This window comes from Pieris rapae, chromosome 1, assembly GCF_905147795.1.
Source record: "Pieris rapae chromosome 1, ilPieRapa1.1, whole genome shotgun sequence".
Lineage (NCBI taxonomy): Eukaryota > Metazoa > Arthropoda > Insecta > Lepidoptera > Pieridae > Pieris > Pieris rapae.
In genome coordinates this window covers 12,396,781-12,642,499 of record NC_059509.1, presented here as the reverse complement: position 1 = coordinate 12,642,499, position 245,719 = coordinate 12,396,781, and the positions used below count along the sequence as shown (strand labels likewise).

At 33.6% G+C, this 245,719-nt stretch overlaps 29 protein-coding genes, 1 long non-coding RNA gene and 1 pseudogene across 39 annotated transcripts; 14 read left to right on the top strand and 17 right to left on the bottom strand.

Annotated features, from left to right (window-relative positions):
- Positions 1–12,873: 12,873 nt before the first annotated feature.
- LOC110997471 lies at positions 12,874–17,743 on the top strand. 2 transcript variants are annotated; one of them, XM_022265638.2, is made up of 5 exons: positions 12,874–13,022; positions 15,279–15,386; positions 15,691–15,768; positions 16,145–16,233; positions 17,314–17,743. In XM_022265638.2, exons 1-5 carry the CDS (start codon positions 12,953–12,955, stop codon positions 17,545–17,547), a joined length of 579 nt encoding a protein of 192 aa, XP_022121330.1. In that variant the 5' UTR covers positions 12,874–12,952; the 3' UTR covers positions 17,548–17,743. The 2 variants fall into 2 exon arrangements, with proteins under 2 accessions (XP_022121330.1, XP_022121332.1); XM_022265640.2 differs by lacking the exon at positions 15,279–15,386 and having other exon boundaries at positions 12,895–13,022.
- A 3,334-nt stretch (positions 17,744–21,077) lies between these two features.
- LOC110997492 (NPC intracellular cholesterol transporter 2) lies at positions 21,078–24,271 on the top strand. Its single transcript, XM_022265669.2, has 3 exons — positions 21,078–21,225; positions 23,399–23,509; positions 23,863–24,271. Exons 1-3 carry the CDS (start codon positions 21,153–21,155, stop codon positions 24,147–24,149), a joined length of 471 nt encoding a protein of 156 aa, XP_022121361.1. The 5' UTR covers positions 21,078–21,152; the 3' UTR covers positions 24,150–24,271.
- A 493-nt stretch (positions 24,272–24,764) lies between these two features.
- Positions 24,765–28,368, bottom strand: LOC110997461 (NPC intracellular cholesterol transporter 2). The gene is made up of 3 exons (XM_022265624.2): positions 28,236–28,368; positions 27,000–27,110; positions 24,765–25,294 (listed from the first exon to the last, which is right to left on the bottom strand). Exons 1-3 carry the CDS (start codon positions 28,312–28,314, stop codon positions 24,987–24,989), a joined length of 498 nt encoding a protein of 165 aa, XP_022121316.2. The 5' UTR covers positions 28,315–28,368; the 3' UTR covers positions 24,765–24,986.
- A 290-nt stretch (positions 28,369–28,658) lies between these two features.
- LOC110997499 (glucoside xylosyltransferase 1) lies at positions 28,659–32,072 on the bottom strand. The gene is made up of 6 exons (XM_022265683.2): positions 31,737–32,072; positions 31,349–31,658; positions 31,072–31,264; positions 30,768–30,883; positions 30,182–30,364; positions 28,659–29,897 (listed from the first exon to the last, which is right to left on the bottom strand). The coding sequence occupies exons 1-6, from the start codon at positions 31,868–31,870 to the stop codon at positions 29,721–29,723; spliced, it is 1,113 nt and encodes a 370-aa protein (XP_022121375.2). The 5' UTR covers positions 31,871–32,072; the 3' UTR covers positions 28,659–29,720.
- A 3,213-nt stretch (positions 32,073–35,285) lies between these two features.
- Positions 35,286–42,338, top strand: LOC110997467 (probable DNA-directed RNA polymerase III subunit RPC6). 2 transcript variants are annotated; one of them, XM_045634556.1, is made up of 5 exons: positions 35,286–35,392; positions 40,989–41,285; positions 41,356–41,560; positions 41,631–41,882; positions 41,965–42,338. In XM_045634556.1, exons 2-5 carry the CDS (start codon positions 41,089–41,091, stop codon positions 42,202–42,204), a joined length of 894 nt encoding a protein of 297 aa, XP_045490512.1. In that variant the 5' UTR covers positions 35,286–35,392; positions 40,989–41,088; the 3' UTR covers positions 42,205–42,338. The 2 variants fall into 2 exon arrangements, with proteins under 2 accessions (XP_045490512.1, XP_022121326.1); XM_022265634.2 differs by lacking the exon at positions 35,286–35,392 and having other exon boundaries at positions 40,977–41,285.
- On the bottom strand, positions 37,159–38,353 carry LOC123690691. The gene is made up of 2 exons (XR_006751292.1): positions 38,127–38,353; positions 37,159–37,725 (listed from the first exon to the last, which is right to left on the bottom strand). It is a non-coding gene; the product is annotated as an uncharacterized LOC123690691 (long non-coding RNA).
- Positions 42,222–43,814, bottom strand: LOC110997468 (putative OPA3-like protein CG13603). Its single transcript, XM_022265635.2, has 4 exons — positions 43,506–43,814; positions 43,267–43,435; positions 43,056–43,198; positions 42,222–42,984 (listed from the first exon to the last, which is right to left on the bottom strand). Exons 1-4 carry the CDS (start codon positions 43,645–43,647, stop codon positions 42,638–42,640), a joined length of 801 nt encoding a protein of 266 aa, XP_022121327.1. The 5' UTR covers positions 43,648–43,814; the 3' UTR covers positions 42,222–42,637.
- Positions 43,815–45,256: 1,442 nt separating this feature from the next.
- LOC123689671 lies at positions 45,257–46,730 on the bottom strand (annotated as a pseudogene).
- An 898-nt stretch (positions 46,731–47,628) lies between these two features.
- On the top strand, positions 47,629–50,099 carry LOC110997494 (CDAN1-interacting nuclease 1). The gene is made up of 5 exons (XM_022265673.2): positions 47,629–47,948; positions 48,027–48,179; positions 48,251–48,395; positions 49,525–49,574; positions 49,643–50,099. Exons 1-5 carry the CDS (start codon positions 47,824–47,826, stop codon positions 50,019–50,021), a joined length of 852 nt encoding a protein of 283 aa, XP_022121365.2. The 5' UTR covers positions 47,629–47,823; the 3' UTR covers positions 50,022–50,099.
- Positions 50,100–54,068: 3,969 nt separating this feature from the next.
- Positions 54,069–56,106, bottom strand: LOC110997458 (mediator of RNA polymerase II transcription subunit 6). Its single transcript, XM_022265620.2, has 5 exons — positions 55,779–56,106; positions 55,539–55,713; positions 55,359–55,464; positions 54,711–54,871; positions 54,069–54,464 (listed from the first exon to the last, which is right to left on the bottom strand). Exons 1-5 carry the CDS (start codon positions 55,979–55,981, stop codon positions 54,255–54,257), a joined length of 855 nt encoding a protein of 284 aa, XP_022121312.1. The 5' UTR covers positions 55,982–56,106; the 3' UTR covers positions 54,069–54,254.
- A 242-nt stretch (positions 56,107–56,348) lies between these two features.
- On the top strand, positions 56,349–58,306 carry LOC110997456 (cysteine protease ATG4D). The gene has a single exon (XM_022265618.2). It carries the CDS (start codon positions 56,610–56,612, stop codon positions 58,020–58,022), a length of 1,413 nt encoding a protein of 470 aa, XP_022121310.2. The 5' UTR covers positions 56,349–56,609; the 3' UTR covers positions 58,023–58,306.
- On the bottom strand, positions 58,303–60,803 carry LOC110997457 (protein farnesyltransferase subunit beta). Of its 2 annotated transcripts, none has more exons than XM_045628488.1 (4): positions 60,507–60,803; positions 59,955–60,423; positions 59,418–59,526; positions 58,303–58,750 (listed from the first exon to the last, which is right to left on the bottom strand). In XM_045628488.1, the coding sequence occupies exons 1-4, from the start codon at positions 60,591–60,593 to the stop codon at positions 58,543–58,545; spliced, it is 873 nt and encodes a 290-aa protein (XP_045484444.1). In that variant the 5' UTR covers positions 60,594–60,803; the 3' UTR covers positions 58,303–58,542. The 2 variants fall into 2 exon arrangements, with proteins under 2 accessions (XP_045484444.1, XP_022121311.1); XM_022265619.2 differs by having other exon boundaries at positions 59,610–60,423; positions 60,507–60,793.
- Positions 60,804–61,597: 794 nt separating this feature from the next.
- Positions 61,598–65,957, top strand: LOC110997455 (U3 small nucleolar RNA-associated protein 25 homolog). Its single transcript, XM_022265617.2, has 8 exons — positions 61,598–62,221; positions 62,440–63,048; positions 63,126–63,368; positions 63,558–63,832; positions 63,914–64,069; positions 64,723–64,918; positions 64,990–65,166; positions 65,778–65,957. The coding sequence occupies exons 1-8, from the start codon at positions 61,808–61,810 to the stop codon at positions 65,943–65,945; spliced, it is 2,238 nt and encodes a 745-aa protein (XP_022121309.2). The 5' UTR covers positions 61,598–61,807; the 3' UTR covers positions 65,946–65,957.
- A 14,410-nt stretch (positions 65,958–80,367) lies between these two features.
- LOC110997489 (4-coumarate--CoA ligase 1) lies at positions 80,368–84,906 on the top strand. The gene is made up of 9 exons (XM_022265666.2): positions 80,368–80,606; positions 80,698–80,905; positions 81,067–81,382; positions 81,558–81,741; positions 81,883–82,028; positions 82,396–82,522; positions 83,183–83,410; positions 83,861–84,031; positions 84,640–84,906. The coding sequence occupies exons 1-9, from the start codon at positions 80,484–80,486 to the stop codon at positions 84,766–84,768; spliced, it is 1,632 nt and encodes a 543-aa protein (XP_022121358.2). The 5' UTR covers positions 80,368–80,483; the 3' UTR covers positions 84,769–84,906.
- Positions 84,752–86,725, bottom strand: LOC110997490 (3'(2'),5'-bisphosphate nucleotidase 1). 2 transcript variants are annotated; one of them, XM_045631737.1, is made up of 6 exons: positions 86,451–86,725; positions 86,267–86,380; positions 86,039–86,183; positions 85,832–85,936; positions 85,290–85,573; positions 84,752–85,142 (listed from the first exon to the last, which is right to left on the bottom strand). In XM_045631737.1, the coding sequence occupies exons 1-6, from the start codon at positions 86,568–86,570 to the stop codon at positions 84,882–84,884; spliced, it is 1,029 nt and encodes a 342-aa protein (XP_045487693.1). In that variant the 5' UTR covers positions 86,571–86,725; the 3' UTR covers positions 84,752–84,881. The 2 variants fall into 2 exon arrangements, with proteins under 2 accessions (XP_045487693.1, XP_045487713.1); XM_045631757.1 differs by lacking the exon at positions 85,832–85,936 and having other exon boundaries at positions 86,451–86,720.
- A 1,411-nt stretch (positions 86,726–88,136) lies between these two features.
- LOC110997452 (protein suppressor of hairy wing) lies at positions 88,137–96,292 on the bottom strand. The gene is made up of 10 exons (XM_022265610.2): positions 95,906–96,292; positions 93,475–93,762; positions 93,133–93,283; positions 92,908–93,017; positions 92,320–92,507; positions 92,009–92,130; positions 90,388–90,596; positions 89,256–89,432; positions 89,011–89,133; positions 88,137–88,937 (listed from the first exon to the last, which is right to left on the bottom strand). The coding sequence occupies exons 1-10, from the start codon at positions 96,125–96,127 to the stop codon at positions 88,737–88,739; spliced, it is 1,791 nt and encodes a 596-aa protein (XP_022121302.1). The 5' UTR covers positions 96,128–96,292; the 3' UTR covers positions 88,137–88,736.
- Positions 96,293–96,673: 381 nt separating this feature from the next.
- On the top strand, positions 96,674–99,000 carry LOC110997480 (TRAF3-interacting protein 1). Its single transcript, XM_022265657.2, has 6 exons — positions 96,674–96,887; positions 97,064–97,181; positions 97,254–98,179; positions 98,262–98,411; positions 98,497–98,708; positions 98,847–99,000. The coding sequence occupies exons 1-6, from the start codon at positions 96,753–96,755 to the stop codon at positions 98,998–99,000; spliced, it is 1,695 nt and encodes a 564-aa protein (XP_022121349.2). The 5' UTR covers positions 96,674–96,752.
- Positions 99,001–102,265: 3,265 nt separating this feature from the next.
- LOC110997460 (DNA-directed RNA polymerases I and III subunit RPAC1) lies at positions 102,266–105,560 on the bottom strand. Its single transcript, XM_022265623.2, has 6 exons — positions 105,220–105,560; positions 104,671–104,971; positions 104,479–104,598; positions 104,214–104,396; positions 102,594–102,821; positions 102,266–102,397 (listed from the first exon to the last, which is right to left on the bottom strand). Exons 1-6 carry the CDS (start codon positions 105,271–105,273, stop codon positions 102,288–102,290), a joined length of 996 nt encoding a protein of 331 aa, XP_022121315.2. The 5' UTR covers positions 105,274–105,560; the 3' UTR covers positions 102,266–102,287.
- A 3,613-nt stretch (positions 105,561–109,173) lies between these two features.
- On the top strand, positions 109,174–116,081 carry LOC110997485 (integumentary mucin C.1). Its single transcript, XM_022265664.2, has 7 exons — positions 109,174–109,303; positions 112,475–112,649; positions 113,553–113,836; positions 114,017–114,190; positions 114,607–114,795; positions 115,571–115,749; positions 115,962–116,081. Exons 1-7 carry the CDS (start codon positions 109,252–109,254, stop codon positions 115,971–115,973), a joined length of 1,065 nt encoding a protein of 354 aa, XP_022121356.2. The 5' UTR covers positions 109,174–109,251; the 3' UTR covers positions 115,974–116,081.
- LOC110997487 (NADH dehydrogenase [ubiquinone] 1 alpha subcomplex subunit 8-like) lies at positions 110,255–111,597 on the bottom strand. Its single transcript, XM_045629774.1, has one exon. The coding sequence runs from the start codon at positions 111,493–111,495 to the stop codon at positions 110,953–110,955; it is 543 nt and encodes a 180-aa protein (XP_045485730.1). The 5' UTR covers positions 111,496–111,597; the 3' UTR covers positions 110,255–110,952.
- A 145-nt stretch (positions 116,082–116,226) lies between the features above and the next one.
- On the bottom strand, positions 116,227–117,159 carry LOC110997488 (40S ribosomal protein S29). The gene is made up of 3 exons (XM_022265665.1): positions 116,999–117,159; positions 116,821–116,920; positions 116,227–116,273 (listed from the first exon to the last, which is right to left on the bottom strand). Exons 1-3 carry the CDS (start codon positions 117,058–117,060, stop codon positions 116,265–116,267), a joined length of 171 nt encoding a protein of 56 aa, XP_022121357.1. The 5' UTR covers positions 117,061–117,159; the 3' UTR covers positions 116,227–116,264.
- A 6,727-nt stretch (positions 117,160–123,886) lies between these two features.
- LOC110997442 lies at positions 123,887–128,389 on the top strand. The gene is made up of 6 exons (XM_022265596.2): positions 123,887–124,101; positions 124,171–124,379; positions 124,458–124,746; positions 125,080–125,273; positions 126,515–126,732; positions 126,956–128,389. The coding sequence occupies exons 1-6, from the start codon at positions 123,980–123,982 to the stop codon at positions 128,006–128,008; spliced, it is 2,085 nt and encodes a 694-aa protein (XP_022121288.2). The 5' UTR covers positions 123,887–123,979; the 3' UTR covers positions 128,009–128,389.
- LOC110997443 (transmembrane emp24 domain-containing protein 5) lies at positions 125,566–126,324 on the bottom strand. The gene has a single exon (XM_022265597.2). The coding sequence runs from the start codon at positions 126,289–126,291 to the stop codon at positions 125,581–125,583; it is 711 nt and encodes a 236-aa protein (XP_022121289.1). The 5' UTR covers positions 126,292–126,324; the 3' UTR covers positions 125,566–125,580.
- A 128-nt stretch (positions 128,390–128,517) lies between the features above and the next one.
- LOC110997448 (presenilin homolog) lies at positions 128,518–133,480 on the bottom strand. 2 transcript variants are annotated; one of them, XM_022265603.2, is made up of 9 exons: positions 133,139–133,480; positions 131,636–131,847; positions 131,301–131,510; positions 130,720–130,940; positions 130,550–130,648; positions 129,927–130,031; positions 129,310–129,480; positions 129,111–129,223; positions 128,518–129,031 (listed from the first exon to the last, which is right to left on the bottom strand). In XM_022265603.2, the coding sequence occupies exons 1-9, from the start codon at positions 133,283–133,285 to the stop codon at positions 128,876–128,878; spliced, it is 1,434 nt and encodes a 477-aa protein (XP_022121295.1). In that variant the 5' UTR covers positions 133,286–133,480; the 3' UTR covers positions 128,518–128,875. The 2 variants fall into 2 exon arrangements, with proteins under 2 accessions (XP_022121295.1, XP_022121296.1); XM_022265604.2 differs by having other exon boundaries at positions 129,951–130,031.
- Positions 133,481–134,352: 872 nt separating this feature from the next.
- On the top strand, positions 134,353–135,546 carry LOC110997447 (transcription initiation factor IIA subunit 2). The gene is made up of 4 exons (XM_022265602.2): positions 134,353–134,588; positions 134,665–134,792; positions 135,018–135,124; positions 135,449–135,546. Exons 1-4 carry the CDS (start codon positions 134,517–134,519, stop codon positions 135,466–135,468), a joined length of 327 nt encoding a protein of 108 aa, XP_022121294.1. The 5' UTR covers positions 134,353–134,516; the 3' UTR covers positions 135,469–135,546.
- Positions 135,547–137,298: 1,752 nt separating this feature from the next.
- Positions 137,299–154,701, bottom strand: LOC110997469 (proteasome activator complex subunit 4B). 3 transcript variants are annotated; one of them, XM_045630468.1, is made up of 24 exons: positions 154,252–154,701; positions 153,048–153,188; positions 152,827–152,943; positions 152,357–152,482; positions 151,336–151,380; positions 150,848–151,055; positions 150,494–150,647; positions 149,323–149,500; positions 147,757–149,181; positions 147,314–147,488; positions 146,608–146,889; positions 145,998–146,260; positions 145,443–145,685; positions 144,307–144,551; positions 143,490–143,617; positions 142,365–142,553; positions 141,580–141,775; positions 140,663–140,859; positions 140,135–140,253; positions 139,542–139,675; positions 139,301–139,440; positions 138,713–138,884; positions 138,261–138,631; positions 137,299–138,184 (listed from the first exon to the last, which is right to left on the bottom strand). In XM_045630468.1, the coding sequence occupies exons 1-24, from the start codon at positions 154,479–154,481 to the stop codon at positions 137,810–137,812; spliced, it is 5,853 nt and encodes a 1,950-aa protein (XP_045486424.1). In that variant the 5' UTR covers positions 154,482–154,701; the 3' UTR covers positions 137,299–137,809. The 3 variants fall into 3 exon arrangements, with proteins under 3 accessions (XP_045486424.1, XP_045486429.1, XP_045486437.1); XM_045630473.1 differs by lacking the exon at positions 152,357–152,482 and having other exon boundaries at positions 154,252–154,700; XM_045630481.1 differs by lacking the exon at positions 154,252–154,701 and having other exon boundaries at positions 153,044–153,181.
- Positions 154,702–155,258: 557 nt separating this feature from the next.
- On the bottom strand, positions 155,259–165,726 carry LOC110997451 (helicase SKI2W). Its single transcript, XM_022265609.2, has 21 exons — positions 165,605–165,726; positions 165,357–165,530; positions 164,851–165,109; positions 164,564–164,731; positions 164,107–164,408; positions 163,824–163,936; positions 163,254–163,485; positions 162,979–163,162; positions 162,575–162,712; positions 162,241–162,355; positions 161,827–161,953; positions 160,866–160,970; positions 160,512–160,668; positions 159,601–159,745; positions 158,840–159,162; positions 158,538–158,666; positions 157,971–158,103; positions 156,953–157,127; positions 155,983–156,426; positions 155,745–155,897; positions 155,259–155,587 (listed from the first exon to the last, which is right to left on the bottom strand). The coding sequence occupies exons 1-21, from the start codon at positions 165,647–165,649 to the stop codon at positions 155,441–155,443; spliced, it is 3,768 nt and encodes a 1,255-aa protein (XP_022121301.2). The 5' UTR covers positions 165,650–165,726; the 3' UTR covers positions 155,259–155,440.
- Positions 165,727–166,587: 861 nt separating this feature from the next.
- Positions 166,588–178,512, top strand: LOC110997463 (senecionine N-oxygenase). The gene is made up of 8 exons (XM_022265628.2): positions 166,588–166,751; positions 171,428–171,639; positions 172,976–173,114; positions 174,030–174,201; positions 174,947–175,219; positions 176,581–176,741; positions 177,243–177,386; positions 177,884–178,512. The coding sequence occupies exons 1-8, from the start codon at positions 166,677–166,679 to the stop codon at positions 178,097–178,099; spliced, it is 1,392 nt and encodes a 463-aa protein (XP_022121320.2). The 5' UTR covers positions 166,588–166,676; the 3' UTR covers positions 178,100–178,512.
- A 276-nt stretch (positions 178,513–178,788) lies between these two features.
- On the bottom strand, positions 178,789–184,758 carry LOC110997462 (senecionine N-oxygenase). Of its 3 annotated transcripts, none has more exons than XM_022265625.2 (8): positions 184,610–184,758; positions 183,596–183,798; positions 183,299–183,437; positions 182,591–182,762; positions 181,532–181,807; positions 181,066–181,229; positions 180,241–180,384; positions 178,789–179,044 (listed from the first exon to the last, which is right to left on the bottom strand). In XM_022265625.2, the coding sequence occupies exons 1-8, from the start codon at positions 184,673–184,675 to the stop codon at positions 178,856–178,858; spliced, it is 1,353 nt and encodes a 450-aa protein (XP_022121317.2). In that variant the 5' UTR covers positions 184,676–184,758; the 3' UTR covers positions 178,789–178,855. The 3 variants fall into 3 exon arrangements, with proteins under 3 accessions (XP_022121317.2, XP_022121319.2, XP_022121318.2); XM_022265627.2 differs by lacking the exon at positions 184,610–184,758 and adding an exon at positions 184,293–184,310; XM_022265626.2 differs by lacking the exon at positions 184,610–184,758 and adding an exon at positions 184,165–184,303.
- A 37,627-nt stretch (positions 184,759–222,385) lies between these two features.
- Positions 222,386–231,771, top strand: LOC110997479 (zinc finger protein 200-like). Its single transcript, XM_022265656.2, has 5 exons — positions 222,386–222,552; positions 226,101–226,818; positions 228,973–229,167; positions 230,605–230,853; positions 231,175–231,771. The coding sequence occupies exons 2-5, from the start codon at positions 226,174–226,176 to the stop codon at positions 231,349–231,351; spliced, it is 1,266 nt and encodes a 421-aa protein (XP_022121348.2). The 5' UTR covers positions 222,386–222,552; positions 226,101–226,173; the 3' UTR covers positions 231,352–231,771.
- A 2,332-nt stretch (positions 231,772–234,103) lies between these two features.
- On the top strand, positions 234,104–245,500 carry LOC110997464 (nose resistant to fluoxetine protein 6-like). Its single transcript, XM_022265629.2, has 13 exons — positions 234,104–234,405; positions 236,232–236,455; positions 237,232–237,443; positions 238,153–238,220; positions 238,291–238,472; positions 238,946–239,097; positions 239,276–239,444; positions 240,705–240,898; positions 241,744–241,885; positions 243,456–243,639; positions 244,168–244,310; positions 244,554–244,663; positions 244,922–245,500. The coding sequence occupies exons 1-13, from the start codon at positions 234,111–234,113 to the stop codon at positions 245,019–245,021; spliced, it is 2,175 nt and encodes a 724-aa protein (XP_022121321.2). The 5' UTR covers positions 234,104–234,110; the 3' UTR covers positions 245,022–245,500.
- The last annotated feature ends 219 nt before the right edge of the window (positions 245,501–245,719 follow it).

Here is a 245,719-nt window from a genome sequence, read left to right as displayed (position 1 = left end):
GCTTAATGGGTATAGAAGGTTGAATAGCACGATAATGGCGACCTTTTGAACGATCTTGATTCCAGGATTCAGTCCAGGAATTCCGGAGATAAATCCCAGAAAGAGCCATCAAGTCATGCGCATAGTTTCCAAAAATATCCACATCTCCACTATCCACTGCCTCATTGGCAATACGGTCGGCTTTTTCGTTTCCAGATATTCCGCAGTGACCAGGAATCCATGCAAACGATACGGAATAGTTTTCTTTCAAACATTTCAATAGTAAGTTTCTAATTTCGGAAATGACAGGGAATTGATAATGTGATCCAAATGGGAACCGGGCTAGGGCATTTAAAGAACTAAGTGAATCTGTAAAAATTACAGTTTTTTGAAGTTTCAGTAGAAGGATGTATTCTATAGCTTTGAATAGGCCAATACATTCGCCAGTGAACACGGAGGATTCAGGAGGGAGTTTAGTTTTTTGGACAATATTGTAGTTAGAATGTATTACACCAACACCTACACATCCATCACTGGAATGTTTAGATGCATCTGTAAATATTCGATGCCATTGTGGCCACTTAGTGTCAACAATATAATTAAATGATAACTTTTGGTTTTTCTCAATTTTAACAAGACCTATGCTAGTATGTATAACGGGAGAGATTATAAGGGAATTGTAACTATATTTAAACAAAGGATTGGAAGTCGCTTGGTGAGTAGGAGCCTTAAGAGAAGTAAATCTTGTGAAACTTTTAACCAAACATGGTGTGCGTTTGTTTTTCCAAAATTGAGAAGTGTGGATTATAGATGTCAAGGATGTTAGTTTAGATGGAAGGATATGGTTACTAAATTGCATACAGCGGAATAGGAATTTATCAGATAGAAATTGTCGGCGTAAGTTTAATGGTGGCTCTACACATTCGGTTCTCATACAGTTGATTGGGGTTGACTTCATAGCTCCTAAGACTATTCTCATTGCTTTTGCTTGAATACTATCCAATTTTTTGAAAGCAGAAACATTTCCTGGTTCCAACAGGAAAGTACCGTAATCCATTACACTTCTGATTATGGCGTTGTAAATCAGTTTTAAGGAGTGAGAATGCGCTCCCCACCAAATGCCCGATAAACATCTAAGAATATTTAAATTTCGTTCACATCTCGCTGTTACATACTCACAGTGGGATACACCGGTGAGCTTAGAATCTAGAACTACCCCCAAGAATTTGATATTATTAGTCGAGGGAATCAAAACATTATCAAACTTTACCTGGACCGGGGGAGGCTTACGCATTCTGGAAAACAACACAACCCTGCTCTTGGATACAGATATGTCTAGACCATTCGAAGTCAGCCATGAGTTTAAAAATGAAAGGGAAGATGTTAGAGTTTGACAATTATTTTCAATTGATTTGCCCGATTTGTATATAAGAAGATCGTCTGCATATTGTAGTACGTTTGTTGATGCTTGCAATGATGTTTCTAAATCATACGTATAGATGTTATAGAGCAAAGGACTGAGTACAGAACCCTGTGGTAATCCTTTCCATACGGTCCGAGATAGTTTGACATCTTCAATAAATAAATTTATGTATCTTTCACTGAGCATATCTATAACAAAGTTTGTTAGAATTGGTGGTACGTTTAAGCATAGCAGTTTTTCCCTGAGAACCGATATAAGAACATTGTCATAAGCTGAGCTTATATCTAAGAAAGTAGCTACTACTGACTCATTGTTTGAAAATGCTAATCTTAAGTCTGTAGTGAATATTGCTAAGCTATCCATTGTGCTTCTACTTTTTCTAAAACCGAATTGGGTCGTTGCTAATAGATTTTTATTCTCTAAAAACCATTCTAAACGGATTTTTACTAGGTGTTCTGCTATTTTCATTAAAACAGAAGAAAGGACAATGGGTCTGTAAGAAGAAGGATCATCGGTTGGCTTATTCTCTTTTAAAATAGGTATAATTGATTGAGTGATCCAAGACTTGGGAATGCACCCAGAAATCATAATAGAATTTATAATATTTAAGTACAGCATCAGCATTCGGTCCGAAAGATTTTTCAAAAAAGAATATGGAATCCCATCTTCTCCTGGAGTAGAGTCTTTTACCTTATTAAGCACACCTTTAAGTTCGATCAAAGAAAACGGAGCGTTTATTCCACTTAGGTCATCAAAAATGTAAGCAGGAATAGTTAATGGAGGAAATCTCTGTTCCGGTACAGAAGGGGCAGCAAGATGATCCATAAACTGATCAGCTAGAGTTATCGGTAATTTAGAAGAAGGGGAATTATTATATGCAGATCTAAATCTACGAATATTACGCCAGACCTCTGACGGGCTGACATCTGGACTAATGGAGGCACAAAATGATTGCCAACCATCGTATTTCTTTTTCTTAAACAATTTTTTAGTTCTCCGGGCAGATTCTAAATATAACTCGAAATTTTCTTCTGACATATCCTCGCAGTATTTTTTTTCGGCCTGTTTTCTTTCTTTTATTGCAGCTGTGCATTCATGATCCCACCAGGGAGGTGAAGGAATTTGCGATCGGATCTTAGTTTTAGTGCAAAAAGATTCATCGGCAGCTTCAATCAAAACCTGAGAAAGAATTTCTGCGGAGATCTGGCTACCTTCTTGAGAATAAGTATTAGCTTTCTGCTCTACTATTTGGTTGAATAATTTCCAATCTGCGTTGTTTAATCTGTATTTAAAACGAGGAGAGCGATTGGTTTTGATAGGTTTGTATGAAGGAAAAGTAATTACAAGTGGAAAGTGGTCACTACCATACGAAGATGCTAGAGGGTGCCAGTCCAAAGTTGAAGCTAAATCAGGTGAACATAAAGATAGATCAGGCGCACTTGCACCTTCGCTTGGACCAGTAACACGAGTTGGCAGCCCAGTGTTTAAAATACATATACCATGAGAATCTATAATATCTAATAATTGATCTCCATAATAGTTGGAAGAAGTGCTTCCCCAAGATTGATGTTGGCAATTAAAATCACCTAGGACTAAGAAAGGCCTTGGGAGGATGGAGAACAGTTGATTAAGATGAGAAAAAATATTTACATTAGGACGAGAAAAATAAATAGATACTATACAAATTTTATTTACAATAGCAGCAATGACTGACAAGTCATCACCGAATGAGGGAAGTGGAAATAAGGAATAGGGGAGATTATTTTTAATGACTATGGCAACACCGCCATAGCCGTCAGGTCTGTCCTGTCGGAGAATAACATAACCTGGGAAAAAACGCGGGAAGCTTCGAATTTGGCGGACGCGATTTTTGTTTGAATTTTCTGTAAAATAATATTTTTTAAAAATTTAGTGATCAGAATAGTTAAATATTGTATATATTTATAATTTGTATTATTATTTATATTTTTCTTCTTCTTTCTTCGAGTTTTGGTAAGCTTTTCTGAGTTTTATGAACGAGCCTCCGGACCCGGGGGGCACGGCGCCCCCCGCGGTTGCATTTATCACCATTTCCAATGAATCCGGTATGGATTCAGACTGTTCTTTGGCCTCTAAAAGGAAGCTGAAGCGCAGTCACAGGCAAAATTTACATAAAATGTGCAAACATTGCAATAAAAAGAAACGCAAAAGTACTACAGAACACTCTAAACCCTCAGACAGTCATTCTTGTCAATGCACAGATGAATTTGCTGAGACCACTGTGACACCACCAACCAACAATTTGCCTCCACCTAGTCCTTCCACAAATAAGACAACAATGCCTCTTTCCACCGGTATATCTTCTAAACCCACCACACAAATTGGTAGGGCTAGTTACGATGCCAATGACCACGGCCCGTTTGTGGTACATGTGCAGAAAGTACAGTCTGCTGATGATGATAGCACAGTTTTACACCCAGTTGTATTCGGGAGATTTTTAAAAAAATTTCTGTTTAAAAATATTGTAGATGGTAGTTTAAAACGTATTGGCAGAAATAAAATGACATTAACTTTTAGTAAATATACAGACGCAAACAGCTTTATAAATGCAAACTGCTTACCAACTAACAACATGAAAGCTTTTATCCCTACTTTCAATATTACAAGGATGGGTTTGGTTAGGGGAGTACCAACGGAATGGTCTCCTGAAGATATTATGGAAAACACTAACATACCCATTGGGTGTGGGGAAATTATAAAAATCAGGCGACTTAATTATAAAATCATGGTCAATAACTCACCTACGTGGAAACCTTCACAAACAGTTGTTTTTACATTTGATGGACAAGTTTTGCCTAAACGGATATTTATGTGTTATAATTCTATGCCGGTTAAATTGTATGTGTATCCCACAATTCAGTGCTTTAATTGTTGCCGCTTTGGGCACACCAAGGTCCAATGCAGGTCAAAGCCCAGGTGTTACAAGTGTGGTCAAGGCCACACTGGAGATACTTGTAATGTAGAGGAAGACCATGGTTCTTGCTGCTTATGCTCTGGGCTGCACTTTGCTTCAAGCAAAAAATGCCCAGAATATGTGAGACAAACAGATATAAAAGTAACAATGGCAGAGAATAGCTTATCTTATATTGAAGCGTCAAAATTACATCCCCCAATTTCGAAATCATTTGCTGATGTTGTATCCTCTCTCCCAAGTAAATCTCTTCCTGGTGGAAATACAGTATTGCCTGGTTCACCACCTCCACGTACAATATCTTATAAAAAAACAGTCTTCACTAAACCCAGAACACCTCCTCAACACAGTAAAGGTTTCGATCATGTAGCACATGAGTCTCTTGTAAGAGACTACAATATGCCAGAGCCTTCTAATGGATGTGCATTACCATCATCGCCTAATGCAAATTCACAACAGACAATAATAGAGTTAATTACTACATTAATTAAATTACTTTCTCAACCTAATTTATCTATACCGTCCCACGCTGCTAATTTAATTAATTCCTACACTGATAATAATAATGGCCAACATGGACAGGTTAGTTCAATGGAACTGCCGCAGTATTATAAACAAAAAGCATGAAATTATACACATTATAAATAATTTTAATCCTTTTATTTTTTCTTTATCTGAAACCTGGCTAAAGCCAGATCAGGTATTCAAAATCCCTGGTTATTCTTGCTTAAGAGAAGACAGGGCTGATGGGTATGGTGGTGTATGCCTGCTCATCAGAAACTCAAGCATCTTTTCTTCCTTCCCTCTTCCTTCACATAGTAACAGCTTTTCTATCATTACAGCTATTGTTGATGGTATCTGTTTTGTCTCTATATATGTCCCTCACCCCTCCTTGCAAATATTCAATGAAATTAAAAACTTAATTTCAGTTCTCCCTCAGCCTTTCATGATTCTGGGTGATTTCAACTCTCATCATACATCGTGGGGTAGTTCAGTATCTAATAGGTACGGATATGAATTATTGGATATCTTAGACATGTATAACCTGTGCATTTTAAATACGGGTTCTCCTACTCGCCTTACAAAGCCTGGTGAAGTAATTAGTGCCATTGACCTGTCCATCTGTACTCCCAATTTAGCATCTTCTCTCTCTTGGTCTACTTTGTGTTCATCTTACAATAGTGATCATTATCCCATAATCATTTCATTTCCCTGTAAAAAAAATAGTAATATGTTTATTACAAAGTCTCGCCTTAAACACAAAATCATAGACTCGAAATGGAGTCAATACAGTTTATTAGTAGAAGAGAAACTGAATAATTGCTCAGAAGATAATGTCACAAATAGTAATTATTTACAAGATGTTTTGTTAGAATCGGCTGATAGTGTTTTTCCTAGGAAAAAGCCGAGTAGTAATAAGTTGTCATCTCCACCATGGTGGGATGAAGAATGTACCACAGCTATTAAAAAACGCAAGGCAGCTGAGCTTAATTATCGCAATGATATGTCTATGGAAAAATACGAGGTCTTAATGAATGTAATGAAAGAGGTTAAAAAACTATTTAAAAAAAAGAAATCTGAGGGTTGGAGGAAATATTGTAGCTCTTTATCACCTGGAATAAATTCTTCTGTCATTTGGCGAAATATCAAAAGATTTAGGTCAGCTATCAATCCTTCTAACCCGTCGTTGCTTCCTATAGAATTAGCTGATCAATTCCTTGATCGCTTGGCTCCTCCTTCTGCTCCAGATCTCATCCACTCTTCTACACAAAATAACTCTGATGTTGTCCCTTCCTCATTAAATCTACCTTTTACGCTATTAGAATTAAAAGGTGTATTAAATTACGTTAAAGACAGTGCTCCTGGGGAAGATGGGATCCCATATTCCTTTTTGTCTCACCTTGGCGAAAATGGATTAAATTACTTTTTAAATTTAATAAATAAAGTTCTTTTGACAAATGACATACCGTCATCTTGGCGAAGTCAAATAGTGCTGCCATTTTTAAAACCGTCTAAGATTCGATCTGATATTAAATCATACCGTCCTATAGTCTTGTCATCGGTGATAACAAAAGTTGTTGAACATTTAATTAAAAATCGGCTTGAATGGTATATAGAAAATAATAAATATCTGTCACCAACTCAGTTTGGATTTCGAAAAGGTAAAAGTGTGTGTGACAATTTAGGCATATTAGTCACGGACATTCGTAATGCTTTCTCAAATAAAAAGTCAGTAGTCGCAGCTTTCTTGGATATTAATTCGGCTTATGATAATGTTTTGTTACATATTCTAAAAAGTAAATTAGATAAATTAAAGGTTCCTTATTTTTTAAATAATTTCATTGTAAATCTTCTATCAGAGAGGAAAATTATTTTAGATGTTGGCGGCCCTTACATGCCTAGTAGGCTGGTATGGAAGGGTTTGCCACAAGGGTCTGTGCTGAGTCCTTTATTGTACAATATTTATACACATGACCTAGAAAACTCTATCGGAGATTCAGTTAGTATATTACAATATGCCGATGACTTGGTTATTTATGCCTCTGATAAGTCTGTAAGTAATGCTGAACAACGTGTCTCGTCCTCTTTATCTTTCCTAAAATCTTGGATGGATGCAAATGGCCTAGATCTGTCTCCCTCAAAAAGTACCGTCGTACTTTTCACTAAATCCAGAAATCCTCCCTCACCAACTATAAGATATGATTGCGATAATATATTACCCGTCAATAATCAAGTAAAGTTCTTAGGAGCTATACTTGATTCTAAACTAACAGGTCAACCACACTGCGAATTTGTGGTTGGTAAATGTGAGCGACACTTGAATATGCTGAGATGTCTCAGTGGAGTTTGGTGGGGTGCTCACCCGGCCACATTGAGGTTGGTGTATAATGCTGTCATTAGAAGCGTTCTTGATTTTGGGACCTTTTTCTTAGATCCAGGTAATGTAGCAGGCTTTAGAAAACTAGATCTCATACAGTCTAGGGCTTTGAGGATTGTTTCTGGTGCTATGAAATCGAGCCCGGTTAATGCTCTGCAAATAGAATGTTGTGACCCTCCATTAAACTTAAGGCGTCAATATCTGTCAGATAGATTCATTTTTAGAACTGCCCAGTTCCATAATCATCCCCTCATTTCCAAACTGGAATCTCTTTCTCAAAAATTACCCTCTTCACATAAACCTTTACCTTGTCTATTAAAAAGCTTTCTGAAATTTAAACAATTACAAGCCCCAACTCATTCCTTTTATATCCTTCCCCTATTTAGCTCTTCTTATGATTCTCTACTTCTTTCTCCTGAGATATGCTTTTCTATTGGCATTGAAAAATCTGATTTTAATGCTAATACAAACTTTAATTCCAATGTCAATATGAAATGGCCTAACTGGCATCAAATGTATACAGATGCTTCTAAACACTCCAACGGGTGTGTTGGTGTTGGAGTGTACCACAAACAGTACAACATAGTTCAGAAAATTAAATTACCTCCAGAATCATCGGTCTTTACCGGTGAATGTTTTGGACTACTAAAAGCTCTTGAATATGTGCTGTGTTTCAAACTCAAAAAAACCGTTGTATTTACCGATTCCTTAAGTGCATTACAGAGCTTAGCAAAATTTTCACTTAAACTAAACCCATTCTTTCATGTTATATTTGAATGTAGGAGAAAGCTGTTGCAATGCCAATTACACAACTATTTAGTATCATTTTGTTGGATACCTAGTCACTGTGGTATCTCTGGAAATGTGAAAGCTGACAGTTTGGCTAACAGTGCTACTGTGACCGGTGACGTATACCCGTACAAGAATTTTGGCCATGATCTTGCTGCTTTGCCCGGCATATATCTCCACAAATCGTGGAATATGTGTTGGGAAAAGAACGGCCGGATTAAGGGTCGTTTCTTGTATGCTATACAGTCTTCCGTTCCCAGGAAGCCGTGGTTTGCCAAATTGTCGCTTGGTAAAACTGCCACTTCTACTATAACCCGTATGCGTCTGGGACATAACAGCCTTCCAGTTCATTTGCACAAACTCGGTATCGTAACTAGTACCGCCTGTGAGTGTGGCGAGAGCTATTCTGACTTGAATCATGTTTTCTTTTCTTGTCCTAAGTATGACCATTCTTCCTTATATACTTCTTTAGTTTCTCTGTCCGTTCCCCTTCCTACCAATATTTATTTACTTCTTCGAGATTTAAATCCCCTTGTATATAGTATTATAAGTATGTTTATTGTAAATAATAACATTAAACTATAATTTTGATTTTTTTCCATTATTAATTATTCTGATTATTTGTAAATTTATGCGCTTTCAATTATTTATGTTATGTCGCGATTGGTTTCCTTAGTTTTTTCATTATGCATAAACTGTAAATAATTAAAACAACGAATTATAAAAATCCCATACTTGACGCTGGCTAATGCACAAACAGTGTTAGAGCCAAAGGAAAAAAAAAAAAAAAAAAAAAAAAAAACATAACCTGGAATTCGAAATGTCAATTTCGGGCGAAGCCATGTTTCCGACAGAGTTGAGACAAAAGGTTCAAATTTATTATGCAAATAGATTAAATCGTTTTTATTGCAGATTGCGCTTCTGCAATTCCACTGGATTATTTGTTCGCGTTCTGGACGCATAAGTGGATTTTAATTGAGTTAAGGAAGCAAGTGTTGGGCGGCGTTGTTCGGTTACATTGTTGTCAGAGTTAGAAATGGATTTTATTTCAGTCAAAAGTTGGATAACATCAGAGATTGAGAACATTGTTTCATTATTGTTGACGTTACTGTTTATTAAAGCGACCCCGTTAGGAGAAGCTGGAGCATCATAGTCCTTTATTAAACTGAAGTGTTCTGTTTTGTTATACCCCAGTCGTTTTAGTTTGGGGGTTGTTGGTTTAACAAATATGTTTTTCTTATAAGATCTACTATACGACGGAATCGAGGAAGAGGAAGGCGATACAGATGGCACAGAAGAATTAGGAGAATTATGCATGTTTGAAAACTTTACTATTTCAGCAAAAGATTTTGAGACAGGATCATACACTTTGTTTGCTTCTGCGTAAGATACACATTTCTGAGCCATATATAATTTAATTTTAGTCTGTCGTTCATATTCTGGACATTTCCTATTTGTAGCAAAGTGTAGACCTGAACACAGACAGCAAGATGCTGCATCATCTTGTATGTTGCATGTGTCCCCAGTATGGCCTTGGCCACACTTGTAACATCGGGGTCTAGAGTTACAATTGGACTTAGTATGACCAAATCGGCAACAAGAATAACACTGAATAGTGGGGTATGAATAAAGTTCCACCGGTAGGGCATTGTAGCATACAAACACATGTTTTGGTAGAGCTTGGCCATCAAAAGTTATAACAACAGTCTGTGATGGCTTCCACTCAGGTGGGGAGCTGTTACGCACTTTATAATTTAGGCGTCTAATTTTTATTATTCCTCCGCTGCCTACAGGTAAAGAGATATTGTCTAATATATCTTCAGGAGACCATTCTGCGGGAACACCCCGCACAAGCCCCATTCGAGTCACATTAAATGAAGGAATAAAAGCTTTAAAATTATTAATTGTCAGGCAAGGATTATTAACAAATTCATTTGCAAATTTGTGGTCTGAAAATGATAGGGAAATTCGGTTTCTGCCTATCCTTTTAATGCTACCATTAATAATGTTTTTAAATGAATTTTTCTTTAGGAAATACCCAAATTGGACTGGGTGCAAGGAGGCGATGCCAGTATCTGAAGAAACTTTTTGCACATGAACTACAAATGGCCCTATGTCATAGGCCTCATAAAACGATCGGCCTGTAGGGTTTTTTGGAGACTGAGAACTATCTGATGGTGGGTGTTGTTGGGTATTAACAGTTACACTTGTATTATGTGCTGGGTAACCTTTTTGCTGAAAACTATCTATATCGTTAGCGTTCTTAATCTCAGTACATAATGAGGGAAATTCAATATCCGGTATTTGGCACGAACAATCAGTCTCTTTTTGCTTGTTACGACGCGTCGGGTCAAATCTTTTTTTCCTCTTATTACAATGTTTGCAAATTTTACCTAATCTCATTCTTTTACGGTCACTCCGTTGATCCACATCTGTGTCTACACTGGACTCGTCCAGTTTAGAAAATCTATTTTCTACTATAATATTACACGCAACCTCAGGGGGCGAGCCCCCGATATCCGGGGGCTCGTTCATTTTTTCGCCTGATTCCAGGCCTTGAGGAAAAAGTATAAAAACTTACCAAATGCTGAAGAATATATACACAAATTAAAGAAATAAACAATTAAGTTAAACTACTACATACAATATATACAAATTGATCTTTTATATCAATTAAATTAAATTTATAAATTTTACTAAAAAACAAAACTCCCGCCACGACCAACGTTTCCCGCCTTTTCACTATGAATTTCCTAACAAAGCTTTGTTTATATTTTTAATAAATGATATACTTGTTGACACTTGACTAGTCGATAGTAGTAGTCAAGTGGGCCACTAGCCAGTGGCCCAGTGATGCCTATTGCCTACTCTAAACTCTTACAGAATGTCCTCCCAGGTCCTCCCAAATAAAAAAAAGTCGATCAGTGCTAGCAGCTCATCTCTATTCTGCTGTGGACACTGGTGAGCACAGAACACTATTACTATTTACTAGTTCCTACTAGTGAGTAGGTATAGTTCACCCTTCACAGTTAGCTAACTTTAACTTCACAATATTTGCTCTATGGTGATCATTTTTCACTCAAATGTTTAATTGTTCCTACAGATAAACTACAGGTAAACTTACAACACAATGTAAGTATAAGAAGAGATTTTTTCACAGGCGTCCGTTTGGTAAAAGACATTTTAGACTTTAAGTAAGTCTCAAAGACCTACAGTGGTTACAATATTCTGAACATATAGAGTATTGATAATAAACCCCTACCTAGTGTAACTTTAATGCTGGCAGCTTCTCCTCGTTGTATTGCGATACTAATTCGGTAAGGAAGGAAAGCACCAGCTAGGGTCACCTGTATTATCTACCAGAAGCCAACTTAATAAGCGCCTGAATCTACTACAAAGGAGACTTATTTTCCTTCTGCTCTAGCAAGCGTTTGTTTGCTTGTCCGAGGGAGGAGAGACGTTACCCATTTGTCCACACAAGTCTCAGCCCTTACCTACAGCCTCCCCCATCTCCCAAGGCATCAGAGACATCCTATCTGCCCGCTTGCCATCGTCTCTAGCGATGCCTCCTTTCTCCTCTAATGTTCTATTTTGGAGCAGTTGGCTCCAAAAAGTGCGGCGTATGAGGGCGTTGACCGCGGTGTGGCGAGAAACCTACAGGTTTCTCGCCACACCTCTCTCTGTACTCTTGGCATTGATGTCGAAGGGATACTTTTGCGAAGTGATTCAGGGTTCAAAACGGTGCCAGTGCTTGGCGAAAGGATACGGATTAAGCCAATGATCGGCTTCCCTAAACTGTACTGCCATGACATGTGACTAATAAATTTGCAATTCAGATTTACAAAGAGGATCATCCCAGCTCCTTTGAAAGTTGACGCTAGAAGCCAAACTTAAGCCTGGGTCGGCTGCTAACCACATATTTCTAGCATCCATTAAATCGGCAGCCCCGTAGTTTGTAGAATAATACATGGTGTGGCGGTTGTAATTTTTGACAAAGTGTAATTTTCCATTACCTCCACTCTTTTTGATGCTATTCCTAATGAAGGAATTTTTATAAATCTGTTTTTGCGTAGTATACCTGCATCCGCTTATTTAAACTATAATGGGGGAAAAAAAGCTATGATGCCAAATTAACAAAAAACATGTTTTTATTAAGATTCTGAGTCACTGTATTTCCATCATTGAATAAATAATAAACCCCTACTAAAATGCTTCAACAGCTTTTATTTTAATTACAAATGTGCTATAATTTACTTTAATATAATTGTAGGATTTGTAATGGAAGATATGAAGAAATAATAATTTTATAATATCGTTCATTAAATCAATTTTACAAAACGTGTTTAAAGTAGCCACTAAGTTATACATACAATACGTATATATACTGCGCACAAAGGTGGTTGGAACGGATTTGCATCCTCTTCATGATTAACAATGAAGTAAGTACGCAAGTTACATTGAGCTTCATAAACACTTCATAATCGGGATGACGTCCATCAGGAAATCTTTCCTAACACAGAGCTATAGTTCCATTGGTGTTGCAGTAGATTTAAGGCATTTGAGCATAGTTAGAACTTGTCTATAGCCGAGGCATTGCATCTGGAGTCTTACCAAAAAGAGTGGCAGCTGGTGATTATCTCAAGTTATATTAAACATAAATAAATAAACATAAAAAGATTTTTCTGAACCGTCACGTCTTCTACCCGCAGAAATCTTATTCATTCATTAAGCCACATTATATGATATCATCACTGTATATCATTTCAGTAGGTACCTACTTACAATAAATCAGCTACTTATAATTAAAATGATTATTAATGGATTAATGACTATAGTGCACTGCCAGAATTGCCTTATCTTCTGCGATAGGTAATCGGCAGTGTCCAGTATATTAGAGAACACAGTGAAGAATAGTTTTCATGTTTTCGTACGAATGTATGTAATTTGTTTCCTGTTGTATTTCTGTTCCCTGACCCGCGCCTCTGTAATCTTTGAGGATTGCGGTAAGTTCTCATATCGTACAAGCTTTGTTTCATTAATTTATATTTTTTAGATACTCCTAACAAATTTTACTACTATTCTCTCAATACAACTTTGGCTATTTAAAAGTTTACTAAACATCAAGCCTACGAAGCATGACTTCACGTTTTTATTGTCTGATAATATTAATTAGTTATTAAACAGACTTTCTTTTTAAAAAAAAGTGTCTTTAAAGTTTAAATATTGCTAAGGATTAATTAAATTGTCAATTATCCCGGGAAATTATACAACTAGATTTATCGCCGATCAGAGTATCAAGGTCGTCATCTACGCAACATGTTCCGACTTTAAACTCATGAATGCTGGAGTCCCACAGGTTCTGTCTCATTCCCGACAATATTTATTCTGCATATCATCCTTTGCTGCAACGTAGTAACATTCATTGCTACACGGACGACAGGACTTCAGATACTCCCGGACAGTTGTTGATGAGTACCGGAACAAACTTGTGCCAGAAGTCGATACTCTGCTGTGTGGTAGAAGTTTGGGACTGGGGTAGACTAAATCTATTCCATTTTGAAGACACTTTCTTTAAAGCCTCAACTAGCATGGGAATACTGGGCGTTGACATATAGAATGACGTTCAGTTTCGCGGTCATTTGGAAGGGAAGGCTAAATTAGCCTCTAAGAAGCTTTGTTTGCTCAGCAGTGTAAGCTTCACTCCGGGCCACCGCGTGCAGCTCGATATATGTGTGTGTTTTACGCCGAACTAATTGGACTTAGGGTCCTTCACGCAAGCATTTTGGCAATTTATTCAAATGCACATTCCACGGGCGGTATCCCTTAACATCAGATGAGCCTCCTGCCCGATTGCCTCCAATTGCATTAAACAATGAGACAGACGAATAAGAACTTGGAATCTTGAAATCGGAATGGGTGCGTCAAAAAAGCACAAAGAATAGGCGATGTTTCCTTTTCTTTGCCGAGAAAGAAAATTTCCAGGAAACGTTAATGAAACGGGTATCCGTAATATCCGTCTAGTCACAAAAAAGTTCTCAGTGAAATAAAAAGTTTAATTACCTACGGTTATGGTATGGCTCCCTGTAAAAGAAAAGTTGCACAAACGTTTTAAAAATGACGACCCAACAAAAGCCATACAGGCCGATCTCATTGTTACCTGTTATTACAAAATTATTAGAGACCCTCGTTCTCAAACGCCTCAACCCTATTATCGACAAGAAGTAGCTCATATCGATTCACCAATTTAGTTTTAGAGAAAATTTTACAATAGAACAAGTTCATAGAATCGCAAAAATACGGAAGTCAGCTGTGGGCAGCTAAATCAAATAGTCAATGCTCCCTGATACATTTGCAATGACGAACTCCATCGGGACTTTAGTCTAAAGCACATCCACACCACGACCACAATAATTAAAAAGACTACTGGAGACCACGTCTACCCACAAACGAATGTCGAGGATATTCTGATTCTTCAATGCGGAATGCATGATTTAGATGTATCTAGCAAGTAGCAACATGCCAATTCTTGAGTACCTAATACCAAGTTAAAATTAATGGATAAGATATGACACTAATCAATCACAATAAAGAAAGTAGCTTACTTATTGTAATCCTCTGATAAATAATTATTATTTTGTCATAATAATGTATAATTGCACTGAAAACATAAATATCAATATACGTACGTATCTACATTGCATAGTAAATATATTAATAATCATTGTTACGTAATTCCAAATTCACCGCCGCTCACAGCTGCTCCACTGAATATTAAATAGAATATAAGGGATTTACTAAAAAAAAGGTAGAAAACCTTATTTCATTGTATTTCCCAGCATTAAACTCTATTAAAGAAACTAAAAATATATTTCAGGTAAACATATGTTCATACTGTTTGTTTGATACAATTATGCCCATTAATTCTACCAAGAATGACAGAACGCCATATATGTGAGAGTAAAACAGAAATCTGAAGTACTTAAACACATATAAGTTATGAGCTTGATACCTACTTATAAAGTTTTATTTTGACAATCCTAGATTAAATCATAGTAGTTCCATCAACAACTAATACAAAATTGAAATGATAAACATCAATGAATGAGATAAATAACAAGAAATATATAACTTTATCTAATAGGTATTAATATATTATAACTTGGTGTAGTTAGACGTTTGGAATCTGAAATGTTTCAACACGCAACTCTTTTACGTCTTCTTCTATATATATATTCTAACTTCCTATTATCTCATTAAAGGGTCTGAATATGACTTGGTAACGGTAAACATTGATGGATGTGGTCACAGTCCACCATGCTACGTCACACTCGGGGATAAAATACCAGTTAATGTGCGATTCTACGCAGGTAGGTACAACAATAAAAAATTTAGAAGAACGCTTACAAATATTAAAGTGCGGATACAAACTCAAGTATTGATTTTCCTTGAAATTTTTCAAGATAGTGACAATCCTTAAAAATTTAATTCTTATCATAATGATTTTAAGTAATGAAGACAGAAATAATAAATGACGAATATTCCGAGTCATAGAGCATTTTTTGCATTAATGCTTTTAAAGATAACATTATTCACAATTAATTGAAGCTTAATAAAAACCATTTGCTTTTATTCGGTGATTGTGTTATGAATCCATTGTTTTGCATGTTTCAGACTTTGCATCTTTGCAGCTTGATCAAGATGTCATCATTAAACTTAACTTCGTCAATGCCAGAACGCCTGTGACGCCGGGTGAGGTTATTCTTTCCAACACATCTAATTCTATAAAATGGTATTCAAATTCCAAACAACATCGACATATCCTTAAATTAAGCTACCACAGTAATTTAGTTTACAGTATTTATCTAGCTCCTAGTGTGTCAACCTCAGCTTATCTTATTTGTTAGTAAATACGTTATCAAAAATATGAAATATATTATGTAGTATGTATGTATGTTATACTATACCAGAATACGAAAGGTGCTTGGAAATAATATTTGATCAGTGTTATTTCCATATTAAAAATTCTATTAGTTTGTGTAACATTCGAATTGCTAATTCACCCAGCTTAGGGTTGCGAAATATGTAATGTCGAAAACAACTTGTTTGATAATAACTTGTTTTTTAGAGCCATGTGACATCCTCTTATGCCCCGTGCAGACCGACGCTCTTACATCCTTTACTAGTGTTATGTCGGTACCAACTAATATGGCACTGGTAAGTTCATATATGTTATTTACATTTCTGAAACTTATATGAAGCGGTCTTTCAAGAAAAGAGCGTATTAATTTTTAAAAGACCGGCAGCGTAATTGCAGTGTTTATGGGCAATATGACCTAACATACAGTGAGGTTCTGCCCGTTTGCCCTCTATTTTGTGTCAATAAACCTGGTAAAATGCGTGTTGGGTCTATACTTGGAAGGTACAAATGAGCACATATCTGAAACTTTCAAAGGATGTTTTTTATGTAAGCGTAAATTTATTTACTTAAAAGAAGAGTAATATAAGTATTACCACATATATATTTGACTATCGCAGTAACAAAAAGTCACGTTATAGGACCAACACGTCATATTAAAATGTAAACAAAGGACGATAAACTATTAAGATGAAGTCCGGAAATCTAAGAATTATTGTAAGGAATATTAAGTGGTCATTATCTGCTTTTGTCAGATGTTTCGGTACAAGGAAAATTATTTTCAAGTGCCTTTTTTGTCATGATTTAAGACGCCAACGCATTTGTAAGATTACTTATGTTTTTGTGCACTTTTATAAAAGCTATTTTTATGTTTAGTCATTTTTATTAAAGATACTTGGGTTTAAAAATTTCATGAGCTTTTGTTGACATTATTTTTACAAGAAGAGAGCAGTGTTGGCCTAGTGGCTTCAGCGTGCGACTCTCATACCTGAGGTCGTAGGTTCGATCCCCGGCTGTGCACCAATAGTTTCTTTCTATGTGCGCATTTAATATTTGCTCGAACGGTGAAGGAAAACATCGTGAGGAAACCGACTAGTCTTAGACCCGAAAGCCGACGACGTGTGTCAGGCACTGAAGGCTGATCACCTACTTGCCTATTAGATTAAAAAATGATCATGAAACAGATTCAGAAATCTGAGGACAAGACCTAAAGAGGTTGTAGCGCCACTGATTTTTGTTATATTTTTACAAGACAATAAAATCTTACAAGTTCGTTTAAATAAAAAAAATAAACATTTAAAATAGGAACTCCTTAAATAAAAACTTAGTATTATTACAAGAAATGAATCTCCGTTTTAACGAAATTATTTCTCTTACAGAACCAACGCGGATACCTTCAATGGCGAGTTTACAATGAGCAAAATCGGGTGGTATTATGTTACTCCGTGCTTGTTCAGACACAGACATATATTCAGAAAATGTTGAGACAGGCTTCTCTCCTTACCAAGGCTCTTACCGAAGACAAGATTAAAAAAGTTGTCCAGCATCCATTGGGGCATCCCCTCAATCCTGTTGGAAACCTACCAAACGTTACTTTTGAATTTTACGAATAACCACGTTTATTCATATATATTATATACTATATTTATATTAAAAGATAAATAGAGCAATACATTTTATCAAAAATCACATAAAGTATACTAATCGTAAATCAATATTGTAACTATTGCTATATGTTTTCTATTATGAAATGTAATCAGATAAAACCCTAAATAAATACTTGTAATAAATATACACAATAAAATATGATGCATTGTTTTATTTTACCTTTAAGCGTTGGACAATACAATTTATTAAGTAGATAAGTTATTTATGACGATTGGTCATGGTATAAGCGATGTTCTTAAGTGTTTACCTACTTTATTAGATGTAGGTACAAAGTATTGACTCAACTGATATGTTGAGTTGCATGCTGGAAGAATAAAATATCATGAAAAGGGTTAAACATTTTAGTAGGCAGATATAGACTATTTACATAATCATCTAAATGATATGTAAATAGTCTATATCTATTGAAGTAGGTTGTCAACACGGTGATCCCCTTGGGCCTGCAATTTTTAGTTTGGCAATAAATAAAATAATCAAAAATTTAAATTCTAATTTCAACGTTTGGTATTTGGACGACGGCACACTAGGAGGTGATGTGGACACTGTTTTTTCGGACCTATTTTTAATAAAATCTAAATTTGAAGCCATTGGTTTGGAGCTAAATCTCAGCAAATGCGAACTGTTCATAAATAACTGCGACTTAAATTTAAATACAGTAAAACAAAAATTTCAGATTTTGGCTCCAAATATTAAAATAGTTAATAGTAATTCCCTTTACCTTTTAGGTTCTCCAATTTTTGATGAATCTATTTTTGAAAATATTAATAATTCTATTAATAAATTTAACAATTCTGCTGATCGTCTCCTTGAAATTAGTCCGCATTATGCACTTTGCATCTTAAAAAACTGTCTTTTTGTCCCAAAATTTACATATGTGCTCCGTTGCTGCTCCTTTTGGAATCACCCAGATCTTTTGACACAAGTAGACGACGTAATCAAAATTAGCTTAGAATCGCTTCCCAATATACAGCTTAACGAGCAATCGTGGACCCAAGCATCATTACCAATCCGTTATGGTGGTTTGGGGATTCGCAAAATTTCCAGTGTCGCTTTACCAGCCTTCCTATCTTCTGTCCATAGTTCAGCAAATCTCATAAGTCAAATTTTAAGGGCATCCCCTTCAAACTTTGAGATTGCTGGCTTGGAAGAAGCTAGAAACGCTTTCTTAATTGCATGCCCAGGTCAAAATTTTCCATTTTCTCTAAATTCACAGAGGAGCTGGGACGACATAGACAGTAAAATGACTTATGACAATCTTTTGAGCCGTAGTACAGGTTCAGCACGTGCTAGGCTTTTGGCCGTGGGTACGCATGAGGCCGGCTATTGGCTTCACGCTTACCCTTCGTCAAATACAGGAACTTTTCTTGAACCTGACACGCTCCGAATCGCAGCCTGTCTGCGGCTTGGGGTACCGGTCTGCGCTCATCATACATGTCCCTGTGGCAGTGATGTCGACAAACTAGGACATCACAGACTATCATGTCAAAAAAGTGCTGGCCGCTTCTCGAGACATGCTGCACTCAACGATATCATACATGGGTCCCTTGCCACCGTCAACGTGCCAAATCTACTTGAGCCGACTGGTATTGCTAGAGACGATGGCAAGAGACCGGACGGTATGAGTTTGATTCCATGGAAGATGGGTCGGGTTTTGGTATGGGATGCCACCTGTTCAGACACACTGGCCCCTTCCAATCTTTATGGAACTAACAAGAGAGCTGGTGCGGCTTGTGATGCGGCTGAAAAAGCTAAAGTCTGCAAATACAGGGGTCTAGGCTCTGAATATGATTTTGTCCCATTCGGTGTCGAGACCCTTGGTCCGTGGGGTCCTAGCGCATTAAAGCTTTTTAGGGAATTATCAAAAAGGTTAGTCGACATCACAGGAGGTCGAAGAGCTGGCAGCTACCTCGCTCAAAGAATTAGTCTAGCTATTCAAAGGGGGAACGCTGCTAGTATCTTCGAACCTTACCTAAAGGGACTCCTTTTAATAATATTTTTTAATAATTAAATTTTAAGGTTAGTTATTAGATATATTTTTATGTATTAGGTGATGTAGTTGGAATAAATGTATGAATCATCTAAATACTTCTAAAAACGCCACATACATAAAAATAAGTTATACACTTAATAAAACAGTAGTACATATGTAATTCTATTTATAAATTACAAGGAAGCTGAACTGTCACGGTTGGCAGGTTCGTTTCACGGTAACATTTTTATTCTAACCGTTTTTATTCGAGGAACTTTAGATTGTAGGTAGGAAGGATATATAGGCTTAAACAACATTTTTAAATATAAACTGAACTTTTAACTTCGTCAAAGACAATGAGTATGGTGATATAATGTGTCTTTTAGAGATAAATCTTGAAAACGTACACTTGAAATATAATCATCCTACGGGGTTTTCAGATTAAAAGAACAGTGGTTTGTTAAGATTTATTTAAAGATCTTAAAAATCAATCAAGTTTTTTACTCTTACAAGTTACCCGGTACCTGCAGGCTGCAGTGGCTTAAAAACTATGTCAGACCGGAGGCAATCCCTCTTGATCTTTTAAAAAAACAGGTTTCTTTGAATAGTTTATTTTTTGTTTGCCCAAATTTTAGAAATATTTGATCTAATGTGCTTATAATTCAATGCTCACTTTAAATAAAATCAACAAAAAAAAGACTGCAATTATTATGTCGTTATGTTAAATAAATTGTTAAGTAATATAAACCTAAATAAAAATACCCACTATAAGCTTAGTATTAACTTAATGTTGAGTAATAATATTATATCTATTTTTTACTGGATGCTACGACCAAGGAGACAGGAAGTAGAGATTCAATATGAATTGCGAGGCGAACTATATACCTACAAACTGCTGTGTTAAGTGTTTAAAATATTATTATTCCTATCGTCCCCTGTTCGTTGTTATATCGGATGAGTCGAGTATTCATTTATTTATAAGTAATCTACAAATACAAACTATACCTAAAAATATAAAGCCAAAACAGACTACACTGTTACATAAATATACGAAAGAAAAAGCATGTGTCACTTAAACAAACTAAACTTAATATTTAAAAGAAAAAATAAATTGTTCCTACCAACTGCTAAATAAAGTCTATGTCTTCCCACTTCCTAAAATATTTCCTCCACACAAGCCCTCTATTCTTGAGCTAACGTCGGGATAAAACATTTGATTCATTTTAAAATCAAAAACTGTTTCGCAGGCTAAAGGTAGTATGAGCTGTCACAGTGTTTTTTATTCCTTAAAAAAAGGTGTGGTTTCCAAACAGTGGCGTCACTAGACGTGGGCGAGATATGGTCTAAATTGGGCGAATTAGACTGATTTACGCTCATAGCTTTTTCTGCGAAGCGAAATAATTTATAAGAAAAAAATCAGTAGGTAGATATATCACTATCACGCTCTAAATAGATGTTATTCAAGCACTAGTAATTACTACTAGGAGCAAAACATTCGACCATAAAATTGTCAAGTGATTTTCAAGTTATGTTGCTGTCTTGCTCTTGTTTACCGCCATTTACCACTTGCCAGACATAAACATGTTTTCAAAGAGTGTAGTTGTGTGCTGCTTGCTGGCGATCTCCGCTGCCACCGATGTTTTACAATGTCCTGGTATGTATCAGTTTTCAATTAACTCGACCTGCTTTCTTCTCATATTACTTTCTTCGTACAAGACGTAAGGATGTATTAGCTTTACTTGTAAGTTTATAGAAAGTATTTCTGTTTATTTTACACGTTTGTAACACTTTTCATTTATTCCGATGTATAAGTATTATAAACTCAGACTTCTTGCGACAAACTTGTTTCTAATTGAACGTTAACAAAGAGTTGCTCAAAGTCTATTAAAATAAATATTCATGCAACTGATTGAAATATTGGCATTATAGGTTTGTTTTAATAAAATAACAAGGACAAGTATCGCGTAATATTTATGAAGACATATTATTTTTTATTTTGCCTTAATTTCCTGTCAAGGTTTGGTTAATATTAAAAGTTCACTACCACTGCTTTGTATGACTAACTGAAACATGCATATTGAAATTTACCTTTATTTTATACAGGTCCTACGAAGTACTCATACGATGATTTCACTCGTTTATTTGTTATGTACAAACAATATTCTAAAATCATTTCTAAAGGTCGAATACTAAGAATTGGCTAAGTTTTTGCGAGTTTATTTCTGATTGTTTTCTTTTTGTGTCAGCAAAAACTTACAATGGCATTAAATATCATGACAAACAAGATTTAATACGAGGGAAGATTACATTTATCTTCTGTGCTTCTATATCTTATTCGTTTTAGAATTCCACCAGTGGTCAATGTTTTCTTAGAAGGCTTGTTTTATTGCAAAAGTATTTTTATTTAAGAACCATCTCTATGAGACAGCAGCAAAAAGGGCCACTAGCGAAAATGTTAATGGAGCTTATGAAAATTAAGCGTGTGACAAATACAACACGTTATGATTGATTTAGCATTTTTTCTGTATAATAAAGTTTATAGCTCAATAGCTATACCCTGCCACGTGATATATAATAATTTATTCGTGCGCTGTCTATATCTAGATCTCTAATTATATTCAGGTCACTTCTGCGATGATCTTGCACCATGGCAGTTACCGGTAGTTACCTCGTCGCAATATAAATATGCATATTGAAAGATCAATGTGGTCATTCTACCTCATATAGTCATCTTTTAATTAAAAGGTTACGAACCTGCTTTAATAACAAATTAAATAATTCCTCAAAAACCTATCAAACCTTGTTATCTTATCAATTTTATTACATTATATTATATCTGGTCTTCAAGTCGGAAGTCGGCGTCTCATTTAGCTGTTACACAAGTTTGCTATGAAAAGTAAAAGTGGACCTACTTTTAGTATTTTTGTTAATCCATTGTATCCAATTATGCGAGACCAAAACATGTATTGAATCTGCGATATTTATTAAATCACAATAAACAGAACAGCATAGCAGGCTTTTGTCAAGGACTTGCATTTTTTATAAGTTTAGATAAAGATCACGCTAGATGCTTGTGTATAATTATGATGTTAATCTGTATAGAAATCATTTACTTTGAAACGTGTTACAATTGACTGATTACGTAATTTGTTAACCTTTGCATCGCAGCACGCTTCCGATAAAAATACTGACAGCGACAAAAAATGCAAATTATAATCTACCTATTCATATGCCAGTTATTATCCTTGCTACGCAAATCAATTATTATACATAATTATTATATACAAATACGTAAAATTAGCTTAATGAACATAGCGTCATTTTTGTATAAAATACATCCGAAAGTTTTATAATAAAAAACTTTATAAAACAAAATATGGTCGTGAAAAAACGTAAAGAAATCGTAATTCCCACACTAATGAGCCCCTGTGTTGTGTGACTATGACTCCCCGCGTTTAACGTTAAACTGAATATACCTGCCGATTAGATACCTAAGTTGTCGTAGTTACACCCAGAGACCTAAGTTAATTTAAGACACACTTAAGCGAAGCATTGATTTTGATTTTTTAAAATATTTGATTATTTATGGTATTATTAATGGTAATAAATAGTGGACATTATGATTATCCCTATTGTAATTGATAGATATCTGTCTTTACTATTTTACTATTTTCTTTTCCATTATCTTTATAACACATTTGAATAAACTACACAACGTTTAATCACTAGTTTAGTAAGAGTAAGAGTAAAAAAATTAATATTGGAATAAATTATATTACTTGAACATAAAAATTCTGATAAATTATATAATTTTAAATTACTTTTAGGTGAAAATACGGAAAATCTGAAGGAGAACGTGCAACTATCGCCATGCAAGAAACCTCCTTGCAAATTGAAAAAGGGAACCGATCAGCACATTACTATTAATTTCACTCCCAGTTAGTATGCATTTTTATCATAGACAACTTGTAAGGTTTGTGTTATTAATTGATATGCACATTGCACATGTATGTAAATTGAACATCTTACAATCCTTGAGGGATAGATAGATTTGTAAAAATGAATGACTTGGATTTTTAAATGTAATTATATGTTTGGAAGGCTTAAACGCCCCATTTTTATAGCAACCGGACAAATTAATTCCTCAATTTACGCAGTAACTTATTGAAGAATCTAAATAAGGTTTTCTTCACTAAGTAGGTATATCACTTGTATTGTCTATATTCACTTTAACATTCGTTCATGTTCTAAATTAAGATTCTGTTTTCTAAATAGGATTATTAAATTTCAGACGAGGACATCGCTGAGTTGAAAAACCTTGTGGTAGCTGACGTGTTCGGTGTGAAATTACCATTCGTAGGCGTAGATGGGAACAGTGTTTGCGACAAGATTTTAACGGCGGACGGACAGAAGGCGCCATGTCCACTCAAAGCCGGAGTAAAGTACACGTATAAAGACTCATTTCCCGTTCTCGAGTTATATCCCAATATAGAGGTCAAAGTTCACTGGGCCCTAATCAGCGGTAAGAGCGAAATTATTTGTTTCGAAACGCCTGTTAAAATAGTCTCTAAGAAGTGAGCTAATTGTTATGCAATGGTTTTTTAAGTTCTCGGTATGTATACGCAGTTCTACAATACGATTATATAAGTTTTGTACTCGTTTTTAGTTTATTATGAATAAAGAAATTAACTTTATTTTAATTGTGTTGTATTGAAGATTATTCGCACTTCCTATTCTATTTCTCCACGTAGTTCACTGATCACCCAAAGCGCACTACCTAACAATGCTTTCCTTAAACTTCGTCAAACAATAAGCATAAATATATAAAAGTATTAGAAAATTGAATGGTAATGGATTCTGACAAATGTCCCGACCTACCAACAATCTGTGCTGAAATAAACGAAATACCTAATCGTATTGTCTTTTATTAACATAACTTTTACACATTTAAAGAAAACACTTTTTACGGATTATAGTTCCTATGTATAAGTTTTATATTTATAAGTTTAAATACAATAATACATAACTATAATCCGTAAAAAAGTGTTTTCTATAAACGGAATAAGCTACTAGTAAATTATGCAACTCATTCGACACAGAAATCTATAAAAAATCTTTATATATCAGGATCATTTATGCTTTTTTGTATGAGGTCATTTAAGAATATATTCGCAATGCTTATTGGGTAGTATAATGAATAAATAGTTTAATTGACGTCATTGGAATTATAAACAATCTTTGTAATTGTGTTAAATTTTTTATTATTTGATTCACATGATTTACAACATTGTTACATATTATGTTATAACAATGTCTCAGTTAACTAGAGACAATGTTATAACATTATACTGTTCTGATATAGTTAGTTAGTTTCCGAGAGATAATATGGTGAACAAACAAAACAATAAGTCGCAATCAATTAAGTTTAGCCTTTTTTTTACCTGGCGCTATGACTGCGGGAACTTCAAAACAAATAACATCATGATTACCCTCTCGAAGAGCCCAATGGACGCGAAGGTTGACCTGCGGATAGTAGGATTCGATCGGGAAAGTATTGGTGTAGACGTACTCTTGGTCCGGTTGAAGAGGGCAGGGTGCAGGGGAACCGTCCTCAGCCTTTTTCACGTTGGGACAGGCATCAGAGCCGGTGACCCCGAGGAACGGCAAGGGCAACCCTGCGATGTCCGCATAAACATCGTTTGTAAGCGATTTCACGACAGTTTCTGAAAAATATTACGATCATATCAATACAATCTTAAACATAACACAGTAATGTCCAATATAGTTAGGTTCTTTGTGGACAAGCCATAAGCTGAGTTTATAATCTGCCAGCCATGTATAAGTCAGCTATGAAACACGCCTCCATTCTTACGGTTTAGTTTATGAGCTTTTCATGGCCAGGTATTACTTAGGTAAACAATAAAGTTACATAGATACTTGAAAAAAAAAACATATTATTTATGAGTTTTTTTATAGAAACCAGGCGTTATCGAAGTAAAATACAGTAAGATATAGACATATATACATAGATATAACATTTATTTCTACCAAAATACATACAAACAGAAACATACACTGCAACAATAATCAAAGAAAAATAAAATATAATATATTATAATATAATAATAAATATATTTTTCTTTTAAACAAGGTGCGTTTAAAGTGTGTAATGCGTGTGTGCTGTGGTTGTAATTGGTCCTGGCTCAGCATTATGCTGAAAAGCAGAGTGTCAACCGTTGTGCCTTAGCAGTTATACAAGACCCGTCCATCAAAAGAGCACAATGCTTTCACAAAGTATGGACATTAAAGAAAAGTCGTATATTGTATAAAAAACCTTGAGACCAAAGATACAATTGCTAACTAAATTTGTAACATAATCTTCGAACCTCAAATTACTATCGAATTCAAAACACAGATTTCTTGCCAACGGGACCTGAGCTATTAGGGCAAACATTAACTAGAATTGGAAGAGTCTTAGGCTTGCAAAATTTCTGATTTCCGACCATAAGAAACTTTGTTGGATTTAAGAGGAGGGCGTTTCTATGGGACCAAACAGAAATTCGTTCCTAATCCTCATTAATTTTTCGGGTGCAGTCATTGAAACAAGCTCAATAGGAGATGTGTTACTCATCGTCATCAGCGTACAAAATATGATAGTGACAATGTTGTATACGTGAAGTTATGTTGCTCTGTTATATAGGATAAATAGGATAAGAGGGGTCTCAAAATAGATCCCTGAGAAACTCTTCTGTGGACAAGATCCAGAGATGATGAAACACGAATCCCATCACTTCTATTAACACAGTCTATTAACTAGACTGTGGTATTATGGTTATTTCCAGCATCGATATAAGAGTAAAAACCAAAAATGTTCAAACCCATAGAAACGCAGCATAGAAATAATAAGAGGAAGATAGATTTAAGTGCAATACAGAAGTCAAGAAGAGCGAGAATGAACTCCAAAAACTGAGTCTTAACTTGTCTCATCACCATTTACACCTTGCCCCGAAATTCTGGCAGGAGGGGCGAATCCAAGTCTTTTGTTTTCTTAAATATTTTTTAATTTATTGAAATCATCTTAATGCACAATGATAAGTGGCCCTGCAGGCTGTGAAGACCAATTTTTGAAAAGGGTCTTCATTTTTCACAGACTTCTGCATGCATGTACAGCACAGTTCAAACCTCTAAGTATCAATTCTAGTATGGCTAAATAGCAAGCACACACTAATTTCACGCTAACAACAAAATTACTTTTAAAAAAGCTTTATGTTATTAAAACATCTAATTTTTTTACGATATAAGGTAGGAACCACGTGGAGTACATACAAATGTGGTCATTACTAAGTATAAAAGATTAGGCGCCTGATAGTTGAAGTACGTTGTGCAGAACCCTTACAATTCTACTTAAATCTTGATCAAATTACTTACTTGGTTTAAATTTAAATGTTACTGTGGTAACGGTGCCCTTTGTAAGTTTGCATCGAGATTTACCACACGGTGTGATTTGAATTCTTTCTTGCAAATTATCGAACTCTTGACCTGTAATATTGTTAAAATATAAAATTAAAAACCATCAGCCGCTCACTTTGTCCTTTTCAGATGCATATGTCGCAGTCAACTAGCTTAATTAGCCTTTCAATTAATAGCCTAGCCGTTTAACTAACGGCCTAAAAGTTGTTCAGCTAGTTAATCAAACAGCTAGGCAAGTACTAACTAGACTTGGATCGATAACGTTTTATTACTTGCCTAGCCTGTTGACTGTTGTTTTAAATTTAATTCCACTCTCTGCCACTCTCAAACTCGAAACAAATCTCTTTAAAATTGTCAATATGGCGTCGGTAAACCACAACTTGGATGATGTTTTCCAAAGTTTCATGAAAAGGAACAAGTACAATGGAAGAGTGTAGTGATAATAATAATGTGAATTTGACTCAAGCATTTTAATTTTGAAATATTTTTTTTTAACCAAATAAGGACTCTATCGTTCGAATCGCCTAAGCATTAGCCAGCCAATTTATTAAATATTGTAACAAACGCTACGGCTGATTATCTTTCAGGCCGTTAGTTAAACGGCTAGGCTATTAATTGAACGGCTAATTAAGCTAGTTGGCTGCGACACATACATTTATCTTTGCTACTAAGTATAGTACAAGAACCCAGCCAACAGTGGAGTAGAGGGTAAAAGGCTGCTAATTCTACAAATCTAAACACTTAACTAAAAGTTAACTATAGTAGAACTTCAATCATTCAGACACGGAGGCCACATCACCACAACTAACGAAGTATCATTACAAATGTTTAGTATCAATAAAAATAACATTACAATTCGTACGATTTACGCTTAAAATATGATTATAGATACTTTGTACGTCTAGAGAAAAGGCGACAAAAATAGGTCGTCATTTTAAATCAATGTGATCACATCCAACTAAAGCATTAATATTAAATTTCTTGAATCAATATTTTTGTTAAATGTGAACGAATGAAAATAAGAAAAAATACTTTTAGCTGAGAACCAATGTTTATTCCTTAATTTATATTTAATTCAAAGTGATAATAACAAATATTCATTAATTGTTCTTGTAATTTCGATGCCGTAATGGCACATAGCTCGTTATTTTCAAACTGGAACCGATATTTTTTTAATTTTAATTGAAATCTTACCTTCACACTGTTCAGCCGGTGTTTCACTAGATATACATGCTGCCAATAATAGGACACAGAAAATAATAAGAGGTTTCATTTTAACAAGACGCAACCGATTCTGAATGCAGGTGCACAACGATTGAGCAATCTATAGGAACCCGCAGCATTAAAATTAGTTAGAAGACCTCGAATTTTACCTTTTTTAATATTTATTTTAATTACGGACGTCAACTGTTAAAAAATAAGATATATATCTTATATCTATATATATAGATATAAGATAACCAATTTGCTTAACAACGCAACGCACCCATGAAGTGAAAATAAATTAATATATAGATTTAGGAGAATTAGTTTTTAATTAGGAAATTTCATTAAAAAAATCTTTTAAATGAAACATACATTTGATCAAATAGTTTATTGGTAAAATAAAATACAATGAGTAAAACACAATAATTTCATTTTTTATGAGGCAGATTAAAATACTTCTGGTTATAATTAAACATACATTGACAACTAAAACTAGAGTAGGAATAATAAAGGCAAACTATATAACATATAATATAGCTGTAATAAATTAAAAACTTACACTAACAAATTACTAGGCCGAGGACGTTTTTACATTTGTAAAAAGATATTGATAGATAAGTGGGAAACTAATAAACATAAAAAAACTTAAATATCTTAATATAACAATGGTTTATGGTTTTAACAGATTTATATTATTTTTAATAATACTTCCAGAGCCAAGATATTAAAATTCATCATTAAAATAATAATTGTTAACGATGATATCCCAGAATACAAATGACTATTGCGCACAAAGGAATTTACTTTGCTTTGTTATAATTACCTACGTCAAATAATCGATAAATAGCAATAAAATATAGTTTCGCGTGTGCACGATACTTATAAATATTGATATTAAAATTAACTGTTTAATTTTACAATTAATTCTTGAAACATAAACAGTCAAAGCCAGATTACTAATACTTATAATGACTTCTGACTTTTGATAGTTGTACGGATGTGGCTACTAAAAAAAACCACTGCCAAGAGAAATATGTTTTTAAAAGAAAATAAAGTTTTTATAGTTTTTTTTCATCTATGAAATACTTGCAAAGTGTTATGATACCTTATAATAAAATCTCAGTTTGTTTGGCTTAGAAACACTGGTGTAAATAAACTGGTATTATTATAACAATAAATTACGTCAAAATTATTCAAATAAAAAAAGAAGAATCTAATCTTGGAATACCGAGAAGGGATAACCGATAACACATCTTACATTTAATCTTATTCAATCGTAAATTACTTATGAAATAACATTCATATGCGCAAGGGACACACAAATAATACAAAATTTTCGAGATTCAGACATTCAGTAAGGTTATATTGTATTTTATTAAAACATAGTTTTTGGTGGTATGGGGTAATATAGATTAAATATCTTGTTTACTACATCACAATCATATATGTATTAATCAGAAACATAATGAATACTTATCTGTTGGGTTTTACGTACATATTATTTAATATATGTCTGGGTAATTTTAACAAACCGTTTTTTTGGTTTCCACAATTCGACTCTGGCGCCGCGTCTAGATATTTTTCCATATTCCTCAATACCTCGCTGGGATCACCCCCAACCTCATATTCATCTATGGCTCTATATATGGCCTGCAAGATATATGTAATCAATACAAAAATGTAAAAAAAATATATTACAGTTAGGTAAAGTCAATAGAGCTAGTAGTTGCAATCGTCAATTCAGTGGCCAATCATCCACAATCATCATTATCCACTTGCTCTGTCCCCAATTATTGAATGGTGTCGGTGCTATTGTGTGTTTTATGCCTTCATGTATCCATCCCTTTCACACTTCATGTCCATTTAGCATTGCCAACTAAACATTTTTGTGTATAAAACATCACTAAAAATTTATTGTTTTATTGTGTTCATACCTCAAAGGCAGGCTGCTTATGATTATGGAATGCTCTCCGACTGCCATGTAATATGAAAACTCCCCTATTTGTGGCATCGGCACAGGCATCACCATACATACACTGATCGGTCCGGTAGTTATATCTACATGACAAAAGATAAACCGCCTTTTCGTGATAGTGAAAAATTATATTAATGATATCCTGAAAAAAAAACCATAATATTATATATAAACTTTTTTATTGATTAAATATAAAGTTAGTACTTTGGCATTGTCCAGAGATCATTAAGTATATATTGACTTTAATTTAAATACTCCTAAATTAATTTTTATATACATAAACATATTGCTTTGCAATTTTAAACAAAAGATAATAATAAATTATCATTAATTATTCATAACCTTCTTTTCATATCAGATTTTAATGAAACAAAGGATATTTGTTACTGTTGATCTTGACCTTAAATGCAATGAAATCTGTGAGGTTGTGGATAAGCATGAACGGACAGACAAAAAAACATTTGCTCACAATATGGATAATTTTATTAGTCAGCCAATACAGCATAGAACTTTAAAATTAAACATGTTCAAGGAGAGCAATGTACCTGATCACCCCAAGGAATGTAAAGCTTATATTTCAACATAATTGGTGTCACATAATCAACCCATGCAAATTCTCGCATCCTTGTCAAATTCATTAACATTACTCCAGAGTTAAGACCTTAAAAAAAACATCATGTATGCTATCTATTGCACAAATATTTGCATAACTGCTAAATTAAATAAATAATGACAAAACAATTTTTACACCTAATTTTAATCACGAAAGCTATTGACTATTATTAAAATGGAAATTTTACACATTTTTACAAAACTTTGTTATATATATATTTACATTATGTATATTACCATATTTTCCATAGAAAGGGTGTTTTGCAAACCGAGGATACCATGAGACATTAGGATTATCATCTTCAAGTGACATAGCAGATATCTGAGATGCATCAAACAGTGAAAACAAATCCCACACCTGTTCAGCGGGACCAAGAAATATAGTATCTGTGTCCACATACAGCATAGCATCTACATGTGGGATGAGTTTCTAAAACAAAATTAAAACAATTGAAGTTGTTATAGGCAAGCATTTAAAAAGAAAATTTAAAGTACATATAGATAAGAAACTGACAGGTATGAACAATCTCTGAGCTGCACATTTGCTAAATAAATTCATCCATTCCTCTTTGTGTTCCTCTGGAAACACTATCCTCTGAATCTCAAATTTTAAGTTATCACCAAGTATTTTCTTCCATTTATTTAAAGTTATGCTAAAGTTATTTCTTAACTTGTCATCAGCAAATATTATAAAGTATAAGGGTGAACTTGAGAAAAGTAGACTAGATTTTATTAAATTTAATGATTCATTGAACCTTGAATCGCAAACAACAAATGATATTACCACTCTATCAACATTTTTTGTAACATAATAGACATTATCCCTGGAACAAAAGATACTTGTAGATGATTGGAAACATAACTAAAATCTAAAATAATTTGTGCATCTAGTTTTAAAATACCTATAATTTGAGCGGATAGTTGCATTATTCTTATATGCAGTTAAAGAATATTTAAATATATTTGTTGCATAAAAAATCAAGATTATAGAACACAAACACAAGAACAAAAATAGTTTTGTATAATGTTTTCTCATATTGTAAAGTTAATATTAAGTTAACTACGAAGTTATGACAACTCCATAACAAGGATTATATTGTAAAGGATTGTTGTGTTCATTATAATGTATATTGCTTTTTACGATTTAATATTTAATAGTTCTTCATCTAAAACACATAACTAGTCATAATCAGAGCACATTAAAATTCAAAAATTTTGATCAGAATTCAGAAGTATAGGTTGTCATGTGTAAGTTGGCGTGTGGCAGAAAAAGGTACTAATTTTGACAGTTGTGTTGACAGTTCTAACAGCTTGGTAGCCTCACGTGTGTCGGTGCTAATAATTTGTGTTTTAAAGTGTAAAAATCATTACGAAACATGCCAAAAGTAGTGCGGAGTGCAGCTAGAGAAATTATTCTAGCTGTAAAACGTTTTTGTGAAGAGGAGAAACGTAACAATGGGCCGATTATTCCATTTCAACAAGTGAATGCTCGAACAGCGGCTTTGACAGGTAAAGTATTGCCAGTTAAAAGTGATATTTATATCCCCAAATTTAGGGAAAAATAATAATTGCTTTTGAAAGTAAATGTGATTGATGGATAACTTAAAATATTTTTTGTTTTATTTAAGGTGTTTCTGAAAGAACCGTGAACCGTATAGTTTCAGAGGGAAAAATCATGGAAAGTAATTTTACAGCGAGAACTGAAGTCCCTAATCAAGCAGCTCAAGGACCTTCCACATCCACAGCTTGTGATGACAATTCCAGTCCAAGGCAGAAACACTGTAATCACGTTATAAATGTTGAAAATAATTATCGTATGACAGACAACCGCCTTGAAACAGTAATGGAACCATTTTTAATTGATTTGAATAGCAGCGACTCAGATTCTTCTGACACAGATGACTCTGAAGAATTCATGGAAGGAATAATGCCTCTAACAGACCATAATTACTATAAAAAATAATTTTTTGTTATTAAGTTTTTTATTTACCTTTAATGTAATATCTAAGAATATCCATCAATCCAAACTAAACAAAAAAAGTGGCAACACAGAGGGTTGTAGGAGGCGCCGCCACTGGAACGCCAACTTATACTTGACAGTCTATATCTAATTTATAAAGTGACCTATAGTATAAACATAACCACAGTATATATTCATCACTCATGAATATACGTCATGTTTGGACATTACGTCATATTTAAGTTTTGCAAGTAGTGACTTGAGCTTACGGTGTCCCTCAGGGAAGCGTACTTGGTCCAACGTTGTTTCTAACATTCATTAACGAGTTATGAAACCTCTAGTTGCCAAATGGTATTATAATATCTTTTGCAGATGACACTGCCCTTGTCTTCTCTGGCAATATTTGGAATGAGGTCTATAATTCTGCTCAGTCTGGTTTTAGCCTTGTTAATGAATGGTTGAGAGGCAACGGCCTTACGCTTAATGTTGATAAAAATTAAGCGTATGGCCGTAAAAACGTATGCCTTTTCTATTAAAAACATTCCGTCACACATTCATGATAATTTCTCTATCACAGCCCATACTCGCTGTTCAATTCAACTCTGCCATTGTAAAAACATTTCCCTTGCCTATAGTATTAAGTATTTAGCTGTAGTTATCGATAGTAACTTGAGTTTTAATTCTCACGTGGATCTTCTCTCAGAAGAATTCGTAAACTCATTCACATCTTTAAAACTTTAAGACTTATAGCAAACTATAGAGTTATAGAAGTAATATATCTGGCTTTATGTCATTAAATTTTAAGCTATTGTAACTTTACTTTCATCTACTATCGGTACTTTCAAAACAAATCTGCCTACTAAAACTTGAAACAGCCCAACGAGCAGTTTTAAAAGTATGTCACTCGTTATCGTTTCTTTTTCCCACTAAAGAGCTTTATGCCTAGCCGATGTGGTAACAATTCGTCAATTACTTATCACTTATTACAGTTTTAATACTAGTTACGACCCCGAAATACACATACAGTTTGCTGTCGTATAACAAAATGGACAACATCTTTCTCGCAAAGATTCCTAGGCTTCCTAATACATGAAAAAATTAACCTTTACCCACTAACCAAACATGAATATAAAAAAACGGTTACTACTTGCTCAAGACGTTGAGTTATGATGAAACAGAAGATTTAATAACTGTTACTCTGTAACACCCACTCTCCCATACATACACACACATACAAACACACACCAAATTTATTTTTACGACTCAGTTTAATGTTTTCTTTTAGCACTTACTTATTTCCTTCAATTGTATCTTATGACAATGATCTGATTGTACGTGTTCCGGTCCAGTGGTGGATAGGCTGGCTATATGTCACTCAGGTCTGCTGTTACAGAGGCCAGTCTCTCACATACACTTCCAATATATCATCTTAGTTTGATCATCAGAGTAGGGGTCATATCCGTTGAAAGTGATCTTGTCTCGCTCATGGTCACGGACGTGACGATTCGCGACGTGACTTCTCCATGAAGTGTATTCAGGTATTCAATATATATATAATAATATACAATAGGTATAATATTCATATGGAAATGCTTGCTAAAATCCTCATTTACAGTTGTAACTAGTTGACCATAACCAAAAATCCATTTTACCCGCCTGTCCACGTTTGTGCAAGTGGTTTAATAGTCCTGTTAACTGTTTCCTTTGGACTTACAATAATATTGTGATGAAAAATGACTCGGTGGACATTTTCAGCAACATCATGGAGACCTTTTACCGAGTTACTTTTTTCTTAAATTTCATGTTTTTCGAAAGGAACTTCTTTAGGCACATGAGGGTAATTTTTTTACGAATGAAACGTCACGAATATTTACAGCGAATATTTAAAGAAAAGGGAGGCCGATTGAGTGACAATATTAAAAGGAGGTTTCAGGTTGAAAAAAAATACACGCTATTGGTCGATGTATTCGTTTTGTTCTTACATATTAGATCTTTAGACGGCAAATCTTTATATTTTTCTGAGCACGTAAACAGTGTAAACAGTGTGAATATAGAGTTACAAATAGTTACATGGAGTGATCATATATTGGTACATGATCAAGTGCTGGGACATTTACCTGACGATTAATTTACAAAGAAGTTTCACTTTTGACATGTGTACTTTGTGCGCACGCCCTTTTTTTAAATAATTTAAGTGTTGTTTTAAACTCTTCTTAAATGGAGTAGGTCTTGGTTGGTTTTTTAGGTAGTACATTTATTTAGGAGGTAATTTTGTTTAAAAAAATATTGGTTTCAATTATATAAATATATATATTAGCCTCGAACCAGTTGGTTAGCAAACTAAACCCGATTTAAACTCCAGGCGTCCCTATTACTGTAATTATAAAATAAATATAATACTCCAATATTAGCTTAAAAGCTTATAAAGTTATGAATCGATTTTTTAAGGCCCGCACGGTTTGGCGTAAAGAGAAACTTAATAGTAAGATGACAAATGATAAATTTAATTTAATCTTAAATGACACATTGATTATCTACGCATTCTGCAACATTAAATCTGTGAGCCTGAAAAAATATTTCAAAACAAACCCTGTTTAGGAAAAAAACGCGGGAAGCTTCGAATTTGGCGGGCGCGATTTTTGTTTGAATTTTCTGTAAAATAATATTTTTTAAAAATTTAGTGATCAGAATAGTTAAATATTGTATATATTTATAATTTGTATTATTATTTATATTTTTCTTCTTCTTTCTTCGAGTTTTGGTAAGCTTTTCTGAGTTTTATGAACGAGCCTCCGGACCCGGGGGGCACGGCGCCCCCCGCGGTTGCATTTATCACCATTTCCAATGAATCCGGTATGGATTCAGACTGTTCTTTGGCCTCTAAAAGGAAGCTGAAGCGCAGTCACAGGCAAAATTTACATAAAATGTGCAAACATTGCAATAAAAAGAAACGCAAAAGTACTACAGAACACTCTAAACCCTCAGACAGTCATTCTTGTCAATGCACAGATGAATTTGCTGAGACCACTGTGACACCACCAACCAACAATTTGCCTCCACCTAGTCCTTCCACAAATAAGACAACAATGCCTCTTTCCACCGGTATATCTTCTAAACCCACCACACAAATTGGTAGGGCTAGTTACGATGCCAATGACCACGGCCCGTTTGTGGTACATGTGCAGAAAGTACAGTCTGCTGATGATGATAGCACAGTTTTACACCCAGTTGTATTCGGGAGATTTTTAAAAAAATTTCTGTTTAAAAATATTGTAGATGGTAGTTTAAAACGTATTGGCAGAAATAAAATGACATTAACTTTTAGTAAATATACAGACGCAAACAGCTTTATAAATGCAAACTGCTTACCAACTAACAACATGAAAGCTTTTATCCCTACTTTCAATATTACAAGGATGGGTTTGGTTAGGGGAGTACCAACGGAATGGTCTCCTGAAGATATTATGGAAAACACTAACATACCCATTGGGTGTGGGGAAATTATAAAAATCAGGCGACTTAATTATAAAATCATGGTCAATAACTCACCTACGTGGAAACCTTCACAAACAGTTGTTTTTACATTTGATGGACAAGTTTTGCCTAAACGGATATTTATGTGTTATAATTCTATGCCGGTTAAATTGTATGTGTATCCCACAATTCAGTGCTTTAATTGTTGCCGCTTTGGGCACACCAAGGTCCAATGCAGGTCAAAGCCCAGGTGTTACAAGTGTGGTCAAGGCCACACTGGAGATACTTGTAATGTAGAGGAAGACCATGGTTCTTGCTGCTTATGCTCTGGGCTGCACTTTGCTTCAAGCAAAAAATGCCCAGAATATGTGAGACAAACAGATATAAAAGTAACAATGGCAGAGAATAGCTTATCTTATATTGAAGCGTCAAAATTACATCCCCCAATTTCGAAATCATTTGCTGATGTTGTATCCTCTCTCCCAAGTAAATCTCTTCCTGGTGGAAATACAGTATTGCCTGGTTCACCACCTCCACGTACAATATCTTATAAAAAAACAGTCTTCACTAAACCCAGAACACCTCCTCAACACAGTAAAGATTTCGATCATGTAGCACATGAGTCTCTTGTAAGAGACTACAATATGCCAGAGCCTTCTAATGGATGTGCATTACCATCATCGCCTAATGCAAATTCACAACAGACAATAATAGAGTTAATTACTTCATTAATTAAATTACTTTCTCAACCTAATTTATCTATACCGTCCCACGCTGCTAATTTAATTAATTCCTACACTGATAATAATAATGGCCAACATGGACAGGTTAGTTCAATGGAACTGCCGCAGTATTATAAACAAAAAGCATGAAATTATACACATTATAAATAATTTTAATCCTTTTATTTTTTCTTTATCTGAAACCTGGCTAAAGCCAGATCAGGTATTCAAAATCCCTGGTTATTCTTGCTTAAGAGAAGACAGGGCTGATGGGTATGGTGGTGTATGCCTGCTCATCAGAAACTCAAGCATCTTTTCTTCCTTCCCTCTTCCTTCACATAGTAACAGCTTTTCTATCATTTCAGCTATTGTTGATGGTATCTGTTTTGTCTCTATATATGTCCCTCACCCCTCCTTGCAAATATTCAATGAAATTAAAAACTTAATTTCAGTTCTCCCTCAGCCTTTCATGATTCTGGGTGATTTCAACTCTCATCATACATCGTGGGGTAGTTCAGTATCTAATAGGTACGGGTATGAATTATTGGATATCTTAGACATGTATAACCTGTGCATTTTAAATACGGGTTCTCCTACTCGCCTTACAAAGCCTGGTGAAGTAATTAGTGCCATTGACCTGTCCATCTGTACTCCCAATTTAGCATCTTCTCTCTCTTGGTCTACTTTGTGTTCATCTTACAATAGTGATCATTATCCCATAATCATTTCATTTCCCTGTAAAAAAAATAGTAATATGTTTATTAAAAAGTCTCGCCTTAAACACAAAATCATAGACTCGAAATGGAGTCAATACAGTTTATTAGTAGAAGAGAAACTGAATAAATGCTCAGAAGATAATGTCACAAATAGTAATTATTTACAAGATGTTTTGTTAGAATCGGCTGATAGTGTTTTTCCTAGGAAAAAGCCGAGTAGTAATAAGTTGTCATCTCCACCATGGTGGGATGAAGAATGTACCACAGCTATTAAAAAACGCAAGGCAGCTGAGCTTAATTATCGCAATGATATGTCTATGGAAAAATACGAGGTCTTAATGAATGTAATGAAAGAGGTTAAAAAACTATTTAAAAAAAAGAAATCTGAGGGTTGGAGGAAATATTGTAGCTCTTTATCACCTGGAATAAATTCTTCTGTCATTTGGCGAAATATCAAAAGATTTAGGTCAGCTATCAATCCTTCTAACCCGTCGTTGCTTCCTATAGAATTAGCTGATCAATTCCTTGATCGCTTGGCTCCTCCTTCTGCTCCAGATCTCATCCACTCTTCTACACAAAATAACTCTGATGTTGTCCCTTCCTCATTAAATCTACCTTTTACGCTATTAGAATTAAAAGGTGTATTAAATTACGTTAAAGACAGTGCTCCTGGGGAAGATGGAATCCCATATTCCTTTTTGTCTCACCTTGGCGAAAATGGATTAAATTACTTTTTAAATTTAATAAATAAAGTTCTTTTGACAAATGACATACCGTCATCTTGGCGAAGTCAAATAGTGCTGCCATTTTTAAAACCGTCTAAGATTCGATCTGATATTAAATCATACCGTCCTATAGTCTTGTCATCGGTGATAACAAAAGTTGTTGAACATTTAATTAAAAATCGGCTTGAATGGTATATAGAAAATAATAAATATCTGTCACCAACTCAGTTTGGATTTCGAAAAGGTAAAAGTGTGTGTGACAATTTAGGCATATTAGTCACGGACATTCGTAATGCTTTCTCAAATAAAAAGTCAGTAGTCGCAGCTTTCTTGGATATTAATTCGGCTTATGATAATGTTTTGTTACATATTCTAAAAAGTAAATTAGATAAATTAAAGGTTCCTTATTTTTTAAATAATTTCATTGTAAATCTTCTATCAGAGAGGAAAATTATTTTAGATGTTGGCGGCCCTAACATGCCTAGTAGGCTGGTATGGAAGGGCTTGCCACAAGGGTCTGTGCTGAGTCCTTTATTGTACAATATTTATACACATGACCTAGAAAACTCTATCGGAGATTCAGTTAGTATATTACAATATGCCGATGACTTGGTTATTTATGCCTCTGATAAGTCTGTAAGTAATGCTGAACAACGTATCTCGTCCTCTTTATCTTTCCTAAAATCTTGGATGGATGCAAATGGCCTAGATCTGCCTCCCTCAAAAAGTACCGTCGTACTTTTCACTAAATCCAGAAATCCTCCCTCACCAACTATAAGATATGATTGCGATAATATATTACCCGTCAATAATCAAGTAAAGTTCTTAGGAGTTATACTTGATTCTAAACTAACAGGTCAACCACACTGCGAATTTGTGGTTGGTAAATGTGAGCGACACTTGAATATGCTGAGATGTCTCAGTGGAGTTTGGTGGGGTGCTCACCCGGCAACATTGAGGTTGGTATATAATGCTGTCATTAGAAGCGTTCTTGATTTTGGGACCTTTTTCTTAGATCCAGGTAATGTAGCAGGCTTTAGAAAACTAGATCTCATACAGTCTAGGGCTTTGAGGATTGTTTCTGGTGCTATGAAATCGAGCCCAGTTAATGCTCTGCAAATAGAATGTTGTGACCCTCCATTAAACTTAAGGCGTCAATATCTGTCAGATAGATTCATTTTTAGAACTGTCCAGTTCCATAACCATCCCCTCATTTCCAAACTGGAATCTCTTTCTCAAAAATTACCCTCTTCACATAAACCTTTACCTTGTCTATTAAAAAGCTTTCTGAAATTTAAACAATTACAAGCCCCAACTCATTCCTTTTATATACTTCCCCTATTTAGCTCTTCTTATGATTCTCTACTTCTTTCTCCTGAGATATGCTTTTCTATTGGCATTGAAAAATCTGATTTTAATGCCAATGCAAACTTTAATTCCAATGTCAATATGAAATGGCCTAACTGGCATCAAATGTATACAGATGCTTCTAAACACTCCAATGGGTGTGTTGGTGTTGGAGTGTACCACAAACAGTACAACATAGTTCAGAAAATTAAATTACCTCCAGAATCATCGGTCTTTACCGGTGAATGTTTTGGACTACTAAAAGCTCTTGAATATGTGCTGTGTTTCAAACTCAAAAAAACCGTTGTATTTACCGATTCCTTAAGTGCATTACAGAGCTTAGCAAAATTTTCACTTAAACTAAACCCATTCTTTCATGTTATATTTGAATGTAGGAGAAAGCTGTTGCAATGCCAATTACACAACTATTTAGTATCATTTTGTTGGATACCTAGTCACTGTGGTATCTCTGGAAATGTGAAAGCTGACAGTTTGGCTAACAGTGCTACTGTGACCGGTGACGTATACCCGTACAAGAATTTTGGCCATGATCTTGCTGCTTTGCCCGGCATATATCTCCACAGTTCGTGGAATATGTGTTGGGAAAAGAACGGCCGGATTAAGGGTCGTTTCTTGTATGCTATACAGTCTTCCGTTCCCAGGAAGCCGTGGTTTGCCAAATTGTCGCTTGGTAAAACTGCCATTTCTACTATAATCCGTATGCGTCTGGGACATAACAGCCTTCCAGTTCATTTGCACAAACTCGGTATCGTAACTAGTACCGCCTGTGAGTGTGGCGAGAGCTATTCTGACTTGAATCATGTTTTCTTTTCTTGTCCTAAGTATGACCATTCTTCCTTATATGCTTCTTTAGTTTCTCTGTCCGTTCCCCTTCCTACCAATATTTATTTACTTCTTCGAGATTTAAATCCCCTTGTATATAGTATTATAAGTATGTTTATTGTAAATAATAACATTAAACTATAATTTTGATTTTTTTCCATTATTAATTATTCTGATTATTTGTAAATTTATGCGCTTTCAATTATTTATGTTATGTCGCGATTGGTTTCCTTAGTTTTTTCATTATGCATAAACTGTAAATAATTAAAACAACGAATTATAAAAATCCCATACTTGACGCTGGCTAATGCACAAACAGTGTTAGAGCCAAAGGAAAAAAAAAAAAAAAAAAAAAAACCCTGTTTAGTGTTTTCTGTGAAGTTTTAAATTCTAATGGGTTATTTGTGAACAATACAGCTACGCATTGTAAAATAAAATTGGTTTTGTACGTTTACATACTTCAAGAGATGACTGAAAACAAAACATATGACGTATCTGAACAGATACTTAATGCTGTTAGAAAAAATTCTAAAGGAATATCAGCTACAGAAATGGCAGCTGAAGTTCCAGAATTACCTTCAGCAGAACTTGTTGGGGCAATAAATAAATTGTTACAACAGGGTTATTTAGATATCTATAAGCAGGATGGTGTACTCATTTATAAGTAGGTGCATTTTTGCAATTGCTGTAGCAAGATATATAGTATTTTATTAGTAAACTTAATTGTGATTTAGGATAAAAAACCAGTCTTCAAAGCAAGTAGTAAAGGGAGCAGATAATGAAGAAAAGGTGGTATATAATTTGATAGAAGAAGCAGCTAATAAAGGAATTTGGATTAGAGAAATAAGAAATCAATCCAACCTTACCAATCCACAGCTTACAAAAATCTTAAAGAATTTAGAAAGCAAAAAACTAATAAAAGCTGTTAAATGTGTTAATGTAAGTATGAAATTGTAATATGGTGAATTTACTTTTACATGAAAATGTACTTAATCATAGGGTGTTTTAGGCTTCAAAAAAGAAAGTGTATATGCTTTACAACTTGGAACCAGACAGATCAATTTCAGGAGGTGCTTGGTATCAAGACCAAGACTTTGAATCTGAATTTGTTGATGTCCTTAATAGGCAATGTTTAAGATTCCTTCATCAGAGAGCTGATAAAATAAAAAATAATCCTAGAGGACCTATTGTGGGTCGGACTCAATCGTATGCAACAGCTATTGAAGTACAGAAATATATCACAGATTTAGGAATAAGTAAAGTAAGTAATTTTTTTTTACATAAAAAATATCAGATATATATAAAGAAAATCTAGTGTGTTATTATTATAACACCTTTTTCAGGTAAAACTTGAAGTTGAAGATGTTGTTACAATCTTAAATACTTTGATTTATGATGGAAAAGCTGAAAGCACTGTGTATCCTGATGGCAGTAGAGTGTATAGAGCTATTGAATCACTAATACCACCACCAGGTCTAGTGCAAGTACCATGTGGCATCTGCCCTTTAATTCACAAATGTTCTTCCATAGGACTTATTACCCCACAAGACTGTAAATATATGACCGAATGGCTTGAGCAATAAAATACAAAATCAAAAAAAATCTGACATAAACAGAAAATGGTTTTAATCTTTATTTTCTTTTTAGATTCACTAAATCCTTACAATTATAGAATATTCACCTTTGTGTTGTAAAAATCTAATTTGTTTGTTGTATATACTGTAATTTAACAATTTCAAATCTATTAATGTAAATACATGAAGTAAAGCTTAAAATCTAGTGTGTTTCTAAAAGTATACTGCTTTTTAAATAAATTAAAAGAAGCTTAATACCAAGACTAATTAAGGTATGAATAAGCTTTTAAGTTTTTTACATTCTTTCAGTTGTCAATGAAGACTTATTTTATAAATAATGCAATGCATTCACATAATCTAAGACGTTTTCTCATACATTTACTATAAATACATTCTTCCTTATTTAATATCGAAGAGTTATCCTATAGGTGAACATGCACTTTTAAAATAAACTCCTAAAATTATTTTCTAAATTGTAAAGAGCTTCAGAGAGCACAGCTTGCTCTCTACTATATTTTTTTTTATTATCCATTGATTGGACTTCTTGCTCACTTGTATTCAAGTGAACAAAAAGAGAATTCAAGACATCCATTTGTATATAGTTTAAAGACTGTAAGATAATTCCATTGTTTGGGTATGGAGTGCTAGAGTAATTGTTTTGATGATCAATTGAGTGCCTTTGAACATTAGATGGTGGAATTGTGACAATTTCTTTTGGTTTAGGTGTCTCAGATTTTGGTGGTGTCTTTCCAGAAGGGTTGTTACTACTTGGGTTTCTTGGTTTGTTATCTAGAAACATAATAAACTTAAAATGTAATGTATAAAACAATAGAAGAATAAATTTAATCCCTATAGCTTACCAAGGTCATGAATTAGTCTCTCCATCTCTCTAAGTTGTGTTTGTTGTTGTTGAACAGTAAAATAAAGATCAGTTATTGTACCAGTAATATGTTTCATTTCCGCTTCTCTTTTAGCTTCTTTTGATGCCTCTTTTTTGCTTTGTCTGTAAAGTAAAATGTAATAATTTATCTTAAGTTTTTATTTGTTATGTATATGAATAAAAAACCTTACCGATTATATTCAACTATTAATAGGCCGGCACCAATAACAAAGATGACTGTCTCTCCTAGAAGGTTGGCACCAAGCTCAATAGCCATATCTTGACTGAGTACAGGTATATTAACTGGTTTACCAAGATTCAGGATCCACATTTTAGCCTTCACTTCACACCAATTGTAAACTAAAAATTTACAATAATGTTGTGACCTGACTGTACAAGTAATAATACAAAATATTCTACAGCTACTTACATTGAGCTGGAGGCATGCATACATAAGTTCTAAAAAAAGGGCTGTTTTTTGCTCTTTCTTTACATATATTTGCGATAGGCTTGCTAATTTGCTTTATTAATAGCACAGATAATTTTGCTATAGGAAAAGCTCCAACAACCATGGTTGTATTTTATGAAGGTCCAGATAATATTCCTTTCTTTTTCCCGTATAATGAATACGGTTGCTTTTATATTACAAAATTGTATTTTTTTATATCCTCAATACATTTCTTAAAAAAACAAAAATTATCTAACTTTTTCAATTTTCCTGGATAGTATACTAATAAAAAATTGTATATGTGTCCACAGATCAAGTAAAGTAAATCCAGAAGCTAGAAGTAATAGTGTTCTGTGAGTAAATCATAATTTATCTACAAATGCACAGCACAGATAAAAGATACTAGAAACAATTCTCATTGTCTATATTATGGCTCTTGAGATCACGGGAAAACATGGCAGATAAACGCCGTTTTTTCTACACAGCCTTAACATTAATTGGCCGTTGACCACCGAAAAGCGTGAGCGTTAATGTGTTTCTTTTGGCGTTCATGGCTTTTGGCGTTAATGTGTTTCTTTTGGCTGTCATGGCGGCGCTTATTGTTTCCCGACTTCCGCCTTTAGGGCCTAGGCTACCAACTATCGACACTAGCTGTCATTTTCATACGAATTTATATACTTTCTACATACACTACTGTTAAGCCGTTTTGACTAGACTCTATGACCATTGTTCGCTGCCGTTTACGGACTATGGTAAAGACTAAAGTATTTTGGGACTTTCTTAAAAACCTACGAACTTCAGTCACAGAATCTCATTGATATACAAAAACCCAAGATGCACAATCAACGTCTAAGAAATGTCCTCAAAAAATAAGCGCAACATTCTAAATTGTGCGCTCATTTCAAATAGTCTCGCGTCGCTCGCGTCTGGGAGCAGACGTTAAAAATGTCAAAGTGTTATCTAAGAAATAAAAGAAGGCTAAAAAAGGATGGGATATCGTAAAAAACTTTATTGATTCGTTTTTATTGTTTTTATGACTGATTATAACAAGCAATATGTGATTTTTATTTATTTATTTTAAAAACATCATTCAACGCACAAACTCTATACGGCCAACTTCAATGGCTGCTTGTTCAGTGTTAGAACAATGCATTACAGTCTTCTTTTTATTTTAGTCGCATTATAAAAATGACCCTGTTCTAATAAGTAGAGTCGATTATTTTTATTTGTTTTTTTTAAATAAATTTATGTACTATTGAACTTTTTTGTGTATAGTTTTTGACATATATATTAACGCTCATAATGTGGTCAGGAGGTAGCCAATTTAACATTTTTTTAATGTTCGTAAATATTTTGATATTGCTTACAGATTAAAATACCGGATGATGGCGGTGATACTGAAGTGTGTCCTACGTGTTCAATGTTTAATTTAGAAATGAGAAGAAATTCAAATCTCCCACCACTTTTCTAAGCACGGGGTCAGTTTAGGATACACCTCGAAAAGTTCGTATAAAAAGCGAACTTCACAAATGCCGCAAAAGGTTAATTTAGCAAGGAAAACTTTATTAAAAACTTAAGGAAAAAGAATTCGAGACTTGTTAAAAAGACTATTTCACTAAATAATGCGTTAAATGTTTTAACGAAATGGTTTAAATGGTTTTGAACCAAATATTTGAATAAACAATTTTAACAGTTATTATTTGTTTTTTTGATATACCCATAGGCTACCCAAAAACATATTTATGCACAAATAAAAGTATATTTATGTGTTTAAAACACAATTTAACAAACTCTTAAAATACTAAATAGTAATGTATAATGAAAAAAAAGTCATGTTCGACTCCACTCAATACCTTGTCCTACCGACCACGGTCGGTCGTAAAATTTTATTGGTTTAAGTACACTGCGTTGTAATAACAACTTTAAACAATTCACGTAAGGTTGATTTTGCAATAATATATGCTCGTAACTTTTGCCACTTTCGAAACTAAATCCTCAATGTTTGGTAAAGGATACGCGTCGAGTTCTATGTAACGATTAATTGTCTGAGAGTAATCAATCACAAGGCGTCTTTTATGAGTTTCGCTTTTTGTTATTAGTACTTGGGCCCTCCACGGTGATTTACTTTCTTCAATCACGCCCTCTGCTATAAGTTTTCTGATCTCCTCTTTAATGAATTCATTATCCTCTTTGCTATGCCTTGAGACTTAATAGCAATTGGTTTGCAGTTAGGCGATACATTTGCAAAAAGCGGTAAAGCTGGTACTGATGCTTTAGCTACGTTACAAACTTGTAGTGGACGTTTTGGCCCACCGAAAGAAAACTCTAGCGATGAATGTTCTTCGAGGACATCATGACCGATAATTATGTCAGCACAAAGATTTTTCACGATAAGAAAATTTACATCATATTTATGATTTCCGATATTCAGGGTTTGTAAAGTTTGCCCTTCTACTTGAGAGGTAAAATTTAGAGAGGCCATAGATATAGTCTGACTGCAGGGTTTTCTTTTTAAATCGCATAGTCTCGCAAAACTGTCATTAATAAAACTGATGGAGCTGCCTGTGTCGAGAAGTGCTTCTGCTCTTATTCCTCGAATATAAGCGGGTACAGTAGCTTTACGTAATGAAAAAGGTGACGCTGCTGTGATACAAGCGGATACATTTGCACTACCTACTACCACAGAGTTTGTAGGTTTGGAAGAGGTCTGCAAACGGTGGCAAAGTGACCTTTCTTGTTGCAGAGCTGGCAAGTGCTTTCAAATGCGGGGCAGTTCTTACGTGGATGTATTTGTCCGCCACAAAAGAAACATTTTCGTCGTCGAGAGTTATTTACAGATGAGCAGATCTCGTCGTGCACAATTTGTGGGTTCGGAAAGACTAAAGTTGGCTCTTTTGGGGCAACAGCATTTCACGACACAGTATTGAAGCTTTGAGAGTTGATCTCTGCAGTTTCTAGAGAGAGAGCTTGATTGTACATTTGATCCAGAGTTAGAGTTAGGTTTTCTAATAGCCTTTGTCTGATTTTGTGCGATGATATACTAGATATGAAAGCATCACGCACGCTATCATTTTTGTTCGTTTCCGCATCAACAGCCGCAAAGCCACAATCTTTAGAAAGAAGTTTTAAAGCTTGTAAGTATGTGTCAATATTTTCTTCAGGTCTTTGCTTTCTTGTTGCTAATATATGTCTAGAAAAATCAGATTTTTAGGTTTTACGTACAGTTTTTGGAGTATTGTTATTGCATCTTCGTAGTTTGTGGCTTCGCTTATATACCTATGTGTAGATATTTGGCGATATATGATTTATCAAAAGCTGAAATTTGATGATGTCCCATTTTTCTGGCGGAGGAACCGACTGTGCATCTGTTTCTGGAGCGGTCGGTTTCTGCACGGAAATGAAGTTTTCGAAAGTGTTACGCCAGTGAGTGTATCCAAGCCCTCGTGCTAGACCTGTCTGACGGATCAATATCAAATCTTTCAGGGCGAAGATATTTATCCATGTTGTTTGTTTTTTTTATTCAGCTTATTAAATTGAAATAAGACAAAACCTTTAATGAATATAAGGTTTTAATAAGCTAAAATTAACAGTAAAAATTGCTTTGGCTACATTAGATACATTGACAAAGTCACTAGCAAAACATATTGACAATGTCATCATTTTATGGTTGATAGTTTCAAGCAAGAAGTTTACATCAATAACGTAACTAGCTACTACAGGAGGCGAGCCCCCGTTACCTGCTCAATGCTTATGGGCTCGTCCATTTTTTCGCCTGACTCCAGGCCTTAAGGAAAAAGCATACAAACTTACCAGATACTGAATATATACACTAATGAATTAACAAAACTAAAATACTTATATTAAACTACTACATAGAAATATATACAAACTGATCTTTTATTTAGTAAGTAAAATTAAATTTAAAATTTCACTAAAAAACACTCCCGCCACGACCAACGTTTTCCGCGCTTATTTTTCTATAACGCCTTAAAACAAAAAGAGACATAATTTTATTATTACCCAACCAACTAGGATTTTTTTTAGCTTTGATTTGAGTCACGTGACAATGCGTGTGCTAAAGTAAAGTGATCATACGTGAAGTTTGACTGCTTGGTAGTATAGTCTGTTTTTGTGAAATGTTCACACTTTTCATTTTGATATTTGTGTGTTTGTGTTATACGTACTTAAAATATCTGTGTTTGTAAATAATACGATCTCTAAAGTGGTTTCCCATGGCATTTTAAATTATGTGTCGGCTTTAACATTTGTCATCCAGCCACTAGTAAAATCAATTCATAACATGTTATCACAATTTGAATGCAAACCCATGCCATACAAATTGTATTTGGCGATTGTTGAAGATTTTAACAAACTTACATCTTTTAGTCGAAAGGCAGAAAATATGATTAGGAAAAAATATAAAGAGTATGTTCTTATGACAATCACATGTCAATCTATCTACAATCAACCAAGTAAAATTAATTATTACCCATTTTATTCCAGCATACCATCTGCAACCATTGGAAGTATAATTTCAATGTTGGTACAGAGATCTATGAAATTAAATTATAGAAAATCACCTGTAATTTCCAGTAGATATTATGATTTATATGAAAATTTAATCAAGAAAGAAGAGAAAAGTGAAGTTATCATACAGTATGCACATGTTTTTGGACCTGACATTAAATAGTGTTGGAACACTTTAATTTACTTTTAAATGGTTACAGATTGGCTGATAGCCAAGGTATTAGCCCTGCTCTATTCGTCAGATCGCTGCTACAAAATGTATACCCAGACTCCACAATGGTAAAAAAATGTTTAAAGGATTCAACAATTATTGAAAATAAAGATTTAGCTTATCAAGTGTTTTTGGTAAGTAATTGATAATGTTAATATGTATAGTAACAGTATAAATGTATTATATAGTAAACTAACAAATCTAGTTTGTGATCAAATTGGATAGAAAAAATGGTAGATATCTCCAAGGGTTTATTTTAAAATATAATTAACACATATAACACTGTCACTAATTTGTTATTATTATAATTAAATTTTATAATATAAGTTATAAGCTTTTTAAGGAAACTTCTGGGCTTATGGTAGTAGTTAGGCCAGGATGGCAACTAAGTAATATGAGTCCATGCTACTACCACTACTACTATTTATTAAAGTTTATCTCTCAGAAAGACTCAGCACTGAGTTAACTGACCACAATGCAATTGTGAACTATATTCAAGCTTTCTGGACAGGAGTGCTACTAAGTAGTTTTTGTTTTATACTTATAGCACAATTCTAGAACAGAATGATAGAATTATTATCTCTCTTGCAAAGCACTCTGTCCTTGTCTTTCTTCTCTTGTGTATTATTATATCCTTGACCCAAACCTAGAAAGTCCACTAAAGAATGTTTCTTTATGAAAGGGTAAACCATACCATATACCATGTCCTAAATACTGTACCAAGAAACAAAATTTTTCAGAAACCTAAAACTAGAGTAACTTACTTAATATTATTTTTCCTGGTAAGGCTTCGCTTGACACTCCAAGTTGTACGAAAATCTAGAAACATTTCATTCAACTTATTTTTAATTTTTCAATCCTTCAGTATGATATGCCAGTGTTTTGAATCCACAGTTGCACCTGTGCGGTATAGTGTTGCATAGCGTATGGCTTAAATGTTTATTTTGTTCAACTCACTCAAGTGAACAATAACAAATTTGATTGTTGCTGAAATATTCCCGCACAGCTGTGTACTTTTGTGCACATGGTACAAGTTGTGGATTCATGATGATGTCTACACACTCCTTGCTCGCGAACTTAATCTTCTCTACCAAATCTCTACCAAAACGAAAAAACATTAACAATGAAATGTAAATGTATAAGAATATATTATAATACCTAAAATATCAAATTATTCATTTCTAAATTTATTTCATGGGAGTGACGCATCTTTTTTTTGATAGCTTTTATTTTTGACTAAAACAAACATTTTTTTCATTTTAGGGTATCATGCACGATAATCAATATGGCCCATATGCTGATATAATAAAACAGTAAGTATTTAAAACTTAAAATAAAACTGTCTCCAAATAAAATTTAACTATAAATTATTACATTTCAGGTCTATTGGACTGGAGTATGAACTACGATTAGAACATGAGTTAAAAACCATGAATATAACGTTTTCTGATGAAAGCATACTTAGGCTAAGAGGTTATGACAAAACCCCCGACTTTAAATTAGATGTACCCATTGCTGTGGATGGATTTGTTGTTAATTGGATTGAAAGCAAAGCGCTATTCGGTGATGAAGAGAATCATTTAGGATATCTAAAAGAACAACTTATTTGTTACTGGAATAGATTTGGTCCAGGTCTTGTAATATACTGGTTTGGATATTTAGACATTCTTGAAAATACTCCTGAAGTAAACAGCATGTTTATTCTGAGAACTAAATTTCCCAGCAAGGATACTATAACTCAATATAAAATTGATACGTAATTAATTTTTTTTAATAATAATTTTGGTGATTCCTAATAATTAGTAAATAAGTAAATTATTATACTATGTAAAGCTGGATTTACCATGTTTCATTCACTTATTCGTCGCCTTTTGTTTCGAGGAGGTTAGGGGAGTGTTTTTAATGTTTTAGTATAGAGACCATAATCAAATGAAACAAAAAAGTTCAGCATCTAAAAAAAAACAAAAATTCGTTTATTCACTTTAGATGCGTCTTAGGGCATGCTTATGATCTCAAAAACGTGTACAAAATTCGAGAAAGAGCCACGCCATCTGTTGCAAAACTACTAGGAGGCCTTGTTCTGAGAAGAACGGGCAAGAAACTCCCTTCCCTCCCTCTACATTATGATTATTCAAAGGAAAGTGTCATAAGCCACAACGTCATTAAAGTTACATAAGTAAAAAATTAAATAAAAATCTGTTCTGTGATTTACCTCATTCACCATTACATACATATATACATATTCACAACACTTCCAAGATAACAAAATAAATTATATAATTAGAACTATTGCCAAGCGTTTTTATCTTCTAAGGAGTCATTAACTGTGTAGTAACCTTTACACATTCATGTTTTTTTTAATATGTGTTTTGAATCTGTTGATACGTAGTTCCAACATTTCACTAGGAATCATGTTATAGCAGCGTATACTTAGTCCCATAAATGAAGTATTTATTTAAAAAATAATTCAACGGCCCAAGCGAGTCAGGTACTATGGGTGAAAAACTGGTGGGATTTAAGTTTATTCCATTAGTCGAAAAAAAACAAGAGGGCTGTGCACGTTTGACCATGGCGTTCCAATGTTCGATTTTTGGATTTTGAAATTTGATGGCAAAAAAAATCGCCACTTTTCTCGCACGATCGAGTTAAGATTGAATGTGTATGTTTGTATTTTGTTTATAATATACTTCTTTGAATAACCTCAATTTTTCAAATCTGGAAAAATGCATGTGTTGTCTAGTTTTTGCTTGAACCTGTCTCTGTTTTTCATTATTCTTTTGGTGACCATATGTCTTTCATGCACGCTCGAAAATTCAGTTTCTAGCTAACTAAGAGCATAATTTTAAACGAAATGCGTTTACATCCAAAAATTTCCGTCGCCTCTCACATTTGAAAAAATCCGAGATTTCTAGTTTTGTTTGGAATCGGGCCAAGGGTGGATCCAGCTTTGGCGCCAGGGGGAGTCATATAGTCGTGGTCAAGTCAAGAACTTTTTCGTTTGCCATCATACAAAGTTATTATACTAAATTAATTAAATATTGAAGATATGTAGTATAAAATAATATGTATAAAATCTGAATGGTGACAAAATCTATATATATATATATAATGAAAATGGTCTTCGTTTGAGGCTCAATCACGCCTAAACCACTCATCGTATCGTAACGGTAACATAAAACTACCACCATTCGATGCGAAATTTTTCCTAGATGGTTTATGGCTATTTATTTTTCGAATTCTAACATTCCTTTATTTTTTTATTGCTGTTTCACTTTTATGAACATATTTTATCCCGCTAATAAAGCGTTTTCTCTTGATTCTTTTGTTTTCATGGATTTCAACGGAGTTTACTAAACGGATAATGTTCTTCTACATTCAGCTAAGAATCTACTTACAAACTTCCACGCATCCACCCACCAACTCCCACGCACCTCTGCACACCCACTCTCATTTTTTGATAAAAATAAAATGCCGTATCTATGATCAAGTATCACTTGAGAACGGCTGGACCGATTAGGTTAAATTTTTTTTATTGTCTTCAGAATTGTCAGGAGAATGTTTATATGTAAGATAATTTTAAAAAAGTCTGTATGTCTGTATGTAAGTATGATAATCGAAGTATTCCAATGTCTATAGTTACTCATCACGAAATCTCGGGAACTATAGGACTTAGAAATGTGAAACTTGGTAGGTTAGAAACGGATTTTAAGAAATTCATCCCCCAAAGGGGATTGCGGGGGCGTTAACAATGAACAATTCCCGTTTTTAAACTATAGCTCCTATAAATTTCAAAAAAATCTTCTGTAAGAGATGTAGAAATAGTCTATGAACGAATTTTACGGTAGCTCACCCCACATGGGGTTGCGGGGATCGTTTAACAATGAAAATTTTTATTTTTTAAGCCGTAGCTCCTACAGACTCCAAATTTAGCTAGAGTCGTCTATATGTGATGCAGAAATGATTTAAGAGCGGATTTTACAACAACCCACCGCCGAAAAAGATTGGGGTAGTGGGTGTTAAAATGTGAAATTTCCATTTCCAAACTGTAACCTCTATAGACTTTAAATTTGGTAGTAATCTTTTATTTCCAATAGGGATTGCGGGGGTGGGTGTGAGAATGTTAAATTTATGTTTCCAAACTGTAACTTCTACAGACTCCAAATGATTATTTTTTTACTGTTTAAATAGAAAAGGTTAAAGTCAATTGTTTTTTTATTTTATTTAATTAATTTCATTTGTTTTTATATAACCTAATTAATTTTATGATAAAACGTCAGTTCATAAGCGGTTGAGAAGTGAAATAAAAATGTCAGATAGAGAAAGTATTGAAAGTTTATGTTTGTGTGCTGACTATGTGTTTGGTTCTAAAAACTGGTTTCATGAGATAAATCTTATATATAAAATTCTCGTGTCGCGGTGTTTGTGGTGAAACTCCTCCGAAACGGCTTTCCCGATTCTCATGAAATTTTGTGTGCATATTGGGTAGGTCTGAAAATCGGACAACATCTATTTTTCATCCCCCTAAATGTTAAGGGTAATCCACCCCGAAAATAATTTTTTCAATTTTAGATGTTTTATTTTTTTAAGATACAGCATTAGTAAATACATATAAACCTGAATTTTCAACCCTTTACAATCAACCCCCTATTTTAATTTGATTTCTTTGATTCTTTATTTTTGATATTTGAATAACTAGCAAGAATTGTAATTTAAAATATATTCTCTACATTAATGAATATTAATTTATTACCCTACATAAATCATTCTTTTGATCACTTATAGTAGATAATTATTTTTATTGACCTAAAAAAATGTTTCTTACAAATAATATACATGGCAAAACAACGTTTGCCGGGTCAGCTAGTATTGAAATAAAATCATTATGTTCAATTAGTGGTCCTCGTAAGTCCTGGAACGAGCTCAGGGGGGAGGTCATACCCCAAGTTCAGCAGTTCTTTCGCCTACCCTGTTCTTCAAGTAGGCCTAATATAAAAATGATGTTATAAAAAGTAACGCAGCAGATAACTCAATGATTATAATATAGGTACAGGGTTCATATACTCACATATTTATAAATATTGCTAAAAAACTATAGATTTTACAATATTTTGATTACATGATTAATTGACCTTGTGCTGCAATTGTTGTAAAAAAATTTTTACTCGGTCGCATGGAGGTGAAGACGGAAGTGAAATAATATACTATATCGTGCATCTCTATCGCCTGTTCTGCGCTTTCCTTTGCACGCTCGGCTCAGGCAGAACGCTGACATTCAACGATTTAAAAGACGTTATCACTTCAAAAAGAATAACACAGATTACATAATAATATGTTTTGTTATAAGAATGAAGTATCAACTGTCTTACTTCTACTTGATCTGTGGAGTGTGGACTGTTTCCACTGTAACAACTTTAGTTTGTACGTACTACGTATGTCAGCGTTAATTCATTATTATTTGATTGATGAATCAACGTTGTTTTTAATTTCAAGATTGTAGTGATACGGTTATGTCGGATGAAAGTATAACAATATCAGCTAAAACTTGGGCGAGAAATGTAGATTCTATTCATAAGGTTAATAAATCGTGAATGTTCAATAAATCTTAAACTATATTATAGTGGATTTATATTAAATTGTTTTACAGGTCAGATATTCTGATGGCATAGTTGACGGAGAAAAAAGTGCTTTTCAAACAAGTTTTGACATGGGGTATGAAGAAGGATTTTCGTTTGGATTTCTTATAAGTTGTCAAAATATGTATGTATGATGATCCATAACCTTAGTATTACTGAAAAAAACTAATTTGACTTAATCAATAATTTATTTTTAGGTCCAGAGATACATTACAAGATAATTGTATTATATGTTCTGACAATGCTATATTAAAGGATAATGTGACAAATTTATATAATCTCCAAAAAGACACAAACAAAAAATTTGTGTAAGAAAAATTAATTTGCATAAGCTCAGTGTTCCAAAGACTGTTTTTCAAATTATATATTCCTTGGTTTTTTTTCTGGTGGTGGCTTCATGTTCTCCTGTTTGATCTCCTGTTTTATTTCCATATGCATGTTTCCATTAGTCATTTCAGGATGTATTGAATCTATTGGCTCTTGTTTTATTGTAATATTATTTATATTATTATTATCACCTTTATCTCCTTTATCATTATTGGTTTCTGCTTTTACTGACACACCATTTGTCTAAAAATAAAGAGCAAGTATCAAAACATATTCTTTGAATTATAATAATATTACAAAAATGGTAGATTACTGGACAAACAATTTAAAACATTTTTACATTAAGTTATAAACTAAAAATTATATATAATTGAGAGATTTTTTATTTGAGGCAGAGATTTTTTTTTTATATAATCATTAAACTGATACATACATATGTCACAACATTTATAAATAATATATCATATTTTTATCATATTAGATACTCACTTGGTTGGTAGTGGTAGTTATAGTTGGTAAAGGAAACTGCCTCACTAACTCTGCTAATAACATATCAACTCGTTGTCTTTGAAATAAAGTTGATGGTTCTTCCTTAGGTGTATTAGAAACTTCTTTTGGTGCAGACTGTCCAGAATTAAAAGGACTGATTCCTATAAATATAATTAAATGTGCATATTATTATTATTAAATGCCAATAATCTTAAGATTTTTTGCATGATAATAACTAATAGAGGTTAATCATAGATAATATCTTACAATTTGTAATAAATTGCTTAAGATGTATACAACTTAAAAAAACACTTGCAAGTAATATTTGCAGCTCCTAAAAATGTTTTAACATGTTGTGAGCTCCTGCTATTCTACACCCTTAATTTGAGAACTGAGTATTTAGAAAGAGAGAAGAGATTTAGAAACATTGCTCTTTTAAATTCAAATTTCTTATAATTCGTAATTGAATATTGTTACATATACAAGTTATATTTTAGTTTTTGATATTTAAAAAACAATGTACCAACAGATTTCACAATTCTAAAGATTTTTTTTGGCAATTTATACTTTTTATAAAAATAACTCAAAATTTAGAATAAAACTTAATGTACCTTGGATTTGTATATATATAAAATAAAAATCATTTACCTGGTTTATTAGGTTTAAAATCCCACCAATACCCTTTACTTGGATGATATTTTGAATAAGACATAGTTTCTTCAAAAGAACATTGAAGATGGTGGACAGCTGAGAGCTATAGTTCAAACATAAAAAAAAATATAAACAATGAAGCTAAGGAATAGAAATTGCCTTTATGTGTTAACTTACCAATCTAGAGTTTAAAACACTTGCTAAGTCAGGAGCTTGATACACAATTCCAGCAATAATATAGTAATCAGCTAATGGAATAGTTTGCATAGGACTATGTCTGTGTTGCTTTCTTATAACATACAGAATTGGCTCCTGAACATGTAGTAAAATGTATTCCAAACCAGTCATATTCCTAAAATAAGAATATGAATAAATACATTTTCAATAACATTAAATCTAAAGATTGTTAATACATACTGAAGCTGATCCATACTAAGACGTTGCATTTTTACCACTTCATTATTACATGTTCTATCAAAAAATGGATTTGATCTTTCAGAAAAATAATCCATGATGTTAGATGGATTTAATGACGGTATCCAAGCAGAATCATGCCACGATAATCCGAGCGGATTCTCATTTGCTATAGGAAGGTGACCACCAATCCTTGCTGGCATCATTTTTGTTTACTTTTTTTAAACTTTTTAATTTATCAGCACTTGTCCAATCCAACCGCAATAATTATGTCGTATTCACAGATTATGATTAAGTGGAATTCACGCGCATTAGACATAATTACTTTACAAAAAGGCGTGACCCACATAATTATCACGTGACTAAGCGTGAGCTAATATCTTCTCCATACAAATTCATTTGACGCTAGTGGTTTTTTTTTTAATGGCAATAGTTATAACTTTATGCCAGTTTGACGCTAGTGGTTCAGCCTGTCGAAAAGCGACTGTAGCCAACTACAGAGCACATTCCAAAATATATACTAAAATTTCTATATTCTAACTAGTGTCAGTAGACAGTAACTACTAACTAGTGTCAGTCCGTGCTCCCAATAGTCAGCTCTCCCAGACGCCAGCTGTGATAGAATTATATATGTATATATGTTATCTTTTAATTTATAAATATTCAGTGTATAATGATTCTAATCATTAAAGTATTTTTAGTTGCTAGTTAACTATGTTTTGAATAGAGACATATAAATTGTTGTATAAATTATACCAAATACAATAATATAAAGAAATAAACCAATAACAATATTAGCAAATGTAAACGAGTAAAATGGAACACTGGTAAATTATGAAAATGAATGGATCTGGCAATATAGTATCAGATCATGCTTTGGTGCTATCTTCTAATAATGGTGAGAAAAATTCAGAAACATTAACCGATATTGTGGCAACAACATCCAAAGAAAATGTTCCCGAAAACTCTGAAGATGTCTACGACCTTAAAGGAAAAGTTGAATCGCGATTATTATCGATGTGGAATAATATGAAATTTGGATGGACTGTCAAATTGAAAACTAATTTTTCGAAAGAATCACCAGTATGGCTTTTAGGTAGATGTTACCATCGGAAACTTAGCCCAAGCAGTTCATTAGAATCTTCAACTGAAGTTGGAACAGAAGCCACAGCAAATGACACTGTGGAACAAATTTATGGTGAAGGTATAGAAGGCTTTAAGTCAGACTTTATAAGTCGAATGTGGATGACTTATAGAAGGGAATTTCCTACTATGTCTGGATCATCATTTACTACTGATTGTGGTTGGGGCTGTATGCTGAGAAGTGGGCAGATGATGTTAGCACAGGCATTAGTTTGCCATTTTTTAGGCCGGTCATGGCGATGGACACCTGAGAAACCTATTCAAAATGCTAGAGAATTTCAAGAGGATTGTCTTCATCGTATGATCATTAAATGGTTTGGTGATAAATCATCTGTAAATAGCCCTCTTTCAATACATCAAATGGTCATATTAGGAGAAGCTTTGGGTAAAAAAGCTGGTGACTGGTATGGACCTGCTTCTGTAGCTCATTGTTTAAAAGCTGTAATGGTTGCTGCTTCTAAAGAAAATTATGAATTTGATAAGTTAGATGTGTATGTAGCTCAAGATTCAACTATTTACATACAAGATGTATACTCATTATGTAAACTATCAAATGGATCATGGAAATCTCTTATTCTTTTGGTGCCCGTAAAGTTAGGAACTGAAAAATTTAACCCTATTTATGGGCCATGTTTAACATCTCTTCTTACGTTAGAGTTTTGTATAGGGATAATAGGTGGAAGACCAAAGCATTCCCTTTATTTTGTTGGATATCAAGATGATAGGCTGATTCATTTAGATCCACACTATTGTCAAGAAATGGTTGATGTGTGGCAACCTAACTTTTCACTTCAAAGCTTTCACTGCAGATCTCCACGAAAAATGCCATTAATAAAAATGGATCCTTCATGCTGTATAGGTTTTTATCTTCCAACTCAGAATGATTTTGAAACTTTTATTAATATTATTGGATCATTTTTAATACCACAAGGTGTTTCTACGAATAATGAATATCCAATATTCTGCCTGCACCATGGGACACGAAGTAGTGTTATGAATCAACCTAATGTTCGGTTCTCTATCTATGAGACAGAGAAAAATTGGGTAACACCTATTCAAGACAGTGACACTGACATAGAATCAGAAGAATTTGTTTTAGTGTAAATATGATTTAACAAGACTTTTTTTTAATACAGTTATTATTGCTTAAAATTAGAGATTTGTACATAATTATTTATAAATAAGTTATAACAGCTTGATTCCTTAATATACATGACTGAATTACTGCACTGCCATAATACAATTACAATATGTTACCTATTTGATTTGTTTGAATCCACAAACATTTTTGTGCTGTACCATTTCATAATACATATGTCTTGGACTTTATTTTCAATGTAATCCTTTATGTGCAGAGACAATTTAAAACAATAAAGATGTCAAACATGTTTCTATACTTTATTTCTTTCTAATATTAAGTTCAGTTATATATAGCAGACACGGAAATGGTTTGTCTAAAACATGCAACCTCAAACAACTCAATTTGTAATGATCAAACTTTTCAGTTCTTTCAGGTTCAATACTTAATATATATATTATACAATATGTACAGATTTATGGTACTTGATATTATATAATCATTAGTACTATTTTTATTTAAATAGTTTATTAAGTCTTATAAAAGTTAATTATCATCTTTTACTGGTGGTGGATGCCTAATAAAGTAGTGTACAGCATTATAAACCATGTGGGGAGCAATATTATGAAGAGGATGAACTCTATTCAACTCAGTTTCTGATGCACCAATGACCAATGATTCTCCAGCCCCTGTACCATGCTGAGCCACTGATAGACCACTTAAAGTATAGCATGTATGGTAAATGTCACGAGGCCTAAAAGGAAACAGAATAAATTAAATAAAAAAATATTGTATAAAACATTCTAGAGACCTTGCTCAATTTTTTTCCACTTAATGAACTTCTAACAAGGTGATGCAAGACAAGCCATAGATAACTAAGGCATTTAAATAAACTGTGACCTTATTAGTAAAGTTGTTTTTTGCTGACCATATATATTAATTTCTATGCGCATTTAATCATGTCATGTCTTAGACCCAAACAAAAAAGTTGATGATGTGTGTCAGGCACTGGAGGCTGATCACCTACTTGCCTATTCAATTTAAAAAATGATTATGAAATCTGAGGCCAAGACCTATAGAGGTTGTAGCGCCACTGATTTATTTTATTAATTTCTAAGGTCAATTAGTACACATTATTAATAACATTTTTTTTTTGAAAGGAAGAAATAACTTTATTAGACACAAAATACATTAATGTTTCTATAAAGTAGAGTGCACTGGCCCATAGTTCTTTACATGATGTTATTACTTCATATTTGTCAATATTAAATAAATCATTAATAAGTGTTACAGCATTCTAATAGTAAAAACAAGTTCTTAAATTTTTAAGTCTATTTTAGACTAAATAAGTTCAGAGTTACAAACTACCTTTTTACATATAGTTGACTCAAAATACAATTAATATAGACAGGTATACTAACTTTCCAGGCTTATCTATCAGACCACCTTCTGGAGATTGACAGCAAACTATTATATACTCTTGTAAGGCACCTTGATTAAATAGAACTGTTTCTATTAGTTCTTTGTTATCTGAAAATAGAGACATCAATTGTAATTAAGATTTAATAATAATTGTAAACAATGCTTACCAATAAACTAAAACAAATTATAACCTTTAGCTAAAATAGCACTTATGATTGGGAATATTCCTCCCTGCCAAAATGAATAACAGCCATCAACTAATTTATTAGTTCTGCCTTGAAAACCACCTTCAAGTCTCATCTGACGATTAACACTCCATCTTAACAAAGCATCTATATCACAGAGTTGTGTTCTATCAAGTAGAGCTAGAGATGCTAGACCACAAAAAGCATATCCACCGTGAGCTTCCATTCCTGGGCAGCCAGCAAATCCACCCTCATATGTCTGACAACTAACAACCCATTCAGCAGTTTTATCAAAGAGGGCTTCTGTGTATATGTTTGTAATTTTGGCAATACTTGCTGCACAATAAGCACCTCTTATATCTTGTTCACCACCATTATGAAGAGCAAATGAACCATCAACATCCCGAAGTGTCCATAAAAATTTCTGCAAAGAGCTTCTATCAATTGAATCATATGCCTCATCAGTTCCTATAATGCTTAAAGCATTAACAGCTGCATATGTTGTACCAAGGTGCGAATGCTGCATAGGACCACCTCCATAGCCACCATCTTTGTGCTGACATTGCTTAAGAAAGTTAACTACATTTGACAATGTTTCCGCATCTGGTAATTTTTTTAACAGCCATAGTGAGTGTAGTATCCAATATATAAGCCATGGCCGGCTTGCATCTAAACAAGAGTAGTTGCCTGGTAAATGCCTAAGCCAATCTTTCAAAACATTACAATGAGCTTTTCTACTTAATTTTGGTAAACTAGGGTCAATTGCTGCCTTATGTTCAAAACGTCTGTATATGTTGCAAACAATAGCTTCAACATCAATCTAAAACAGTACAATATAAATATTTATTTAGTATCCCAAAAGTTAATGTAGGCATTTACAGACACATTATTATAAAGTCTTACTTGCTCTAATGATGTATTCGAGGCAAAACCTTCATCATTGTACGTTTCGCTTGCAATGTCTCGAAATAATCTTAGAACACTGGCCATTTTAAATTAAATCTGAGAATTGTTTTTCAACAGAGATTTCGGACCTACAGCCCGTGTATTATTTGTTACACTGTATACAATTACATTGAACTTGAAATTCCAGAGACTAAAATAAATAATAATAAAGCTTTGAATCATAACCTCGGACCCCATTCACAACTCTGGCATACTTTATTACGTCATTCCACCGTCACAGAGTAAAATCGCCGAAAAGTTATCAATAATTATAGATAGCAAGAGTTAGAGTACATACATTACTGGTTACATATAGAGCACGTAAATTTCGTTTTAATAGTGAGTAAAAGGAGACTAATTTAAATTCTAATTTTTATGACCTGCTAACATAGACCTTTAAGTCATAACATAATTGGAAAGTAAATGGTGATTTTTGTATAAAAAATCGTGTTGGATCTTATATTCAATACCTTGAATTTGATTATACTGAGTATGTAGGAGTCTCGGGGGACCTTGATTCGAAAACCTCTGTGAGATTTGGAGTAATTTATGCTGCTTGAGTTGTAATTTAAGCTAATTAATTTTTTTTTCGATGTTTTGTGCAATATTAGAAATTTGTAAACAATCCGCCAGAACAGTGTGTTAGTGTTACAGTGCAGATTATTCGTTAAAAAGCCGTTACTTTTTACATTTCTGTTGTTTCTCGTCAATGTGCGTGCTATTATTTGTTTTTTTTTAAACTTGGTGAATATTGCTTGGTAAACGACCGGCTTATGTCTATGGATGACTTTGAGGACGATGGGCCCAGTTAATGTTAGGTATTATATGTATGTTTTGGTTTATTTTTATTTTTCTACTGTTATAAATGTTTCTAGTACTTGAAATTGGTTGGGGGTGATAAGTTTACCCTCCCCCGACCTCAAAATCGAGGTATTGAATTGTAAACCTTAACCAAAAAATCTTCTAATAAAAACATCAATTTAATATTATGTCATTCATTCACATATATTTAATCTGTGGTTATTGACGAACATGTGATTATTTCTGAAATATAAATATTAATCGTTTATATTTTATTGTGCAAACTTAGTGATTTGTTTGAAATAATGTTAAGCTTAAGAATGTAAATAGTCAACTTATGAATACTACTCTTAAGTTGAACTCTCACTTTGTATACTTTTTTAATTTAGTAAAAAGGAAACATCCTCTTTCCAGATAAAATTTAGTATTTCACATAAAATCTTATACTTATATGTAATATGGGTAACCACAAAAAGTTTTTGAGTAGAAAACGAAAGGGTAACTTTAAATTTGAGTCTAATCGTAAAAGGAAGGATAAGAAAGATGATGAAGTAATAAATAAAAAAGCAAAATTTAATAGATATAAAGATAAGCAAAAAGTTGAAGAAATTTTGGCAAAAAAGAAGCAAATAGAGGACAGGTTTAAACAACAGGACAAGTCCTTTTCAGAGAGTGAACCTGAAGACGATACTTATACACAATTAATGTCTTCCTTTAAAAATAATAATGCAAATAAACTAATAGAAAGTGAAGAAGAATCTCTAAGTGAAGGTGACTTTAATGTTAAAAAGTCTGCTATTCATGATCCATCAAATGATAGTGCTCTGTATAGTGAAAGTGAAGAAAATAATGAAATCAGCAATTATGAATTGGTAAATGACCCAAAATTTGTTTCATACTTTAGTTAAATAGTATTTATATTTTTGTGCTTATCCTATCATCAACTTCAGATTTGATCTGACTTTAATTTGTTAATTCCTAATTTTCTTGGTTTGGGAAACGGGTTTGGACACAATTTGATTATGTTGTTTAGTTAAGAATAAGTATTTAGCACTTATATTTATTTTTGCACTGATGTTTCTTTTTTCAGGAAAATGAAGAGAATGGCTTAGAAAAAGACAGAGATTTAGCAAATGATCCTTTTACAAAACATCTACAATATGAATTATCAGATGAATTATTAGTAGCTATGTCTAACTCCCAACCATTTGAAAAAAAAATCACTAAAGAGTGGCCCTCACTTGGCCATCTGCACATAAGTATACCGCAGCCCATGGAAAGTGTAGCAAAAATATCAAAGCCAAAGATATCTATACTTGAAGAAAAAACATATGCAAGTCTCGGCTCTGTACCACAATCATTTAAAAAAGTTGATTTTAATGAATTATATATTAAATCACAAATTAAAGACAATATAGTATCATCAAATAAAAATAACCTAATTAAGAGAGATTTGGAACTATCAGAAGTTTTTACTCCACTGCAAAAAGAATTGTTTTCTATTATGAATAATTATCAAGATTTATATTATTCAGATAGAACATTCACAAATTGTGATGAGATTCGTTACGCTTATTGTCTTCATGTAGCCAATCACATGTTAAAGACAAGAACTAAAATCTTACACCATAATGCGAAGTTATCAAAAAAGGCTGATATATCAGATGAATACAGAGATCAGGGTTTAGTTCGGCCAAAGGTAATCCTTTTATAAATTAAAAAATATTTATAATTATAGACATTACACAAAGGATATATTTTTCTTTAATATTTTAGGTGATAATACTGGTGCCATTTAAAGATGCAGCTTATAGAGTGGTGAAGGCGTTGATTGATATAGTTGTTCCAAAGGAAGCAGGGCAAGTTGTAAATAAAAACCGATTTGAGGATGACTTTACTGGTGGGGAACTTTTGATGCCTACCAAGAATCCAAAGCCAGAGGATTATGAACTCTTATTTAGTGGCAACACTGATGATACATTTAGACTAGGCTTGACTCTTACTAAAAAAACTCTAAAAGTAAGTATTTAGACATATAAATTTATTTGTCTTAGAACCATGTTATATAGTAATCTTTAAAATGACAGAGATTCATAAAAGAGGGATATCAAAAAAAGGTTCAGTAACAAAGGTGGAATTTTATATTTGTCTTCATGTTGAATGTTAAAACTTTCAAATAACTATTATTATAACTTTATAAATTTTCAGCTGTATACAGATTTTTACGCGTCAGATATTTTGATAGCATCTCCGCTAGGTCTGCGCATGATTGTGGGTGCAGAAGGTGAAGAAGACAGAGACTATGACTTTTTAGCTTCCATTGAATTGTTGATACTCGACCAGGCTGATGTGTTCTTAATGCAGAATTGGGACCATCTACTCCATGTGTTAGACCATTTTCATCTTCAACCAAAGAAGACTCACGGCACCGACTTCTCGAGAGTCCGATCCTGGGCTGTGAATGGCTGGTCCAAATATTATAGGTATTAAGCAAAATTTTCTATTACAATCTTCAAATTGGAGACCGCTAGTTAATTTTAAATGCACCTAAACATTTGTTTCAGGCAGACATTAGTCTTTTCATCAATAGCGTTGCCAGAAATAAGGTCCATTGTCAACAAGAAATGTCAAAATTATCATGGTAAAGTCATAATTAGCAATGAGCCAGAAATAGGCGCCATTCGACAGGTTATAGTTCAAGTGCCACAGCTTTTTCACAGGTAATTTATCGAATACTTCATTTTACTATTACATATCACATAACATCAGGTGAGCCTCCTGCCCGTTTGCCCCCAGTTCTATAAAAAAAACATATGAGTTTTGTAAATTTTCCGTAATATATATCCTAGTTATGAGATAACGGTGTCAGGTTAAGGGCCAGATTATCTATGAATTAGGGGAAAGGTCACATGTTAGTATGGACAGAATATCGCATTGGCAATACTTGTGTGATATTGATATGAACATTTTCATCTCCCAGAAAGTACCTATGTATGAGAGTGAGATCTTTAGGGCCAAATGAGTTTGGAGTATTACTTGAGAATAAAACATCTTAATCCCTCTAGGCTCTAAATGTCAAATATTCGCAATGTCGAATGTCAAACGTTTTCCGCTGTCGGTAAATTTCGTATGTCGAGGGCGAAGATGCGATAGACTTCACTCAGAGAGTTTGGGAAATTAAGGATTTGGAGTCATATTATCAGGCAATATATAATAAACCATATTATATAATGACAGTCCAAACAGAGTAACAGGAAAGTGTCCTTTTACGCTTAGTTAGAGAACATGTATAGGTATAGAAAATATATCGGCAGTTACACTTATTGTAAATTGTCTTTATCACGGATTTGAGTTAATACTGGATCCGTTTTAGGTTCAATGCTACCAGCCCCCTATCGGCCGTTGACGCGAGATTCGAGTACTTCATAAAAGAGATTTTGCCCAAACAAAGAGATCCGCTGATGAGTCACACCCTTATATACGTTCCGAGTTATTTTGATTTCGTGCGGTTAAGGAACTATTTCAAGAAGGAAGATATTAGCTTTGTTCAAGTCTGCGAGTACACTAAGGTATTTGCTATAATCTTTTAAATAGATGGCAATGTCATAAAAATGTCTACAGTTTTATTTCATTGTTGCAGGACGCAAAAATAGCAAGGGCTCGAGATATGTTCTTCCACACAGAGGCTCATTTTCTTCTCTATTCGGAACGTGTACATTTCTTTAGACGACTTCGTATTAAGGGTATTAGGCATATAATATTCTATCAGCCGCCGACCTACCCTCACTTTTATTCGGAAATGTTGAATCTTATGCAGGTTTGTTTGTTTAATTTTAATATTTTTTTTATTTCAATTTATCCCTAATGGGAATTAATTTTAATAAGAGTCAGTTGACAATAAATTTTTTTTTTTCAATTTATCCCTAATGTTAAAGGCAAAGGACTTTAGTCCATACAGCCAAGTCTTATTTTTACAGTCGACAATAAGTTCTGAATTCGAAATTTAAAATATACGAAACCATTATTAATCAATTTGATATATAATCTACGTTTATGAATGACAGGAACATAGTATTGAAGAGAGATAGAGATAGTTTATCACATTGGACTTGAAAGGTGTGAGTGTGACCAAAAGCAATTGATAAATGCAAACGCCATAGTAATAATATAACTCCAAAGGGAGCGTTCAAGTGCTAGTAACTAATTTGGGGGTAGGGCCTCTTGTAAAACATTACGATACTATACAGGTGCGGGAATTAATTTACGCGTTATTGTATTGTATAAATTTACCCGATTAAAACAATAAGAAAGGCATTCTAGCTATTTTCTGTTACTTATACGTAATTGGAACTTTTAGGTGAAAATTGCGTTACGTAATAATTAAACACGCTTAATCGAAGCCTTGTCTAATTAAATTAACACTTACAGGAAAGCAATCAGAACAAATACGGCGGCAGTGAGTGTAATATGACATCCACCACTTTGTACTGCCGATACGATGCCGCGCGAGGTGCGGCGGTTTTAGGCGTCGATCGAATCACGCGCATGTTGAATTCCGACAAACCATTACATATGTATTTGACTGGTGATAAATAAACTCTGTTTGGAGACGATGGTTTTATTTAAACTTACCTTTTCTCTTGTCGCGAACTTTTCTTAGCAACATTTCGATTTTTATTAAGAAACTTGATACTCAGTTTTATCATACATAGATAGGCCAGACAAAGTACATTTTATCTGTACAAACAAGGAGAAATGAAATAATTATTTTGTAGTACACACACTTTATTATTCTAATTGACAAATGATAATTTTCATTACAATGCTTATGATCTAACATGGACTGGGCATAGCACCTTTTTTATGAAAAATATCAACTGCCTGCGAAACATGTTAAATTATGATGTCGATCGTGGACGGATAGAGAAACAATATATATTATTAATAAAATATACATATTCAATATTGCATTCAAATAATATAAGTATGGGCGTGTCAGTTTTGGAATTCATATTTACAAAGAACTGTAAGAGGTCGACAGATATTTATTTCAAGCGTTTTGCGTATTATAAAGCAAACTTACGAAACATAATACTAATGAGATTGTTTTTCAGTTACGTAATGGTGTGTAGGCAGATGCAGTAAGATTATGATCGACAGACATACTGACAACAATAGAAGTTCAACATGTCCGATTTTAATGTACATATTTTCATGATTCGATATTAATTTCTTTTATAATCTTTACATTTGTTAAAAAAGTTGGTTACCCTAAGTAAAAATTGTTTATAAACTACTATCCGTTTGTTTTTATCTGTTCTTAGAATTTAAATGTTTTATATTTTGAGTCAAATATGGAAAGTAATAAATTTGATTTGTTAAATGAATTTAACGACCCAGAATCTAGATATGAGTGGTCATGTGAGAATATAATGACAATGTTTAAATAACCTAAGATTTATACTAAATTAACTTAGTAGGTACATCCTGTTTTTTTTTTTAAAAACACAACGAAGAATACATATGTAAATCAGGCAGTAATGTGTTTATACATTTTTTCCTATAATTATACTTATTTAAACTTTCTATTCACTTTTACGAACAAAAGCTAAAAGTTTCTATGTATAATTCAATTTCACAAACATAAAGCAATACCTATATGGGGTTCCAAAAAAAATTTAAATCTAATTTTTACATCTTGTGGATGCTAATTGATCTACCACCAGTTGTATAATCACAAAGGGCTATTCTAAGAGTATTTCGAGAAAGCCTTAACAGTAAAATATAAACTCGTTGTTTTACTTATCTAGGCCTTGCTTATTGAATATCTGCATGCGCAATATAAATACGTGCATCCTACATAATAACATTGGTCTCCGACTAGATACGTACATAGTTTAGTAGTCTATAGTAATAATTATTTATAGTCTGTACTGGATGCAACTTAACTCAACAACTGTCGAAATTATCTCGACTTCAATAGAGACCGATGGGTCTTCATTTTGGTCAAGTTTACCGTCATGTAACGCTGGTAATATTCTGTAGAGCCTGCGTGTCGTATGATGTTATATTGTCTTGCATTTCCATTGCTGTATTGTTGGTAAACCAATCCTCGTTTGATAACGATTCATTTGTATTGATAAAACTGGTGATGTTATCTATTATTGGTTGAGCGATATACTCGTTCACTGAGGTATTGCTTCGTCCTGAAAAAGAAATCTTTAGGTTAATGAAATAAAAGCATATTAGCATAGTATTCAGTACGGGACGTAAGAAGTCCAAACACCTCTTTTATAAGATACATTCTCTGCAAGGCGTCTTTATATTCAAAATCAAAGAGGTCTTTATACGAGGGCTCGTAGGGTATTTAAACGTATAATTAAATTTTCGGGAACACGTAAAAATTATTTGTAAAAAAATTATCAGATTTTAGGGGTTATTTTGCGTATGGCCAAAGGTTTTTCAAATATAAAAGTGGTAATGGCATTGTATAATGCACTTGATAGGAGCCACTTGGAATGTAACTCTATGGTTTGGGCCCCTCAAGAAAAAATATATTCTTTAATGGTAGAGCGTTTTTAAAAATAAATTTATGAGATACATTTGTATGGAGTGTACCCATTTTATCCAGTAATGTATCCAACTTTGTTTAGCTTGGGTATGGTAGGATATAACAAGCTAGAGGTAAGGAGGATCTTTACTATTTCATTATATTATTTAAGGCCCTTAGTGGTAAAATTTATAATGCAGAAATGTAAAGACTGGGGCTTCGTGTGCTAAAAACCCACACTCGGCGTGGTAAGCGATCTCAATTGCTGGCAGTGCCTCGGGCGCGTACAAACCTACTCAAAGAAGCACCATTTACACGTATCTTCACCCTAAATATTATTGCGTGTGAGACAGATGTATTTAGTTGCACACTGGCTGAATATACAAGAATTGCATTATTTTTGAGTGGTTATAAAATGGTTTAGGTTTTAAGTTTTTACTTGTATGTTTTTATTATTTTTAGCTTAGTTTTCTATTGTATTAGTAGTATGAAGTTACTGTAAAAATAGAAAATAAGGAATTAAATTAATAAATAAATCTTAAAAACAATAGCTTGCGAGATTTGTAAAACGACCTTGCGCCGTAAACCTCACAATAAGTAAACTCAAAATATCTTTATTCATATAGGTGCACAGGTAAACACGTGCACTTATGAACGTCAAAAAATATTAAATCACTACATATAATAAAACAAAGTCGCTTTCTCTGTCCCTATGTCCCTTTGTATGCTTAAATCTTTGAAACTACGCAACGGATTTTGATGCGGTTTTTTTTAATAGATAGAGTGATTCAAGAGGAAGGTTTAAATGTATAATAACATCCATTAAATAGTGGAGAAGTACTGTTATTTTTGAGGTTTCTAATGTGATGTCGTAAATAATTACATTTTTTCCGCTTACATTGCAAACGCAGGCTGAACCCAATGAGTTTTATCAAAATAATGTACTAAGTATTGAACACATTGAAAAGGTCTACAGAAAAGTCCGTGATGGTATATGTGAATATATCTATCTCTTATGGATAACCCACATTTTTATATACAACGTTCACAGATTTTCTGTAGTGTATTTAGTAACAGCATTGCACCCGTGCGCAGCCGGGGCGGGTCGCTAGTTAATTATAAATTTACCCTTACTACCAGTTTAAGTCAAGGTCGTAAAGCGGGCAAGAAGAACTGTCAAGAAACTTTCCGCCATTCTTTTTAATCGCCAAGGTTTTGATACAAATTTTTTGGACTGGAGCATAGGATCATTTAATATGATCCTAATCCTTGGGATTGATTTGCTCATACTTCGAATTTATTTAGTGATAATACTCTAATTTCGCTTGGGACTTTGTTGTAAAAACGAATACGTAAGTAAGGCTTAAAAGCAAACATTTATATACTCAAAAACATACTTATACTAAAGGCTTATTTCAAACAAAAAAAGTCAATAAAAATAACCGTCAAAGAGTTCCGACATTTATTTATGTTGCTGTTACTTCGGAAAATACGAGGTCTTGTAAATATTTAGAAAAGCCGAATTCGCGCTGGCTCTTTAGCAAACACTGATTTACGAGAGAAAAAATAAACTTACAGAAACGTACGTAGTAGGTACATTAATGTCTCAAGCATCTCAGTACTTTAATATAATATAAAATATTATAACTTGATTTTTCTACAAAATTATGGTTTTGTTATTGCTTAGTGCCTAACATTGGTTTAGTCATGGAAAGATAGAGCTAAAGTATTTCTTTATAAATGGTAGTCTGGTACCTACTCGCTTCCCGTTTTAATTTATTAACCGTTGCTATATGTAGAACATCGCTATTCTGAGTAATTCGTTAGTGATTTATATGCTATAAACATGATCAGTGAATGGTTGGCTATCGGTTATTGCAACTGCCGTTAGCTATATTTAGAATTATTACGGATCTGAATCCCATACATACCTACTTGAAGTGCTCAAATGAAATTCAGCTAAAATAAAGTCTTTGTGCAACACGCGCAAGTTAATAAATCGTTGATAGCTTACAGTTTATTTTGCGTCAACATAAGTTTTCTCTCCAAAGTAAATGTTAGACCGCAACTAAATGGTTTTGTTTAATTTCATACAAACTTAAAGCAGCCGGTCGGCCATCATGAAACGATAATATAATTGTAGTATGCTACGAATGAAAATTGCCTTTATAAATGGTAAGGTCATTCAACTTAAGTTGCGTTTGTTAAGGATTTTGTCACACAATTGTAAGTACTACTGAAAGTTTTGAAACACGAGAATTATTATATTCAATTTTTCATAGATAAACGTTTACAAATTAACTTAAAATGAGTTTTATAATTCGTTGTAAATTAAAAGATATCAAGTTCTATTAAGAAAGGTTAATGCTGTGTTTAGGCACTTTGCCTGCTCCCGAAAACTAAATATATATTATCTGTTTTCCATACTATTGAATTGAATGTTATTTTTGTAAATAGGATATTTATTTATTGAAGTTTTAATACTTCACACAAATATACAACATTTACAATTTTCTAAACCTACATAGTAATAATAATGATTAAAAATTGATAAATACAAAATAAAAAAGTTTGGTTCCTGTGTACCTTTTGACAATACTTATTCGTTGAGCGAGGGAAGGAACTACCTTTGGGGTCACCGATATCTACCAGGCACCGACTTAAATTTTAATTAGCGCCTGTGCACTAATCCCAAACCCCACGGCTTGAGAGTCTCTACTCCTAAGAGAACAAAAAACCGATTTTGGTGGAAAAACTGTTATATTTATTATTTTTCGACTAGTCTGCGGCTGCACCAGTTATGCATATTTCTTGTCCGAGGGAGATAAGGCGGGGCTACATGTTCACACAAGTAGCATTAATATCTCCCATTAATATCTATAAAATTATAATAAAATATAGAGTTTTATTAACACAATATATCATGAGTAGCAATATTAAATAAATCCCATCCTAAATGGTACAAGTATAATTTTATATATAAACTCCATTTATCGAAACTCAATAACTAAACTACGGCAATCAAAAGTAAAACTTTATACAACAAATACACCTGAAAGGATGTGGAACAATGAAAGCTTCAGTTCGTATTTATAAAATGCCTTAAATTTAGTGTACACAATTTAAATTTAGCCGTAATGAATCATCTCGTTAGTCTTTAGTCAACTGTTTCTCTTTTAAAATGCTTGGGTTGCGCAACAAGCTTGACCTTATTTAATTTCTTACAAGCAAATGTCCGTGATTTTTCCGCTAGAGCACATCCTTTTTCAGGCTTAAATTTATTACTATCGGCTTCTCTAAGAACGTAAAAGAGAAATAATTACATTTATAAGTAAATAGATTTACTATTATATATTTTTAGAAAACATATATTGAGCATTTTTATCTTTGAGAAGCTTTAACGTGAAGCTGTTATACTTAATAGCCGATCGTGCCGTAAATTTTTCATCGCCTTCGTAGAAACTTCAAATACATATTTAATTTATGTCATAAAAGAATAATGGACTGCGTAACGGGCAGATTACGAGTTATGAGGCGCCACCCTACTTGGACCGTACTTGTTTAGTTAAAGTATTAACGACTATTGATACTAATCGGTAAAAAAGTAAAGGTTGCGAATTTGGGGGGATTTTCATATTAGTATATCAAGCTCCAATTATTTCGTACGGAATCTAAATTGAAAAAAATCGGGTTTACGTTTAGGTAGAGTTTAATTTTTTATAACAATAATGTAGCTCTCGAATAAATCAAAGACTCATTATACCGATTCCTTATTCACACATTAGGTATTATTAAAAAATTAAAACTAATTAACATATTTTCTACCAAAAAGCTTCTACTTTGTACAGGTGTAAGAAGCACACATTCTTTGTGAGAAGAGTGCGCATTCATAGTGCAAAGGTTGAGACAATGATGAATAGGTAGATGAAGAGAATCGGAAAGAAGACAAATATTATTGCTTGTTATTTGGGATCAAGAAGTAGGTATATGTCTTCTCTGTAGTAAAGTAATTAAGTTCCTACTATATCACCAGAAATGTGGTTCTTGGATTGAGTAGATATAAAGCGTGTTGTGGGTGTGACCTACCAGTGTGGGTCATAAAGCATGTGGGCAAAGGTGTAGTGCTGGATGGCTGCGGTACAGTGTTTAACACCTTGCGCTGCGCATAGTGCGCGTCCTTGGGTTCCCAGAAGAACACGTAGTAGAGGGAGAGCATGATGGCAGCCAGAGACACGCAGAATACGTATATGATGACAGTCAGCACGCGAACGCTCTTCTTGTCGCGTTTTCGCTCGTACAACGCTTCCAGCACCACCTCGTGAGCCGAGGCTGCCCCGGCACCGAGCCGCACTGACCCGCCGCACGATCGCACGCTGCCCGACAAGTACGACCTGCCCGACATCGCCCCGGAATGCACTCGCGTCCTCACGGAAGCCGGTAACTAGGCCACACTTATCGATATGCCCCACTTCGGCCGATGCGCCTCGACCTGCCGCCGGGTCACGCGGCCCGTGTCTGAATCTTGACACCTTCTGATGCCGACTGTTGTTCCATTATTGTGCCGCCCGCTTCAGTATTCATTTGTTTATCCTTTAATTTCACGCTCACGTTAGTATGAGATCTATTCCAGTTACTGACGTAGACCCGATCGCGTTACGTTTGTCATGAACCCCTCGTTCGCGAAACTATATTGTTTTTACAGATTACTTTTATGTTTATGTAATATTACGAATCTAAAGATAATTGAGCATATATCTTTCGATTAGACTTTGAAGTGAGGAAGCGCGAGAGAGCGGCGACGCGCAGACGGGCGCCGGACGTTGCGTTGAAGCGTGTAACAATTTGCAAACAATGTTAATTTGGCAGAGGTCAACACGTTATTAGTGCGAAGTGTTGTCACAGCGGGTGACAGCCGCGTGACGTGTGACACTGCGTAGACGGGTGGCCGCGGTTGGGCGGAAGGCAAAGGGCGGGCGGCGCGCGCCTCCACCAAACATCACTTGATCAATAATTCGCTAACAAAATTCGCAATTTACGTATTATGTAAGTAGGCACTTATTGCAAAGTAAATAGTTATAATACACTTGTTTTGAATTCGTTTAGGTTGCTTATAATTTGTTCAATAATCCGTTAATTTATTATTTGTATTATGATAGGAATTAGTTAGAATACAGTAATAACAATTTACTTAATAGACTGAAATCTTAATTTTAGTGTTTATATATGTTATTAACAGCACTCCCGGACTATTTGGTTTAACTATCAACACAGAATGATTTAAGTAACGTAGCAATATCTACGTCAGGAATTTTTCGGTTAATTATTTTTAAGTTAAGTTCATAACCGCTAAACCAGACTGATATGACAAGATACAAGAATTAACTGTCACTCGCTAATAGTTATTATAGTAGGGTACGGTAAGGGTAGTTTCTCTATGTATTACCTAAGTACGTACATATAATACATCTTTCTTGTTTATTATTAAGTATGGTTTTTAGCTTTCCCCATTCGAATGTTTTATACTAAGATTTAAATTCTAATACAAACAAGACAGTATATTTTTTAATATTACGTTTAGTTCTATATATCCACACACACATGTTATATGTTGATTAAAAATACTCCTGAATCCCCTTTTAATTTCAATTCGTGGTAAGCAAACAATTAATTTCAAAGTGGTTAATTGATGTTTAGTTCGACACAATTGGGTTAGGAAGTATCAATTGGATTACAGGAAACCCTTCGAGGTAAACCTTCGTACTCACGACACACCGCAACATCGGATATTACCGAATTATTACTCAGTTTACTAAATCAACTTTCCCACGGATTTACCTGTCTAAAAATATCTATAGAACTCTAATAGAACATAGAAGGTATTGACTTTGATAAGTATTGCCTCCCCAGCAGGGCGTCTGTCTTGTACAATATCTACCACTTCTTTGGCTTATATAAACGAAGCAATAGTATGCAATTTTATTTACTTACTATGAAAGCATACAAATTACGATAAAAAATAAATAATATATATACATGATATATGTTGAATTTCCTCTACGGCTGGGCACCTATCTTGTACGATATCTACCACCACCTATTTAGATAAGTAAATAGGAAAGATTTCTTTCATCTGTTATAGACATGGCCAAGCTGTCGTAGTCGTGAACGGTTGCAATGTGTGGTCACTGGTTGGACTTGAATTCGTGTACAACCTTGCTCTACTCTATGTTTGAAAATTAATCTCACTATAATGTTAGTGCATCCTATTTCGCTATGCCTACTGATAGATAGACAGACATAGTTATTGTTTAGGATCGATATACAGGGAAATTCAATGTTCATAATTAAGTTTTGAAAATAATGGCTATTATTATTAATATTGCCGATGGGAACGAAATGTTAGTTTTGTTGTGTTATTATAATTAATTCCGTGACATGTAGAGCAAAGAGTAAAGATCTCTTTAGCTCTTTTCGTACTTTCTAAGTGTTTGTGTTTCTACATATGTTTGAAAAATTCCAGGATAATTAGGGTTCTTCAATTTATTTTACAGAGATTTTTGGCTGTTACTTTATAAACGAAGCAATAGTAGCAGATATATAATTTTATTAATTTACTATTAAATGAAGGGAATTTTTAATGTGATTCTCTGTTAGGTTTTCATGGATTACCTGCATGATTTGACCTTAAAGTAATGACCATGGCGAGAATAACAGTAGGCACCACAAGTCTTGGTTCAGCTCGGTTTTTCCGCATTTACTAAAAACATTTGCAGAAAGGCATTTCCATTCAAACGAATGCCCACATACTTCTGCAGATAACTGCCTTATCAAAATTGGATCTTTAATAAAAGTGCTTTCGACGGCCGAATAAATATTCGCAATTAAGGTGAATTTTTTGAATTACCACGAAAACTTACCCGTGAAATTGAACGTCAGGTTTTCGCCCGTGAACGTTGGGCGAAAATCCAAATCATAAGCTCGTCTAGCGCTGATCTGTCCCTGGGCCTCGATCAGCTCGGGTGACTTCCACACGCATATATAATACACGGAGAGTAGAATCGCAGCGAAGGAAACGGAGAACAGATATGCAAATACAGTGAGAACCCGAACCACGGTACTCGCACTTTTCTCCCGATAGTCTTTCCCCGGAGCCGCGCCGCTGACTCCGGCGAGACCACCCACAACATGCTCCTCGACGACTCCGTCTACCCCGTTCTGTCGGTTTGACATCTCGCTACCGAATCATTTCCACTTTGGCACTCATAAAGTTACGCGCGACATCCCCATTATAGAGATACAAAATATATCAGGTGGCGGCGTGTGTTGATTCGCGGATGAGCACAGCGAGTGCGGCCGCCGAGTGACCACGTAACATTCAATGCGCGGTGCTCCCGATCTAAACCGATTAACTATACTCCACACGCGTCATGGTTACAACGATATATATTCTTAATTTTATATGTTCCTAAAGATGCCGGCCGTCATTTGCATTTCATTCATATCACGGATATATCGAAATAGAATTTAGTTTAGAAGTAATAATTTTTTTTATTATTTTGCCTGTTTATGTTAACTACTTTCGTGCTTTTACTTAAATATTTTTTACATTCCTCTTTCTACATTAATAGGGAGTAAAAGGCAGGCAATTGATCTCGATCTATTACCCATTAATCAAGTATTATTAGTTAAAATATTTAACTAAATCGTAAATCTGCCGATTCTATTGTTTTTCTAGCCAGTCATTTTTCTGTAAATCTTGACACATTATTTGATCCAATTGTATCCGAGTATAAGGCGTCGTTCGCGTCACAATATTATTAGACTTAAATTGTATTACCGATATAAGGTGTTTATCTTTAAGACTGCAAAAAACCTACAAACTAGAATCCATTCCATAATAACAGAATAAGTTATATAAGGGAACAACACCGTCCAATATACAGAGAAAGAGAAAGAGAAATCCTCCAGATTTAATTAAAGAATCTGAGAATTAATTAAATACGTTATTTAGTTCTGTATTAAATATATTCGTAGTTTTTTGTAAATGAACTAATACTATATGCTTACGTGAGAGACGAAACATAAAACGATTAAACCCACCAACTGTTCTTAAAATGTTTACATTTTTATTTAATAGGAGCTCAATGAAACCGAAAAAACGAAACAATTGTGCTTCAACGTGAAATGGCAATTTATAAAGCGTCTAAAATTAACTAAACGGAAGTCCGACACGATGAAAGTTTTCATTTCAAATTGATAATTAATTGAACACTGACCTAATTTTTTTCTATTTAGGTTTTAAAACACAGATATCACAATTATTTTGTCAATCGCGCGTATCGTGAATTAAAGATCGATTTGAGGTCCAAAAGGCTTTTACGCCCGAACCCAATAACTAATTCACAATCTCAGACCGTGACAGTCGATCGATCTATACCTACCTGCATCCCAATACCCAAACCCTACGAAGACAGTCCATTTTTGGCGACGGATATTTTTGATAATAAATATAAACCAAATAAAGTAAAAAAAAACGTTAAAATGTTCATGTCTATGTTCAAAACATATTAAATAGCTTTTTAATTAATTTAAAAACTGGTGTAAGTTAAAATCATAAGATAAAATATTGGCACAGTCGAACTGTCATTTTCATACAAACGTCGGAAGGTCGGATCGGTGTATGTGGATAGATCCACATACACCGATCCGACCTACCATAGTAGTCGATTGGTTATTGGGACACTTTTATCAATATTTGGATTAAGATGTCTATCTCAGATGGTCAAAAGTGGATTGAGATATATTATTGGGTTTGGATGTAAGACTAAGTAGTTCTCGGCTCAGATAGAGATTGTAATACTTAAAGAGAAACAACTACTTATAATCGGTCGGTCTATAAATCGCATCACATTAACGATAGTATAATAACATAATAGGTTCCACGAAAGCAATTAATTGCGATATTACTCTAGATTAAATGTTTTCCAAATTCAATATGCAAATCAAATGAGCATTGGGAGTTGGGACGTAGGTCATCCATTATAGATAATTGGATCGCATTATCGGAATTGAAATACAAGTATGTGGTACTGCCATGTTTGTATAGTATGGTAATCAATCATGAAACCGGATAGTATGCGTACGCGTATAAATGGATTTAAAATGACAATATAAATCCGTTTAATATGATTTTTTAACTTGCTTGCTTGCTTAAATTGGTTCTTAAATTCTTTCAAGGGATGGCGATTGTCACGGCCAGTTTATTTTGGACTCCGCGTTTCTAAACAATGGCTTTGTAAATTCGAGACGATAGTTTACTTTGCTCATATAAAACTACCAAGCGCTTTCTCCTTATATTAAGTAAAATGGTTTTTTAACAATAATTTCTATAAATGTTTAATAATTGAGACCTAACCTTCAGAGTTGTGACTAAGGGTTAAGTATATACATACATAAAACCTAAAACTATTTACTTACCGCAGTCTCGGTTTTTGTTTAGTTGTTATTTTTAACATTTATAACTAAATTAAATTTTAAAAACTAAACAGATATTCTGGTCTTTATTGCCAACCATTTCTTATTGTTATAAAAATTCTTAGAATTCACGTGTATTAATTTTCTTGATAGTAAGTAAACTAACTACGTCAGACAATGAAATTTCATTTAATTAACTAAATTCGAATAATTGTAATTTTTCAGTATATTATAAAACGGTGATGTACATTATGATAAATTATTAAAATGTGAAAAACGTTTATCAATATCGCATAGACATTTGGATACCGCCAACTGGTTTCCGGGTATATCGATGATATATAATATACTGTACCTGAAATGGCTTAAAGATAGATTTTTTATAAAACAGGGGCGGGCAGAAGATTCATCTGATGTAAAACGACGTCCATGACCACTCTTAGGGTCAGAGGTGTGTTATCGGCCTTTTGAGAATTGGTACACCCTTTCTTGAAGAAAGTCAAATCGGTTTGGAAATACTTTAGTAGGTAGCTGGTTCCTCATTATGGTGGTGCGCCTTAAATACAGTCGGGTAACTACGAACACTCTAGTCTAGGAACACTGTCCATGGTACCTGCAGTAGAAGAAGCAGAGCGACGGCACATTTATTGCCCCCTTGAATATGGTCACACCACGTTTGACATCAACACTCAGTACTCCAATTCTTTTAAGCTTAATTGTCTTCAAAGGGAGGCGACAAAGAGTGTTAGTGAAAAACGCGCTATTTCTTCAGGTTAAATTGAACTGGATGTAGTCGACCCTTGCTAATTGATGTGTAACTTAAACGAAGGTATAAGGTCACCGCCTGAAGTATCTCGGCGATAGCCATAACGAAAATCGCTAAACTTTGAATTTTTCCACCCATCCGTGGTATTCGTTCACTTTAAATAAATGTATTTAACCAAAACTCAACAAAGAAGTAGGTGGATAACCTACTTATTAATAAAGATAAATCGATGACAACAATTACTGATGTAGACTTTGGCGGTACGATCAAACTTTGTAACGCCAATTTATTGTTTTTGATACAGAAAATGAACATTGTTATAGATTAATATATTTATTTTATATAATATATCAGATGACGATTTGGTTATTGGGGTAAATAACCGATGGATTACTTTTTAACCTTTACTAATTTCAATGCACGTTCCTGATTTAGGTCCGTAGTTGTATATTATATGGGGAATTTAATCGCCTTTGTGTAAACGTTTGTGCATCTGCAATCTATCAGTTGGCAGTCGTTAATCCTGTAAGAATATAATGTAGTTCGCGCTTTGTTACTAACTTCTGACTAATTTAAATATACATTGGTGGTATTAATATACTATATTCATAAATATGCATCATTTATATCATTCGAAAATACTGCAATGATGCACATATTTTAATTCTGTTAATATGAATTAAGGTTTAAGCTAGCTTACTGAAAGTGGAAATAGGAAGCTACTATAAATGGTAAGAAGTTTGGATATCGTACATGGCCAATGATCTTAGTTGCCTACTTAGCGCAACTTACCACAGAAACATTTAGAAATTTATTCATTAACTATATTAACAAATTCAAACTGCATTCCATATTGGTTTAAATGAAGTAAATTTTTTTTGGTGTCCCCGTAGCGACATTTGGCTAAACATTTTAGTAGGCGTTTGATAAATAAAAATACTATAACTTTTCCCCTACTTTATATTTCCATGAAACAAAATATTGCCCCAATATAACTTAAATCTTTAAGTTTTTATTTTTTATATTAAAACAAATCATGGTTATTACGGTTTCTGTGCAAGGCAGTGCCTATTCAAGTTGGTAACAACTAGATTTTGTAGGGCTACGTATCTAATGCTACATATCGATTCCGCATTTTATCTCGTGAGCGGTGAAGCCGTTAGGTATTAGCCACGGTTGTAGCGCTTCCTGAAGGTATAATAGTTACGGTGGCTTACCAAACGTGACCTCGAGGTTAAAGAATGTCCTTTTAGATTGACACACTGATCTAGTTTTAAATGCGCGCCGCACTGCAGTTTTCATAACATAATATACCTACTACAATTAACTACCTCATTGGTGGCATGATCGTCTGCAGTTCATGAGCCATTGTTGCAAAGAAATCAAAGGCTAAATTTTGGTTGCTTTGATTGTCGGACATCCATAACATCGTCGTAGTAAGAGTTAAGGAGTAGATTTGTGTGTCTTTGAAGTCTGAACATACCAATCGTGTATACAAATAAACCAGGTTGACCTGTTAGTTTAGAATCAAGTATAACTCCTAAGAACTTTACTTGATTATTAACGGGTAATATATCGCGATCATATGTTATTGTACGTGAGGGAGGAGTTCGGGATTTTGTGTAAATAGTTTTCAAGATACTTAAACCATAATACATATATGTATTAATTTAGATATATACAAAGGTATATAATGCTAAGAAATCGCGGGAAGCGCTTTCCGTACCTGAATATTCAAGTAATATATTATATTATACCTACGTAAATTTTCATTACCTTCAGTCTTCCTAGTTAAAAGAACCTACACAGTAGTACACTGAATAAAAGTTGTTAATCTTCTTATATCCATGAATGTCGATAATAACATCATTATTTATAGGTTGTTCCAACATCAGCTGATGTGTGATTTAGGCTCACCGGCGCGCGGCGTTCGGTTCGCTATTATTAATTATTTACACAGTAGACTTCGTCCCCTGTATAACCAAAAGAACCCAGTCTGACAAACTATCCAAATATTTTATATACATAGTTACTTAATAACATGGTTTTATTCGTTCGAGATGTGTATGAATTATTTAAACACTTATGTTAATGTTCTAAAAGTGTTGTTTTAATTTTATTTTGGTTGCTATTTGGTTATGTATACGTGTTCTTTTTTCGAAATCATTTATTCTTGTTTTGTTAAAATTAATACTTTACATTATTATCTACCTACTTACAGAATTATCAAATATTAATCGCGTCATAAGCTGTACTACCTATCTAGATAAAGAAAAAATAATTATTTATTTCACAAACGTATTTCTGCCTACATTTTACACATTTCGATATTCTAACTAAAAAAATGGTAATAACAGTGCATAAAAACATTGTGTCTGGACCAGAGGAGGAACTTATACCAGCGCACTTATCCTATGGACAGTTTCTATATGATAAATTTAAAAGTGGAGGAAATAAAACAGCTCTAGTGAGTTGTTAAGAAAAACTTTTAATATTACCAAAATTAACATTTTTTATGTGTACCTGTCAGTGTTAAAAGGTGTATTATTATTTTTCAGGTGTGTGGGGAGACAGATAGATCTGTGACCTACAGAGACATTCTGCAGAAAAGTGTTAATTTAGCTGTAGCACTTCAAGGCCTTGGTTTGAAAAAGGGTGATGTTGTTTCACTTAGCTGTGAAAACCGTTTCGAGTTTACAGCAACATCCCTTGCTGTAATTTTCTGTGGTGGAGTACTATCTACTCTTAATGTTACATACTCTCCAGGTATGTTATTTTTAACATGTACTAGTCCACTCTTGACTAATGGATTTTTATCTCAGTTGTAGTCATCATGTCCCTACAAAATAGGTCAAAAATTCTGTTTAACTGGGAAAATAAAATACTGTTCTAAAAATAAGGCCAATCTAGATTTTTTTTAATTTCAGGTGAGATAAGCCATATATTAGAAATAACAAAACCAAAGTTTATATTCACCTCACCGATAACAGCACAAAATATATATGACTGTAGTCAGGACCTGAAATATGTTCAAAAGCTTATTCTGTTTGGGGAATATGATGTTGTACCTGCACTGTTCTATGATGAATTAATTAAAGACCATGTCAATGTTGAGGACTTTACTCTAGTGGATGTTAATGGCACTGACACTGTGGCCATTATGTGTTCTTCAGGTACCACAGGATTGCCAAAAGGTGTGATGTTGACACATGTTAACTTCCTAACACTATCATCTCATATGAGGTAAATATTTAGTTACATAAAGTATTTGGAATCCAACTTCCAAGGCTATTTGTAAATTGTACAAATTTATATTTTTTTAAAGTCATTATAAGGTTGCTTAAAAAGTATGTAATAATAGTTAAGCAAATAAATATGTAAGCAATTAAAACTAATATGTATATGTTATCTGTTACAGATACTATTTAAATATATCTCAAGAAAGAAAGGGTCACATTGTTAAAAGAGGGTTATCATTAATACCATGGTTCCATGCTTATGGCTTCATAACAACACTGGCAGTTCTAGCACTGCATGTTGAAGTGGTATTCTTAATGAGATTTGAAGAGGAACAGTTTTTGGCAACTATAGAAAAGTATAAGGTATTTTCACTGTACTAAGATTTCAAGTACAGACTTTATTGAAAAATTTATTTTCTTATGAAACTGTAAAATATGAAATACAATTCCCATACTCAAAACCTTAAAGGTCTTGATCTGCCTTTTAATGTATTATCCTTTTAGATAAACATGACAACAATAGTGCCACCTTTGGCGGTGTTCCTAGCAAAACATCCTTTAGTGACCAAATATGACCTGACATCACTCAACGAAGTGTGGTGTGGAGCTGCCCCACTTTCTAGAGAAATACAGATGGCTGTCAGTGAGAGGTTCGATATTAATATTTATTTTAATTATGAATAACTTATAAACACATTGATTTACATTCAATATTTAAATTTAAAAATACCAATGGCAATAGTACCAATGGTATATAATATAATGACTAATGGTATGTCTGGTATTCCCTGTCACTTCTTTCAAGTTGGTACAACTCATTAAGGTCATTGCATACCTGTCTTAAATTATTAATCTTACAATAATTCACTAAATTGAGATAACAGGAATTCAAAGAAAATTTTGTTGAAGCTTTTATTTCTACCTTTTTCTATTTGAATGGATATGGAATTCAGCCATAAAAATAGCCAGTATATATAATAGATAGAATATTGTTTTATTTAGTTCTATCAATTATAGAACAGGTATAGACTTCATAAGACAAGGCTATGGGCTCACAGAAGTGACGATGGCTTGTTGTGTGGACGTCATAGGAAAAGCCAAGATTGGGTCATGTGGGACACCCGCGCCGGGAATGAAGATTAAGGTATTATCAAATTACACAAATTTGTACATAAATTTGTAGTTTCTTCAAAACTTATAAATCATATTATATTGAAATCTCGGATTGTCAAGATTTTCATTTAAGGGCGCTAGATGGCGGTCTGTCTAGCCATTGAAGCGTGTTTCATTATGTATAACGATACGGAGGTCTCGGGTTCAGTTCTTACAGCTGTTATTTACCTTGTATTTTCTTTTTTTAAAGGTATCATAGAGTGTCAATAAAGTTAAGCATACAATTAAATAGCATTTGATAAAAAATTTACGAATGTAACTACGCTAATTATGGTTGAAAATTTTAGCAAAGTATTTATTTTATTTATTACCTTATTTAAGTTATTTATTTCCTGTTTTCAAAAACATCTTTTATTTACAATTGTTAATTTTGTAAAGTTAGTAAGGTATAATATATTATATAAAATAAGTAAGTATAAATCTTTAATTTGGCAAAAACTAACTTTTTCACTTTATCGATATAAAATGAAAAAGCGGCAGTAAAAAGAGGCTGTATAATCTCATTTTCTCCCACGTCAAATCTTATGAATTTATGTTTCTGTCTCTTTTTACTGTCGCTTTTTCCGTTGCATCCGGTTAAAAATCACAAAGATTCTAAAGAAGTTTCAGTCCAAAAACTTTTAACTTTCAGGTTATAGATATAGATTCCAACAAACCTTTAGGTCCAAATAAAGAGGGTGAGGTCTGGATCAAATCTCCTCTTCGAATGAAAGGTTACTTGGGTGATCCTGAGGCTGGTGATTCTTTGCTGGATAAGGAGGGTTACATCAGGACTGGGGATATTGGATACTATGATGAAGAAGGCTACATCTATATTGTTGATCGATTGAAGGAACTTATTAAATATAAAGGATTTCAGGTACTGACATAATCGAGACACAGACAATTATAAAAAAATGTAAATTGTTTCCACGCTTACTTTCTGATTTCACAACGTAAAATACTAAAGCGACGTTTAATTTAAGAAATACATCAAAATTAACACGCCAAAAGTCCATGCCGCTCTTAGATCTTTTGAATTTATTTAAATATTCTTTATCTCACATTGATTTGCTCCAGTTCAAACAATTTGTATTAAAAACTTGGCGATTGAAAAGAGTGGCAGAAAGTTTCTTGTCAGTTCTTCTTGCCCGCTCTATGCCCTTGACTTGCCAACTGGTAGTAAATGTAAATTTACAATTAATTTTTTTTTTTGATGTTCATAAGTGTACATGTTTATCTAGATGAATAAAGATATTTTGATTTGATTTGCAATATCTCAAAAATTCTTCATTTTAAAATATTAAGTCACTTGTCACTGATTAACTAGGTGGCTCCAGCTGAGCTAGAAGCCTTATTGCTACGCATGAAGGGTATAGCAGACTGTGGAGTAGTTGGACTCCCGGATGAAGTAGCTGGAGAGTTGCCCATTGCCTTTGTGCTCTTACAACCTGGAGCCAAGCTGACAGAAACTGAGATCACCGAATACGTCGCGTCAAAGGTATATATACATACATACATACATTACCCTAAAAATACATTATCTTCATAACTTGTATATGTTTTTCCATAAATCAACATCAAGTCGAAATTGAATTGTAGATGCAGATCTTTTTTTTGTATTGATTGAGCCAAACAAATACAGATATTGTCATATTTTAACAGTTTTATTTTGCATTATAATATTTTATTACAGATAGATCAGTTCCCAGATTCAATTTTTCTTTTGTTAGATATATAAGACTTGTTTCAGGCTTACTCATCAATACATTTAAGTAAATAATGTTTTGTTTGTATTAGACATTGACTAAGCAACAAGTATCACAAATTATTGTCTTAAAAACAGAAATGATAATGTATCTGGATATAGGTATTGTATTTGTGTTTCAATCTAAATATTGGATCTTGATATTTTATATCACAACCATATCTTTATCGATTGCTCATATTTCGTCACGATTAACTATTTATTTCATGGTTTAACTTGATAAATATCAGGTTATGTAATTTGTAGAAAGTTGAGTCACTGAAAAAGTGTGGAGTCAGGGTGATTATGAATTATTTGCTTTTTGTATTTAGTTATTTATCTTTATTTATCTATTTTTCTAGGTATCGCCGGCGAAACGTTTGCGTGGCGGAGTTATATTTGTCGACGAAATACCCAAAAATCCGTCCGGGAAGATATTGCGACGAGAATTGAGGAAGCAATTAAATTCTCATAAAAAGAGTAAACTATAGTGCCAGAAAATGTCTCTTGCACAATTGTCTAGTTATATATATTCAGAAAAAAGTTTGATTATTGTGTGAATAAATATTTTAATATATCTCTCCAAAAATTAATTCAATAAATATTAAGCAGAAAGCTTATCTTTTAACTCTTGTGGTATTCTTTGAATTGCATAGTTATGTAATTCATCATTGACAGCTGCAAGCACACCAGTTTTGTTTGGTCTTGATTCAGATGCTCCATATTTATAAAAATTACCAAGTATATCAGTCAACTTTCCCCCTGCTGCATTAAGGACCGCTTCGGGTGCACATGTATCCCATTTCTTACATCCGGGGCTAGCAAAAACGTAAATAGATGCTTTTCCTTCTAATAATTGTAACACCTGAAAAACCAGGAAATTTAATATAATGATTTCTATAAAATTGAACAGATATTAATAAACTTAAGTAGATGAATTAAATTAACTTGAGATAAGAAGCCATTTAGAACTAACAAAAATGAGATTGAAGTGAGGAATAAATGCAATTACCTTGTATCCTGCTCCACCAACTCTAAGAACTTGTGCTGCTTTCATAACTTGGAGTGCATTTTCAACAAGAGGATTTGAATGGCTTCTTGTAGTTGTAATGATCAAAGATTCTGGAGGATTTCCAGGAGTAAATCCACCAACACCGACATCCTTTAATCCCCAAATAGTGCGGCCCATTTTATTTTCACTTCCAACAGTCTTAAAATATGGTTGATGAATAACACCTGCTATAGGTTTCTCATTGACAGAAATTCCAATCAGAACAGTCACATGTTCCAGAAAACCTAAAACAAATAACAATATATATATTAATATATTTACTTTCTTGCTATGCATGTTATCATATCATGCAAAGCCATAAATTTATTATTTTACCAATAATTTTTTAGTTTGCGATCATGCACCAAACATTATCATTCCTGAAGTATTTGTTAATTTACATAGATGTGGTGTTATTTAAAAATTTTATACACATTCTACATGAAGAACCCATGAAAACACTACCTAGACTAGAAAATAGTTGTAATGGCTTTTCCATTTACCATATTTTGAGTGTAGTAAACTTAAATACCATTTCATACTAATAATTGGATGTGTTAAGTACATTTTCCACCTTTCCCAAGGATCTCTCTTCAACATTAGAGCACCTAAAATGTTTTGTGTTAAATATATAGTTTATTTAAAGTTAAAATAAAAAAATTATATGCCAAAGCAATTAAGGGACCGTTTTTTAATTTTTAATTAGTTACCTTGTGTGTATTCAGCAGTTCCATCAAGAGGATCAACCCAAACTACAATATCTTCTTCCTTTATTCCTTTCAAGCTAGCTGGACACTCCAAGTTTAATATTTCCTTGTCAGCATCTGTTTCCAGGAATTCATGTGAAGACTGAATCTAAAAAAAACATTTATTTAATGTAATACAATCCTTTAAACTTGATAATATGGTAATGCACTAGATTATATAGATAGAATTACCTCATTTCCGTCTTCTTCGCCAATTATTCTTACTTTAGGGTACTGCTCAGAAAGGGAGGCAATAATACATCTTTGAGCAGAGCGGTCAGCTTCCGTTTGATAATCATCTTTACCCTAAAAGATTAAAACTTATAACGCTCGTCAAAACCTAAAAAATTATAGCAGACACGTCTTAATATTTTACCTTTTCCACAATGCCAAGTTCGCCTTTACTCATTATATCTCTAACAATTTTACCAGCTCTGTTGGCAACAGAAACTGATGAAGCTAACAATCTCACTATAAGTGGAGCGGTTTGCGACATTTTAACAATAAATTATAACTATTCACTTAGAAAAGGTCAGAAAAGGTTACAACTGTATGAAATATACAAACTATAAAAAGTGCTGAAGTCGTGGTCTTCGTGATGTTAACTAAAATTTTTTTGGACTTGTTTGCTATTAAATTGCAGTCTTATCGATCGCTTGCTGTCACCATACTGTAAATGTCACTTTTTTGTCGACAAGTCACTTCTAATTACCATAGAGTACATTATTTATAGAACGGTAGCACTCGGTAGTCGGTAGCTCAGTAACGTGACAATTAGTAGTTATTATAATAATTGTACTGGCATTGCTACAATTTTTTATAATGCCCTCAAATTTTCAATAGATGTATAAAGTTTGTATGGTATAAAACTTGATGAATCACACTTACTATTATAAAGTACTGCATATATATTGTCATCGTAATACCTAATTATTTTATGAGGCTTTTTAAAGTTAACTATTTATTTAGGTAGGCTATATAAAAGAAATGTATAATGAAAGAGCTTACAGTTGCTACAACGTATTTCTACTTTAACAACTCTTGTAGACATTAATAATACACATTGTAGTCTTGAACTAGGCGCTGCTTTAGTCAACAGCTTTTCACTCAATACCTTCATAATTTGAAGTTCGCCAGCACTAATTTTAATCGCACAGAAGTTTAATAGCCATTTTTTTTGTTTTACACAACAATATTTGTTTAAATATTTGTCCTCTATCAGCAGGAGGTATGGTGAAATAGGAGCACGCACTTACACTCTCGTGAGAACAACACGAAAATACGTATTCGAAATAACAAATCTCACCGCATACACTAATTCAAGTACGACAAGTCACAAGTAGCACCCCTTCACGAGTATGACGTATAGACAGCCATCGGCCCCCTCGCCGTATTTTAGGGAGAAAACCCGACCTAGTAAAATATAAATAGTGGTGTATCTATTTACTTAATAGTTAATACCTCCCTTTTATTTATTACTAGCTGACCTGGCAAACGTCGTCTTGCCAAACTACTACCTTTAACTCAGCGCCATCTGTTAGAATTGTATCAAATAATAAACAAATGTTAATGTTATCGTAATTTTAGTAAGGATGCCTATTTTTTTGAAAATGAAATATAGCCTATGTCACTCAGGAATGATGTAGCTTTCCAACAGTGAAAGAATTTTTCAAATCTGCCAAGTAGTTTCGGAGCCTATTCAATTCATACAAACAAACAAACAAAAAATCAAACCTTTCCTCTTTATAATATTAGTATAGATTTCAGAAGGCATTCGTTTTACTTTAAAACAACAATACAAGTAAATAAAGTATCATGTAGTTCGAAAAGTATTTTTTATATTAACCAGAAAAAGAGTACCTCTGGGGTTCTATGTTTAGGGACAGACAAATTTCACTTGGCAGCAATTTTAAGCTAAAACCTTGCTTCTGTAGATAATGATATTTCTGTTGCGGTTTTGAGTATCATACTAACTAAACTTGAAAGACATTATGGTTTGAATGTTGACATTAAATATGATATTAATATGTATACAAACAATAAGGCAATTAAACCAGTGATATCTTATTTAAAAATCCACTTTATTTCAATAATATATTTTTACTTACGTTTATAACAGTAAAACTCTAACTTCTAATAGTGAACCCAACCTCAATAAGGAATTTTATTAAAATGACTCCATATTTAGAGCGAAGTGGGATGCCCTGTGCAACTTAAACATATAACGGTTCTAAAAAAATCTGCGCATAAAACTGATATTTTTAATTAACTTAATATGCATAAAGCATTAATGGAATGATTATCCGTGTCACAGAGCACCGAGATAATAATTTCTAAAAAATTACATAAAACTGTATTAAAATTAAGCTAAGGCACATTTCAACAATACATTCTTAAGTTAAACAATTGATCCATATTTTATACATTTTAACAGTAGTTAATAGTATAAACCCTACAACATAATTCATGATTTTTCTTATTGATAAAATATAGAATAAATCCGCACCCTTCATAATATAATATTGCATTATTTTATTTGACAAAATTCTTTAAAATGTTAAAACGATTGCTTTTAAAAAAATAAATATAACTACACTACTATATTTATGTTTCTTTTTATGTATATTGTCTCAAATGCCAATATATATAAGCAATTTGAATTTCACGCATTGTCGCTGACTTGCTGCAGTATGTGCATAATGACCTGATCGATAGTGTGTGTGCCGAGCATTTTAGCAATATTCTTGTCTTCGACCACGTAGATAAACAAATGCTTCGTGTTTTCCCGCAGGCACTGAACTCGAGACCACTTTTCGCGATCGGCCGGGCGTGCCCCACAGTTTTCTATCACCTTCTCTAATATCTATAACAGTTTCATGAATTCTTACGTTTATTGCCTTAAGAAAAGAAGCAGAAGAAATTAACAAATTACTTACATCTTCAATAGGCTGATCTGGCCAACCGAATGCCTCCAGCAACTCTTGATCAATAAGTTTGGACAACAGCTCTTTGAGATTTCCTATTAATTCCTCTTCACTCAGCAATGTATTTGGTTCGTTCTGTAAAATTTGGGTTATATGGGATCTAAACAGTATTATATAATATATTATTAAAAGAAATTTATAAAATTTTTAACATTTCTATAAATAATTGGCCCACTATGGGGGTAATTTCTTCTCACCTTCGGTATTTCAACCTCAATTTGGTCGTTTATATCCTGCAGCCCTCCGTACAGTACGCCAGTGCCGTAGTCCTCGATGATGCGGTCAGATTCCGCATCTAACATGTTCAAGATCGCATCTAGCTCGGACTTCGACACACGGGGCGTGGTCACACGAGGCGTGGTGACGTAAGACCCCTTGAAAATATTAATGTTATTGTTAATATATAAGTTGTGTATAAATTATCCTGTATACTCTATGGTAAATTTTGCGCGTTTCTATTATTGCTAGCAACAAAACCTTTCTAAAGCAAATTTACTATTGTAACACTTATAAACGAGAAACAAATTTATTATATCCAATGATAAATGGGCAGATTCTGAACTGATAATCTAGAAAACTGATTAACGGGGGGGTTAATAATAATAACAAAATTTTTTGCATAAGGAAAAGAAAAGAGACCCCAAAAATCATGAGTGTCTCTGGCAAAGAGTGCTGATCACAAACTTGTCTGTAACGATACATGATCAAGAAAGGCAAGCAAAGCAAGGGGGCAAGTCAATGGGCAATGCATATTTGATTTAGATATTAATAAAAGCGATAAATCCAGTCCAGACACCTATGTTTTTGCTTGGTTGACCGTTTCGAGTTAGTTGTGTCTACCTGCATTTTTGTTGCTGATTTTGTTTTGTGAATTTTTATATAGGTACCTTCATCTGTGCGCTCTAGTAATAATTATTTAATCTTAGCTAGTAATGTTTTCTCAGTAAGCGAATTTTTGATGTGAAACATCTATAGCCGCACGTAAAACCGATTTCTGGCGTGGCGACGCATCGCCACGCTATATGATATACAGTCTAAATGCAGTAGTAAATTTCACATTAAAAATATTTAATGAAAATAATGTTTATTCAACAAATAGTCATTGTTATCTGGAAAAAAATCATATTTTATTTTTTATCTGGAAAAAAATCGTAATATTTTATTTTATCATTATGACATATTTAGTTTCTATCACAATCTGTTCTTTTCTGCATATTACTTTTCCAAACAATGTCGATGTTTAACATCTGCCAGGCGTCCCGTGACAGCTCTAATTTTATTTTAATTCATATGAGAAATAAAGTTATTCTAACCGTATTAAATACTTACGAGCACACTCCGTACGTGCATCAAGCGCTGCATGAACACGTCCGCGTGGTGCTTCCTCACGTGTCGAAGCAGATGCTCGCCCCGGACGTACGCCCTCGCGTTAACGCAGTACATGCAGCGACGCGGTCGGTCCAAAGCGTGCGTGGGCACGTGACGACGCATGTTGATCTCCTTCTCAAAGGGCTTGCCGCACACCTCGCACTTGAACGCTAAAAACATTCGCTCGGAGTCTTGAACACAGTATGTGCATCTTTTCTAATGATATCTTAATGTTGTAATTAGTATAATGAATTTAAGATTACTAATTTTTATTTTACATATTTATTATTTTAAAACACGTTTATTTTTAAATAATATTTATATTCAATTTACAAGCTACTTTATTTGATGGTTGTACTTGATTCACGATGTAACGAATTTATGATAATATGTTATTATTTTACAATTTTATTATGTATATAATTAATATTTATAATTTACAGTATAGATTATTTGATGGTTGTATTTGTTTAATATGTTTCACTCGATGTAAGTAAGTTGATTGATTCGATACCGACAGTTACGAACAGAATGACGAGTCGTCTTGATACGATCTAAAATAAGTGAGGGTATTCTGACCGATCCGTTTGACCAAGACGGACGTTAAATTGTAAGTTGTGTGGTTGTTTAAGGATAAGAAGTGTTAGAAATATACTTAATTATTGTTGTAACAAAGCAGGTGTTTATTATTATACACCGAGAATCGAATAGTGAGAATTCATCACATTAGTATAGTCGGATAGGTGTGAAATGTTTGCCACCCGTGCATTTACATTTGCCATGTCCTAGATTATATTTAGGATCCAATAATTTCGTTGCACGTAATTGGACTGACATGTAAAGGTTGGTGGGGGGAGATAGTGGTTGGGGGGGGGGGGGGGGTAATTTGATGCAGACTCAGATCCGGAAAAACATCACAAAATCATAAGCCAATCGGCTGGTGGTAAATCCGTCACTCTGGTAGACTATATTCTATGTCAAATTCAAAATTTATTTATTCATGTAGGTAACAATGTACACTTATGAACGTCAAAAAAAGAAATATTAAATGAATTTAATTTTACATTTACTGCCAGTTCTCAAATCAAGGGCGTAGAACGGAAGAGAAGAACTGGCAATAAACTCTCCGCCACTCTTTTTAATCGCCAAGTTTTTTTTTTTACACAATGCTTGTAAGGAGCTGCAACCACTACACCATGTTCCATATGACATATTGAGTAATAAAGAATAAAAAAATAAAAAAAATTAAAAACAAAGATTTGTCCTCTATCAGCAGGAGGCATGGTGAGGAGCACGCACTTACGTACTCGTGAGAACAACACGCAAAGACGAAGTATAAACAACTAATATCACCGCAAACACGAATTCAAGTACGACCAGTCACCACAAGTAGCACCCGTTCACGAATATGACGCATGGCCAGCCATTGGCCATATTTTAGGGAGAGAGACAACCCGACGCATGGACGCCGCCACAAGCAATGACATTTGAGTGAGCATGACGATCCTTGAAATGTTATTGCTGTTGAGTAAAAAACTTATAATAACCAATTAAGACATGAGAAATAAGATGACAGAAGTACCTTGGAGGTGTTCTTTTATATGAATGGATTGATGTTCTTCACTTTCAAAATTTTTTTCACTGCAGTCTTCAAATGGGCACGACAGATCATTTGGATCATGCTGTGCCTCGTGCATTTGAGCCCTTTAAAATATAATTAATGTATGAATTTTGCAAGATTGGAATCTCTCAGCTTAGCATCTTTATATATTTTCATAAATCAATCGTAAGCCTATTATTTTAATATGAGCAATAACTAATTTTACTCACACATAAACTGTTCAATGTAAAATAATGCAAGGATTTGTAAAATTCACAAAGGAAAGAACTTACTCATCCCTGGTCTTGAAGCGTTTTGGGCAAATATTACAAACAAATTCCATATGTTGATTCAGGTGCCTCAAAAGCTGGGCTTTCTGTATAAAGGAGTTGGAACAGATACTGCACTTGTATGGCTTATCCTCGACATGGGTCAATGTATGACGCCGCATCACCTCAATTGTGTATGTACTGTAGCCACACTGCAAATGCCAGTTTATAAGAAAGTATAATAATTAAAAAGATTTTTTGACTATAGATTATATATATATATATATATATATATATAGATAGATTTCTATCTCTTAAGTTTGACCATACTGCTCACGGTGTGCCAATTTAATTTAAAATCGGTTGAGTAGTTTAGGACTCCATTGCGGACAAACATCGTGACAGGAGATTTATATATATTAAGATTGGCTAAAAGTGGTAATCTCCTACTAGGCCTTAGTTTTAAAAAACTTACCATTAATCATCATCCACAGCAGCAATTTAAACGTAAAGGCTAATCAATATCAAGTAGAGTAAAATGGTAAAGTTAATGTAAGGATGTATCAAAAATATTTTTAGCCATGGAAAAATGACTTAAGAAAGACCACTCACCACCTCGCAAGCATATTTCTTATCACCATGAATCTCAAGATGCTTTGTCAACGATCCTCTAGACTTGGTTAACTTCCCACAGTGATCACATTCATATTGTAAAGGCTTAGCTAAAAAATAATGGTACATTTATAGAACAAGTTTATATTGTAGATATACACATTACTACCAATGAACTATTTAAATGTTTAAAAAAATATATATTCTTAAATAAATTTTACTTACGTAAATGTATTCTTTGCGAGTGAAGAATAAGTTTTGAGAAGTTCTTTGTTGAAAAATCACACATTTTGCACTGAAATCTTTTGTTCATGATATGTTGAAGCCGAAGATGTACCAAAAGATTATCTTTTCTTGAAAATTTTGCAGAACATATCTAGAAATTGGAAGTTTAAATATACATTAATATCTTTGATAATATAATTACAATTAATCAGAAGATTTATTTAGGCCAAGGAAAGTACCAAGAAGACAGCCAGGTGCACTCAATGTATTTAATACATCATATTAAATATTTACTATAATACACAGCAAAAAACGCCCTATAAGTTTATATGTTTAACTTACACCACAAGAAAATTCCCGAAGCTTTCGGCCATCACAACCTTTTTGCAACATGTGACGAGTTACATGTGCTCTTCGTACAAAAGTCTGAGTACAGAACTGACATGAATATGTCCCTGAGTTATGTTTCTTATCTAAATGATCTTGTAAAATTTCTTTATTTGGGCAAATAACAGAGCAGTGTTCACAACAAACCCCATCAGGACCTTCATAATGCTCATTTTCAACATGTTTTTTATAGCTCTTCTTAAAAACAAATACTTTAGTGCATTTAGGACAGTGTAATTTAGGCTGAAACAAATATAACAAATTAAAATCAGCTCCTTTTTAGTTTAACTTTGATTTAACTAATATTAATAAGTTACAAATCATATCTATAATAATACATTTTTATTACTAGTTGCAGGGTTAAAATAACATTGTCTTTAACTTTCCAATTATACATATTGACTTTCAAGTAACATAATATCCAAAAGTTAGTATATGTATAAAATCACTTTTTCCAATGCAATATACATAAAAAAGCTACTAATGCCAGACACATTAGTAACTTTACCTTATTTATATTATTCAAGAAAACAATTACAAATATTTTGGTTGAACCTCATCAAATTTTTAATGTGGATGAAACTGCATTTTTGAACCCGAAAGGAAACAAGGTACAAGCATCTGAACGCGAAAAAACGGAGTGCCAGCAAGTTAACTCTGTTATAATGTTTCACAGTTCTTTTAGATGGTAATGCTGCAGCAAGTTCTACCACCCATCGCTGTTTTTAAGTATTTAAGAATACCAAGAAAATTGAGATTGTCTATTCCAGTGAATTGGGATATTAGATGGTCCGACAATGGTTGGATGACGATGAAGACATTTTATGAATACATCTGCAATATATTTGATAAATGGTTAAATGACAATAAATAAATAAATCACTGGCGCTACAACCTCTAGGTCTTGGCCTCAGATTTTTTTATGTTCTGTTTCATGATAATTTTTGTAATCTAATAGGCAACACACGTCATCCACTTTTTGGGTCTAAGAGATGTCGGTTTCCTCACGATGTTTTTCTTTACTGTGCGAGAAAATGTTAAATGCGCACATATACATAAAATCCATTGATGTACAGCATTGGTGCACAGCCGGGGATCGAACGTACGATTTCATTCAATTCATTCTTTTTATGACACACATCACATATGTCATTCCATGTGAGCAAGTTTTGTTAGGAAAATGGGATAATACTAATTGCTCTCTTTCCTAATGCCACTCATCTCTTACAGCCCATGGTGCCCCATAATTTCAGAAGCTTAAAGAGCACCTGGAACAGTTCTGTGCAATCTTGGCGTTAAGAACACATTTATTCCCCCATTTTGAGAAAAGTTCATTTTTGTCCTTTGCTAAACAAAGTACTTAAAATAAAACTAAACATTCACCTAAGATGTTTCAGAACATGTTTCGTAAGTGTGGACTCTCAACCTGGAATTCTGATGAAGTGTGCTGTGCATCAGATGATAAATTCACCAGCAGATGAATTCATGGCATTACCAAAAATGGCGAAAATTAAAGAACAAATATACAAAACTATTGGATTGTTTCAATTTAGTAAAAAGATTGAAGACCTACTAACAAAAACTAAAGAAGTCTTACCAAAAACTGAAAATCTCTCTACCTTAAATGATTCTACATCAGAACAAGTCAGAACAACTCAATAATTACCACCCCTTAATACAGTCCCAAGTTGCAATTCTTTGAAAATGCCATCCACATCACAAGCTACTTTGGAGTTTCCGTTCCAATATTTACCCGTAAATGAAGACCCTAAAACTCCCAGTAAAGAAGTCCAAGAAAGCTTGACTCAAAATCTCGAAGGCACAATAAATACAGGATCACTGATAAAACCACGTATATCAAGTCATTACAGACCACAAGAAACTTGTTCAAAGAATTCAGATGAATAGTCAGTGCTATACTGAATCCCAAATAATTTACGTCCCTGATTTATAAATATAATTATAACGTGACAGAATTATGTACAAATTTGATAGTGCCTCAGAGTTTGTTGGATAGATAATTATTATCTAAGTTTATTAAGTATATCAAACACACTGATGCCCTTAAAACTCCAACGGTATTAATTAAATATTATGTCAACTATTAGTGCATTTGTCTATCTGTGTCTACTTAAGGTGATTATCTTTTTTTGTGATGTTATCTATTGGTAACTAAGACAATATATATGTTGATTATTGGAATTTTATTACTAAAGATAATTTTCTAAGATACACTGTGATTGTTTTGTTTGATAAATATAAACTTATTGCCATATGAACATAGTGTTTTCATTAGTGACTTTACCATAAATGATATAAGACACAGAAAGATGCGTATTAATTTGTTCATTGCACTTATTTTAATTCTTCACGTTATATGTCCTACCTTTTCTTCATGTAATGTATCATTTCCACAGCTATTGACATGCGCAATCAAATATTGCCTCTTCTTAAAGGATTTCTTACAATAGGAGCAAATATATTCCATAACTTCTTTGCTCAGATTTTCTGACACTTCGATGTCTTCCGCAAAAACTGAATTTTGCCTTGGGTTTAATGGCTGAGATAATTTATGACGTGGCCGTCCTCTTTTGCGTTTAGGAGGCATTTTTTTAGAAAAATATAAAAGCACTCCTAAAATAAGTTATAATTCCATTTGAACAAACATACACTTTAGTGTTTGATATTACTTTCATTCAGGCGCTATTTGCTTAATTATGGCCATGCTATACTATCCTTGCTTTAAAATTTTAAATGGAGTAACAGCACAGAGTATAAATTATAATAAAGTTAACAGACTAGAGAGGTATGACATACGACTGTGTCGAAAGATGACGATACCGGCTAATAGCAATTTGGCTCTAAAGTCTAAACGTTAAAAAAGTCACACTTATGAGAGAATGAGACGGATAATTTTTACTAATATTTTTCTTGCAAGGTCGTGAAAACCTTATTGGAAAACTTTTTGGCTGTCATTATTATATGAATATATGTATTCATCTTATCTATACAAAGACTAGGATATTTGAGTAAAACTCTTGAGTTGATGTTTGAGGTGAAGAGTATTTGTTGCATGTTTCCGTTACCATGGTAATCCAGACTGTAAACAAACAATACTTCAGTAGCCGTACTTTTAACTAGTGTAAATAAAAACTTATGTAACATTTTTGCTTTTAATAAAATACTTAAAAAATAATAATAAGTGCTCAATGATAGCTAGAATAACATGAATCATGGAAAAAGAATTAGATTTAAGCGTTATAAAAGCTACTCAATTGTCTCTTGGGAAATACGTAAAACGTCCTCCACTATCTGATAAACTTTTAAAAAAACCACCCTTTCGTTTCTTACACGACATTGTAACTTCAGTAAGTAATACATACAAAATATTACTTTGGTAATAGTTATATCATTTCTTTTTTCACAGGTGTTGGATTTTCACGGAAGCTTCTAGAATTTTAACTTTTATTTAATGTGTAGATTATAAGCCCATAAGTTTTAACAAGAATAGCATTTAAATAGTTGTATGCGAAATTATTCACAGGTATTAAAATCAACAGGATTTTTTGAAGGTTTATTTGAAGACCATGAACTTAAATCTGACAACGTCAAAGACAGAGAAGCAAAAATAACATTTTTGAATAAAGTTATTTATGTAATCAGTAAGTATTTTTTACATAAGTAAGTAAGCATGAAGTCAGTAAATCAAACAAAACATTCATTATGTTTTTAAGGTAAAACTGTTGGTAAAGAATTGAACGTGAAGCCTTCAAAGATAGTTGCTGGACAAGAACCCGAAAAAACAAATGAGCTATTACAATGCTTGGCAGAAGCTTTAGATAAAAAACTTACATCAAAAGATGCTGTTAAAAGTTCTCGAGAAGCCACTGACGACAAAAAAAATGTTTCTAAAGAGAAAGAAATATCTAAATCAAAGGCAAATACAAAAATCGATAAAAATAGTACCACATCTAATAAACGAAATAAATTAAAAGATAATAATATAAAACAAAAACCAGACTCGTCTAAAAATATTTCACAGCAAATATTAACCGACGCTAAAGGCGTTAAGGGAAAAAAACCTAAAGTTTTGAATGACAATATCAAAGAGAATTTCAATGAAATAATTCCAAGCAATGATGATAATTATAACTCTAAAGCAATGCCTTTAGCCGCAACTCCAAAAAATGATAATATAGATACAATCATTGATAAAAATAGCAGCAATGATGGGCAAGAAAACGTTAATAGTCAATGCATAGATTTTCCAGAAACAGATACTTCAATCTATCCTAACACTAAAAAAGAAATTCAATCAGGAGAGTATGGCGTTAATAGTAATAACTATGAGCCCGTTAATCCTGAAAAAAATGAATTCGAGAAAATATCAGACCGTAGTTTTAATGAAAATTCAAGAACGGCAGATTATTCTGATACAAGAACTCAAGGGGACCCAGAAAAATATAAAAACATGGAAACTTCTAATGCCAGTGTAGAAAATTATATCACCAGTAATAGACCTTCTAGTGTCAGACCTTCATCGTCCCGTCCAGGTGCACCTAAAGTGCGAGATAAACAAGACTTTAGGAATCTACCTGATACTGAAAACATTGCGATTGGTAAAGTTAATATTATTTCAGAAAATGCTCTGCTGGAAGAGGTAGATATAAAAGTTATACGTTTATTCTGCTGATTTATTACCGCTTTATTATTTAATAGTTTAAGCTATGATTTAATTTTAGGACGAAGAATCTACATTGGTTATAGAAAATTATAATGATGATATTAAATCTCATGACACGCATGACTATGTCTTAGACCAACACGGTCATTTGGTTCAACAGATTTTAGATTCACAAAAAGAATTTACTCAAGTAAATAAAACTGAAATTGTAAGTTATGGTCATTTGATATTATTTTTGCATTGTTTTAGTTATATCCTTAATACTTAATTCTAGTTATATTTTTACCGCACAGGACTGGACAAGTGGGTCACAGAAAAATAGGGATGATTTTAGTAGAGAGATAGAAGAAATACGGTTTAATGTTCAAGCTCTGTCTCGTGTCGCTAATCCATTGGGGAAAATTCTTGACCATATTCAAGAAGACGTTGAAGTCATGCGCCAAGAATTGTCGCAGTGGTTGCAGATTTATAACGAAACGACAAAAAAGTTGTTAAAGCAGAAAGCGTTAGTATTTTTATACATTCATATTTTGTTGTTATTGCATTATTATTGATTGGATTTGGCTGTTAGTAGTTTCTGTTATTTCAATTTATAACGTATACTTATATAGATTTGGTATTATAATTTCACTATATTTTTCAGTATTAATGAGGAGATAATTGCGCCTCTACGCATAAAGGCAAAACAGTTGGACATGGATATTACAGATAAATATAATAAGATTGACAATATGAAAATAATTGTTTATAAAAATAATACAAAAATTGACAAATTACTAGCGAATAATATTAAATAAAATAGTAAAATTATTAAATAAATATACTAGCATTTTCACACATTACTACACTTTATCTTGAGGTCCACTTTAGACAAACATGATACCAAATCATCAATTAGTTTAGTTTTAAATAATTTACTGTTTTAATAATAATTATAATCTAATGTAAGTTATTTTTTATGATCATTAATTTTTATATTGTTAAAAGACGGCTCGTTTTTTAAAGAGTTTGTTTCGTAGTATGTATTTAAAACATATTAAATATTGTTATTATGTCTAAATAACAAAAAATATGTAGGAATTAGGTGTGCTTCAAATGACACATATTGTCATTTTAAGCGTAGTTAAATACGCAACTCCAGGTACAGACTTTGGGACTCTACGACTTGACTCATGACTGCATAGTGCGTATAGGTATTATATGTCCATTGGCGTATCCTTCATAAGTTATTGATTGCAGTTTGGAATTAACTTAACTGTTATATAAAATTTAAATAGTGGAATAATTCTCTCATGAAGAATGGGATCTCTCAATAAAGATTATTTTTAGTTCTTCTCAGATGAATCGTGAAAACGCCTGTAAAGGGGCAGCTCTTATATATAATTGACCATTTCACTTTTTGGCATCAAATTGTAGTTTTTACAATATGCTATGCACCGTGTCCACTGAAATTGTGGTCTGTGACCTGTAGCGGTGTTGGTGTTTAACGTAGACGGACTATGGTATAGACCAGGCATCAGCGTACAGCGTGTGAGATAGCGAATATCCAACTATTACAAAGGACACTTCGTGTGTGGCTACCTGACGTTGGTAACTTGATTCGGAATTTAGTCGGTTTGCACTGAAAAATATGTTTGGAAGTGTTGTTGTGTGGAAGTGTGAATTCAATGAAAATTGCTTATTATTGACCAAAATACACATCCGCTTTTAAGGCCAACTATTCATCAATTCACCATGACTTACACTTTAAATACACCTCGTATAATGATAAAGTCTTAAAATATGGGTTTGACTTGGTTTTCACAGATTTATCAGTAAACGGTGAAAACTTGTTTACCACCATGGGCTCGGTGGTAAACAAATAAAACCCGATACGCAAATAGAGACAGAAAAACTGATACTCTGTTTCGCTCGCACTTAAGTATTTCACGTCAATGTCTTCTCTCTTTAGTTGTATGGTCTAGTATATTCGGTGTTTAGCTTTTTACTGCGTTTTTTCGAAGTGAAACTTCTTTATCCACGTTGGAAAAAAATTTTACCGTCACATTTTTCGGTTACGCGCCATCTTGATAATCGTTTGATTCGCAGCGATTCAAAGCCATTAATAACAAAAATAAAAAAAAATAACGATAACAATGATAGTAATAATTATATTACACAATTGTGTTACAAAATAGTGTAATAATCTTAGTAGTAATAAGGAAAAATGAAATATTTGTATTCATGTCTATGATAATAATAGCCTTTTGTTAAAATGTATCTAAATTAACTTTATTTAACCAATTTCTGTAAATTTGCATATAGCAGATCATTTTTTGAAAAGTAAGGTCATAAAGATGTGTCACTTCTAACGTGTGTACACTAATATACGCACACTATTTTTTTTAATGAACAGGGGTTAAACGGAGTTACTCTAGTCTGAGCTCCCTTCTTCATCTGTGGCTCTTGTTCTACATTACTGCTTTTCTATCGAGTATCGAGTTTAATTGATATAATTTAAAGACAATGTCCTCACTTTTTTTAGATATGCGATATATTTCTTATTGCATTATAATGATTTAACCCTGATTCAACTTCGTAAGTTGATGTGATATAATAAATATTCAATTAGCATTTTATCAGTATAAATAAAAACACTATGGGTAGCTTAGATAAAGGTGTTTTGACGGGATTTATATGCAGATTGTGTTCAGAAATGCATCGTGTAGTGCTTCATATATATGGAGAAGAAGGCATACGATTATGCATTTCCGAAAAAATTAATCGATATCTGTCAATAAACGTTAGTACAATTATTTTATCTATTTTATTTATTTTAAAATGTTATTTAGTTAGTGACTTAAATTGTTTTAATTTTAGGTATCTCGTTCAGATCCTTTACCTAAAACAATATGCAAGAATTGCTTGGAACGTTTAGAGAACCAACATAGACTTGTTATGCGTATCGAACAAGCAGCAAGTATGCTAAAAGGTCATAGAAAGGCCAGAGTCAGCAGAGGCTGCTATGTCAGTGTCCGTGATGATTTGAATGACCCGTTTCACTCTCCACCTTCAGAGTAGGTCCTAATATCTCTTATATTATCAGGCATCATATTTTATTCTAGACAGGAATGTAGATATTTGATGATAAAGAACTTTAAATTATTTTACAAATTTTTTTATGTCATAATGTAGTTATTGGATTTGTTTCTAAAACTTGACATTGTAAAAAAATACATAGATTATTTTTTCAATTACATGTTATTGAACCCTGTTATCTACTCCTTCTTAAGTTATGTATGTTACTAAGGTTTATATATAAGGAACAAGTTCATAAATTTCTTTTAATGTCTAGGTAATATGAAGTAGGCAATAAAATGGTTTTTAAATGTTTTACAGAATAAGTAAGTAAAACAAATTACAATATCCCATACACCATAAGCAATAATTTGGTAAGAACTTTATAACCCATTACTATGATAACAATACTTATAACAGTACAGAAGACAGTTATTATATAAATATACAATAAATATATGTTGTTGGCCTAGCATGTTAATTTAACACAAAAAGTGAACTAAAAGCAGTCCTCTAAAACATTTAAAAAGGTACTTGTATAGTTAAAGTATAAGTTAATAAAACTGAGTGTGCAAAGTGAAAAGCAGAACTGATAATGAATAAAAATCTAGGATAATGCCATAAAAACAATTCTGTAAATGGTGAATAACAAGAAAAATGCTGGACAGGTAATATCATCTGTCAGTAAAGAAAGCTGGAGGAGGCCAATACCCAAGATGGGTTAAGAACCATATACTTATTTCATAAACTTTTTGTACATTGTAGTTTATATCACTATTTAATTCATTTGTAAATATCTGTTTTTTTTTATAAGGTTGGAAATATTCATTAAAATGTTCATTTGTATGAATAAAAGACTTGTCAATATTAATTTAAAGCCAGAGTTTATTTTAAGTTAAATTAATCACTATAAGCTATTTTGTGCGATATTAAGTATTAGGCATAAATTATTATTTTACAATAATTAGGATATTCACATGCACGAATAGAATAAAATCTTCAAAATATATTTTTAAAAATTTAATAATTAAAAATTGGATAATTCATCCAATAATGTTTTACATTTATCTCTTAGTATTTTAATTGATTCAGTAAAGATAACATGAGGTGCCATTGCTCCAACGGATTCAACATTGACTGAAAAAGAAGATAGTAATAATTAAATATAATAGGGCAATCAATCACGTTAAAGTAACTTTGAAATACTGTAGTATAAAGTATGATAAAGATAACACCATTGTGAATACAAATATTTTACGGCTTTTAATTTTCTAACTAAAAATTGCTCAAAAAAGCCAATATACCACACAAAACTATAAAGTTAAATACTTACATATGAAATGATCCCTAATTCTGCTTAATATTACAGAATCTTTAATAGAGTCATATCTGTACACATTTCTACTACAACTATCATATCGAGCATCCTTTACAAATGCACAACCATTAGAATCAATTCCTATAACTCCAGGTGAAAAACAACTTTGTAGTAGCGTTGCATCACTACCATTCACCTCCTGTGTTAAGGTTATTTCTGGAAGTAATCTGTATGTTGCTGTAGCTAAAACAAGTTTGTTAAACATGAACAACAAGTCTATTAAACTGAATTTTAACATTTTCATCAAGTAATTGTGATTTCTGTTTTTAAACTGGATTGACCATTGAACAGATTCATCCCATTAAATTAGTAGGGATTTAAATCAAATGGTTCAAAAAAATAAAATGGATATAGTACATTTTCCTACCATTCAACAACTAAAAGTTATTACTGAAAACAATGTGGGAAATAACTGGTACATAGAATAAAATCATAGGCCACATCATTTCATATAACAAACAATACAGCAATACTTGATTGATTTACAAATTAAAGGGGCACATTGTGAGCCTAGAATAGACTAGGCAACATAGTTTTTAAAGAATTGTTTTGTATTTCATATTTATTTTATTCATGAGAATAAATATCTAAACACAATAAAATAATATTATATTATCTTTTTTTTTTTTTTTTTTATAGAACAGGGGGCAAACGGGCAGGAGGCTCACCTGATGTTAAGTGATGGACACCCTCAATGCCAGAGGGCTCGCGAGTGCGTTGCCGGCCTTTTAAGAATTGGTACGCTCTTTTCTTGAAGGACCCTAAGTCGAATTGGTTCGGAAATACTTCAGTTGGCAGCTGGTTCCACAGAGTGGTGGTGCGCGGCAAAAACTGCCTGGAAAAACGCGCAGTTGTGGAACGGCGGACGTCGAGGTGATACGGGTGGAATTTCGTATTCTGCCTCGACGTCCGATGATGAAACTCAGCTGCAGGTATTAATCCGAACAACTCCTCTGAACACTCTCCATGGTAAATGCGGTAGAAGATGCAGAGAGACCCCACATCTCTACGCAACGCCAAAGGATCAAGCCGCTTGGAGAGATTTTGGTCGTCAACGATTCGAACCGCTCTTCGTTGAATACGGTCAAGTGGAAGAAGCTGGTACTGGGGAGCACCCGCCCAAAGGTGGGAACAGTACTCCATGTGGGGCCGAATTTGCGCTTTATATAGTTGCAAGCGGTGGCCCGGAGTGAAGTACCGTCTCGCCCTGCTGAGCACACCGAGCTTTTTGGAGGCTAATTTTGCCTTTCCCTCCAAGTGACCGCGAAACTGAACGTCGTTCGATATGTCAACGCCAAGTATTCCAATGCTGGCTGTGGCTTTAAGGAGAGTGTTTTCGAAAAGAGGAGTAGCGACAAAGGGTGTTTTTTTAGCGGAAAACGCGCAAACTTGTGTCTTTTTGGGGTTAAATTGGACTAGGTTTAGTCTGCCCCAGTCAGAGACTCCACGTAGTAGGGTTTCTACTTCAGACACAAGTTTGTTCCGGTACTCATCGATTGTCTCATATCTCATATCTGTCTTATTGGTCCATTCACAGCAGATTGATGATTGTAAAAACATAATGAAAGTACTAACCAACTGGAGAGAATTTAGCATGATCCCTTCCAATACCCTTAATCGCAACAAGATGAAGATCTAACTCATGTCCTGGTCTCATTTTTGATATCAATATATCCCCATGTACAGGCCCAACATCACTGTCTTTGTGAACAGAACCTTGATTTCCTATAGACAGCCATTTCATTTGTGATGAATAAACTAAAACAAAAAATAATAATTTATTGATATATAGTAAGTAATTTCTCCATCAAATGGTATAAAGCTTAAGATAAAATTTTACCACTATGGTTTTCATATAAATCTTCAGGCCTGAATGAGTCTTTTGTTTGTGTCTTATTGAGAGTGCATTTTACTTTCAACGAAAATTCTAATGTATCAAACTCAGTCCCTTCAGTTGCACCTAAAATGAAAGCAAATTAAATAATATTGAACTAAATAAATAAAAACTAATAAAATAAAAACAGCAACTAACCTTCAGGACGATATTCAAATAGTCTTGGGTCAGCTTTAAGAGGTATTAAGCCTAATCTATGGGCTAATATTTCATCTTGAATTATTGATGTATTATTTTTAATCATCACTTTTTCTATAGCCATACTAGGGACTTCGCTTATCATAATTCTACGGAAAGCATTTGCAAATGCTGGTTGTATACCAATTAAATCAAATTCCATTTCTAAATTATCCATTTTAACAATGACAATTCGAAACCTTTCTTTAAACTTACTAAAGTCCCATTTATCATCAGCTAGTCCGTAATCTTCAGCAGCGTTCTGAAATGCAATATGTATTAACAGTGTAGTTTTTTACAAGTAGTTGATTAAGGATATGTATATATATATATATATATATATATATATATACACATATATTATTTGATAAGAAATATGATATATGATGGCTCTGTAGCATTTATCTTCTATCGCTACACAATTTTAGTTTAATTTAAGTTATATGAGATAAGTGTTAATGGTAGCAAATTTTAAAAATCTTCAATATTATTACTGAAAAAAAAACTAACCTTAACACGAAATTCTTCTAGGAAAACCCGAGGCTTTTCATCTAACTTTGGCATTTTGGACGTCAGTAAAATGATTCTATTTAAAGTTAAATTTTAACAGGAGAAACACACAAAAACTTTAATTAATGTCTGAAACAGGTGAAACTCCAAACAACATTCCTAAGTCATGTGGGAAACTTAAAAAATCTAAACATTTAGTTTTTTTTTAATATTCCTTCGCTATCCAGTCGGCAGACAAGCTAAAGTCTTTCGACTATACCAAAGATGTAAAACTTTATAGTATATGGAGCTTGAGCCTCGTTTCATGTCAAACGAATTTGCATGGTCACGAGGTAAATTAGTGTGAGGGCATTTTCATATAAATTTCTTTGGGTGTGTTGGTCTATCGCTGCAATATCGCCCTTGTCCAATGACTGAATAAATGTTCTGTGGTACGGTCTTGTTGCTCAGCACTCGATATGAAATGAAAGGTTCGCTTTGTATTGGCCATTGTAGGATTTTACCAGTATGATTATCAAAATATTTCTCAACATCACACTTAATATCTGATGTCAGCAATTCTGCTGCTCAAAATATATGCATATCCGAAACATAGACAAGTAACCATAAGCTACTTATGTTGTCATTGTCTACTGGTTCATTGAAATCAAAATATGAAGTCGAGGGGAATTTTATAAAAAATTTGATACTTATGATGGTAGCGTATTTTTTGGACAATTAGTATTAATAAAAATAAACATTATAGTAAGAGGGGGCGAAATGAAAAATGGGATAAGACAACAAATCGTCTATAACACCAATTTTTACTTATTTCTTTAGCAAAAGGGGACTATGGGGCGTTCCGTACCGGCCTCTCAACTTTAAGAACAATGTACAAACAAAAAAAAATCGCTAGCATAAAAATTTATTTTTCAAGGATTCCTCCACTAGCACTACCTCGGCTCTATGTAGAATTCTAGGATGCCCGCGAAATAGCCTGACGCCGTCGTGGGGGATTCCCCGTCCCATACTCGCGATCTTTTAATATATAAAATTTATTGCTTTTTACTTTCGATGGGGTGACACCACCAACTTCCATACCGGGTGGCACCCAAGGTAGCTACGCCACTGGTGCTGGTTTTTATTATAACCGCCACGTTGAAAACCATAGTTGAAATTAGCCGCCCAGAGTGCGTTAAGTGCGAAATTTTGGATAATTTCTGCGTCATGTTAAGTGATATAATACGGGGTGAGACCCCGTTACGTGTCCTGTAACTTTAATAACAAGATAGGTACCACTGTTCATAGGAATATTGAACTATAGTTTTTTGTTCTTAGTTACGAAATGACATCAAAATCATTCATTATCATCATCTATTTTTAATATTTTAGGAAATATCTCAACTTTCCATCCATCCAATGAATTGAACAAACAATGCCTCGTAACTTCGTCCGGAAATCGATACGTGAATGGCTTAAAACTGAGATGGCAAAAGTTTGAGAAAGTCTGTTTCAATCCTTCCCCCTTCAGGTAAGATTGATGTATAAAAAAAAAATCTTTCTTGAATAAAGCTATTTTTTCACTTAAGCCAGATGCGAGTTTTCTAGTCATTAAAAGCTATGGACTTAAAACCATGGACGACATCTCACATGAATCTTTAGAAATTTATAAAAAATTCCAATCTTTCAATGTCACGTTTTCATCTTTAGGTATCCTATTTTGTAGTCGTATCTTTATTTTTTTGATTTACTAATTTTCTGTTCTTTGGAACAGATTTAAGTTATTGACATGATAGAAAAGTATAGTTTTTGCTCTTACTCAAAACCATAAATTACAGCGAAATATTTATTGTTTTACAAGAGAAGAAACCGTTCAATCTTTCACCCACTCATCCCATTTTGTTTTGAGCAGTCATGAGTGGCACCCGGTGCGGAAGTTGGTTGTGTCACCCCGTCGAAAGTAAAAATCAGTTTAATATGATCTCCTTGTCATGTCCTTTACATGGATTATTTATTAAAAGATCGTGAGTATGAGACGGGGAATTCCCCGCGACAGCGTCAGGCTCTTTTGCGGGACTTCTATATCAGCTAGTGCCAGTGAAGGAACCCCTGAAAAAGAAATTTTTATGCTGGTGATTTATTTTTTTGTTTATACATTATTTTTAAAGTCGAGAAACCGAGTGATTGTCACCCCAAAAAAGGTGACACCCGATACGTGGATTAGGAGGAGAGGTTACACAATCTGCAGCAATTTCCTCCACACTATATTGTCTGAAAAATAATGCTCGTAACACACTAAAGCTTTACTCTTTTGCTGTCTATTTTCCTAATAAGATTTTTATTAAATACGAAACAATTTAACATATCACAGTGATAATTTCTATTACTGAACTACCGCAACTTATTTGCAAGCACTAAAATTGTTCAATTGATGCTATACTTACATTATAATACCATTAGTTTAACATAATTTTTCAACACTTTAATATTCCTAAACCTTCATAAATCTTATTATTCGACAGATGTAGGTATATATAGCACACTTTAAGCCAAAATGAGCCCCTTAACATTTGCCATACCCATAATTATTATATAGGTATTACATATTATAATACCATTCAGTCAGGCATTCAATTTTTCGAGTCCAATAGTCTACTACACTTATATTTTTTTAAGTGTCACTTAATTTGAAAGTAAGAACCATTAAGTTAGATTGTGTTAATCTAGAGGCGTCACCTCTTATTTTAAAAATTTTGTATATCGTATAACTAAGAATAAACTCATGCTTTAAACGTTTTAAGCCAATTGACCCCCTTGTTTCAAACAATGAGTGTCATTTAACATACATTTGTACATCTCTCCATCAACCGACACCGAACGTGTAAAGTAAAAGTAGCCGCCAACGTCATGGGTTACTCTATTGTCTTCGCGGCTCTTTTGTTTAGATGCACCATTATATTAAGGAAACAATTTTGTTTACCTCGTCGTTTTCTTTTCTTCGTTCATTACTTCCGACATCAAACATATTTACCTATTCCTAAGTTCCATTTAAGATCACCGACGGTATCATGGAAATAATTATATTATTTGTGCTCTGTTCCAAAAGCACTGGACTTAATTCTTAAATTTATAATAACATGTGATAATAGAAGACTTGATAATATCAGACATGACATATATGATATAATGTTAATATTAAATGTTATTCACATTTAAAAGTGATAAAGTCTATATGATTTATAACGCTTTCCTTTTAAAGCGAAGGTCGCTCCTATTAAAATGGCCTTAAAAGTTTTAATAACCAAACAAAAACTGTACCTGCATGTAATATTAAGTTATTAAACAAGACTTCAGCGGACTATCTACTATAAAAAGACTGTTATAAAGTTAGGAATTATCTAGTTGATAAAAGGGCCTGGGACTGGTGCTGGGCAGGCGACTTCTAATTAATTTGATTTATTTGTTTTAAATATTGTAGTATTGTTTGATGATTTGCTTTTTTAAAAGAGTACCTACCGAGAGCTTTTACGCTGGCTTTTTCTCTCGGCCTACACTCTTTGTCTTCTTTGCCGATGAGTAGGGATGCCTACAGGTTGAAATTTAATGACGTGGTCTTATGTTCCATAAACGTATTTTTTGTTAAAAATTAAATTACTTTCCGTTAAATACGTCAACACTTGTATTGAAAGCTTTAGGATATAGTTAGACAGGAATACTGATCCACGCCTTGTATCATAACCTTTTTCCAGCTCATTCTTAATAAGGTTTATTTAAAGCAGTTCCGTTATTTTGCAAATGGTTGGATCGTATTTATTAAAAGTTTAATAAGGAAATCTATTTGTGCATAAGCTTTGGGCACGTAGTCTAAAAACTTAAGTTGGCTCTATAAAGAGGGCGAGTACTTTGTGGCAATAAGTGCAGCGAAAGTGTTTGTCCGCCAAATGATAATCTGTATCAACAGCCCAAGTACTTATGCAACGCTTTCGGCTCCATTCGCCAGTCTTTGCCCGTCAGTGAAGTTAATGGTAATGCCTTCTAGTGCTAGTGTTCAAAATGATTATTAAGGCTGTATCAGTTCTTTTATTGCTCGGATGTATCGAAACGGGTAAGTTTATGTAACAGGAAGCTGAATTAATTTTACTTAAAACTTGATTTACTGAATTAAGTTTTGATAATTTAAACTTAAATACGTAGACTTTATGGGTCGCTTTTTAAATGTAAATTATTGCGAATATCTGCAAGTTCTACCATTACCATAGATGCAAGTTATCATTAAACTAGGTGCTGCAATATTGCCTGTACATTTCGGAATTAATCCGACCGAACTATATTTGTTAACCACAGTTACAAAATTATTTAATTATTAAACTATTTCATTACTGTTTTACTACGATGAACTTGGTTTGAAAATGTCGTTTAAATAAGTATGCATCCATCCCTGTATATACTTCTTAAAATTCCATGGCGAATAAATTATTTTCGCTAATAAACTATATTTTGTCTAAAAGTATCTAACTAGATATTTACCAGGAAAATATATTATTTTTATTATAAAACTCCAAATAAAATCCTGTTTGCTACTATTATTTCATGGGTAGAGGGTAGTTTTGGCCTATTGGCTACAGCGTGAAACTTCAGTCGTAGGCTCAGTCCCCAGCTGTACATCAATGGATTTTCTGTATATGTGCACATTTAACATACGCTCGAACGGTGAAGAAAAACTTCGTGAGGAAACCGGAAACATAGACTCGAACAGTGGAAGGCGTGTGTCAGGTGCATGAGGCTGATCACCTACTTGCCTCTTATACCTATTAACAAGTGATCATGAAAGTGACATGTTGTAGCGCCACTGGTTTTATTTCACGTGGTAAGACTCAGACACTAGTAGGTACCTATGTCAAAATGCAATACGTTTTCACATACATTAGTAATATTCAAGTCTCGACTCTGAATGTTACTTACGAATTACCATTACATTTTCAAGTTATCTTCGGGTTTTTATTACTGTACTGTTTGTTAAGGTACAATAAATAATTTAAACAACTTAAAGACGAGTTAAAGATTTTAATAACACCAACATATTAATACCAAAACCAACGCGTACCACAAAATATTACATTAAAAGCACTGCACATTCTTATTACATCATAATTATTTAAGTTGGAACTACAGCAACTTTCCAATTCATTTATATGTTTTCCTGATACCTACCGGTGTCTTTGGAGTCGAGAGCCAATTACGTATACGCAACAACTTATTACCTTGTATGGAATGGCGACATTTTTTCGTTCCTGAAATATCTGGGTTATCATGTAACATCAAGCTCTTTCAAGTGCAAGGGTTTACGAAATACAAAACGTAAAAGTTCATCGGTAAACATTTGGTAATTTCAACGTTACATTTACATCATACATAAATTAAGATTGCGATTCCGTTTAAGACTATGCATAAATAATATTAAATCTGCATTTTATAGTCTTTCTTGCAACGTCCAAACAGATTGGTTCTGCGGTTGCTGGCAATTTCTTCATTAAAGACGTATTATTCTTGATTATAATCGCATACATTTTATTATTGAATCCACTATTTTTTAATCTTTTTAACAATTTTTTTATCACATTAAATTTTTCGGGGAAAACAGTACAGCTTTACAATTCCATAATTGTGTGTGTACTCAACTAAATGTTATGGACATTTAGTTATTTAATTGAACGGAAAACAAGTATTCAAAGATGTACGAATGAAAATTGAAGTCTACTCTGTCATCCAATAGAAACGGCTAGTAAAGCGAGCCGCTGTGCGAGGTTTACAATCTGGCAAAGATGGAGTAGGGTCAGGTACCTGCGAGTGGCAGGGACAGGATTCACGCGGTGCTGGCGGCAAGCTTTTACTATCGTGCACACGGGCACGGCAAAAGTATCCAAAGTGAGGTCTCTGCATATCCAACTTTTCCTCCATGCACCTGTCAAACACCGCCTGTGTCTTGCGACAATTAGCGAACGAATAGTTTCCGGAGCTTTTATCGATACAATGAGCATATTGATTGAACTCATGTTGACATTTACTTTTGACTTTTTTGAAAAATTGCATCGTGCAAGAGGTCACTTTTTTGCCAAGATCCAAACAAGCCCTGGGGTCGTTGGATTCATACCGGCACAGCATAAATTCGTTGTTGATGCCTTCACAGTCCTTGCCGAGGTAGGGTCCAGCAGACATAAGCGTGGCTGTTGATAAATCAACTTCTTGAACATTTAAAGCTGTAAATTCGGGAAGATCTACTTCTTTTGTTATGACCATACTTTATATTTGTTCGTAATTACTGCAATATGTAGCGAAGACAAATATCGTTTGGATATCTTTGACTTTGATAATATTATATCGATTGTAGACAGCAAAACATAAAAGACCTCTTTGGCTAAAAGTAGCGTACTTATATGTACCTATCTATATGTATAAAAGGTTGATTTATTTAAATATGTATATATGGTTTTACAGGTATAAATATTAGTACTAAAGTAATATCAGCAACTATCTGTTATAACAAAAAGCTGCTGAGAACCAGAGAATTACGTTTAATAGTTAGATATTATTCAGATTCCGTCTGCAAATACCAACGTAGGATTCAGGCACCTCTCAATCGAATTCTTAGCTAATATAACGGGTTAAACAGTACTTATCCGGAACTGGTTATATTCTGGGCCGATCAATTTTAAAGAAAGCATTGTTAAGTGCCTATCTCATACCTAATCCGCTGTTTTGCCGTATTTTTGTTGGCAAAAATTTACAATTATTTGATTACTTTTTTATTTTTTTGGTATATGTATAGAAATTATTATCTATTTTTGAAAAGATAGCTTGTGACATATACTGTAGATATAGATGTGATACGGTAAACTTCAATTAATAAATAGTTCAGATAGAACTCCTTCGACCTTACGCAGTTTTTAACATAAACACCTATTTAATTCATGTATGAGTGATCTATGTATATTGCCGATATATAAATTTTGAACTATGATTTAGTCCCCATATAAAACAATATTATTTGTGTCTATAACGATTTTTGCAATAAGAATTATCGACTTCTTTTTTTTTAAATTTCAATAGCACATAATATATTCCTAATTTACGTCGTGAACGGCGAAACGAAATGAAAACCAATTATATGATGTTTGGAATATACTCGTATATACATCATCTGTATTTACATATAAGATTAATTTCTTATTCTACGCAAACGGCTTCGAGTATGAAAACAATTGATTTTCACTTTCAGGTTATTCTCAGTCGCTGCAGTGTCCAAAGGTGCGAATAAGCAGCGGCTGGTTAGACCTATTTCCACTTCCCTGCAAGAAAAACAGAGAATGCAGTAGCGTTATGGGAAAACAGCACTTATGTTGTAAAGGATTTTGTTCCAAAGGCGAAAACAGACCGGCAGCAGAGTTAACTCGGTAACTTTAAAACAAGTTTAATACATTAAACATAATTGCATAGTATCTTAACGATTCTATTACGGTCAGACAAAAACCACTGTTGTTTTAATGTGTGTATTTCTGAAAAAAAAAAACTAAAAAAAAATATTGTTTCGAATGTGACTATGCCACTGTGATTCACGGTGAGTGTTTATCGCAATAAACTCCCGAAGTCCCGAGTTTGATACTAGAGAAACATGCATTGTTTCGGATTGGAAGACAAGGGCTGATCATCAAAAAGAGTTCCAAAAAACGTCACTATGACTCTTAGGTTTCGAATTTTGACTTTGTAAAAGGAATTATGTGTTCAAAAATTCAAGTCTAGTTCATCTGTAGTTAGATAACATCTAGATTAGAAGTATATTTCGTTCGCCTGCGCTTATTACACTGGTATTTAGCTTGTTTAAAATAATAAAGCAAAAGTGAATGGTCAGGGTATTAAGCATGAACCTGGGTTAAGGCCATTTACTTAGTAGATAATTATTTAATACCTGACTAAATGTAGTTTGAAATCTAGTGTGGCGGGTTTTTATAAGATTTAGGCTATATATTATTGAGACTGAGTATTCATTATATTAATAGTTTACAACTTATTTTGCAAAGTACCTAAATACAAATTACCAACTACATTTGTATGTTAAATGACTAATAACATAAGAGGTCAAGAATTCCAACGTAAGACTACTTAAAAGTAATAATAATTATTTTTTAAAGTTTCAATGCATTTATAAATATATAATATGTAACGACTGTTACAACATTGTTAATACTATTTATGTAATAACGTTTCTTGCTATTGAAATAACTTCATTTTAAATTTATTACGATGTAGATAGTCGCTTGCTTTCGCTTGAATAAAATGTAGTACTCTAAATATTTTAGAAGCATCGAGACAAGCAGTAATGTAGAGCTATTAAGCCCAATCACGAGCACTACCACAAGCACAACAACCATTCCAACTACCACTACCACCACCACAACTACTCCAACCACCACAACCACAAGCACCACTACTACAACAACAACTACAACTCCGAGTACAACCAGTTCTACTACAACCACAACGACGCCGAAGCCCACCACAACTTCTACGGAACCACCGAGGCCATTCTTGCAAATCTTGCCGATACAGACTACGCCAAAACCTAGTGCGCCACTTAAAAAAGGTGATTGCATAACTTTACCTGAAATCAAAAAAAAAATCAGACTGTTACATTACATACATTGCTGTTCGGCATTTATTATTTTAGTACATTATGACGTTCAATAAGCTATAAATGTAATATGTATTGCGGACTGAAGATCCTAAGTATGCATTTAGTAATTCGAAAAGAAATTGTTCACAGGCAAAACGCAAAAATTCATCTGCCCCAAATCAGTGCCCAATGTGTTGTTCCCCATTATCTGCGAGAACAACTCTCAGTGTAGATTAACCGGCGCTGATCAGGTTTGCTGTCAAGGCCAGTGTGTGAAAGGCCTCCCGGCCCCGCGACCCACAATCAAGGAACAATCACACCAACGTAATATTAATAATATCTTAATTTACTGTTTAACATTTATTTCCCGTTGCCGTGTTGTTGTCTTATCGTGTCATTCCTTTCTAAATATATTATCCTTTAAGTATGTAATACATATATAGCGACAGATAACATATATAGTGTATATAATAAAGTTCGCTGTCTTTTATGTTTAAAGAGTACCTTTTTTTATAGAACAGGGGGCAAACGGGCAGAAGGCTCACCTGATGTTAAGTGATACCACCACGCATGGACACTCTCGATGCTAGAGGGCACGCGAGTGCGTTGCCCGCCTTTTAAGAATTTGTACGCTCTTTTCTTGAAGGACCCTAAGTCGAATTGGTTCATACATAAAGAATGTATCAATTAATACATAATATAAGTTAATATATCGTTACTTAATTGTTATATTTTTCCAGCGATCCTAGGTGTAATTCCACGGGAATGTCCGGCGGCACCTCTTGGCGAGTTATTATTTGAAGTGCAATCCTGCAAAACAGACGCCGACTGCTGGCCTCGTGTCTGTTGTCCTGACGGAAGCCGCTCTTATTGCCGTACAGCGAGAGCTCGGCTTGATTTAGTGCCAGTTGCCAACAGAATAGATGCGCGTATGATCTTTAATAACATTATCCATTTATCTAGATGTGTTTAGTAAAATTGTGCTTTGATAGGAACTATGACACATCAGGTTGCAGTTTTATCTAATGTGATTAGAATACTGGTCCAGAGTTCGAAACTGTGATAACAAAAATAATTTTATTGAGATTCCGATTTAGTCGTTTATTAGAAAAGTCTTAGATTGTATTTGAAAAGGTAACAAGAAAGCCATCAATTGGTATGCTCTTTAGGTCTATCTACTATAATTATAACTAAGTTTAGGTGATAATTGGTAACGTAAAAGTTTAAATTAATCCGATTATTGGTCAAGGTTCGTATAGAAAAAATAATAGACAGTAAGGCTAAGTTAACAAATTGTTTTGACGAGCCTCTTTAAGTCAGGGTCATTTTTAACGCCTTATAATAATACTTTTCATTCCCAATAAGAAAACTATTTCGGAGTTTAGCTGCGACGTAAATATTGAGTATATGCTAGGGGCGGTTTAAGAGTTTGCACTTTGCGGAATGACTAATTGAGTGACTCTTTATGGTCGTATTTACTTACAGATAACAGGCTGTAATAGAATCTGTGGATCCTAAGAGTAAACAGTTTCAAGGAAGCATTATTGTAACTATGGCTTGATTGTGTCTGGTTGATGAAAGGTTTCAATCATATTGCGAATACTAATTATAAAAAAAATAACCCATGAACAAGATAGAATCATGACTGCCGCCGACCCCACTAAGTGGCTTTCGTATTTAATCAAATAAATTTATTTTTTTCAGCTATCCGTATGTTAGAGTCATATCTCCAATGTTCTCCTCCACCAAAATTCGACTCCTTCCCACAGAGTTGCAGCTCTAGTGTGGACTGTTTCCCTAACTTGTGTTGTGCAGAAGGTGGCAAGAAACATTGCCGACCACCACAACGTAGCTTCCTTTCGTTAATAGCAGGTGCAGCCCAGGTAAAACATCAATTCAAGATAGGATGATCTTTTTCAATGTATTATTAAGAAACATAATCATATATATAATTTATCAAAATTGTAATCCACACTTGGTGCAAAGTAACTATTTGTACAGAAATTACATTAATAAAAATATAAAAACTGATATTAAAATGTTGTAATGCACAAACCATATTGTAATAGTTAATTTGTAAAAATTTATTTTCCAGAGATTTGGGTGAATCAACAGTCACAGTGGACTTATTAGGATTAAGGTTGTGATGTAAATATTTTTATATAAATTATTATTTTTATACTCCTGAAATAACTTGAATAAATAAACATTAATTGTACTCTCTAGTTTGTTTTTAAGGTGGTCGTAATAAGTTTGCTTATCCTATAATTCTACATGAATATGTTACATTAAATCACAAAATCAATTGGTAGGATAGAACACACCATATAGTAAGTACTCATCATAAATAAAAGATTGAATGGGTTTTTATAAATTTATTTACCTATTCTCCAAACATTTAGTCCAGCTGAAACAATAAAAAAAAATTTATTCAGAATTATGGTACTTACAGAAAAATTTAACCACCAGTTACCTACATTAAATTCATAGCCTAAGGGCCTGTTTCACAATGTATGGATAAAGTGCCAAATAGCTATGCAACACATAAATTATTTGACAGATAAAGGTTCCAAATAAGATACTTGGCATTTCATGACAAATAGCGCTATCTGACAGTCGTGAAACGCAAAAATACTGTTTATCCTACAAATAAGTAACAAATAGCTTATTTGGAACTTATCCGGACATTGTGAAACAGGCCCTAAATGTAATATAAAAGCTAGCACATTGAAGAAATTTATTGGGATGAAACCAGCATGTCCTTAATGGCATAATGTACTAGACAAGAAAACTGGTCACTTGTCTATTAAGGAAGATTAAAGTTTAAATTATTATTAACAAGACATAAAAGTCGAAAAGAAAATAGGTACGTCAAATTCTATTCATTACTATCGGAGGTAAGTAATAACTGTAGTTAAAATCTAAATGTAAGTAGAAATAACAAAATGACTTACCTTCTTGAATCCGATATCATGAGCATATTCTCTGAAACATTGTCTGCAAATGTTTAATCCATATTTACGGATGAGACCATGTTTGTTGGAGCAGGCGCGGCTGAAATGCACAACACGTGTTAAGTATAACCAATTCAGTATTTTGTAAAGGGAATAATTTTAATGATGGCGTACATACCATGAGCGAGAACCCTGGCCGTATTTACGGGGATGGGAATACCAAATATTTGCGTGACCCATTTTAGTTTTCTGCAATTTCTAGCAAGCTAGATCTGAAAACGCGTATAAAATGGCGAGCTTAGCAGCGAAAAGAAAAATTGTCAAAGTGTATAAATATATTTCAATGGCTTTGACAGGTACAGCAATGTGACATCCGAACGTTAAAACTAGACCACAGAGAATAAACAACTTCAATGTACTTTAGAAAAGCTAAAATCATCTTACACTTTGCTAGTACAGTGTTTTGTTGAGATTTCTCATTTCAACGTAGTAATGTTTGTAAATGTGAAGGAGAGGCATTGTTTTACTGTGTAAATGTGGTGGAGCAAGTACATTTTAAGGACCACAGAACACTATTACTGCTAGCGAAGTGACACTGACAGAAGACAGGGTACGATTACGTACCTGACAACAAAGTTGTTTTTTTTTTTTTTTTTTTTTTTTTTTTTTTTTTTTTTTTTTTTTGACTATTCCATAATCCATTCCACGTCGTCGTTGCGGGTTTAAGTGTTAACACGTGTTTCGGATTTAATTATTTAGTTTTTTCTATTTTTATCGTAGTTTAAGCTGACTTATCTAATTGGTGGTGGTTAATTAATAACATCAACTAATAACGTAAGTTATTTTTATTTATTTTTTAATTTTTCCCTTTAACTTGTTATATTTTTAGTAGTCCTTAATGGAGAAACATCCTCCAGACCCTCCGGATCCTCCGGATAGGGTCTCTTCTCCGGTTGAGTTAATGGATTCATCCCCCTCAATGTTTTCCCATCCCGGTGTCAAACGCAGACTCGACACTGACAAAGAAGTTTTAATGGAACCCTCTAAAAAACCATTGATTGAAGGCCGGTCATCTGCTGATGATGTCAACCCTGGGTTTTATACCCATCCATCATTAACTGACTCACCCAAGACTTACCTTGTCAATGACAAGGGTCCTTTTATAGTACATGTTTCTTGCCCTGAAGCTGACCCATCCGCTGGTACATCAATCCGCCCAATTAAGTTTGGTCACTTCTTGGTCAAAAACAAAGTAGCCAACATTGTTCGAGATGGTGTTAAGAAAGTGGGTCGTAACAGAATATCTGTTGAGTTTAAGTCGGGTTTAGATGCCAATAATTTTATATCTAGTCCCATAGTACCTTCCAGCAATTATTCTGTTACTATTCCCAATTATAATGTTTCCCGTATGGGCCTTGTGAGAGGTGTCCCAGCTGATTGGTCGATGCAAGAATTTGTTGAGACTGTTGAAATTCCCGAAGGTTTTGGTATAGTCCTCAAGGCCAGACGCCTAAATCGCAAGACAATCTCCGATGGTCAAATTACATGGACTCCAACACAAACCGTTGTTTTGACGTTTCAAGGACAAAATCTTCCGGAGAGAATATTCTCCTGTCATAATTCCCTCCCCGTAGATACTTACCAACTTCCGACAATCCAGTGTCTTAACTGTTGCAGATTTGGCCATGTTAAGTCACAATGCCGGTCGAAACCTAGATGTTTTCGTTGTACTCTAGCCCATTCTGGCGATGAATGTAATATCCCGGAAACAAAATCATTATGTTTATTTTGTACTGCCCCACACTTTGCAACCAACAAAGCATGCCCCGAGCATAATAGACAAAGAAATATTAAACACTGTATGTCGCAGGAAAATATATCCTATCTGGAAGCATCAGCTCGCTTTAGACCTAGCAGTGGCAAATCTTTTGCAGATTCTGCAAAAGCTACCCCGTCCTCTTCATTCAGTTTATCCCAGCCCATTATTATACCTTCCCAAGTATCCCCCCAGACTACATCATACAGGAAAACTATATTTCTCCCTTCTCGCTCTAGGCCAACATCAGGTAAATCTTATGATAAAGCGGCCCATGAGGCCATTACTTCCAATTTACCCTCATGTTTACCAAATGGTTGTGCCATAAGCCCCTCTTCCCTTATCAACAATGAAGTTTCCCCTAATGAAAATCTTCTTGACTGCTTATGGTCATTGATTTGTAACATGCTATCTAAGTATGATGATATCCCCGTACCGTCCCACGTTGCCCAAAAAATCAACTTGCTCCACTCATTTGTTACCAAAAATGGCGAATCTGGTGATTCAGTGGAATTGTAAGAGTATTCGTAATAAAAAATCCGAATTAGCCTTTCTGATCAACAAATTCTCTCCATCTATTCTAGCCATATCGGAGACTTGGTTATTGCCGGATTCCCGCTTTAGGGTTTCTGGGTATCGTTGTCTCCGAGATGACAGGGATGATGGCTATGCTGGCTGTGCCTTTTTGGTCAGTCGATCTCTCACCTTCCACTCATTATCCCTTCCTCATAGTGATGGTATTAATGCTGTGGCTATGAGGGCTTTTAATATCTCATTTATTTCTGTTTATATTCCCCATCCTCATTTTGACCTCATTTCTGATTTACGTTCTATTATCCTTTCGGTTCCTCCTCCTGTTGTCATGTTGGGTGATTTCAATGCCCACCATGTTGCTTGGGGTTGTCATTCCTCAGATTCTTTTGGGTCCCTTCTACTCGATTTACTTGATGATATAAACATAAGTGTCTTGAATAATGGGTGTCCTACGAGAAGGTGTCTTCCATCTCAGAATCCCGCTAGCGCAGTGGATTTATCACTTTGTTCTCCTGATCTCTTCCCTTTTCTATCCTGGCGGGTTTTTGAGAGCACATGTGGAAGTGACCATTTCCCTATTTTCATTGATCTCCCATCCAATTTAAGGAGTGTTATTCGCCATTCTCCTCTCTTAAAATTTAATCTGAACCAGGCCAATTGGTCAGACTTTTCATCCACTATGGACTCAAAAATAGCTGCGCTCCCCGCAGTTTCTGCTGAAAACTGTCTATCTTCATACAATGATTTTATCAATTCCCTTAACTCATCTGCCTGTTTACATATTCCTCTTAAACCTTCAACACATAGAAAAATTTCCCCTCCTTGGTGGGATTCCGAATGCACAGAGATGATTCAAAAAAGAAAAGCATCAGAAAGGTCATACAGTCTCTGCATGACCTTGGAAAACTTTTTAATTTATCAACAAGCCTCTGCAGCTGCTCGTAGACTTTTTAATAAAAAAAAACGTCTTGGGTGGCATAAGTTTTGTGAGAGCATGTCTCCTGGTACCCCTTCGTCTGTGGTTTGGAGGCAGATCAGAAGATTCCGATGTTCGCTCAATTCCTACGATGTCCCTTTCAATGATCCTTCCAGCTGGATTACCTCCTTTGCCGACAAATTGGCTCCTTCTTCAGTCCCTTTTTATGATTGTCTTCCTTTTAAGTATAATTCTTTTATCCCCTCTTCAAACAGTCTGGATTGTCAATTTTCCTTGGAAGAACTCAACAAATCATTAAATGGTCTTTCTGACTCTTCCCCTGGAGTAGATGGAATCCCCTACTCATTCCTCATAAATTCTTCGTTAGGCACGAAAAGATACTATCTTGATTTAGTCAACATATTTTTCGATCTTGGAATTATTCCTGACTCATGGAATCGACAAATCGTCATTCCACTGCTTAAACCTGGCAAGGACCCATCAGATTTCTCTTCATACAGACCTATTGCTTTGTCTTCCACCCTCTTAAAAATTATGGAATATATGATTAAAAATCGTTTAGAATGGTTTTGTGAAAATAACAATATCCTCGCAAAATCCCAGTTCGGTTTCAGGAAGGGCTTGAGTACGACGGATAGTTTAAGTGTCATAACCACCGATATTCGGATTGCTTTTAAAAAGAAACAGTTCCTTGTGGGTGTTTTCTTGGATATCGCATCTGCGTATGACCACGTGCTGGTTCCAGTGCTCAGGCAAAAAATGCTTCAGCTGAGTATCCCTGAGAAGTTAGTACGTTTTATTTGCAATTCTATTTCGTGTCGTTGTGTTATTATAAGATCCCAAAATACCGAGCTGTCTCCTAGATCTATATGGAGGGGCTTACCTCAAGGTTCTGTGTTGAGTCCACTCCTGTATAATATTTACACCTATGATCTGGAGCTTGTAGTGAATTCCTTCTGTCAGATCCTTCAATACGCGGACGATGTAGCCTTATACCTTTCATCAAATTCAATTGAAGAAGCATCATCACGCATAAATTCGGCTCTGGATTACTTGGGTGATTGGTTAGATGATCATGGTCTTTCCATTTCTGTGTCCAAATGTACGGCAGTCACGTTTACTAGAAAATACAGGGTTCCTCAATGTAACATTTCATTTAAAGGGTCCCCGGTGTCTTGCTCTAAGCATGTAAAATTTTTAGGCCTTATTTTAGACTCAAAATTAAACGGTGTTCCCCATTTCAACCATGTCATTAAAAAAAGTGAGAAGGGTGTTAACGTTCTTCGTTCGTTATCTGGTGTGAGATGGGGAGCACATCCCTACTCGCAAAAGCTTTTATACAATGCTGTAGTACGAAGTCATTTTGATTATGGCACCTTCCTTTTAGATCCTGGCAACAAGCAAGCCCTTGACAAAATTTCCAAAATTCAATCAAAATCTTTACGCATCATCCTTGGTGCTATGAAATCCTCACCCATCAATGCTCTCCAAATAGAATGTGCTGACCCCCCCCTGTATCTGCGTAGACAATTTTTAAGTGACCGATTCTTCATCAAAGTCCTTCAATATTCTTCACACTCCATCTTGTCCAAATTACGTCGCTTATCTTCTCTTACGATGCCATCTAGTACAGGTAATGTTCCATGCCTATTACTCAGTTTTAAGAAACTATCTCGTCTTCCTAATCCCGTTGAAAGTTTCCCTAGTAATCCCTTGTTTTTAAATAGTTACGAATCCCTCATTTTTGATCCTAAAATAATTTTAAACTTTGGAATTGATATAAAATCCCCCCAAGCTTCCATTTCTTTTCTAGAAAAAATTTCTAAAGACTGGCAGGGATGGTTGCCGATGTATACTGATGCCTCCAAGTTTCCCAGTAATGAGTGCATCGGTGCGGCTGTATGGGTCCCTTCATACAAAACAGTTTTGAGCTATAAACTTCCTCCTTTGACCTCCGTATTTTCAGGTGAAGCTTTTGCAATTCTGGAGGCTGTTTTGTACGCTGAGTCCCATAACCTGAATAAAGTTACAATTTTTTCCGATTCTCGCAGCTGCTTACAGGCAATTCTTTCTAATCCATTTAGATCTAAAAAAAAACATATTACAATTTTAAAAATAAGAGAAGCTTTGTTTAGGTGTAGTAAAAAAGATATTCAAATTGTACTTATATGGATACCTAGTCATTGTGGTATAGCGGGTAATGAAACTGCTGACTCTTGTGCAAAAGGTGCTATTTTCTGCGGGTCTTGTCAGCACCCTAACATCTCAGCCCACGACCTAACAGCTCTTGCATACTCCCACCTTCTAAAATCCTGGACTATTGATTGGCAATCTTCTAAAGAAAAAACCGGCAAGCACTATGCCAATATTCAATATTCAATCCCTTCTTCGCCGTGGTTTTTTAAACATAAGTTTTTAAGCAAAAAGGTCACATCTTTAATCTGCCGTCTTCGTATAGGGCACGCTTGTACTCCCGTTCACTTAGCCAAAATTAAAATTAAAGACAGTTCTCTCTGTGAGTGTGGTATGGACGAAGGCTCGACAGATCATATATTTTTTAACTGTTCTCTAATTAATGACTCGTTATATGACCACCTACCTCCAAACTTCCCTCGTCCATGTAACCTTAACTCCCTTCTTTCCCTCCCATCCAGTCCTATCGTCAAAATGTTAGGGAAATTTATTTCTGCTAATAAATTAAACTTATAGGATTCTCCCCTCCATAACTTGTAGTATTATGTTAACCTCTTGTATATATTAGTATATATCTATGATTGAAGTAAAAGGCTTATTACACCACGCGATATTCAGACAGTCTTACTAAGATTCAGCCTAGTGTAATAAGAGTTAGCCAGTTAGCCTGTCTAATTAGACCGACCGAATGGGTTCGGCGGTGCTTACTGGCTTACTTGCTGAATATCGTGTAGTGTAATAAGACTTAGCACGCTAAATCATTCAGTCAGCGCGCGGCAGTCGCAGAGCAAAGACGTTTGTACATGTTTGTTTTCTGTGGCCGCGTGCACCATGGCGTGTTCGCAAGAAAAAAAAGTACTTTGGAATGTTTTTTATTTTTTATAGATAAAGTTAGCCAACGCTCGACACACTGATACATTGGTAAAAACAAACATGAATCTTAAATTTAGAAAGAAGGTTCGGACAATCAATCTTATTATAGAATATCTTAGCTGCAAACGATGTGTCAATAAATTTAAATAAATTTTAAAATTCTCTAATGACAACATACTAAAGTGTGCCAGCCTGGTTCTGTTCTTGATTTGTACCGAGACATGCCATTTTTATTGCCATATTGAATGTATGGAGTATCTATTAAATTACATATAATAATATAAATTACTAATATAACATTTTAATAGTCATTCAAACTCGGCAGCTCCTACTCTAAGGTAGTTTCTTAAGTCACATGGCGACATCCGTCACCGACTACGTACGCTTTGCAAATGAGTAAAAATGAGTTAGCATGCGGTATTCAGTCTAATGTAATAGCGAGCTTGCTAATTAGATTTTAAGACAGTCTTACTAAGTCAGTCTGAATATCGCATAGTGTAATAAGCCTCTAAGCTTTGTGTGTGTTGTCTTTTTTCTGTGAAGTCATTTTTGTTTTGGGTAACTCTGCTTAGATTTAATTCAATCCATCAAATCTATCCTCACCGTGATAATGCTTAGAACGTGACATTGGCGGAATTGTGATTGACACAGAAGTCGCCATTAAAAATAAAATGAATGAATGAAGTTGTTTTTTTTTTGGTTTTTAATTGTTAATACTTTTTTAAGTAATTCAAGATCATTGACCGCACACTGCTCCGAATACGGCATAACTGTTTATCTAAAAATTATTTATAAAATATTCTACAATGGGTTTCATTGTAGGCTCTTTAAAACGAATATTAAAGTTAATCGTTTACTTTGCTTTCGTAGTAACTTTAGTCCTTATAGTGCCTAATTTGCCGCCTTATACAAAGTTTACTAGCATACAGTGAGTATAATATAACCTTCGAACCAAAAATAATAAGAGTAGAATATTTTAATAGTAATTTGCTTTTAGGTCGGTCCCAACAAAAGAAAGGACTGGTGAGCTGACTCCAAACACTGCGTTAAATAATGCCGAAAAGTTATATGAACATAAAATATTGGGTCCTGAGAATTTCCAAATATGGAAAGGCGAACTTTACACATCCCTAGGTACTGGTGAGATTGTCAAGTGCTCACCAGGTGGACACGTTACTTTTGTTATCAAAATTGGTAAACCATGTAGTAAGTACTTTTTCAATATTGATATTCATAATGTAAGTATGCTAGTTATTTTAATAAATAATATAATCTATTTTCTAGCTGGATTATCCCAAGAGCATATTTGTGGTCGTCCCCTTGGTTTTTCGATTGATGAAAAAAATGGATTAATGTATGTAGCAGATGCATACTATGGCATCTGGAAAGTTGATCTGAAGACTGATAAAAAACAAGTATTGGTGTCAGCTGATAAACCCATTGAAGGCAAGAGTCCAAAGCTGTTCAATTCTTTAGTTGTTGATAAAAAAGGTGGAATATACTTTACAGATTCTAGCAGCGAATTCTTTTTAAATGATGGAGTATTTACTAGTCTATCAGATCCGTCAGGAAGGTAATACCCACTTCTGATTATTTATGATGCCTACTTAGTATCACGGCTACAAGGTTCAACTCATAGGGGTTTTATTTTTATGTAAACAGTTTTCATAATAGTATTTCATACACAAAAATTGTGTCACAGTTGTTCTGCAAATACAAACAATGTAGAGTAGCACAGTAGTAGCCAGGGTAGTTCTCTCAATGAAAGTGGTTTGCTTGGATCAAAATGATATTACAATATTTTTTTCTGATTTTCTTAAATATATAGATAGCCTTATTAAAAAATATAACTTTATTGATTTAAACAAAAGAGAGTATACTTAACTAAAATAATTGTGTTCAACAGATTATTTTATTACAATTCTGAATCAAAGAAAACTAAAGTATTGGTGGAAAATATTTGGTTTGCAAATGGAGTAGTATTATCTCCAGATGAGAGCTTTGTAGTTGTAGCTGAAACATTTAACTACCGTCTTTTAAAGCACTACATAAGTGGACCGAACAAGGGAAAGACTGAAGTTTTTGTAGATGGACTACCAGGTAGATTAATGATTTTATGATTTGCATTTTCATAATATATGTTTATACATTATTAATGAGCAACTAAAAATTCCAAGACACATATTATATGCATGTTTATCATTATCAATTATACTTAGTGACAGTATTATTCTTAATATTTGACATTAAAATGTCATTAGACTTATCATTACTCATTAGTGTGATATTAATTATAATGACCAAGAAATGTATGTAATGTACACCTTATACTTTAAAGGAATATGCTCTTGCTATTTGAAAAACTATTTATTTGTTTTACTACCTTAGTTCAAAAATAATTATTTATCTATATTCTACTATGTCCTTTGAATAAATTTTTTATCATATAGACTTGCAAAGTTCCAACAAAAATCATAAAAGTAACCTGACATGCTGACCACACATCAACAATAAATGTGTCTTCTAATGCTAGGTATCCATCTCGGGTTTTAGTGGCACTGTAGATATCTAACATATGGCGCGCTCGTATCACATAGTTAAGTGTACGTGCTATAGAGTCAATAATGACTGACACTGGTATAACATATGTTTCGCCATTTTCATCTACACCAAACCATTCAACAATTTCTTCCTCTTTATCTTCCTTTCCATCTTCCCCTATAGCACTCACGTCACCGTTTTGTTTTTTATCTCTTTCTTCTATCACCACATATATAAAAACAAGTTTTGAATTGATTAAACTATGTGTATTGTCTAAGCAGAAAATATAATCACCTTCGTGTTCCAAATCCATTATTATGGAATTTTGCGACTTCTTATGGTCAGAAATAATTTTATCACCGTTTGGACTGAAGACATCCACTGATATATCTAAATCTCCATGTTGACCATCCAGGACTTGATAAAAAAACTCCATAATTTGTCCAGACTTTCCTTTTTCGAAAATGCATGTTCTAGATCCTGCATCAACTCTCATATTCACATCCGATTCAAATATCTCTTGTGTTTTTATTAAGTTAAAATGGCAAATAATTACTCCAATTAGTAAAAGATACATTTTGTATTATGTAGCTTACAAAATGATTTAAACTATAAATTCCTTAAAAGCCTTATTTTCAATACTTGTCTATTAAAAATGTTTACACAAGTGTTTTTAAAGATTAATAATGGTGAACAAATATTATACCAACCTTAAAGATATTACAAATAGCTATGCATTAAACTGAATTCTAACCATAAAATATAATCTTGAAATAATCAGCATATATGCATTTTTTAAGGAACTCCTGATAATCTACGGGCACTTCCGGATGGATCTGGCGTACAAATTGCAATGTTTGCAGTATCTGATATTGATACACCCATAATAACAAAGAGTCTATCAAGCACTCCACACTTAAGAAAGTTTATATCTCGCATAGCACATCTTATAGAACTGCCTTTTTCATACCTGAATCAAAAATTTCCACATCCTATTTTGGAAGAAATAGTGTACTATGTAAGTATTTGTTATATTTTTTTTACAATTGAAGCAAGACAGCTTTAGAACCACTTGGCTTTTTATCAGAACCAATATCATAGTCAATGTTTTCTCATGTTGTTGTTTATTTTGCCTTATTTATAAAATGGCGAATAATCTTACACTTTGAAAAGAAAATGTGCTTAAAATGAATTAAGACTTTATTATTATTATAATTATTATTGTCTATGTATGTCTACAGATTGGCTCATTTGCAAGCATATCAGGTCTTACTGACATGTCAGGCCTAATTATAACTGACTGGAATGGAAATATTGTTGCATCATTTTACAATACTGATAAGAGTGTGGCCCATATCAGTGATGCCATAGTCTATAATGACAAGTTGGTATTGGGATCCCCACACTCTCAAGATTTTATTGGAGCTGTTGATATACCTCTGTTTTTAAAACAAGCATATAAGGGACGAAGACCTGAGGAACAGATGTCTTCTAAACAAGCTAAGCCTACTGTTAAAGAAACTCCAAAAGCAACAGAGAGGGCAACTTCACAGAAACCGCAAACCCAACAACCTACCCAGAGACCTGACTTAAAACAGACACAACCAGAAACCAAATCAACTACACAAAAACCTGAAACTAAACCAATTACACAAAAATCTGACACCAAACCAACTACACAAAAACCAGAAACCAAACCAACTACGCAAAAAGCTGGAACTAAACCAACTACGCAAAAAGCTGAAACTAAACCAACTACGCAAAAAGCTGAAACTAAACCAACTACACAAAAGCCTGAAACTAAACCAACTAAAAAACCTGAAACTAAACCAACTATACAAAAACCTGAAACTAAACCAACTACACAAAAGCCTGAAACTAAACCAACTACACAAAAACCTGAAACCAGACCAACTACACAAAAACCTGAAACCAAACCAACTACACAAAAACCTGAGACCAAACCAACTACTCAAAAACCTGAAACCAAACCAACTACACAAAAACCTGAAACTAAATCAACAGGCAAGTCTGCAGCTTCACCAGGCAAAGAAAATAAAAGTGAACCTTCAAAAGTAAAAGTATCAGAAATTAAGAAAACAGAAGCCACATCATCTGAAAATGTCAAAGATAAGCCAAAATTAAGTAAGGAAAATAAGAATGAAGCCAAGAAAGTTGCCCCTAATCACATTCCAATTGAAGAAGAAATTATGTCTGACACTGTGAAACCAAGTAAGGACAGATTAAAAGTAATAAAGAAGAGTGGACCAGAAGAAATTCCAAATCCTCTTTAAGAAACTTAGTATAAATTAGTTTGTTATATTTTTTATTAATCTCAAAATTTTAAGTATTCTCATTCCAATTAAGTTAACATTCCAATGTAATTTTTGGTGTAAGGTAACTTTATTTGCTTCAATATAATTAAGATAGCACTGGCAATGTGCAATAATTTGTGATCTTTTTGTCATTTAAAGGGGTGGTTGTCTTCAGCGGTTGTATGGTTAATATTTTGAAATTATGTAGTTTATAATTAGGTGAAAGTACCTCAATCTAACAAAGCATGGTTGTTATATCCACTAAAGATAAATATTTATATATTGTTATAGAGATCATAGTTTACCTATTTTACAAAAGAAATCACCATATTTTTTTAATAAATTATATTTTTTACTGAAGTTTGTTTGATCCTTTAAACACATTTTGACACATTTAACAGTTAAGTTTAGGTCCACTTTATTTTATGATTTAGGTAAAATCAGATTAAGGATAAGAAAGGTGTAAGATGCTATTAAGAATACTAAAATAGTTTAGAAATCTTCTTTATTAACATATTACACAATTATAATATGGTTAAAACATACTGGAATGTCAAGAAATTAGTACAGGTACATTATAAGAAAAATGTGAAAGTAAAATTTTCTGTTCAAACTAAACAATTTTGTTACAATCTGTATTTCAGAACTCTTAACAACTCGTAATAACATTTTTACATTATTAAAGTATATTTTACTAACTAATTTCTACATTTACATTTAATGTTAGCATCCCGTTGCTCGCATAGATTCTAACATAAATAATAATGAAAAATCAGTCCCAATTCTTATACGGCATAGAATTTAGTAGACGCGAATAACCAGCGATGAAACCGTTTCTGGTTATTTCTAGATAAATACTTGTTCAGCGGCGAGAGCGTCGGCGAAAGGCTTCACAACTCCACGCGTTGCGAAGTAAAAGATGAGACCGAAGGCGATCGATATGGGTAAAGCTGGGAGCGCCTTCTTGAATATCGCCAGCAGCAACAGGGTTAGGCAGAGGCCCTGGAAATATATCAGTTGCATTCTATTATTTAATCTCTGTGGGGTTTCGACGGCGTAGACGACTCGTCGACTGACTTACGATGAGAATAGCGACGAAGCAGGCGAGAGTCGTATTCCAGTCGCCGTAGGAGCTGGCCTTGCCCACCAACACGCTGTAAAATATGAAGTCACCCAGACCCAGTTTCACGCCCTCTGCAACAATTATGGTTATAGTACTGTAAGAAAGAGTAACAACGTTCAAGAGGTCTCGCGTTTATAGACCTAAAGGAAGGACTCACTCTCTTCTTCCGCCTCGTACTGCGGCTGCGGGGGCCTCTCGACCCTCGTGGTGTAGCTGACGGGCGTGGTGTCGACTCTGAGTTGTCTCGGGGCGTGTCTCGCCCACTGTTCAAAGCCGCCCTCGTCACTCGCGCTACGACGCGCCACTCCTTCGCGGCGAACGTCGACGTCTAGATTTTTTTATTATTCTTTTAATAAGTATTTAATAGATTAGTCAAATTAATATTAGTCAATATTATTGGCGTTCATTATGGAGTACGTCTCTAAATTTAGAACTATCTATAATATAGTATACATAATAATCTTTATAAAATTAAATTTTTTGAAAAGTCTAAATCAAAAATATTTAATTAATTGATAGAAGTGAAGATATTTGGTAATTTTTGATATCGGCCCCAAAACCCAATCATCAGCCTATCTACAAAATAATTGAAGACCCTTTAGAATGACAACAACACCTAACGAAATGTTCGTTTATTGATAAAAGACTCAAATTCGTAACAAAAAAAATATAGTAGTAACAGTTCTATTAGAGAGTTATATTAATTAAAGGAGTGTTAACATAGAAGCATGTCGTGAATTCTTTTAGCATAAGTGCAAAGTTAGTGCAACAGACCGTGCGTGAGTGGGCGCAGCTCACCTTCCCCCGCCCCGCGCTCCCCTCCCGTCCCTGATCCGCTCCCTTCGACTCCAGCTGCCACCAGGCAGTACATTACCGTGGCTGCAAACAACATAATGCTATTTTCATTTCATACAAATTTACTACAGCAATCGCTTTATGATTGATATGATTCATTGACAAGTATATATATTAATTACAAGTTGCAAGCCGTCTGTACGTGAGTCAGTCTGCATATGTTTACAACCAAATGAACTCTAAACTCCGACTTTATCCTAGTTTTGTATGATTGTAAGAAGGTTGTAGCAAGTTGGCTGAGAACTACATATGAGGAAACTGAGCACATTTTGCGAATTCGCTACTTTGACACAGGCTTAATTGTATACTGGACAGCGTGCACACACTCGCTCACACACACGTACACGTACACACACAAACACGCATGCATAGATTAAGTTTATAGTTATTATTTTTCGAATTTGTATAAGGGAAGTAGCCAGTCAACCCCAACACGGGGTGTATTGGTGTGTCTCTTGACTTCTTACGACAACCCCGTCTTATACTCATTTAAAAAATTTGAGAAACAATAAAAACAATTTTTTAACAAGTAGTAAACTTACATGAATATATGAGGGCAGGAAATATAGGTTCATTTCGTTCCTGCGCCGTTTCTACTAATATTCTAAGTGGTCCTTTAGGCGTTAAGACGGCTACTAGATCTGGAAACAATATGTCTCATAAAATCTCTATAACAAATGACAATTAATTAATAATATATGTAGTCAAATACCCCATATAGAAATAACAGCAAGAACGGCCCAAGTAGTCCACTCCGGTAGATATTTGATGAAGACCAAAGCCATTAAGGCTGCTATAAAAATCAAATATGCCTGCTGCAAACGCAGAGGCCCTTTCCAGTGAATTACTATCATTCCCACGACACCAAAGTTCCACATAACAAATGTTAAGGTGATGTAATCCATAGGTATATGGTATGCTCGGAGCGCTTCTCTAAAATAAATGATATAAATAACATTTTGAATTTTTTTCATATATTCATAGCATATTTTTTGCAAACTAATATAAACAAGGGTATTAAGATGATTATGATAAAAATGAACGATGAGGTTTTTAAAACAGCATAGTGGAAGAACTAAACATTTTATGGTAACCAAACTTAATTTCTGGCACAACATTTAGCTTAATCGTTAGAATGCACATAACTAATTGCTAGTCTATTTATGCTCGCTTAGCTTATCTGTTTTAGCTTAGTTTCAGCATGATTAGCACTAGATCTGCTGCCAATATAATTAGGATAACATTAATCTTATTTATTGTAGAAAATAAAAATGATGGCTACATAATACTTACTCAATATATAGATAAGAAAAGAGGAAGAGCAACATCAGTGATGATATAATAAGCCATCCGTGTATTACTTTATAACACCGCTTTTTGTACAGCACAATAAGCAGAACTGTCATCATTGCTATAACACTTAGAAGAATCATTGAGTTTGCAAGAGCATTCCATACTTTTGTCGAAGCATATGGACTTTCTTCATGAAAAGGTGTGTATGCTCTACAACAAATTAAAATGAAGTCATTTAACCACAATAATTATTATTGTTTTTTTTTATTATTATTTTTTATCATATCTAAGAAGTTCTAAAAAGAATATAATAATTCAAATAAACTAATACTCACAAATATACATCCTTCACTGAATAAAATTGTATTGATGATATAGTAGCAACAACAACAATCATACACAAAGTAACTGGTACAAAAAGTTTTATAACATGTCGTGCACCATATTTAAGTTCCAACTCTTCAGTAGGTAGTTGAGCTGGTGCAGGGACTTGTGAACCTGAGCCACCAGCGGCACTGGACGAACATTCTTCAGGCTGCGCCACTGACTGAAATAAGTTATAAAGTTTGTATTGAAGGAAATTTAAGGTGAGTTTTGTCATTGGTCTGGTATTTGTATCTACATGGAGCCTTCAGAACAAGTCTTTGCCTTAAGCAACATTGATACAGTTATTCTGCTAGTTCTATTAATGTCTGTTCATTTTTCCATTTGTTGTTAGGACAACAAATGACAAGATGCGTAGGTGCATATCTTGCCAGTAGGCCTAGTTAATTTTGTGGTTTCAATTGTCCATCATTTATCATGAACTCTAGACATGGGACTTGCTCTTTTCCATTCATGGCTTATAGTGTGAACAAGCCAATCTCTAATGTAATATTACAAATATTTATATTAGTTTTGTTTACTCTCCCAACTCCCAACAGCTCCTGTTTATTGCATGCTAGCAAGAGATAACATTCTAGTTATTTTCTTGCTAATAGCCTCCATTTTGCTTACCTATGTCAAACAAGGTAGAATATTTAAAGCCATAATTATCTTTGTATGTCTCTTCAGAATTTTTCAATGTGGCATTTATACTTGTTATTAACATTTTATACAGTTGTTTACCCTGATTGGCTCACACTGAGTATTGGATAAAATTTTGTTTTTATAGTTGTTCATCTGAAGTCCATTTTTTGTCTTGCAGTTTTGTAGTTATGTAATAATTTTACTAAAGATATATATGTTGTCTGTGAATCCAACCTGAGTGAGATGTTTGTTTCTTATTTCTTTTTTAAATTATTTTTATTTGTCATTAAGTATTTCTACAATTATTTGGTTTTCCACTCAATAGTGTAATGATTTTAAAATGGCCTGTTAGTTTTGGATACATGTTAATTCTTCACTAGTCTTAAGTGAGCGTAGTCTATATATATGATCTTCGACTCAACTTTGGGTTTGCATTAGCAATAGGCATTCAGTGGGTATTCTGATGGGATCCACACATTTTATTCCATATTGGTTATAGATTTAAAGGATGGCTTGGTACTATAGTTATGTCTTTTTTGATTCTTTGGTCAGGTGATACTTATGTCCATTTAGTGTGATATTTTTACTGATTGGCATCATCTATGCTAGTTTGATACTTTTACAAATATACAAACGCCTGATCAGCCTTTAGACTTCTAGTAGTTACAATATTTGTTCAACATTTCTTAATACATATACTAAGAAATGAAAACTAAACGATTATCGTATGGCTTAATAATAAAAAGGCTTTAAAAATAATTATAAAAATGAAGTTACGAAAAGAGTCATGTAAAGATTAGTCATACAATGCTAGAGTGGGTGTTACTTACTCCATAGTTACGCTGGGCCTCAGCTTTAGTTTTTTTTTTCCTAGCGAGTCTCTCAGCAATCTCGCGGTCGGGGCGAGCCTCTGCTATGTGGCCGTCCATGAGTGCTGTATGCTCGGTCACTTCTCTATCACTTTCTGTATCACTCATCCATAAAACTTAATACGCACTTCATATTATCCAATTCATAGATGCATTTTTATAATTATGTTTTAAATTATACGTAATTATTTATTCATATTTCAGATTAATTATACATTTCGATTGTTGTTATTTCGTTTTCGGTTTTAAGATTTTTTTTACTTATTAGACAAATATCAACCTAAGTGACGAACGCAGAATAATGGTAGAGATTAGAGAATATAGAGGTGCTGTGCACAGTGCACACTGCATGATTACTTTAATTTAATCGATTTCAGCTTTAGTCTGTGGAGCTTTTATTGACGAAGTAAAGACCGGTTATAATGGTACTGCGTTTGCCACCAGTTATATGCAGCATCAATCCAGAACATGAAGCAAACAGTACAGTTAAGTAAATGCCATCAATTAAACTTGCTTCTCTAGAGTGAAAATGGAAAAGTAAGACAAGGAAGAAAAAATTAATCATCAAAACTCCTTCTTCTGCTTTTTTGAAGTTTATGAAAGTAATGTATGACCTGTGGTATATTTACTATATTGAAGACTTGAAGTTGAGTTGCACTACGATGCAATTAAACTTGGAACTTGTCCATCATCTATGCTAGCAATGTACTTTTTAGTCATTGAGTATTTCGGCGATGCCAACATGGGCGTTTTTTCCTCAAAATAGGCAGATTTTCTTAAATACTTTATTTAATTTAAAAAAGCGCTTGAATACTTGATACAATTTATAATAAGATATTAGCCACAAATCCGACCGACAAGCCAAATATAAAGTGCAATCATGGCTTGATTGGAATTGGGATGGGAAGAGTCTGTAGGAGTTGGCTATTTCATATTTAAACATCTACAATTTTGTAGTCTGTGATGCTAACTTAGGAGTTTTCGCCCAAGAAATAAAAGATAAGAAATATAATTATTAAATATTTATTATAAGGCCATTAAGTTATATATGGTAACTTATTGTATTTTTATTTAAAATTTAAAACTACCTCTCAAATCGGCTTTTATTGATATTTAGGGGTAGTTGTAGTTGGTTCTATGGAGAATATTTTGTAGGAGTTGGCATCACTGAATCAGAATCACTGACCACCTGTGTGTCCTGTACCTAGTTAGTACCTATTCATTTGTGAGTTGTGTTATCACTGAATTGACAAAATAATTTCATTTCAATCTAAACAAAGAGTCGCTGTTGTGAATTTTGGATAGTTTTTATTGTTTTATAAAATATAATACTTTAGTTATGTCATATCAACTCTATAGAAATACTACTATTGGCAATACATTGCAGGAAAGCCTTGATGAACTAATTCAAGTACGTACAAAATGATTAATAATAATTATGTTATTTACTTATTGCTAGAGTAACTGTGTTATTTACACTGTTTCAGTATGGACAAATAACACCGACATTGGCCGTTAAAGTATTATTACAATTCGACAAATCTATTAATCAAGCATTATCGAGCAGGGTAAAATCTAGATTAACCTTCAAAGCTGGAAAATTAAATACATATAGGTATGAAAGCTGTATTTTATTTACCGTTCATGTAGTAGTTACTTTTGCTTCAGTTTTCATTACCGTCATTTGATTTGAATTTTTAACTTTAGTCTTGTTTAATGAAACCTCTAGCTGCAAAAGTTTACTGCACAAAAATAATAAATAAAAAATAAAATTGTAAAAAACAATTGCTTATATTTATATTAAACCTAATAATAAATCAATAATTTTAACAAATTACAGGTTTTGTGATAATGTTTGGACTTTTATGTTAAATGATGTTGAATTCAGAGAAGTTCATGAAGTGGCAAAAGTGGATAAAGTTAAAATAGTGGCCTGTGATGGCAAAAGTGAGTATGCAGATATTTTTAGCAGATTCAAAATTTAATTATTCCCAAGTTTTTCTGGTATTAAAACCACATTTTCAAATATGCTGAGAATAGGAAATATTTGTTTGTTCATATTAATTTATTATTTCAGTCTAAAAACATATGTTTTTGAAATGAAATTATCAGATTAAAGATAATTAAAATCTACATTAGGTTTAGTTTTAGATTTTAACTATAAAAGTAATTGAAACTCTTAAGGTAGCACAACCTACAGAGCAATCTAGCACTTTACTGAGACACTTTACATTGTTTATTCTGTAAATAACTTATAATTGTTTGTTACAGATGTGGAGGACCGTAGATAATGTTACTTAGATTTATACTGCCCTTTGTCATTATATGATGGACTTATTACCTAAATAAATTATTTAAGTATCCAAAAATTGAGATTTTTTGTGTAGTACTATAGCAAGCATGGTAAACTTCACATTTGAACCCTTATTAAAAAATGGATTCTTTATTAGCTTTTGATATATGTTTATAAAAATCATGAAAAGTGAATAAGTTGTAGAATAGATTTATTTATTTTCTTTAATAAAGTGAAACATTTTTTTAGTTTAGAATACAGAATAAATTTTTTTTTTACAATACTCAGCCTTTTTCTGAGATTTTTTTAATGGCCTCAATTATGGTTTTGAATTGCCATTATTATTATTATATATGTATGTATATTTTTCAAGCAGTCAATCTCTGCGAGGCTTCCAAGTGGAGTAAATACTTAGTAACTTACCTTTAAATAAAACATTGTATATGCCCAGTATTATCATTTATTAGTGTCATAGCTTTATAAAAGGTGATACAGCTGATACAGGGAGCTATTCAACAATTAAACAATATTGAGAGTGATTGTGTTTGTAACTTTCATCTCACCTTGAAAGTGAGAATCTTATATTTTTTTCCCAATTTGAGATGTGACACACAGTTTTAAGGAACAATAAATAAGTCAAATTACAGTTTTTTGTTAGTCCAGTGTCGCAACCCCACTACCCCTAATCTTATGTTATAAGTAAGCCCTTTAAAAAACCCGCCTTCACCAGGAAAGGCGCGTACTTTATCTCGTAGTTCCCTCACTTTTGGCGATTGACCATCCCGCGATGGCCCAAGCAGAAGTCCGAGTCACGCAGGATTTGCGGTAGTCGCGGGAAATGGATCAGTCCGGCCGAACTGAACTGTAAAGGTACGAATGACGAAACGTAAGAACGAGATTCCAAAAAGGCAAAAAAAAGAAAATAATAATAATAATAAACCCATGTTTTAAACGATTAAACACAGTTGACACTTAAGTTTGAACAAAGTCTTTCATTTATTTTAACATAAGTTACAAATGTTAAAACATTACCTTCTCTTGCCAAAGTTCGTAAAAAAATTGATTGAAATGAGGCCAGGACTTCACGTTACGGTTGCATTATAGGCGATGGGATTATGTTTGCGCATTATAAGTGATAAAAATAAAAAAATAAAATAAAATACGTTTATTTTGGAACATAAGATAATCTAGGTATCACTTATTCCACGTCAATCAATTCGAACCTGTAGGCATCCCTACTCATCGGCAAAGAAGACAGAGGGTGTAGGCCGAGAGAAAAAGCCGGCGTAAAAAACTCTCGGTACTCTTTTACAAAAGCAAATCATCAAACAATATTTAAAACAAATACAATATCAAATTAATTAGAGGTAGCCTGCCCAGCACTAGTCCCAGGTCCTTTTATCAACTAGATAATCAATAACTTTATAGTAAGCCTTTTTACACAGCTTTTCTTTAATACATTTCTTAAATTTATTAAAAGGCAGAGATAAAAGAGCCTCTGGGATTTTATTAAAGAAGAGTATACCTTTTCCCAAAAAAGAATTACTAATACGGGGTAGCATCTTTGATTGTAATAGTTGTACTTTTAACCAACTTGTTTTTTTCCTATTGTATTTTTTAACTAGTTTCATACACGATTCAACAATTCATTTATAAGCCGAAATCCTAATGTATTAGTTTCTCATGTAAGTAAATATTATAATATTCCCAATGAAAATAAACAGTAATTTCTCATCAGAATTCAAGTTGATCCAAATGTTTGTTATGTTGAATGATTAGTTAATATATAATGATTGTACATGACTTTGACTTGAAATAAAACAATATATAATGCAGTTCACGTATAATAAGCCCTCATAGGGCAAATCCTATGCAAAACGTTTACAAACAATGATAATAAATATACTTGGTTTTTACACATAAACTAACATTTTTACAAAAAAAGAAAATATACATAAAAAAATAATGTTATTTATTTAGTATCATAATGTAAAATTGCCATAAAAGTATAAACTAAATGTAATTTACAATGTCTGCTTTAGTTAAAATATAACCAATTTTCAAAGGGGTAATCACAATATTCATCCTCAAGTTCCTTTAGTAATATTAACTAAATGTCCATCTTCAAATGCATAATTAATAACTGGGTATTTCACACGCCATGTCTAAAACCACACCTATTCCATCATATGTGATAATATTAAATTAATCAGCATCTCCATCACCTGGTAAAAAAGACATTTATCACCGACACCGCATCTAAAGGTAATTTTAATATGTACGTTTAAAACGGTCGATAATTCTGAGCAAAGTTAGCAATTCCCCACTTAGCCATCGGCCTAAGCGCAATAGCTTGGAGGAGAAGTCAGATCGGCCAACAGATCCAGTTCATCTTCGGTGAGCCGTTCCCTGTGCTTCGGCCAGTCGTCTTGGTGAGTCCTCTTGAAGTCCGCCAGGGCGGTTCGTATCGTGGCCGGTATGGGGTCGGGGGCGTTGGTGTGCCTCGCCAACTCCGTCAGAACGTCCCCTAACCTTGGCCCGAGACCGTAAGGGCGGGAGGACATATAGGCGCAGAGGCCCAGGACTCCGCAGTGCCTCTCGCCCGTCTCTTTGGATCGGGCGCTCTGGATTAAGGACTGGAGAGTTCCGTCTTCGTCGGGCAAAGCTCGGCAGTGCATTAAGCCCGTCAAAACTTTGGCAGCCGATTGTCGGACCTGGAACGTGTATTGTGAGTTATCAAATACAAACTGTGACAAATGTGGCTGTGTGTATACATAGAAGCAAACCAACCTCGACCCTACTGTCCCTCATGAGCTTCAGAGCGAAGGCCTCGGCTCGCACGGCCCTCTCGGGCCGGTCGCACAGCATCGGAAGACCGTAGAACAGCAGCGGGATGGCGAAGTCCAGACAGGCCAGACGGGCCCACCAGGACCGGCCGTTCGCCAGCTCCTCCAAAACGTCCAAGACGCGGTCGAAGGTCTCCCCTCGGTAGTGAACCTGAGCGAGGGCCGCCAGGAAGCCCCCGGCCGCCCGAGGGAGCTCCTCGTGAGGCCGGGTGGAGCCTCTGGAGGCCAAAGCGCAAGCTAGTGGCACCAGTTTGAAGTGGGCCTCCAAGTTTGTGTTTTCACCGCGAAGCACGACGCCCATGCAGCCGCGCAGCACTTCAAGGAAAATATCACGAAATCAATTAAAACAAGTTTTTTTTTATTTATTTAAAATGTCAGTGATTGTATTATACCCACCCGTGGTCAAAAGGTTGACAGCTCTCTCGTGGGGCGCGTGCGCAGGCGCCACGGCGTCTCCTGCAAAGTGCAAGGAAGCCTGAAGTCGCTCCGTCAACTCTGTCTCGAGAGGACAGTCCTCCTCCATGTCCCTCAGCTGCAGTTCAGTTTCCGAGCCACTTGGTGGAACTGTCTAAAATATTTAAGGAAATTAAATAACAAATTATTATATGTATGTAGGCGCATCCGTTAACATCAGACATCAGGTTGTCAATGTCAGCCTAGCGAAGCGTCATTGTGGATGGTTGTGAGGGCGGCCATCTTGACACATTATTGTTCGAGACGGCGCCCGCACACCGCGCTTGTGACGAATCGCTTTGAATCTGAGTGATAGTTTAATCTAGTGTTATAATTAAGTTGATGACGTGTTGCTTAGATTGTACATTGCTCATTTCACTGTGCATTTCGATTGTTAAGCCCCGTGCTGATTATACAACTGTAATTATAACAAGATCACCTACCTACCGACATACATCACAATTAAATTGCAGTACTTACTTGAACGGCCCCTTTGACAATTGTTAAATCATAATAAAATTATAAAAGCACCTGCGGGTCCGTATGTACGTGTGTATGGTCCCTGTGAGCGTGCACCAAAGGTCTGAACTGCTGCATCATGCCGAAACCTGTCTTCGGAGCCACCTGCGAGCTGCTGCACGGTGTCGATATTGAATCTACTGATTTAATTACTGCAAAGAAAAGAATATTTTAATTTACACTGTTTCAATTAAGAATACAATAAGTTTTTTATAGTTTTCTAAAGTCAGTTAATTATAATATTGATACTGACTAATGTCTCCCTTCTCGTCGTACAAAGCAGCCAATCGAGGCAGTACCGAGTCCAAAAACCGCTCAAGTCTCGGCGCTAAACAAATCTCTCCACCCGGAAACATTACTTCCAAGTTGAATATAATCATCAACAAACTGAAACAATAATACAATATCAACGCGCCGTACAGACATATTAATTAATTTATTAGTTTACCACATCGTACAAACAGACAAACAACATAAAATAAGAAGTATACAAGTATACTTAATAACAGTATACAGTAATATAGGTAGTATTACTGTATACTGTTTAATTCATTCAAATTCGAAAGAGAAGTGCCTGACCTGACCAGACTAACACGCCTATATAGTCTGTCTCACTCTAAACGCATACCGGCAACACGAGCCGCGCTTACGCTACGATGTGCAGTATGCTTCCTGTCCCACTCTAACGCACCTGCCCTACGTCATCGATCAAGCCAGACTACTGCGTTCTGTCCCGCTCTAACGTAACGTATTGGCCGAACCACGTCAAGTTAGGTTTATTTTCGTTACGGAATTTCTTGGTTCGGTCGCATATATGCAATAGCTTAAAAATGTTTGCTATAGTACCTTCCGACATTGGCTCGTACATTTTCATATGGGTGTTCTATGAAGTTTGCAGCTTCCAGTCGTTTCAGAAGTTCAGCGGCCAGCGGAGCAGCGCGCCACGACAGCATTGCCAACACGCCCTGTAAATAAGAACTTATCTTACCGGCGATACATAGTAAACAGCGGGCAGGTGGTTCCAAATCGTGGTGGGGCGCGGCAAAAACTACCTTTTCAGCACACCTGTTATAAAGCCACCTATTCAAATCAAATCAAATCAAAATATCTTTATTCATATAGGCAAACATGTACACTTATGAACATCAAGAAAAACAAATTAAATTAATTGTCAATTTACATTTACAACTAGTTTGCAAGTCAAGGGCGTAGAGCGGGTCAGAAGTTCGCTGTATTAAACCAAATAAATGCACTACAAAGTATCTTTGATTAAATATATCGTCTTTGGTCAAAAAAAAATTAATCCATCTGCAACCTCTTGGCATTTATCAGATTTTAGGAAGGATGGCAATTAAGGAAAATGTCTGACATTACTTGAAAAACATAAAGCCTAGCGCTCGCCACGAAGGAGGTCTCCTGGTCAGGCGCCGCCACGGCCGAAGGCGGCGGTGAGCACAGCTGCAGCAGTCGCTCCAGGACCTCGCCGTTTCTCACGGGGTCCATGTTGTGCACGGCGGTGGCCATGGCCGTGCCCCAGTCCTCTTGGGTCTCCGGGATAACTGCCGTTAGGCCTACGATAAGAGAAATACAAACAAATATAGCATTAACATATTGCAAGTTTCACTCAGACTTTGACACCGAATTTCAGCAAAGAATAATATAATAAATGAATAGAATTCACGTTCCTTTACGAGTAATGTACTGATATTGGTTTGTGTTCAACTAACTTCTAACTAACTAAAAAATGAGAGTCAGAGAGCGAGCGACTCTCTCTCACTCCAACACTGTTTCTTGTCCAAAAAAAGAGTGAAAAATTACCACCATAACTCGGATCTATTCTACATAGTACACGTTTAAAAATGTATTCAATTTTACAACAAAATCCCAAGCGAAATGAGATAATTATTAATGAATAAAGCTTTTTATAAATTTGACGATAATTCGAATAATCTTAATTCTAGGGATTTGCTCCAGATCAAACAATTTGTATGACTCAAAAGTTGGCGATTAAAAAGAGTGGCGGAGAGTTTCTTGCCAGTTTTTCTTGCCCGCTGTACAGCTTGCAAACTGGTGGTAAATCTAAGTTTAGAACCAATTTAACATCTTTTCTTTAGACTTTCATACGTGTGCTTTACATATGAATAGTTATTTTGAGTTTGAGAATATGTTAGAATGTGAATGGGACGCTAAGAGCAGGACGCTTATCTGATGTTAAGTGATACAGAAGGCATCATCATATAAAAGTATTTGTGCACTGCACTATCTTTAAGTTAAGCTGACGAAGCAATTACCATTGGTGACAATCTTCATGGCGTCCCTTTGCAAGGCCATGGCGTCCTCCCGCCTCCAATACCTCGGAGCCCGCAGCGCTGCACAGGCCACTTCAGCCGCGAAGCGCTGTTTGGACTCTTCGGACTTACTCGCGCACTCTATGGCCTCGTCAATGAAGCGCTTCGCTACACGATGCCCGAAATGCGCGAACAGGAACTATACAATGCAAAAACTTCAGATTTTAATTCCGTAGAATTCTGACAGCTATCAAGTTTTGACATTTCTGAGATTTAAACCACTTTTTTGACCGGGCACATTTTTCAATTTCAATACGAGTCTGAACATATATTTAATTTGTTAGTGAATGTATCCATTTTATTAAGTGCGGTGCTTCCCATTAAAAGTGGTTTAACAGCGAGTGTTAATTAGGTCCTTTTTCATCACAAATAGTTAAACAACAAGTAATGATAACGTAAGGTTTTTTATAAAGTTTTACTAAACTTGGAATTAATAGGCAGTGATGCCAGCTAAAGAATAAAATGAAGTAATTAAAGTAAATTCAATATATTGTTCGTGATTTAGAACTTACTATGATTTAGTTACTTGAGTAAGTCAATATTCAGATTTTCTTTAGGTAAAACAAAAAATACCTAGCATTTCATTTTTTATGGTACATTTTTTCCCTTTTCGGTGGAAAACTTTTCGTAGCAACACTTAAGAAATGTCAGAATTCTACCGAATGAAAATTCAGCGTATAATAAAACAAATAATTCGTAATCTTCAAGTAAACATAACGCGAACTCACCCGAAACATGGCGGAACGCATCCCGAGGAATTTGTCTTTGCCCTTTTTCTCTTCAGTCGTTAAGAATTTAACCAATTTCGTTACATTCTCTTCGTCGGTGAAGAACTCGTAAAAGTAGCGTTCGCCTTCTTCCATATCTTCCGGTTTTGTGTCCCAGGCATAGTTCTGTTGGCTAATCGGAGCTGCCACCTATAATATCCAAGAATATCACACGTCAAGAAAGAACCTTTCATTTATTCAATTGTCGAGTTGAGTAGAAATTCAAGATTAAATAAAACTGCATTTAAACGTAAGTATTTGAAAACTCTTAGTCACTGGGAATCAAAACGGCTAAAATAATATTTTTTATTTATTACCTCTTCATTGTAGAAATATATAAACCAATTGTCATAATTAAATGAAAGTAAGGGCAACTGGCAATCTCATAGCTTCTGAACGATGTCTGTATAATTATTTTTTAAGATATTTTGTTATACCTTTTTTTAAAGGTGCGAATTAACTTTGTACTCGGCTAATAAATAAATAAATAAATAAAAAGGGAACGATGTTTTACAGACATCGACCCTTTTTATTCAGATTCAGACCCAGACTCTCAACGACAATTTTCTGTACTGCTATGGCATAGCTTGATTAAATTATCAGAATTAATCCTTTATGGTAACTATGAAAACGAAACTATTACTTTTATCAGTTAAATGACTAAACCATGGCCGTCTTCATCCGAAAAACCAATGTTACATTAGTTTCATTTTAAAAAATTGAAGATTTTAGAACCTCCCCCCTTATGTAACGCAGCGTAACATTTTTCTTGACGTTGACGCCGATGTGTCGACGGAATATGTTTGTTCCGCTCTCAAGTAATAGTACTCTGTATTCCAAATTCATTAAAAAGAGGGCTCTAACTTTTCAAAAATAACCCCCCCCCCCCCCCCCATTTTTACGTTACGTAATACTTGAACGCTGCCCAACAAGAGTAATAAGATTTAGTTCCGAATGTGCTCCACATTATGACACAATTAATTCAGAATCGGGATATAACTATAAGAAAGTACCGTTTAATAGTAATCATAAATACAGTATAAATACAAAATAAAATTAAAATATTACGTTAAAGGTTTTGCAAACCTCAATTTTCTTAGGCCACGAATAAAATCCGTAATAAAGGTTCCTCAACCAGGGCTTGTCCCATTCTTCATCTGTCGTTATTAACTTGTCCTTCGACCAGACCGCCCATTCTAAGTCTTTTCTATATCCTAAACAACATATTAAAATTTTGATTTTATGGTATGCAAATACTAAATCGAAATTTCATCATATAAATAATGTGACTATACTCCGATTTTTAATTCCGTAGAATTCTGACAGTTAGCATTTTTTGACATGTCAAACCAATGGCAAGCCTTTTTTTACCGGGCACATTTTGAAATTTCAATACGAGTGAACATCTGAGTCTATTCATACATTTTATTTGTTAGTTCATTTATCCATTTTATTAAGTGCGGTGCGCCATATTAAAAATGGCTTAACAGCGAGTGATAATTGCGTCTCTTTTCATCACAAACAGTAACGATAACATTTTTTTTTAAGATTTACAAAACTGGAATTAGTAGGCAGTGATGCCAGCTAAAGAATAAAATAAAGTAATTAAAGTAAATTGGATATACTGTAGGTACGCGATATTGAAATATTTGTTATTTTTGCATTAGATCACTTGAGTAAGTCAATAAGATTTACATAAAAATACGTAGAATTTAATTTTGAATTGCCCTCAAATGGGTCAATTTTTTTTAGTAGCAACACTTATGAAATGTCAGTATTCTACCGAATGAAAAATCGGAGTATAAACAATTGTATAATCTAGGAATTGTTCTATCCACAATGAATATCCGAAGAACATAGTTAAATTAACACAAATTTCTCAAGTTAAGACGCAAGATGGTACCTGGTATGTGTGTTTCTGGTTTCTGAACGCCGGCCACCTCGTAAGGGTCAACTTTGATCTTATTCAGTTTCCTCTTCCGCTGTTTGAGAGCGAAGTAGACTAGTCTCTGCGCCAGTTTTCGCACGACGAAATTTTCGTGCAGCAAACACTTGGTGAAAAGGCGAACTGCCCTCGGCGGGTATTGGGTTTGAAGCGATGTGCAGACTATTAGCATTTGCATCGCGAGCTCCAGGCGCCACCATTGGCTACATTCACAATTTTATATCTTAAGAAATGCTATTTAAAAACAGCTTCAATTTGATCTAGTATTTATTTCGACAATCCTATATTGCTATACGTATTTATTTATTTATTTATCAAAAACACACAACAAAAAAAAAACGTACAATCATATAATGAAATGTTTATATCAGGTGAAATATAATCTTTATAAGGTCTGTTGATAAAAATTCACCATTTAAAGTACTTATGTCTCTTTCCATCACAGCGTAAACACAAAATGTCAGAAAGCGTTAGTTAAAATAGTGCAATTCGATATTATTACGTATAAATGTTCATACTGATAACTGGATATATTCGTAATTCATCCGCGTTTGTATTAATGTCTCAAAGATACCAGATATAAATTGTAAATTACCAAGAGTTCTATTACGTATTAATTATATTATACAAATTATTCAAACATTTTTATTTCTTAGAGTCCGTAATATTTTTTTGAGTGAGCAACTTCTACTTGTCCAAAGAAATAAAAAAACAAAACAAAAGGAAGAAAATAGAGCAAGATACGATTTACTAGACTAGAAAAAATCAAATTATCGAGAGTCAACTTTATTGGTATATTTATACTTTATACCTATACTTAGTAAATAATACACGATGAAGATGCAGACATTTTCTAACTCACCAAAGATGGTTTGAGGAGGATATTTTTACTTTTTTTTAACAGTAGTAACAATTACTTTTTTTTTTACAAATATTTCTGTAATCGATTTCAGTTTTCTTTCATTATCGATTGTTTTTTATTAGACTAATGCTTTATGTTTCGTACATCTGTTTTGGCTTTGTATATGGCATAAGTGTTTTCGATTATCATGTAGGATTACTTACAATTAACTACTGTATAAAAAGAAACTCACACACTAGCCTCCGCTATATCAACCAGTTCATTTATAAGTTCCAAATAAATTTTCTCAACGTTATCTGAGGTAGCTCTTTCTACGTCTTCAGCTTTTGCAACAACTTCCACGAATGTTGGGTCGTTTAGTTGATCCTCTGTTAAGAGTCGCTTAGCGGCCTCAACTGACCCATCCGTTATCGTTAATCGTGTATTTAACGTCGGGAATGAACGGAATAATACCTCTATAAATGTACGTTCTAATCTGAAAAATCAAAACACATATATTAACAGCGACATGACGGAGAATAAAATAAAAATGTCATTGGGCTAGAGTAAAGTAACTTGTAAATAAAGGTTTGTCAAAAATCCATGGTACATCACTAGGATTAGTGTGACGCCATCTTGCCCAGGGTTTTCGAAATTATGCATGTTTTGTGATTTTTTTTATTTTATATATATATAAAATAAAAAACACACACAATTTTACAGACACTAATAAATAATCAAAAACGTATTTTAAAACCTTGCGAAATGTCCATCTTATAGGATAATATGAGAAAGATATATACATTACCTATGAATACTAAGTTTCTCACTTAGGGGCGCTTTCAAAATAGCGGGCCACAGAGCTCGTATAACAGCCCATTCCTGTTTGGCCAAAAGAGGTGCCATTTTTGGCCCCAAAAGGATATAAAGCGCCCCCTTGTGACGGGCGTGGCCTTCGTCATCATTACCAATGGAGCCTAGCAATTCCACGAGCTTGGGTATTAAGGCGCGGTAGGAGTAGGGATAGTTTGTCAGCATTTTGTATAGACACACCTGGGCTTGGCGACGAATCTGAAGAGGCATTGTTTAAGTTAAGTTCATATTAAGTGTAAGTGTAAGTTTGGCGTAAACTTAACTATTTTCACGAAGACGGGTTGAAAAGTGTTTTTTCCACAAATCTAAAAAAACATTAATGTGGAGCACTGCACTCAATAAAATGGATACATTTACTAACAAATAAAATGTATGTTCAGACTCGTATTGAAATTGAAAAATGTGCCCGGCCAAAATGGTTTGCCATTTCTGACATGTCAAAAGGTGTCAGTGTCAGAATTCTACGGAATGAAAAATGAGAGTATATTAGTTTTATTTAATTATAAAGAAATTGAAATTAAATTTTCTAATAAAATGCAACTCACCGTAGTATAACTATTGACGGACAGGTCGTATAGAGCGTTGAGTCCTTGGAGAACTGAATGAGTGATGCCGGCGTCGCAGCTCAAGTCGAGCCTTGACTCCTCCTGCAGTCTCACCGCGTCGGCTAACACCATTCGAAGTCTCGCTGCCCCTTTGTCGTTAGATTTACCGCCCACTCCACCTTTGCCGTCGAACGCGCGTTCTAACGCACCATACGAACGCAATTTCGTCTCTAACGCAGAGCCACCGCGGAGGTTCTTCATAAGAAGCACGCGTTCCCATACCTAATTGGATTTTAATTTTATTCATATATTGAATTTCACTCTGATAGCACGGCTCTCATCCTTGAGGTCGTAGGTTCGAACCACCAATGTTCAGTCTACGTGCACATTTAACACATTTGGTCGAAGGGTGAAGAAAACCATTTTGGTTTGCCTAAGCCTCAAAAAGTCGACATTTACATGCCTATTAGATTGACAAAGGATCATGAAACAGATAAAAAAATCTGAGTCACAGACCTAAAAAGGTTGTATTTTTTTAAAAGACTGAGAATATTTCATTTTCGTATTTTTTTTTAAATTAATTACACAAAATCTTTTACATCTCGAAAATACTATTTGAATTTTTATTCAGTCTGTGACCAAAAAGTTCTATAGGTGTGTTCTGAAAGTTTGGCCAATTTCCCTTCTTGTAGTGTGTATTATGTACCTGCAAGAGAATGTCCAAGCCGCGTGGATCCTCCGTCTTTTCAGTCAGCATCTTTGCCTGAACCTTCAGGAGAAGGTGAGTCATTGCCACCCTCATATTCTTTCCGTCTAAGAACACCTGGTGCTTCACTCCATTCGCAAATGGTATATTTGTGGCTGGCACCTCGGACTCCAAACTGATAAAGTATAAGGTATAAGTAAGGTAAGTATCAACAAAACCCTATATCCCCTTTAAATATGCGTGGATAGCCTCATATTAAGAACTACTACACCAATTATAATAAAGCATAAATCGACCATCACAATTAACTATTATCCAGTTCCAACAATTTCATGTACATTCAAATAAAGTTATATTTTTTTTTGCATTAAGAAGATGTAAAATAGTTGTTTTGCTACCGTTTAAATGAACGATCAATTAACAGAACATCACAGGATACTTACACTAAAACCGGCTCTTCATCGGGAGGCGGTAAGAACTTGGAACAAGCAAATGCCGAGCTAATAATGTTCAAACTTCTGAGCCTCCTCTCGCGGCACATGGGGCGTTCGTCACCCAGCCACTGCTGCAGCCTGACCACTTCCGACTTAACATATCTATCTATCAGCATCTGGGCACACGCCGCCTCCTCCGCACTCGGGACGTGCCATTGAAACTTGACATCATTCAGTGAGCAGCCGTTGCCCCACTCCCTGATGGGCAACCATTTCTCCGGGACGGCTCCGTAATCCTTTGTCGAACATTTCCATTCCTTCAGATCGATCGCCGACAGGCAAGACAAAATGTTGGCCAACGTCTCGCAGGCCGGGGTCAACGCGTAAGTGGCGTGTAATTTTAAAGCCCTGTCCAGAACTGGCAATATTTGGTCCATGTATTTGAGCAAAACTGTGCCGTCACACGAGACTACTTCCGAAAAAAGAACGAGCCGGTAGAGGAGTTCGCGAGGTGGATTCTCATCGTGCAGGGCTTCGTCGCTGGCCAGAAGCTCTCGTAAGTCTTGACAGAGGGGCGGAAGGAAGGCGGCTAGCGTCGCTTCGGGATTTATACGCGCAAACACCTTCAAAAGCGTGCCAATCATGCTGCCAGACACGTTCGTTTCGTACGTCGTCTCGGTGGCGAAGGCTTTAAACTTTCTCAGGGCTTCCTTGAAAATTTTGGGCGAACACTGCGTCAAAACTGCACACACCGCGCAGGAAATACCCGTCTCCATGGCCATATCCGTCCTGCTCTTCATACTATCGGAATCTTTCGAATCCAACCTGACGTGTTCCTGAACACTCGACTCAATGAAGGCGAAGAGTTTGTCCAACAGCACCAAAATGAAATCTTCGAATTGAGCTGTCAGTTCACACGTTATTATCTCCTCCTCGGTCAAGTCCGGCCAGTGCTCGTGGGCAGAACTGCAGTCGATGTAGGTGACCATGCAGCTGAACATCAGGATGAAGTGTAGGGTGACGATAGTCTTTTTAATGTCGTTGGGATCGAGGCCCGGCAGGACGGCCATCAATAAAGGCACGACGTGCGTCGGCCCCTCGGGGTAGTCTGCGTCTGCGCCGCGAAGCATAGGCCTAGCGACAGCAGCAACCGCAGACATGGCTGCGGTCACTCTGTGAGGCTCCGTCAGCGACGTCAACGAGGTGGTAAGTTTCTCGATGAGAGGCGGTATAACTATGGCCGGTCTAAGAGTCGCCAGATTCTGTAAAGCTACGGAGATGTCGAGTGACCCGCTGCGACTGTAAACGGCCTGGAAAGTCGGTTCCAGGACGATGGTCACGAAGTCTGTGATATCTTCGTCGCGCAATTTGTACGCCTCGGGAGTTTTGTTACCCCAGGATTTCAGGAACTTCTTTTCGCGCTCGAACCGGACCCTTTAAACAATAGAATTATTAATAGAAACTGCTTTCTAAATCCTAAAAAAATAAAAGAGTCTTAAAAGCTGTCGGTGTTAGGATGAAAAATGTTAAATCAGCCAATAACCAGATAACCAGACCAAAAAGCAGCCATTTTACCTATATAGGAATTCTCCTGCAAGTTTTTTAAGAAGATCTCTCAGTTTAAAAGACCATCGGCCGGCGTTGGCGCTGTGAAGATAACTTTCGACCCCCGCTAAGAACGATTTCAAGTGTTTTAGAACCACTCCATCGGGATTAATCGTCCATACTATCCATTTTGCGACATGCTTCATGTCTAGAAAATGACACAATCTTCAATATTTATTTATTCCAGTTGAGATAAGCCTGAGGTGAAGATTTTTCAAGCAGTTTCGAGTTATGCTAAAATCTTACCTGGCTAAAATAGGTGCGTGTCAAAACGTGTATTTAATACGGTAGGATACCTCGAAGCTGCTTGTATAAAACTCACAATCCAGGTTAATATATAATAGGTTAAGGAAAAATTAAAAAACTTTTTTGCAACAAATAGCTGCATTTTGTGAAACTTTGTACACTGGAAATGAGATGAAAGTTCGTGTATCTTAAAGGGTTAAAACGTGATATATTTCTCAAAAAGCATGCTTTGTTTCGTACAAGTTCTGTACTAACTGTCAATGAAAAATATCAACAACTTTTTCTTCAAAGATGAGTCATACACACAAAGAAAATATATGTAACTAGCTGACCTGGCAAAGATCGTTTTGCCATGTACTTATATCATTTATGGTTATTGTGCCTCACTCGACATAGATAGGTATAGTGTCTCGGACTTTTTTGTAGATATTTTTAAGATCTACAATTATTTAGAACATTTTATGGTTCTATCTTTAATAGTTTAGGCAGAGTACGCAAAATAAGTAACTTTTTTGGTTGATTTATTACACCTTGTGTCCGAAAAACCTTAATATCTTACGGAACACTATATTTGTTCAAAATTAAATATAGCCTATATTACTCGTGGATAATGTAGCTTTCGAATGGTGAAAGAATTTTTAAAATCGGTCTAGTAGTTTATGAGCCTATTCATTACAATCAAACAAACAAACAAAGTTTTCCTCTTTATAATATTAGTGTAGATGATGCATGTTCTATAAAAGTAGTAGACTAATGTGGTGATAAATGGATATAAATGTACAATATAGTATAACTGAGTATGTTAAGAGCGCAATCCATAATTTTGAACAAATTTTAGTCAGTGATAGATACATTCCGCTATATCATAACGTATTAAATCACAAAATAATCTCACCCAAAGACGCGTGTCGACAGTGCTGCATGTCCTTATAGGAGACGGGTAAGTTTAGAGTGTGGAGGAACCTCGTAAAAAAATTGGGCACGTAAGGTGTCCAATCTACTGCTCCAGGATTATTTTTCGCCAAGTTTGCGAATAGGGTGAATATGCACTAAAATATATAACATTTTATCAACTAAAACAGGAACAACGTAGTTTACTGTGATTTGGAGACGATGAGTGGTATTCAGAATGACAAGACGGTTCCGATTTATCTAATAAAGCTCATGTGTTAATTATAATAGGGGCGGTTCAAGTTGCTGTCAAGGGGGGGGGGGAAGGGGGGGTTAGCGGTGCGTAAACACAACTTACGGGATCCCCACTTTGTGTGTTATGGCATGTGTCGTATATTGTCATGAGCTCATTGAACCATAGTTCGTGTCCTTGAGCTGCATTCTCTGGAGGAAGGCCCACAGGTAAGAATGTGTATGACTCATTAGTTTCGGAATCGGATCTCCACGGGATCACACCAGGCAATATTTTCTCTAGTATTTCTTTAGTTGCCGATACTTCAAAATAACTGAAATTATGGAACTGTTACAATATGTGTCATAAATAAAAAAAAACAGAATACGAATCATTTTTGGCCTTGTACCAAACTGTTTTTACTGTGGCACAAATTCGGGGATAAAAAAATCATGAGATTTTTTTTTTATAAAACAGAGGGCAAATGGGCAGGAGTATCACCTGATATTTAGTGACTCCGTCACCCCTGGCTCGCCAATGCGTTGCCGGCCTTTTAATCGTATTTTTTCACATTTCTCCAGACATAGAAAAAAGAAATCTGATTTAACACTTACGGTTTAGCACAGCGCACCACAGACATGTAAGTTGAACCTAGAGATCTGAAAACATGAGTTCAAGGTATTCGACTATTCGTAATCATGACTAAATTAATCCTCATGCAACCGTTACAATGATATGTACATACAGAATGTCAATGTTAAATCAATTGATATAAACTGGATTTGCGTAACAAATAGCAATGGACGTTCCGCTGAAACGAGTCTCATTACTCTTACCCCGATAACAATTTAGAAATAGGATCAAAAACCAGAAATGTTTTATATAATACTTAGATATCTTGCTTTTGTTTTACAGTGACTAGAGACAATGAAAATAATACAGTATATTCTCGTTTCTAACGATAATTTTTATTTACACATAACAATTGACGAACAATGCTACGATCTTTTTAGCATCCCAAGAACATAAACAAGTTAACTGATCAAGAACGTGTAACCCATACTAGATTTCGAGTTATCATTAATAATTTAATTATTCATTTACTGTGTAAAAGTCACGTTCCATTTCGCATTGTCCGCATAATATTTACATTTTAAATTCGCCTGCATACTATTTGTACAATGAACATGGATGAATGTCAACCTAAACCCACTGCCACCTGAAGCTCCAATAGTAGGAGAGCTGATATTGTTTTGAGAAGCCACTTGAGGCACATTGTTAATCAAAGATATGGAAATTTTAATTAGTTTGTTTTGATAATAAAAAATAATTTCACGAGTTCACAAGTTTGGCAACAGAATTTGCGCACGAATTCGCAGACGTTGCTTCATATATTGTCTTTTAAAAAGAGAACACAATTGTAAATCTCTAATTTTTCTGTTCGTAAAAAATTTAAACCGGTCTAAAAAAACCATCAGTGGCCCTTTTATTGTATAGAAAGTACTAAAGAATACAAACAGACAGAAATTGAAGGAAAACGTATCTACCCTTCATTTTGTGTTCAAATATTACGACTATAGTGCCTCAAAAACCCTCTCAAAATGTGTACCAACTCTCGGACCATAAATATATTACGTGGGGCATTCGTCGGCCGGTGGGGCAAGCCCGAACAAACCAAGGATGTCGTCTAAACCGTTTCCCGATATGATCTTTCGTACCATATCGAGCATAGAAGTCTCTTGGTTGCCAGATCGTTTGGGCCTGAACAGAATTGGGGTTATTATAATTATATTTTGTAAATTTCTCCTACCCTTTAATAGGTCGAAAGCCTACTTGATGCTAAGTGACGATCATTGTCTATGGACACTAAGAAGCAGGTTCCATAGATAGTGGTATGTGTAGTAAAAGAGTTCCCAAATCAAGTATTAAGATAAAAATAATGGGTATTGATGAGGTACAGCCTAAATATACAAAAAAATTATATTAAAATATAAATAATATTATAATATAATTTATAATATATGAAAGCCTTAATCAATTTTTTTACTACATTAAGTACATGGAGACAAAATTAGTTTAACCAGTGTAAAAATATCTATACATACGAGATATAATGGAACATTCCAATGTATGTTGAGTTTCTTTGAAATAACTTTTGTCCCAAATCATAAAGTGGACGCCATGGCAACACCAACTCTTCTGGTGAAATCAAGTGTTTTTTTCTACAAAACAAACATTTATAAGATATGGAAATTTTAACTATCCATAATTCTTTCTCACATTTATATTGATTGACACAAGAAAATGTAATTAATTGTTAACTTACTTTGTAAGCATGACAAAAAGTGTAGCAAATTTCTGCACTTTACATGGTTCCAACTCTGGAATCAGTATTAATTCATATGCTAGTTTGATGAATGCTATGTGGTCTTCTTTTCCAAACTTCAGGCCATATATTCTAATGTACCTAAGTAAATTAACAGTAACATCAGTAGTGGTCTACATTAGAGCAAAACATTCAACATAAATAAGTATATAATAGCCATATTTGTTATCAATACAAAGAGATTTAGTAAAGACCTTGCTTTATTTTTAAAAATGATAATACAGACAGTTGGCAAACATCTTTCATAAATTAGGAACAGAAGTAATCATCTGTAGCAATGCAGATCTGTAACTATTATTATGTATGTTATATTTGTCGGTTTAAATTGTTAAAATGTAGATTATCCATCTTGTACTTCATTAAATTGTTTCCCTACATAGCTATTTTAATAATAACTAATATGAGTCTTAAAGGTTTTGTTGCAACATATATTCATTTTTTTATTCAAAGTATCCTTACATACATATAAACACTACTACAAAAATTAAGTTTTTAGGTACATAATTTTAAATAAATAATTTACTTAATACAAAAATAAAAAAATAAAATAACTGAATTTGAATGGGTTAAATACTGGAATAAGGTATCTGTGTAGCAATATAATATAAACATATGTGGTATACTATAAATTAGTTATTTTGTGATTTATCCAAAACATAACATTTTTGGTAGATACAAAATAACGTTTTGTGATTATTGTATTGCATACATGAAAAGATTAGCAGTTTTCATTAAATACACACACTACTATAAACTACTATAGATTATCAGGCATTAATAATTATACAATTCACCTGTTGTTAAATATATGTTATGACATCCAGTTTTAAAAGGAAAATAGTAAAATTATATTATTCTTCCCTTGTAAATTATCAGTCTTATATTTGTTAATACATAGATATACTTGAAAACCAACAGAGCAAGTTCTGGGTTGGGGCCAGCTATTTTAAACATAGGATAGTGTGCCAAAGGTTAACTGTCTTATACTCAGGTATAATTTATCATACAGTACGTTTTTAAGCTGGCTATGCTATGTTTATGAATCCATAAAATTATATCTGTAGATTTATAAAGGTTTTTTTTAGTTTAAACATATATGTAAAATAAAATTAGGTAGATCCAAAATTATATTAAGGATAATTACTTTATTAATCTGGAAGACCATACGACACAAGCTGGTTTCATCTCCCGCAGTATAACAGACTTTGCAAAGTTCGTTTTGACCTGCTCAAAAAACTTGTTAGATTCTTCATCGAGCTCCTCGGAATACGGCAGCAGATGGTTGGTTAAAATCTCCTTTTGAGGGCGAAATCCCAGAGTTTTCACCCTTTCATCCGTCAACATTAACTCCTCAAAGTCGTCGTCTTGCAACATTTTCCCGTATTATTATTTTCTTGTGAAAAACAGGTGTTCTCGACACCTACGGCCACGATACATGTATTTCGCAACTCGCACCGGCACAACTTATTTTAAATATCACTGAACTAATAAATATGATGAACATGAATAAATTGAATTTACACAAGTCATTGAGTAAGCAAGAATTTTTACAAGATTTTACGTTTCATTTTACTTGATTTTTTATTTGACAATTTAAATTTTAATAATTATCAAACACATATTACTAGTGTCACTGTCACGTCTTATTTTGATGTTTGAGTCGGTAAATGGAACATAGTTCATAGATAGTGTTTCGGTTTCTCTTATTTTTATGTGTTTTTAGGTCACAGACTATATACCTATCCTTCCAGTTGGAATTTCGAAGAAAATACTAATTATTGTAATTATACTTGGCAACATGGCTATAAAATTGATAGTTTACCATTCTGTACTTCACGTATCTCCTGTTAATGTGACACATGCTATGATCACTATTTATATTAAAATATAACCATGTGATAATTTATACCTTTTTCTAGTTCTCGTAGCAATTTTTTTATACTATTTACAACACACTAGTTTTATAGTAGCCTATATAAAATCTATTTATACTTGGCTCAGCTAAAACTTTAACATTGGACTGCAAGAGAACCTACGTCTAAGTATCTGCTTTTACTGAAATTATGCGACATCTTTCTAAAACGACACAATAATTTTATTTTTATTAGATTCCTATAGATACTTATATTGAAGTTGAATAAAAAACAAAGATATTATATACATTTTATTATCAAGCAGATGAACAAAATATGATACAATCCAACAAGCTTTTATCGCAAGATATAAAGCTGTAGAGTACAGATTATCTGGCAGTCATTATAGATTATACAAATAGTTTTAAGTCTCATTTGTTGAAAAAACAGGTGAGTATTTTACTTAAAATAATGCAATTTTCACGTCTTAGGAGCTTCTTTTTGTGTTGTATATAAACTGGCAGCGAATACAATATCTCTCTTGATAGCTGTAGAGGCTTCCATCATCTTTGCTTGCAATTTTGGATCACCGATGGCCACCGCCGCGTCTTTTACGTCTACTAAAAGCTGAAATAAAGATAACAGCTAAGAATAACAAAACAACTAGAAAAATTACTTTTATTATTACTGCCATACTTCACTATAACGCCTTCTCCTGTTTAAAAACTCATGCATAACTGTCAAAGAGAATGTTATAAGTAGAGATCTTTGTAGAAGGACATACCTCGTGTAACTGCTGAATGCATCTAACAATAATTCCCTCTTGTACATCCGTGAGATCCATGATTTCAGCGAAGGGTTTCTCCAACGCCCATTCGTATACAACCCTCACAAGACCGAAGTTCAGCCTCTCTTGCTGACCCTCAAATTGGGAAACCTGAAAACAATATTGGGTTACAATTTGATAGTATATTTATATTATTATATTTTTATTTATACAAGATATTTAAATGAGAACTTACCCCATATTTAACCTCAATACTCGACAGATCGTCCTCAATCTGCTGAATCGCTTTAACCGCTTCATCCAGCTTTTCCGTCAGCACCTGTTCGACGTGGGTCTTCGCTTGGAAAACAAAACAACTCAGCAGCGCCGCTATTTCTGCTGGATTTTTATCCGTGAAGACGTTTCGGAAGACCAACTCGGCTATAATCAGCTCGTTGGTACCCATGCAACACGCGACCCTCCCTTTTAAGATGACGCTGTCGTGTTCGTCGATATAATTCAGCTCCCGAAGGACCAAAAGTCGTCTCTGATAATCCGGGTACAGAGCGAGGCTTTCGTAGGATAAAAGTCGTTTGTATTTATCGCGTTTCCGTTCCGCTTGCTTCCTTTCGTATACGATTGCGAATTCGTTCTTGAAGTTTGCGATGGCTGTGCTTTTCTTTTGGGCTTCTATTTGCGCCTAAAATAATGTTTGAAAATCTATATACTCTTTGGCCTCTTTCCGTCAATCTGTACTATCGCTATGATGAAAAGAGACAGATCAATAAATTTAAGGACGTGATTGATGATTGTAAACAATTTAGTTTTTTATAAATAACGTCTCTTGCCTTAAAAATCTAGACGACTCAGATGTTAAGTGATACCGCCGCTTGCAAGTGCGTTGCCAGCTTTTCGAGAATCGGCACGCCTTCAAAAAAAGATTCTAAGAAGTGGGACTGGGCAGCTGGTTCCACATAGTGGTGGTAATCCACAAAAACTGCCTTAAAAAACGAAGAAAACTCAGCTGCTGGTATTAGTCCGTACAACTCTTCTGAACACTCTCCATAGTAATTAGGCGTGGTATAGTAATTTGTATGTAGGGTGACGTTCCTGTTGCCGCGCTCTTATAGTTCGTCAGTACACAAATACAATATATGTAAAGATGCATGTAATTTCTGTAAATAAATAAATCAGATAAGAGAAGAGAGCCGCTCCTCTCTATGTACCTTGAGTTTGTTCATCTTATCAAGCGCATGAAGCAATTCGCCAGTGGAGATATTGAGGGCTTGCGTGAGGCTGATCGTCTCCAGGGAAGTGACTTTAGTACGAGCGGCGTGACTCAGCCGCGACAGCTCTTGCACTGCGCTCGCACAACTTGCACCCACCGGAGCGTCTTTGAACCTTTAAATATTTGAATTATGTTGTGTAATTTAGTTATTTTTCTTCAATAATCACTACATAGTATAAAACAAAGTCGCTTTCTCTGTCCCTATGTCCCTTTGTATGCTTAAATCTTTGAAACTACGCAACGGATTTTGATGCGGTTTTTTTAATAGATAGAGTGATTCAAGAGGAAGGTTTATATGTATAATAACAACAATTAAATAGTGGAGAAGTACTGTTATTTTTGAAGTTTCTAATGTCATATCGTAAATAATTACAATTTTTCCGCTTACATTGCAAACGCAGGCTGAACCGTACGAGATTTTTCAAAATAATGTACTAAGTATTGTACACATTGAAAAGGTCTACAGAAAAGTCCATGATCGTATATGTCTATCTCTTATGGATAACCCACATTTTTATATACAACGTTCACAGATTTTCTGTAGTGCATTTAGTATCAGCATTGCACCCGTGCGAAGCCGGGGCGGGTCGCTAGTAAAATATAAAAAACACTTTTTTAACGGATTGAAGCTATGTATTATTATAATGTGTAAAATTTATGTTAGTAAACAATACTACTAAAATAATAATTTTATTTTATTAAGACCACCCATCTCCCTTCGAATCTAAGCGATCTCTTCCAAGCAACAATTGCCAAAAAAAATCAGAAATGTTACAATAGTGTATATGCTTTTGGGTAATAAAAGATTTTTCAGAGAACTGTCTTTTATTATGTCACCGAGTAGAGAGAGCAATGAAACAGTCATAAAAAGGAAACGAAATTTACCATAGAATATACACGATAAATTATAAACAATATATATTTTTAGAAGAAATACCAAAGTTTATTTCTCTTACCTCGGCATTTGTCGTTTCTCCCAATCCTGAATGATAATGTTGGCATCAATCTTGAGACAGGTCCGTGTGACGGCGATCACGTTCTTCGGAGCGATGCAAAGTATCGTATGCTCTTGTGTACTTTCCTCGGTACCTGAAATTATTAATATTTAAAATACATTTCAAATTGATCACAAGATAAAAAAAGTACGTGCGTACACGCAAAAGTACACATGTCAGAAGTGAAAGTAAAGTAAATTAATTATTACTAAGGTAAAAGCCCCTAATAGATGATCATGTACCGGTATATGATCACTCCATGTATTTGTATATCTATATTCACACTGTATACGTGCTAATGATAATATAAATGAATAAAAAATTTGCGTTTACAGCACAAGACATTATACGACAGAATTTCCATCTAAAGTTCTAATATGATATAACGAATACATCAACCAATAGCGTGTATTTTTTTCGATCTCCTTTTCTCTCTCTCACTCAATCAATCGCTCTTCCCCTTTACTTAGACAAAAACGCTGCGCATCTTCGTGACGTTTCGTAAATATTTTAGATAATAAAACTTACCGATATGGTCGTACAGAGAGGAGAAACTCAACATGCGGTACCAGGCCTCGTCGCGGTCGAAATTGTATCGATTCGAGTCTTCCTCAATTGTGTTTAGCACTAACACTTTGTATGGCGTCTGGCGGGGACCTGGATTTTCAAAATTATAACAATATTAATTTATTTGCAAAAAAGTGATACATTCAGCCATAAAAAATTCATTCCCGCAAACCCAACTCGACCCGCCATTGTCGAAATTCCTTTATCCAGAAAGAGGGCTTTCGTGTATAGCGGCTGCAATTATTTAAATGACAATATCTCACCATTCCCATTCAAGTAGATCCCGAGCTGATTGATGTAGGGTCCAGCCGATAGCAGCAAAACTCTTCCCGGCACCAACTCCTTACTAACTTTCGGCTGCGTTAACAGCAAGGGCATAATTTCCCCCAAAACCTCGACGTAGGAAGTACAGAGGTCGTAGAAGGTGGCCAATGGGGCCAAATGTGGCGCCAGAGGCGTGCTGCATTTCTCAGAATACTCTAATTCCGCTTTCTGAAGGAGTTTCTTGTTGGTGTCGGCTTGCAGGATCTGGTGCAGCTCTCGAAACGAACGCTGCATCATACCCTCAACAGACACTGTTGCCACTCTAAAATTATTTAAGACATTTCATTGGTTTTATATGAATCGAAAAATGTCTTTAGTCAGTTATGCCATTTCTGGACAGTTAGGGTAAGCTGCAGAGTTGAGGCCTAGACCTAAGAATGACTTCTGTATGTCAAAACCCACTGGAACAAGAATCACTCAAGAAAAATTTTTCAAATTCAAAAGTTAGTATGAAGTCAGATTTTTTGTGGAGATCGAACAAATCTTTTAACCGTGACAAATTTATGAACTTAAGAAACATGACTATAATAATTATTAATCTACTTTACTTTCAGTCTTGACATGAGTACTTTTTCAAAATATAAACGCGAATGTTATTTATATGACCCAACGATTTTTTTAAGGAATCAATGTCAATAAATACTAACTATATTTATCTTAATTATATGGATTTACCTAAATACGTTTAAAGCTAACAAACCTCAGAAGACTCAATATCATGGCATAAGTGAGTCGGAACTGCGAAGACAACTTCTGAGGAGTCCCAAGCATCATTTCCTTGAGCGTCATTTGGTCTGGTACGCCATCCTTGCATAGAATTATCACAGTGCCTGTGTCATCCAAACCTGGAATTGTAGAAGGTGTATGAAATCCTCCTCTTAAACCGATGAACGTCTTTGACGAACGACTAACCGAAGCGCAGCAAACAACAGCGGGAAAAACAACGATAATGTTGTTTTGTTTTGCCAAGGTAACGCCTCCACGCACAAGTCCAGAGCAATGGCTACCATTCAATAGGCTGGTTTCGTAGTGATGGGACATGGGACTAGATGATGTCACGTCATTGTCGCCGCGCTACACGATTTTTGGGCAGCAGGGAGGTTTTTTAAAGTATATACCTAGCTTTCAAAAAAGATATACAAAGTGTACAAACCTAAAAGAGCACTAATTAAAAAACCATATAATTCAAGATAATTGCGTCATACTCATTACCACTTTTTATTGGAAACCGCATTCAAGCAATTGGAGAAAAAAGCACGCATATCATAAAAATTTACCATAAATAATTGTCGTGTGTAAAGTCGGTTTATGGACGATAGTTTAACGTGACAACCTTAAATGATTATATTAGTATACTAAGTCTTCGAGTTGAAGATAGATGCGGCGCGGCGCAATCGTACAATAAGCGTAACGATACAGTCATATTTTTTTTATGCGTACAGCCGGCGTTCACTGACTTATTAGACGTTCTCACGCAAAAATAACCTGGTATGTATTAAGTACACTATTATACATTTCATTGGAATATGGCATATTTATATGGTACATTAGGATACATCTTTATGACATCTTGTTGACCCGTATTGTAAAACATTTCAATGCAAGACTAACCTCGTCTGCCGGCTCGCCCTGCCATCTGAATGTACTCCGCGGGAACCAAACTCCGTGACTGGAGACCATCAAACTTGGTGACGTCGTCGAATATGACCGTGCGGGCTGGCATGTTCACGCCCATCGCGAATGTCTCGGTCGCGAATAAGATCTTTACCTAAAAACGTCAATACAGACGAATGTAAATATTTATCAAAACTGTAAAACTTTCGTAAATAAATAGGAATATATATATTGGATAGATTAAACATCAAAAATCACGTTATCAGCTGATTTCAAGATCTTTGAAAGTTCAATGACCTAAACTTGGGTCATTGACCTTCACAATATCAAATAGTTTTACATTAGACTTACATAACCCGACTGGAACAACATTTCCACGATCTCCTTGAGGAGTGGTAATATACCGCTGTGATGAACGCCTATTCCGTTCTCGAGAACACGCTGTAGTCTGATAACCTACAAAAGAAATTATTATTATTGTCATAACTAATTTATTATAATATAACAAGCTGACCTGGCAAACGTCGTTTTGCCATGTATATCATTTATAATAAAAAATAGGGGTTGATCGTAGAGGGTTGAAAATTTAGGGTTGTATGTATTTTTTAATGCTGTTGATACAGTTGATAAAAAATTTAAAAAAAAATATTTAGGGGTGCGACACGAGAATTTTATTTATAAGATTAGTTTGAAACCGTCTTAAGGCGGTATGATTCCAAGATGAAAAAGAAATGTGAAATTGCTATTATTTATTAACCATATTAAATATTCCTCACGAACTATGCCAAAATCTCAGTTTTGTATCGCGAAGGCCAGAAATACAGCCAATGTTTAAGCCTTGACTTGCATCATGGACGCACCCCTCACTTTCACACCATCACCAAACGCAGGCAAATTAGGTATAACTTAGTTCATTGTGTTTAATAATAATAATGGATTTTGTTCTGTTGTAAATGTTTGATATTTGTTATGTGTATATAACGTATGTCATCTTTGGTTATATCTTTCGTATAGATGTTTTTTTATTATATACAATTTATATGAGGTGTAGGATTACCGAATTATTAAATAAATATGAATGAAATATTGGTATCCCAAAAATCACTGCCTTTGAAAGGCCAGGCTCACAACATAGAACCTAAGTTTTTCCGAACCAATTCGATTTAGGGTCCTTTAGAAATGAGCATAGCAATCCTTAAAAGGCCAGCAACGCACTTGCGAGCTATTTGACAATGTGAGTGTCCATTGTACCACTCATCATTAGATAAACTTCCTGCTAGTCGTGTTATATAAAAAAAATATTTCTAAATACCTGTGGAAGTTTTCTATCCGGTTCTTTCAGCCTCTGCAGACATTTTTGGAAGAAGGACCGAATATGGCCCTTCTCTTTGGCCGTTGTCAAGTCTACTGACATGAGATTCTCCGCGTTATGGTCACACCTAACAAGATCAAAGAAATATATTCATTACCCATTACTGATAAATTAATTGTAAAACCAATATTTTAATAAAATTAATAATTCATTCGTTTAAATATTTTAGGACCGTTAATGAATGACCAAAGAGTAAAGAGCGATTGCAAATCTCTTAGCTAAAAATATTGAAACATAGGGTATGTGAAAATAAAAATAATCGTTTTATACCAAAAAATATCAACGATTATTTTTTAATATATACATATATATAAAACAAGCGGGCAAATTTAATTATAAATAAGCTTCGCTTACCGATTTCTGGACAAAGTGAAGGCTACGACGGGCAACTTATCATTAGACCGCAGATGGTCTATCAAGGCCACCCACATGGTTTGTTCCGCTTTTGGGTTACCGAATTGTCTGCCACCTGACAAGAAGGTATATTTTTATATAAAAGTCCCAGAAATACGTTGATTAATTATATTCCAACCCAAAGAAGTACTACATGCACAAATCAACTTGGCAGCTGTGTGGAATGTTTTCTTAAATAAACCTTTACTAAAGTGTGTAGGGAAGATGAAAGGGGGTAAAGAGTTCCATTCCAATCCAAGGTGGGGGGGGGGATCCAACTCCTTTAAATATTTACCTTTTGGTCCAAAGCTTTTCTTGTAATCATTTTCCCTCGACTTTTTCGCAGCGACCGCCTCATTGTATCCCCGTAGTTGGAATTTACTTTCTTGGTCCACGACCAAAAATCTCTCGTTCTTTGACTTCCCACCAGATCCTGTAACGATTTTAACGTTGGTTCAAAAATGAAAAATCCACCAATTATACATTTTATAAACTTTGGGACCGTTTAAGTATTAGATCACACAATTTTAGGAGATTCTTGACATGAAATTCCTTATGATTTTTTATTTTGTTTTAGCCGTCTAGGCTATAAAAATAAATATAAAATTTTAATAATAAATTAGTAAAATTTAATAATTTAATAAAGAACTAGTAAATTTATTATTAGATTATTAAAATTTGTTTAATGATTAAACTTACCCGTATACAAGTAATGGCACAAGGGAACTGGCCGCTTAGGAGTGGACACTACAAAGACCTTTCGTTTTTTAGTCCGCCCGACCCAGTCCGCGAACTGGAGCGTATTTGGTACAGTTGCACTCAACATCACTATTGTGACGTGGGCCGGAAGTAATATCAACACTTCCTCCCACACATAGCCCCGCTGGAATTACATTTTTTAATTTTATAAAATATATATGTATAGCGAAAAGAATAGTTTTATCGCTTTCTCTACAAATACTGTAACTATTTACCTCAGCATTATTGATATAGTGGACCTCATCAAAAATCACAAATTCTAGATCTCTTGTGACGTCAGATCCGCAATAGAGCATAGAACGGAGAATCTCGGTGGTCATGACGAGGCAAGAGGCCGTCGCGTTTATCTGTAGGTCCCCAGTCAACAGACCAACTTCACCAAATGTCTTGTTGAAGTCATTGTACTTCTGGTTCGACAGAGCCTTTATTGGCGATGTGTAAATGGCTCTGAAACGTTCAACAATATAAATTTATTTTTATTGATCTTATACATATAACCACATTAATATATTATTAATAATTTGTTTTTTTAATATGAAAAAGCCAACACACATTTATCCTTAAATTGGTACAGAAATTATAGATTATTAAATCTGATAGAACTTGATCAAATTTTAATATATACTAAAACACTATAGATTCAATCGGAAGTTAAGACTGCATTTCAATGCTCTGTCTTTAAACCAGTCATCAACTATTTGGGCATTGTTCATTGTAGCGGAGTTTCACCTCTTTAATAATTTACTATTAGAAATATTGTAAAGAGTTGGAATATGCCTGTGTACCTTGTACAATTTCTTCTAGACATAGCGATAGCATATTCAGCGACTACAGTTTTACCAGCAGATGTGTGAGCCGCTACAAACACATGATGTCCTTCCTCTAGTTTTAAAATTGCCTACAATGCAAAAAAATCCAGAATTTGTATCCAAACAAGTATTATTGTCTATAGGTTTCTGACTCAGCTGCCATCAACTCATCAACTTCAGGTTTAATTAAAGATTAAGAAAATAAATCTTAAATAATGCTATGTGAAAATTTTGAATTAAATATTTGCATTGTGTATACCTGTTTTTGGAAGTTATCCAATTCAAATGGATAAGCATGGGCCAAATCTTTGATTTTTTCTTTGAATTCCGGCACTGGCTGTGAAACATCAATCATTTCTGCCCATTCTGTGGATGTAACACCAGATTTTACAGAGGCATTGGTAATATTCAGCACTGGTATTTCTGGAAGCACCACAGGTGGTTTGATAATTGTACTCTCGAGGAAATTATCATTGGCATTATCCTCTGCATCTACTTCAATGTTTTTTGTAGGTATTGGTGCCTTTTGTTCAATAGTTTCATCGTCATCTTGCCATAGACCTGAAAACATTTTTTATTTGTTTGTTTGTCCATTTTTGTTTCAACTTAAAAAATAAAAATATGTCCTTACAATATACCTAAAGAAAGATATGGTATACAAATACTGAAGTGAAATTAAATGAATATTAAATTTGGTATTCAGTTAGGCACATTACCTGCTAAATGTGTGTTGTTAGTAACAACTTCCTCTAAATTTATATTGATTTGAATATCTTCCAGCTTGTCTTCTTGTTTGTTTTCATCTGTTAGTTGGTCCTTTAAAGTGAATCCATCACTTGAAAAGACTACATTTTCTTGACAACCAGGTGGAGTACATAATATATCTTAAAATAATATAAACATTACTTGGTAGCAAATAAAGTTAATCAAATCATAAGATTATTTCATACATGGTTTTCAACTGTCACTTTTTTATATGAATTGAATATTCAATGAATATTACCTTCACCCAAAAATTTTCCTGGTTCATCATTATCAAGATTTACTGAAACTTCTCCTGTTTTAGTTGCTTCTGCCAACATCTTCTCTAACTCTTCTTCAAACCCAGCTGGTAAGAATGGATTTTGTGTAATTGTCCCTCTTGTAGCCAAGCCTGGGGGCAGTGGTGTTCGAGACATAGATAAACTGTCTTCATCATCTTCTAATGGTACACTAACTTCTTTTAAACCAACTATTTCACCTGTCAACAAATCTCGGACTACCTGTAATTTTTTTAATTTGTGAAAATATTATACTTATCATTTATATTTATTTAATAAACTACTTTTAACTTAACATAAAAATATTTGGAATAAAATACGTAGAAATTTATAACCAACACAACCAAACATGATTTTAGTATATATTTTGTATGCATGTTTAAGTATCTCTATCTAGTAAATCTAGTGCAATTTAACTTTACCTATTTGGCAAAGGCAGTACAGCAAGCAAATATCGTATATCGTTTACCTCAAGTGTAGTATCCAGACCAATATCATCCTCGTCAATTCTGAACAAGGAATCTATATCTGGAGTCCTATGCCAATGATTTTGGGAACGTTCCCATTGGTGAATTGATAGTCTCTCTGGTTTTAGTAAATAGTCCTTTACACGTTCATTTAAATCATCAAAAATTGGTGGCGGCTAAAACATATCGACAGGCGAGTTAAAAATATAGTTTCAATAGTATTATATGATATACGCTAATATCAGTCTACCTTGATGAAAGAAAATTCGTCATCATTTTCCACAGGCATTTTCATAAGCCTATTAAACGCTTTTTACACAATCATTAATCGTCGAAGTAAAAGCTATTCCATTTGTTTTGGTTTTCGTATTCTTCGGCTTTTGACTTTGAAATATGACATATGTTAATAAGAAAATTGGCAATTTCCCGATATGCCGCACTCTGACAGACGTCAGATGAATAAAAGTTTCAAATTACACTAAAATATTTTCGTAAAATTACCATCACCACACATTTACCACATTATGTGATTTTATTTTTATTATAATATAATATTTTTTTATAATATGTATTAGGTTTAGTATCATTGTCAAGCAACTACGCGTAAGAATCTGAACTGCTATTCTATTATAGCCATAAGCCAGGTGCTAATTTTTCGCGCTTAAAAAAGTTTAATATAAAACTTTAGGATGTATTATGTTTATATAACAATAGGATTTAAAATTAATTAATATCACACAAAACGACTGAACATGAATGCTTCACTTAAATCCACAAATAATGGAACATGCATATTTTGATTTATGTCTTTAGTTGTTAAGAACGCGGCGCTATGGAAAAAAACAAAATCTATCGGTAGTGTAAGGTACCAATTTATTCAAAAAAACACAAACTATCTTCGAATAGGTGTGTTTAGTAGTTAAACTATTATTTAAAAAAAAAAACATCATTTTTACGTTGCATTCTTTAAAAGATGTATAACTTATTTGCTTTAATATCAATTTAGGTCACATATAAAGTTCATAAAAAAATTGAAAAAAATCACCTGGTATTTTACATACTTTTTTACAGTAGGTTGTCATACATAGCTAGGTAAACCATAAAATTAGTATCACAGAACAAAATCATGCTAGGTATAAAAAAGAACCTAAATAAGTTAATAACTTTGTCACAACTTATCTAAATCAAGTTAAGAAATTCGTAACTCGTGTGAGTCCTAAACTCAACTCCTCACAAACCTGTGCACAAACCTCACTCCTCACTTGCGGTCTCTGCACGTCTCTGACTCGCCTCTTTCGAATTTCGTAATTTGTGAATAAAAAATGAAGAGATTGTGGACATGTGTAATATTTTTGTTTAACATTTATGTTCATAGTGCAACGATTGACGGAGATGTGGTGGGTATTTATATTTCTACAAGAGCTTTTAAAAAGCTTGCATTACTTTTTTTATTAATCCTGATAAGGTAGAGTAGTTTTTTTAAAGCTTATTTTAATATTTTGACTTTTAATAATTTACGAAGCCTTAATATTTGAACAAAACAAAAACATTTAACAATATTTATTAGTTTTAGAAGTACGCTAAAATTTTATTAATTATTTATTTAATTTTACTTTTAATGAAACCAATTTTAGTGTTATACAAGTAGTATTTTTTCTATAATTAATCATTTATTCTAAGTTACTATCACACGAAGCTAGTAAAGAGTAATTATGCATTGTAAAGAAAGTTGTAATATTATGTATGGGAAACGTTTCGCAACCGGCTAGTCGTAACTCCCAAGTTAGAAAGATCTGGGTAATCAATGTATGCTTGGAGAGTCTAAAGTCATCGTGGATTATCAAACCGTATAGATTTTTTAAATACATTCAACCATTAAATTGTAATACACGATATGATGGCATTTGCGCCAGAAAAATAATAGTAAATCATTATATTTACTATAAGACTTGTAAACTTTTTTGTTAATTTAACTAATAGGTGTTAAATCGGTAATAAATCCTTACGAAAAAATAAAACCTTCAATAGTTAAGTAAAGAGGTTATAATATGTTCACTATACTCATATGAAAACTAAATATAATAAACGTATATAGAGTATTCTTACAGCTAAAACAAATTAAAATAACAAAAAACAATAGGTAATCATAAAAAAAAATTACTAACATACACTATTAAAAGGAGTTCTTTTGGGCAAGCTAGCTAGATAATTAAATAATTATTAACTATATATTTTGAATTAAATACAACGGTATTAATAATGCAGATAGGCATCGTTTCTAATATGAATCCAGTAGTCAAAGGCCAACATGTTTAATTAAATATTTGTATCTAAATATACCTATTGTTAAAATTTTATTAGAATGATATCGCTAGAATTAGATTGCAAGGATCACAGCAATGTAATAAATGCAATTCAATGTTTATTTATGTTTTACGCACATAAGATTGTTCAACAGAAAACTTGTTGAACAGGCAATTATGTCACTACACTCATTTTTTGCACTTAATAAAGCTCGTTTTAAGATTATAATTGTTTTGTTCAAAATTATAACCAAGTTATTCTCCTTTCACATAACAGTAACAGTACTTATTAAAAAAAGCAAACTATAATGTTTCAAAACATGCCGGAAAATAATTTATTTATATAAACTTATTTAATTAGCGCATATAAAGTAATCCTACAGCCTACATAAATTAATATTTAAAAAAATATTTGACCTTAAAATAAGGCTTTTTAAGGAAATACCAAATGGTTAGGTTAACCTCGGACAAAGAATTATTCTCGCAATGCAAAGGGTCACGCTGCCAGATTTTCGGAACCTTGTCTAAAGGGACTCCTTTTTATAATGATCTTGAATTAAATTATCATGATTCATGTGCACTTTTTACTTTTTGTTTTTCGTGTATTCTGCATTAGTTAAGTTTATTTTTTTTTGTTCCTGTTAAGTTTTTTTTCTTCTTATTATATATGTAATATGTATTTTTGCACTTCTTGCATTTTGTCATTACTAATAATAGTGACATTATATGTAGTGCTGCGGACCTTATTATCGCAATAGGAAAAAGCCGCAAAAGGGTAGAAAATGTATATAAATCATCTGTTAAAGATGACGTATCGTGTGACGGCAAGAAACTTGAAAAATCAAAATTGGAGGCCAATAAAATGTTATGCATTTTGCGAAATAAATGCATGGTAATAAATATGGACGTACAGGTTTATACAGCCACGGTAGATGCACCATTGAACATTGGTGTCATGGACGAATAATAGCACGATGCAGGTTGATTCATAATTAATATTTAACCAACTCATCGGAGAATATTTTTAATAGGCCGGCGAAAGTGGACAATGAGTGTTAAATCCCTTGAGTTACTTTATATGGGACATTACTGTAAAGGCTGTGGGGGCTGCTTGTGTCTTTGTTTTGTTTTTATACAGTAATGTTGGCCTTGTTAAACACGACTCGCAACCTTGTAGGTGTGCGTTCAAACTCCGTCTGTACACCAATGATTTTTCGATGTGCGTAATTAAGATTTGGTTAAACATCGTAAGGAAACAAAAGACCCAACAATTTTCGATAGGTGATAACGTTTGTATAACCAAAGCAGTAGGCGTAACAACCTTATAGTCTGAGATTTCTGAATCTGTTTCATGATCATTGTTTTTTCGAATAAGCGATCAGCCTTCTGTGCTTGACACACGCCGTCGTCTTTTTGGTTATTAAACACGTTCTCATGATGTTTTCCATTATTTTACAAACAATCGTGTTAGATGTGTACACAGACAGAAAATCAAAGCTACGACCTCGGGGATCAGAGTAGCACGCTAAAGCTACTAAGCCAGCACTGCTAAATGATATCTTTTAAACACATTTATATTTATTTAAGTAATGATATATATTTACGTTATTTTGACATTTTATATGAATCTAGCGGACCCGACAGACGTTGTCCTGCATGATATTTCAAGCGATTATGATATTGAACAAAGTATAAAATGAAAGACACATAATATAGTGATTGGCTCAGATTGGGAATCGAACCCTGGGGATCGTTCGGTTACGCGCCAGGAGCTCAACCAGTTAAGTTATCCGAGACTCGTACCTGAAAAACCAGCTGTTTAGTTTCAGTATAGATATAACCTAACCTAGACTGCAGCGCCATCTGCCGCGCCATCTGCCGCGCTGATTTGTTAACCTAAAACGCATACAGAAAAAACATACAACTCGGGAGTTGAAGAGTATTTCAGTATTTCACACGTACAGTTGAATGATATGTATATAGATGTAAGAGTACATTCTGTTAAAGCGTGCGATCTAAAGAGGTTAATTTATGGTAAAATGCGGGTAACGATCCAACCGTTATCTTAACGAGTCGTAAGCCTTGACTGCATTCGTGTCCATACTTGATGCATTTTTTAGCACTTTACGTCACATATCCTAATGAGAGGTGTGAAGTCATTGTTCGACAAAAAGTGGGTAATTGAAAGTAACAAAGGGAACGTAGATCCGCGTCCTTCATATTTGATTAACTTACGTGTCTAGTTGTAGCAATTATTTAATTATATTTTAATAGTAATTATATGGCTTGAATGTTATGCTTCAAGGCCATGCATTTAAAAAATAATTTAGATCTTTTACTCGTATAGATACCGTGTCTATTTGATTGAACTTAATTTAATCTAGAGTGGTAGACTTTAAAACAAAAACAATGTTATTTCCTTAAGAATACCTAACCGTACCAACGATTTCCGGTTTTGGTTATTAAATACAATCAATTCCTAACTAACCTTTTTATCTAAGGTTATTTATTAAATACATATTATGCATTATACATATACAGATTAAAAATAATATATTTATTAATATTATATAATTAAGATAATATTGTTTTTGGTTTACGCGAATACTAAAGATTTCGTGGCGGGATGCGGACAAAGACCACTGTTACAGCATCACACATAGGCGGAGTGTTGGTTAGTTATTGACAATAGTGAATACCACATAGGTACCACCTGCATCTAGCTATTGACTTTTACCCACAATATAAAAATAGTACCTACTAATATGAAATCGTTTTTAATAAACAGATTTAAATGCGAATGTAATATTATTCGCCAGTCGAGTCGAGTAATGTCTACAATATATGATGATTGATCGTTTAAATTGATGAATGAAATTAGATATAAACTTAGGAAATCAAATATTTTGGCGTATATCTAATTAGTTTTATTCAGGAGAAATCTTCTGGTTTTTCCCGCTTCTAAAAAGAAATACGTTTGCATAAGATTGTGCAACACTTTATTATAACAAATGACATTCGATTTAAAATACACCGACATTTGTCGAATTCCTTTAAATATTATGTACATAATATATAATTATAAAATACATAATGTATAATTCAATTAAATAGAAACCTGTAGCGATTGTTCTAGTAGTTAATCACGGTCATACATTTTTGCGTTGATCTTAAACTTGGATTAATAATGAGTTAAAAAGTAAGCTGTTTAAGTCAGTGACACATTAATGAGGTGTCGCATTGTGAATCTTGGCAGGCACGCTTGGCCTTAGTGAAGTGTGGTATGTACCTGCAAATACTGATACCACTGTATGATATAGAGATATTGTTGGCTAGAAATAACTGTCAGTTAGATTTAGTTTTTTTCTACTATTGACATTTTTTATGCATCTACTTAAATGTAGGTATTTTTCTTTCTTATGCCTTTAACGTTCACATTTACGCTAATTACATTACAATGAATTAATATGTATAAATCGTATTTTATTCTTTCTTAATGATATTTGCTTTGTCAATGAAACAAATTATAATTATAGTATAATTATATTAGTTTTACGTAACATGGCGTTGCGAAACAATTTAAATTATGTGTGTGTAGCAAACTTGCGTTTGAAACTAATTAGTTTTATCTTCTTGTTGATTATATTTCGACGTTCTATGTGCTTTACACATATAATATGTGTAGCATATTAAACGATTATTAAAACATTATATGCCCAAATAAAACAAAATTAAAGAAATAGTTATAATTTTTTTATGTTTTGTTCCAGACGCTGTCTCCGGACCCACCTCAGCCATTGACATGCGTGATAGGCGCCGGCTTCTCAGGATTAGCAGCCGCAAGATATTTAAAGGAATTTGGTCAGAACTTTAGAGTGTTTGAAGCTTCAAGTAATATTGGAGGCACGTGGAGGTTCGACCCCCACGTTGGATATGACGAATATGGAACACCTGTATTTACCAGCACCTATAAGAATCTCAGGTGAAATATAGTTGCTTATTTATTGCCACAGCTAACAAATTGAAATGACATATAGATTTTAATAACGTTACAATGTCAATTTTGACACTAGTAGATAGATTGAAAAATATGGCGCTACAGTTCTTGGCTATGGTGCTGTTCATTTCTGTATCTGTTTCATGATCATATTTTCTTTCTCAATAAATATGCAATGTAATCAATTCAGCTATATAAAAAAAATAGTTCACTATATAAATATCTCAGAGTTGTAGAAAAAGATACTGTTAAATGTCTGTCAGATACTGTCAATTAATAAGGCAAGAAATTGAAACTGTCTCATTGCCTTCTCATTGCAACTTCGTTTCCAAACTTAGTATAAAAATACGTATTACATTTTCTTTGAAAATTTTTACCTGTTGAAATGAGAATGTCAATTCGAATCATAAAATAACCAAAATCAAAATAGATTCATAAATTTTTTTTTACTTAAAAAAATTTGAATAATTGCATAATACACTTGATTAGGAAACACCGTTAAACAGGTTTTATTTAGGTTTGACTTAAGTAAAGCGTTTGAGAGGCTGACCCAGTATTTGAAATATTATGAACTATTGAACATTTAAGTGAGGATCTAAAGTTCCAAACGTTTATAAATCGTAGGTATCTTTTCTTAAAGTGCATATTAGTTTTTTTAATTTTGGGCAAATTCTTTATCAAAACCACTAGAATTTCGTAAAAAAATGGCATTTTTAATACTCAACTAAAACACACGTCGAATTTGACGCGCATTTTTATACTAATCTCCGTCCTTATCATTAAAATGGGTTAGCTCATTTAAGCTAATTTGTATGTGAAAAGGTAAAACATGTTATCGTATTTTAAAAATTAAAACACCTTTATTTATCTCTCGCTATAGATAAATAAAAAAAATCGCCGGATATAGCGTCTCACGTTAATAAAGCGAGATCTCTAAGAATAGTGCTTCGATCTACGACTATGGGACTTGTTAATATTCACCAAACGTTTTTAACTAGTAGCGAAGGTCGGAATCCGTTTTATCGAAAGTGTTTGTTATGCATATAAGTAAAGCTTAGGAAATCATTTTAACCGGGCCAAAGTATTAATAGTTTCAATGTATTGCACATCACGTTGCATTATTTTTATAATTTGTCTTGGGCATGCAGAATACCTTCTGAGATATTCAGGGTATAATAGTAAGAATTTAAGACATAAGACATGTCGCCTTACCGCCCACGAGAATATGTTAATTGTGCACGTAGAAAGAATTTCCTTTAGCGTACATGCCACGCCATAAAACATCGCCAAAATAGAAATATCATAAATTATTATTTCTCAGGACAAATACACCGCGTCAAACGATGGAGTACAGTGGTTTTCCGTTTCCGGACTCTACGCCATCTTACCCGACAAACACCTGCTTCTACAAATACTTGACGTCCTTCGCAAAACACTTTCAATTACTCGATAATATTCAAGTAAGTGATTGCTTATTAAAGTTTAATAATCTTCAAATTTTGTTACAAAATACATGATTTTCAAAATATGACAAAATCAACCATATTTATTACTTGGGAGGTTCTTAATACATTTGTAATTTTTACCTTAACATGAAACGTAATTATTGAACAAAATGCTATAATATTTATGAAGATGAATACTATACTTTTTTAAATCGTGATACTATTTAACCAACTTACCTTGTAATCCATATTCATGATTATCCTAATAAGCACATCCTTATTTGCAACAAAGATACACGAATGAAACGATTTACGATTGTTATTATCTGTCATAATTATAATCTTGTTTTGCATTGTGAGGTAAGAACAATTAATTATTAAACATGCTTAGGTCACCACGATATTCATCAATAATAATATACTAACATAATAATAATCAACATAAATATCCTTAACAATTTAAAACTTGATATAAAAAGCACAGCAAAGAAGAGATTCAAATTTAATGACGTTACTGTTAACGTTTAATGGTAGCGGTATCTTATGTTCCATAATAAACATATTTCATTTTTTCATAGGAAGATAAACCAGTTAATTATAGGAAGAAGGAATAGATATATGTAGGCGTAATTGTATCGCGTAGTCAACCTTATATATGATGGATATGTTGCAGCTAACTAGCTTAATAGGACGTTCAATTAACAACCTAGCTTTTTAACTAAACAGCGCCGTTTAACTTGTGGCTTGATAGATAATATTATATATATTCATACGCAACTGTATTCAATTTATTTCGTTTTTAAATTGTAGTCATAAATATTGCAACAACACTAGTATTTAAGGAAAATGTAAACACAGAACTATATCCAAAAGATGTTTCTGTAAATACTTTAAATGATTTGTATGATCACAAAACATATTTTGTTAAAGTTAAACAGTTACGTCCAATCAGTAAAACGGGCAGGCAAACACTGGGACTTGACGTATACTCAAACAAATGAACGGAATAACGACACAATCAAATGTGATTTCATTGTAGTTGCTAACGGGCAGTATGTTAAACTGAGAATGCCCAAAGTTCCAGGGATGAATACTTTTAAAGGTAAGAAAAATTATATTCCTTTTTTTTTATATACGAAGGAGCAAACGGGCAGGAGACTCATCTGAAGTTAAGTAATACTAAAAACACTCAGACGCCAGAGGGCTCGCGAGTGCATTTCCGTCCTTTTTAGAATTGGTACTCTCTAAGTAGCTTGGTCTTTAAGAAGCCTACGTTGAATCGGTTCGGAAATACATCAGTGTCAACTAGCTAGAGGAGAATGAAGTAATGGTTGTAGGTACTTACAAACATTTAGTATTGCCTTGATTTTAAGGTGTCGGAGCGATTATTACGAGTCTTCTCATCCCTTCTACGCCCTTGATTTGGGAACTGGCAGATTAGCAAAATGGAAATGAATATTTAGAACCATTTTTTTACTGTCACAAGTGTACATTAAGTTATATGAATAAATCATATTTTTATTATTTTTTCTATACTAAAACAAATAAATATTGTGCAATGAAAATATGGGCAAATTCGAATATGCCGCAACGACATATTTTTTATGCGTACGACGGAATCACATTGAAAATTCCAAGTAATAAATAAACAACCTTGTATAGACGCCTGCTATGATTAATAAGGCAAGATGTAGAAGATGAAACAAGCATGTTGTAATTGCATTTTCGTGGTGAATTTATTTTATACTATGGTTTATTTAAATACTTTATTATTAAAATTTTAAAGTGGATTTATTTGTGTTAAATTCGCGTCTTATTTTGTTTTCTAAAGCTCTGTTATTTTCCAGGAAAAATTATGCACAGTCACGATTACAAGGGGCCGGATCCGTTTAAAAACAAAAAAGTTCTCATTGTCGGCGCAGGAGCCTCCGGCCTTGATCTCGTCACTCACCTAGTGAACATCACAGAGAAACTGGTTCATAGCCACCACATAACATACAACCAACCGAAATTCCCAGAAAACTTCGTGAAGAAACCCGATATGAAGGCGTTTTTGTCCAATAGTGTTGTGTTCCAAGATGATACGAAAGAGGACGTAGATGTAGTAATATGTTGCACAGGTAAACTTCCTACAACACTATACATGGTTAATTAATCATTAAGGTCCTTTAGATAAAGGCATGTGTATGCCGCATTGATTTATTAAAAAAAAAATTACTTTTATGGTAACATGTTTCTTTATGGGACGGGAGTAAAAGAACATGCAACACTTCTAATTGAGGGTTTTTATATTAATAAAAACGTTTTAAAGTTAATATATTTAATTAAAAAATAAATTATCACAACAGCATATGAATATGTAAATCAATTAGTTATAGGAAGGAATCTTAGATTTATGTAGGCGAAATAGTATCGCGTAGTCATACTTTCTATAGTTGGACACAGTTGGATAAAGATTGCCACATTGATTTATTTTCATATTAGCACTTTTATGGTAACAGCTAAAATATTAAAGCTTTATCGTTAAGATACATAAACATTAAAGGCCTGTTTTACAATGTCTGGATAGGTTCCAAATAAGCTATTTATTACTTATTGGTAGGATAAACAGTATTTTTGCGTTTCACGACTGTCAGATAGCGCTATTCGTCATGAAAAGCGAAGTATCTTATTTTGAACTTTTATCTTTCGAATAATTTATGTGTTGCATAGCTATTTGGTACTTTATCCATACATTGTGAAACAGGCCCTTAATATACAATCTTTTTTAAGTAAAGAATTTTCAAGAATATAAAAAGCAAAACGACTCGCGATTATTTCGATGATCATAAATTATAACCATAATCTTCGTGAACCTGATACATTTTACCATTAAAAAGGTGACTGAACGGATAATGAAGGTTTTTAAACCGATTTAAAATCTAAATGATTTTTATATTATTGACAGTTATCGCTTATATTCGTGTAGCAAGTATAGGTCTTTGATATGAACAGTAATTATCATTAAAGGTATCAGGGGATCGACCATTTTGAAAATTTATTTTATACAATATTATTACAGACATCGCTTTATTAGCCTGGGCTCTTTTACATTTTTATATGCTTCATTATGCATTTGAAAAGTATTCATATTTCATTATACGTTGTTTCGAACTAAGCGTTTGGTGGTTTCGTGTCCTATATTATATTGGTATTAAATTGTTTTAATAATAAATATTCTAATAATAATATGTAATTTAATTATTATTTTCACAAGGAAGTAGTAAAAGTTCGCGTAAACCCTGCTGTTGTAATTGATTTTTTTATCTGTGCAATTAACTCTTGCTCGTGAAGGTGAACGACATCAATAATATAATGAATGGATAGAGGGAAATCAGAATAACAGATAGGAGATTAATCAGTTTCTTCATTAAATAGAAAGAGGGTTGTTGATCTAAACTGATAGAAAAATGAAATATACAAACCTTTATTGTATTTTCAGGATACGAGTACGACCATCCATTCTTAGACAAGAGTTCCGGCCTCACTCTGACTGGGAAATTCGTTCTCCCTCTCCATCAGCACATCGTAAACATAAGACACCCTAGTATGAGTTTTATCGGAATCGCGAAGGGAATTATTAATAGAGTTTTGGACGCACAAGTGAGTTCAAAAACATTTTTAAATAGTGCGCAAGGGAAGGTCTACTGTTCTTTTATATTATATGTAATGTAAAACATTATTAGGTATATTTTTATGTATTATGTTATTTGTTTAAAAAAAAAACATATAGATGTCGAATGCAGCAACTTTCTTTCATCCCTGAGGGCCGAACCCCGGGTGTGCCATTAAATGCACAGGTGAAAGAAAAAATCGTGAGGAAACGGCGTGTCGTAGACCCAAAAAGTCGACGGCGTGCCTTTTATAAATAAAAGAATGTATAAAAGAAGTGCAAAAGTACATAAATAGTTAATATTATGTAATTTTGCACTTCTTGCATCTCCTTATTTAATTTAAAAATTAATCCTTTTTTTGTTCGCCTCGAAATAAAGCAGGATAAATAAATAAGAAGCAGGGTGACTCCATTTTATCTTATTATTTTAATTGTACTGTATTTATTGCACTTTCGAGACAACTTAAATCATATACATACTGAATTTTTAGGCAGAATACATAGCGGCACTAATAGCCGGCAAGTTTGAGCTGCCCTCGCAGGAACTGATGCTGAAGAAGTGGCTTCAGCATGTATACGCACTACAGGATAAGAACAAGAAAATTGTTGATGTGAACCTTGTTGGACCAGCCATGGTGAGTAAAGCCTTTTTAAATAAAAGATACAATTTGAGCCAACTCAAATTTTTTTTTATTATTCATCCAAATTGGGGTAATTTGAGTAATTTCTATCGTATTTTTGTTTACTTAGTCTAAGAATATCAGTATTTCTTAATGATTAATAGATTTGCACATAATACATTTGCCATCACTCTCACAATTTAACCAGACACCTCGCTGTAATGACGTCATAGTAACGTAGTAACTGCAATAAAAAAATAAAGTAATCTTTAAGGCCTCTCGACACTCGCGATATCGAATGATTATCTATAATATCATCGTTTATCAATATCAGTAATTTTTTAGTAACAGTTCTTTATCCATAGGTTAATAAAACAATTTTATTTCTTAATAAAATGTTAAATTTGCTGATATGACTGTCATGGGCGAGAGACATTCCACGCAGGTGCCAAGTTGATTTCTGTGTGTAATAAATTGTTGAGGTATTGAAACGGAGTGTAATATTATTGCAGGACCAATACTTCGCCAATCTAACACAAGAGGCGGGCATCACTCGTGCACCACCTGTCCTCACAGATATCAGAGATTTCAATGCTAAATACCGATTGGAGGATTTATTGAACTACCGAGATTTTGACTATGAACTGACAGATCCATTCCATTACAAGCGATGGTACAACGGAGGTGGCAAGAGGGCGCAAGAATGCCCGATTGATGTCGAAATATAAACGAAACATTTTTAAGCTTAGGCAGTAACTATTTTACATATACATTTATCTTTTAGTTAGTAGGAAATAAATCGTATAATTAGTTCTCTTTGCCATAACGTAATGTAAATGAAAATATGATTTAAATCATTAATATAATGGAAAATACCCGTTTTCATAAATGTTTGTAGAATAATAATGATAACTCTGTGATGTTTAGTGATAATAGAAATATGTAAATATACGATCATAATATGATTGATTGCTTGATTTGTTTTTCGACAAAATAATAGTTGTTCAGGTGTAAAACGGGAACTCGAATATAATAAGAAATAATGTAGAAAACTCAAAACAGAACCATTTATTAGTAAGACAGAATTAAAATATTATTACATATAAATATATTTTATAATGCATAAATTTAACAAATATTTACATAAATATAAACTTATCAACCTACATTAAGTAGTGTTTTTTTTAATATATAAAAATTGTTGTGAAGTAACTACTAAATTAAATATTTAAAATTAATGTTACCATTTTTTACACTTATCATTTCTGACAATAAATATTGAAAATTAACCATTAATTTTATTTTTATTTTTATGCTATTAAGATTTCAACAAACTGCTAGTTCATAAAGATCTGGTTTAGCTTAAGATGATCCTAAACGTGACACAGAGAAACAGGGTTTACTCCGTTTAGTTATCTATGGATGACATACAGTGCGTATAGAATATCCCATAATTTCGTACAATAATGAATGCCCAGACGAGACTAATGTGCTTCAGTATCGCCTTCTAATCTCCGCAGGAACGTATTGTCATCAATGATTTCGTAAACATAATTCCGATATGTGTACAAATTATCAATCTTTGCCTGTGTGTCTGTCTGGCGGATTTTGTAAATAACAGGTGGGACTCTGACTATACCGGATTCTTGAGATAATTCTTCATAATAATCATCCTGAAAAGAGTTACGTTACTTAACCAAACCAATTGTCTTGGCCTTATTATAAATAGCTACATAAATTTTACACACATAAACATCAATTACATTAAAACACAAGCTAGAAAAAAAATCTCACTAAGAGCATGATAAACAAAGTTACGGTAAGTTGGAAGATTGTAAACTATATCAATATTTTCATCAATCTTAAATTGTTTGAGCAAGATAGCAGATAAGCGAGCCGTCGGTACGTATAGAAGACTAGTTCTAGTAGGATTAGGATTACAAAGAAAGGAAAATTTCACAAGAACGTTTCGGAGTATAGTGTAGGAGATACTCTTATCTAATTGGAAGTAGTCCAAACTAGCCTCGTACATGCAAGTATAGACGATTGCAAAGCTTTCTAAAGAAACGTTTATGAACTGTTTCAATGGTATTTATGAGCATTTTGAAAGGTGGTGACCAGAATACAGTAGCGTAGTCTAAAATACTAAGGGCCTGTTTCACAATGTATGGATAAAGTGCCAAATAGCTATGCAACACATAAATTATTTGAAAGATAAAAATTCCAAATAAGATACTTCGAATTTCATGACGTATAGCGCTATCTGTCAGTCGTGAAACGCAAAAATACTATTTATCCTACCAATAAGTAATAAATAGCTTATTTGGAACTTATCCGGACATTGTGAAACAGGCCCTAATAATAATATAGCAATTGTCATGTTAGAGACATAATGTAACCATGGTACCAATCAACAAATGGTACATGGTACAACAAAACCAAAAGTAATCATTGGGTCAGAGAAAATCTGCTTAGGTCATGTAAAAATCCTCAAAGTTGTCGGAACCTAACATACATATTAAAGAAAGTAACTTTAGTATATAAATAATAATTTTTTCACGTTTATGTATATGGTTATTAAAATATTGTTAGGTAATTAGTAGTGTTAAGAAATGTCATATTTTTGTTTTATTTACTTTATTCATATAGGCGTACATTGATAAGATTTTTCTGACATTCAGATAAGGAATATGTTAATATATAATATATTCTAGGCTTCAAGATTCTATGTGTAATGAAAAAAATTAAAGACATTAACAAGACTCATTTCATTAAATAAATAAACTTAATCTTTTGATGAGTGAAGTTTGTCTGGAGGCTGATACAAACTTTATGAGGCATTAAATATTACGTAAAAAATTTCACACACCTCTTTTTCCGCCAAATAGTGTAACTTCGCATGGGTCAATCCTCGCTCCATACATGCATCAGCTCTTTGCTGCCACTCCTTCATCATGTCCTCTTTTGAGGGCAAAGAGAATTTGCCTTTCACTAAAGCCGCCGTGTATCGTGCCTATAAAATTATAATTATTCGTCTACACAATCTGGCATTCGGGGCAGATTGTATGTTTATACCGCTGCCGTGATAAGTTGCAATGATTTAATAATGACTGAGAAGCCGTTTGGTTACAATTATTTTTATTAGTTTTTACTACAAACAACATATTATAGCATGTAGTAAAAATACAATCCTATTGTCAATTTTTACAAGACTCGTTTCTGTTTTGTGTTACGCCTTTGTGCGAAAAGAAGGGAAATATCGTAATCAGCGCTAAACGCCGAGCGAGCCATTCACTTTTCACTCAATCGATTTATCATCATGACCGCAGGCGTATGCGCAGGTGTCAAAACCTGATGCGCGTTTTCATCTTAAATAAAACTATAAAAAATGCGATTGCGTTTTTTCTACTCTAATACTACTCGTAAAAAATATTAACTCGGCACTACAAACGAGTTGACTAATCATAAAAAATGAAATAAATTAGCATTTAAATTGATTAAAAGTTATATTCAAATCATGTACAAGGCCATCATAAAGTACTACTGCTCTAACATTTTCTAAGAATTGTGTTTTTGAAGTAACTACTGACATCTTGGATTTTCCGAAACTATTTGTCTATATGTAGTATTGCTGATCTGGCTGATATCTGGCCATAGAGTTAGAAAGAAATCAATAATAAAGTTCTGGACATACCTGAGCTTCCAGAGCTTTCGCAAGGCATGCCTTCTCAATGAGACCTACGATGATAAGTGTGGGTTCGTTGATGTTCACCATGAACTTGTGCAGCGGCTTCACGCTCTTGGAGCTAATGTTTAAACCTGTACTCTCGTCCAGGAATGAGAAATTAAAGAGATATCCTGAAAACGATTTTATCAAATCTTTATACCGTAGCTCAATAGCCAATATGTCAATTCATTACCTATAAAAAAGCAAGCGATATCGGATTCTGTCCCTGACACAAGTCTTCCAATTTTGGGTTTAAGGCATATTAAAAGAAAGATATATAATAAAATAATATAATAATAATAATAATAATATATTTATTTTATTTCTCACAAAAACATATACAATAATCCGTCCCGAAATAAGTCCCTGAAAATTGTGGTGATTGCCACATTGTTAACTTAAAAAAACCATTTACGTACGAGAAAAAACATACCAGTGCAATAAATAACATCATCAACATCGGCATACGACCCATCAACGAAGGTAACTCCAGTCTCGTTATACTCCTTTATGTCTGGCTTCTTTACGTAGTTCGGTGGAAATTGTGTTTTTAAGAGCATTGGTGAATGGTGGCTGTGGTATATTGTGTCTGCTACAGTGGCGATGTCAAGAGTTATGTCCAGCCCAGAAGGACCTGCTCCGACACTCAGTACTTTGCGACCTCTGTACGCATCGGGCTCTCTATAGTCGTGGCTATGAGTGATATTACCTGAAAAATTGTGTATAAAAGGCATCTTACTTTATTGTTTTATCTTTTCGGATGGTCTACTTGTTTGTCTAACGGTCAACTCATCATCAGAAATTTTGCATACATCACTTATTTGCGATCGGTACGGTAAATACTAATTCCATTTTTATTTCCCACAGGTCTCGTAAAGGTGACTTTTGGGATATCGGATTCGATTCCCAGTCAAAATGCTAATTATAACTTAATTTTTCTTCTCAGCCTCTAGCGGGTTGTAAGATCAAAGTTTACATCACATCAAACTTCACATCGTCACAAGTATTTAATAAATAATAAATATTATGTTATTCATATTGTAACACTAAAAAAACTATCGTCAGTGACGTTTTACAAAAAATAAGAAAACTTAAATGAAACTAGACTGGATATGGAATAATATAGGAAAAATGGACTAAGGATATAATAGAGTGGTACCCAACGATCAGTAAAAGAAAACGAGGAGGTCAAATTAAAAGATGGGAGGACGATCTACCAAAAGGATGGAGAAGGTCTGCCAAGGATAGAGCGACGTGGAACAATTTGGGGAGGCCTATGTTGACAGACAACTTGACCAAAGTAGTTGCTAATAAATATACATAATTACTACTAATACTATAAATATACTACGTAAATTACATTTAAGAATACTACCATTTTACAAGAATAGCATGTAAGTTAAAGAGATCAGCGAATAAAAGGCTTTTATTATTATTATCTTGTAACACTACAGAGTTTACGTGGGATGAATTAATCACTTAAAATGTTCACCTTTAAAAAGATGCTCTCCATTCAGAACAGGTCTGTTAGGTTGACTGAAGTGACCCGTACCAACGATGACGTAATCAAATTCATCTTCTATCTCTTCACCAGTAGGAACGTATTTATGCCTCACTCTCCATACACCATTCACTCGGGAGACACGCGTTACATAGTGTTGGAACTGAAAATGTATATTTTGAATAATACAATACTATAAAAATGATTAAGATTTATTAAGTTAAAATTATCTCGATACCCCTCTGACTTGAGAGTTGCGAGTGGGAAAATAATCCAAGAACTTGAGAATGTGTCTTCTCTCTTTAAATAGTGCGATATTATATTATAATGACATCCAGCCGCTATTCTAAGAAAAACGTTCAGAAGTGTACAACAGAAAGAGTAATACATACATGTATATTAAGAGAAACTAAAACGTAAGAATTGAACCTTATTATGATAATGTATATGTACTTCTAGAATACGAACTGTGTGGAGGAGAACACGCTATCTCTATCTCCGACTTTAAAACACCAGTATAAGAACTGACTCGCCGCGGCCGGCGCGAAGGCCTCAGTAGAAGTTAGCGGTATATATATTTAGCGGTCGAAATAACATTGTTAGCGTTGTAGTTATCGCTACAACCGCGTATTTAATGGAACGTGTAGCATTTGCAGGGCTTTAATATTTTACCGATTGATGCTTACATATTCAACGTACCTGCATATATTTTTCTAATTGAAAATGCTGTACATATCGTTGTAAATATTTGTAGTAGACCTCCCATGTGGGAAAAGACGGTACATCATCAGGTATCGGAAATCCTGACAGTTCCATTGTAGGCTTTGGTAGATTAGTTCTGAAATTAAAAAAAAATATATAATATGAAGAGCTTTTTATGTTCTAAATTGAACCATGAAATATTTCACTAAGTTCAGTAATGACATCAGAGATGGCGTTTTTCTAAATAAAGGAGATTGAAAGCAATATTCAGAATATTAATTAATTATGCGTTACCTTAAATGTTTATACATGCTTGAGAACACTGGAAGGCCATTTTCATATACTCCCACTCTTGGCTCGTATCTCCAAGTGCCTCCAAAAGTAGTCGTAGCTTCTAAAATGGTGAAATTTATTCCCTGATCTTGTAAATTTTTTCCTGACGTTATTCCGGCGAGACCAGCGCCGATTATACATACCCGGGGAGAATTTAATTGAGGCTGAAATAAAATATTGTAATTAACTTGTTAATAATTGACTGTCATAAAAGAACATTTGTCAGATATGAACGCATCTCTAATTTTGCATATCGATTGTCAAAATTTGCGAGCTGCCATACATCCCGTGCATAGTTGTCAATTGTCATCGTTTTGTCGGTGATGAGGTTAAGATGTTTATTTAATTCGTAAAAAGATAGATCTTAAATTGCGACGTTATAATATATTACAATTGTTCATGTACTAAATTAACGTCATTTTCTAAAATCCATTATTTTTCAGTTATATCCTGGTGTGTAATAAAAGCTTTAGTGTGACTTTACATAATGTAAAGAAAGATTGTAATTTATTAATTTTAATTTTACGTACCATAATGTAACTTTGTTTTTAAGAAACACCTTTTTCACATGAACAATATTAATTTTAATTTTGTTAATTAAAGCTTTAGTTTGATATTTAAAAAAAATTGTTTAGAGTGGACCTACTTAGTCCATTACCTAAATAACACTGATGAGTGATGACTGACTGGCAAAAAAAATATTCAGAATATAGTTTAAATGAACGAGACGTTTTTTGATATGTTGGTAGCTGATAACTGCTGGCATGATGCTTTGACTATTTAAGCTATATTCTATATTGTCACATTCGTAATAAAAGGATTAAATTTTTATGAAGATTGATAATCGCATTTATCTCTAGGGTTGTATAATAAGACTCAACCAGTATGACGCATTTTATGAATTTTGTAAACAAAATACATAAACTCGACAATTATCTAATTACCTACAAAATAATTATTAAAAAAATAACTTACCTTAATTAAGTTACTGTTTGATGATCTATTAAAAAGTAAAAACAAGAATATGACATACAACACCATTTTTAATTTTAATGCCTATTAACGTATAAAATAAATTTGAAGATACACCGATACACGTTACGCAATTGTAACATCATTGACCTCTGATTTAAAATTACGAAAGGTTAGCATTGTTTATGTTAACGGTAACCGTAGATGTCGCTACAATATACGTAATAATATTTACTCATATTGATGATTAAATTGTCCATTATCAAGTATATTTAAAATATAACCCAGACTTAATGAGTAATATCTTTCTTCTCGAGTCTTTTGAAAAGCTATCCTAGACGAGTCTCCCTTACTCTTATTTGTTTGTTATTTTCAACACACAAAAATATACATAATGATGAAAATGTTTAATTATTTATGATTAAAAATTAAAATAATTTTTATTACATTTGATGCGTGTGGCAGTGTACCTTTAACGCTGGCAGCAATTCTTCGCTGTTTTGTGATACCTATTCGTTGAGCGAGGAAAGCACCAGTTCTATGGTCACCGGTACTATCTACCAGGCGCATACCTACTTAAATCTTTAATTAGCGCCAGTGCACTTAAACCCTACGGTCTAAAAGACTACTTCAAAGCGAACAAAATCGATGTTGGAGGAAAAAATTACTCTTATTTTTTTTTGTATAGGCCTGGGCAAGATATTCCTCAAAGTTAAGTGATACCGCCATGCCCATGGGCATGTCAGAGGGCCTGAGGGTGAAGGACCTTCTTGAAGGACCTTAACTCTAAAATCGAATAAATTTATTCTCAATCGTATAACAAAAAACAACTAGTGTAGTACGTTATGGAAGTGAAAATTAGATTTAAAAAGGGGCCGTTCATGCGAAAACTGAATTATGTTTCAAATTGACCATGTCACAGTCAAGGTGAAGAGAACACATTTATTCTATTGGGGTTAAAAGTTATTTTATTTAACTATACTCAAGTTAGGTATCAGCCAATTATACCTAGAAAGTTATTTAATGGTTAATAGTAATGGTAATACTGGTAATAGGTTAGTTAGTTAAAAGTTACGGAAAAACTTATTAAGCTTACTTTATTTGGGAAAAAATAAAAATCACCAGTTACTGGTATTCAAGACCTTAGTTATATATATTATAATAAGGCTTAGTAATTTCTAGGAAACTAAAAGGTTGTTTGGCAGGTTGAATAGAGTTAATAAAGTATACTTGAATTTTTTATCACAAAGGAGATGGTATAAGATTATTGTCATTGTTTATTTTGTATTTTTTTTATAGTACAGTATATTGTTTTCCACGCCATTCGAAATATCGGGTTATTTTAGTAATGTAATAAATTGTGCTATTATTTGTTAAAACAATTTAAACAAATAGTTTATTATTAGTGAATATATCTTATGTAAAACTATGTCAAAGACGTCCTCGTAATCAAATACATTAGGTACTTTCAACTGAAAATTCATATTTCATCTACGTCCTTTGAGTCAGTCGCTCGCATACTACAGGTAATAAACGAGGAATTCACCCCAACGCCGATGGCTGGATGCTGTCTCTATTAAATTTCGTGTTAATTGATAAATACTTGACCAATAGCGTGTGTAATCGAATGTTCATACATATGAAATTGGCTCTATGTTCCGATATGAACGTGCTAAAAGATTAAGAAGCTCAATGAATTGACAATTTATAAAAGTATTTTTTTGGACTGGTGGCAGAATCTTTTAAAGATTCATCTCAAAATCAAATTACAATTTAAATCTCTTATTGGTAATTGGTTTGTAGACTCTGTTTCCGCACTTAGACTCTCAATAGTATTTGGTGATTATTTATTAATTTGTATCTCTTTAAATTTTTTTTCTAATTTTCATTTAATCAACTGTTAAAAATGAAGCAATTTTATAAGCAAGTAGATTAGTAGCGTTTTTACATACAAGTTTCAGTAGCAATTTCACACATGGAAGGAAAAACATATTCGAAATTAAAAAACGCTGCTACGCACGCTAAAATCTGTAATAAGATTAATTAATAATACTTAAAAAAATATTATGAGGAGTTTCATAAGTATCATAACACTGTTGACATAACAAGTTGATAGGCCATGTTTATATTTTAGTAAAATCTTTATTACCTTTGTCATATATTCATTTTATTTATGAAAACATTTTATCTACATTTAAAATAATAAGACTTGTATAAACATGATTCTTTAAACATAATTTACAATCTGGCCTATCTGATAAAATCTTTTGTTTTCTTCTGAATTAGATTCATATTATAATAATATTCTCCTAATATTCATAAGGAGTACGTTTAGTTAAAAAAAAATAACAAATCTTTTTTTTAAGAACATACGAAACATCTTAACACTTTTTAAAAGGCTGGCAACGCACTTTTGTTTAGTATTATTTTACGGTATTATTTAACATAGGATGCTCTCCAGTTTGCCCTGTCATATATCATATCTGCGAAAAATACAAAGCGAAGAAACAATTTCAAAGTTATAAAGGCCATTAAAATGATAACGGTCATGCGTACGACTGAGAACTAACCACACCTTTGTCAATTGTCCACTGACCGCTTGTTAAAGGAAAACTTCATGCAAACAGGTGTAAAATAAGTCTTTGAGCCAGCGAAGTGTAAATATTACATTCTAAAACGATACACTTATATCAGGATAGCCTTTATTCATGCTATGAACACTATAGAAAACCGTACGAAATAAAACCTTTAAAACAACGAATTGTTAAAAGTATTACAATATAAATTAATAAACCAGTGGCGCTTGCGTGGCCAGGCATAATCTTTTAAGACTGTAGTTTAATTTAAATAAATAATACGATAAAAAAAAAACTCAATGAATGGTTATTTACAATTTTTATTTAAAATTTTCTTCAAATACCTAAAATAATATGTAATGCGTTTCGCCTGTCGGAAAATATTATTCGGAAAGGAACATTTAATGGGTTTGATTCTTGGTACAGACTAAAGTCTGCCTAGTCAGTGTGAAAATCCTGTACCAATGTATGAAAGGTGTAGTATGTAGGCTTAATATTATTTATTACTTATAGACAAATAAAAAGGTCCCTGTATAAAAGATTTGCAAGGAACTAATAAATAATAAGCATCCGGGAAGATTCTGCATTATCGAAGCGACGAGGGTGCAATTTTTCCCCGTAATGGAAAAATACCGTGAAAATCGGTTCGCGCGCTTTGTCGCACCACAGTGGGTGGCTTTATTTCAAACAGTGACTAAATTTATCTAAAAACAAGCGAAATAAATATGTTAGTACCCTCAACTGATTTAGTTAGTTTATTGATTTCTTTATTAGTAATATTAGCCTGGATTAAAATGATTTTATTTGTACCAATTAAGTAATACATTATGTATGAAGATTTTTTATTGGCGTAAAATGTTGTTTATATTTAGTACATTATTTAGTTGTGAGCTGTAAATTTTCTTAATAAGCAAAAAAAATTGTCTAAGTATATATAATAACTATTGCATGTTTTGAGTTTGGGACATGTGTACCGAAAGACGGACATAACCCCAAAGATCCTTTCTGAACTCACAACTCGTGGTAAGAGAAAAACCGGTAGACCGAGGTGCGATGGTGAATTGTACTTGAGGAGAGATTGATGATGATGATGATGATTGCATGTTGTGAAATTCTTAATTTTATAAAAAGAACTTTTAACATGGAACTGTTGTGTTGAGCAAAAATGAATAGAATAACATATTTATAATGTCTGACTAGAACAGGCACATAGCTATTAATTTTTTAAGATAATTATCTACCAATAACAATTGGTTAAATGGAGGCTAGTAAAAATACATAAGTATACTTTATGGCTGACAGTGACAGAGTAGTAGTTGTAAAAAAAATCATTGGCGCTACAACCTTTTTAGCTCTAAGCCTCATATTTCTGTATTTGTTTCATTGTCATTTCTCAGTCTAATAGGCAAGAAGGTGATCAGCATCATGTACCTTATAAAAAACCATATACTAATCTCTCTCTTCCCTCGAAAGCTTATGTCTGAATCTCGCGGTCACCAAGGAAACATCTGGTGCGGACAGTCCTTTTTCTGTTTACGCCTCTCTTATATAGTTAAAAAATGATCATTATTTAGTAACAGATATTTGAGGCAAAATCTAAGGAGGTTGTAGTGCTACTATTTTTTTTACAACAGGGGCATCTGAGGCTGCCCTGATCTTAAGTGATATCGCCGCCCATGGACACTCTCAATTCCAGTGCTCGCGAGTGCGTCGCCTCTTAATAATTGACACTCTGTTTTCTTGAAGGGCATTAAGTCGAAATGGTTCAGAAATACTTCAGCTGCTTCCAGAAAAATTTAAATTAACATTACTTTTATAATTGGTGGTGTGCGCCAAAAACCACTTTAAAAACATTTAGTTGTGAAACGACGGACGTCAAAGTGATACAGGTGGAATTCGTATTCGTACCTTATTTTTTATAAGTTGTCTAGTCACTGACGGTATATAAACTGTAGTCCAGGCAATGCAATCTTGATGTAGATTTCATCTTGTTTTGCATAGAAATATAAATGTTCTAGAACTCGTTATTGACTAATACACCGTGCTTTAGCGATCAAGTTATTATCCTATTAATTAAATACATATTTGTGTAAAAGAGTACTCACCCGGAAATATAAATGAACTAGAACTGAGGCCTACAAATCCTTGTTCATAGATCTCTCTAGAACTCTCCACATGTTCATAGAGGTATATAACACAAACCTGCAGTAATCTTGTAATGTAAAATAATATTTTCATTTGCAGACAACTCATTAAGGATGTTTGTTGTTTAGGTTTAAAAATATTTAAAGTTCAAAGTATTGACTCATAGTAATTATCAAGTATTACGAATGACTGCGATTGTAAGTTACTACACGCTCAAATCAACTTGGCACCTGATTTGGCGATAATGACACTTCGCGAGGTGCCTAGTTAACTTCTGCGTGTAGTAGTACATTCATAACTTAATTCATGGTCGTAATACTAGCAGTAAGTGACCACGAATGTCTTTTGTTATTAATTAATATTGTAATAATTGAGACGGCACGCGTTGTTCTCTATGTAAACAGCTGAAGATGCGCAATACACCATTATATCACTAGAATAATATCATGTATGTGTGAATAGGTGTAATTAGTATTTAAGATATTGTCTTTGAACAAAAAATGTGATTTGAATATCACATTTCAAAGTGATTTTTCACACGCTCAAAGTGGCGAAGAAGAAGAATCGTGGTGAGCCTGAGATATCTCTGAGATAATCCCACCACCTCGAACCTTTGGTCTTAACGAAAGGCCGAAAGGTTTAAGGTTGTTAAAACCAGCTTGTTTTTTTAAATTTATAGATAGAATCCAATTAATAGGTGAGTTACCTTCACTGCTACACCTTCTCGACCATTTATCAATGCAGGTGTAGATTTAGCTGGTCATCTTTCATATCATTTTAATGAAAAAAGGAAGAGGTATTAATTAGATTTTTGTCTATATGTCTATTAAAGCAATTTACTTAGAACTAGTTGGTGACATTAAATATAGAATATATAAGGATTTGCATACAATCATGTGTAAGAGCATTAAAGGTCCTTTGTGTTTGTGGTGGGTGGATATGTACATTTATATTATATTTGTAATTTTAATATTTAGTAATAAAGTTGATTCAACGCGAAGCAGACATTTTCTTGCACTAAAATAGTTATACTAGTCAAAAAGCAATCTTATCCCACCTACAATTAGAATAAGACTTGTTTTATTAAATGCCGTAAATTATAAGTGACAAAATTAATTTCTATTGGCTTTGGTAAATCAAGAGAATTCTGTAACATTTCCCGACAAAGGTTCCTTGATTCCGGTATTAGAAATGCCCATACAAAGCCAGCTTAAACCAAGAATCCCTGTCGGACACGACTGAATGAGTTCCTCACCTTATAAGATTACGTCACACAAAGACTGGCTTATTGGAAAGAACTACAATTTTTAGGGCTTACTTTTGTCCATCTCTTTTCATCCGAACAATGGCCGAACATACTGGAAATTGTGGGCTATATAAAGCTTACGTATACGGAGAATCTATAAAATTGTATGTAGGTAAACTTGAAAAATGATGGCTTTTATTTATTTAATTATACACGATTAAATAGGTGATCATTGCTATATATATCACACAAAAAAAGTCTCTCATTCATGAGATCGTAGGTTTGATCCCTGGCTATGCACCAATGGACTTTTCGTCTAAGGGCGCGTTTAATATTCGCTCTAACGGAGTGAAAACATCGCGAGGAATCCTACTTGGCAATTAATTTGACAAGTGATCATGAAACAGATACATAACTGTTAAAACAAGAAATTATATAATATAATAAATTAGTTTCTTGATTGAATTCACAAGATATTATATTAAATATAATATGATAAACTAAAGAGTATTGTAACCACATTGATCTGGGGATAATCGCGTAATTCTCATTGCCTATTATTGGGCACATTACAGCCGAGTGCGGAGCTAATACGAAAGATCGAATCTTGTATTATTCACTAATACGTAATGCCTCAAAGGTTCCCTTCGATAGGGCGAAAAAACGATGAATGGAGCTTATGGAATCTAATAAAGCGGAACATTCTTTGGAGATCGCGTCTGAGCTAATTTTGCTCTTGGATCATTGAATATTATCGATAATAACGTTATGGTTGAAATATTATCATTAAGTTCGATGGTAGTTTATAGTATATGTGGACATTATCGGTAAAGAGAATGTTAAATTACAATTTATATCAGTGGTAAAAATATAACAATATATATTCTGGCGTATGCGATGATGGTTTACATTTTGTTTAAGCTTTTTAAATATTTACTTAAATTTATAAGATAATATCTTTTTTTATATATGTTACTTAAGTTATGTAAGGTTATTATTAGGCTAAAACAGAAACTACATAGCATTAAATTTTGAGGTTGTCTTTATGTCGTCTGTGCACCGTGTTATTAGTGTTGTAACAAAGGAATGGCAGCATTTAGCGGTGCCACAATCCGCTTATGTCGGCGAAGCATTAAGCCCATATAAAATATTCAAGCTCACTCACATACATCCCTACAACACATTTCATATAGGAAAATGTATTCAAAAAATAAGGTTATTTATTTTTTTAAATTATTATCTCTAACATATTCAAGTCGTTGACAATTTACAACTCTTGCTCTTGTCAAATTCATTCCGTGCCTTTTGTAAAGTATTTAAAGTAATTAATTGTGTAATGTAATATATGTATATTCTATATGTAATATATAAAGTACTGTTTACAGCGGTCTTATTATAAAAATACCGTGAAACAGGATTATTTTGTTATATACTCCACACGGTGAAGGAAATATTGTGACGAATCTGTCGTGACCAGGCCTTAAGAAGCAATCGGCGTTGTGCTTTTTATGAATAAAACTTAATTAAATAATTCATGGAGCAAATTTTTGTTAAGTATGGCTAATAGGTATTAATTATTTGTTAATGACATATAAATGAATATCTATATAGTAAGCCGGTACAGGAAAAACCAAAAGCATTAGATGATAAGCGGCTTGTGGTAATGGGCGGGGACACAATCCACCACTCAGATATTACTGGGGCGGTTTGTGCATATTTTATCAGGTCCTTTGTACCTGCGCTTAATGGATCACTTTTGACCATAGTGTCTTAAGCTTTAGGCAGAAAGTAGTTTTATGACGACACTTTTTTTAATTTTTTTTTAATACTGTTCGCGCTAAATCGGTGTTAGTCAAAGAAGGACAATTGTCAATTTGACTTTGATACACGATCACAACGGAGATGGTTGGTGGTGTTCCGGAGGAATGGCGCAAGAGAGTTGAAATTCTAACCGCTGTTGCGTGCGCACTGAATATAATCCTCATATCGTATCGCATTTACTTATACAAATAGGTAATGATTCTTTTGAGATTGATACAAATAAAATAAACTTGATAAATTCAATTGTGATTTCCATTTACCTTCTTTATATCCATACAAAACATCTATCAAACAAATAAAATTAATCTATTTTCTTATGATGTTGTCACGTTCAAATATCGTCAGTAAACCGACTTTACAGACAACCGATTTTTTTCAATTTTTTTATAAAATGTACTATGGTATGCAACCTAAAACGTTATCTTTATTTATCTTCTAGGCAGTACCACCAACCAAATAATATTGAGTGAATTAAGTGCATGACTGAGACACTAACACAAAGCATGTTATGTACAAAACGTAGGGTCGTTAAAAACGAGGCAAGTAAACAAAACGCGGGAGTATCAGCGATTCCCCTGATAGTTATTTGATATGATTTATTCATATGAGCACATCTCGTTTACGACATGGAAGTTTATTTAATAGAAAATATTTTCCGAAATCTATTTATAAAGCCATTATGGTTTTTTATTTTAAATCTGTTGGTGACGCGCTTGTTATGCTAATGAGCGAGGGTTGAGCTTTCCAACTTATTTAACCGCACTTTGACAATACTTTTGCAATTTTGTTTTGTTACTGAAAAATGTTTAATCTGATAAAATTTCAATAAATAATATTTATCTATTGCTGCTGAAGACATTAGTTTTTAGCGCTAATTGTAGGAACTATAAGGATTTGATGATACTTTTGCTGGAATATCAAATCAATCGATAATTTTGTTAGATATTCCATTTGTAAAGCGATAATATCAATACGCAATTAAATGGGAGCAAAACCGCGTCCCATATCTGGTAACGGTATAAATGTTGTATTGTGGTAATATTTGAATGGAATTTCTTAATTAATATTATAAAAATCTTCATTTCAAAATGTAAAAGTATTTTCCGTATAATACCTGTTGGTATCAATAGCAATCCTATCAAAAGTCACGTATAGATCACATTTATGTCACTGAATTCGTTCTTCATTGAATTTCTCAAGTAACGCTGAAAGGATCCTGAGGGATTCGAAAGCGAACACCTATGGAGCTAAGCTTCTCAACGTCTGATTGACTCTGTCATATGTGTATGCCTAGTTTTCCAAAAAGATGCAACCTAAAATGAAAGTTTTACGATTATCACACCCTTTTACGCCCAAACCTAATAACCTATCTCATTTCCTCCATTTTTGTCAATCTGAGTTAGAAATCTTAATCCAAATATCGATGAACGTGTGCCAATAACCAATCAACGGATTGTTATAGCCATCTGTCGATACCAGCTATCAATTACTAGTTCGGATCGGTGTATGTGGATAGACCTTTGTATGAAAATGACACGAATATTATTTGTACGGTCTTATTAACTTTATTTGATTTATATGGATTACGAGATTGCATTCTATCCGTCGCCAAAAATTTATTGTCTTCTTAGATTATTGGGATGCAGGATGCAGATAGGAGATCGATCGACGGTCACGGTATGATCTTGGATACATTATTAGGTTCTGGTGGGCGTCCTCTCTGTGTGGGAAGACTACTGCCATTCCAAGTAAGGTTCCCTCTAGACTCAACTGCCATCACAAATGCAGGCAATGTGACCGGCCCATTTTCAATTTTAGTATTAGATGAGTTTATTTCTTTATCTGCACACAAAATCGTATACATTTATGCCTTTTAAACATTAAATCAATGTCTGCTTCAAAGTTTATCTCCACAGATACATCATTTGACTGATTAGCACCCAAAGATGTTTTTCGAGACTAATACCTATCTAAAAATATTAGTCAATTTAAAACATCAACAGATAAGTGACATATATATAGTACAAACAATGAGTAATGAAATTGGCTTTTGCTTCATATCCAAGCTACTGTTACATTTCCTATCAACTTGACGTATCTCAATTTTAACAACTGTTATTATTATAAGTACAATCATTAGCTACAAAATCGGAGTGTGTTTGACATGGCTTGCAATTGCGAGACTTCCGAGCTTCTAATTACTCGACTGTATTCGACATCCTATGGTGAGAATATTTTAAACCGACACCATAAAAATAGGAACGATATATTAGCGTGCTCGCAAGCGCGATAACTTGAATGATTTTCAAATAAATCCACTTGGATATTTTTATGTTTTACAAATAAAATTCAACTAATTTTCAACAACATTATAAGGGCTACTTTCTAAGATAATCTATCCCTTCAAAGGTTCCTTATGATGTAGGGTTGAATAGGTGGGAAAATGTGGGGAAAATCTTTCATGAATATTTTACTAAACTTATTTCGATTGCGAAATTGGATTTTATTAATCAACTCACTTTAAATTGTTGCTAGAATTACTTTTTTTAATCTTACCTTTGTTAATTACTTTGTTTTTATAACGCAATTTAAGGAAATTAATTTAACACATAGTTGCAATTATGATTAAATATTTTGTATAATGCAAAATAGTTTGTATACTCTTTTCTTTTGATTTATGAGTACCAAGACAGATAATTTTTATATTTCCTTTTAAATTTTCATAAATATAGATTAATAAACCTGTACCATGAAGTATTTAGGAACAATTTTGAATGAGGGTCATTCAAGAAAATAGCGTACCAATTCCTAAAAGGCCGGTACCGCACACGCGAGCCCTCTGACATTGACAGTGTTCATGGGCACTTATAACGTAACATCAGATAAGCCGACTCCCCCTGTACGATATAAAAAATAAAAATCATATGCATTCACTATATTTAATACACATTACGATCAAGATTAGCTTAAGACTAATAAGTAATTAAATTCTAAAGTCTAGCCTAATTTACTAATGATATTTAACTTGAAGGTATTTACATAAGAAAGTGTCTAAACTTACTTTATTAAAGAAAGACACTCTATTCTTATGTTCTATTGTTTCTCGCACCACTGTTTAGTACGACGTGCACTAACACGAACTCACTAATTCAAATTCTTTTGTCCTCTTCAATATTAGCACTAGGCCTGGTGTCAAGGATTGGAATTTACAGCTTAATCTAAAGACTTCTAAGACAGTAACGCGTTCTCCTCGAAAAATGTTTCTACGAGTTTGAATAAAAAACATTGTCTGAACAACAATTAAATAAACAAATGAGTCCATTCATAAATGAATCGGAGTCTAATTGGTCGGATCAAGGGCTTATGTTTGGCGTGAGAGTGAAATGGTCTAAGGGTCGCGATTTGCTGAAGTAACACTCGATTTGTCAGCCTCGGGGATGTAATCTCGTTGTCGCCCTCTCAACTCTGTTAAAATCGCAAGGCTAATAAAATATTTTGACCCTTTTACTAAAGGAATACGCCCACTTTGGAGTACAGTCGTTGTTTATACCGCTTTAGAGTTTCACGTATCAACTAATATCTAGAGAAAATCTCTAAGGATTTTCTTTAGAAATTTACTCAAAATAACTTGAAAAACTGTGAGTTTGTATCATATTTAATGCTAATATGGTATATATGTGTAACTAACCTCTCAAAAATGGCATACATGACGCAAAGTATGTAAGTAATAAATGAACTGCATAGACTAACATACGTTTTTAATTGTCCGTTGAACTGACAAAATATTTGCGTTATGTCAGTTCCTACACTGTAATAAATTGTAAGAGTTTTACATATTTAACTTTTACTGTTTCAAGTAGTATTATTTGCTAAGTGAATAAAAAGTATATGTAAATAGTTACCCCATTGGAGTGATTTGTAAGGGTTTTTTGTAAAATAATAGAATAAAAACCTAGAAAAAGGTAACATCACTATAATAAGATGAACTCGATAATAATAATCATAACAATTATATATAATTAATGTTTGTAAAGGACCTATCTCTGGAATTAAACTTAGTAAACCAAATCCCTTGAGTTTTCTTTATTATATTTTTTAAAGATTGACTTTTCCATTCGGTTGTACCAAGAACCCCAACTTAACTATTCGGATGCGACAATAATTGAAATTTGTGCCCGGAGGCATTCATGGCAAATAACTTTATTCAGCATTTAGCTTCCAATTTGGGAGGCGATGCAAGGGCCCCGGCATGAATGCATTCAAGTTTCATATTTTGACAATTTTTTACATATTTAACCTCAAGAGATTCCTCTTTAGAACGAAAGAAGGAAATGGCGATTGGAGAACTACGTTTTAATTATAAATGTTCACTAATTTTTTTTGTGACGTTTAAAAATAAACAAAAGATTTTTGTATCTGTTTCATTTTTTAACGTAATAGGCAAGTACCAGACAGGTGACCAGTCTCCTGTGCCTAACACGTCGATGATGATTTCGATCAGCGAATGTTAAATGCGCACATAGAAAGAAAGTCCATTGGTGCACAGCCGGGAATCGAACCTACGACCTATGAAGCCATTACGGCAAGGCACTCGGAACGTTATACGATAATAGTAATAATAATAATAATAATAATAATAATAGCCTTTATTTCCAAAAAACTTTAAAATTAGGGGACAGTAAAACGTCATTCACTTAAGTTTTGGTTTGTCCACCGTTGGACATAGGCCTCCTCCTTCCGGTTCCACTCGCGTCTGTCGCGGGCCAGGCGCGGCCAGGTAACCCCGGCGACTGCGATGATGTCATCTGCCCAGCGTCGGCGTGGGCGCCCCTGCGGCCGGCTCGTGCCGCGCGGGTACCAGTGCAGCACTCTCTCGCTCCATCTGTTGTCACTTGTTCTTGCTGTGTGCCCTGCCCAACGCCATTTCAGGCGGCACACCATTTTTGCCGCGTCTATAATTTTTGTTCTTTGTCGTATCGCTGTACTCTTTACCCTGTTTCTGAGACTTAAGCCTAACATGCTCCTTTCGGCTGATCGTTGAAATATTTGAATTTTCTTTATTAATTCAACTGTGATAGGCCATGATTGGCAGCCGTACAACAGTGTAGGTGTCACAACTGAGTCCATCACTTTTTTCTTCAGTGATAGACTCATTTGAGACTTAAAAATATGCTTGTGTGACCAATATGAAATCCAGGCTTTTTTAATTCTTCTCTCTACCTCCTCTATATAATGGCTTTTAAACGAAATATTTTGGCCAAGGTAGACATACTGGTCGACGTATTCTATATTTCTATTGTTGACGGTTATACTATATTTTATGCCATTTGTCATTATACATGTTTTTTCAGGGTTCATTTCCAGCCCACACTCTTTACTTATGTCTTCTAGGGTACGCAGCATGTATTGTAAGTCTTCATGCCTTTCAGTTATTAGAACAATATCATCTGCGAACCGAAGATGGCTTAAATTTTCGCCATTGATATTTACTCCTAACCCTGACCAATCCAGCTTTCTGAAGATAAATTCCAGAAGTGCGATGAATAAGTTTGGCGACACGGGATCGCCCTGCCGAACACCCCTTTTCAGTGGAAACATGTTACCTTTCTTCTCCAACTTCACTGTGGCTTTACTTCTTTGGTATATCTTTTCTAATAAGTTAACATATTTATTTTGTATTCCTTGTTCTCGTAAAGCTAACCAGAGTTTGTTATGTAAGATTGTGTCAAAGGCTTTGGAGTAGTCCACATAGGCTATATATACTGTCTTTTTGTACTCCATGTATTTTTCAATGACTTGTCTAAGTGTGAATATATGATCTAGAGTTGAATATTTACTTCTAAAACCAGCTTGCTCTCTTGGTTGTTGGAACTCTAGCTCCATCTTCATTCTGGTAAGGATGATATTTGTAAAAAGTTTGTAAGTGGATTGCAATAAACTTATTGGTCGGTAGTTATTGATGTTCATTGGGTCTCCCTTTTTATATAGTAATGTTATTACAGATGTTTCCCACTGTTTAGGTATTTTTTCTTGTTTTAAAATTTCATTGAGTAGTTCCGTGAGAGGTGATGTTAGAGGTTCTACTATTGCTTTAAGTATATCATTAGTTATGTTATCATCTCCAGGGCTTTTTGCAGATTTAAGTTTCATAATGGCATGCCTGATTTCACTTTCCAGTAGCAAAGGGGTCTCTTCATTTTTATAACTTTCTAATATACCATTATTACTAATATCTAGTGGTTGATTTTGCAAACTGTACAGTTCTTTGTAGAAATTAGTGGCTATATTTAGTATATTATCTCTGTTTGTTATTGTTGCGTTTGTACGACTTTTTAGTGTTTGTACCCATTGTTTCGTATTATTTATGCGTTTGTTTCCTCGTTTAACTGACAGATTTTTATCTATTTCTTCTTCTAATATTTTGAGTTGATAATATTCTTTATTTCTTTTTATATTTTTTCTAATTTTTCCATACAGATGCTTAAGACGCTTCTTTTCACTTTCTGATTTGGTAGGTTTATTTTTTAGTTCAGTTCTTTCACTTATCATATCTCTTATTTTTTCAGTTATTATTATAACATAGTTATAATAAAATAGTTATTTCTCTTTATCCCTGGTATTGTTGGTAACTTTTCGACACTGGTTTTAATTCGATGTATAATATTATTATATTGTTCTTGTATATTCTTAGATTTTTCAATGTGTTGAACCGAAAAAATATTCTTAAGTGTTTCTTGTTCTAGTGGGTTCAGTCCTGATTGTCTGCCTTTAAATTGTTTTCTACTTTTAATTTTTGCTGAAATTTTCACTGTTGCCCGAACCATACGGTGGTCTGTTGGGTGGGTGGTATTAATTATATCTATATTTTCGACGGTATGATGATAGGGTCTTTTAATAATAAAAAAGTCTATTTCATTAGCGGTTCGAGTATCTGGTGATAACCATGTCCATTTATTTTTGGTGTTTTTCTTGAAATAAGAGTTCACAATAAACAGTTGTTTTTCTAAACAAAAGTCAATAAGTATATAATATAATATAAAAATTTATATAATATAATATAAATATAATAGTAATAATAGTAACGTTGATTAAATATATTATAGAAGTCTGGAAATAGTTAAATACAGAGGTAGGGTTTCTAGACCTAGAAAAACATATTCTACCGTCGCGTCGGTGTAAGTCAATCGTACCACCTATAACTAATCTTTAAGATACATTTAAAGAGTTATGTAAGCCTTTTTAACATTGTTTATTATTTACATCACCGCTTCATTTGAATGCATCAAAGTCATAGTCATTGTTCTCGTTAAATTAAGCGAATTCTAGGAAATGTAAGAAATAAACAATGCAATTAATAATTACATTTTACAAGCAACACTGTAATTTTTCACGGTAGATTGCACCATGTGACGTGAGTGCCGTCACATGGAAAATTGCCGTGTCGTGAATCATAGCAATTATGGTTTAAATATTAATTTTTAGCTGTAAGTATGTGACGCGCCTGTAAGGACGATATTCATAGCAATTATTATTGGAAACAAACAAAGAAAAATCTCTTCGTCCAACGCCATTCTTTGATGTTTTTTACAATTTTCATAGCAATGCTTTTGTAGCAATAATGTGGTCAGGTTTTTACTATGTTATCAACACCAGTAAAAGAGATGGCAATTTTCTCATGTTTGTCTTCTATCTACAAGCTAGTATTAATTACAAACAAAAACAAAACAAATGGAATTTTGTTTCTGTGTATAATAAAGAGACAAAATATGCTTTAGCTGCTTCACAGAGATTATTAGTTATTTTATCCTATTTACTTACTTACACAGTACTTTCTTTCTTTTTAACCTACTAGATAGACTTCTGAAGTAACTTTGTATAAATATCCTGCCTAACTATAGTTTTATTTCGTCTGTTTTTGTCAGTATTTGTTAGATTGAGATTATAAAGGGACACGTCAGTTATTAACTGTGTGTAATAAGATTGACTTATTCTTCATAATGTGTCGTCTGATAGAATATAATTTTATAATAATTTCGGAAGTTGATACCAGCTTGAAGCTGTTAATTTTTTAAAAGATGATTAAATGCAATATAAGCAGCCCCTTGTCGAAAATATCTAAAATACCCGAACTAATTGTCCCTTGTTTATTGGTTCCGCATAATTGGCTCGATTATGACGGGTCCGCCGTCCGCCAGCGCCACCTACTTCAAACTTACTAATTACCGCCTTGCTGTTACGAGTAGGGATGGATGCCTTTCAATGGGTATAATGTTTAAATAAAAAACAATTCTTTGGTCTGTGGAATTAAGACAGAAATTTTAAGACGAATACAGTTGAGTTTGTTGTTCTGTTTCTTTCTTTTGTAGAGGGATAGTCAAGTCAGTACCCAAGAAATAAATATTAATACTATGAAGTCGCAGACGTCAAATAGCTAAGAATTTCTTGTGGTGTAAGGCAATAACGTGATCATTTCTCGTGTTGAAGTTTGACAAATTTGAAATAGACAAAATTCTTCGCTCTACAAAATAAATGTCTAGACAAGTACCTTGGCATGACTTTGATGTTCCCAGAACTAATACATACAGTGCACGATAATATCCGCACTCAGGTACACGCCGAAATACATACGCATACACACACACATTCACGCATAATGAATATTTTAAGACAGTTGTAACAGCAAAATTACTTTTTTCAAACTGTTTTAAACATGTACCACGGAATAATTGTTATCGAGTTACCCACAACACGGGGAATCCTTGGAGTGGGCACTAAATAAAGTTTTCATTTAAAATTATTAATATAAGAAAAAATACTGGCTAAATCTTGTCTTATCGATAAGGTATACCTCACTAACACTTTTTAAAAGTTTAATAAAAACATTATTCGCGAAGGCGTCAAAGAAGCTGGCTTAATTTAATTATGTTCGTACTTTAATAATAAACTGGGCTACTCTTACAGCTAATATCAATTAACTTGGTCTTGTCTTATACTTAATTTTTGTTATATTCATTTGGGAACATCACCGTTAATAAACAAATGTAATTTAGTTGGTAGTATGTGAAAGATGTAAGAAAATGTGTGATTTTCACTACATCAGTTAAGTTTCTGGAAAACTAATATTCTATATTATAGGAAACATCCTGAATTTTTTTTTTAAACATGGGCAAACGGGCAGGAGGCTCGTCTGATGTTAAATAATAGCGCCGCCCATGGACACTCTCAATGCCAGAGGGCTCGCGAGCGAGTTGCCGTGCTTTAAGAAATGCTAGGCTCTTATCTGGAAGGACCCTAAGCCGTTTTGAAAATTCTTCAGTGCGAAGCTGGTTCCACATAGTGCTAGAGCAAAAAATCATTTTTTTAAGTTCACGTTTATAGCTTATCTGTATCTGTTTTTACAATTAATATTTTTACGTACAGGGAAATGCAATTTTTGAAATCAATATTCACTTGCCAGCTGCAGGCGAATCCATAATAAGTAATACAACACCATAATGTTTGCCTTAAGCATATATGGGAAGTGAGATGCAGGGTTGCCAGATTCAAGTTAATCTGAAAATTATATTTCATAAATTCGATTAGTTCCCGATTCCATGTAAACTGATACTGGGTATTAAAACAAAATTACTGTATCTAATAATAAAATAGTCTGGAATTGTATAGGAAAAACACCTTTTCTATGGCAATCGAGGTAATTTAACAAAAACATTAAAAGATCTGCCGACTAGAGTTTTTAAAAATCGAGTCAATTTACTACTTTTGGAAAAAAAATATTATTCTATTTATGATTATTTGCTTGAAACCTTAGAGTATTAAGCCAGAAAGGAGTCGCCTTTACGCGCGTCCCCCTCTGTCAAAGTACGAACCCGCTGGACATACCCGTTATATAAAACTGTTTCTCGACCCTTCCGCGCCATTCCGGTACGACGCTTGTTAGTGTAAAGAGCTCCGACAAAAATGACTGGATGCAGTGTATTCGGCTGTAAAAAAAGGTCTGACACATCGAGTGTACAAAAAGACAACGTGACATTTCATCTGTAAGTATTTTCTTAAGTAATATTATCGTATATTATAAGAATACGTGAAAATCAAATAAATATTCATTGCCGAGTAATGCCGAGTCAATGTTGCCAGTTTATTGCAAAGTTCCGCACTATGACGTTTTTTGTGGCTTAATTTTTTATTTGCATAATTTTTTTACTAACAGATGGTACTTACATAGGGATCATATTGTTCAATGACTTAAGTAAATATGCTTTACTATTGATTATTAGTTGTCCTGTTCGTGGATTCGCTCACAAGTACTTTGAAGGTTTACCCGACACTTCAAATTTTCTTATTATACTAATGTCTTTAATTAATGAAGAAAGGGCGTGAAAAATTATAAAAATTTATCACATGAATTTATCCTAATAATGGTTATTTTCCTAAGTTGGTAGTTAGCCACACCAACGCCGGTTTACGTCATTTTAGAGAGGGGACACATTCTATTTTTTATCGATAAATTATTGAACGAATGAACAATATACTGTAATTATGGATACATTTTTTTAGTTTGAAATAAAACAGTTTTATTTTTATTATAGTATAGTAGCAATAAAAATAAATTGTTTTAATGTCAAATGATTATACAGTTACATGATGTTTTCATATTAATAAATACTTTGATTGACAATGTGTTTAGAAACCCCCTGTTGTACTTTTTAACCTCTTTGTAATAAATATTTAAGTACGTAACGTAAAACGTTAAAATATTTAAAACGTAACAACTGAATGATTGAATGAATAAATTTTATCGACATTCCTTATCGACATGGTGGTAGCTCTAATTATCTCGGGATTGTTGCGTATGTGTGCTGTACATGTAACGTGTAAAGATACGATTTCTTTAAATGTGTGCGTTGCGGTTACTCTTGTGTAAGCAAATTAGGTTTGTGTGCGTGTGTACAAACATTGTGCAATTTGTTTCTGTAGTAAAATTTTGTCTGTGTGAGTGCCTCGTCCCCCGCCGATGTTTTGGCAGAAAAATTAATTAGCATCGTTCGAGTGATGGCGTCTCCTTTCTGGCTTAATACTCTAAGCTTGAAACATTATAATTATTATTAATTATTTACTTTATAATTAAAAACATTAAACTTAACTTGGTTCAAAACTGTTTTAAAAGTCTCAAATGTCAATTTTGATCATAAATACCTTTCAAAAGGCAGAATGTGCAGGAACAATTTAATAAAATACTATCTGCCCCCGTTTCTCCTTAATTTAAGCCAACCTTTTTAGTACATACTTGCATGGTCTTGAGACCGAATCCGCATCATCACATGTATGTGTCTTTACCGAAATATGAAATATGTATAAATAACACACTGAGGATAAATAAAAATATTATATAAATTTTTATTTTTCTCGACATTGTCGTAATTACATAGTCTGTAAGGATCTATTATCCTTTACACCTATTATCAAGGAACAAATCATAAATAATAGTTTTACAAAACTGACAGATTAAGTCAAGTGTCGAATTAAGATCGTAAATCGGAGAAGTAGAACAGGCAATCATCGACTCTTTTCATTATTGCGTCTAACTATATATTAAGTTACTCTAAATAATAATAAGCAAAATTAAACTAAAATGTCATTTGTAATGTTAAAAGGAAACAAATCTAAATTAATTAATGTACGGTAATTATTCGTGTCTTTTGTACTCGTACTTAAACTACATGACGCCACCTAACCCCGGTAAAGACGATCTCCATATCGATGGTATGACGATATTTCTCTGGCATATAAACGATAATAAAATAATAGTTTACCTTTAATGCTTTCAAGATTTCCTCCCTGTACTGCAAAACTTATTTATTATTCGTTGAGCGCGGAAAGCACCAGCTGACCCTAGGTCACCGGTAATATCTAGCAGGCGCCAAATTTAATCCTAATTAGTGCCTGTGCATTTGAACCCCAAGGCTCAAAAGTCTCGACTCCAAAGGGAACAAAATCAAACCAGAAAGGACAGACATTTGAGTCGTTTATTTTTTATTAAGAATATTGTAAATACTATTACTACTATTATATAATCCTTACTTCCCTTGATCACGCCTACGGCTTTACCGATTTCGCTTAGTCTTTTTTGTTATGTTAGTTACTGTCAGGAGGTTTTTATGAAAGATAAAAAAATAACATTGCGCGAAATATTAGAAAAAAAATATTTCGAAAATTTCTAAGAAAAAATGAATTTCTTAGCGCACATCGCCTTTCGTTCAGAGCTATCACGTCTAATATTAAAAGTTCAATTTAATAATGACTTTTGGCAAATTCGGTTAGACCAGCATACAATTTAATGATGTTCAGAAAAACAAATAATGAATCTTGTATATCATTCTTTTGTAAGCATTAGAATAACAACTTTGTTTCTGAAATATTTTTTTAGTTAATTATACCAATTCGAAATCAATACTCATAGTTAAGATAGGTCACCGTCTGTCGGGTCCGCTAGTAATAATATAAATAGGGGTTTGATATTAGCAATGTTTGTCAAGCAGAGTTGCTGTCAAAACTGCGACAACGTCGACGGAACCTGCCCTAACATGTCAGTAAACGGCCGAAATATAACGGATATATTGAGACTGGAACCATAAAGTTGGCTGCATGCATTAAATGGCTTCCGTGTATACAATTTGTAGGTCAGAGGGCAATTTTGCAGCTTGCTTTGTTTCCGCCTGGGGTACAGTACACATTGTGAAAGGGTATTAAATATTGAATATATGTAAAAGTTGTATAAAGGAATATTTTTAAACGTATTGCAGGTGTGAGATTCACCCACCCGTCAATATATTTCTTTGTGCGCAATTATTAATATTAGTGCTCATTTCTCGAATCAGTGTGTCGTGCAAGTGCAGCGGTGCCGCGCACTCGGATCCGTGCGAGCGTCCCTCTCATTTTTTTAAACCACTACCTTCCCTATCATCTGACGTGTTCTATGCCGCCCAATATATATATTGATATTTTTATTAATAAATGTTTTTATTAATAAAAATAATAATATACATATTTACTTAATCAAAATTCGCCATAAAAAGTTTTGGATTCCGGCTAGTACTTTGTATCCATTGTTTAAACATTCAATATTTTAAATATACCAAAAAGTGACGTTGCAAAAGACTGAACACTTGTCTATAAAGTAAAAAGAAAGAAAACAGTTGAAGATCAAGACGTAGTACTTTTAATAATACATAAGTTTTAGTTAACACGGCTGACGTAAGAGCGGCTGTTGTAATTTACAAATCCAATTCGTTTTCAAATGAAAAAGCTTGTTTCAATCAATAATTTCAAATCTATTGTAACAGAATATAATAATAACTTATATTAATAATATTGTTTGACATTTACGCACTTAACTGTGCGTAAATTTCAAACAATATTATTAATCGGGACGAACTGCGCAGATGTCAGATTGCAACTTATTAAGAAATTGATTACATTTTTAGATCAAATTATGAAAAAAAAGAACACTCAAGTCTAATAACGTATAATTAAAAAATAACGGAATCCAATAGTTTATTAAGTAATCGTCGATGAATCACGACAACATTATTACCAACCATTGTTTTAATTTATCTATCAATCTTTATGGAAAAATACAGATGAATTAATTATTCAATTATCGTAAGTAAACATTATGTTTATTTATATAATTTAAAGTAACAAATAACACTGGATATTTCAACGAAAGAAACAGTGTTACTGCTTACACAAAATTAAACTTTTTCAAGCTCTTTAAATATTTTCTCACATCCTCCTTGGTGAGGTGGTAAATATATTTTTACATTTTATAGCATGCACATAGCATATGTACTGCGGCCAGTGTTTCACACTACTTTTTAGGTGTTTTTGTTTAAAAATTTGTCATGTGACTGTGTCTAGAAACTACAATAAGGTTAAGAGTAGAATTCAGAGTTGAGGACGAACTGTGACTACTACCTTATGTCAAATCCAATACTTAGCGTTAAACCTCGCCTCTGAATGTTACTTTAAAAACGAACCTTTAAACGTTTATATACGATAAGATCGTCGGGAAGTGGTAGGAGCACTTCCGTCCACTACGGTACACAATTTTATTCTAAGGCTCGGGTGGCTATGATTTTTACTATCAAAGGACAAATAATAATTATAAAAGAAATGTCTGAGACATCGGTTCCATTTCTTATTTGCTTGTGTTTGTATTATCAGCTGGAAATTAAACAAAATTATCAATTATCAATGAAGGTATTTTTTTATATTAAAACATAAACTTTATAGTTGAACATACATTATTTACCATTTTCATAAGAATTTAAAAGTTTGGTCCTTGTGGCAAAGCACCAGTTCTGGGGTCAGCGGCATTATCTACCAGGCGCCTACTTAAATCTTTAATCAGCGCCAGTGCACTTGAATCCCAAGACTCTACTCCAAAGAGAACAAAATCGAAGTCGGACGAAACAGGAATCTAATTTGTTCTATTTTATAATTTTGACTCATTTCAAATAGGCAAACTTAGGTAGTTTGAAAATTCAGCTTAACCACCCTTAACTTATATGCTTCCTAGTTTCCTCGTCTTCCCTAGGGACAGAGGCTAATAGTTTCTTTGGTCACTTTTCAAATAGATTTCAAGGGGATGCTCTTTCTTCGTTGACTTTGCTATTAAAGTATCTAGACAATGATTTCGAATCACAGCGTGAGCTTTTTAGTACAATGTTGTGTATGACATTTCATCGAACGGAAATTGGTTTCGAAACTGTTTTATATCAAACGAATATAAAACACATAAACAACTTTACCGACGCCATAGTGGTTTACACACCTGGCGTTTAGCTCATAAGTCTCAGGTTACCGGTGACAGATCCTTCTGGTTGGAACATGTACAATGTACATACTGATCGAAACGATTGCATCATTCACTTTATCCTCATTCAATATGTAAACGATTTATGCACCTTATGCTAAGTAAGAATGATCCAGAATTATTAGAGGTTCCTGATGATATAAACGCGAGTAATAATTAAACGCTGCATTTGTTTCTAGAAACAATAAGATATACATTTCTAGACTATACATGAATCCTCTTAACAAGTAAGGGCCTGCTAAAATCACCGACTGCACCGATTTAAAAGGAATTTAAAATAATAGACAGAGAATTGATCGCTGATTGCTTCCATTTCTATGATTACTTTTAATTGCCCCCTGTTCTATAAAAAAAAATATGGATGGCTAAGTGGTCGACGATCTGTGTCGTAGGTTTTTGGGTTTTAAGACATGTCGGTTTCCTCATTTTGTTCGCCTTGACTGTATTTGAACGATCTTAAGGGTTGTCTAACAGGCTTAAGCCGCTAGGCCATCTCTGTAATAACAAACTTTAATACAGTCATGTGATTAAATTGAGTAAATGATGAGAACCAAAATATGAATAAAAACATTAACTTGACAATTAAAATCGTTCCCTCATCGAAATTCTAGCTAAGCATTAAGAGCAGATGTTTTTTAATCAACGAACATCGATTATTATTCAATTGGAAATGTTTTGTGGTTATTGGGAATTTAATGAAACATCCGAAATAATAATTCTTATATATACATTAAATGCTATTCGTTTGTCTCGCTAACACTGGCTGATTATCTTGAAATATTTATGGAAGATATGGTTTAAACGATGGGAAACTTAAATAAAAGGTAAAGAAATGATATTAAAAACTACAATTGAATGTTCAAATAAAACTGTTCCTAGCTGGTAAATATATGACATCTTATCTTTTTAGAAATAAAAAAATTTCACTTCTTATATAAATGATGTTTCATATATCTCTGTCTGTCTTAAAAATGTTGTATTAAGTTTTGACACAAGTAGGTGTTACAAAAGTCACCGATACATCAAGTTTTGTAAAAAAAATTAAGTTAATTATTTTAAATCCACAAATAAAACCAGGGCACCAGTATATCGCATCTTGAACATACATATATACCTATGTGAAACTATACAGTTACATAACATGTACATAAAAAAATACCTAATAACTAACCTTAAAATTTAATTATTAAAAAATATTATCAAAAGGAGTCCCTTCAGGCAAGGTCCCGAAGTACTGGCAGCTATATAGTGTATAACTATATATAGTTTAGTTTCATTTTTATAATTCAATTGTTCTGTTTAATTATTTTATTATCTCGTCGTGTTGTTTGCGTTTAAGTGATTGTCATATTAAAATTGTATCTTTTTGTTCTCTCAATGTGCCGAGCGTTGGCAAGCTATGTTTGTTGGTTTCCGAAATCGCCGTTAGGTGAAGCTGAAAATTGATATCTTGTATTCTGTAAGTTTTCTTTGATCACTTGGGGTCCTACGCACAATTCACCTCAGAATCACCTGAAATTTTTCAGTTATTAAGGTATTGTATCAATGTTTTTATTGCCTTTGAGGGCTCTATATTTTCTAATAAATAGATTCTAAACCCGGAACTATGCAGGTGAGACAAATGTCACATTACTACAACGGTAATTACCGCACCTGTGCGTTGGAAAAATAGCTCTGTAATTACAGCAATCATAGCTTTATTTCATTTAATTTGGTTTCGTTTTTAATCGCGTTTTTTTGCACTATTTTTTGTGTAACAGAAAGTAATAGACCAGAGGGTATATGTTAAGTGTAACCGCTGCGTCTGGTCACTCAAAAAAAGAGGGCTCGCGAGTCTGTTGTCGACCTTTCAAGAATTCAAGTTCGTAGATTACTTAAATAAATATATATATATCTCCCTATATGGTTTACGCCATTAATTTAAAGGCGATGTGTACACGAGCGGTACGACACGCGCACGCGCAGATTTATCAGCGCATAATTAAAACGTACCACATTAGTGTATGAATACGCGAGCGACGGGTGCGCGCGCGCCGCAGCTGTCGCGTGTATACTGCGATGAAGATATTTGATACTTACGAAAGGTGTATATCTAGGTGTTATATGAAAAAATACTAAAATTTTGGAATATAATTATTATATGAGATAAAACGAAAGAAGTATGGATTAAATAAAACTACAAATTCGCGATATATAGAGTTTAATGATCAAAAACAGTATTTTGAAGAGATAACTTCTTATGGGAGGGTAAACCCCTTCGTTACGTAACGAGTTGCGGCGACTTTTCTGTTTTGTTTGTATTTGTCTTTTTTTTGGGGCAGTCAGCCTAAGTTCCCTTTCTCTCACGCATAAGGCAGCGGTAGGTAGGCTTCTCCTCTCTCACACTAACCCGCAGTGATAGCCATATTTCGGCTTACGATCAATAATAGATTTTATAAATAACAATTTAAGTAATAACCTAAGCTTGCTTTCTAAGCTTAAATATATATTTACATTTGAAGCTAAGAAAAGCACGTTATTTTCAACTGATACGACTTAGGAGTCTTCAAAAAAAAAGAACGAGCCATTCTCTAATATAATAGCTATAAGCTAGCTAGCTCCCAGCGTTGCTGGTGTTAATACGCGGCTGTTATCACTTTATTCAAAGTACCTGCACGTTTGCCAACAGACCCGTTGAAAATAGGGTTAGGGTTGCCTGGAAGAGATCTTTTGTTAGCGATAAGGCCGCCCGTTGCATCCCTTGTAATTTTTATGTATTTTTTAATTTGTGTTTCTTTACAACGAAGTGTAAATAAATAATTAAATAACGTTCCGTTGAGGAGTTCTTATGTTTAAAAAATCAGCATTGATTTCCTCTTAAAAATAAATTAAAAGTATCAAACATTTTGATTCACGCTTGATAAATCGCGTGACGTATCGTGATTGTCTAAACCCTGACAGATGTGTGCCGGAATGTAATTGTTGGCCGTAACATTCAAACATTTTATATCATTCGGTAAGCACCCCAATGTAAATTCATTCACCTCGTCAGATGTTCAATGGGGCAAGTTCGGGGGTCGGAAGTTAGGTTTTTTGTGCAGAAAATGGTTTTTATAAATTTGATTTACGATACGTAAACACAGCAACGCTTTACTTATGCTGGCTACCGAAAGCGAAGAAAACCCGACTTTATGATCATAAAAAGAACAAAACATAAGAGATTGCTCTCGTGTTGTGTTGTGAAGGACAATGATTCCATACGTATGACGTTTTTAGGCCTGTTTCTGTCAGAAACATTTAAAAATATAGTAAATCCTAATAGGTAAGAAGGCCTAAACATTTATTTAAGCGTACTCATAATTTACGAAGTTTTAAAAGTCTTTTATAGTAAAAAAGATAATTTAATGTGTAGCATTCTCAAATTATATGTATGACTAGGACGCTTACAAATAATAATTAATAAACAAATTTGACTGTGAAAATAGAACCTTTGAAATAAATAGTAAAAAAACGAATGAAACAGCAATGTTCAAAATAATATGAAAGCTATATTTAACGTTAATTGTGTACAAATATATATATATATATATATATATATTACTGCACGGTATTTTATTATTATATGAAAGATAAAAATACGCAAAACATATTATAATATCACCGAATTTCCGACAGCCGTGTGCCACACATGATAATTATTTAAAATTATGAATGCTTATCGCATAACATTACATGGAATTTGTTAAGTTAATTAAATTTGGTTGGTAAACATAAAAGGTTAATTAACGACAGCAGTATTAGATTAAAAAGATTAGTTTAATTATTATTAAACAAGAGGCTATCGCTATTTTTATGTAAAAGATGAGTCATGTTGATAAATAAAAAAATATGTTTGTAAAAGACTAATATTTAATTAGTAATTTTTTATTTTTTAATATTTTATAATTTATGTTAAATTAACTCGGTCCTATTAATTATATATACATGACTATAGCGTAATATATTTAAAAAATATAATGAACGCAAAACGTTTATTGTATCTTGCCGACTAAGTTTTATGTATCATTAAATGTCTGATATTAATAATGATGCATTAAAAACCTGTTAAAGGGACGTGAGGTGTCGTAATGAGGAGCACGTAGCGCACTTCATTCATGCCCCGCAAGTGTAAGACGGCACCCCAAGAAGGTCACAACACACCTGTTACACCCTCGTGAACTTCGACTCAAGGATACGAGGGGCCTTAATTACCCACCTGACATAATATCTGACGCACGTTTTAATGAGGCCACTTGCGGTGATTTATTTTCTATACATATGGATTCTCAATACGTAAATCCTAGCGTCCGATAGCCTGTAGAAGTATTGAAACACTTGAGAAAATTTACATGGGATAGTAACAATAATCACTGAAATAAACGCAGAAATATGTCCGTCGCCTATAATTTTACGGTTCCAATTCAAAGTTAGAAAACATACGAAAATGACATTGGTATCTGGATTATGTATGTTAAGTTTTAATAGATATGTTGCACAGAGGTATAATATTGTATGGATTGCATGCGTAAAAGCTTTGATGCACTGGTAATACGATATTGTTGACGTACAGTCATTAGTAATATGTCGAGGATATACCAAATATTCGTAAACCCATATCAAAGGGACCTAGGCTATCCGTATAAAAGCTATTTATTACATTTTTTTTCAATAATTAAATACTTACAATGATATTTATTTCAAATTCCGAAAAATGTCAAATCTATGAATTTAAGCTAAATACAGTATAAGCATAAACGAACGTGCACTTTGCGCTCGTTCAAGTAGTAGTAAAGTATTTGCACAATAATAAAACCATGATTTTTTATATATTTATAAAAAACAATCCTGCCTTAACAGGTGACCTTAAATTGACACGAATGAACAAAAAAACCGACATGAAATTACAAAATTAAAAAATACAAGAAATTTACTAACTAACTGTAGGAACTAACGAATAATATAACTTTTGCCAGCTCACTGAACGGACAATGAAAAGGTCCGCTAACTTATGTACTTTCTTAAGTAAATTAATTTAATTATATATCTAGAGATGTGTGCACATCTTTACGGAATATATGCAGCCTGATTCGTTAGTTTTGTAGTGTTTTTAGGATTTTTGTAGTGATTGACTCATACTAATTATAATTCATTTAACCAATAGACGTGAAAATTTAAATACAAATTTACATTTACTATAATTTTCAACACAAGGACAAAGAACAAAAAGAAGCTTAAAAAGTCTAGTTTTACTGTATAAGGAAATTCCTTGTTAAATATTACGCCATATTTCACTTGACTTATTGAAACAAAATGTAATAATAAAGTTACAAACGCTCAATATTGAAATCTCTGCCAAATACTCCGGTAACTCTTAATCGACTTCTCTTACTTATAGTATACAGTTCAATCTATGCTAAGATATAGTGTCATACCAAAATATAATGTATGTAGGTACATATGATGTACTAAATCATTTTCTGTATAGTTGATACATTTGACATATGCGTCCTTAACCGTTACAATGTGCCGAACTGAAAGAGCATCATAAGCAAAATACCATTGAAGTCTTTGATTCAAATGGGCCAAGTATTGTTCGCACTCAGTTCTATGGAAGGGCCCGCATACTCAGACCACATTTGATAAGCAGGTACTTATTAGTACTCGACAAAATACCTATACTGCCATAAGCACACTTTGTTTTGTAGTAACAACTGAAGTACTATATTAAAATAAATGGTCAGTGTATTATGAACGAAACAATTGAATACATTGTTTTAATATTATTTAAAGGTGTGTATGTAATATTTTAAAGTTGTATAAGATAGATATTAATTGAATTGTGTAAATAATTGAACGGCAGATTTCGATTCATATAGTTGGTAGATATTTTAATTGTTATAAGGATTTTAAGATTAGTAAACTTCATTTTTTCCAAATTTCTATATTCTAGAAGCACTTACGTTAAAAGTATCTTCACTTATTTAAAACATTTAATTAAATTAGCCTGTACATGTTGCACCACAATGTTATTTAATTATTGTAACGCCATGGTTATCAAACTATTTCATTACCTTCCTAGAAGTTATAGATCACTGCCTTATAATTTTTGACAACAACTGTAATATCATTCATTCAGACATCATAATTAATATGACATTTGCATGCCTATTTTATATGTCTGATCGGCGGAAATGCGGAAGTGGTTTTTTTTTAATTATTCATTCTGAATGTGCGAATTTCTTTGCAAATAAACGATTTATTATTGTTATTGGTACAAGAAATTTATTATTATATTATACTATTTATTATTAAAAATTTCAATCTACAACAGGAGTTTTTATTGTGTTGCGCTTTTGACCCTTAGGCATAGGTACAAATTTGACTGGACTTATCGTGATTTTTGTATAGAACCCCAAAAGTTCATTGGCACAAACGCACCCTTGTCTGCGTACACCTGCGTATATCACGGCGTGCGCCTGCGCAGCTGCTACATGCTATCAACCGGTTCATACGGGTGAGATACACATAACATAGATAATGCACCCGTGCCATTCAGATCTCTGTCGAATGCCCACATCTTTCAACTTGCTATTCAAGAGCTTTTAAAATGTATACAGACTTTCAATTACTTATTTGCACGCGTGTCGTTGAACGGTGGTTCGAAATTAACGGTTATTTTTATTGGGTCAGGAAGGAATTTTTGATTTATGATTGGATATATATAAGATATTATTATTTTGTAGATAAACATACCAGCAGCCCTACTGAGCTGATGCACACGTATTTAGCACGGAATAGAATCTGTCATTACTTCTCTAATGACACTTTCCAGAAGCCTATTCCAGTCAGCCACTACTGGGTTTGGGAAAAGTTTCTTTAGGGAATATGAATTATATTTAGCGGTATTGAATTTTAAAGGACATTATAGTGGCAGTGGTAGGAAGTGTTTTATAGGTTTCAATGAGATTTACTCTTAATCCTGCTTCCTAAATAAGTAAGATCAAGTTCTCAAAGCCTCCTTATTGGTTTTGATCCTAAGTGCATTGTCTATTTTCTATGTATATAAAAATAAAATAAATATGTTCATAATTTTTAATTTTTACAAACTAGTCCGTTGAAGTTACTAGTTAGTTAGAATACGTCATAGTGTAGACAGGTACATATATTAACCTTAAATATCTATTGAATGTTTTCTATAACTAAATGTGCCATATGGATTAAATACAGTTAAAAAGATTGTTTTTTTATTTTTTTATTAAGCCTTTTTAAACATTGTAGCTGGTATTTCTCAGGAAAAAGCCCCAACAAAGTCGATTACAGTTTCAGTTAGAAAATAAAATCTTAAGTTTGCATATTCTGCAACACATAATTGCATGCAAATTTGTCTTAAAAGGTAGAATAGAAGTTACAATGTAAGCATTATGAATCAAGTCAATCATCGCTACATCAAACAATTATTAAAAAATTACTTTACCAAATTAATAATGTATGTCGATTTTTAAAATTAATACTAGGAAGATCTTTAATTTTTTTTAATAAGTTATTAAGATAAACATTAATTCCATACAAATAGTGTTTTAATATACCATATTAACTTTTGTCATTTCATTTCTTCCCACGTCTTCGACAGTGGTCGATTCCCGATGACTTAAAAATATGTATGTTTTTTACAAGTATTGGATGTCCTAAAAGTTGGCATAGTCAATATTTACAAAAGGACGGATCGAAATGTGCAATTACCTCAATTAAATCTCGTAATAACAGAGCCTGTGTCGGCACATGTAGGTGTTCCTTGAACCCTACACTTTGGAGCATACGCCGAAAACACAATAAATTAATCCTGCATTGTGTTTGGTTGTGTTATGGTACAGCCAGCATAAGCTGTTTTTGTCAGTTGTAATATCCATTTCCCGTATTGAACTATTTGGATTAAGATTTATTTTGAATATTTTTAAATCGTGTTTATAGCTCTTCAAACTTTCTTCTTATAAATAATAAAAATAGCATGTTTATTACATATAAATTAGGATTGCATTAAGTCCATTCGTCCTCCTAATTGTCACTTGTCTCTTGCCACCGATTCCGATTTTTCGATTCTTCTTATAAAAACTAAAGCAAAAAAACGCTTTATTAACAAACTGTATTGTAACAATTGCTCATATTAAGATAAAACTAGGCTTGTAATTTTTAATAATGTCTAAGAACGAAAGATTTATTTGTATACTTGTTTTGCAGTTAGTAGCAAGGTGCATAGGGAGCGTGGCCTGCGCGTGGCAAGCGCTATGCGCACGCGTTCAATTTCTGCGCTGTCATGGCCGATGTGTTCAGGTACTGTGCATTGTGCACCGGCCTTTGAACTGTGAACTCTACGTATTATTCTATTAATGCTAGAGGGATGGAATTTCGTAACGGAAAAAATCACTTTAGATTTGTATTACCTCTCACTTTTTATCGTGAGTGATTTTTTACTGCTATATTTTAGTACTACTAAACTGTCCTTGCCGCAATTCATTAGTTTATTTCAAAGTAAGAAGGTTCAGATTTCTAGGAAATCCAAAATATTACTAAGTTCTATCGACATAGAAGTGTGTATCAATCAGAAATTCGACCTTATAATAAATTACAAATAAGATTTTTATATCTTTTTGAAAGTAATCATGTTTGAAGCCTTGGAACGTTAAATCCTTATCAAAATAGCAAGTAGTATCGACAAAATTCCATCTATAGTAATTGTGAGGGTCCGTCAGTTACAATCAGTTGATTAAATCCAAGCACACCTGCGGGATGTTCTGTATCCTGGCAACACCGGTAATAAACATTTTAAATGCTTGTCCGTTAATGAACCATCCCCTATTCTGTAAAGGAGGGAAAATGGTCATAGGGAATTTTTAACGATTTCTCAGTTTCATTATTAAAAACACAATTTTTACTTTTAAAAAAATTAGCTTTTTAATAGTAAAATTCATTTTATACAGGATAAATCGTCATCCTACGGAAGTTTGAGGAATTAAATATTATGACACTATCTGGTCAATATAGTCATGTATGTACAAAATGTAGACGATTTAAAAAACATAGTGACTTTCACCACTATAATACTCGAATCAGAACTCATCTAAGCGTACGACCAACCTGGCTTCAGTAGCTAAACCACTCCTAATATGAAAATTGTCTTTGTTTTTACCCAAGCGAAATTAGAGAATTATCAGTGAATAAATTAAAACTATCGTTAAATGTTAATTGATCAATAACTGTTATTATAAATTTGGCAATTATTAAATGATCATAATCCTTGGGATTGATTTGTTTCAGTTCAAACAATTTGTATGATTTAAAACGGGACGATTAAAAAGAGTGGCGGATAGTTTCTTGCCAGTTCTCTGGTAGTAAATGTAAACTTCATGAATCAATTTGGCATCTTTTCTGTTGGCGATAATAAGTGCACGTACTTAAATAAACACAGAGGCATCTTATGTTTTCTAAATTCTTTCTTAGATAAACAATATTCAAATGAATACTTAAATATTACATAAGAATATTTACATATGTATGTTCTGATGAATAAGGTAAAAAACATATGCGGAACAAAACTTGATTTCCGTATTCTTTCTTTGATAATGGCTACGATCCTAAGCTACGCCCGTCTACGCTTGCTACGCAACTTAAATTGACCAATAGAAAATATAAATAAATATCTAGTGATGCTATTTTGACATAGTTCATTGTAGAAAGTGGTTTCTGACATGATCCGTTGGAATACACATGTTCCCTCTCACGCCACCCTCTGCGCAACAATCCTGCGCAGAACAATAGCGCACGCGCATCTGCCTAACTCTACTTTGTGATTGGTTGATAGGCACCCTCGCCACTGATTTTCATTACATCGATTTAACGGTAAAATCGATGGTTCGAAAAGCAAAAAATAATATAAAAAGCAGTTGCAGTATTATGTTGTTCGATACGACTAAATCACACTTCATTTTACAACACTGGACTTATGAGAGAAGGAAACTTTTATTGCTTACTAGATTAACTCATAAATTGTTGAAGAAAAATAGTTTGAATTGAAAAAAAAGTTGGACCTGCACCTATAGGTATGTAACACAAATTTCTGAAGGGTTCTATATGAAAAGTAATTGACAATTTTTTATTTTTAAACTCACAAATATATCAAATAATTCCCAGCTAGAAACAGTTTTCAATGGAAAATCAATAGTATTTTTTTACATTTTTTCTTCAATTAATATTTATGTTTGCCACTGTTTAAACCTTCCCTGAACCTTCAAAACTAATTCAAGATAAGCCAAATCATTTTTTATATCAAATTATAGTCATTATGTGTATCATAAAACAAGCCACATATATTTAAAATAAATTTACGCATCTTGTAAATGGAGGAAAACAATTATTTTTTTTATCATTAGCAAACCCAAAGTAACCAGACTAAGGTTAAATTTAAATTAATAATAAAATAATAAATTAGTGAATTTCTAAAATAGTCAACTTTTTCCCTCTGAAGTTGACAATCATTTGTTTTAGAGGGGTAATAACAAAAGGTTCGGCCGGTGTCAACAACATACATCCTTCCGATCGGCGTCGAATTCCCACACCTTTTGTTGAACTAGGATCACGTTTACGCTATTTGCCTGTGTTTAACGTTACTAGATACTTTGTACCGTAGTCACTTTATAAATATCGGAGATTGTTTTAAGTATTCAACTGATATGGGATACAACTGAATTATTTGATCTTTGAAAAAACGTTTTTCGAAAGAAATTCAACAATACAATAGGTATTCAATAATAATTATATTTCCAACATATTTAATATGTAGCAAATATAAAGCTTTCAGTATTACATAATAGTCACTACTTTTTGCAAAAAAAACATGTACACAAAATCAACGAAGGCGCTTTTCTTAGATAAACAATATTCTTTTAAAATAAATAACATATAAGTAAAGCGAACAAATTTTAGGCTTAAATTTTTCATCAATAATTATAAAACGATAAATATCACTTAAAATGTGATAATTAACATCGTGTGAATAGAACACATGCGTTTTAGATACTCTAAACTCATGGTACACTTCCCTATTGTTACCTGTCCGTTCCCACACCGCCATGAGAATTTAAGGGATGGAAATACGCCAAACCTTTGCCTAAAATTTTGAACTTTAAACACTACTTACAAAATATATATAATATAAGCATTGACAAATTAAACTCAATTAATTATGAAAATACTATAATAATAATCGAAGTATAAAATTATTCATAATAAAAATTAATAAATAGAAAAGTTTTATGAATGAAAAAGTTCGATCCATGTTTCATTTCTTCGCTGTATTACGATAATTGTTTGAGCGAGGAAAGCACCAGTTCCGGGTTCACCGGTAGTATCTACGAGGCGCCAACTGAAATTCCTATGCACTTGAACCTCACTGCCTAACAGTCTCTACTCTAATGGGAACAAAATGGTAGTTGGAGGAAAGACTTGCATGCTTGAACTACGGCGGCTCCAGATTCTTTCTTTTTTGAGTGTGAGACGGGGCTAACTTGTCCACGCCAGTAGCATCCCATACCAAAGTTTGTCCCATCTTCCAAAGGATCAGAGACATCCCATCCGGTCGCTTGCTAAAATGGTTAGAACATTGACGTAGGCGAGAGAGGCGTATGATGTTGTTGAGTGCGGCGTGGCGAGAAAAACGAGGTGCACTCTTTTGTTGGCCAAGACTATTTACTCCAACTTCCGTTAGTTATGTTATAGTTTAAGAACACATTTTTACACATAGTGTCATTAATAAATCATAATCATATACATAATAAGTTAATAACAGAGTTTTGACGTGTTTCATGTTTGGCCCTTGCCTCGGGTAAGAGTAGAATTAGGATACAACACTAATAATTTAATTCGATATTGACATAGTTATTTGTAGATTTTATATTTTAAATTCTTTTTTGTTTTCTATACATATTTGAACAAACTGGTCGTGCCCGCATGTTGTTTACTTTGGTATGATTTTGTTGTCCGAAAAAAACAAAAATTCCAACTACAAAACATATTTTTGAATTTTCATGTAAATAAATTCAAAGCCAAAAATTCATGTAGGTAACATAATGTAGTGTACATTACAACGTACATGTATTCTAATTTTACATTTACTGCCAGTTATCGAATCAAGGGCATAAAAAGGAAGAGATGAACTGACAATAAATAAGTGATTTTGAATTTAACTATTCAATTTAATGCGTAATTTGTAATTGGACTATTTTTTTACCGGCCATATTTAAAATATCTATGACTTATTGGTTACAGTAATAACTAGCTACCTTGTTTAAACTACTTTTTACTAATTAGTTTAAGTCACCATTAACTAGAAAATTTATTGCAATTCTTTTCGCAGAGCTAGATGTCAAGATGATATTCACTTACTGGTAACCGTATCATAATACGAGTTCAATTACCGGTAAGTGATACTACGAGTATGCGCCGGCGCATTACTTCCTGCGCTCGAAGGGCTTCAGTTCCGACGTCCGGCGCATACGCATCAAGAGGTCACGTACTACTAGGGGTAGAAGCTTCATTTAAATCAACTAATAAAATTATGAAACTTACAATGATTATTTCCTTTATCGATTTAACATACGTTTGATGATCCTAATTTAATATAGAAAACGAATTTATTTAATGTGATAAATATTTTTTTAAATTACATTCTGAGTTCTAAGCTCAAAATCAGTTAGTATTTAGTAGTCTTTTTGACGAAGAGCAAGAACGGATCTACTATTTAATTTTATTTTAGTTCAAAAATGACTATTTTTGTAAACAGGACATAGGAACTAGGATCTAATACTTCTGAGAAGCAGTTATACGTATAATATGTATGTTCATTTTAACAATACATTAAAAAAGTCTTTCTCTTAATCTTACATTTGTTTGACTCTCTCTTTTTTTTAAAAACAACCTACAATCTATCACTGTTTAAGGTAGGACAATAGCAGAAAAAAAAGAACTAAATCAGTAGCGCTACAACCTTTTTTAAGATCTATTAACTGTTTACTGACGGCGATATAGCTCCACGTTGACTAGTTGAAGGATCTATAGTCACTAAACGTTAAACAATTGTCTAGGAGATGAAATATTGTCTGTGAAACGATCGAGTTGTGCTTTAAAACTAGGATGGCTGGGACAAGATTGCTTTATAATAATAATATAGTACTATTTTCTAGAAATATTAACAAGAAGTTTTGGTATAGATATGTCTTCGTAAATACACATTTATTTTCGTATTTCTCAATTTAACAGTAACTTAATACTAATATGTACAATAGAAAACGTATAAAAATTTAACTAAGAACATAATATTAACAAAACAAGAAAACATAAAATCTTTTTTTTTATAGAATAGGGGGCAAATGGGCAGGAGGCTCACCTGATGTTAAGTGATTTATTTATTATTTATTAACACTTTGTTGCATTACATAAAAGGAAAATATTAAACATAATTTAATGACAAGCAACTGGCGGCCTTATCGCTTTAGAGCGATTTCTTCCAGACAACCACTGTTAGTAAAGGAAAAAACCACTATGAGTATATTAGATAAGTGATGTGATACCCGCCGCCCATGGACATTCTCAATGCCAGAGGGCTCGCGAGTGCGCTGCCGGCCTTTTAAGAATTGGTACGCTCTTTTCTTGAAGGACCCAAGAAGTTGAATTAGTTTGGAAATACTTCAGTGAGCAGATAGTTCCACAAAGTGATGGTACCCGGCAAAAACTGCCTTGAAAAACGCGCATTTGTGCCTAAATCTTTTTGTAACTAATTATAAATAATTCAATTCGTGTGAATTCAGCCAGTGTGTAACTAAATATATCTCCCATGCAATAATATTTAGGATGCGCAAGACATGCATAATGGAGTTTTCTTGTAAATGTGTACCTTGCTTACCAGGCCCAGTGTGATTTTTTGACATTATAAAAACATAATGTAGTAGTATGAAATGTAACGTCAAAATTTGGTGAATTCAAACAATGAGCGTAATTACGACTCCCGACTTTATTAATTGAATGATGATTCAATTACATTCAATTATTTTCACGCTTTGGGCGGTAATTGGGCGGAGCTACGGTTGGGCGGCGCTTGGGCGGGCGGAACCGCCCGGATGGAGATTTATCTTTTATTTCACATCTCCTGATCTCCTCTGTTGAGAACATATCGATATATATGATAGTATACGTACATACTTTACCAATGTGTACAGTAAATAAGCGATTTAAATCTTAAATACTAATTATTTGCTGATACTGTTTACCTTGAATGTATCAAGTTCAGAAAATATATCTCATCGCGTTTTTAATATCTAATAAGAAAGAGACAACAACATTTGAATGACAGTGAACTAACAAGTGGCACGGTGATGTAAGATGCGGGCCTTATCTTGAGTACGGGTTAAAAAACTTCGTAAACATAGCTATGGGGGTATAGCACACGCTTCACTGGTATACACAGGTTGTTCCGGAAGTATTTTTAATTAAACATTATGGTACATCATCAACATCATCAACAACATCATGGTATAATATATCTTAATATATTTTATTCCTTCAATAGTATTAAAGTTATAACATTAACTTAAATGATATTTATTGTAAATACAATTGTTAAAATATCTAAAATATATTATTAATAGGGACTCCCCCTTTGGGCAAGGTTTGGATGATACTGGCAGCGTTGCCCCTTTGAATAGCTAGACTAATTCTTTATCCGATGTTGATGCCAGCATTCCTATGATGTCGACTAACCCTTTTTTAACAATTAAATTAGATTAATTAATACAACAAAAGTTTGAATGGAAGAGGCATTTACATGTGAAAGAAACTGTAAAAGGTACCAAATTTTAATATTTAATCAATCATATTCATTATAAATACTGAAATAACTTATTGTCTCCGCTATCACAAGCCTAAGTCCAACCACAATACAAATAGCAGTTAATAATAATTCGTAGAACATCCTGTAGGAGGGTTGAAACCCGTGCCGACCGCACGCGCCGAGGTAAGCACCCTGCAACCTCTCGTCAGTCCTATCCCGAACGCGCCCCAGAGTGGACGTCGCGCACCCCTAAATAATATACTCGTCTATTATACATCGCAACTAATAAGTTCAAAACATTCCATTTTCAAAACACTTAAATTAAGTTAACTGAGTTTATTCTGTGCTTTCCAAGGGGTGCCGGCTGAGTCATCAAAGGATCAGGAACAGGTATGAGTCACATTCGCTTTTTCGCCATAGTAACACCCTCACGCACCTGCGTTTTCCATGAATTAACCCTTCAGAAATCATGACATTGACCGCTTTTATTTTTAAATTGCTTCACCCAAAAGCTTGTAATTTTTTAATACATGTATATAAAATCTTAATATTGATATATTTTTGTTCGTTCATTCCGCGTAGACCAGCTTTGTTATTGTTATAAGCTTTGAGATTCGTTATGTATTTTATGACTCGGCTTGTACACAATGGCTATAATCGTTGAAATTGAAAACAATTGTTATAAGTAACTAATTAAATTAAAAAATAGATTGATGATGCATATAAGAATTCGTATAAGCTTGAATAAAATGGCATATGATTGACTTTTGCTGAAAGATCTACACTAAGGCATATAATGTGTAAGTTTTTATTTAATTCAGTCCGGTTCTTCTATATTAAAGACTTTCCGATAGAGCTCTACCAAAAATTAACGACTCTGTCAACTTTATTCTAAATAAATTTAAATAATTGAGCGCCGAGTGTCTTGCTAAGAATGCTTGCATGACTTCTGAAATAGGTGCTGAAATATAGTTTGCTTTCAATTACAGCTTGCGTTTATTATACGTTGTATGGGTACTTGTTCTTAAGCTTACTACAGACGTTATCTCAGAAGTTTCTTAGACAGTATCGCTTACTCATGAAGTAACTTGTGGTTCTTCATACGCGTCGAACTTTGCGAAACATGAAACTATTAGAATCATACAAAGACGAGACGGTATGAAAGTGTGGAAGCACTAAATAGGGCTAACCAATTATTAACGAACACTTTTAAATTAAAACCAAAAAGTGGCACGGCCATACCATACTGTTTTCGAAGCAGGTATCTTCGTTTTGGATAAAATTAGAAGTCTGATGTAAAATAAATAATAAAATAATTTTAAACATTAAAGATTACGTACTTAAGTCAGAAGGTCCCTTCAGTAGGGACTGAATAAATAAACCGAATTGTATCTTTCATTTTTTTACGGTAGAGAAACTTGTTTGAAGTTACGTTTTTGATTAGAAAGTTTACTCTTGCAAAATTTATAAGTTTATTGTACATGATTTATACTTATCATAGTACTTAAGTAATAACTCATATAGAACATGAGTTGATGATTTTGAGTAAAATCGTATACATTGTTTCGGGTAAGCAAACACGGGTAATAGGAAATAAATATGCCCCGTGTCCCATACTAAGTTAAAACACAGCTTATTAAGTAAGAGCTAAGTAAGTATATAATAAATTTGGTGATTTAATTAAAATAAATTTAATTACAGAATAATAATAGTGATAATTTAACGCTGTACAACCTATAATTAAACGTTAACTGAATGGTGTATTAAATGAAACCATCACTTTTCACCGAAGGTGTTAATAATTCACTGTCTAATCAAAGTAAATTCATTTTATTTTGTCCCCTTGTAATGGAAATTAAGTTCTAGTTCATTTATATTTTTTTACACAAAATTTTAACATCTCTTATTTCTCTGATTGGCAAATTGAAATTCGCTAGTTGTGCCTTACGGTTTTACTCAGGTATTAGCTCATATGTAAATAGATTTTCGCTATAGATATACAATATCCCTTTGTCCGTTGCCATCCTTTTCATTTAATTATGTAATTTTTTTTATATTGTAATACAACAAAGTGTAAATAAATAAATAAATAAAATAAAATATCATTTATTCCTTGTAAATATTAAACTACATATACAATAATATGATATGATACTATTACTACGTTTATGCTGTTTATTCATAATGTACTATAAACTGTACATAATTATTTAATATTTCTGATAAAGAAAAACTGTGTATCTACTTAAGTTATACTGGTGTGTATAATTACATTGAAATAATATTTTTAAATATACAATGTCTTGGTAACATTTAATTATCGTATCTACATACACAGTTTAGAATATATTATACGTATTAAATAACTACGTTACATTTATACTAGTAACATTACATACATTAATTATTCAATTATTTGAATATTTTATTAATCTCAGAGAGCGCCGCCCGCCCAGCGCATCCGCCCACTACATAGTACCGCCCAACCTAAGTATTGTCATAAACGGTGTTTCCAAATATATACTTACTTTGTTCATTATTTGGTCAAGCGAGTGGTTTTAAATAAAAAAGTAAATATTCCAGAGCAATACTGATATTGACATATAACGGATTAATGCTAAAATGGTAATTTTATAAGCCGACATGCAAAATAAAGTATTAAAAAAATCTAGTTTAAATGTGGTAAGATATAACATCACCCCTGTTAGTAGTGCTGTGCTGATTTTAGTTTTTTTTTAAAGAAATATTAGCTATAAAATAATATACTTTAACAATAAACTAGACATGAAGTGTCCTTAATTCTGTCAATCTACTGTGTATTGTTTACCGCCTGATACGCGGCTTAGAGTATAATCGAATTGATTTAATGAATAACCGAGGATTATTAAAATGGATTAAATTAAACAAAACAATCAAATATACAGTATTTAGAAAATCGTTAACCTACATAGTAATAATAAAAACGATTAAAATTAATTAAATGAAAATTTAAAATTATAAAAAGTTTGGTCCCTCGGGCTACACGCCCCAGGGACCAAACCCTTTTAACGCCGGCAGCTTTTCCTTGCTGTATCCAGCTCTGGGGTCACCGGTACTGTTTAATTGAACATATTTTACTAATATCATAGTAAAACTAATAAAACCTTATACTGATCGTGCTTTGCATTATCCCATGAGACATTTATTGTTGTGTTTACAATTCACCCATAATGAGACCATTAAAACATAACTTATTCATGTTGTTTGCTTTAAGCTCAAAAAAAGTTTGCTTAAAAAGGGTGCACTTGGTTTGAGGGCGACAGAAATGGGGTGACCGTGAGAGCTAACGATGACAATTTGGGTTTATATTTCATTTACTAGGTTTTTAGTTAAAGCGAAATCTAGTTCTCCAGAGGTGGTATAGATGTCGCAGTAAAGTAGTTAAATAAGAGAGTAAATTGAATCTCTAGACAGTTAATTAAAAACTGATATTAAATCAAATCGCTAGCATTTTGATTTGATCACCATGGTATCACTTATTCCACGTCATTAAATTCGAGCCTGTTGGCATCCCTACTCATATATATATATATACCTATGTTTATCTATGTATTTATAAGAAACATTTCATATTTCAATTTAGTTTTCAATACAGGAAATGAAGGAATAATTAAAACAAGCCTTTACAAATTATTTCGTAGCCAATAATATTAACTTATAATTTTTTTATTATGATTGTTCTGTATGTGATTGTGGAATCTAGATACTTAAACGATTATTTAAAAAAATACGTTGTCTATTGCAATCTTTACAGATTATTTGTTCGAAAACCTTATTTCTCACTACACGTTGTTACAATCAGTGAAATGGTCCACTTCTGTGATTGAACAACGGGGGTGGTCTGCCTTTTTTACGTTTTTGCTCTCCGGCTATTAAATAACGCGTTTTATTTGTTACAGATAAAATGATTGTAAGGAAAGTATTTACGAAGGGAAAATAATGATAATCTCTCAATAATAATCAACGGCAGATATGGAGGCAGCTTTGCCGCACTTCCATCGCTTAGCTTCTTCAAGATTCTACCAACAGTATGCAGCTCCACCGGTTCATATATCCAGTAACTATCTCCACGATCTTGTACCGCAACAGCATCCAACGCTTCTTCAACAATATCTGTCCTACTACCATGAACCATCCGTACCCCTCGATCTCTCTCTTAAGCAAACCACACCCATCACCCCGCCTTGTACTCCACCACCGCAAAAAAGAAAACTTACAGACGAGACTAAAGTACCCAAACGACCTAAAATATTTCGGCATTTTGAGGAAGATGACACGAAAGATGAACCCGAAGACAAAATTAAACGAAAAATTGACGACGAACTTTCGAACGATAGCGATAGCCCTGAAGCTAAAAAATTAAAGTTTACGAAACAGTTTTTCGACGAATTGCGCACTTGCCTCCCAAACGATGGGGAGAAAAGTGGTAGGAGTTCCCCAGAAATCGTTGAGATCAAGGACGTCGAAGAGCGTCCCAGGAAGTCACCGAAACCGCAACAGCCTTTGAAGAAAAGTAAAGTTGTTAGACGATTGATGTTTGACGAAGATAAAACCTCGCCGGTATCAGGGACAATTATAAGGGATCTTGATGAAGACGAGACTCTAGTAGTGAGAAAGGTAAATTAAGTTTTATTCGTAGTATACATATAAATAAACTAAATCCTATTTCGAGACTAAAGACAAATCGTACTAGAATATGGTATTGAAAAATTAAAAGGCAGCTATAATCGTTGTATCGGCCTCGAGAGGAACTTTCGGAAGACACAAGTCCTTCTTGTTCACCTTCACTATCATCCCAATCCGATAACTGATCTCGAGATCACTGTCACTATAACTATCACTAGAAAATAAATCATTTTTAATGGTTTTTACTTGTGCATAAATGTCAAAATTCTATTTTACAGAAAGCGATCTGTGATTTTTATACAAATGTCAATCCAAATTACCCATCGGTCCTTCCAAAGATGGACTCCAAAAACATTTTGACGATCTCGATCCATCGATGGGTTATTGAAAATAATTTTATGAGAAGTGGCTTGACATACAAATCTCTATATATATAGATAGTATAGAAAGCGGTCGTATATGGAATAATCAAATCAAATTAATAATACATAATAATAATCTCTATTTATTTTCTCACAAAAACTTCACAAAACTTCATACATGATAAGTTAAAACTATTTATTAATGTATGTAAATAATTGTCATTCTTCTTTTGAGGGAACAATAACTTGTTAAATTCTATCAAAAAACCCATCTAAATAAGCTTAAATATACAAAAGCATTTTGAAAAGTACATTCAGAAATATCAAGATAAATAGCGAAATCACGAGAGCTGTTAATTAATAGTTCTCACCATAGAATTACTGTGGGTCGCGGGTGGCTTTTCTTATCGTGCAATTAAACGGTATAAAATCGCGTACTGTTGTGTTTTGTGCTAATAACACTTCCGAGGGAGCCGCCCCATTAAGCGCCAGAGCAGTTACAGACATTTCATGAAATAATCCCGTCTTTTAGATTTATCGTGATTTTTATCGCTGTTCCGTCAATTTCTGCTACAAAACGTGTTATTTATGAAAATGCTACTTTTAAATCTGATAATTCATTCGGACACACTTACTGTGTACGTCATAATATTGGACGTGGCCTAGTGTTGGCCTAGTGACTTTAGGTTGCGACAGTCAACCCTGAGGTCATAGGTTCGATTCCCTGCTGTGCATTAATAGACATTCTTTCTACGCACGCCATTAAAATTCGCTCGAATTCCCCTTCACCGGGAACATCGTGAGGAAATCAGCTTGCCTTAGACCCAAATAGTTGATGGTCGAGGACGAGTCAAGAAGGGCTGATCACCTGCTTGCGTATTAGCGCCCAATCATCAAAATCAAAGTCAAATAACCTATATCAATCCATTTATCCATCTGAGATAGACATTTTAATTCAAATATGTATTGATAAAAGTTGTAATAGCCATCTGTACAAGCTTTCCATGGTATGTCGGATCGGTCCTATCTAGATAGACCTCTGTATAAAAATGACAGTTCAACTGTGCCAATATATTTTTTAACTTATACCAGTATTTACAATAATTAAAAAGCTATTTGATATGTTATAAACATAGACATTTGTATTCTTAAATTATTTGTACGGTTTTATTTACTTTATTTGGTTTATTTTGATTGTCAAATGTGAGTGTAAAGAGCGAAGAGTTTGCATTCTTGCCGTCGCCAAAAATGGATTGTCTTCGTAAGGTTTGGTTATTGGGATTCTCTGATTGTGTACATTGTGGATTAATTATTGGGTTCGGACGTAGATCGACAAACGATAATAAACGATACAGAAATCTCAGGCCTAGGCATAAAAAGGTTGTAGCGCCAGGGATTTATTTATTTTTTAATATGTAGGTGACTAATAAGTAATTTATATTTAAAGAAAACACTTTTTACCGGATTGTAGCGATGTATTATTTAACTTATAATTATTTAACATAATTTTAAATTTTTCCGACGTTTTGCGTGCTATACAGCCTACAGTCACGGTGACTGAAGACAAAAGGTGTTGAATGTAAAAAAGTATTACTAGTCGAAACAGTTACATTCTCTGTATTTATTTCCCCAAAATTGATATCGAAAAAATGAAGGGTTAAAATTATGTTAAATAATTATAAGCTTCATAATTCATTGCTTCAATCCGGTAAAAAGTGTTTTCTTTAAATGTCTATATTCATATTGATTAAAGATTAGGTTATCATTCAAAATTCATTTCCAGGGTGACATAGACCCCGCATTTAACGTGGTGGAAGTGACCGAGGAGGCCAAAGCTTTAATAGCAACGATCGAGAACCGTCTAGGTCGATACATCTGCAGACTGTGCAGGCGTTTGTACAATGACGCCTTTGCCCTGGCGCAACACAGGTGTTCTAGAATTGTACATATTGAATATCGATGCCCGGAATGTGATAAGGTGAGTTTCTTATTTTTCTAGAGCGGCATTTTCTATTTTCTTTTTAAGTATTTGTACCTACAGCTATTAGTCGGACTATATATGTCTAAAAAATACATAGTCGTGTTAGTTACACTACTTATAACTTAAGATCAGCTGCACAGATGTTAGTTATCTCTTTTTTGGTGGATTCTCCTCCTCTTCGAATATCAGAATTATTTATGAAATATCGTATAAGTTTAAGTACGCATCATTTTCGACGAAATCATGTCAGAGAATTCCGATCTCGAGGTCAATGAGGAGATGCATAATCAGGCTTTGATCTTGCCTATATAAAACTCCCTTTCTTCTTTTACAATGGCAAGGAATAAAAAATCGTAATAATGTAATAACCTTAATGAAATCCTAAAATAACTAAAGTAACAACGATATTTTTCAACTGTAAGGCGGAACGAAGTTAGCCGGGTCAGCTAGTGATAAATAAAAGCCGTAGTGTATTGATTGAGATTATAAATCAAATAACTATTTATTAGTTTTATTATTAACTATACCATACTATCAAAGATAAACAATATTAATTCAAAATGGAAGTCTTCCTCAGTCCAATTCACAAGTCATTCCCATTTGAGGACTAGCGAACTCACTGCCGGTGAGGGTCTTCTTCTCTTCTTCCAACTATACAGAGTTAGAGTGTTCTTATCCCTCAAAGGCCGGCAACGGCACTAAAATTCTCATCTCGTTTGCTTCACTATAATATACATAAAAAAATGTTACAAAATATTTACATCTCTACTAGCAAAGTGAATTTAAGTCTAATTGATAATTTAAACCATAAACGTTTTTACCGTAATCATAAAACCCTTCTCCATATAAACATCCCCGTAATTCCATAATCATTCTTGTTATCTAATTGATTTTATTGACATGTCCCGTGCGTGGGAACCCATTTTTGGGGGATGAACACTTGGCATTTTTCCATGGGAATACACCATTAGCAAATGTTTATTTTAATTGACAATACTGTGCGTGACGCTGATCATTAGCATTTATCTTATTTGATGCAACTCACCGAAGCAATTATCAGTACGTAATTATGCAACAAAATAGGTCTAGGATTCCTTGGTTAATGCGCAATACAAGTTGCAAATAGTTGACGATGCCACAACACAAACAACAGTGATTTTATTCATAAAATTTTAGGGCATTACTTAAGATTTTCATAATGCGCAATAGTATTTTTTCTAAAATCAAATAAAAAGTATAAATAAGTTTAAATTGCTTAATTTATTTGTAAGTAGATCTATCTGACATTATACTTTTTGTAGTATATATATATAAATACATAAATTTTATAATCTGTTACGAATAACAATAAAACATTATACATTTATAGTTCGTTTTAAGTTTAATATTGTAAAGTGGGTAATATATATTGTATAACATAGTATATGTTTGCAGGTATTTAATTGTCCAGCAAATCTGGCTTCGCATCGCCGATGGCATAAGCCTAGGGTACCAGGAGCGACGAAACGTCGAGAGCCTGTGAACACAGAATCGGGTCGCTTCTCTTGCGAGAGGTGTGGAAAGCTCTTTCGAAGGCAGGCGTATCTACGGAAACACCTTCTAGCTCATGAACAGCCAGACAACGATATTGATAAGGAGCCATCGGCGTTCCGTCAAGTCCAAGTAGATTATTCATATCAACCGGTACGTTCTACGTCAACGTTTATTCTGACACTTAGGGCCTGTTTCACAATGTATGGATAAAGTACCAAATAGCTATGGAACACATAAATTATTCCAAAGATAAAAGTTCCGAATAAGATACGTCACATTTCATGACAAATAGCGCTATCTGACAGTCGTGAAACGCAAAAATACTTTTTATCCTACCAATAAGTAATCAATAGCTTATTTGGAACTTATCCGGACATTGTGAAACAGACCCTTAAAATCGCAATGTCCTTGTTAAAGAATTAGTTAGTACAAATAAGTAGTTTTATTATAAAGGGATAATATTTTTCATAGGAAACCGTGCGAGACAACAATTTCAATAACTTCTGGAATAAGATACCGCCCCTGCATAGAGAGACGAGCTGGGAGGATGTTCGCGCTCGCTGTACTTCAAATTGCTCCTCTGAGGACTCCCGAAGCCTCGATGTCACGGGATCGGAGGACGAAGGGGGCGGGACGATGGATGGCTGACGTCACATCCTGCGGCCCGTGCCGCGGTTTCCGTACAACCTTGGCTCTGCCTACCCCTATACAGGGCCGTATGGAGACTCTTTCTATTTCTCTTAAAGGTACTAGCATCGGGATTCAGATATCGTATATAGTTATCATGTAGTTTAGAATTAATGGTGTATAGGTGTGTTTTAGTTAATTTCGAATTGTACAGTGGAAATACCTTTATAACAGATTTTAAGTTGTATTTTTATTTAGAGATTTTTAATTGTACATTCTCCTACAGCAACATTCCAAAATGATGAGACGATGTCAAACATATCTCATGTGTAAATAACACATTTAATGTAACATAGTCGTATATATATGAAGTAGTTTAAAAATCAGTAATAAAATTTTAGGGATTTTTAAAGAAAATTAACGAATCTAAAGTATTTTAAAAGATTCCAAACCAATTTATTAATTTCTCTAGAAATTGACATTTATTAAAGAAGGTCATTTCTGTCTTGAAATACGTGAATTACAAAATCAATAAGTTTGTGCATATTTTTAGATGCACCACATCGATACTTCTCATAATTCTTTCATTGCCTCTATGGCAGTTCTCAGGGGTCATGTCCTACTTATAGCACTATAAATAGAAGGACAATGTACGATTTAGGTACGATTTCTAGTCTTGAAACCAAATAAAAATATTTTCTAAACTTTATTTAGCTTTTGTAAGATTTAGTCACTTAAACCAAATATTTAATCTAAGATCTCGAGTATAAAATCTAGTCAAATACTTATTAAATTTATTGTTTCCCATTTGCCTTGTACAAGTGATGTGCAACTGCCAATAAATCCAGAAAAAACGAACAACAACAAGAAACGTTTAAGAATACGTAAGCATGAAATAATTGTATAAAACTCGAAAAAATTACGGGAACATTTTTCGAGCAATTAAATCCTAGTCAAGGAGTTACTAGTCAAGTATCTTAAGATCTCAATATATTCTAATAAAGTCTTATCTAGTCATTTTTTATTAATCTCTATAGTTTGATATTTCAAAAAAATAATAATAATTGCGGAATAATAATAAAGACAAGCGCTTTATTTTCATCGTAAATCTAGTCAAATTATAAAAATATTATATTTTCTAGTCATTTTTAAATATCAAATTTATTTTCATATAGTCAAGATTTATTTACTACTTTATTTTTAAATTGAAATTTTTTTATCTATAGAACTTTATGTACGAGTACTCGATTTTTAAACTACTTCTAAAATTAAATCATACAAACGTATAACGTTATCCTAATTTATTTAGAGTTATTATTAGGGGAGTATGACAAGTAAGAACATGTTTCTAAATGTATTGCATCCCTAATTAGTTAAGAGAGATATATAAGAGGAAATATTGAGTGGAAACTAGTCAGTGTGTTCTTGAAACGCGTTCCAAAGATGTACATAAATAACGCTATAACTATATTTAGATTTATTTACTTTTAATTTTTAAAATGTCTTATATTTTTAGATGGTAATTCATATGGTAATAATTAACATAATTTGGCCATCGTAATTGAAAGTATAATCAATATATTTGTGTTGTTTTGTGTAATATTAAAATAATAAGCATTTCTAAAACATATACTATCAATGTTTAGAAAAACGAATAGGGAAAATTGTATGTAAAATGTTATGTAAATGATGTCGTCATAATTATTAACCAACTGAGACGTATAGAAATAGGTATATATAATAAGAAAATATTATAATATTATGCAAAAATAAATGTGTGTTATTCACTTTTTAGTATAGCTTGCGCACTGTTTGATATTTTTTAGATTAAGTAAAACTTTAAAATTTGTAAAATACAAGTCTTGTATATTATTATTTAATATATTGTCAATGTATGTAAAGTTCACTGAATAAATAATACGTAGCTTAAAATGCATTTAATTTCCTTAATTGTGGAACAAAACATCATGAATACAAACAAAACACTGGACAAACAGTAATCGTTCAATATTCTGCATTTGACTATTTAAAATAAATGATTCTTAATGACGTACAACTATGTTAATGATAATAAAAACCTATTTAATTATGAAAATATAGAAAATGATTATAGGGTTTATTTCTTGAACGTAAAAACGTAAAAAACTAAAACCACATTTTTTATGTCATTAAACACTTGGCTAGCGCCATCTCTGCAAAAAATTGTAAACAGCTAAATAATGGGATTGTACCTCAAGAACAAGGGTTGTTAAGTTATCCCTGTTCTATTGAAATGCCTGTGCTAAGATAGGTGGCGCGTAAACACTAAGGGAAAGGAAAGAAATAAATATTCTGTTATGAAGTGAATCTAGCCGAACAAGAATTCCTATATTTGGTTTTCGTATCACGCAAAACACAGTTTGCGTCTCCAGTGCAACGGATATGTTATTAATCTAGTAGAAGTTTCGTATACAATTCATATAGGAAAAAGGTAGAAATTATACCAAAAATTCAAATCTAACCAGAGGAAATTTCGGAATTATAACAATATTTAAATTATAAATATCAACCTTTACGGGAGAAAAAGTTGTGAAAATCAAAAGACTAATTTTAATTTACATATATCAGTTTACACATTTAAAGGTACCTTGCGTCCTCGATGGCTGTTGCAATAAATCTTTATTAGATTGAACACAATGCTAGGTATATATAATTGATAATAACTCCTCATTAATTATGCAATTCCACTTCTTTTATATTGTATCTTCTCGGCCTAAGCATCAGTTCACAGACGCTGCGACATGCAGGCAGTACAGAGATACGCGGTGCTATTTACTATTTCAATTAATTTTGTTATAAGTGAGAGTTCAGTTGTTGTAAAAAATGTCGGAAGTGGGGTGCCTCATAAGGAGGAGTTGAAAGGGAAAAACAATGGGATTGCGAAGACATTTCTTTTTAACGAAAGTTACGTCTACCTTGAGGATGTGCTGTTTGTTTTAAAGAACCAAAATTGGACCCAAGAGGAGCAACCGTGCCTGCAACAGACATTGTTGCTGCTTCGAAGCCTGCAGAATTTTACATTATGGGCCGTTTGGAGTAAGTGGAAATTTAATTATTTCATTTAGTTTCGCAGCCATGTTGAGAAAAAAAAAAACTTCGGCGAAGTTGAATTGGTCTATAATCGCGTATTAATCTTTTTGTGTATTTTTTTTATCACTCACGGAAATGTTAGATAAAACTAGTGATGTCGGCAATTTTAATTAGATCTTGTATAATTTTATAAAAACGTTGCTAAAGGATGACGCTACCTAATAAAGCTTATAAAATCGAATTAAATTTAAAGTATTTACTCGGGTGGTATAAATTGTATTTGATGTATTTTATATACTTTTAAACGTAAGATTGACCTTTAGTATTTAAATTATTATATATTTTCTTTTTTATTTTACATTGAGTTTGGTAATTGTTACATTTTTACTGTTACTTGTTACTTTTTGTTTTATTTTTATAGGTTTGGTTATGCACTTCCTGCAGTTTTACCTAGGACTTTTTTAAACTATTATTTTCTGAAAAGGGTTGCCTGGAAGAGATTGCTTGTTAGCGATTAGGCCGCCCATTGTATACTAAACAATTTGTGTTTATTGTTTTATTTTACTGTTAGGAAGATGAAATAAATAGTCAGTTCAAACGATTCCAATTTTTTCTTTAGATTTATTTTCTATTATAAAAAAACAAAAACCCCTTAACATCAAAATTGGAAATTTAGAATTTAGATTTTAACTTACAAAGAAAATTAAAATTATGAACAACTTTCAAGGCACTACCGACCGCTAACTCATAAATCACACTTAAAACTCAGTATATTTTCAAGTATTTTTTGAAAAAATTACGCAATACTTTCTAAAATTAAAAATTAAGTTAAAGCTATTTATTAGGACATAACCAAGATTTCTATATAATTACTTGCCTAATTAATTCTTTACCGTGAATAATTATAGTGTGCGAAATTACTATCTATAGTTCAATGTGGTTTGGAATTGTTATTGAAATTGTAAAAATATGTTACAATAATGCAGTTAAAGAGGGTGCTTTGATTTGTATTAAAAAGGGAGAAAAAGAATTCAAGAATCTTGACTTCTCAAATTGTAAGCAGTTGCAAAAACTGTTATGTAAATTTTATAACCATCCATAATCATGATTTAATAAGGAAAGTCATACACAAACACATTACATTTGTAATGAACTACAATTTTAACATATTTCCGTATTGTGCATGCTCATACTGTCGCTGCCTTATCCGACCGATATTTTGCACACAATGTCCATTCAAATAAATGTATTGTTCAGAAATGAGTCAAAATTCGTCATAAATGACGTCGATGTTAGGTATAATTATTTTATATTTTAAAAAAATAAGAGCATACATGTACGAAAAATATGACAGTTATCCCAAAAAATTGTGAAACAAGTCATCAAACTGCCAAGCGATTAGGAATAAGGATATTTAACAAAATATGAAAGTACCAACTGCAGCGCCATCTGTCGGGCTGATTTGAGAATCTAAACCATCCAGGGTTCCACCCAAACACATACAAAAAATCATTCAAATCGGTCCAGCCTTTTAAGGGGCATAATGACATAAACGTACAGTAGAATCATATACATATTATGTAAGCTATCCTGGATATCTTTTAAGTCAATCAAACTGCACACGGTGTGCAAATTTGATTGAAATCGGTTAAGTAAACTACTTAACCATAAACTAATTAATTTATGTATATTAAGATAATGTTGTTTATTTATTATTATGTTTATAAAATATGACCAAACCAACTTTCCAGCCAAAGTTTTTAGATATACAATATTATACATAGTTACATTTATCATGGAAACCTGCAAGTTTTACATACAATATTTTCCAGATTGGGATTCAATACCCGCGGAGCCACAAGGTCTTTTATATGGCAGTCGCTTCCAGCTTGGTAACTACGATGAATGTATGGACGCGCCGTGGTACGAAGATCATGAGGAGTTGCGGGCTCAGTACTGCTTAGCAGAGATTGTACTCGAAAGAACAGACAAAAATGCTAAGAAACGAAAGTCAAACCCGTATGATCCCCACCAGTCGGCGTTAAATTTGCTTGAGGTGAGAGGAAATTATTTATTAGTCACATTAATAGTTCACATAAAGTTACTATAGGTAAAAATAAAAATATAATTATTATAGCGTGTCAGTGTTTGATTTTCAAGTTTCAAGTGAGTTCGAGAACCCTGCAGAACAACTTCTTTTTTCTGTTTGCACTTTTATTTCTTATAAACTATTTTATTACTTCTGAAACAAAGCGCTAACGATACATTACAAGATTTATAAGCGCGCCTTCAATACAATTAATTCAGAGCCGTGTTGGCGTTTGGCTTCAGTGTGCGACTGACATCCCCAAGTTCGTAGGTTCGAACCCCGGCTGTGCCCCAATGAACTTTTTAAAAAAAAATTGCAGTTTTACACATTAAGTCTCTTCTCTCTAGCATCAATAAGGCGATACTGCATATTAAAGCACTTTCTGATATACAAAATATTTTTTATGACGTAACACATGTGTTCGATCAAGAGCAATGCCTGGTTATGCATCTCCTCATTCACTAGAAGTTCGGATTTTTGGAACTGACGCAAATTAGATGTAAAATGATGCGTAGTTTTGTCAACAGATGGCACTATAGGCTGTTTGCATTCTTACAATTTATATATTTATTTCTTGTTATTTAATAACCTATCCGATATATTATTACTTATTCTGCTATTCGGAGAAGAATCCACCACAAAAGAGATAACTAACATCGGTCCTGCTGATCTTGAGGTATTAGTGGTGTCACTAACACGACATGACATTTATATATTTCTAGATTACTTTGAAATTCTTTCAGTACATTGGCCCCTACGAAAGGCCTTTAAACCAGCTAACATGGGGTGTATGTGTGCCAGCAGTGTGTGAGAAACAATCTGTAACTCGTTTAATGGGAATCCTCTTGGCACACAGCCACCTGGGAACAGCAGGTCTTAAGGCTAATGTGGCTGTAAGCAGCTGCGAAAAAACAAATGAACGTTTAGAGTACGATGCCCTCTTTTATTCGTTTATGTGAGTACATCATACTAAGTAATTTACCTTAGTGTATTTCAGGAAATGAAGGTGTGTTTTAATCGTTTTTAGACAAAGTTTAAAATTATATCACACAAAACGCGTACGTTTTCTCGATGAAAGCATATGCGGATGAACAGGGAATTGTTACAGTTTTTATATGTTTATAGAAAGATATTTATTCAAATCAAATCAAAATATCTTTATTCTTATAGGTAAACATGTACACTTATGAACGTCAAGAAATTATTTATTCTAAGGTCTTATTATTTGTGCTAGAGGTGACTTTGTTCATATAAGTTCTGGAGTTCCTCAAGGATCTATACTGGGTCCCCTGTTATACAATGCATATCATTATGACATAATTAGCAGCATTAAGGATTCTAATTACTTACCTTATGTTCGCGGATGATAAAAAGATATACTTAAAAATAAACAAAGAAGAAGACTGTCACAAAATCCAGGCTGAGTTCAATACCTTTTGCAACTATTATAGACAAAATCGAATATAAGTTAGAAGAAGAAGTATAGAAGTATTAGTCAGTAGTAGAAATGTGTGAAGATAACATTCACCAGAAAGAAAAACAAAATTAACTTTATTTATAATAATAATAATAACAAAGCCGTTAAAGAAGTAGATTCTGTTCGTGATTCGGTTAGTACCAGAGTTGGAGAAGATATAAGATTTATGTAATACAATTATTTACAGAGCATTGACTGGTGGTCCCCTTGCAATTGCTATAATAAGCACGAGTTTAAACAAGGGATCAAAATATAGTAAGTTATTATATGACGTGTCATTTGACATTGATATGTATGTTTTTATTTTAATAAACTTTGCTTTTAGGTAACTTTGTAACCAAAGCTTTCGACATAAACGAAAATGCGAAAGATCTTTTAAAATTAAAGAAAGAAGGCATCGAGGTTCTCTATGGAATAAGATTTTTTACAATTTGCATCATAGTTATAGCCCATCAGTTTGGGATGAGCAATTCAGGGCCAATGAGTAACGGGTACACAATTGATAAGGTAACAATTTTTCACAAAGACCAAATTCGGTATTTGTCAAACCTTCTTAATTTACTTAAGCATATGTATTGATTGATAAAATCTAATTAATAATTTATTTAGTTAATCAATTTAAAACGCCAAGTAAGACACATTGAAGACGTGACGAAAAACGAAATATAGATTTTTTTATCTTTAATGTTATTTACCTAAGCCAGGAGATGTTTAATTTCTTTTACACAAAAAATAAATTTAAAGGCCTACAACGCACTTGCGAGCCTTTTGGCAATGTCAGTAGTCAGTCCATAGGCGGCGGTATCACATATCATCAGATAAGCCTCGTATCCGTTTGCATCCTCTTACGTATACCAACTCGATACCGTACTTGCCTCATTTATTATTATATTACAAGTACGTAATGAGCTAATCTTGTATGAATGAAAATCGCGGTATTAGACTTTATTAAAAGTTTTTAATAAATTTAATTATTTCAGCAAGCTCTTTCCGTCTATGGAATGTTTATTTTACACAACGATCTGTCGGTGGACACATTCTTTTGGCTGTCTGGTTTTCTAACAGCAAATATTTTTACGAGAATAAAACGAATTCCAAGTTTGCCTATCGCTCTTATAAAGAGATATATTCGGTAAGTGCTCATATTAACGAATAACTTTATAGTTTTCTATCTTAATTTGAAGTCTCTGACGAAATTTCGCAGACTCTGACAAATGTTCAGTTTAGCCCTCAAATTGTAATATTTCAATGGACTAACCGTCAATACACTATTCGCGAACTTTAAGTATGTCAAAAATTGTTATTCTCAGATTAGCAATAGCGTATGCCTACGTCATTTTCTTCACCACATCCGTATTCCCGTACATGGGCTCCGGACCTTTGTGGAAAAGCTTTCGGGAAGCTGAAACAGGCAGCTGTCGGAAAAACTGGTGGTTGAATCTATTGATGCTGAACAACTACGTCGATACACATAACTTAGTAAGTCTTTGTTAGATAATTTCAATTCACATTTTTTTATTTTATACTTAGTACCGGCTCGGAATAATTACAAAAGATAATTAATCACTTGCATTCATAAATCATTATGAATACAAAATTTATTCATAATTAAATATTCAAATCAGTAAATTTAGTCATTAGTCTTTTTTCATTTATTATCTTTTAAAAACGTATAAGTTTAAATAACGATTGTATTCAAATATATAAGAGTTATATAAAAAATATTTAATCGTTTTTGTTCTTAAGATAGGAATATTTACGCTATGTATGCTGAGAATTGACTCTTAAAAGAAGCTTCTTTAGTTAAAAGTACACAAAAGATTTAAATTTATATAGTTTTAATACAATAAATTACACTTTTGAATCTACATTTATCCATCTCCTTCTCTGCAATTTTAACAGATAGAATTATCCTTGGTTGGATAAATTCAGTAGTCGGCTGATCAATTTTAAAGAAAGCATTGTTAGGTTAGTGCCTAAGTGCCTATGTGGGCCTGGGTATTCGGAAGCTATATCCAGGATGCTCCCTTCCCTCAGTAAAATAACATGCGCTGGTTCGGCTGTCGCATTCAATAATCGATAAGACTAAAACTAGCACTAACCATCAATACTGACGTGTCTCCACTTAATTGATGAATAAAGAAAAATAGTAAATGCGATTCGATAAGTGGTTTATATTCAGTACGCACGCAACAGCTGCTCTCTCTATTTCACTCTCTTGCGCCATTCCGCCGGAACACCACCATCATCTCCGGTTCGTGCATCAGTCAAGTTGTCATCCTTCTTTAACTGACACCGATTTAACGCGAACAGGGCCTAACTCATGCCTAATCCTCTGTATTACTGATACTTTTTTTGCTTAACAATATGTAAATAAAAATTACTAGATTTTTTTTTATTGAATGTTATATACATATTGTTGTTGTAACATTAATGATTACCAAAATTGTCATATATTTTGGAAGAGATAGTTTGCAACATATGCCTACTGTAAAAATAGTATTATGTTAAATTATAGTATTATGTTAAAGAAAATTTATTTTTTCCTAGCCTAAGTTTTGTTTTTTCTTTAATGTAATAGAAGGCAAACGGCAGGAGGCTCACCTGATGTTAGGTACCATCCGCCCGTGGACATTCATATTGCCAAAAGACTAGCAAGTGCATTTCCAGCCTTTATGGAATTACTCTCTTTCAAAGTAATAAAAGTATACCCATACGTATTGACTTACATCTTTGCAGTGCTTGATCGTCACCTGGTACATCTCCTGCGACTTCCACTTCTACATAGTGACATTATTAATGTACTGGGTTTACACGAAGTCTTCTACTTTGGGCCGTATTGGGATGATGATATTAATGATAAGCGCCATCATAATTCCGGGAGTCATTACATATTTGTACAAGCTGCCTCCGGTACAGTTGTTTACTTACAAGTAAGTTTATTAGCTTTAGATAATTAAGTTAATTAATTCGGAGATAAATCATCCAGTGATCGATGTACAAATTTCTATCTGGTACTCCAAACAGCAAAATCAGTGTATGCAAAAACTTTTAAAAGGATTAAGATCAGAAGAGAGGTCAACGGGTACCAAGTAGAAACCTGAGGCTTATGTCTAAACTTTTGGATGTACCGCGCGCACATTCCAACTTGGTTAGCAAAGCGTCATTCACGCGAGCAATAGAAATAATTAACGAAATTTCTGTTGAGGTAGACCTATTTGTTTGTACACTGGCTGAGTTCACAAGAATAGCTTGCTATATTGTTAGATAATCAGATTTAGGCATATAAATATAATTTTTTAATGTATATTAAGTAGGATAATTGGTGTGGGTATTATTTTGGCGTTCTATCGAATTAGTAGTAACTGTTAAGGTAGAATAATGTAGAGGAATAAATAAATAAAGATCATGAGTTTACATAAAATATAATATTGCTATAAATATTCTAAGTAGACTACAATAGCGGAATATTAGAAAATGTAAATTATATTCTCAATAGTATCTACTATTGATATCAATGTCGAGAAAAGTTCTCTACCATGCAAGCTCCCTCAATAATAGAGCGTACCAATTCTTAAAAGACCAGGAACGCTCTCGCCTTCAGACATTGAGAGTGTCCATGGGCACGGTATCACTTAACATCAGAGGAGCCTCCTGCCATTTTCCTCCCCCTTCTTTAAAAAAGTCCCAACGAGAGAATTTATCTCATATACATAATTATGATTCGTCACACGGAAATGTGAATTGTATGCGATTGATCTTTTATTTGTTCTTTTAGCTTTGTGGTAGACCCTCGTCGTCATGAGCAGTTCCATTTAACCTATATTAAGAGTCACACCCGATACGGCGCATATCTAGTTGGCTTCATCACCGGCCATATCTTCGTGTACTATAGTACCAAGCAGAAAACTATTACACAGGTAATCCATGTTAAAGTACTTAGCTAATGCCTACGACCTTTGAGATATGGTCACTTGTTTTTTTTAGAATATTTAGAATATCAGAGGTATAAGCAGCGTTGGCATTGGGTGGCAAAGCTTGGTGTATCATCAAGGCAAGACAAGGTACTGCACCTCGATCCACCGTAATGCGCAAACCCCAAGTGGAGTGCTGTTCTCACCTTTGGGCAGGGGCTCCCCAGTACCAGCTTCTTCCACTTGACCGTATTCAACTAAGAGCGGTTCTAAGACGACCAAACCCTCTCCGAGTGGCTTGATCCGTTGAAATGTGGTTTGCATTTTCATCCGCATTTACCAGGGGAGTGTTCAGAGGACTTGTTCGGATTAATACCTGCAGCTGATCGGACGGATGACGTATGGCGGACGACGCTGTCATTTCACTGAGCGGCTACCTTTATGTGAAACCAGCTCCCTACAGAAGTATTTTCGAACCAATTTGACTTAGGGAACTTCAATAAAAGAGCAATTTTTAAAGTACCGGCAACATACTCGCGAGCCCTCTGGCATTGAGGGTGTCCATAGCCGGCGGCATCACTTAACCTCAAATTTCCTCCTCCTGTCTGATTTAATAAAAGAAACTACGATACAAAAAGGCAGCTATTAGTTTTTTATAAAGCATATAGTCATAAAAATGGCTTATTAACATCGCTTAAGCCTTAGTTTACAGATAAATTATATACTCCCTAATTAATAAATAATAGTATATGTTTGTCTTCAATGAAAACTTTTATACAAATGTATGCGCAAATTTATTTAATTATTTAGGAAGAACTTTACAGCAGTGAACAATGAAAGAGAAGTAGTCGATGTAATGTGTTTACGTGCGATAGAAAATTCTATTAAAACAATAGCTTAACTTTGTTTTGCGTATATCGTATCAAGTATATGTACTCTGATTTGAGGGTATACTTGGAGGGTATTGGAAATTAGCATCTACTGTGTTTTATGTTATTTTACAATTAATATTGTATACTTATATATTTTAGTCCATTTTTAGTATGAGTTTGGCATGTATGGTCTGTAAGTGAATAAATAAATAAATCCATCAAGATTAAAATATTCAATCGTGTGTGACGGCGATGATATGAACTTTGATTGTCCGCTCATGCAGAACGATGTGACGCGACAGGTTCAACCATTAAGCAATTATGATTAATCTTTTGCATGTGGTATTTGCTTCTTTAGTCCTAAATTTTAATCATCAGAAAACACGATAAAATAGTAGTTGCATTATGTAAATTTTTAGCAATTATTACTGGTTTTGCTTGACACACTTCATTCATATTTTTGAATTTATAAGTAGTTTCAGTTTTAATATATTAACTAACAATTCATTAAAAAAATTAAGCGATGCGTACAATTTGATCAATAAAAACTAGGAAATTTGGTGTTCGGCACTTGTTTGTATAAGACCCTTGAGTAATCAGTCAAGTTGTGATAACTTTTTCAATCCAGTGGAATTCAAATCAATATTTGTCTAAAGCAGGAATAGGCAATACAATTTCTGCAACAAAGATATTTCTTTTTTCAGAAATGGGCAACAATAGGAGCTGGTGCTGGAATAATATTAATGGGCGCGGTTTTATTCTCCGGCCCCCCTTTCCTATGGAGGGGTTACACAGTTGCTGAAAGTGTCATATATGCTGCACTAAATAGACCAATTTGGGCATTCAGTATTTCCATTTTTGTCTTAAGCTGCGCCTTTGGACACGTGCGTAAGTCACAACTGCGAAACCATAATAAACGTCTGTTATATAAATATTTTTACTATAATGTTATAATAACAGATACATTGATTTAAGTATCAAATGACCAGTAAATTTTCAATTATAGGCGGGTGATAGGCACGACTTATGTATATTAAAAGCTGTCATCTAGTTGTCAATGTAAACAACTGTAGAACATGAACAATGTTGGCTTAGTGGCTTCAGTGTGTGACTCTCATCTCTGAAGTCGAAGGTTCAATCCCCGGCTGTGCACCAATGGACTTTCTTTCTAAGTGTGCATTTTACATTCGCTCGAACAGTAAAAGAAAACATCGTGAATAAATCGGGTTGCCAAAAAGTGGCCGGCGTGTATCAGGCACGTGTGACCGATCACCTGCTTGTCTTTTTATTTATATGTAAAATGACAATAAAACTTATAATACTTAAATCTACAGTTAAAATAAAGATACATATTTGTATAGAAAACGAGTCCAGTACACAATATATATACATTTTAAACTTAACAATATTTTTTAGCTTTGTTGAAAAGTTTCTTCAGTTGGCACGTTTGGGTGCCTCTAAGCCGATTAGCTTACGGCCTATATCTCGTACATTCATTGTTGATCATCAGAAACGTTGCGGTATCAAGAAATCCACAGCACAACGATTATATAAGACAGGTAAGGTAATATTTGTAATGATAGTGGCCTTTTTAAACCATCTTCAAACGCCTTAAACAAGACATATAAAGGGGACCAAGTCACGATTGTATATCAAATTTACTGAACTTTATATGTTGGTAAGCATCTTATGCGTGCGACTAAGATTTGATTGCGAAAGTATGAGAAGTGACCGAAGAACTAATTTTAATTAATTTATTATGCATATATAACAATTTTAATGTATTTTTACCAAATTTTCAGTTCACTTCAGCCTTTGGGGTTATAATAATAGGATGCCTAGCGTCTCTTCTTATCTGGTTATTGGCTGAAGGACCTTTCAATAATTTATGCACCTATATTTTTTCACCAAGGTACTGACTGTTTAATTAATGCAATTAAATTACTTTTATATGTAAGAGAAATACTTTTGTATGTAATAAAATAATTAATACATCAGAAATAACTCATTGGACGATGGTACCAAATAGATTTATAGCTGTATTTCATTGATAAATTTTAACCTTTATTAATCACTGTTTTGCTGGGGAAAAAACCCATGGCCTGTTTTGTGATTAAAGCGTCCAGTGTAAATAAAATATATTGTTTTTAAATTAACGTATATTTTTCAGAAAAATAGCGCCGTCGGACGAAGTAAAACCAGAAACACACGGACATCTTCAAGATAATCTACCCCCATCGATTGATATTGTATCATCTTCAAAGATTTAAGTAATATTTAGCTGTTAAGATCCAATGACGTATTACATTATTTTTTCAAAAAAAGTGTATAAGACTGCCGTTGTAAAACATTATTAATAAAGGTATTTTTTTTATTTGAAGAATTATATTGTATCCTTACATGTGATTTAAACTAAAATCTATGAATTATATAAATCGTATTCAATTAGTCATTAAGAAATTGTCTAAATATGAAGTTGAGGTCTCTAGAACTTCTTTATTATATTGTTTTAACTGACATCTATTGTCAAACACATACACTGATAAAATTTAATCTAGATTGACAACACACGTATGAAAACGAAACGAATGTAGTTGGTATAGTTAAGTACTAAATTGATAGGTGGCGCTGTAATAAATTTAAATTAAGTTAGCGTAAGTGGCAAGTTTTTCAATTAACCAAGATACGATCCTAAAATGAGTTATCATAATAAGTTTCAATGCAAATAATTTTCCTTTAAGAATTTAAATAAGTTTAATCAACGACTGAATTGAATAACTTACATATACCTACTTATAACCACATTAATTTCTCACTGAACTTTACAAATACTAACTAAAAAAGGAAATAAATGAAGATTTCATCTACAATAAAAATATTTTTTATAATTAAACAACATCAGCTCTAATGGTACCTTGTGCTTACCTTTGGCTATTACATATATCTATCTACAGCTATCTACATAACT

Excerpts from the sequence above, each read along its gene's own strand:
- LOC110997448 (XM_022265603.2), bottom strand. The coding sequence starts at position 133,285 with ATGAGTGATACAGAAAGTGATAGAGAAGTGACCGAGCATACAGCACTC. Across the intron at positions 130,032-130,549 it reads TCCTGCCCTCATATATTCAT|CCACGGTAATGTACTGCCTG; the intron begins GTAAGTTTACTA and ends TGTTGTTTGCAG. Across the intron at positions 129,481-129,926 it reads GCTGCGCCCACTCACGCACG|ACGTCGACGTTCGCCGCGAA; the intron begins GTCTGTTGCACT and ends AAAAAAATCTAG.
- LOC110997488 (XM_022265665.1), bottom strand. The coding sequence starts at position 117,060 with ATGGGTCACGCAAATATTTGGTATTCCCATCCCCGTAAATACGGCCAG. Across the intron at positions 116,921-116,998 it reads GGCCAGGGTTCTCGCTCATG|CCGCGCCTGCTCCAACAAAC; the intron begins GTATGTACGCCA and ends TGTGCATTTCAG.
- LOC110997485 (XM_022265664.2), top strand. The coding sequence starts at position 109,252 with ATGATTATTAAGGCTGTATCAGTTCTTTTATTGCTCGGATGTATCGAA. Across the intron at positions 113,837-114,016 it reads TAGTGCGCCACTTAAAAAAG|GCAAAACGCAAAAATTCATC; the intron begins GTGATTGCATAA and ends AATTGTTCACAG. Across the intron at positions 114,191-114,606 it reads CAAGGAACAATCACACCAAC|CGATCCTAGGTGTAATTCCA; the intron begins GTAATATTAATA and ends ATATTTTTCCAG.
- LOC110997487 (XM_045629774.1), bottom strand. The coding sequence starts at position 111,495 with ATGGTCATAACAAAAGAAGTAGATCTTCCCGAATTTACAGCTTTAAAT.
- LOC110997471 (XM_022265638.2), top strand. The coding sequence starts at position 12,953 with ATGTATGTAATTTGTTTCCTGTTGTATTTCTGTTCCCTGACCCGCGCC. Across the intron at positions 15,387-15,690 it reads TAATGTGCGATTCTACGCAG|ACTTTGCATCTTTGCAGCTT; the intron begins GTAGGTACAACA and ends TGCATGTTTCAG. Across the intron at positions 15,769-16,144 it reads CAGAACGCCTGTGACGCCGG|AGCCATGTGACATCCTCTTA; the intron begins GTGAGGTTATTC and ends CTTGTTTTTTAG.
- LOC110997460 (XM_022265623.2), bottom strand. The coding sequence starts at position 105,273 with ATGCCAAAGTTAGATGAAAAGCCTCGGGTTTTCCTAGAAGAATTTCGT. Across the intron at positions 102,822-104,213 it reads TGCTAAATTCTCTCCAGTTG|CTACAGCAACATACAGATTA; the intron begins GTTAGTACTTTC and ends AACTTGTTTTAG. Across the intron at positions 102,398-102,593 it reads AATTAGGGATCATTTCATAT|TCAATGTTGAATCCGTTGGA; the intron begins GTAAGTATTTAA and ends CTTCTTTTTCAG.
- LOC110997443 (XM_022265597.2), bottom strand. The coding sequence starts at position 126,291 with ATGTATCTTTTACTAATTGGAGTAATTATTTGCCATTTTAACTTAATA.
- LOC110997455 (XM_022265617.2), top strand. The coding sequence starts at position 61,808 with ATGGGTAACCACAAAAAGTTTTTGAGTAGAAAACGAAAGGGTAACTTT. Across the intron at positions 64,070-64,722 it reads GTGCCACAGCTTTTTCACAG|GTTCAATGCTACCAGCCCCC; the intron begins GTAATTTATCGA and ends GATCCGTTTTAG. Across the intron at positions 65,167-65,777 it reads AAATGTTGAATCTTATGCAG|GAAAGCAATCAGAACAAATA; the intron begins GTTTGTTTGTTT and ends TAACACTTACAG.
- LOC110997462 (XM_022265625.2), bottom strand. The coding sequence starts at position 184,675 with ATGGTGTTGTATGTCATATTCTTGTTTTTACTTTTTAATAGATCATCA. Across the intron at positions 183,438-183,595 it reads AGCATGTATAAACATTTAAG|AACTAATCTACCAAAGCCTA; the intron begins GTAACGCATAAT and ends TTTTAATTTCAG. Across the intron at positions 180,385-181,065 it reads CGAAAGCTCTGGAAGCTCAG|GCACGATACACGGCGGCTTT; the intron begins GTATGTCCAGAA and ends ATAATTTTATAG.
- LOC110997464 (XM_022265629.2), top strand. The coding sequence starts at position 234,111 with ATGCAGGCAGTACAGAGATACGCGGTGCTATTTACTATTTCAATTAAT. Across the intron at positions 234,406-236,231 it reads TACATTATGGGCCGTTTGGA|ATTGGGATTCAATACCCGCG; the intron begins GTAAGTGGAAAT and ends AATATTTTCCAG. Across the intron at positions 244,311-244,553 it reads ACAACGATTATATAAGACAG|TTCACTTCAGCCTTTGGGGT; the intron begins GTAAGGTAATAT and ends CCAAATTTTCAG.
- LOC110997489 (XM_022265666.2), top strand. The coding sequence starts at position 80,484 with ATGGTAATAACAGTGCATAAAAACATTGTGTCTGGACCAGAGGAGGAA. Across the intron at positions 81,383-81,557 it reads ACACTATCATCTCATATGAG|ATACTATTTAAATATATCTC; the intron begins GTAAATATTTAG and ends TATCTGTTACAG. Across the intron at positions 82,523-83,182 it reads CGCCGGGAATGAAGATTAAG|GTTATAGATATAGATTCCAA; the intron begins GTATTATCAAAT and ends TTTAACTTTCAG.
- LOC110997468 (XM_022265635.2), bottom strand. The coding sequence starts at position 43,647 with ATGGTTGTTGGAGCTTTTCCTATAGCAAAATTATCTGTGCTATTAATA. Across the intron at positions 43,436-43,505 it reads ATGCATGCCTCCAGCTCAAT|TTTACAATTGGTGTGAAGTG; the intron begins GTAAGTAGCTGT and ends GTAAATTTTTAG. Across the intron at positions 42,985-43,055 it reads GAGACTAATTCATGACCTTG|ATAACAAACCAAGAAACCCA; the intron begins GTAAGCTATAGG and ends TTATGTTTCTAG.
- LOC110997442 (XM_022265596.2), top strand. The coding sequence starts at position 123,980 with ATGGGTTTCATTGTAGGCTCTTTAAAACGAATATTAAAGTTAATCGTT. Across the intron at positions 124,380-124,457 it reads CAAAATTGGTAAACCATGTA|CTGGATTATCCCAAGAGCAT; the intron begins GTAAGTACTTTT and ends TCTATTTTCTAG. Across the intron at positions 125,274-126,514 it reads TTTTGTAGATGGACTACCAG|GAACTCCTGATAATCTACGG; the intron begins GTAGATTAATGA and ends GCATTTTTTAAG.
- LOC110997480 (XM_022265657.2), top strand. The coding sequence starts at position 96,753 with ATGGAAAAAGAATTAGATTTAAGCGTTATAAAAGCTACTCAATTGTCT. Across the intron at positions 97,182-97,253 it reads TAAAGTTATTTATGTAATCA|GTAAAACTGTTGGTAAAGAA; the intron begins GTAAGTATTTTT and ends TATGTTTTTAAG. Across the intron at positions 98,180-98,261 it reads AAAATGCTCTGCTGGAAGAG|GACGAAGAATCTACATTGGT; the intron begins GTAGATATAAAA and ends ATTTAATTTTAG.
- LOC110997457 (XM_022265619.2), bottom strand. The coding sequence starts at position 60,593 with ATGGCCAGTGTTCTAAGATTATTTCGAGACATTGCAAGCGAAACGTAC. Across the intron at positions 60,424-60,506 it reads CGAATACATCATTAGAGCAA|ATTGATGTTGAAGCTATTGT; the intron begins GTAAGACTTTAT and ends GTACTGTTTTAG. Across the intron at positions 58,751-59,417 it reads CTGATAGATAAGCCTGGAAA|GCCTCGTGACATTTACCATA; the intron begins GTTAGTATACCT and ends GTTTCCTTTTAG.
- LOC110997461 (XM_022265624.2), bottom strand. The coding sequence starts at position 28,314 with ATGAAACCTCTTATTATTTTCTGTGTCCTATTATTGGCAGCATGTATA. Across the intron at positions 27,111-28,235 it reads ACCGGCTGAACAGTGTGAAG|GTCAAGAGTTCGATAATTTG; the intron begins GTAAGATTTCAA and ends ACAATATTACAG. Across the intron at positions 25,295-26,999 it reads AACATTTAAATTTAAACCAA|AAACTGTCGTGAAATCGCTT; the intron begins GTAAGTAATTTG and ends AATATTTTTCAG.
- LOC110997447 (XM_022265602.2), top strand. The coding sequence starts at position 134,517 with ATGTCATATCAACTCTATAGAAATACTACTATTGGCAATACATTGCAG. Across the intron at positions 134,589-134,664 it reads GCCTTGATGAACTAATTCAA|TATGGACAAATAACACCGAC; the intron begins GTACGTACAAAA and ends ACACTGTTTCAG. Across the intron at positions 135,125-135,448 it reads AGTGGCCTGTGATGGCAAAA|ATGTGGAGGACCGTAGATAA; the intron begins GTGAGTATGCAG and ends TGTTTGTTACAG.
- LOC110997451 (XM_022265609.2), bottom strand. The coding sequence starts at position 165,649 with ATGAAAATGCCTGTGGAAAATGATGACGAATTTTCTTTCATCAAG. Across the intron at positions 163,937-164,106 it reads TGGATAACTTCCAAAAACAG|GCAATTTTAAAACTAGAGGA; the intron begins GTATACACAATG and ends TTTGCATTGTAG. Across the intron at positions 163,486-163,823 it reads TCTAGAAGAAATTGTACAAG|AGCCATTTACACATCGCCAA; the intron begins GTACACAGGCAT and ends TGAACGTTTCAG.
- LOC110997456 (XM_022265618.2), top strand. The coding sequence starts at position 56,610 with ATGAAAATGAATGGATCTGGCAATATAGTATCAGATCATGCTTTGGTG.
- LOC110997490 (XM_045631737.1), bottom strand. The coding sequence starts at position 86,570 with ATGTCGCAAACCGCTCCACTTATAGTGAGATTGTTAGCTTCATCAGTT. Across the intron at positions 86,184-86,266 it reads GCGAAGAAGACGGAAATGAG|ATTCAGTCTTCACATGAATT; the intron begins GTAATTCTATCT and ends TGTTTTTTTTAG. Across the intron at positions 85,574-85,831 it reads TTTACTACACTCAAAATATG|GTTTTCTGGAACATGTGACT; the intron begins GTAAATGGAAAA and ends TATTTGTTTTAG.
- LOC110997458 (XM_022265620.2), bottom strand. The coding sequence starts at position 55,981 with ATGATGCCAGCAAGGATTGGTGGTCACCTTCCTATAGCAAATGAGAAT. Across the intron at positions 55,465-55,538 it reads GTGTTTTAAACTCTAGATTG|CTCTCAGCTGTCCACCATCT; the intron begins GTAAGTTAACAC and ends TTTGAACTATAG. Across the intron at positions 54,872-55,358 it reads TTTTAAACCTAATAAACCAG|GAATCAGTCCTTTTAATTCT; the intron begins GTAAATGATTTT and ends TTATATTTATAG.
- LOC110997492 (XM_022265669.2), top strand. The coding sequence starts at position 21,153 with ATGTTTTCAAAGAGTGTAGTTGTGTGCTGCTTGCTGGCGATCTCCGCT. Across the intron at positions 21,226-23,398 it reads CGATGTTTTACAATGTCCTG|GTGAAAATACGGAAAATCTG; the intron begins GTATGTATCAGT and ends AATTACTTTTAG. Across the intron at positions 23,510-23,862 it reads TACTATTAATTTCACTCCCA|ACGAGGACATCGCTGAGTTG; the intron begins GTTAGTATGCAT and ends ATTAAATTTCAG.
- LOC110997494 (XM_022265673.2), top strand. The coding sequence starts at position 47,824 with ATGTTATCACAATTTGAATGCAAACCCATGCCATACAAATTGTATTTG. Across the intron at positions 48,180-48,250 it reads AAAAGTGAAGTTATCATACA|ATTGGCTGATAGCCAAGGTA; the intron begins GTATGCACATGT and ends AAATGGTTACAG. Across the intron at positions 48,396-49,524 it reads TAGCTTATCAAGTGTTTTTG|GGTATCATGCACGATAATCA; the intron begins GTAAGTAATTGA and ends TTTTCATTTTAG.
- LOC110997469 (XM_045630468.1), bottom strand. The coding sequence starts at position 154,481 with ATGTTGCAAGACGACGACTTTGAGGAGTTAATGTTGACGGATGAAAGG. Across the intron at positions 146,890-147,313 it reads GCTTGGACATTCTCTTGCAG|GTATGGGAACGCGTGCTTCT; the intron begins GTACATAATACA and ends AAATCCAATTAG. Across the intron at positions 138,632-138,712 it reads TGTCAACCTTTTGACCACGG|TGCTGCGCGGCTGCATGGGC; the intron begins GTGGGTATAATA and ends TTTTCCTTGAAG.
- LOC110997499 (XM_022265683.2), bottom strand. The coding sequence starts at position 31,870 with ATGAGAAAACATTATACAAAACTATTTTTGTTCTTGTGTTTGTGTTCT. Across the intron at positions 31,265-31,348 it reads CTCAGAGATTGTTCATACCT|AAACTCATCCCACATGTAGA; the intron begins GTCAGTTTCTTA and ends ATTTTGTTTTAG. Across the intron at positions 30,365-30,767 it reads ACATTCCTTGGGGTGATCAG|GATATCATTAATATAATTTT; the intron begins GTACATTGCTCT and ends TTTTTTTTTCAG.
- LOC110997479 (XM_022265656.2), top strand. The coding sequence starts at position 226,174 with ATGGAGGCAGCTTTGCCGCACTTCCATCGCTTAGCTTCTTCAAGATTC. Across the intron at positions 229,168-230,604 it reads GATGCCCGGAATGTGATAAG|GTATTTAATTGTCCAGCAAA; the intron begins GTGAGTTTCTTA and ends ATATGTTTGCAG. Across the intron at positions 230,854-231,174 it reads TAGATTATTCATATCAACCG|GAAACCGTGCGAGACAACAA; the intron begins GTACGTTCTACG and ends TATTTTTCATAG.
- LOC110997463 (XM_022265628.2), top strand. The coding sequence starts at position 166,677 with ATGAAGAGATTGTGGACATGTGTAATATTTTTGTTTAACATTTATGTT. Across the intron at positions 171,640-172,975 it reads AGCACCTATAAGAATCTCAG|GACAAATACACCGCGTCAAA; the intron begins GTGAAATATAGT and ends ATTATTTCTCAG. Across the intron at positions 174,202-174,946 it reads AGGGATGAATACTTTTAAAG|GAAAAATTATGCACAGTCAC; the intron begins GTAAGAAAAATT and ends GTTATTTTCCAG.
- LOC110997452 (XM_022265610.2), bottom strand. The coding sequence starts at position 96,127 with ATGCCTCCTAAACGCAAAAGAGGACGGCCACGTCATAAATTATCTCAG. Across the intron at positions 92,131-92,319 it reads CGCTTCAAGACCAGGGATGA|GGCTCAAATGCACGAGGCAC; the intron begins GTAAGTTCTTTC and ends TATATTTTAAAG. Across the intron at positions 90,597-92,008 it reads TATAAAAGAACACCTCCAAG|CGTTCAAGTGCGAGGTGTGC; the intron begins GTACTTCTGTCA and ends GAATGTTTTTAG.
- LOC110997467 (XM_045634556.1), top strand. The coding sequence starts at position 41,089 with ATGACTGAAAACAAAACATATGACGTATCTGAACAGATACTTAATGCT. Across the intron at positions 41,286-41,355 it reads GATGGTGTACTCATTTATAA|GATAAAAAACCAGTCTTCAA; the intron begins GTAGGTGCATTT and ends ATTGTGATTTAG. Across the intron at positions 41,561-41,630 it reads AAGCTGTTAAATGTGTTAAT|GCTTCAAAAAAGAAAGTGTA; the intron begins GTAAGTATGAAA and ends AGGGTGTTTTAG.